This window comes from Lontra canadensis, unplaced genomic scaffold (genome assembly GCF_010015895.1).
Source record: "Lontra canadensis isolate GAN:19392208 unplaced genomic scaffold, GSC_riverotter_1.0 scaffold140, whole genome shotgun sequence".
Lineage (NCBI taxonomy): Eukaryota > Metazoa > Chordata > Mammalia > Carnivora > Mustelidae > Lontra > Lontra canadensis.
In genome coordinates, this window is record NW_022631134.1 from 2,364,041 (window position 1) to 2,652,398 (window position 288,358).

A 288,358-nucleotide genomic window follows, 5' to 3' on the forward strand; every position below is an offset into this window, starting at 1 on the left:
ATTTGTGGAGCCATTTTTTGTTGCTATAATTATTTAAGAGTACTACTGACATTTATCGAGTGGTGTGGTATAATAAAAAAAAAACAAATACTTGCCCATGTTTTCTGGCACAGAGTCCCTAACATACTTGGAATCTCTTGAGCGATAAGAGTATCTTTTGTCTTCTAATGAGATGGTTATTAAGCAAGGAGTGGGGAATAATATGGGATGATGGGGTGGTCATGGGGGCCCTAGATACCTTCAGGATGAGAGGTGGTCACCAGAAAGATCTGCCATGGATTAGATGGTTGGAACTTTATACACTGCCCTCCTCCACCCTGCCTCTGGGATGGAGAGAAGGGCTGGAGATTGAGGTCAATCACCAAAGGCCAATGATTAAATTAACCATGTTCACATAATAAAACCTCCACAAGAAAACCCTAAACAATGGGGTTTGGAGAGCTTCCAAATGGGTGAACATATCTCCATCCCAGAAGAGCGGTAGAGAGGCATGGAAAGGTCAGGAACCTCTACACCTCCCTCCACCCCAGATCTTGCCATACACATCTCTTCCGTTTCTAAATTGTATCTTTTATAACAAATCTGTAATGGTAAGGATAGTACTTTCCTGAGTTCTGTGAGTCATTCTAGCAAATTATTGAACCTGGAGTGGGGAGATGGTGAGGACTCCCCAAGTGTGGGGAGGCTTGGGCACTCGATTTGCAACTGGTGTCTGAAGTGGGGGAATCTTGCAGGAACGAGTCCTTGACCTTGGGTTCTGCACTAACTCTAGATAGCATCAGAATTGAAAAGAATTGTTAGATACCCAGTTGGTGTTGGGAGAATTGGTTGTTGATGCTGGAAAAAACAACAAAGGTGGGGACCAAAGATGCCTTGTGCTTGACATCTTGCAATGCATGGAGCAGGTCTGCAAAAGGAAGAATTGTCCTGTACCCCACATGGGTTTCACGAGGCTCACTAATGCAAACCTTTTTTTAATTATCTGAGCCTAGAACCTGACTTCGTTTTCCTTACAGAGTGTGTTTGGCATAGTTTTCATATAACTTTCCATAAATGCAACTATTATGTAAACCGAGGGAAGACTGCACTTTATTTTGTGCTCTGTGATGCTTGAGTTGCTCATATAACACACTTGCATTGGTCTGCATTTGTACCTGTCACACATATGGTGAAAAATGTAGGTGTTAACACTAGGCCATTTCATTATATTGTCTAGTATAGTTGTGCCTGAGTATTTATAAAGTTTTTTTATTATAAATTACTTTGCTTTTATATCTTATTTATTCCACATGTGGGCATTTTGGATTTTTAGTGTGTGTGTATATAGGGTATGTTATTTATGAATTTTATTTCAGGATAGCAAAGGAGGCATTGCAAAAATTTATAATAAAATTACAACATTTGTTCTAAGAGGGTTGAGACTCAATGTATTATTTCATCTACTCCTCACAATGATTTTGAGATCTCTTATTAGCCCCTTTTTACATATGCAGGAATTGGAGACTAGAGTGACTAAGTCTTTTGCCCAAAATCACACAGCCAGTAAGTGACAAAGCCAGGATTCAAACTGTTTCTTTCTGGTTCCGAAAGCCCAAATTTAGCAAAAATAAAAGGACAAAGAATAGAAGGATGTATTCAGGAAGAAGGATAGGGAGGGCGCCTGGGTGGTTCAGTGGGTTAAAGCCTCTGCCTTTGGCTCAGGTCATGCTCCCAGGATCCTGGGATCGAGCCCCACATCAGCTCTCTGCTCAGCAGGGACCCTGCTTCCCTTCCTCTCTCTGCCTGCCTCTCTGCCTACTTGTCATCTCTGTCCGTCAAATAAATAAATAAAATCATAAAAAAAAAAAAGGAAGAAGGATAGGGAAAGCAAAATGATTGAGGAAAAAAAGTATGGAGGAGGATAAAGATGCAAATTAATTTTCATTTCAATTGTTAAACTCCAGGGAGTCATCTAAATATTGGTAAAAGGCTTTCACTGGTGTTGTTTGGTAACTGTTGTATATAATGTATATTAAAAATACTGAGGATAGGGTGCCTGGGAGGCTCAGTGGGTTAAGCCGCTGCCTTCGGCTCAGGTCATGATCTCAGGGTCCTGGGATGGAGTCCCTCATCGGGCTCTCTGCTCAGCAGGAAGCCTGCTTCCCTCTCTCCCTCTCTCTCTGGCTACCTCTCTGTCTACTTGTGATCTCTCTCTGTCAAATAAATAAATAAAATCTTTAAAAAAAATACTGAGGATACAAAATTTTAATTTTTATTTTAATTTTAAATTTTATTTTATTTTAATTTTAAGTACATAACACAATCTTATTTTTGAAAAACCTATAGTTCAAAAGATACAATACATCCACTTAAACAAACAACATGGCCTAGTATATATTAAGTGCAAAAGGAGGGGGGCAACATCATTTATTAGTCCAAATGCACAGCCTAGTTTCAAGATAATTGCCTTTCTTTTTCATGCCACAGCCTAGAAATGAGAAACTAAATGGTCATGCGTTCACTGAAAACTTCACATGGCAAGATCACAATTTTTTTTCCCTCCTAAGTAAAGCTGATTCCTGTATCTGAGGTTGATCCTTACTGCCAGTTTACTTTTCCATTGCTGACGCTTGGGGGTACCCAGACTTTTGCTGGAAAAAAATACCACAGGCCAAAAAAGGGAGGATCAGTCAGGTTGCCAGTAAACGCATCATGCTTGGTGCCACATCCAAAAGCCACAGCCGCCACAGGGTAGATGAGTGGCCCACTTCCTGATCCTGTCAGCTCCTACTGGTCTGCTGGGACCAGTGTTAAGGGAACTGCTATCCCTTTGCCCCAAGGGGAGTTATTTCCCTTTGAGGACTCACAGGCAGAGGCAGATTCCTGTGAAGCTGAAGAAGCTTAAGATTCAGAGACCCTCATTTGGGAGGGGGCATCAATATGTTCACATGGTCATAAGGTTTAATAACATTTGCAGAAGTAAGTATTGTAACTACAATCGGTTAAAGCCACTGTCTCTTTCTTTTTGGGCATCTCCTCCCACCCACATCCCTTCATGGCAAGAGGGTATTGGAGTGACAACGGGTATTTTCAGTTCCAGCTAAGAACTTGGGTTGGGAATACATTTAGTTTGGGTAGAGTGGGATATATTTTTGTGGTTCGCGGTCACTTTTCTTTTCTAACCTTGGTCATTGTGTTTCTTTTCATTTATCTATCATCTATCTATCTATATATCATTATTGATATATATTAACATTACATAGTAGTTTCAAGTGTACAACATAATGATTATGTATATATCTAGTATGATGACTCACTTCTATACACAGATTAAGTATGTCTAGCTGTACTGAGATAAAAATGGCTTCCAATAATATTCTTAGTGATAAGAATATTATCACTATATATTATCATATATAGTTATGCTGGCTAACCCAGAATATTATATTATTATATATAGTTACATATATAGTCATGCTGGCTAAGCAGGAATATTATCACTATATATTGTCATATATAGTTATGCTGGATAACCCATCACTGATCATGTCATGCAGACACAAAGCCACAGGGTGGTATGGTATTACCAAAGTGTCAGATGTTTGTAGGTAATGTGGAGAAGCAACGTATGAAATGTTGAGAGCCATAAGTTGGTCTGCGGAAAATTCTTCTAATCCTTCTAAATCCTAGAGCTCATATATAAAAGAAACTACGGAGGCTTTCCCAAATTTGACAATATTTAAAATTAATTGATTTTACCCATCGCAACTGACATAGTTGAAAAAAAATTTCTAATCTAAAAGACAAATTTTGATATTAGAGGGAAGATTGAATTATCTTCCTCTTCTTTTCCTTAGAAAATAATATTACAAAATCATCGTCAAATAGTTATTCAGAATACTGATCCCAAAATGTAAGGAATGAAAATGTATTAGAGAGGTAAATGTTCTGAGCACCCAATTTCAATGGATGGCAGCATTTTTTTTCTTCCCTTTACCACCAAGCAATTCTTGGAGCCCTGCTGATTGTCTCACAGCTCAATTCAGTAGTGGCCAATCCCACAGGTAAAAGGCTCAGTACCACAAGTCCCCCTGCCCAACCCAGGCTTATCCCCCACCCTCACACTTTAGACACCATCCATGAGTCCAGGTTATAGACCAGAGGCTCCCATGACCCTATCCTTGGGTTTGACTAATTTGCTACAGTGGCTTACAGAACTCAGAGAAAGATTTCATTTACTAGATTACTGGCTTATTATGAAAGGATGTACTCAGGGACAGTCCAGATGGAGGAGATGCCTTGGGCAAGGTATGGGGAAGGGACATGGGGCTTCCAGGCCTTCTCTAGACTCCACTTCCCATAAATTTCCACCAGTCTGGAAGCTCTTTGAGCCCCATTCTTTTGGGTTTTTGTGGAGGCTTCATTTCATACACATGACTGATGAAATCATTGGCCATTGGCAATTGATTCAACCTCCAGCCCTTCTCCCCTCCCTGGAGGTCAAGGAGATAGGACTGAAAGTTCCAATCCTATAGGTTCTCCAAGATAGGTTCTCCTGGCAACCAGCCCCCATTCTCAGATGCATTCCCAAAATTGCCTCATGATATAACAAGACACCTTTATGGTTCTCATCACTTAGGGAATTCCAAGGGTTATAGATCCTCTGTGCCAGAAATGGGGACAAAGATCAAAAGTGCATTTTTTACTAAAAACCACAATATCACACAGGTTTATTGGACAATTTATTTATAAAATTATGTTCTTTTTCTGGATGTTGTGATATTCGGGTTGTCAGTTTTTTAAAATGTATGATTTGTTACAATTTATTTTCTTATTCAAAATAAATATTTATTTTTGTACCTAACTTTTTTTTTTATCAGTGACCTTAGGTCATTTTTCTTAAAGAGAGCCTTTCAGATTACATAAGCTTCAGGTCTCACAGGAATAAGGTTCATCCCTGCTCATGAGCCTTGGGTTAGCTATTTTTGAAGAGTCGGTACGCAAAGATGGTTCATTTCACGTGGTACCAGAAAGCTAGAGCTTTAATTCATGGTGGAAGTTAAGGGAGGAAATATTTCAGGTCATTTTAAGACAAATATTTTATTATTCAGAGCCTTATAAACCTGAAGAGGGAAGCATAAGGAATGGGGAGTTTTATGACAGCAGAACTATTTAAGAAAAAGATTCAAAATCATCTGGCATGGCCGTTGTCATATGGGTCCAAGCTTGGAAGGCTGTTTGGGCATAATGGGCTTGCAGGTAGATTTTGCTGCTGAGAGTATCTGCTTCTCCTGTCTGCTGTACCCTCGGACTCCTCCTTGTACCCCCAACAATGCTCTCGCAGTAAAACCTTTGGGAAATGGGGAATGAAACAGGCGGGAGTAATGAGGGAAGAAAACAAAGAACCCAACAATCTTTTTATGAAGAGGAACGGAGGGCTCAGAAGTGTGATTAATGGCATGGCATGTTCAGCGGTTGAGAGGGAATCCACAACAGACAGTTTCTAGAAACACCTTCTACAAGCTCCCCGAAGACCAAATAACGTCCTCAGGGAAAGGCCCAGCTTCTCACTAATGGAAGAGGCAGTTGCTTTGCCATTAACCTTTTCAAAGGGTCACTTCCACACCATGAGCCCAACATGCCACCCAGAAAATGTAACTGAACATCAGTTTTGCTTTTCCTCTTGCTTAACTGTTTTAAATGTCCTTGAACTGCATTTCTCCACCAGGCTTAATTTTATGGATTGTGGATTACATTTACTGCTCAGCACTTCTTGCTCAACCCTGGACAATGGCAGATCTACCGAGTTGTTAACTCACATGGTCAGCATTAATGTCTGAGACTAGTTATACCAAATGCCCGTAGCATAGCGTGATTAACACCTGGCCTAAGAGCGTCCCAATGAAATCAGCACTTTGGTTCTTCTTTTTCACCCAGCACAACCCCAGGAGGAATGTACAAGTAATGGCTTGGATTAACCGTGCTTATCTTCCAAAGAGTTCAAATTTCTGCCTCAATCTTACAAGCCGTCTTATCTTGGAAAATTGTACTTAAGGGCTGCAGGATGGCCACTTTTCCCATCTTGCAGGCAGCTTGGAAGAGTCGAGAGAAAGGTGTGACTTCTTCATTGTCACCCAGGTCATCAGGTGAGCCTATTCTTTCTCTTTTTTCCCCGCTAGCCCAAGTTACTTGGCGAGAAGAATGCTAAAAAGTTGTTGTAGAAGCTACAAAAAGCTTTAGAATCACGGAATCTTGTAGTCAAAAAAGACCTTAAAAGTCATTTATTATTTATATCTTTCCATCTGGAACATCTCAAATACAGGTGAGTAGAACCTGCCGCGGGTGTGACGTGCAGCCAAAGCCACCTTATGTACAGATCAGGATGAAACTCCGCTCCTGCCTGATGAATAGACCCAGGAGAGCAGAGCCCAGGGAGTCTAACTGGTCTCTGAGGGCACTCGAAATCATTACCAAAGGACTCCCAGTTCAGGGCGAATAACTTCGTCAACTTTTCTGGGTCTTTTTCTCATTTTGTCAGCCCCATTCAGTGTAGATTGTCGTTCTGTGAAGTCTGACATGTGCCGGGATGCTCAGGTTAAGGATGTCAGCGATTCTATTTAGGAGGAGGACAATCTGCAGCTGCTGAGAGTGGGGAGAAAATTCTGAAACGTCCTCTCCTGATTCACTCAACCATCCCTCCTACCGCTCCCGTGAAGGGGAGGTTGACAAATTCCTGATATCAAAACCAGCTGTCAGAACAACATAGGGTAATAGCTGTCCTTGTCAAATGCACCAATTAATTCACCTGACTGTCAATGCTAGGATAATTGATAGACTCCACAATCTGGCTGAGTAATGAAAGTCAAAGGCATTACTAAGTCCATTTCACCTCCTAACAGGTCTTACAGTGGAACTGGGGCTGTCAGAGCTGGATGATATCAATAAACCCCTGCAAAACCAGAGCTTGATTTTTATAAAAGTACGTGTATGGGCATGGGGAGGGGGAGGTCCCTAATCAACGATATCTGTTACTATGTGACCAATTCCTAACAACGTTACCAGAAAATGCTCGAAGGAAAGCAAGACAGATAAGTAAACATTCTACTGGTTAATTCTAAGGTTTGTTTGCATGTGGATAGGTCATTTTTTGGGCAGACCATTTAAGAAGCATGCATTTAAGCCTGTAGTAGTCCCGACCTTTCTGTGCTATTCACTCATTTTGCTTAAAGTACAAAATAGAAGTCTGGCTCCATGGGTGTATACCCAGAAGATTTGATAGAAAATATTCCTTATTCTTATGACAGGAAAATCCAATGACTACTCATGGTTAGAGATCTTTGCTGAACATATGGTGATAAAATATAAAGTACGGAATTCCAGGGTGACGGTGACAATCGGATCATTCTGACAGGCGGAACCAGGGAAATTAAGTATCTGATAGGTTCCCTAGGAAGGCGAAGGGTCTTTTGCAAGGAGGTCAGCTAAGGAACGGCAAGTAGGTCTACTAGGTCTAAAAAGGCAAGGCGTCAAATAGAAGAGTTGTCAGCTCTGTACCTGTGCAGGAGGTTGAACTCTGGGGTGTGCGTTCTACCTTTGCAGCATGTTTCTTATACTAAGGTGTCCTATTTGCTAAGCATGAACCATCCTCAGTCCCCAAGTAACAGTGATAACAGTAACAATTTATTGAGCACTTGCTATGTTCAGGTACTTTGCTTAGATTTTAGATACGTTATGTCATTTAATTTTCACAAGAACCTTATGAGAACCTTATGCACATTTCTGATGTTCATAGACTTCTAGCTTAACAGAAAGACACCTGTGATCTCTGTCTCAATTTTCCCCTAGTTCCTTCCTCCCAAAGAGGAAGGATTCTTTCCGTTGGTAAAGGGACTGAGTACAGAACTAATCATTAAAATCCTGACAGAAGGGTAGAAGAATGCCTTGCAGCTGCTGATGGGGGTGGCAGTTTAGTTTTTCAGGAGTTTTCAAGGAGAGAGGCTTAGAGCAGCTGCAGGAGTAAACTAAATGGGTGGGAGAGAATAAGGAATGAATAAATACTGCAGTGAATCAAGTGTTTAAATCCTCTATCACATCCTTTCAGGGAAGCTAGTGAAAACTGGGATATCCTTTCACCTACCCTGAGCTGTTGAAATCAGTGCTTATTGTATATGACATACTGAGGTAGGCCTATATGATCTGTGAGTTCATTAGGATTAGGGCATAAATATTACCCATTGAAAGACATGGATGTTGGAACTCTGAGATATTATGTAATTTCACCCCAAGCTTTCAATACATTTGTGGAACTGCGATTTAGCAGCACAGATGAAAATAACCCATTTTTCCATTCCTTCCCGTGCCATTCTGGAAGACTTCCATATTCGAGGATTTTTTGTGGCCCATTACACCAAATCCCTTAAAGCTTCAACTCAGAATTTCACTGCCTTTGTCCCAGTAATAATACTTCCAAGCATGGAGTGCTTACTATGTGACAGGTTATGCCGAACACTTGACTTATGTTTTCTCATGTCATCCTCATGTCATCCCCTGAGGCAGGTATCATTACGCCCAGTGCACAGAAGAGAACACTGAGGCTGCGGGAGGTCAAGTAAATTGGCCGAGGATGCACAGCTAATAGCCGTATCCGAAGCTGAGCCCAGGTCTGCCTATCTGCAAGGCTCTGCCTCCCTCTCTTTCCCTTAGGATCACTTTGATGCTTCAGGTAAATGCAGATTATCTGTGGGGAGTGGGAGGATCTTGAAACTTGCTAAGAAACACTCTAGGCATCCTTCTCACCTTCACCTGTTTTCTTTCTGATTGTTTGGGTCGCCTGTTTGTCTAAAATGGCCACAGCATTTGGGTAACCTGTGTACTCCTCCGAGAAGAGAAATGCGGAGTAAAAGAGTGAGCAGTGAATCCCAGGCAGTCTGGGAAGCAGGGGATCTGGCACCAGGGATTAGCTTCCTTGGAGCAGCCTGATAAGCTGGGATTTGTCTATGCAGGCAGTATTCAACTTGGATTTGTCAGGATCAGGAAGATTTGTTTTCTTCGGTAGTAATGTGAGGCTCAGGGTGAGTTCAGTATAATGTACTGTTGGTTCACCTTGACTGTGATCTTCAAAATCATGACCATGTTTCTCGAACTCCCCACCTAAGAAAACGTCAGCATAAATTTGTGTAGTATCTTTCAATGGCAACAGTTTCTCTTGAAAGGTAAAACATTTTTCTTCCTTTCTATACTTCATCCTGAGGAAAGTTGTTGAGTGAAAAATAAATAAATAAAAGATACAATGAAAGAAAGGAAGAAAAAAGAAAGAAAGGTCCTGTCCTGATTTTTGCCTCAAGGATCATGACCAAGGTCCTTGTATCAATGAAAAGTAGATACTTGGTGTCCACTAAGGTCACCCCTCTTCTTCTCCCCCATCATCCCAAACTCCAGAGGCTTTCATTTCATTTCATTTCATTTCATTTCATTTTTACATTGGCCAACTGAAGCTGTCATGTTCAGGAGCTAAATGTGTTGTCCTGCGTGGGCATCACATCCATCAATTAATGTTTCTGCCTTCTGTGCTAAAGGAATTATCTCCAAGTTCATCTTGATGAATTTTTCTCTCTACCTCATTACCCAAGCTAGATACAGCAGAGACTTGTCATGTTTAATGGCGACCATCTTACACACATTCTGATTCTTTTGAATGCACACAGGCCTATTTATAGAGGTCCAGGAGCATCCCCTTGACTATTTTTGCATTAAAGACCCTTAAATTACAAGAGCCATACAAGTCCCTTGTAAAATAAAACCAAGCATTATAGAAGTGTTTTTAAAAAGTGAAAGTCCTTAAATAGAATTTCTTTTCAGTGAACAATCAAAAGTAGAATCACACAATGTATATACTCTTAATTTGATCTTTTTCACTTACTTTATTTCAAATCTGAACACACAGGAATAAGATGGGCATTAACAACTGTTACATTTTTAGAGTGTATTTAACTTTTATAGCACATTCACATTTAATTTCTTAATTGCTCCTCAAATGGACCTATGAGATTTTATTAGAGTAGACCCTCAGCCACTAAGATTCCTGAGGTAAATTCCTTATATATGTTTCTCTATGGTTACTTGCTTGTATTCTCACTCTCTCAATGCAATGCAAACTTCATGAGGACAAGAGACCCTGTTTCTCTATGTCAGGACCATTTTCCACTGGTATTCAGTAAGTGGTGAGTAAATATTTGTGTACAAGTAAATAACAAATAATTTATTTGAAATAGTTCTCTTTTCTGGATAAGTGAATTTGGATTTTAAAAAATCTAAATGAAGTTATTGCTGAGGCATGTAAAAGGCTTTTTTTGCCTTTTAAAATGAAGTGTGTTGCCCATAATCTAGCTATTTTGGAGTAGTGCAAGATCATTGTTGTATCATTGCTAATTCCTGTGTTGTGTGTCATACCACCATGATTTTAGGGCTCAAGATATATCAGGTTATTTGCCTCTACCCTAAGGGACTTAGACATTCATTTGATTCCGCTTGGCTCTATGAGTTTTCTGACTTAAAAAAATCAGTGACAATTGATATTGTTAATTTTATTTCAGCAAATATCTATACTGAGTACCTAATATATGCTAGATTTCATCATGATTACAAAAAACAAAGGTATAGTCCCAAGGCATAAGATCGTGTAATCATATTTCCTTGACGTCAGTACAGAGGAATCCTCATTTTGTATCTGCTCCTGCTCTGTAATGTTGTATGGTAAATTTAGGAATCAATAACTGTTAACAATGTGTGTAAAGTCTGAGAAAGCAGGCATAGAAATAAGGTGTCTCTTATTTGTATTGTTAAGAGATTCTGTATGCAATTTGGATAATATCTAGCTGGTATTTATCGGAGAGTTTTTTTTTAAGATTTTATTTATTTATTTGAGAGAGAGAGAATGAGAGAGAGTGAAAGAACATGAAAGCAGAGCGGGTCAGAGAGAGAAGCAGACTCCCTGCTGAGTTGTTTTGTTTTGCTTTTAATTGTATTTGATTCTCAGTCATGTTTAAGGGACTGGGTTCTTTTCAAGGAAGTATTATTCTATGCCCATCCAATAGAAGTGAAACTGAAACCCGAAAGAGTAAATATTTTGCCCAAGTTTTTATTGCTAATTAGAAGCTGAACCAGAACCAAACTTCTTAATCACTCCCTCTATAGGTTTCCTAGCAGACCACAGACTCACCGGAATTTGTAACAGAGTTACAAGGTATATAAGCAATGCTTATATGCATCTCTGTGTAATGCTCCCAGTAGTTTTCCAAAATAGTGGAGGAGGGTCACTTATCCTCTTTCCTATAAAGCAGCTGTCTTGTGTGAATCTGTTAACATCAAATCATATAAGAGCAAAGAGTTGAGGCAAAGTTTTGCAATGTGTGTATAAGGGACTGGGACTTAGAGAAAATGGGCAAAGACAAGGGAGCCAATTCAAAAGATAATCAGGTATAATCTCTTGCCATTCTCAAATCTTAAGCTTTTACAGTTGCTCTAGGTATTAGTTTGGGTAGAGCAAAAGCGGCAAGGAATGTCAACACAGAGAATGCGAGGTCAACACAGTTTTACTTCTTGTGAACTTGTCTTCAGCACAGGCTTTTCTTGGGCTTCTTGTTCAAATCAGTTTCCGGGGCCAGGTCACTTGTGGCTCAGGCCGCCCACTGTCCTGGCTTTCTGAATTTTCATGATCGGTGGTGACATTTGTGTTGACTGATGTTATGAAGGCTCTTCATGCAAGCACACTGTTACTAAACACAGTTTCTAGAAGAAACTTCCCAACATAGAAATCAAATCGTGTCTTTTGATCACTTAAAACTTCTACCATCTTCATATGGCAATTACGATGAAATCCGAAATTAAAGTTAGTTTGCCAAGAGAGTAGAACGTTTATGTTCTCACTTCTCTCTCTCTCTGTTGTGTGTGAGCATGTGTGTGCGCATGCGTGTATGTATGTGAGCACGTGTGTGTGTGTGTCTGTGTGTGTGTGTGTGCATGTGACAGACATGTTAATTTGCTAGTTAGGAGGAATTCTTTCACAATACAAATGTGTATTAAATCTCCACAGTATGTACTTTAAATATCTTACAGTTTGTCAATTATACCTCAATAAGGTTGGGGGAAAAAAAAAAAAAAGAAGAAGAAGAAGAGTACAGTCCTAACTCTTACCAAAGCCTGCAAGGACTATGGAGATTTGGCTTCCCCCAGCCCCCCCACCCTCTGCTCACTGGCTTATACTCTGGCCACAAGGGCCTCCTGTTCTGCCTCTCTCTCCCTGGAAGCTCTGCATCTGTTGTTCCCTCTGACTGAGCACTTTTCTCCCAGATCTTTACATGTCTGTCTCCTTCTCATTGCTTAGATCCTCACTCAGATGTTTTTCCATCAGACTTTTTCTTCGGCTACCGTCCTTAACGTCACCCCCTCTACCCTGCCGGCCAACTTCTATCCCATCACGCAGTTAGTTTCTTGATACGGCTTATCACAATTTGAAATTATCTTTTAAATTCACATTTTATTTTCTTTCCTTGCTGAAAGACTATAAGTTTCACAGGGCGAGGACTTTTAGGGTCTCATTTACTACTCTTTTTCTAAAGCCTAGAACAGTGCCTGGCACATGTGGGGGCTCAGGATTTGGATGTCGAGTAAATGAATAAAGAGCTCACAGATGAGGTGAACATGGGTACCTCTCGTTGCTGCTCAAGGACCTGGTTCTGTTTCCAGGCTCATTCACAACAGTCAAGCCCTTCAGACTGTGGTAGATTTATAGTCAATAATTCTTGCCTACACTCATACAGTAGGATCGTTACAGAGTCCATATTAATCAATGCGTTTACAGGTCATACATAATGACCACAAATGCAATAATTATTATAGTTATTATTTTATTATCAACATGTATTGAGCTCATGCCAAATGTTGGGCTCAACACTTGCCTCACATTTATTTCTAATCCTTGCCACAACCCTGCAAAGTAAGTGATAGAATCCATGTTTTGCAGAATAGGAAAACAAGGCCACACATTCATTATGCCTCAAACATATCTGCAGGCTCCCATATTCCTCTCAGCATGTGTAGCAATGCTTACTAATAAACTCCTACTCTGACCAGATACGCTGTGAGGGACTGGGACAAAAGAGGCTCTCAGGGAGAGATAGGAAATGAGAGTGGCCTCAGTGCTGCTGACCACATGGGACTGTAGAGACAAATTCTTGTGCTCTGGGCCAGCCAGAAGAGAAACTGAACAGTGTGATGGGAAGGGTGTGGGAATGACCACCCCCATAACAATGAAGGGTTAATTAATTTCCTATTTGGAGGGAAATACCCAGGAGTGTGGTAAGCATGCCAGCTTCTTTGAGATTCTGCCTATGCAATCCTATCCCCTTTTTTGTTATAGTGAACACTTCTAGCAGAGCCCTGTCTGCAAAAGAAATTTCCATGGTGCCCCCCGCCCCCATTCAGCCACTCCATGGCACTGCACTCTGTGACAAGGCTGGCCCTCATTCCAAGCAAATATCCAAACCTGGACCCTTCAGAGTTCAGAGGTGGGGACCAGTGGGGGAGGGGCGGCAAATTCGTGTCCTCCGCAGATGCCCTACATTGACGCAGGGGAAGGCTTTGTGGGAGGAAGGTGGGAGCTGGGGTGTGCCCAGCTGGAAGCCACCCGTAATTTAACACTCGCAGATGGAGACTGAGGGTGATATGATACCCCCCAGCTGTCTGCCACTGCCGCCTTCAAGGCCCCCTTCGGCTGCCTGGGACTCGGGATGCTTTAGGAAGGGCCTGGTGCGGGTGGGGGCAGCCTAATAAAGCAGCTGGTCTATTAGAAGATAAGCTTTGTGGAGAATCACACAATCATTCCGAATCCCCCTAATCCCAAACTTTATTGCCCTAGATAATAAGCTTTGGTGGCGACGCTCCATTGAAATATGGAATTGTCTGCAGGCTGGAGGCACCTGCTGTGTCACTCAGCTCCAGGGCGGCAACTGCCTTGCACACAATTCAGGGGCAGGTGCACAGCTCCCGCCTGGGCTCCCGGAGGGAGGGAAGGGGGACGGTCAAGGAGGCCTGTCGAGCTCCCACGAAGAGCTCCAAATATCTGTGCCCAGGAGGTCTGTCTGGCTTAGGCCTGAGAACGGTCTCTCTGAGGTTTGAGTATTAAGCCGTTTGGGGAACTTGGGAAAGAAGGAGCAGGACGGAGCATTTGTTTGTTGGGGATGCTGATGCTTAGAGAAAGGATCAGCTCTGTCTGCAGACCTCCGAGGTCAGTGGATTGATCTATCTCTCCCTTCCTCCTGCAATTCCTTCTTGCAGCTGCCCTGAGGCCCACCTTGGCACAGGCTGTTTCCTCTTCTGACAGAGTCCTCTTCTGCTGCTTCTGCTACACGTCCTCCCGCTGAGCCTCCCTGTCCCCGACCTCCATGATGTTGTCTGTGTCTCCACCACGGAGATTTCTGTGTCTTTTCCTAGGTGTCTCTCTAGTTCTTGATTCGTGTCAGCACTGTAGCCCACACAACAATTAGTCAAACAATCAATTAATTTCTTCTACTCCTGTCTCTTCCACTAGACTAGGGCAGCCTTATGGGCAAAGATCATATCTGATTTGTCTTGTCCTCAGAATCATGGAGATGCTTAAAAGATTTCCAAAAAAAAAAAAAAAACAAGAAGAAGGAAAGAAAAGGAGAGAAAGAAATAATGAGAGAAAGAAGAGAAAAGAAAAAAAAATAAGAAGCAAACTAAAGGCACATAAAATGAAACCTGTATGGCCATTGAAAGTAACGAAGCAGCCCTACACATACTCACGAGGCATGAGGTTCAGAGCATATTGTTATGTGGAAATAATGCAAAGTGTCAAACAGTGTTAAGAATGTTATCTTATGGGACGCCTGGGTGGCTCAGTTGGTTAAGCGGCTGCCTTTGGCTCAGGTCATGATCCCAGCGTCCTGGGATCGAGTCCCACATCGGGCTCCTCGCTTGTCAGGGAACCTGCTTCTCCCTCTGCCTCTGCCTGCTTCTCTGTCTGCCTGTGCTCGCTCTCTCTCCCTCTCTCTCTCTGACAAATAAATAAAATCTTAAAAAGAAAAAAAAAAAAGAAAGAATGTTATCTTACGTTAAAAAAATAATGCTGATGGTAATGGTTACCTCTGGAAAGTACATGTGGAAAGGGGTTAAAATAGGCAGAAGGGAGACTTACTTTGCACTTTAAACCCTTCTGTAAAACTGAAATTGTAGCCTGTGTGATTATGGCCTTTTTGAAAGGGTAGAAACAATCCACTCGCCCATGTTAGAAAGACAACTGTCGTACGCACGAATAAACCAGCAGTTCATGCTCAGGTCTGTCTTACTCCTCTTATTCATTGTCCAAACACAATCTAGAACGGTGGGATGCGTCCACTCCCCGGCCCCCCCAACAAATGCATTTGCAGCAGATTCATTCCCTGAATGCAGACAAACATTTGGGGCTGGAACAGCAATGGGTCAGTGGCCATCCAGGAGCTAGGAAGCTGTGGATGAGAAGTTATAATGCAGGAACTCAACACCTGCTCCAGAATGTACAACCATGGATGGAAAAAACAAAACCGGCATTTGAGGACCTCTGACAAATACTAGATCTGGCTGGAAACATCTTTAAGGAAACCTGTCACCTTTTCCTTATTGTTCTGATTAGGACAAAATGTTCAAATGCCCCTTATTATAAACATATTCTTTCTCAATTCTTCCTTTCCTCCTCCCGCCCTGCCCCCCACTCTCCCTCAACTATGGTTATAGATGCATAAATGCCCTTTCTGGAAGGTCTGCCTTCCCTCAGATGAACATGACCTAAATTATTTGGCTTCTATTCTGATGGTGTATTGATTACTTCTCCATCCCATAAACAACCTCTTGGCATCTCTTCAGGGGAGTGCCTGCACTAGATTAAATTAAGAGCAATCCTGGCTCTTAATGGGGTCTCTCCACCAAGCAGTTGCTTTGAAGGAGTGATTCATGAGTTTAGTCAATGATCCTAATGGCCTCTAATCGGACTGACCCCTTCCTGCAGCATAGTCTTTGGGCTACATAGAACTGGATTTAGGGAACCTTCATAAAAGTTGGATATTCCCCAATACTAGAGACAGAATATGAGAACAAAAATAGTGTGTGTGGTCACCTGCCGAACCAAACTGAGAGGTCCACTCGGGCGGAAATGGCTAATACTCTTCTTTGAAGATGGTGTCCTGGGGACTGCCTCTTCTCTGTGGGTTAATGTGGCAGCAAGAGTTCTTTTGGTCTCCCTGCGAAGCTGCTCTGCCAGCATTTGATTCTATGTTTTTATAAAATGTGTGGCTATCTTATGATTCCGATGCACAGAAATTCAGGAAATCCCTGCTTCCTTTTCTCAGGTGGGATTTAGGTTTTAAATAATTCCCAATTCGTTAATGAACGATTCAGGAATCCTTCATGGCTTCATTGAAGTATCCCATGATAAACTTTGCCCCACAATGCTCTGTTTCTCTAGAAAACACCATATTGCTTTTCTGTGACTTTCTGCTGGCTCTGGTCACCTTGATCTGCCTCAAGGAGCCTCTGGGAGGCCAAGGCAGGTGATGTAGACTTTTTTGGTAACTGCTTGGGTAGAGAGGGTGCTGTGAGTTTTAGGAACTTCACAACTAATCTTCTTCTCAAGGACAGGATAGTGTAACACAGTGAGAGTTGGGGGCATTGGAGTAAACCTTAGTGGCCAAATGCACAGAGCTCCCAGGTCCAACAACACATAAAATGTCCAAGCCACTAAAAATCTTCATATGCCCCAGATCATCTGCCTTTTAGGGAAATATCCTATGTCACTGATATTGAGTACAATGGCTCACATTAAATATATTTTGTAAGGGTTAAACATATCACAGAAAGTCTTGAAGTTCAGGTAACTAGTTGATATGTTATTACACTTAAAGACATTCAACAAAGTATTAGTTTTGATTTTCTGGTTTTTGCTTTTTTTTAGATATATCAGAACAATATGTTTTTCACATCTCAAACACTAGCAGTCTAATAGTCTGGGTGCCCTATGTCATCCAAAGGATAAACCCTGAGACCCTGAAACCTGAAACCATCCTTTGTTCCCTGGAGGAGTTTATGGTAATGAAGGCAAGATTCTGGAGGGCATCATTTTCATTGAACAGGGGCACCCTTTGGAGTGTTTCAGAGAAGTGTATCAACCAAGAACCCCTCCATTGTTCTGAACTCCCAAGGAACTCTGCTTCAGTTAGCCTTTGCTATGTGACAAACCACCCCAAAATGTGACTCAAAACAGTGATTTGTTATTTTTCATGATTCTGTGAATTAGCTCCAAGGTTTTTGCCTGGGTTCACTCAAGTAGCTCCATTTGGCTGAAGCTGGGCTCAAGGATAAGAGGTGGTAGCCCTACTGGTAGGTGTAGCAGTGGGTGCTGGAGGCAGTAGCTATTGGTCTCTCTTCTTCCAGTAGGCTAGATCAGCTCCTTTGTTTGGTGGCCTGTGGGCAGCATTCAAAGATGGTGGAAGTGGATTGGTCACAGTAAATCACAACCCTGGTCCAGATTCAAGGGGTGGAAGAAGACTCTCCTCCTGGACAGCGAAGGGTGCATTATGGGCAGAGAGGCCTGGATACCGGAATGGAAGGAATTCACAGCCATTAAACAACATACCACAGGCATGGCACGGAAGGACCGCAGGTCCCAGAAGCTAGGGAGAGGAGAGTGTCTAGAGCCTTCTCATATGGTCATTCCACCCTTTCTCTTGCAGTGCTCGTACACCCTGCAAAGAGGCTGCAGATCAGCTCTTAGGTTCCTCATCGAGGAAATGTGGGACAGGTGCTTAGCTTTATTAGTCAGGGGAGGAAGCATGGCACCTGAATGAAACAGCAGAAAAGAGTAGGCTCTCAAATCAAAATGCTTGGTTTGAATTCTGGCTCTCCACACACTAGCTGTGATTTATAAACAAGAGACATAAACTCTCTAGGTTTCTGCTTCCTCTTTTGTAAAATGGGATGATCATTGAATCTTTTATTTTTAATTACATATATATGTCTGTTGTATGTGGATTCAAGGAGGAAAGTCATTTTGCTTCAATATCTGATATTCGTGGAGTCCTAAGTATTAGTTCTTATTATTTTCCGAAGAGACAGATTTCAAATTAAAAAGAGGTGTCTGAGATAAAGATCTTCATATATAGTTCTAGAATCTAAGAGAACAAAGAGAAATTCAACCTCCCCAGTTACCCTGACATTTAAGACCCTATGTGCTTGAATGTGGGTGGGCTAGAGAGGTAGCACGCAAAGGGTCCACGTATTATGGTCAGACCAACCTGGGTTCTAATCCTGGCTCTGCCAGTTACTTACTGTGAAATCTTGGGCAAACTACTTACCTCATGGAATCTGTTTCCTCTCTGGCAAAGCATACTTAATAAATAACAGTATATGCAATTCCAGCAGAGTAGAGGTGAGAATTCAGGTAACTTGGGGCCAAGCAGCTGGCACCCAGTAGGTGTTCAAGATATCTTCTCTTCCCTCCACATTTTGAATTTCTAATTTCCCGCTTGAGTCTACATAACAAATTCAACAATACCTTTTGGGTGCTGGCATGTATAGAAGATGAGGCTTGACTCTAACAGTTTTTTGTTGATTTGTTTCCTTTGGGGGGTCTTTGCTAGAGGCCCACAAAAAGCAGCAGCCTCCCCTCTCTTCAAATGTTAAATATGTTTTTGTCCTGTTGACAGTTCTCTCTGCTCTGTCCCTTTAAGGAAAAGACCCTGAAGGAGCTGCTCACCCCATTAATGCTAAAGGCTGTGAGTTCTTCAGTTCTACTGAACTCTGCATGACCCTCACAGACAATAATTGCTTTAACATAGGGTTAGGCAACAGCAACAAACTTGTCTAAAAATGAGCCGGGGCTTAAAATACAACTTAACCTGGGAGATTTAAGTAGGTAAAGAAGATGGCTTCTCTCTGGAATTGCTTCTTGATTAATCACCCCATCTGAGGCTGTTGGAAAAATGACAGTTTTCAAACGGGGCTTTAAACGTCTACCGTTCTACTTTTCCATACTGGCAGGAAGCCAGTCCCTGAAAGCCACTGGTTCTTAAAGGGGACGGGTTCCTTTGGATTTCCCTGAGCTGCAGCTCAGGAAGAGAGTGGGCTGGTGATGGACAAACTGATGAGAGTTTTCATGCTCTTCCCTGAAGCTTTGTCCATCTTTAGGACAAACTCAAGGAGCAGCCATGGAGCCTGGGGGTGTGAAGAAGCAGTATCTGGGGTTATTTTCAGCCGCGCTCAGGGCTCAAGTCAAAAAGGCTTCCACGTCCACGAATTTCTTTCCGGTCACATTATCCAGTATTTTGCATTCTACGACTGCCCCAGGATTTTATTGACTTGTCCTTCCTGCTGGCCTGTCAATTCTAGGGTTTTTCCCAGCCACCCCTTCTCTGAACATCCATGTCTTGGCTTGGGAGACCTTCAATTTGCAGCCAATCTGGGGATCACCTCCCGTCCACAGCTGGTCCTCTGTTCCAAATGAATCATGAATCATTTGGGTTAGAGTCTGGCTTCTCCACCACAACTGCTGGGCCCCCATAACATCACTAGAAGATATCAGTGGCCCATCTCCTTGTCTCCATGTCCTTGCTGATTTCTGCCATCACTTCCCCCTGGACATAGTCTCTGTGGTCTTTAGGTAACTTAGGCTTTACTACCTAGGCCTAAAGCATGCCTCCAACTGGTGGGATTTTTAGACAAGTGTTTCATCTTGGCCTTGGGTAAGAGAGTCTTACCTAAGAGATTTTTGTCTTGAAAGCAGGTAAGCTCTGTACAGGGATATGGTGGCTTACTGGCTTTCACACTGTATTCTTCATCCTAACCCTACAATTCTGCAAAGGATTCCCTAGGGATTTCCCACTTGGTTTCAACTGGAGTGGTTCTATTCTGACCAGTTTTGTATATTGTACTAGAGGAGTTCCAGCTAAGATTGCCCCTTTTGCCTGCAACATTCATCCCAAGATATTTGCATACCTTGCTCTTTCTCTTCTTTTGTGTCTATGGCTCAGTTGTTCTCCACAACCACCCTATGTAAAATGGCAACACTATTTCCCCCATTTCAGACTTCCTTCCCCATAGTATCTGACATACTATATAATTAATATGGTGATTTATGCTCCCATTCATTTTGTTATGTTTAGTACTTCATTCCCTGCACCTAAAATAACATAGACACATAGCAAGTCCTCAATAAACATTTGTCCAATAAATGAGTAAGTTTGTCCAATAAATAAGCTATACTTATAGAAAGAGTCCCAGAGTTCTAGGGTGTTATGCCTTACTTATCATGAGTCAAAATGACCTCTTGCTGGAATCATTTCCCTTCTTTCTATTTTATTGTATTCAAAAAATTTATAGCCAATATGACCTTCTGGGGGGGGGGGGTGGAATGTGGCTCTTTAAGACATGTATAGATTTGTGTAATCACCACCATCAGAGTCAGGGTACAAAATGGTTCCCAGGGTACAAAATGGTTCCATCATCTCCTCCTTGGAAGCCCAAACTTCCAACGCTGCTCAAGTGAAGTCACATATTACCCTCCACCCTAACCCCTGGCAACCATTGATCACTATAGTTTTGTCTTTTTGAAAATATCCTATAAATGGAATCATACAGAATGTAACATTTTCAAAGTGACTTTTTTAAGTCAGCATAATGTCCTTAAGATTCATCCATGTTGTTATGGGTATTAACAGTTTGTTCTTTTCATTGCCAAGTAGTATTCCACTGTATGGACATGCCAGTTTGTCTATGCATTCACCCACTGAAGAACATTTGAGTTGTTTCCAGTTTCTGGTGATTATGAAAAAAGATGGTATAAACATTTGTGTACAGGTGAATGTGTAAACCTAAGTTATCAGAGCTCTAGGGTAAATACCCAGGAGTGGGATTGCTGGGCCATATGATCAAGGTACATTTAGTTTCATAAGAAACAACAAATCATTTTCCAGGTTGCTGTACCATTTTGCATTCCTAGCCTTAATGCATGAGAATTCTAGTTGCTCTGTATTCTCATCAACACTTGGAATTGTCAGATTTTTTTTTCCCCCTTCCTTCCTTCCCTTGCCATTTAATAGGCATGCAGCGGTAACACGTGGTGGTTTTAATTTGCAACTAGTGGGATCTCATTTCCCTAATGTTGAACATCTTTTCTTGTGCTTATCTGCCATCCATTATCTCCTCTTAGTAAAGTGTCTACTTAACTCTTTTACCATTTTTAATGTGACTGAATTTTAAGACTTTTAAAAAATATATCCTAGCTTACAAGACATAATGTGATTTGCACATATTTTCTCACAACCTGTAACTTGTCTTTTCATTTTCTAAATAGTGTTTTTGATTTTAATAAAGTACAACTTACCTCTTTCTTTTCTTTTATAGATTGTGCTTTTGGAGTCAAATCTAAGAACTCTGCCTAATTCCAGGTTATGAATATTTTCTCCTGTTTTCTTCTGAAAGTTTCAGAGATTTGGGCTTTACAATTAGGTCAATGATTCATTTTGAGTTAATTTTTATATAAGCGAGATTTAGTTTTAGATTTATTTTTGTATTATCATGTCTTTTCATTCTGTAAGTCTAATTGTTCTAACACTCTTTATGGAAAAGACCTATATCTCTTCATTGAATTGCCTTTGCACCTTAAAAAAAAATTGGTCATACTGTATGTTCTATTTTGAACTTTCTATTCTATTCCATTGAAATATACATCTATCCCTTTACCAAAACCGCACTTTCATGATTAATGTGTCATTATAGCAATTGTTAACTTCAAAGAGAATGAGTTCTCCAACTTTGTTTTCGAATAATTTCTAACTGCTGTCATCCTGTGCTACGAAAGGAGAAAGTAAAGAGAAAAATCTTTTATTGAGCACTGTCTACGTGACAGACATTAAAACAATGCGTTTCAGGTGGGTATTATCTTACCATTTCTAGAGATAAGAGAACTGAGCCTCTGAGAATTTTAATAACCCACCCAAGGCTATGCAGTAATATGAGGCAGAGCCAGGACTTAACCCCAGGTCAGACTGACCTTCAAGCTTGCAACCTCTCTGCTGCACAATAGTTCATGTCAACTCTTCTGGATTCTGGAGGTAAGGAATATGCCTGAGGATACCTTGGATCCTCTGCCGGATTTAATTTCAAAAGAATTTCAAAAGAAATCATTTATGTAAAAAAAAAAAAAAACAAAAAACCCTCTGTGATTTCCCAGAAGTTATTTTGTTCCCATGGTTGAGATGCAAACATATTCTTATTTATACAGTCTGAACAGAAGGTTTAGTTTGGACTCTTGAAAAACAGTGTTGAGTTAATAATCTAAGAGTAGACTGTCATACTGGCTACAGGAAGATAAATAATCAAGGATTCTAAGTCTTTAATTTAATATAACTTATTCTCATTAATTAAATGCCAATTACCTGCTTGTCTTTCCTGGGAACTGGCCTTTGCAATTAATCTTTTCAGAAACGTTGTACACACATGCTCACAGAGGTATTATCACTCTCAAGATTTACAGGCACTGGACTCTTTGGCTTAAACCATCCTCAAACACTCTACACTGTAACCGCAGATAATCGTCATAAATTTCCTGATCTTTGACCTAACTGGTTCTTAAATTTCCATTCCCTAACAGGCTTGAGGAGTTCGTATTTATCATACCGAGACACTTACTTCTAAGGATCAACGCATTCCGGCAAGGCTTGGATTTCAGATCTCTGACCCATCTTCCTACTTGGGGTTTTTGCTAGTCACAACAGATCAGACTCCTTGGGGACTAAGAGCGTACTCTGTCCTCTGACTCCCCTGAGCAAAATCATTCATTCACAGATGATATAACCTTGCAAAATACTCTGAGCAACTTGACCCCTAGAAGCCTTTTGAATGCCCCACCTGTACTGATTTAAGCATTTGATGGCAGCACATAGCCCCTGCTGAGAATAGTACCATTCCAGCCTTTAGCAGCTGGCTGTATGTATCTGCACTTTTTATTAAATTTTTTTATCTTCTAGACTGCTTATTCCTTATGCTCGTACATAACTATACATTTTATGGTTGCTATAAATTTAAGTTTTTGCCAGTGGCTGGTGGTTTGCTCCGCAGAGCTCGTCTGGAATATGTGCCTTCTAATTCTGTATTTCAGCTCAACAAAACAAGGAGGCAGAGGAGGAAACCAAATTTATTGAAGGAAATCTCAGGTTTACTTGCAAACTCAGAGTCACAGCTTCCTACATCTGATCAGCTTCCATTCTTTGTTAACATTTCAATTTCAGTGCCCAGAATACAATGATCTCCATCCCAATCACTAGTTGAATGTTCTTTTTCATTTGTTTCTTTTTTAACTTAAAATAGTTACACATGCACATGCAAAGTGAATTTAAAGAGTGTAGAAAAGTACAAGGGACATAAGTCATAAATCAGCCATTGGAATATATAAAAGGCCTAATAAATGATTTGATAATGGTAGCACATATATGCCAGGCACCATGCTAAGCTCTTTGCATCCATTTGCTCACCGACTTCTCTCAATAACCATGAGATCAGTACTGTTATTACTCTCATTTTATTCTATTTTATTTTTATTTATTTTTTAAAGTAGGCTCCATGCCCAGCGTGGAGCCCAATGCAGGGCGCAAATTCACTACCGTGAGACCAAGACCTGAGCTGAGATCAAGAGTCAGATGGTTTACCAACTGGGCCACCCAGGTACCACATCACTCCTATTTTAATGATGAAGGAACTGAGGCTTAAAGAGATTAAGAAATTTGAACAAAACCTCTCAGCTATTTTGAGTGATGGAATCCTGTCCTGAACCAAATCTGTCTGACCCCAAATCCCATGTTCCAAACATGATACTAAAAATGTGAGCTATTCACCACCATTATCATCTCAGATTTATCTTCTCCCCATATACCTTGTGACCTAGCCTAACCATATAATTAAAAATCTATCTATCATGAGTCTATATTGTAGGCAGGGCCAAACGTCTTACTAGACATGCTTCATAGGTTAGCTTATACAATTCATTCTTTGAGTTTGACCAATCCATTTCTCCAATTTGTAGGAAACAAGGAAAACTGGGCTGGGGATTTCTTAATAAGTCATTATTCTTATAGGTAAACATGGTACTATTATTCCTATCAGCACATCAAGGGCTATAAATTGTAGCTTTTTTCCACTTTAGCAGCAGAGATAGATTTGCCTCAATTCACTGATAATCTTCCAACCAGTCTCTGTGGTCACACCAATGAGTTACTGTAAGGTGCTAGGGCTGACATTGTGTGGGGCTTTGGACAAGAATAATGAATACTTGTCCCCATTAACACAATGCTGTGACATAAACTCAATCTAGTCCACTCATTTGCCAAAGGGGTAGCTCTAGGTCTTAGGTGACCCTGGCTACTGCTGATTAGATCAGAGGTATGCACATGACTCACGGTAGCAATTCATTGACTAGAAAGAAGTTGATCAGTTAGTATTTTTCTTTCTTTTTAACTAAGCATCAGATAAAGGATCCATGAACAACTACTACCGAGGTGCCTGAAGATTCTTGCCTTGTTCCCTCCCTAGGCTTGTTTATTTTTTCTATTTATTATGTCTGTATCCTTTAAATTGCCCCTACCACCCCCCCCCCGTTTTTTTGTGAATTTTGGTTCCTGGGAATCAAATATCACTTGGACAAGAGAGATGTATTAAACTTTCTTAATACCAGAAGCAGCTCTTTGGAAGTACAAATGGGTGAAGGTCTACCCACTAAAAAGCATAAAATGGTATGTATCAGACTTGAAAGAGTTAACTTCCCACAAAGAACTAAGGGGTTGACTTCCTTTCCTTCAGTTGGACCCAAGATTAATTTTGGTTAGTTGCAAATGGTGTTTTTATTCAGGAGGCATGGGACATATGTGATAAACGTGGGGACTATCATATGTCTTATAAAGAGCTAATTGTTTGTGAAAGATGCTCTCCCAGTGACACACACAAGTCTGATGTACACTGGCTGCTGGCTCTTCTATAACAATTTCATTAAACTATCCACCCTCACACCAGAACATAATGTGACAAAGCAAAGATTGTCTTCTTTGACCTTGGCAGGATCTGGAAACATTAAAAAGAGATCAAATACTTCTTCCTACAATAAACAACTTTATGAAGACCTAATCACTCTGCATACTAAATTCAAGCAGAGGACTTATAAGCCATTTTCTCATTAACATTGTTGTTAATTTTTCATGCTGTATCCAATTTTCTCCATGTCTCAAACTAACCACTTACTCTAATTTATTAGCTTAAGAATTGCCGAATTACAAAGGTAAGAAAAAACTGTATGTTTCGCCTTTCCTCCAGAATTAGACTCCCAACCCAAGGAACTGGAATTTTTCACCATGGAATCAATCCCCCCATCCTTTAAATCGGTGTTTTATCAAATCTCTGGCCTCTGGAATGCTGGCAGACATGACTCAGAGTAGAATGTAATGTACTGTTTCGTGTCTTTGTAGAAGTCATTTTGCATTTATCTTCAGAATTATTTTATCATTTTACGAACAATTTAACATATTTACTCATGTGTAAATGGACAATGGATGAAGATTAGAGAGGTTTCATTTGCAATGAAGACCTCAGTAGAGTCTCAAAAAAAAAAACACACTATATATATATATATATATATATATATATATATATATATATATATATATATATATATATATATATATATGTGGTTGAGCTACCAGCTAAGGATTATAAATTACAGATATCAAATTATGGCCATAATTTCTAACCTTTAAGATATTGCTTTTAAAAAAAGAGAAACAGAAAATTTCTGAAAAAAATGAATCTATTTCAGCCCCACAAAAAGAGTCTTGAAACTCACCACTGTACTAAAGAAATACTTAAAAGTCTTGAGTTTATAGTTAATTATTTCCTTGTATTTATAGAGCCATATTTGTGGAGAGAAAGTTTTTGGCTGACTTATTTGGAAGAAAAAGGAGGCACCCTAAAACAGTAGGAAAATTCAGGAACTGTCCCAAATTTTAAAGTAGTCAGGGTCCTGGCCCCTGGGAAAGAGAGTTCATTCTTCATTATTCGTGTGTCCCTTTCAACATGACTTTGCTGGTATCAATGCTAACATTAGTTAGAGAAGTCCTAAAACCTAGATGAATAGAAAGTGCATTCATTAGCCTGTTTTAAGACATATCATCCAAACACGGAAAATGTAAAAGGCCCAAAACTTTAATTTCTGATATTTAACATTAGCCAGACCTCTCTGGCTTATAGACATGCTCTCCTAACTACGTGCTCCAAAGACCAATTACTTTGTATTCGTTTCTTTTTCCAATGAAACGTATTTGTCATCAAACTTTTGTAAACGAATTTACTGATACTTTTTCCTGTTTACACACATCAAGGCCAAAAAGTAAAACTTATAAAATATAAACCATGGTCCGCAAAAATTCCTGGAGACAACTGAGACTGTGAGTTACAGGATAGCAGGTGGAGAAAATGGAGTAGCATCACTGATTTTCACACAGGTCACCTGAAGGAAACAGGCTCATTTGCTCTGATTTAGGTCAGACCAGGTGGTTAAGGGTTTGGTTGAAGCCTCACTTTGGCCCAACTCTGGACTGAATCTTAGGCTCAAAAGAATGCGAGATGCAGAGCGACCACATGATAAATATTAGTTGCTAGGTGCGTTTGCTTCCCGGACCTCCATCTAATATTCCCCAGGTACATGTTACTGGCCACGAAAATGCATGAAACGTTATCCGCTGGGTGTGCCGCCCCACTTCCAAACCTCTTCTAGGAATGAGGACTAGAACAGAATCTCTTTGACTTCAGGTGATCAGTAGAAACATTTTGTAACAAACTAAAACAGCTGTACATAGATTCAATAGAGAATGACCATGATAATTTTGCAAAACTTTCAGATGAGAGGGAACTAAATAAAAGAAAAAAATGGCCAACACACATCTCCTTCCAGAATGTCTCTATGTCAGCAATAATTATTTGCGGGGGGCGGGGGTGGGGTGGAGGAGGGTAGTGGTGATGAAATGAGATTGCGTCCATTGAATTGCTTTTAACCCTGGTCCAAAGTGGTGGTGATGGAGGGGTTCTTTAAATAGCTTTGAGAATGCTGAGCTTTAAAAACAGTAGGTGATGTCCTCAGCATCCCAGCCAAGCTCCTCACTGCAAATACTACTAACAATCACAGCACTACTGGCGTGGATATAAATATTCATATCAATAAATGGGATACTGCTGAATCCACAAGTAGAGCTGGAATAGCCCACACATTGTCACTTCACCAGAGATACAGAATTTATTTCTTGGGAAAAGTCTTCTGTAAGAGTAACAGCCTCACAAAACAGTTCTCCATATGCCACTGTGTTGATTGTATTGGAAAAACCCATCACATATAGACTGCGACAAGGAGTTCAGATTTCCTGGGCCCCTATAAAAGCCAGTAGACCTCCTATTAATAAAACAACCAGGCAACACACTTGCCTCCTTTGTTCAAGGGTGTCCTAACATCAGAGAAGATAAATATATCAATTCATAGTTTAGAGAAAGAAAGTGACCAAAAGACACACACAAGTCACACCTCTTAGCCTGGGAAATTAAAAAGTTCCTTCGAGTTTAGATCTAGATCTCTTGATTTCTCTCCTTCCTCCTCCCATTCCCCTCTCCTCCCACTTCATGTTTTTTATTGAGCAAATTTCTCTGCACAATCTCTAAACTCAATTAATTTCATAGCAATTCCTGGATGCTGTATTCATAGGCCTCACCTTTCCTTGGGAAGATGATCTAATAAATGCAAATGCAAGAGAAATAAAAGGCCCATCTATCCACAGGTCCTGAATCTTTCCAGAACACACAGATTCCATTCGTGAGATGTGAAACCAACATATTGCTCCCACTGCAACTAGCGGTCTTACGATTAGCTCCAGATTTTTTATTTTGGTTATTTAATCCTTTAGAAAACAATTTAAGGAAGTTCTTATCCTTTTGTACACCTTATTTCAATTCCATTGGTAACCAGAAATATAGCCAGTCGAGGAAAAGGGCTAATTTGTTATACACTGGACATAGTATTGTTGAATCCAGTATTGTTACACACACACACACACACACACACGTGCACACACATACACTTTCACAGGAGATACGTTAATGCAGAAACAAAGTTGTGGTAAGTATCATTTTTCTTATTTCTATAGATTTCTCAGGTGAAACCTTCCAAGCTCTATTTTTCAACTTTTTGAGTTAAGAATTAAGAAGATAAACATGGTATTTCAAATCTCACCACCGTTTATTAATGCTACCAGTAGGAGTACTGTGTTTAACATTTCAGGATCTCTGTATTACCTGATTATCTCTGTATGAAACTGTGTATCGACATTACTGCCATCATCTAATGAAACAAAAACTTTGTGGAGTGGCCCCTTCCGGTGGGTATTTGAATCACTACCAGATCTTACCAGATCATAGAGAATGCTACACACTCTGCCTTCTCTCAAAGAATCTTCAGCAGTTAAGAATTATCTTGATGTTCCTATTTATCTTGCATTTCTGATCAGCCAATCTATGCAAAACTGAGGGGAAGTGGCCAGATATCTCCAGCACCGGGAGTTCAAGGAAGTGGGACAAATTGAAAGAAGGAAGGGAACCTCACTCAGGCATGTAACACCTTTTCTCTTTCTGGTAAATGTGAGTTCAAGAGAGCCCATGGGGGAATCACTGCTTGTGCAAATGCCCACACACAGTTTCAAAGGCCAAAGCTTCTGGCTTCCATACCCTGTAAGGCAACCCTAGCAGTCGCACTCACAGGAACCCAAGCTCTTATATACAAAGAGTCACAGACCACAGTGGACATTTGGACCAGCTTCCCAGGAAACACTGGTCATAAGGATGTCAGTGCAGCCCAGGCCAAAGTCACCCTCCAATACAAGCGGAGAACAGCATAAAGAAACATGTGTACAAGGCAGTATTTCTCCAGAGAGCTATTTCAGATTCCACATAAGAGTAACTGGTGGCCTTGGATAAATCATTCCTCTCATTTATGTGCTGAACGGGAGAAAACAAGTCAACAACTGATGCATGCAAAAGCATTTGGAGGTGATGGATGGAGACATTATGGTGCATTTTGTCAATGGCATGCCATTAGAGAAAACCATTTCATAGAGTAAATTAAGAAAACAAACCAGCTACGTGACACACTTGGAATTGCTACTGGCCAGACCGGTTTTTCTCCTCCAGGAATGAAGCTGCGTGGGATTGACATTATCATTATCACTCAGACTCCCCTTCCTAGGTTAGCTGCCAGTGCTTGTCTGACACTTAAATCCCCAGCCTGCACTTCCCCATAACGATGGCCACTCACGTAAGTGGACAAACCTATCGCAAACCCTGATTTTCTTTTATTGATGCGTTGAACTATCATTTGAATCTTACTATTTACCTTCATGTGTCAATATCTTGTTTTCTTCCCCAAATTACAAGGGCCTTTGGTGACGAGAACAGAGCCTTGCAAGTGAAGCTTACTGGTCCAGCATGGTGCCTGCAATGTGCAGGAAATATGTTGATTTCACCTGTGATTAATTTCTATCTTTCTCACATACCTGGCTCTTGTCTGCCCAACACTGATTAGTTCATTAAGACAGCATTTCTTCAGACCTAGATGCTGGCAGTGCAGAAGCAGAGACCTGGTCGCCGACCTCAGGGAGCTTAGTGGCAGACCAGCGACAATCAGAACATGCAGCAGGTGGCACTGTTTGTGGGTGATGCGGCAGTACTGAAAGGAGGTGTTCTGGAGATGAGTAGGGGGATTCAGGGAAGGCTTCCAGGAAATAGGAAGAATACTTAATCCCTTTGGAGGATTAAGTAGTTGGTACCAGAGCGCTAAAGCCACTGTGTGCAAGGGCGTGTTGCTGAGCCCAAGCATGGAGCACTTGGGTTCCAAGTCATTTGCTATTTTAGAAGCTTCTACTAAAAATTTCAACCTGTCCTCAAGGTCATCCACTAAGGTCAGGGCAGAAATGGGCTATGAAATTAAAGGCCCCTTCCCTTGGTAAGCAGGCTCTGAGAGCACTCGGATGCATCTCATGGTAACCGTGGCTTCATAAACATCAACGCTGATTGATGGGTGCAGGCTCTCTGCCTCTCCGTGTTTAGTCTGTTTGTGCTTTTAGTACCACTGTGGCCATGCTCCCTAATGGAAATGCATTTCTCTCTCTCACCATTACCCAGATATAGATGCTCTCGGATATGAAAGGTTTTTTACCTCAAGACTTTCGTCTTGTAAGACAACCCTAATTCAGGAAGGAAACAAGGAGTTGAGAAGAACCTACCACAAATGCTTTGTCTTGTAGTTTAGAAAGAGAGAGAGAGACGAGAGAGAGGGGGGAATTTAAAGAGCTCAATGTATGTACGGCGTGGATTTGTAACTTCATTACCTTGACTCTGTTCAGTTCAAGGAACTAGCTTTCTCTTGTGAAAGGCTCTGAATAACCTGGAAAAATAAGCTTAATGTTTCCTTTTGCACCCTTTTTTCTTTTGCTTTAAGAAACTGTGATGGACAACATAATAAAATCCTCCATGTATAATGATAGCTCCCTGAGTCTAGGACCCTAGTGATATTATCATATCAACTCCGATAAATCCATCGTGAGGTAGGAATTACCCCCACTATGCAGGTGTGGGATCTAAGCCTCAGAGAAGTAAAGTAGTGTGTCCAAGGGTACCCAGATGGTAAATGGCATCACTGGGATCTGAAAGCAAGCACTTCTGTCTCAAAGTCAGGAGCTCTTCCTGACACCCAGTGTCTTCCAGACTGGACATACACATGTAGGTCAAAACATGTGACAAACAGTAACATCTCTCTTGTGGGAGGAACAGCTCCCGTCAGAGTTGTTATAGGTGGACTGGCTGAAAGGAAAGAAAGTGAATCCTCATGGGAACACTTGGAAGTCTGATGCTAAGGTTCCTTTCAAATAATCGGGTTTAATAATAATCAACCACAGATAGGCAGGTTGTTTCCTGCTATAAAATCACGTTATGTCTGGCCAAACTGAGCTGTCCATCTTTGGTTATTCCTGAATGTCAAACTGGAAAAGCGTTCATGCTCAAAGTTCAGAGCCCAAATGCCAATGTGGGGCTCTTTTGATTTGCTGTGTGACCATGGTTGGTACCACTGACCCTCTCTGAACTTCTCTTGAGTCACAGAGGCTCACTTTATGATGGGCGACAGGGAAGAGGGAGGCTTTTCAGAGAGGCTTTTGAATTGGTGTGGTTTTCTCGTCCATGGAAAGGTTAGGACAGGAGCAGAAAGACAGAGACGACATCTTGAAAAGGAAGGGAAAGTAGCTCTAAACTTCTGGAAGAACCTTGTCAGACAGCAGACACACAGGCAGCAATCTTGCTACTACATCACAAAGTAGGAGAAAAAAACATTTTGCATTTAGAAGCAGACATCCAGAAGGGGGCCTGGAACCTTCTACAAAGCCACCTACTAAGAACGTCCAGTCCTGGAACATTCCCCACATCCAAATGCCTCCGGCTCCCTACCCGGCAGTGTTTCCAAATGCTTATAGCCGATTTCTCAAAAGTAGACTTTAATTCATTTTGGTTTCATAATTAAATGAAAAGCAATTAAAACTTTTAGGAAAGTGGAAACAGGGCATGAAAAGATACTGAGAAACCAAAATAAAAGATGGATGTTCAGTCTGATGGAGCAGCAGAGCCTTGCTGGGGGAGGGTTGGGGGAGGGGACATTACTGTGGGCACAGCAAGTATTTTATCTGCCATTGACAAATCCCAAATCCTCCCAGCTTCTGTTTCTCCCTACTTAAGACCTGGGTCACAGTATTTATTTACTTAAGTGATGGAGATGAGGGCAGGCTTAACTGTTGGCCACCTGTCAGAATAACAGTGACCTGCCTCTTAAGGGGATTTCAGCAACTACCCCCTCCCCCCCCCCCCGCTCCCCCACAACATCTTTATAAGACAAAAGGGGATTGGGAGAAAATGTAGGGTGAAAATTCACTACCTGATGAGTGCTGTGAAGTGTGTAAACCTGGCGATTCACAGACCTGTACCCCTGGGGATAAAAGTATATTATAGGTTTATAAAAAATTAAAAAAATAAAAAAGAAAAAAGAAATAAATTCACTATATGTGCTTAAAAAAATAAGAAAAAAAAAAAGAAAATTCACTACCTGAGCTTGAAGGAGAGGGGGACATGGAATGTAAAGACCCCAAGGAGAGATGCTGAGATCAACGGGCGTCACTGGAAGCAACTCTAGGGAGTACAGACCCGTCCTCTCCTGAGATTAGAAGGGACCTGCAAAATAGGATGCCCACACCGAAAAGTCAGGCCTCCTTATCTGCCTCTCACAAACGTCCTTGGGGTTCTTCATATTCTTATGAAAGAGGTTCATTATGGTTTCCAAGGAATGCCAACAAATACACTTTCTCAGAAATGATGTCATCGCTGCTCTTGAGGGTGAAGAGGCAACAGACAGGTCCTGCCTGGAGAATTTCAAGATAGCACGGGGGACCTTATGTAACAAACTGAGGCCAGGCAGTAATCCCTGTATCACAGCTTAACAGCCACTTCATCATCCTCAACCCCCTTTTCCAGCGATGGTAAGACCCAGCCAAAGGCATCAGAGCCGGTCCGAACTGTAGCCTGGACTTGGGCAGGCATGCTGGCCCCAGGCCCTGCGCTCATACCCCCTGCAGTGCGCTGTGGCTCAAGCAGGGAAGATGTGGTCCAATCTGAAGGATGTGCCAACAGCCCCCACAGGAGGGCTAAGACACGCCCCCAGGCCCATATCAGGTTTTCATCAGCTCTTCAAGGGTTTCAACTTTTCTCGTCCAGAGGCCAGGTGTCAAAGGGGGTTGGGGCTATTCATTCAGACAGACCTGGTTTTGAACCTTCCACTTTCCCAGGGAAATTTGTTTAACTTTTGGAGCCTCGGTTTCCTATCTATAAAGTGGGGCTTCTGTGACCTCTCCCAGGGTTTTGTGAGGATTAGGAACAAAATATGAGACCTGCTCAGCAGAGCGCCTGGTGATGAAAGGACGGCAAGTGCCAATTTGTAAGAGCTATTTCAAATGTTCCTTTGTTAGAAGGCCCAGTGGAGAAAGCTTCAGGCCTTTGGACAGTCACCCTGGCCCTCCTGGAGGCTATGTTCATACATATGGAACGATGAACCTGGACCACGAGCCAGTCTACCCCGCAGATTGAGCGGGCTGCGCGGCTTCCTGCCCCCTCACAATGGAAAGCAATTTTAGTTAAGTGCTTAGCTTAATTAGTTTGTGTTCAGACGTGCTGTCAAAAGCTGCACACGCACACTTGTCATCATGATCATCCCCCTGTCCCTGGAAAGCCTGCTTTTCCAGAAGTCTGAGCTTAGCTCCAGATGAAATTTCCATTCAGTCACTCTGACTCTCACTCCAGCTCCCTAGGAAGCGCCCTGAAGTCAACACCTTCTTCTATTGATGTGGCAGATCAGAGGAGGGTTGTTAAGTTCTCACAGTACCTCTTTTGGCCCATCATGGCCACTGTGGTCATGCACCACCTCTGCTTGGGAAGGTCAAGTGTCCGCTCTGTGAGCTCAGACCAAAGTGTCCACCACACACGCTGGGTGGCAGCCAAGACACTTAATCAATATTAACAATTAAGATGGCTACACACGTGAGTCTGAGCTGGAATTCTGGCCTAAAACATTCTCTCTACCCAGCGGGTACTGAAATCAAGGATTCTTTTCATCAGTTACACCAAAGAGTCCACAACAGAAGGAGGAAAGGAAGACCTGTGAGAATATGATCCAATGGGCACTGGAATGTAGACTTTTGGGCTACACTGCAGTTTTGAGATCATGTTGTTTTTCTTCACTGGCTGTTCCAGAGAAAATACAGAAAATATTATTTAGTTTACCACACCCCATTGTGCCTGTTGACTCCTGGCTGCCATAACATTTTAGCGATGGACATAAGTAAAGAACAGCGAGGGGGCAACGGTAACAGCTCCTGGGGACAAACGAGACCGAGTAGTGGTTACTCTCTTACCCACTGGTTCACCCTCTCTCCAGCACACACACAACCACAAAACCATCCCCAGCCTCCACTGCACGTGACCCTTCCTACAGAAATCACAATGGTCAAGACAAAATAGTCACCCTCTGAAGCCTACGGCAAGATAGATGACAGTGTGATGGAAGGAAAGAGGAGACTGAGTGCCTTATCGATCTACCTGCTGGCCTGTGAATGGTGGGTAATAAAAATTTATTGAAAATCAGAAAAAAAAAATCACTTATTCTAATTCTTCTGGAAGGCAGTACTAATGTTGCATATGAATAAATCCCCCTACCCCTTCCCCAGGACTAAAGCACCATCCTCCTACCCTCCAAACAGGACAGATTTAAAAATCTTGCAATTTTATTTGCATATAAAGGCCGCTAGATATAGAATATCACAATAAATTTAAAAGAAACAACTGCTTTCCTAAATTTCATTAACAAGATAACATAAAATAGAATAAAGCTCAACAGCATTTACAATGGGAAAACAGAAATGACTATTAGCGACAATATTTTGTGCTAGTGAAGATTGCATCGACACACAGTGCAAAATGGGGGGAGGGAGAGGAAGTAAGAAGACAATTCAGGGTATTTAAATATAAAGGACGACTAAGCCTTATTTTAGTTACCTTCCATTGCATCCACGTAAGTCTGTACATGCCTGTAACTGTACCTAGACTTAACTCAAGCTCTTTGAGACCTTGAGTTCTGAGACAATGTGTCAGCCCCTTTGGACTTCTGATGCCCTGCTATAAAGCATCCCTTTGCAGTTGTACTGTCCTTGGCAATATTAAACTCCTAACTTAGTCATAATACACAAAAAATATTTATATATATAAATCCATACTGAAAAGGAGTCTGCACGCTCAATTGTTTTTTTAACTGTATGAAATACCTGCTCTTGACAGATTCCATTTCCATATTTTTAAAGCTAAAATAATTTAAAAGAAACAAACAAACAATGAGATCTTGTATAACCACAGTACAGATCTCACTAGCTAAGCCATCCTTTAAACGAGGGCCGTTTTCTTCCCTGGACGCAGCTTTCTTTATAGTGAGAGTGTGAAGAGAAGTCTTTTCCACGCCTACTTTTGCTGAAAAGATTGCTATAAATCCAGGCCATGTCTGCAAAAAAGAAGGGTTACCAAGAAAACAACAACAACAAAACATCAAAAAATAAAACACTTCAAACAATACTCTTAAACAGTTGTGCAAATCTGGGTGGTTTTTAAAACACTACCTACCTGTTTTTCTTTCTTTTTTTTTTTTTTCCTTTTTCTTCCAGCTTAAAGCATATTAAAATAAGACTTTCATCACCTTTTTAAAAAGAAAGCTTGGCTGTCCTTTGGCGAATACTAACAATTTACAATGGCGTGGCCTTTGAGAAAACGAAGTCATTTTACAAATTCACAATGCTCCTTTCATTTTGAATGGATGCCCCATTTAAAAAAAATAATAATAAAATAAAGGAGAAGCACAACCTCTAGCGTCATTTGTGTTCCAGTAATTTACAAAAAGAACTCACAGGATTTGGAAATAAACAAGTAAGAGAATGTAAGTTTATAATTAGAAAAATGGCAGTTTATAGACCTTCCCTCACATTCCAATTGGGCTTTCGGAGCTTCAGGAACCCTGTGGGTTTGGAAGGTCAAATATAATTGGAGGGTTGGTCGGTTGAAAGCTGACTGTACACGTTGAGGCATTGATGTACGTTGTATAACCGTCGGTCATAATGCCGTAACCTGTGGAGACAGAGTGTCATGCTTTACTGTAATAGATACAAATGAGAGTGACTCAGTGGTGAGCTGTCACGCAAGGAAAACTAAAAAAATCTTTGCCAGTGGGCAGTGAGATGAGATTCAATGAAGCCTCCCCAGATGATAACAGCTTTCGGAAGCTGCCTTCCAATTACATTCTGTTTTCTTTAAAGGGAGAATCCTCACTTCAAAGAAAAGTGATTCTTTTTTTCTCTACTTAAGCATTAGATTTGTCAGGGAAAGACTGTGATTTCTTTCGTAGTGTGAATAAATAAAAAAAAAATTTTCCCCCTCTTTTTAAAATATGATTTTCATTTCAAAGCCCTGCATTAATTATTGAGTTCTAGGAACAGAAGAGTAAAGGGATTCCACAGGGTACACACCTCCAAACCCCACACGGGCTTCGGGACAGGTGTGGAGAGAAAGAGCCCTGGTTTGGGATCTAGGAGGGGTAGGTGTGTAGCTTCCTTATCTAGGAGATAATCTCTAAACTGCCTCAGTGAAAGTTAACAATACCAGAACTTATCTCCCTCGAATTGTGTGGCTTTGGTACTGAGTTCCGTTTCATTCATATAAGCCAAGTAATCGCTTTTCCCAGTGCTTTGCAGAAACATCACCAGAGGTTCAAGCAAGAAGGCTTCCTGCATGCAGTACATAAATCTCTCATGACCTATTGGAAGGAAACTAAGAAAGTTCCTCTGGGTCTTCGGTATGTAACTCCCTTTTATAATTTTTAATTTGTTGACATTTTCAGCATGTTTGCAAGTTTGCACATTTCCCTGGACCTTATACCTACCTTAGAGCCTCTAGAATTAAGTTTGTAATTCTATGTTGGTATCAGGTTCTTGTGGAATAGAAAAATATGCACGTGAGAAATTAAATTACCAGGACTTACAGAAATAGCTGAGGTTTTTTCCTTTCCTCTCCTTTTTTTTTTTTTCTTTCTTTCTATTTGCTAAAATGTGTCCAAGTAAGCCTGTGGAGAGCTTAATGAGGGTCAATGGAAAAATCTCTTAAGAAAAGAAAAGAGGCATTTAAAATGTGCACTGTTTAGTTCTGGGGTCATAAAGTCTTGTTATCTCTCTCCATCAAGAGGTTGGTATTTGCCCTCTCTCTGCCCTCTTCAGCTGTCTTAAGTGAATAAAAGTGAGACAAGTTTATTTGAATATGATCTCCTCCCTTTTAAGCAAGTTTATTATTTTGGGACTTCAGTGGAATTCCCCAATTGTCTGGCTAGCTTAAAGCTAATTAATGATTAAAAAAAAAAAAAAAAAAGGATGACATACAAACTTGTAGGCATGCTGCAGGAATTCAAGCCTGATAACTGTCCCCCAGAAATGCCGGTTAGACACGCGTTCCCACCCCCCCCCCCCCACGGATCCTATACCATGCCTTAGAGAAGTCCCCCCTTCTCTGGGACTAGGGCTCAAAGTCAGGGTAGGACGATGCCCACTCTTGGGAAATTGCACCCCAGCATTCCATGCGCTCGGGTGGTGCCTGCCCTTGGATTTTCTCAGGCATTAGTAGGATGATTTTCAATACATAATGCTTTTAAATCCACGCCTAACCCAGAAGCCAATGGATTTGTGGGCTTTGAACAGCACACTTTGTTTTCTCATTTCATCAGACACAGAGGCCTCAGCAACTCACCTGCAGATTCATAAATGACTGCGGAAGACAAGCTGTAAGGGGGAGCGGGAGAAAATACAGCAGCTGCCTACTATGTAAACGCACCCACAGCACGAAAACCCCCGGAACTGGAAGAGACCGGTAGGGCCAGGAAATCGAAGGCCTGCTGAAGGACAGCTTTGTACGTGTCTAAAAACCCTCACTTAAAAAAGGAAGGAAAGACAAAACCTAGAACCGTCAAGTTTCCTGGGAGGCTTTCGGGTTCTGTGAACTTGACTCCAGCTTACCGTGAAAGGCAGAACTAGAGGCAACTGGACCAGTTCCCCTTAAGGCGAGATTGAATTATTCTGTTTAGCCTCAGCCTGACCCTAAGAGTGCTGATGATTTCTGAGAAGTCTGAAAGGGTTTTCTGAGGTTCGTAAGGAAACAACTACCTGCAAATGTGCAGGTTCCTGCCGCTGCTGTTTAGAACCTTCACTGCATGTCTCAAGTTATCTGTTTCAGAGAATGCCTTGTCTTCCTGGGTCTTCACGTGTGTTCCATATGAAACACAGTATTTACAGGTAGAAAGAGGCCACGGAAGTTATTTTGTCTAATATCTAGCCCGTTTCTTCTATCTTAAAGAAAAAAAAAATATGTCCTTTTTGACCTCAAGTCTGCTCTCCATTGGTGGTTAGTAAACATTCCTCCCCGAAGCTCTGAGATTCCAGAAGTCGCCTGGGGGAGTGCTGGGCTTTCCACAGGATGAACCAAACCTAGTTCTTTCTCTCCACTTTCTCTCTGCTTCAGAGAGAGCAGCTCCACATAAAGCACCCATCAGGGCACCTGGGTGGCTCAGTGGGTTAAGCTTCTGTCTTTGGCTCGGGTCATGATCTCAGGGTCCTGGGATCGAGCTCCACATTGGGCTCTCTTCTCAGCGGGAAGCCTGCTCTCTCTCTGCCTGCTTCTCTGCCTACTTGTGATCTCTGTCTGTCAAATAAATAAATAAAATCTTTAAAAAAAAAAACAAACACGCATCAGTGTCATACGCAGGTGCTTCTCCTTAAAAAAGGGTTCTGTCCCTGGTAAAAAGTTTGACAACCACTGCTCCAGTCATTCCCAGGGTAGCCGAGGTCCCCACTCTGGAATGAGATCACGGATGATGACACAGCAACTCGTGAATGCCTTTCTTCTGATCTTACCTTCATGGATGCCACCAAAAACGTGGAGCTTGGGCCGGACTCGCCTCTGGACGGTGTTTAAAAGCTCCACGCAGCCCACTCTTTGAAGCTCCTTTGGAACCCAGTCTCGAAAACCTATGGGCAAAATGCAATCAATACTCTTAATTTTCCTTCTTCAGGTAAGGTTTCATTTAGACTTTCAGGAAGCCATAACTCACAGAAGGTTTATTACATTATCTGTAATCCTAGACTCTCCATTAAAGCTCACAATGGCTTTTAAGGAACTTTTCACTTGTCACTTTGTCTTCTTTAGGTTCTTGAAACTTTTTTTTTTTTTTTTTGGTTTCCATTTTTTTCTTTCTGTTAATTAACATTTTTTTTTTTTTTTTTCGTAAGGGATTTGATTTATGCGGCCCTGGTTTCAAATTTTCATGGGCCTAATGACATGTATTCCCGGCAGTTCCTGCAATATCTCTTTCTTTTACAATTCAGTTACTTTCTCCTTTATTATATCTTTCTTATAGCACTTTACCTCTAAGATGGCTCAAAGAAGACAGGCTAGGAAGGGCTGTCTATAAACTGGCCACAAGATACCCAGCTGTCCTTAGGTATATCAGCTCTTAACCCTTGCTGGTTCCTGCTGACCAAATCTTGGAAATGTCCAGCTCTTCCTCAAGTCTCCTCTCTAACAATAGGCACCAACGTGACCTCATGGCGGCATCCCATAAGCTGGGGCTAATTGACTACCTTTAAAGTAAAAGCCGCTTACTTCCATGCTTAATGCAGAAAATCCATAAAAACGGACATCAATTATAGCACAAGTCAGGTATCTGAATGATGATGGTCAAAATGGAACCCATACGCCTCAGCAGGGTGGGTATAAAGAAGGCAGGTGGGACTAACAGCTAAATCGTCATCCATGAGAATCCAGACCATAGCTTCATTAGGGGATTTCTGCTATTTAGAAATGATCAAGGAGAAATGGACAGATAAGCTTGTTCCACTTTGCTTGAAGAAACTGTAGAAATGAAAATATAGCATCTCTGTACAAATAGGTTACGTGGAGGTTGGGAAATGGCTGGAGAGGCTGGAAAGAACATCAGATGAAAATGGGGGCCCCATAAAACTTCAACCAGGGGTTTCAAAACTGTTAATCAGAGAAAAAAAATCTTTAATCCACAGTGACTGGCATATTCTGGCATATTCCCTCATGGATGTCTTTTTCTCGAAGGGGGAAAATATCTAATTCATATATAATCAACCTGAGAAAGGCAGCCTGTTTCTACCATAATAGTAAAGTCTCATAGAGCTTTACTCATAGAGTAAAGTCTCTTTCCTCCTCAGTGGGGCCCATCTTCATCTCCCACCCCAATCCGGCATTTCCACATGAATCCCAATAATGTACTGATTAAGGCTCAACCTCACCTTGTGAAAACATTGCCTGACCTTTTATTTTGGAACTTCTTGAGGAAGAACTCACTTTGCCATATGCATAGCCCTCTCCAGATTACTCCATGTTTGCTACAGAGAGAGGGATGGTAGGCTCCCTGTGGAAAGTTCCTGGGATGTCTGAATTCTTTGGAGGCTAGAATTCAGACTTATTACTACTGCCATTGGCTTCTGTACCAAAATTAATGGTTTGATGAATCTGTCAATCAATTGTTCTGTCCAAAGTTGTGTTCCAGATAACACTTGAGTCATGTGGATGTTTCTGTGGTGAGAATATCCCAGTCTTATTTACAATACACAACCTTAGGGGAATCATGTCTGTACCCAAGGAGGCTGCTCAGTAAAAGGATCAAGTTGGCTGGGATGCCCTCTCTGTAGGTCTCGATGGGTAACTCATGCTAATCAGATATTTAGCTAGCCATTCAGGAGTTAGTCTCTAATGACTGCAAAATAGGGAAATTAATGAATTATGGATGATACTTGTTGTTGGTAAGTATAATCTTTTAAAACATGGGATGGGATGGGATGGGATGGGACGAAATAGGGAAAAAAGCATGGGGATGGTAATTCTTAAATATTGAAAAAGTCAGGAAGTGCTAGATCTTGTGCAAATCTGGACAATCTCCCTATGTGCAACAGAGCTGGCTTCTCTTCTCTTGTCTCCCTATCATTAAAATGTGCCACCATAACTCACACCTGGGTCCTCCCTTTGACTATTTCTATGTGAAACACAGAGCACTCCCCTGGTAAGAGAAGGAAAGCAGCCCTACGTGGGTTGGAGGAAACAATACTTACAAAGATTAAATTCACAGTAGGGGACATGTGTTAGATTTTCTTATTTTTCAGGTTGACAGAGGAGGGAAGTGATATGGACAACAACCCAAGCCAAAGGGAAAAATTGTGAAAATAATTGTATTTTCTTCCTTTTTCCAAACCAAACCTTGCTACTACTATACATGTGGACATTTATTAAGAGTGCACATTTCATGTTACGTGTTTTTTTTACCACAATCAAAGAAAAAGAAAACTCTCCTACTAAAAAAGTGAAGTATCTTAATATCTTGAGGACACCTTTGTTGGACAGGAAGGGTCCTGGCATAATAGATACCAGACAGATGGGGACCAGGGTGATAGGCACGTTTGAAAAATGTTCTGTGGCTAAGCCAAAGAGATCACAAGTTCTTGAATAATTAAAAGATAATCATATAAGTCAAAGAATCATCTTCTAGGCCATAATCTTCATAACTAAAGGTAGCTCTGAAGCATGCTGGTGATCTAAACCGGATGTGGGTTCAAGGATTCTGTAGGATGACTGTCTCTAAGTAACTTTCAACATAAGTCCTTATTTAACACCTTAGGTTTTTAAAAAAAAAAAGAAAAAAGAATTCTTTGCTCATACAATCAGCTCAAGTGTTAAACTTTTAAAGATTTCCTAGATCTATTATATGGAAAAGAAAAATGAGCTACTTTATCTTATCTCTAGGAGAAAGAGAGGGACAGAGACAGAGAGACAGAGAGAGAAAAAGGAGGCAGAGGGAGAAGGAGAGAGAATTTCAAGCAGACTCCACGCTGAGCACAGAGCCCAATGTGAGGCTCGATCCCACTACCCGAGCCGAAACCAAGAGCCAAATGCTTAACTAACTGTGCCACCCAGGCACCCCAAATGAGCTACTTTAAACAAAAGTTTCCATCATTTCATTCTCTCACAAGCCCTGTGACTGGGAGGTCTGTGTCTGCCTTCCATTGCCCACCCCACCTCCCTCACTCCTAAGTGAGTACAGTTCTTAAAATAAATGATCGAGCTCAAAAGGCTGTGGTGCTCCACACTCATTTGATTTTCCCTGACTCAACGAAATAAAAAAATTTAATTTCAAGAACACCTGTAAGCCCAGCAGAACTGCTGAGTTTAATTATCATACTGGTTTCTTTTAAAGACATTGACTTCTCTTTTTGTGTTCGCTTTTTATTTTTTGAAGGAAAAGGATTCTATCCCTGAAGCATTATTTATTATGCTTCATTATTATGAAAAAAGGCATCCCTTATGACAAAAGGACAACCTTTGCTTCACTTACCTAGAGGAGGTCCGTGTGTCATGAGTATGTCGATGCCCTCAGGTATGAGGTTCCACTTGTCCAGCAGAGACTGACCTCTGGGCAGGTTAAAACCCCATCCATTAAACCACGGGGTCCTTTGGGGGAGATAATGCACACGGTATCAGGCCAGCAGAGCCGCGTTTCCGCTCGACAATATTTCTCTCCCGCACATTCCCCCCACGGTGTGCATTGCTCTCTTTTCTCTTTTTGAGGGCTGGCCCCGGCAGCGGGATGCTTTTTTGTTGACTGCTTCAAAACCAAGGCATTTGAAAGCAAGTGTGGAGCCGAATTGTTCAACCAGAGAGGGGCACACGAGTCTCTACAGTGGAGACTCTCCCAGCAGACCTCTATCAAAATTTTAACAATGCTTTGTCTTCTCCTCCAAATCTCCACACTTCCTAAGATGCCTAGTTCTGATCCCAAGCATTTCCACCCTTCCTGCAGTATCTCAGAGCTCAGAAATTCTATCAGGACGCCTTCCCTCCCCCCCTCACCCCCCGCCACCACCCGGATCACCGTGACACTGCTTCACCAGGAGCATTCTTACTAACGCGCCTGGAGAAAAAGCTGGTGGTCAGAAGGCAGAGTGCGAATCCCTGTACACGGAGATGTTCTAAATACGCTGGACAGAGAAAGCTGAAAAAATACAGGGCTCTGATGGGGGGACAGGGAACAAAGAGCAAAGGTGGGCTTTTCCTCTTGTCATCAAAAGGAAGATTTGGGGGTCACTCTGGAATCCGCTCTCCTGACAGGGAACGGAAGCAGTCCACCCTCTCCGCAACTTCTGCTCTAGGAGCGAGTTTCTGAGACTGACCACTTCATGCAGAAGTGAATGGGTTTGGGTCCCTCCTGGGAGCATCTCTAGTTGGTGCTGAACATGCCTCAACCATTTTTAATAACAAGAGAATAACCATTTTTTCTCTACAGATGCTACCGGCTAAATCACGTCAGAACAAAGCGGTTCCCAGGGCTGTCCTCCCGAACATCTAGTTACAACCTTCATTTTTTAAAAATGACTCTTTCCCCTCCTGTAGGAAAACTCTCACTTGCTAACACATACATGCAAAAGATAAGCTGGTCAGTTTTCTAGATAAGCTGAACTTTCCTCTTCGACTTAAGTTGGCCCTTCCGTGCCGAAGAGGGGACCCTGTGTCCAAGTCAACCTGGTCTGTCGACTGACCAAACGAGGTTGCACTCTTACTTAACGCCAGTCATGGGCCAGACAATCAGACTCTCTCAAGACTCAGAACACGGAAATACAGACGCAGCATTCATTTGGTGTAGGAAAGGACAGAATGAAAGGAGGGTACCTGAAAACCATGTGAAAATTCATCTTACAAATAAAAACCTCAGTTCCCACTGATGTGCTTGAAAGAAAGTTCCAGAGATAACAGACTGTGTGGCCCCAGCTAGAAAAAGTGAAAGCAAGAAAGTATCTGACCTGGTTCCTATAATTATTTTCCAAGTTCCTAAGCCATCTTCAGGGGTTTACTTAGAGTAACAATAATAACTTTTAAAGCTATTAATTGCCAAGGGCTTACCCTGTGTCAAGAAACCATTCTAAACACTTTATTTGTATTAACACATTTAAACTTCACAACGAGCTTATGAGGTAGCTACTAGTACTAATTCCATTTTACAGATGAGGAAACTGAGGCACAGAGAGCTTAAGTAAGCACAACCAGTAAGCCGGATATGAACCCAAACAATCTGGTTCCAAAACCTATATACTCTCAGCTATCACACAACTCGTCTTCTGACATAGTACTTGGCCTGGGTGAGCTTCTTCAGTACTCATTTAAGTTTAAGTGTCTTGTTGCTTCAAGCCAAATGAGCTCTGAGCTGGGATCAGGTGCATGGTTCTGAAATCCAGCAATGAGAGCGTGGAGTGGACACCAGTGGTGTCTGCCTGTCCAGCTCTTTCACTCTTCTTTTGGTAACGGCCTCTGAATTTTCTTTGCAGAACCTCTCCCTCCCGCTCTCGGTACATGTGCTGTGCTAAGGCTGGCTCATCACTGCTCTAAGATCTCCGTGAACAGAAACTGGTCTAGGGATGTGCGTATGGCCAAGCTGGGAGTCATCCTCAGGCTCTTGCTGGTGCTACTGAAAAAGAGGTCATGGGTTCCTCTCTGGGATCCTGGGTCTTGAGAACTCTGTAGGCTTGGAATTGCCTGGGGGCTTTGGCTTAGCCACCATGCAGAGGGCCTGTGCTTGAGAATCAAACCATTGCCAATTAAAAAAAAAAAAAAAAAAAAAAAAAAGGAAAGGGGAAAAAAAGAAAGAAAGAAAGAAAAAAAGCCAAGCAAAGAAACAAGAGTACCCGGATGACCTTGTTGGACATATGGATCCACCTGTACCTAAAGCCAATCATACATTTCCTTTCAAGTATTTAAGCTAATAAAATATTTTTATTAACTTGAGTTAGGTTTTTTCCCACAAGTGAAAGAGTCCTAATACATAAAATTGTCATATTTAGTGTGAAAACGACTTCTGTACTTATGGTAGGCAACAACGTCCACCCCCACTCCTACCCGAAAGATGTCCATGTCCTGATCCCTGGAACCTGTGAATCTATGACCCTACATGGCAAAGGGAATTAAGGATGCTGATGATGGAGTTCAGGAGCTCATCATGCTGACCTTAAAATGGGGGAGATTATTCTGGATCATCATGGGGGTAATCCCACGGGTCGCCCAAAGCAGAGGAGAGAGGCAGAAGAGAGGAAGGAAGTGATGTAACGTAAGGACTCAACCTGCTGTTGCTGGCTTCGCACGTGAAGGAGGAGGAACACAAGCCCAGGGATGTGGGCAGCCTCCAGAAACTGGAAAAGTTAAGGAGAGAAAAGGAATTCTCCCACAGAGCCCCCAGAAAAACAAACAAACAAACGAAAACAAAAAACAAAACAGAGCCCTGCTGACATCCAGAGTTTAGCCAGACTTCTGACCGACCGACTGGAAGATCCTAAATAGATGTCACAAGTCACTAAACCTGTAGTGATTTGTTACAGCAGCCAACAGGATACCGATACAGTGGCTAAAATGTCTGAGCCGTCTCTACCCTCGAGGAGCTGTACGCGGCACTGGGTCTTACCTAGCGCACCACCTAACGCCTGGGCAGCCAATCAGCACAGCTCTTCTCAGCCTCGCTCCCCTGCTCAGCTAGACGCTGGGCTTTTGGTTTCCTCGGAGGAAAAGGCAGCACTTGCTTTCTTATCCCAGGCTGCCAGGGAGGCACAGACATCGCAGGCCTGAGGGTAACGCGAGGTAGACCCTCTTAGGGCTCAATGAGCCAATCTTGCGTCCGTTTACCTTCTAGGACTTCCTACCTTCAGGTTCTTAAACATTTTCATTAGAGTCTGAAACAGACCTTTCCCAGTTTGGGATGCCCACCCTTCCTGTTCATTTTACAGTGACCCCTTTCCATGATTTGTCTTAAAAGTAAAAAGAAAAAAAAAATGGCAAGTTCAAAACCCAGTGAAAACTCAGTGAGCATTTTGGCACGAGAAAGAGAAAAATAAGCAAAAACATCTGTTTTCCTAGATTTTGAAAACAAGCTTCTGGGCCTATGGTTCCTGTCTGAATGGCAAATAAAGAAGGCTTGAAAGCGACCCAAGCACACCCAAGTAGCTGGTACAATGAGGAGCTCTGATTTCAGTCAGAGTCTGTCTGAGGGCAGTCAGCCTCTGGACCCCCAGGTCATCCCAGGGGATTCCAGAGTCATAGGAATAAGACTTCAATTTTCAGTCTTTCTAATTTTCTCTCGCAGAGGCTTCTCGGGAAACCCACAGCACTATTCCCCCAGGAAGTGCTCCGTTTTATAAGTGCTTTGCAAGAGTAAGACAGGCCCATTGTCTTTGGATACCCCAAATTTTATTTGGTTAATGTTAAACTTGTGACAAAATCCAGAAGTTTCCAAGTTAAGGGTAAACTTTAAAAATATCTGGCTTTCATTTTGACTCAAGCCTATATGGACATGTATGAAGTGAGACAGAATTTAAATTATAAGAAAAGGAACATTTATCTAGTCCCTGATATGCTTTACACAGAGGTTTTAACATAGACTATTAAACTTAATTACTCATAACAATCCATGAATTAACAATCCGTGAGTACTGCCAGCTCTATTTTTAGATAAAAAGGCTGAAGATCAGTGATATCAAGTAACTTGTCAATATTCCTAGGATTGGTTAAGTAGCGAGCCCAGATTCAAGATTCAGATCTGCCGTCTCCAAAGCCAGCTTTGGACTAGAAAGTTTCAGTTCCCTTGCACAAGTCTGAACTGAAACTTTCTAGTCCAATTGTGGTCTTGGCTTTCACACCTGTAAAGTAAAAACAGGGTCGCTCCATACAGTCGCTTAGGCTGTGCACTGCTCAGCTTCAGGGGGTGCTGTGGTATTGTGTGATCGAAGTGGCTCTTAGCAAAAATGGAATGTGACTTCAATGATGTTATTATGGCTTTTATAGGATATTTTCTGTTCCTTTAGATCCTCCAAATAAGGCCTTTTCCACAAGACAACGGCCAGAGAATCGGGAAAGCAGCCAGTGATGTGTGCCAGAATTAACCCAGCATGGCTTTAATAAACAGGGGCACACAGAAGAGACCTATGTGCTTATTCTCATTCTGGCATCCATTTATTAACTCACGTGAGTTAGTTAAGAGAGGGATGGTCAGTGGGCCACTTTCCTCATCTGAAAAATGAATGAGTCCATGGATTTGACTACTGGATTTCAGGACTGCTTGTAGGTTGCAGAAATCTCATGCAGGAGCCCCACACCCAAAGCAGGTACATGCAGGGGTGCTCTTGCTGGAGGGCTGGGAAGAAGGAGCTCTGAACCTGCTCACTCCCTGAGCTCCCTCCTCCTTTCTGACCTCTGCTTCCAAGCGAAGCCAGCAAAACCCGGCACTTGATGGTCCTTCTGTAATCAAGAAATCCTAACATTCACTAAGTCTGTGCAGACTATCCATGCTCTAAATAAATACTGTGACTCACTCTCAATGAATTGCCGAAATTGCCTATAAGGGACCAAGTCCAGTGTGGAAGAAATAGGTGCACAGAGCAGAGACCAAATGTGTCAGTATCAATGAATAATGCTTTATCCAGTTGAGTTTCAACCTGAAACATGAAACCCCAGCAGTGAGCCCATCAGGGGTTCACTGGAAAATGTGTGCACAGTCAACCTCCAGTGCCCCACAATGGGTTTTATTCTGTAGCAATGGGGGGTGAGGGGGGAGAGGTGGGGGAGGCATCCAGAGGAACAATGTCTATTGCCTCAACCAAGGACTTAGTAATTAGCTGTGACTAACAAATACCACATGGGAACCAACTTGTAAGAAAATGTCCCACAAAGCGCCCTATTGCCCGTGGGCCAATCAGAACGCACAACCCATCCCCTTACAGAGAAGGATTAGAAAACTCTGGAAGGAAGGGGAGCACTACAGCTGCTTGAAGCCATTGGACCAAAGACTCAGATGGACAGAAGCTGCGGGTGCTTTCAGGGCTCCCTCCCCCTTGCTCTCACAATTAGGGTCACTTGGCTTCTCAGGGCCAAAAGTCCAGGGGCAGGCGCTAAGGGAGTTAATGTAGGCAGAACTTGTTCCAAACAATGTCAACACAAAACAGGTTTTCTATATGGAACTGGGTTGAGATGCAATCGCTGCAAAGGTCATCTGTGTTTGCAGTACACAGCGCTGTGGTGCGGGCAGAAGGGAGCTGCGGGACCATAAATCTGAGATTAGGACAGGTGAATGACTGTTTACACTCTCCTACCCAAGTCAGTGGGGGCTGGGTACGCCCCGGGAAAGCAGGATTGGGAAAAGAGAAGGTCCTGTTCTGCTCACAGGGGCTACTCAGGTTCACAGCCCTGGTACTTGCTGGTCAACATCTACAAATTCCCCAGGTTCAGACAAGCCCTGGGCAGGCTGCATCACAAAGACTCGAGATTGCTATTAATAGACTTCTAGGTGCCTCCTGCAAAGATTAAGGTTTGGGAGCCTGGTGGGCTTACATGGAAGGTGTAACGTGCAAGGGCTCACAGCTGGTATGTTGGCCGTGTCACTCAGAGCTTCGAGGATCTGGGGGGTTCTGTTTACCACACTTGTTATGGAGGTTGGAGGTATGAACATGGATTATGGAATCCCAGATGAATGAAGTCCCAGGTCTACTCGCTTGTCGGTCTCTTCATCTTGCAAACAGAAACAGAGTATCTGCCTATGTGGGTAAAGTGAGATCACTTCTGCAAAACTTTTGGCAGAATACTGGCACAAAGTATTAATGTGCGGCTTTTAATTTACATACAAGATATATCAGCAATATACATGTAGGTGTATACCCCCCCACACACACACAGAGTCGCTCATGTTACTTTTTTACTAGAAATTCTTTCTAGAATTTCCCAAGCTTCAGCTCATCAAATAACAGGCCCTCCTGCTCCAGACTTTTGAAGAGTCCCCAATAAATAGGCAAGCATGGCTAGATAGCTCGATGGAGCCGGATTTTCTCTGGCTGATTACTTAGTAAAAGGCGCTTCCTCAGGTCACTTTTGAGTGGAAGTTTTTCAAACAGGCACTCGCTCACTGGCTCAGTCCTGCATAGACAATCCCGTGGAATGTAAGAGCACAGGGCAAAATGTTAGTCAAGGCTGCTTAGCTGGCTACCACAGGTGGTTAGATTTTGACAGGATCTTAAATTGGGAAAGTTCCAGGAAGGGGGTGACTTGGGGTCCTCGGAATATTAATAACAGGGCGCTTGGAGAGGCTCACTGGCAGCATGCACGAGCTACTAATTAACACCATCGCCGTAGCCTGGCATCTCCGTGAAGCAGGATTCAGAAGCTAGGGGTTTCCACACACAGTTTCCACACACAGCCGCTTTTCTGAACGACACACTTCAGAATTGCAACCTTGCTCACGCCCCGCTCTCCCAGGCGCCGTCGGCCCGTCTCCGACGGTACATCGCACCGGGTCCAACAGAAGCTAATTTAACCACCGCTGGTTAAAATCACACCGCACTACACAGCCCCCTTCACGTGCCATGAAGCTGTCACGATAATTCTTGATCTCCAGCTCACCTGACAGCTCAGCTAGCCCTCAGTCTAGGATGTGCCCTCGACTGCAAAGCTTCCCGTCAGCTGGAAATCGCAGCTTCCCTGGCACCAGATGTGTCATCCTGAACATCCAGAGGAAAGGCAGACACCTGCCCTACTCCCTCCCTGGCCTCCTTCTCTCTTCTTAGCTCTAGAGTTTGTGAAGAAGCCAGCCTTGTCCCCCAAGTCCCTCCACTTGGTAGCCCGGAAGTCACCCTTCCGTGCAATTAGAAAGATGCATTGGCCCTCAGAGGAACTTCCCCCGTTGCGCGGCGAGGAGACACACACACCAGTTGCCTCGGCTAGGGGACAGAGGAACGGCTTAGCTTCAGGGCGAGACTTACAGCCCCGTGCAGCTGCCTGGGAAGCCCGGTTGGCCCAAACCACGGGTGCAGTTGCCTGAAAGGCCACGGCCGGCTTCTCTCTCACACCAGCTGTCTAGTCCCATCTCTTCTCTGTGACTCTGCAACGCGCTCTTGCCTTCTTGAGGGCTTTGGGAGGAAGACAGACACTAATCTGATAAAGGGCCGTCGGGGGTGAACACCGTGGTCCGTGTGCTGTGGGCCGCACAGGAACAAATCTCACCTGCGGGGGGCCCCTGAGGCCCCTGAGCTGTAAGCAGGGGCTTTATAAACTAAAGACAGGTGCCTTTGCAAACATGCCAACTGTGTCCCTCTTTTTGGTAACGAATAAAGGTACAAGTGTCAGAATTCAGCCTCTGTTACCCATTTTCCTTTCCCCTGCTGGAAAGGAGATGGTGTAAGTGGAGTTTGCTTTAAGAACCCAGGGCAGGGAGCACCTGGATGGCTCAGCTGGTTAAGCAACTGCCTTCAGCTCAGGTCATGATCCTGAAGTCCTAGGATCGAGTCCCATATCAGGCTCTCTGTTCAGTGGGAGTCTGCTTCTCCCTCTGACTCTCCCCTTCTCGTTTTCTCTCTCTCTCATTCTCGCAAATAAGTAAAATCTTACAACAAAATCAAACAAAACAAAACACAAGGGCAGGGGGGAAGGCACAAAACAAAACCCCACTATGACCTGTTTTCCAATGTGGTGTGCCTTGAATTATTAAAAATAACATTACAGCATCTGTTGCCTTCCCATTGGGCTGTGTGGGAGGCTAAGCTCATCAACCATGCAAAGAGCCTGACAGGGTAGAGGGAAGGCCAGGGCAGGAACTCTGTTTTGGCGGGCAGGTGAAGCAGATTTGGGGAATGCCCAGGTGCATCCAGAAACAGCATTTTGTTTTGTGGCTGAGGAAATTAGAGGACCAGTACCAGGGTGCCCAGACCAGAAAATGGGCCCCATGTTGCCCTTTAACCCCCAGCAGGGAGAAATCCTCAAAGATGGAGATCAGCCAACTGTCCAGGCTTAAAAGAAAAAGGGAGGCTCAGTGGATGGTGAAGAGGAGATAAGAAAAGCAGCATTCCTTTTTTTTTTTCCTTTTTGGGTGATTTTTAAAATTTTGGTAAACAATGTATAACATAAAGCTTACCACTTTAGCCATTTTTAAAAGTGGATAATTCAGTGGCAGTCAGTACACTCACAACATTGTGCAACCACCACCACTATCCAGGCTCCAGAACTTTCTCCTCCTTCCAGACTGAAGCTCTGCACCCATGAAACAACAGCTCCCTCTCCCCGCAATCCCTCCAGATCCTGGCAACCACCGTTCTACTTTGTGTCTCTGAACAGGACTACTGCAGGTGTCTCACTGAAGCAGAATACCACATTTATCCTTGGCTCTGGCTTATATCCATTAGTACAATGTGTTCATGGTTCGCCCACACCACAGCATGTAGCGGGAAATCCACTCCCTTTTATGGCTCAATATTATCCCATGGTATGGCTACACAAGATCCAATTTCTCATCGAAGGTTTCTGAAAGTCTAGGATGTGCCAGGCATGAAGCTTGGCCATAGGGAGACATGGGGTCCCTTGCTTTGTGAAGCTGTGTGGTTACTGAGTTGAACGCCCAGTGAGGATGGGCTCAGTAGGGTACTCGTGGGGCAATTACTCATTCAACAAACATAACCTATTGTCAACCAGCAAGGCTTGTCGTGGGCTAGGTTCTGGCAAGGCAGATGCGGGAAGTCCAAAATTGAATATTGTTTCCAGGATAAACTCACAGCTTGCCATCTCACAGGTGAGGCTGCCCTGGACAGAAGGCCTCCATTTCTAAGTAATCTAATTTCAGAAGAACTTGGGGAACACCAGAATGATCTGAGAATTAATCCAGCAATTTCAAGGGAAGACTGGCCCCCAGGCTACCAGGTAACGGGGAGCCTACTTGACAGGACTTTTGGGGGGGGGTTCCCTCCATTTCCTCCCACATACTCCTTAACAAGGCCAGGCAGCTGAAGCCAGGACCACAAGACACAAAACCACATGCTAGTGAAGACTGAGCTGGTGAGGGCAATGTGTGTCAGATGCCTCGCTGGTTCCAAAGCACAGGACAAGCAGGATGGGAGGAGACAGGAAGATTGCCAAGTACTCAGGCAACTTGGCAGAGGGCATCTGTACCTCCCACCTCCCTCTCCCCCTTTTCTACCCTGCAGACGTGTCACAGAAACCCAGTAGGTAGAGGAAGGGTTTCCTAACTTAGATTTCCAAACGAGCAAGAAAAGGAGGGAAAGTGTGTTCAGGATTAGTGGCATTTGTCTTGTTATATAGTGAACTCAAGAACTGATCTTAAGGGGTGCCTGGGTGGCTCAGTGGGTTAAAGCCTCTGCCTTCAGCTCAGGTCATGATCCCAGAGTCTTGGGATGGAGACCCGCATCGGGCTCTCTGCTCAGCAGGGAGCCTGCTTCCCTCTCTCTCTGCCTGCCTCTCTGCCTACCTGTGATCTCTCTGTCAAATAAATAAATAAAAATCTTAAAAAAAAAAAAAAAGAACTGATCTTCACGGGTGGGATGGCCCATGAAATCTGTGCCCCCAACCAGAGGATTTTACATTTTGTTATGTTTAGATATTTGAGAATGTGCCTGTGTGAGTGTGCCTTGTCACACATTTATGTTAATAATGCTGGTTTCTTTTTATACTATTTCATTTTGGAGAGGGGCCCATGGGGCTAGAGCTGGGGAGGATCACACTGGCAAGAAGCCTGCCACCAGAAAAATAGATCCCAAAAGAATACATAATAAGTAGACAATAAAATACTGTGCAGTCATTCGTTAAACATAACAAGGGGGATTGGAAGTTGGGTGGCTTCAGTCTGGTTTACCACTCTATCCCTAGCACTTGGCACAAAGCAAATGCTTAAGTATTTGTCAACTGAATTAAGAGTGACCATTCATGAAGGGTTTGTAATGTCATGAAAAAAATGTATCTACCGTGATGGTCAATGGAGAAACAAAGTTTAATTTGCACATCAGTATGAATTCAAGTATGCAAAAAATGCTTAGAAAAAAGACACAGACCAACAGACTGAATGGTTAGCTTGGGGATGGGAGGAAGATTAAGAGTGATTTTTCCCCTTCTCTTTGTTTACTATTTTCTACTTTTTCAATACATTAATCAAAATGATTAATATCATTTGGAAAAAAATTATTTGGTGTAAAACCTTCATACACCCAAATGCAAGTTGGATATAGATGGACAGATTCACTGTCTCCTTAGATTCTACACTGACTGCAAGGCTGTTCCCCCAGGGGGTGGAGCAGGTGTCCAGATGTAGCACTTGGGGGGACTTTTGCTCAGGAGGCTGTCTTCTTTCTCTCCCTCCCCCCAAAACAGTTTGTGGGAAGAGAAAGGTGTCTTTAGCAGCAGAAGTCTTTTATTCATTCAGGTAACTCAGTGCAGCATGTTTACTGAGCACCTGCTATGTGCCAAGCACTCTTCCGTTGGTGGTGGCTCATTTTTCATTTTACTGAGGAACTTCAGTTTAAATGTGGATAATGTTATTTATCTGCATAACACTTACTTAACAGAAATTATGCCCATGTTGCTTAGTTCAGGATAAGCCCAAGTGGTGAGCAAGGTATTCATTTGAGAGAAAACAGTATACAGAATTTTAGTGACTTGCCCATGGTCCCCTTCGGCTGAGATGGCAGGAACAGAACTGTGTAGTGTAATGAACACCTTTGCAGGGTTAAAACTTAGGCTGGTCTGGTTTCAAATTCGGACTGCTTTCTAACCAATAGTGTGACCTTGGGCAACTTCTTCCACCGAACCTCATTTTCCCATCTATAAAATGGAGATAACAATGGCAACACACAGGTTCCTTGTGAGGACTGGATGTGACAATATATGCAATGCATGTGGCAGGATGCTTGCCCGACATTAAGAATTAAATTTAGCTCTTTTTGTCATCATCATGAATGTTAACATCATTATAAATATTTGTTATCTTCAAACCTTTGGCTCTTTGTTCCCTACTTTATCTTCTTTGTATGGCCACAAGGTGTACCTTCTCTCCATTGCTCAGATTTAGAATGTAAATACCAAAGAATCAGAGCGATCCATTTAAAAGCGGGGAGTGCTAATGGTTAAGTCCAGAGGAGTCAGCGTCAGATAATGAGAAGGCAAGGAGTCAGAGTCAGAGGACAGGAGTTCCAGCCCTGGCTCTTCCAACTTACTTGCTATGTAACCTTGGGCAAATAACCTCTCTGATCTCCTGTTTCCGTCACTGTGCCATAGGGACAACAATTCTTATGAAACTCGCAAGGCTGTCAAACAGAGGCCGGTATAAGCGAGTTGCACCTAAAGGGAAAGTGCCTTCTAATTCCCATGTCACCGGCTGTCTGTGTTGCCTGTTTGTGCTGCTTGAAAAGCTCAGAGGTGCTGGAATAAGTGACAAGGAGGTCAGACGTAAGTTAAAGTGTTGGCCCCCACTGATCTACCATTTTGGCTCTAAACGACTAGTTGCAGTCCAGACTGATTTAGCAAAGTGAGAAAACTCTGAGAGCAGACTGGCGGTATGCACCATCAGAGGGATGAGGGAGAAGCTGGAGCTGCCCCTTCAATTCAGAGGTTAAAGCAAGCAGACAGAGAGGGGTGTCTCCCTCACCGTGCCAGCCAATCATAGATTATTAATTGGGCTCAGCCACCACTGTCAAGCCCCTTCCACTGCAAGACCGTGGCAAAGGCGCTTCCGGGAGATCGAAATGCAACACGAGATCGTCCCCACCTGCCATCTGGTTGGGATAACGAGACAGTCACAGGCAACATTGTTTTTCCCTATTTCTGCCCCTTAAAACTTGACTGAGCCCATTAAGGCCCAGCTCGCATATTCTCCAAGAAGCTTTCCCGGATCCTCTCAATACTTTTACTGTCACTTGTGGAATTGATCATATTCTGCATTATCACTGGCTTGTGTGTGTGCATGTGTTTTATTTCCTACCTCATTCCAACAAGTTGCCCAAGTTGTGTTATGGGTTTGTCTATCTTCCCCAATGGATAGTGAGCAATGCCCTATTCATACTGGTGACCCTAAGATCTGTGTCCCAATAGGCACAATGCCTGTGACATAACAGATGTCTAGAAAACATTCATAATAATGAAAAAAGCAAGAGAGAGTTTATAATAACCGCCCAACATGTATTCCAAGTAATATGTGTGACTGGAGGTCGGAATGGGGCAAGAAAGATGAAGGTGTGAGTTTTTAAAAAACGAAGGTGATTTAAAAATATTGGACTCTATGTTTTGAAGGCCGGTGCTGCCAGATACGCTAGCCACTGTGGGGCTCAGCACTTGAAATGTGGCTCGTCTGCTTGAGATGTACTAGAAATGTGAAAGACGTGCTGTATTTTGGAGACTTCACAGAAAAAACAAATGTAAAAACATCTAAATTTTTATACCGACTGCATGTTTTGATGATAATATTTTGGATTTATTAGGTTACATAAAATAGGGTATTAAATGAATTTTACCTTTTTTCACTTTCTATCAAGGCATATTTAAAATTACATATTCAGTTCATGTTATATTTACATTGCACAACACTGGCACAGGTCACAGAAGTATTTGTACTATGACTCAGAAATCCTAGTTTAGGGCTTATACGCTAACGAGATCACCCAAAGTGAGTAAAAATGCCACACACAAAGCTTTTCACTGCAGTGTTATTTATAAGTGCAAAATATTGGCAACAAGTATATCCTCAACTCTGCATAAAAACAAAAATGGTTAAGACAATCACCATTTTGGAATATCCAATAATGTATATTAGGCAAGTGCTAATTATCAAGACTAAGTAGCAACACAGACAGTTCTTAAGACACAATAGTGTTTGAGCAGAGCTCAGTGCCTAAATCTACAAACAATCTGGATGTAGGCACATCCTTTCACTCCGCTCATCATACATTTACTGAACTCTTCCTGCACCCCAGCTTCTGTGTTAGGCGAAGACTGGCACTGGAGATGGAAGGGGGTGTGCAAGGGAAAGAGACAGCAGGGTGTGCAAATGGAGATACCAGGTAGAATCTGAAGGAGGTCACATCTAAGCTTTCCTAGGATGAGGAACGACTGGGGAAAAGAAGAAAGCTGTTCTTTTGGTTTAGGGTGGGATGGAGTTTTCCCTGGAGTCCCAAGCTTTCTCAGGTTTTTGCCATGAAAACACAGAAGAGAGATCAGCATCTGACTCCACAGCAAGACCCTGGCACCCAGCAGGGGTGCGCTGTTGGTTCAAAGAAGAACAGGGCAGTCCTGCCCCTTGTAGCTCCGCAGTCTGAGTCCTAAGTAGGCGCTAGCTAACACCTCTTGTGGTCTCAGTTTGCTCATCTGTAAAATGGAGATAATTAAAGTATCTGCCTCACTGATACACTGTGGAGAAAATTAAAGTTCCTAGCTGGGTGCTTTTGCACCTAAGGAGCATTACGTCCATGTTGACTTCATTATTATTGTAAAGACTAGAGGACTAGCAGGAAATAATTTATCGGGAAGATAAAGCGGATGGTGGAACCCATCTGCTCCCAACACTACATTTGAATGGAACTGGTTCACTTATTTTCAGCTTCTAGAATCATTTATAACCATTGAATTAACTCAACCAAGCTTTCTTTTTTTTTTTTAAATGCCTTGAAGGATGATGAAATTATAAGTGTTTTATATAAGGTGACAGTGAAATAAGTTAACCAGAGAATTATTCAGGTCTGCTGTCTTTCCCTCAGCAGCGTAAAAAAGCCAGATGTACTCTCATTTCAAATTTCACATTTTTCTTCCCCCAGCATGTTACTCATTCGGTTCCAAACTCCTCAGTCAGAATATTAAGCATAATTTATCGACCTCCAGGTGACCTCTCATTAGACAAAAAGAAAATCAGGTCAATTGTCTCATTTCGTAAATAATTGCTGATGAAGTCAAGAAATTTTGAAAAAGAAACATTTCATTTTTCTGATTCCCTGTCCTGCTCTTTTTCTAGTAAGAGTCTAAGCAAGTTTGTATGAAAACAGACCCTTTGTTTTATAAATAGAACACTGTTCAAGGTTTTTTAGAGGTGTCTGCTAAAAATAAAGAGGGTTATAGTTTACTTCTTTATAGCTCTCAAAACAAAACTAAACACAACAAAAAAGCCTGAGCTTAACTAAATGTTGTATCTCTATTTTGAAAGGTGTCTTTAGGTGAGTCAGGCATGATTTCTTGAAATGAAATTCCCCAGAAATTAAATTTCCTGTGTTTATATACAAGGTGTGCCTCTGTTAAGTAATGACAACACAGTGTGTTTGTTGTGTTGGTTTTTTTTGACACCATGGTGTTTTGTTTTTTTTTTAAACATATGTCCCAGAATGAACACAACTAAATGTTCTACTTCCAACCTATAAAATACTCACACAATTCCTCTTTGAAAATTGTTTACTTTGTGGAGTATAATGACTATTTTTATACATGAGTTCTAGGTTATTTGCTGCCAAATTATCAGCATTACTTTGAAGGTGAACCCTTTGGTCCCCCAATGGTGAGCTGACTGTATTCCAAACTATTTGCAGGTTGCCTGGTTGGAAGCTGTCAAGTGTCACGGTGCAGAAACAATGCCAGGTTCCCAAGTGAGTCCCCAGGAGCCAAGCGAATCCCTACTGACAAGATTCGAGAACATGGATAGCGCCAGAAGTCCACGACCCAGCATGAGGTGAACTTGGAGGAAGGCCTGGTTTTCAACTCTGGATGCTAGTCACAAGGCTCTCCTGGCCCCCGCTGGATGGAGGCTCCAGGACCAGGGGCAGGAGGCTAGGAGTTGGACACAGCAACTGAGGTTTCCTTCCACAGAACTTTCCAGGGCAGAATTTCCCACAGCGTGCCCAATAGATTGGATCTGTTGAGACTGTTCAGAATCACAAAGGGTTTGGGGGTTCAAGCAGTCTGAGAAATGCTACTTGCCATAGCATTTCCCTTCCACTTTGACGGCATAAGGTGACCCTTATCACAGTAAAGACTCCAAGCAGCCCTGCAGAAAAGAAATCTGTTGAATTGAATGTCACTGAACATGTTCTAAACATATGAGGCCCCTACCAATCCGGCTGCACGGTTATCTGTCATGCCTGTTAATAGCAGTGAAATTGTATATAAAGTGTATAATGTGGCAGGCACTGTTCTGAGCGCTTTACAGACAGGAAATCTTCGAATGCCCACAGCATCCCTCTGAGGTAGTGGTTAAGATGAACCTGATTCTACAGATGTGGAAACTGAGACAAAGGGAGGTGATGCCATCCAATGGCACGGAGCCCCCTGTTTCATCACCAGGCCAAACAAACCTTGGCAATCAAACACTCCAATCTCCTTAAAAGTCACTTAGGATAACACTGCCCCATGGGCAGGCCCAGATGGCCTGTGTCACCCCTTTCTTTTCTTACCCTGGCCCTTCCCTCTCATGAGTCTTCTGAAGCTAAATTTGGAAATTTCCCACTTTTGCAACAGACAATGACAAAGTTAACATGGGTCTTTTTTTTTTTTTTTTTAAAGATTTTATCCATTTATCCGACAGGCAGAGATCACAAGTAGGCAGAGAGGCAGGCAGAGAGAGAGGAGGAAGCAGGATCCCTGCTGAGCAGAGAGCCCAATGTGGGGCTCGATCCCAGGACCCTGGGATCATGACCTGAGCCGAAGGTAGAGGCTTTAACCCACTGAGCCACCCAGGCACCCCCATGGGTCTTTTTCAAAAAGACTAAAGAAAGATTCATCCACACTTCTGAGGAAATCAGCTCTTCTCTATCCTGCTGTATCAATCCTACTGCTGCTGTAACAAATTATCATGAAGTCAGTGGCTTGAAACGCCTCAGATTTATTATCTTACAGTTCTGGAAGTCAGAAGTTCAAAATCAGCCTCACTGGGCTAAAAACCAAGGGATTGGCAGAGCTAAAAATCAAGGGATTGGCAGGGCAGTGGCTTTCGAAGGCTCTAGAGGGAGAATCCATTTTCTTACCTTTTCCAGCTTCTAGAGGCTGCCAGCATTCCTTGGCTCTGGGTCCTACACATCAGTCTGACATTCACTTCTGTGGTCACATCTTCTCTCACTTTGACCCTCCTGCCTCTTCTCTCATGAGGACTCTTCGGATTATATTGGGCCCGCCCAGATTATCCAGGAGAATCTCCCCATCTCAAGGTCGTTGATATAATCACATGTGCAAAATCAATTTTGCTAGGTAAGGTAACATTCACAGGTTTCAGGGATTAGGATGTGGCCGTCTGTAGAGGGCCACGATTCCGCCAACCCCATTGGCATTGCACTGATGGTGAGTGGAAGGGGAGATCGCCAGGGGCCTGGAATTGGCAGGGGGTGGGAAGAAGGAGTTGGAGATTCCTCAGAGCTCGCAACTGCTGTTGCAAAGGGTGGGGGAAGCTCTAAGATCATGGAGCTTCTCTCTTTTACCATCACCAGCTCAGCTCGCATGGCCTCTGGACCACAGAAATGAGATGAAAAAGAAAGGCAGGGTTGTGATTCTCAAATAGATGTGTGTTTACCCCCAGGGGGCACAGCTCTACATTGGGAGCACCCGAATCCACAGATCGTCCTGATTTATCATCCTGGATCAATAATTTACCTTCAAGATGCTAAGATTTTCAAGCTGGAATCACTTCTTTCATATTAACCCAAACCCAGGTTTATCCCTGGTTCTGCTTTAAAATGACACTTTTTTTTTTTTTTTTAACTCTCCCTGGTTGTCTAAGCATATGGGCATATGGGACATAACACAATCCATCTCCAATGTTAACAGTAAAGTTTAAGTAAATTAATAGCTTTGATCCATGCCTAGCATACAGGAAGCTCTCAGTAAGTGTGATAATTTGATTTGATTGCTTTTACTCCACCACGACCTGGACCATTACACAGACACCTGCCGGGTACTTTCTATACCTTAGCTGCTTTTAGCTTCACAACAGCTCTAAGAGATGGGAAGGGCTGTCATCCTCTCCATTTTACAGATGATCAAATGAGGTGAGGTCTACACTGTTCAAATCCTTTGATCAGGGTCACACATCTGACTGGCAAAGTTGGGAGCCAACCTCTGCTTGCCTCCAAAGCCCACAGTTCCAATGTTTCGGTCTCTCCTGCACATTTGCCACCCGGATTCTTCTGGGACCAAGAGAGCGTGCCGCAATCACAAGTCAAATCAGAGTTAGCAGAACTTCTGGTGAGTTCTTAAGGGATTCCTGGTTGCAGATTTTCTGAGTTATTAATTCTGCAAAGAACACACTTCTGCTTGCTTCGTTGTTGGTGTCCGTGTTTCAGAAAGTGTGGGAAATGGAATTTTTATCCCTCTTACTTCTCCAGTCACCTTTACTCTCTATCTGATGACGCACCATCTCCTGTGTGTCATGGCCACAGCCTTTATTTAGCAGGCCCAGTAACTTTTTCTCGAAGCCCTTTAATAAATAGTATCAAAAGTGGCACGGTCTGACTTCTTCAGCAAATGGAAATTTCTAGGAGTCAAATTTTTGCCGGCTCTCCTTACAACAGAGAACTTTGAACCTGTGGCAGTGGTGTTCAATTGCCCTGACTCTACATTTGGAAGAAGACACTCTGTGGTCTCCTGAGGACTTTGGCTAAGAATAACACGGGGAGAAAGAGCGAAAAACCCATTTCCTGAAATCATCACAAACATGAAGAAGAGGAAGCTTTCCAAGTCCATGAGCAATGACACTTGGCTGGCCAACAAGGGCTGACCACCCACTATTCGTATCTCTTCCCTAGACTGGAGTCTCTCTGGATTTTATGAGCTGGAAGGAACTGGGGGTTGGAATTTCCAGCTTTGCCTCTACCAACAATGTCAAACTCCCCAAGGTGGGGGTAAATCTGGAAGTAGACAAGCACAGATTCGGTCTCAGGACAGCCTGTCTATAAACTTCATGATTGTTCCCCCCTGACAATATGCAGAGTAGGCTGGCTCAGGAAAGCATGTTCAGCAGAGCACGGCATAGTCAGACACTAAGGTGCTGGGTTTTGTGTTTTTTTTTAAGATTTTATTAATTTATTTGACAGAGAAAGAGATCGCAAGTAGGCAGAGAGGCAGGCAGAGAGAGAGAGATGGGGAAGTAGGCTCCCTGCTGAGCAGAGAGCCCGATGCGGGGCTCGATCCCAGGGCCCTGAGATCATGACCTGAGCCGAAAGCAGAGGCTTAACCCCCTGAGCCACCCAGGTGCCCCTAAGGTGCTGGGTTTTAAACCTGCCTTTGAATTATAAGCAGTCATGTCCCCTGAGAAGTCACTAAATTCCTTATGCAGCCGTTGCAGCCATTCTTCCCTTGCCCATCAGTGGATAGAATGATGAGTTTCAGCATATTTGCTCTTTCCACTCACTGGCAACATAATCTGCCAACCTGAGATAACAGAGCTTGGTATATAAAGTACTTGATTTTCCTTTGTGTCTCTAAGCTGCAAGATCTACAAGGGAAAGCATTTTTGTATTTGCATACCTCCAACAGGGCCTGGCCCTTACAGGTATTTGATGAATATACACAGGATGCAAAACAAAATCTGGAGGGGTAGCCTGGTGTTGCGCAGTGGTTCTCAAACACTAGAGTACATCAGAATTGCCTGAAAGGCCCACTCCAGAGTTCACCAGGTGGAAGGTGCAGCCTGAGAATGTGCATTTCTAAGAAGGGCCCAGGGGCTCCCAGTGCCGCTGGTCCTGGGACCAGAGTTTGAGAAGCACCGGTGTCATGGTCAAGAGCAGGCTTCTGTGGCAGACTTCCTTAGTTCAAATCCTGGCTGTTAGCCCAGTTTACCTCTCTGGGCATTCCTCTGGGCTTCCTCATCTGTAATAACACAGATAACAATGAAACTTACCTCACAAGGTTCCTGTATGTAAAATGTTTCGAATAGGGCCTGATACGTCATAAACTTCGTGTTTGCTATTATTATTAGATTTTTTTTTTCTCTTCTGCTTTGCTGTTTTATTCTGTGTTTATATTAGTTCTTCCAACAACCAAAGGGGTCTATCTAATTTGCAAATCCTGGATCTCGCCCCAATAGTTACTCTGGACATGGCTGCGGTATACATTTTCCCCACTGAGATCTACACAGACCTTGGGCCTTTGCTGAGGAACAGGAAGAAATTTCTCATTTAAGAAGTCAATGTATCTTTAGACTTTTAAGGTGACCACCCGTATTTTCCAAATCAGGTAACATCTAGCTTCTAGCAATAAGTAAGGATGTCACCTCCTGCCTACAGAGTGTGGCCATGCTGGTCATTTCTAGATGGTCAAGGCCATGATGGATATCACCTTTCTAAGACTGCCTGTGCTGGTCATGAGAAGTGCAGAGTGCTTCTCTATTTAAACTCAAGGAAATTAACAGCGGAACAAATTAAAACAACAATCAGATTTAAGTGGCCTCTATCAGGAAATTAACTTTAATGGATATTGTCATCACCAGGCCTACCTCAGAGCTGCTGGTCTCCCCGTGTCGAGATGCCATAAAAACTAGGGCCTAAACACTGAGTTACCCACCCACAACTTGGAATGGATTTTCTTTTTACTACCTTATGTTTGCTTTAATATGTCCCTTTTCCCCGTTCATTCAAGCTTTTCTGTGATTCTATTAAACTGATTACACACCTCTGCAAGTGACTGCACACCTTACCTGAGACAGAAGCTCAAATGGGGACTGGGAGATCCATTCCCTGGTTTTGTCACCTTTTTTTTTTTTTTAAAGTGAGATCTGAAAGCTTCTCTTTTCCCCATCAAATTCCAACCATAGAATGCTATGGGGGCTTAGAAGGGACTGTTTTCTTTTTCTAAGTCCTTTCTTTGCAGGAGAGTAAGAACCAACCCTGTTATCTAGGCATAGCGACATTTTCTGGATAAACACTTACTTGAAATCTGGGCTGAATCTAGTCTCCAGCCTTCCTCGTCCTTCAAAACATCCCCAAAATCTACACTGAAAGGCCCAGGGTTCAGCTGTCATCTTTACTTGCTACTGCAAGAACCAGAGACAGACCAAGATCACTAGATCAAGGGAGGCAGTAGAGGGTATCTAACTCACAGGATCATCTTCTGACTTACTAACAAAATGAGCCTCCAGGACCAAGGGGCAGGAATCTTGAGGCAGAGAGCTGATGGGCCTAACGAACCCAGTCCACCTGATGGCAGCACCGAGCTCGGACTCTGGAGCCAGTCAGCTGGGTCTGAATTCTTATTCCACCACTCTCTGGGTGAACTCTGGCAAACTTCCTCATGCTTCAGTTTTCTCATCTGTGTAATTAGAATAATTGTTCCTCTACCTCAAGGACTTATTGTGAAGTTTACTTAAAATATATAAAACACTTTGACTGTTGCTTGACATGCATTAAGTATTAGGTATCTGTTATATGACTAAAATATATTGAGCCGTACTATGTGTCAGAAATGACCAGAACATGGCTCTTACTCTCAAGGAGTTCATGGTTCACTAAAGTTCATGGTTAAATTCACGGTAAAGACTTGAGAAGAAGTAAGTGGTACGAGTGAGTGTGGAATAATGAATTTGAGTCTAACAGCTTCCTCTTACAAAACACCTACTATAGGCGCTTTCCACATGTGTCCTCTATTTTATCTCCATAAGAGTTTCACAAGGTAGGTATTATAGTCTTGAGTTCTCTATTGAAGAATAAGACTAAGAAAGTTTAAGTTAGTGACTGAAGCATCACGGCCAAGTGGCTGAGCTGGGACCGGGACACAGAGCTGCCTGACTTCAAGGTCATGCTCTTTACCCGGATGTGGTAAAGTGGTGAGAGAACTTAGGAAACCATGTGGAGCACAGGAGACTAGCTCGTATTTTAACCCACAGAAAACCGTGATGTCAGAGAAATTACCGAACTCCCCTGTGCTTCCGCTTCTTCGGGTATAAGACGGTACTATCCAGGTCCTACCTGCACAGACTTGCGGAGTCACTGTGAGATCAATGGAGAAAATCAGGACAGCCCAGAGAGGCATTTAGAGTGCCAGAGAGAAGCAGGATGCTCCAACTCCAACCCTTAGGGGCAACAGCTTCATTGACTGACCTGCCATCCTCTCTTCCTTGAGCTGTTCCCACAAGGTCCTAGTTCTTCAAGGGCAGGGAAAGCATCTCTCCCTACTCCATGGCATTTTGCCCACTGTTAGCCACAGAGAAGGAACACACTAAATAGTTCAGAAACAGGACTCTAGCAGGGGAGAAAGATTTAGTTCAAAAATGGCAAAATGTGTCCAAGGAACTCATAGAGGAATATGGGGTTTGGTGAAACGAGACGAGTGAAACTAGACAAATGAACTGGGAATGACATGTTGTCTCGTAGTGAAATGTCCCGGGTTCAGAGAAACTCAGGTTAGACCCTTGTACTTCTCGATTCGGAAAAGAACAAACCCTCCAAACCCTGAGAGGTTTGCCAATCACTAATTATATGCCAATTATTCTATTTTGGGCTTTTGCTAATGAGATCTGGGAAGTGTCTTAATTACCAAAAATTATGAAAATAATTTCAAACTTGACTCTAGGGCTAGTTTTACTCCACTTAGGAAGAAAAATATAAATGAACGTACATGGGGTTATTTTTTATTAAGAAATACTCTGAAATTTGCTGGAACTCTAGATCCTGTTATAAACCCAAATCTACAGCTCCAAGTTTCAGGCACACTGGCAGGGTCACTATTATGTTCAGTGGATTGCTGGTGCGTTTTGGTGATTTCCAGAAAAAGGTGATCTCTTTAAACCATGGTGCCCTAGAAATCCCAGTCCTTGCTGAACAAGGAGAAGGTGAATAATACTGGTGCGTGAGGGGGGCCGGGGAGAGCTGGGACACAGAACAGAAGCAACAGACGCAAAATGAGGAAATACTGAGCTTATGATTTCATATGTGCTTTTCCCTATGAATTGTCTCCGATAGCCCAAGTAAAAGAGGATTTCCTCGGACAATACTGTGTCCTAGTTGTATGTATCTTTGTAATTTATTACCTGTTTTTTTGGAAGGTCATAAGGGAAGGAGTCCAGTATGGAAAGTAAGGACCAGTTCTTGTCCTACCTACTATATACTACATTGCCTTAAGCAAGATACTGAAAGTCTCTGTTTCAGTTTGTTTGAGTACAAATCACTGTATTTATTGTCTTACCTACAGGGTTAATTAAATAGAGGTAATATAGGTAAAGCTTTCAAAGTACTCTAGACTAGGGGTCAGCAAATGATGGTCTGTGGACCAAATCTGGGTTGTTGGCTATTTTTGTAAATAAAGAATTTTTTTTTAAACTGTTTATTTATTTGAGAGAGAAAGAGAGACAACAAGCAGGTGGAGTAGCAGGCAGAGGAAGAGACAGGCTCCCTGCCAAGCAAGGATCCCGACACAGGGCTCTATCTCAGGACCCCTGGACCATGATCTGAGTCGAAGGCAGATGCTTAACCAACTGAGCCACCCAGGCGCCCCTGTAAGTGAAGTTTTATTGGGACACAGTCATATCTATTCATTTACATATAGTCTCTGGCTGCTCTGACACTGTCATAGCAGACTTCGGGAGTCATGACAGAGACCTTATAGCTTGCAAATTCTAAGATATTTACCCTACTCCTGTTACGGACTCGTGAGGACTGAATGAATGATGGTTGTTAGGGCAGTTGTAGGATGGGTACTGTTATGGCATCTTACAGATAAAAGAAGGAAAGCTCAGTAGAGTTACATTCCCTACTCAAGGTAGCAAAGTGAGTAAGTGCCAGGACAACACTAGGCACTGACTGTCTGACCCCAAGCCCAATATTTTATACATTATACTCTGCTGACATGTGCTTATTTTACTCAATAAACAATCAGGATCGAGGGGGCACTGCTGACAAATCAATGGCTGAGACCTTGCTTTGGCATCTGTATGAGGTATGCCTGTTATGAGTCCTGTCAGCTCCGAATCACAAGGATGTATCCAGAGGATGCTAAGAAATCCCACTACAGCCACATTTTCCAAAGAGTGTACTGGGGAATGATAATAGGTCTGGGTTAAAAAGAGGGTTTCATAGTCAAACACACCCGTGAAAGGCCAAGTTAAAAAGTTTCTTTACTTCAGGACTTCTCAGAGCCTTTGGTGGATTAGCACACACAGAGAATCTCTGAGAGGACAGAGGGAGTGGCACTTTCCAAATCAATCCCTCCCCCTCTCTCCTCATCCCATGTTATCCAGCAGGACTGGTGGTCCTCAGAACACTCTGAAAATCACTGCTTTTCGGTCTCAGAAATAGCATTTCTCCATTTCTAAGAAGGACTATACCTCCCCATACCCAGATGACATATTTTTTAATTAATTAAAAAAAATTAAAACCAAGGAAATGCCCTTTTAATTACAGCTGAAGCATTTACTGACCAAACAGTTCCCAGGAGTTATTACTAGAAACACATGCTTTCCAATGCTGCTGAGAAAAGACTTAAGTAGCAATTCATGCTCATTCTAATATTCCAGACTTTCATAACTCCGGGTTGATCATGAGACAATCAAGATCATCTGTTCCGTGTGGAAAATCAGAAATGGAACAAGTGAGGGATCATATTTTTATACATTTGCCACAATTCCCTTCTATGAAACCAATCCCTCTTAGAAACATCTGCAATGTATGAAATACTTACAATTGACTACAATTTTGTGGCCATTACTTAATTATGCTTCCAAAAGATGCCCCCTCATTCCAGGAGACTGGCAACAGATCTGTGAGTCTGTGGTTCAGTCTCATATTTCTCTCCCACTTTGTCCTTTAATTCAATCCCAACTACGAAGGGAGGAAACATTTCTGAAGCTTTGGTCCCAGGGCCATCGCCTGCATTTTCCTGGTCCCCTTTCTTTTTCACATTCTTAGACCCCATTTCTTAGACCCAGTGGGAACAAGTGCTGCGGCTCCACCAGAGACTTCAATGCCCCACTCCAGGCTAGGTTAGGCATCCCTCTGATCCCCTCCTTATCACTCTGAAACATCTATATATTATCCTCAAAATGTTCCTTTATGGGAATATAAGTCCTACAAGGCAGATCTTGTTTTACCACTGTATCCTTACAACTGAGCCTGGTGCCTGGTACCCAGATGTAAAATAAATATTTGTGTCTGTTGGTCTCAGGCTCATTGGAACAACTGGTTCAATCAAAGAGGACAAGAAGGGAGCATTTCATATATATTCAAGACACCTGGTTTAAGTAAATATGTAGAAATTGCTGGAAACTTGCGGAAGAATTGGAAAGCAGAAATACTCCCTCAAACGTGGTGGTTGAAGAAGAAAACCCCAAGATTTTAGATGGGGAGTAAGAAGAGTAGTTACCAGTCAGAAATATTCTGGGTATGTTTTAGAGGGAAAAAGGAGAGCCCCACTAATTAAGATCTGTGATATGGGTACACTTGGTCAAATGAATTCCATTTCTGGTAGGAAAAGAGTCTATAAAAGCAACAGAAAACAACATTTTCTGACTGCCTACGAAGTGTGAAGAAATATGTCAGGGCAGCAGGGATAAAGGGGAAGAGATGAGACACTGCTCCAGATCTGACTAGTTTCATGGTCTGATAGAGGACCCAGATATGAAAATATTTTAAAACAATGTGATCATTGCTGGCATTCATTCATGACTTCATTCATTTGGCCACACAGGCAAAAGTTACTGAGCAACCAAAGGTGTAGAGGCTGGAGTGACCATCTCCACGAGGAAGAGTTCTGGAATATCACACACAAGGTGACATTTCCACTCATTACCCACTGGGGCTCCATTTATAAAAACAGTTATCACCATTCAGCTCTGATTCTAATCTGCTTTGGATCAATCACATGAGAAATTCCTTAGATGCAGTATCACTATGTCTCTTTACACAGAAATGCAGACTCCTGCTATCCATCCCCCAGACCTGATTCCCCAACCACTGTCCTGGGGATTTGGTAGGAAATGATATATTTTAAAGTCACGAAATAGAAATAGCATTTATGATGAGGAGATAGTACAACTACTGGTAGTTCCCATTAATGAGAGCTTCCTCTGCGTCAGGTACTAGGCAGAATGCTTTCCAGGCTGGAGTTTGGGATTACTACTTTGAAGTACCCATATCCTCTGTTTTCAGCAGAGGAGTCTGCAACTTAGCAAAGGTAAGTAACTAGTCCAGGGCCACCCAGCACAGGTGGGAGTCAAGCTCTGGTCTGCTTGACTTCAGGGTCAGTGTCCTATCTCACTGAGCTCCTTTCACATTGTAGGAGGGGAGGGAGGGAAGAGGAGGACAGGAATAGTGGGAAGGGGGAGAGAGAAGGCAAAGGAGAGATAGAGTGAAGGGAGACAGAGGTTCAACATTTTGGAAAGCTGGCATGGTAAAGTGGAAGACTTTGCAGCCAGAAGATGTGGGCTCAACTCTTGGTTCTACAGAATGAACTTAGGGAATGGGCCATGCTTTATACAGACTTGGAGGTAATAATTAGTAGAGGCCTCCTATGGCACCTTCGGGCTCAAGAGAATGAGCGCTGAACTAGCTTGAAGGAGTTCTGCATGCTTGAAAACAGTACGAATCAGCGACAGTTCTCGCTAGCAGCAAGACTGCCTAACGAAACAGAGAATTCATCTAAAGCAGGGATGAGCCCACCTTATGCTTCTCCTTAGCACCAGGCATACAGAACAGTGCATTGCTCTCAACCCACACTGGGTATATGGATGAATGCAAATTGCTAAGGGACGCAAGATTTTCTGGAGAAAGCACTACTTTCAAAGCAGAAGAAACACCATTTTGTGTTCTTGTCATTTTGTGAGAGTTAAAACAAGAGTAAAAGCAAGGATATTGATTAAAGCTTTTGTAATGAGTTTGAAAATAAGTAACACACACACACACACACACACACACACACACACGGCTATTCATTGGGAAAGTAAAAAAACGAACAGAATGGACTCATAGAGTTATGTGAGATTACCCTTTAAGCACAGGAAGGTAGACTAGATGAAATCAGGAGGGGCACAATTTGCATTCCACCTGCACTGCAAAGTAATGAAAATAAAGCCATGTGCTTGGGGCAGACCTGTCACTTTCAATTGCCCCAAATTGTTTTGCTTGTCTCACAAAAAAAACCTATCAAAAGCACTTGACTTCCCGAAGAAGTGGTCCATAACAAGACTGGAAATTAATAGTAGTTTCTGAATTACTCTCAAACATACAAATGTCACCCCCCCTTTTTTATTTTGTTAAACAGGACACATTTTTCCAAGATGACCTAACTCCACAATGGCTAATCCATTTAAAATAAACATTCCAAATAAACCCACCTCAGGGCTGACCCAATAAATACAATGTACATTTACTACGATCCCAAATAAGCTAATTAGACTTAAAAAGAATACGTACATTAACTCACTTTAAAAAAGGACATCTGCTGTAATCGTGCTCCATCCCACTTTTCCTTTTCGTTTTGTGTCTTATTTTGGGGTTGTGCTGTTTTGTTAGGATTCTCCCTACTTGGCTTAGCTTATTCTAGTTTAAAAATGTTTAGATTATTGGGCAATCCACAAAAATGTGAACGAAATCTTAGCTGCATGTATGACAGTATTAATTTCTTAAATCCCCATAACTGTATGATAGGGAAATAGCCCTTGGACAACCTTAATTAAATAAATTGCATCGCGTCCTCCGACTTCACCCAACAGGATTTCTAGGAGTCAGTGATCATCCACACTGGGACGAAAGAACAGGACACACAGCAATTTCTTAACTGCCACCATATTAATTTTTTTTTCCTCTTTGGGAATTGAGAAATTAAGTTTGGGGGAGATGAGCAGTCCCTTTAAAGCTTCTGTCTTCTCATTCATACTTTTCCCCGGATAACACCTAGTCTAGGTATCCAGTCACTACCTGAGTGACCTTTGACAAAGAGAAAATACAAACAGCAAAAACCAGGCTGGCCTCATTAAAATGTCCACCGGGAGAACTCAGTCGGTGAGGAAGGGCTTTGGGCATGTAGGTCTGGCTTCAGGGAAATACTCTTCAACCGTCTCATATAAAGAGGAAATAAGGCTCAAAGGGTTGACGTGACTTGTCCACAGACCTTTGACTAATACATAAAACTAGACTCCATAATTTCTGATTCATAAACCAAATTCTTTCCGTTCTATTTTTGTACTGGGACTCAGGGGGTCTGAATTCTTATCTAATCTGTCACTAATTAATGTAAGCTTTTTTTATTGTGGCGAAATATACATAACAGACAATTTGCCATTTTAACCATTTTTAAAGGTACAGGTGGCTGGCAGTCAGCCCATTCACGGTATTGTGCAACCGTCACCACCTTCCATCTCCAGAACTGCTTTTATCTTCCCCAACCTAAAGTCTATACCCACTAAACAAAAACTCCCTATCTCTTCCTCCGCCCTAGCCCTTTCTACTTTCCATCTTCATGAATTTGGCTAAAGTAGGTGCCTCATATAAATGGAATCATATACAATCTTTGTCCTTTGGGGTCTGGCTTACTTCACTTAGAATAATAATTTCAAGATTCTTCTATGTTGTAGCCTATCTCAGAATGTCCTTTTTTTAAAAAAAAAGACTGAATAACGTTCTATCGTATGTATACACATTTTATTTATCCATTCATCTGGTGATGGACATTTGGGTTGCTTCCACCCTTTGGTGATTGTTAACTAATGCTGCTAGGAGCTTGGATGTACAAACACCTATTTAAGCTCACATAACTTGTTAATGGAGCAATTTCCCTTTCCCTAGTGTTGCCATTATCATCTCTAAAATGATGGTAGAGGGTACACACGTACCTTCAGTACCCCATTTTCTATGTGTATGATCATTTCTCCATAGACCATCCAGTATTGTGCTAGGAGGGATGCAGACAGTTACTAATCCAGTCCAGATTTAGGATGATACAAAATTATTAGCTTTGCAGTCAAGATCAAAGAGTTTGATTCCTTCTTGGTCCTGGAAATTCCAACTGTGTACAGAGAATGGGATATGCTATAGGGTATAGGCAAGGTTCCTCTTCTACTCTCCCTTCCCAGTGTTTCATTCATTAGGAATTCACCCTGAGCAGGATGCCTCGGTGGCTCAGTTGGTTAAGCATCTCCCTTTAGCTCAGGGCATGATCTTAGAGTCCTGGGATGGAGTCTCACTTTGGGCTCCTTGCTCAGTGGGGAGCCTGCTTCTCCCAATGCCTGCAGGTCTCCCTGCTTGTGCGCATGCAATCTATAATAAATAAATAAATAAAATCTTAAAAAAAAAAAAAAGAAATTCATCCTGAGCAAAGACTCTTAATTCAACCCAACCTGACAATCATTTATTGAGCAAGCAAGCACAGAGGTCTGTGCTAGATTCACTGGCTCGATCGTGGCATCACTAACGTTTGGGAGGAAGACACTGTGATGGAATGACACATTGTTTAAAGCGCTATTACACACCATGACCTAAAAAGAATAAATTAACTCACTGCAAAGGGGAAAAAAAAAAAAGCAGTGTAAGTCAGCAGAAGAAACAAACATCTCTCCATCTCCTGGCATCTTTGTCCACGTTTGCTTGCCTGCTGCAGCCTTCACACTCTGCCAGGCTGCTCCAAGCAGATTTAAAATATCTACAGAGCCTGCTCGGCAAAGCAATTAGAGAGCCCCTTGTATATTTCAATCTGGCTAATGGCTTCCCAGGCCATTCCCTCGCTAAAGAAGTGCCTACCAGCAAAGGCAGCCGGGGAGCACCCCTCTGACTGGAGCACACTCCAGTAATGGAAAACAAGCAGCCTGTTCGCCAAGACGGTCAGGGTGCGGCCCCCCCAAACCCCACCCCCCCAATGCTGAGTTCCAGTCTAAAATGACTTCTTATGTCCAAGTTCCTGATTTCCCCCAGAAGAGCAACTTCTAATGAAAATGTGGATATTTAACTCAAGTGCTCTTTTGTAATGGTTTTACCTTAGTGTTCTGAGAGGCAAAGCAGCCACAAAGTTAACATATTGTGTTGTTTTAGCAGGGAGGAAGGGAAGGAGGGAAAGAAAAGCTGTTGAAAACAAAAGGTCATTTTATTTGATAACGTTTAAAGAACATTAGATTTGTACTCTATGAGCCAGGCTGCATAAACACGGGGGCATTCGAGGCAGACAGGCTGTGGCTGGTCAGGTGGGCTTTCCCTGAGCCCTGTCCGCATGTGACACAGCCCACTGGACCAGAATCCGTTCTCCTGGGCTGCCGCACGCCACAGAATTTCATCCAAGTTCAGAAGTTCTGACAGTCTGATTTGATAAAAATCCCAAACCCACAGTAGCCCATTATGTGGGCAAACTATTCATTTTATATTCACCTCCTTGTCGTGTTAGTGCAGAGGTCATCTAAAGAGGAGGCCTAATTAATCAAACTGTCAGAGGCAATGAGGAGGAGCATGTTAATAGGACTTTTATTTCACCCAGGAAAGCGGCGGCCTGACAGGGACCAGAAAATATGGCCTTGGTGTTGCTGTTTATTAGCAATTCTGAGATCAGTGGTAATAGGAGCCAAGCAGTGTGTGGTTGATAAAGTGCAGGGTGTCAAGCAGCAGCAGCAAGTCGAAATTAGACTGACAAGAGCCAGCACTCGCTGGATATTGATAGCTGATAATCAGGAAGCCCAGTGCAAAGGGGCATAGCGAAGAGGGTGGCACGGCCAGGAAGGGTCTGGGCAGTTAGGTGGGGGCTGGGGAGAAAAGGCAGAGTTCCGATACTGTCCTTTGCTCATCGCTCAAAGGGTCTGCTGCACAATGAATCCTTTATTTAACCAGGGTTCTTCAGAGGCTGCAGTACCCCAGGCCCCGTGCTAGATGCTGGGGAGGCAGGCCCTCCCGGTTCGTGGACTAGCATTGTGCTTACTGATTATTAATGGGGGTCTGCTCCCCCATTAAGAATGCAAAGAAAAGGGCGCTTGGGTGGCTCAGTTGGTTAAGCAGCTGCCTTCTGCTCAGGTCATGATCCCAGGGTCCTGGAATCGAGCCCCGCATCGGGCTCCCTGCTCCACGGAGAGCCTGCTCCTCCCTCTCCGTCTGCTGCTCTGCCTACTTGTGCTCTCTATCTCTCTAATAAATAAAATCTTTAAGAAAAAAAGAACGCAAAGAAAACTCTCCACCTTCAAAAGAGAAAAATCATATTTACACCAAAGACACAAAATTAACATACAATTTTGGGGGTGTTTTAGAACTGAAGTCCCCTGAAAAACTTTCGGAGAGGAACCCTGGCTAAGAGAACCCTGTTTGCTGTTCGCATCTACTATTGAGGGGGTATTTTTCCAGAGAGGAGTGAAGATTGATTTGGGGGAGGGGAGAACCTGACACATCATAAGGGCACCATTTTCATAATAGGGATTTCCACTGGAGGACTAGAGAACATCTTCACATCACTCACACGGAGCCCCATTCTTGTGCTTTCTACAGCAACATTCTGGTTGCTGAGGAGAGAGCCATGATTTTCCGGAAATCAGCCAGCAAAGGAGTCAACAGATCCCAGGGTGTGAGATGGGCTCTGAGACAGGAAGGCACAGTAGCACCTAAGGAGCTCCACGCACTTGACACTTAAGCCAGCCCCCCCCACTCTCTGAAAGGCTCATTCTCATTCTCTGCCTCTGGACACAGACCCAGGCTTCGGATTGTCTCACGGCTTCCACATATGCTCATGTTGCACACTGAGGTTTTACAGCTTTATCACACTAATTCTGACCACCGCCTATAGAAAGGCTCCTGCTACCATGTATCCATCTATAAGGACAATGCCTAAACGATTTTAGACAATTTTCCTCACCAAGGATGAAATGCAACAAGTTAACTTTTTGTGTTTAGAAGACATTCCCTGGGATGCCTGGGTGGCTGTCGGTTAAATATCTGCCTTAAAAATATCTGCCTTCAGCTCTGGTCATGGTCCCAGGGTGCTGGGATCAAGCCCCGCTTCGGGCTCCCTCCTCGGTGGGAAGCTGGCTTCTCTCCCTCTGCCTGCGGCTCCCCCTATTTGTGCGCATGCTCTCTAACAAATAAACAATAAAATCTTAAAAAAGAAAAGAAGAGAAAAAGAAGGCATTCCCTGTCAGCCCAGAATAGCATCATCCCTCCCATTACTTTTTTAACCTCCTCTTTATAGTTCCTTCATAGTACTTATTCTAATTCATAACTGGACTAGAGAACATCTTCACATCACTCACACGGAGCCCTATTCTTGTGCTTTCTACAGCAACATTCTGGTTGCTGAGGAGAGAGCCATGATTTTCCGGAAATCAGCCAGCAAAGGAGTCAACAGATCCCAGGGTGTGAGATGGGCTCTGAGACAGGAAGGCACAGTAGCCTTTGTTTTACTCACCCGTTTACTTGTTGTTCTTCAGTCTCCCCAACTAGATCTGAAGGTTACCACAGGAAGAACTGTGTCTATATTATACCAATATAGATCCATTCTCACACACAAAGCCTGGCACATGGTAGGTGCCTAATAAATGTTTGTGGAATAAGTGAATGAGTGAATGTCCCAAAATATAGCCGAGAATAAAATTAATTAGAGTGGCTCAGTTGATTAAGTGGCTGTCTTCAGCTCTGGTCATGATCTCAGGGTCCTGAGATGGGGCTCTGCACTGGGCTCTCTGCTGAGCGGGGAGTCTCCTTCTCCCTTTCCTCCCAGCTTGTGTTCTCTCTTGCTATTTCTCTCTCTCAAATAAATACGATCTTAAAAAAAATTACAATATTGTGAATCTTAAAAGTTCTGCTCTGTTAGAATACAAATTCATTTCTTCACTGTAAGATATTTATTTATATTTATTTATTATTATTATTTATTATTGAGTATCTGTTATTGCCAGGGCTTGTCAGACATGGGAATTCACTTAACAAAAGAGCCTTGACCCTGCCTTCATGTTGCCCTGTAATTTCACTCCTTGTCTAGATCATAATAAAATATAAACATAAGGACTGAAGCAATGTTAGTGATACAGGAGTTAGGGATACATCTCATAATTTGTGCATATTTTCTCACTGATGCTCACAACTATCTTAAAAATTAAATGCTGCTCTTGGTCCCATTTTACAGATAAAGATCTGAGCTCTGAGAGGTGACGTGAGCTGCCAATGACCAGCGGCAGGCAAATGGGGGAGCTGAGATTTGTCAACAGCCAAGTCTGAGCCCAAAGCCTGACGTGTAGAATCAGCAGTAGAGCCTCTCTCCCCCTGGTGCTTCTAAGGAAACAGACACAGAAAAATAAGAGCTACATTTGTGAGAGGTTTGCACCCAGGTTTCGTAGTCCAGAGCTTAATGGTATATATCATAATGGGAATTTTCAGTTTGCAAAGAATTTCCATGTAAAATGACACATTTCACCCTCAGAAAAACTCTGTAAGAGGGAAGAAAGAGAGAGAGAATATTTGGCCCTTTTTCCAGAATAGGTAACAGGCTCAGAGAAGGGCTGGCTCAGAGCCATACAGCTGGTAAGCAGTAGAGATGAGTCCTGAATCTGGTCTCGTAGGCTCTCTGGCTTCCCAGGATCACTTTAATTTTGCATTTAAAGGATTCATAAACTATTCCAATGGATCCCTGGAAAATAATCTGCGGAATTAATATGACAGAATCCTGCAACAGCAGAGCAGCAGCGTGGTACGGCAGCAAAAGCCACCTGGGTCACTGTCCCAGCCTCCTCACTTACTAGCAGTGGGTGTCTGAGCAAATCACTTTGCCTTTCTGGGCCCCTGTTTCTCCCCCCATAAAGAGGGGGCTGGGGGCGTCGAGGACGTGATTTGTAAGTTATTTCCCAGCCATGAAACTGTGAAGCTCTATCTTACCCCTTGTTTCCTTCTCCTTTTTGGCTTCCTTTCTTCATCGTTTAGAGGCTTTGATGGCATTGGGGAATTAGAGGTGACAAAACTTGACCCCATGACTAAGAACCATGGCCTTTTGGTCTCAGAAACACAACTTCCATGGCGGCGGACCTGACCCATGTGCAGTGTGAAGTGAGGGCTCAGAGCGAGGGAGGTAGTCTCTGCCAGGAGGCAGCACTGTGGTGATGGATAATGGAGATCCTGAGGGCCCCGTGTCACCGTATTTCTCATTTACACCAGGCTGATTCAGGAACTCGGCTATGGAGACATCTTCGCCTGAGGGCCAGAAATGTAGTCTATTAAGAATCTTATCAGGAACCCTCCCACCCCCTACATCACTGTCTGGGAGATGCTATTTTAATGTTAAAAGAAGCCTGTTATCACACACGTCCGTTTAACTTTTACCATTTTCATGTGTGTTCCAATAATGTTAGAGGAACTTTCAAAAGAATACAACTGCTTTGTGCAGTGGGCCTCATTACCACCGAATTTCAAGGGGTGGGGGTGGGGTGCTGTTTTATCTCCCTGACTGGCAGGCTGCCCTGGGAGATCCAGCTGGAGATCTGGAGGCAGGAGACCTGTGCCCTAGTTCCCGCTCCCCATGTAACTTGATGTAATCGTGGGCAAGTCGTTTAACCTTGATTTCTTAAATTGGGAATGGAATCACACCAATTAGGCCTGCCTCAAAGGAACGTGGGGAGCGCAGGGGAGCCAGAGCGGGGTTCCTATTTCCTGCCTCCTCTCATTTTGCCCTTTCTGCTCATGTAATTCTGCCTCAAACCACCTCAACTGGTCATTGCAGAATGAAAGCAGGAATCAGACTGTTTCACCTCTCTGCTTAAAATTCTTCAAGGGCTTTTCACTGCCTAAAAATAAACCCCAAATTCTTTTTTTAAAATTTTTAAATTTTTTTATTACCATACAATGTATTATTAGCCCCAGGGGTACAGGTCTGTGAATCGCCAGGTTTACACACTTCACAGCACTCACCATAGCACATACTTTCCTAAACCCCAAATTCTTGAGTTCCTCGCATGGAGGAGTCCTGGCTTGCACCCAGTGCTCTGGCTGCATGGGGACCCCGGTGCCCTTTATCCTTTCACCTCAGCCTCTGCATCTTGCTGTTTTCTGTTCTGACGGACTTCTCTACCCAGGACAGCCAAGTGGCCAAGGCTGGGTCATCCTTCAAGATCTGGCTTAAACAGGAACGGTCTATGGATCTGGGCCATCCTGCAGCATGAATACCTTCTCTGTTCCTACAGTGCCCCACGGGGAACTTCCTTCAGGCTGTGTCTGTGGTATTGGAAATAATGTATTTCTATGTCCTCCCCTCTTACTTTCTCAGTGTTTCTCTTGTGGTCCTTGCATCATGATTACCTCAGGGACTTGTCAAAAGTGAGGTCTCCTGGCACTCTCTCTGCCTCTCTCAAAAAGTCGGGGGGTGGGGGGCACCTGGGTGGCTCTGTCAGTTAAGTGTTCAATTCTTGATTCTGGCTCAGGTCATTATCTTAGTGTCCTGAGCTCAAGCCCCACATAGGGCTCTGCACTCGGTAGGTAGTCTGCTTCAGTCTCTCTCTCTCCCACTGCCCTCCCCTCCCCTGAGTATGCGCACGCATACACACACACACACACTCTCCCTCTCTCTTACAAAAAAAAAAAAAGAGAGAGAGAGAGAGAGAAAAGAAAAATAAGAAATGAGGTCTCCTGCGTCCCACTCAAATTCACCAAATCACATCTTCTAGAGGAAGGGTATGACCTGTACCTATTAAAGTCTGAGAATCGCTGTACTAGCAGTAAGCTTACCTCTTTCATTGTGTGTCCCCAAAGCTCACTCACCACAGTACGAGGCACACAGTAGGCACTCAGTAAACATTTGTGAATGAAGGAATAACTTAAGCCCTTGGGATACAGGCAGGTGGAATTCTGGTCCTGGAGGTCTGACTCGAAGATGAGCTGCCTTAAGATGTCTCTGGGATGAGGGAGCAGAAGGCTGGCTGAGGGTAAAGCAGAAGAGGGACACCCTGCAACTTCTCCCCGATCCCCCGTTCCTGGGTGGGACTCTGTGACATTCTTTCTGGAAGCTCCCAACTATCTTAACCTTAATACCTTGCTAGAGGGAAAAAAATGACCTTAATTTGACAATGGCAAGGCCTCTGGTATCCTATAGGTCTGTTGGTTGTCTTTAGCTTATGAAAGTTCTTTTCAAACCTCCCTTTTTCTTACTTCCCCCAACTCCAGAGTTAATAATTACCGCTATTTAAACCCCCCATGCCCAAGCTCCTTGTGTGCTTTAACAAGCCACTATTTTGCCCCAAAGAGGTCTCAAGAATTCTTTCCTAGTCCTTGTCTCTAGACCTCATCCCACCTATATTCCCAAACCACATCATCTGGAAACATATTTTGTCTGGCAGTGTGAGGCCCTAAAGTCACCGTTAAGAGAAAAGACCTAGGCGAATCCTACCACGCTCCTTTGCCAACATTATTCTATGTGGTTCCGGAAAAAGAATGGTGGGAATGGACAACGAAAGTGGGGTTTGAGAAAGAAGTTCCTTGAGGGCCACTGCGGATGGAGACATCACAGAGGAGACTCTCCTGGCTGAGGTGCGTAGCGTGCACTGCGCCTTGTCCACATGTGGCTTCCTGGTGAAGTCGGCAGGCAGGGATTTAAGCACTATGAGCACTGAAGGAAAACAACTCTTTGAACTGTTGGGTTTTTTTTTCGTTTTTTTTTTGTTTGTTTGTTTGTTTTTTTTTCTATTCAGAACATTAAATAAATAGAAAAGGCTAAACTACCAGCATCTAAAAACCAAGCCTCTGGTGAGAACCATAATAAGAGCCATGGAATCCCTGGGACCTTTTCATTGTAAAGAGAATTTGGCGCCCAAGCCTACAGGGGTACAAAAGTCCCATCAAGCTACAAACTCAGTCTGGAAAGACTCCACACCCCCAGGGCATTCCAGGTCCCAGAAATCTGGGGAACCTGCAGAGGGGGATGAGCTGCCTCTAAGCCATCCAATGGCCCTCAGGTATCCCTTAATTTAGTCTTCTTCAAAACAATCTCTTTGAATTGAGGCTTTGCAGGGGACATAGCAAAATGAAGACGGAGACCACTTTATTTTATGTTGGGAACAATCAGATTTTTCTCCAATAGAGCAATCTCAAGCCTGGCTATTTTTTGCAAATAGCGTACCGCAGCACCAACAGTAAGGCCGCACCCCAGATACTTGCTGCGTAGGGTGACATTCTCACTGAATTTGTTTCCTTACACATTAGGAAAATAACTGATTTTCCCTTCCTATGGGGAAAACTGAATGCACCAAAATTTCTGGTCATTTTGTACAGTTCGTGCTGTGATTTGAAAATGGCAGATTTCACTGGACACTGATAAGACCCAGAAAAAAAGACTGTTTCTTCTACTCTGAGCTTCCCCACTTGGCTCAGAAGGGCAGATGCCCTCCCTTTACGTCTAACTATCCATTACGCCCTTCCAAGGGTACAGAGGAATCTCAGATTGGTCTCTCTGGGGCAGGCTCTGCCCGGAGTGAGGTGGGACCAGACAGCATTTGAATATCATTTGCATGCGGCAGGAATAAACAAGGCCACTTCCGGTGCTCCGGGTTCTGGTGAGGCTCCAGCAAACAAAAGAGGTTAGGGGAGTGCCCCACCCCGCAAAAAGGTCAGCCCGGATCTTGTCTCCAGGCCACACCCCTTTGTTGCATGCATTTCTTTGAGCAAGCAACAACTTCAGAAGATTGCTTTAAAAGGGTAGAGGTTTCTTTTTCACCTTAGTCAGGAGACTATTATTGCTTGAAAACAAAAAGAATCTGCACCTTAATCCCGATGACATTGCTACAGGAACCTTATTTACAGTACGACAAAAACCCGTTCCATTCTTACAGCCTCATTAAATCTAAGCCTCATTTAACTAGCGGGACATTTTTACAATGGGTTTACTGGCGTACTGTGATAAATGGCTGTCTAACATCTTTCAACAATAGCCCGGCTACAGCCATAACCATGATGTGTATAAACACAGCATCAGTTTAACAATGCACAGTGCTGAACAGCCGGAAGTGAAGGCAAACGTTTTCCCTGGGTGTTTCTGCATGTGGGTGTTGTGGGGGGAGGGGGGGAATTCACTAGAGGGAAAATTTATGAAAATTTTTTACAAGTTTAATGTTTCTGCTGAGGAGAGTAAAGATGACCTTTGGAATGCATGACCTATTTAAAAAAAAAAAGTTTCCTGAAACTTGCTAACTTGATCCCTGAAAAGATAAAAGGGAATAAAACGAAAATGACGACCCTGTTCCCTCTCCGTTTTAAAAAAATCCTCTGTCCAAGAAATGAACAGAATGGCTTGTGAACACACACGGGTCACATGTCTAGAAGATGAAGTCCAGTCTGCCTGTTCAAGAATACAGGTTAGGATGCGGGGGCGCCTGGGTGGCTCCGTGGGTTAAAGCCTCTGCCTTCAGCTCAGGTCATGATCCCAGGGTCCTGGGATCGAGCCCCGCATCTGGATCTCTGCTCTGAGGGGAGCCTGCCTTCTCCTCCCTCTCTGCCTGCTTGTGATCTCTGTCTGTCAAAAAAATAAATAAAATCTTAAAAAAAAAAAAAAGAATATAGGTTAGGATGCCAGGCAAATCAACACAACCATGGCCAGGCCAAAGACCAAGGCACTTTAAAAAATAAAAGCAAACAAACAAATTGCATTTTTTTCTTTGTGACAGAGAACCTAACCATCACATGCAAACTCAAGACAGTCTGGGGCCTCTTCCAGGTACTTATGGGAGCCAAAGGGGAGAGAAGCATAAAGTTTCCTAAATTAGGAGAGAAACTTAAACGTACTCAACACATTTAGATCCTACCTGGATTTTCACTGGCCTCGGATTTAATTTCACACCAAATGCTATTGCATAACTGGACAGAGCAAAGCCTCTAGTATTTACACTGGAGACCAAGGTCTGACATTCTGTCTAAATGAAATTTCCTAGTTGTCCCAAGCAGTTTTTACCTTGTTTCCACGCTAGCAGTTTGAAATGTCACTACATATTGCTGCAATGACAAGTGAGCCAAAGCCAAACCTGGCTTGTCTGGTGCTCATAGCAAACAGGCCTGGGAACCAGCCTCCGTCCTCTGCCCCACTCCCCTCAGGGACACTGGCCGGTGCTCTGTCCCATCAAGCAGTACTGCCAAAGGGGACCCAAGAGAGCTGCAGGGACCCTCTCCAAAGGCTAATTAGGAGGAACTGTGGACAATTATCACTGAAAAGAAAGGACACTTGATCTCTCTGTCTCCTTCCCTTCTTAAGCTTTAGGAATCAAAGGCTGCTTTCGAAGTGGGTTTTGGCAAGAGCTCTATTTTTATTATCAGAATATATACGTAAAGCAGAAAACTAGTTTTCCATTAAACTAGTTTCCATACCGTTTAATGGAAAACTAGTTTTCATAGTGTTAAAACAATTAAAAAGCTAAGTATATGCCCTTAGGTTACTCCAGTGTCTTGTTTTTTCTTCTTCCTCTTAATACCAAAAGGCAGCTTCTGCAACCTACGCCTTCCTCTCCATATGGGATGGGAGGTAATCAGAAGGCACGGCTGCCTGCTTCATCAACAGTGTAAATCAATTAAGCATTGCTATTTCCCCCAGGAAGCCATCCCTTTGCAGATCAGCCTGGCTTAACATGATGAGATGTGGGAACTCCCCACTCACAAAGGTAAAGATTCCTCACCTGGACAGTCCTGCTGAGATCAGAACAGTCTTTGGGCATATCCAGAATGCATGAACCTGCTGGGCATTCTGCTCTTAGAGACGGACAAACTGACGCTCTGACCGAGAGGCTTTGTGATTCAGTCTCCCCACGCCCACATAGATAGGCCATTGGCCCAGATAATGTTTCATCATATTCTGAATTCAAAGCCTTATGTCTTACCTTTGAAATAGAGTATAATTTGTAAGAATTTAAAGACTTTCCAGGCATGACTTTAATTATTCTTGATAAAGATTATTTCTCTACAGAAAACCCACACAAGTATAAATAATGGTGGAAACCTTGTAGCAGGTCCTTTAGTTTTGTTTGTGATTCCCGAAAGTGAAAAGCAAATGAAGAATCTGGGGAAAATTCATCTGGGGAAGAGATACCTAAGGAAAACACGAAACTCCTTCTGAATATCTTGAGGAACTGTCTGACATGTGGAGTCAGGCACAGAAGGATATGTGCCTTTGTTCAACCAAAGGAGATTTGAGTAGAACATACAGCCTTGCCTGATGAATGGTCCTCAGCTGAGAGGAAAAAAAGCATAGCAGAAGGAGAAGAAGAGGACTAACTTCCAACCAACCAGTAAAAGCAATCCTGACCGTATATGGGGTAACAGGTGTCCTGGCCACATTCCATTTACTACTTGAGCGATTCAGCTGAGAGTAGATGAATTCATTCATTCTCATTCTCTCACTCGTCTACGTGTGTGTGTGTGTGTGTGTGTGTGTGTAGTAAAGGACTGCTGGCATAGGCACTGGCTGGCTAGATAAACTTTAAGGAATATGCGATCCTGAACTAAAAATCAAATGGAAACAGGAAAGAAAAGAAACGGCCTAGCCTCCACTTCCTTTTTTTTTTTTTTAAGCATCCCCACCCCCTCTTTTTTCTTTTTCTTTTTGTAGGCACAGTATATCTATTTTGGGCCTTTCCTATTTCTTAAATAGTGCCATCGTGCTTTCACATATAACACCCTCTTCACCAACGGTCTTTTTTTTTTTTTTTTAAGATTTTATTTACTTATTTGACACAGAGAGAGAGAGAGAGAGAGAGAGATCACTAGTAGGCAGAGAGGCAGGCAGAGAGAGAGGAGGAAGCAGGCTCCCTGCTGAGCAGAGAGCCCGACGCGGGGCTCGATCCCAGGACCCTGGGACCATGACCTGAGCTGAAGGCAGAGGCTTTAACCCACTGAGCCACCCAGGCGCCCCTTCACCAACAGTCTTAAAGCACCATGTGAGCACTAATAATTCATCAACCACACAATATGAATGAAAACTATCCAAACTGTCAAATACACAGCAATAAGAACTAATTCACACCTAGAAAAAGTGACCTATACCCCTGTTAAAATTAACACCTCACTGAGAGAAGTTACAAAGAGAAAAGTCAAGTCCTGGTAGCAGTCAATTTTCTTCCTAGACTTTGATAAATGTTATTCTCTGTCCTTTAATGGGAGAGAGTTCACTCATATGGTTTCAGTCTGTCTGTGAAAAAGGCTCATCAGCCTTTATGGAGTAAACCAACACGCCTGGAAAATATACCCCCAGCACGGTCCCTGGACATGTACTAAAGGAATACTGCCAAGGAAAGTGGGGACAAAATGAGGGAGAGATTCTCTGACTTGGTCTGGGACAAAGGTCTCTCGGGGGTTGCAACTGGCCTTAAAGATGACATAAACACATAAGAAGAAAGCTCAAAAGGAGTTTTTTGTTCATGTATTAGTCTGGCATTTTGACCTTCTAATTTTTCAAAACAGTCCCTTCTTTTTAAATTGCTGAAAGCTGATATCCTTCAAAAGTCACATGAGAAGCTTAAAAGGATCCCTTGGCATTTTCAAATTGTTGACATGTGCCCCAAGTTTGTAAAGTTTCCGACCCTAAGAGTAGAAAAAGGAAATAAAGGTCCATGGAAGAAAGCTAGCATTTACTCCGTGCCCACCAAATTCCCTGAGTCTTTACATATGCATTTAATCTGCAAACCAGCCATTTCATAACCTTTACGCGAATGAGGCTCAGAACGGTAAAGCAATTTGAGCAGAATCCTCCAGTTAGTAAATAACTGAACCAGGGTTCAAACACAGTTCTGAGTCCAAAGCCATACTCTTTCCAATACACATGAGGATGGCAACACAATTTGCAATTTATGCCGTTTTGGCATTCTAGCATTAGTAACAAGAGTCATCTGGGATTTACCTGCGGGCCACCGTATTCATATCTGCATCTTAACTCCTATCTGAGTCTTCCCAGAATCTATGTTCTCAGAGTAAAGACACAGTTTGACGACACGGATGAACCAATCTGCGTTAAATTCCTAACTTCCAAATGCCCCGGACAACCTCTTGTGCTGCGGCACCTGATGGGGGCTTTCCTGTGACACGAAAGCAATTCCTGGCACAAAGGGAAGGAGCCCTCACTTGAGCTCAAGCCCTGGGCTCTGGTTCAGGCTCTTCCAAAGTAGTACCTCCCATCTGCTTCTCAGTCTGTTTTCTCTTGTGTTAAGTGAGAGATGAAAATGAGAGAATCTCCAAGGTCCTTTTCAGTTCCATGGATGAGAAAATGTTTTGAGCTTGGGAGAGGAAAAGTTAAATAAGAAAACATAAAATGTTAGAGATGGAAAGAAAACTTAGAGATCAACTGGTACAATATTTTCATTTCCTATTATGAAGAAAGTGAAAACCAAAGGGACAAGGTAACAACTAAAATTACATGAGTAGGAAGTGAACATGCATGTAACTGGGGTTCCCTTGGGTTTCATGTCCTCCCTCCACCTACAACGCAGAGCAGAATGAGCTTGGAATAAAACACATAATTAAGGAGAAATATTTAAAAGTCAGTAAAAACTACAATTACCTGTATCCCAACCAACACAGATGTTGAATTAAGAGAATTATAATTTAGTTTGCCTTCCACTTTTTCAGGCAAAAGGCGGAAAGGTGCCGCCATCAGGAGTGGACTTACAAGGGGTCATTCTAGGAATAAATACGCGGCAATTCAAACACCTATAGCTTCCAAGCCAGTTGTTCTCACATTTTAGTGGGCATAAAAACCACCCTGCTTAACTATCCTGCTAACGTGCAGATCTCCTGCTCCCCACCTTTCCTCTAAAGGTTCTAATTTATGTCTACGTAGGGCCCAGGCACTGGATTATAAAAAAACAGAGGTCAAGGTTGAGACCTGTATTCAGGAAACACATGTTCTTTTTTTTTTTTTAATATTTTATTGATTTATTCAACAGAGAAAGAAAGAGATCACAAGTAGGCAGAGAAGCAGGCAGAGAGAGAAGGGGAAGCAGGCTCCCTGCTGTGCAGAGAACCTGATGGGGGGCTCGATCCCAGGACCCAGAGATCACGACCCGAGCTGAAGGTAGAGGCTTAACCCACTGAGCCACCCAGGTGCCCCAAGAACCACCTGTTCTAAAGCAAGATGAGTGGGGCCAATAAAATTTTGTTAATTACCATCATCTGGAGACACTAGAGGATCCTGCCTTAAAATTCCTAGGGCAATTTTGAGTGGTTATCAAAATAAAACACTTTTTTACTTAATCTTCAGAAATGTAAAGTTACCAAACAGTCCCTATACCAAAGATGACTGTTTATCAGTATTGCACTACTGTTTGCACACAATGTTAGCATATTCATGAATAAATCCAATTCCTTATACGTGGGACTTTTATGGAGCCATGGAGTATCTGGTTTGAAATAGGCAAAGTCACTATGACAACTCTAATTTTGTAATAAGAAAACCCACAAACATCCCAGCACACAAAATAAAAGCTCAACTATGGCTTTTGAAATGCTGTCTCTCTTGAGGTTTTTCTGCAATTGGAAATGTTCAAGTCTTTCTAAGAAGGAAACCATGGCAGGGCCTTTGGGTCACGTTATAAGGAGAGGCCTTGACAAGATCATGAAATATTCAGTATAACTGTTTTCAAATCCACAAAGTTTCACACAGAAGCTCTTTCTCTGGGTCTTATTATTCCAAGATACATCGTGAGTTAACAGAGTTACATGAAATTACAAACAAGGTTCGCCTGCCTCCTCCTCTTCACCCCAAACCTGCCTTGGCTGTGGCTAAGCTGGACGATTATAGCAGCACTATCAAACATTTCTTCCTTTCTGGGTTAGGAACTCAGAAAGGAAGAAATGTTTGATATTTCTTGATATTGCAGAACCTGTGTGTTGTGACAATTAGTTCTGCCCAAGGGTGGCAACTGTTTTCAGAAAGCCAAAGTGACAGTCTCTTTTTCCAGAAATGAAAGGACATGATTTGAACTATCTAGAGGCAAACAGCAGCAAGGAGTCTTGCTCTGAGAGTGAGCTCAGCATCTGCTCCACTTTGCAGCCCACGTGGATTCTTGTGTAGAAAGAGAAAACACTGGGGGCTTGGCCATTACAGAGGCACACGGGGGGCATTTTGTACTTGGCACAACCAAGACCAGGTGCACCCCAAAATGAAACAGCGACAGACAGATGAGAGTTTCACACCCTGCTTACAGCATTTTCTGCGTAAATCCAGAATATCCCGTGTTCTCTGTCAAAGTTGACTCTACTCTGCGTTCGTTATACCACAGTTTTTATGTTTTCGTTTTATCCTCTCATTACCCATTTCTGTTTCTCTTGGTCACCATATACATGTGGAGTCCAGTTCTCCACCCCATTCCCACAAAATGGGGAATAACCTTTCTTGACAAGAACCAGTCGTCTGTCAGTCCCATATTTTGCGGGGTATGGTGGGGTGGGAAGTATGTCTGCTGAAAAGAACCTGATGGATGGTTGGGAGAATGTAAAATGGCATAGCTACTGTGGAAAATGGTATGGCAATTCCTCTAAAAAATTAAACATAGAGTTACCATATCCTTCAGCAATTCCACTTCTGGCTACATATCCCAAAAGAAGAGACTCAAAGAGATACTGTACACCGATGTTCATAGCAGCATTATTCACAATATTCAAGAGGTGGGAGCCATCTAAACGTCCATCCACGGATGAATGGATCAACCAAACGTGGAATATATATATAAGGGAATATTATTTCGCCTAAAAGAGGAAATTCTGACACATGCTCCAATACAGGTGAACCTTGAAGATATTAAGTGAAATAAGCCAGACACAAAGGACACACATTGTATATGAGGTTCCTAGAGTAGTCAGATTCATGGAGACAGCAAGGACAATCGTGGTAGCCAGGGGCTAGGGGGAGGGGGAAACAACAGTTAGCATTTCGCGGCTATAGAGTTTCAGTCTGGGATGCCAAGAAAGTGCTGGAGATGGACGGTGGTCATGGTTGCACAATATGAATGTACTTAATACCACTAAACTGTATACTTAAAAATGGTTAAAATGGTAAATATTGTCATGTGTGTGTGTTTTTATTTTAATCATAATTTTTAAAAAGGAGCTGATAGGAAAGTGATGATGTTGCACCAAAGACACCGTTGAATGGGATTCAGCCAGCATATCACCTGTGCTGCAGCAAAGCTGAGAGCCAGCAAATCCATCCCTTCTGGACTGGAAAGGATGCGCTACCTTCTGCAGTACAAAATCCAGCACCCTGAGGCAGGCGTATGATGAAAAAGGACCCTAAAGAAGAGAAAATGTTCCCTGGAAGTTGACTACAATGACTAAATCTTCTTTATGAAGAGTAAATGTTCTTTCAGCCTTTCCATATTTAAGCAAAAATCATCCTGACAATTTAATCTCCAGAATTTTTTCCCGAGTCTCCTTTCACAGTCTGAAGGTAAGAACCACATATTTCCTATCAAAAATGGAAACTTATTTACATTTTGGGAGATTATCCTGTGGAAACATTCAGGCAGAGCTGCTGAGCACTCACTGTCCTGCATAAATCCATCTCATCAACTTATCAATCATAATTCAACAAGTCTCTGTCCTCCTTCAAGTGCTGCCAGATGCAGAGGTCTGGGAAGTGGAGCGTTGCAGTATACTGGGGGAAATACTGCAGTTACCAATAAGGCGATCTTGCACTAAAAGACTCAAAAAGCTTTGTTCTAATCTGAGCACGTTTTGGAAACATAAAACTGAAAGTTCACATTTAACACCTGTTCTTCATTATCCCTCTTTTCCAGGGTAAAGACATCCCCGTTACGAGGGAGTAATCAAAGATACAAACATTCCTTTAACCGAACAATAAATGGAAAACAGCAAAAGGCAAAATGCAAACAATACAAATTCTATTAAGCGCCAACCTCCAGCCCAAACTCGTATCTGTTTTTCTGTAACCCATACGGAAAGAGAAAAGAATCACCTGCAGCCTACAGATTCAACTTGGGCATGAAGGAATCACAAAACTTAATATAAGCTTTGCATAAAAATCACTGCCTAAATAATGCAAATAATTTAAAATAATGTAAAAATACCAAGAGTTTTTTAAAAGTATGTTCAGAAATATTCTTAAAAAGGAAAGGGAAAAATTAATCTCTTTTAAGTATTATTTTAAACAATGACTTCCTTCATTTAGGGTAAAAAAAAATATTCTGTTTCTATTTCTGGACCTCAATCTATTTTCCTGGACTGGATCTCCAAGAGAAGTTTACTAACGTCCAAGTACTTGCAAACAAGGAGTCCAATAATACCCTATTCCCATCCACTCCAACTCCCATTTAACAGATAAATAAAAAGCCAGTGCAGTATGTTTAATTGATGGAAACCGAAATATATAGATGTTATTTATTACCCACATGGCAAAAAGTATGGAAAAGGGCATAGTCCCTATCATCTGGTATTTATTTGATGGATGGAAAGTTTAATAAGAAATCTAAAAAGGCACATATGAAGAGATTTTAAATCTGGAAAGAAAAGGGTCATACAAAAGAGTGTCAGTCAGGGAAAAAAATACTAAATGTTGGAGAGAAGAAAGATGGATTTTCCTAAAGAACCTGTGGTTTAGGACACAAATAAAATCATTAAGAATAATTGAGAGACTATGGGATGGAATCTGCCAACTTTTATGCAAATGGTAAACTTAGAAAAGAGGAAGAGGTTAAAAATCCCTAATACTGTTTCTTTGTACAGATTCATGTCACTAAGAAAGGTTTCTCTGCCATCATTCAGGCCAATTCTGAAATATCAGTTACAATATAATACGGAGACCCACTGAAGAAAAGACACCAAATATTTGCAATTATATAAAGGAAACGAGCTTCAAAGGAGAGCTGGCACTTCCTGTCTCCAGTAAACAGCTCAGGGTGGACATTCGACATTCGTCAGTTGCTTTCCCATGCTCTTTCCTCCATTTCCTCTTCCCCACAGTCCTGGCTTCCACTTGGGGATCCATGGCAAGCTGACTGAACTCCAGGCCAGCAGCACAGAGCTTGCAACCCAGGCTAAGGCCGTTGGTGCATTCCATCCCTCTGGCTCTGGCAGTTGGTACAAGGGTAGAGATATGCAGAACCAGCTACAGGATTTTACTGAGGCCGCCTTCCCCCAGATGTGGTCTCTTTTCCCCACTTAGTCCCTCAAAGCCACTGGCAGCCATTCTGGAAGCATGAAGAGACAGTATGCCTGAGAATAGTGCCAACGTGTAAGGAACAGAAAGGGGGAAACAGTATCCCAGTCACATGTGAAAGCCACGCTAAAACTTCTTATAAAGCCACACCTACTTTAAATTTTTTCAGATATGTGAGTCAATACTTTCCATGTGTTCAAGTCGGTTTGGGTTGAGTTTTCCATCACTTGCAGCATGAATATCCTCACTGATACGATGTTATGCCCAAATTGTTACTATATATTTGATAATTGATATATATAACTACATACAGTATTTTAGTTTCAGGTGTACAAAATAGTGATTTGACATTTGTATACATTATGAAATGGTCACCACAATAAGTCTAGTTACCATCTGTCACCTCACAAAGTTTATGTAATATCGACTATGATATATTTTTTTTATTTTTTTTAATTGCTTAATTTAAAAACTTTATTTAGATCTTGCCAATGGTCCAAAAGTATTCTTTTTTTTATAATTTTATTTTTTATAAACATATATATATATATTTTTTCCCCCCAGGAGTACAGGTCTGTGAATCTCCACGTTTACAAACTTCACAGCACTCACCATAGCACATACCCTACCCAATGTCCATAACCCCCACCCCTCCCAACCCGCCTCTGCCCAGCGACTATGATATATTTTTAGGAAGGCAAAATATCATTAATATGGACCTTATACTAATGACTTTTAGAAAATGTATATCAGGGAAGGTCTAAGTTGGAACTTAACTACGCAATGCTTAAAGAAATAAGATTCAAAGAGGACATTTAAATTTAGATTATAAACAGTACATGGTAAGCATTCAATAAAAATTTGATGAATTGCACTGATATATATTTAAGATATGTTAACAACTATGCAAACACTTATTACAAGTATCTAAAATGAAAATTCATATCAGCCCCTTTGATTTGACCTTTTACTAGAACCAGAAGTTACCAGACTTTTGGATCTCATGACTAATAAAATGTCAAGGAATGTGTTGGGTACTCATAAATTATTATTTTTTCTTTTACCACAGAAGGATGCTAAAACAAACAAAAAAAAATGTACATTCTCACAAACACACTCACCATACTCAGTCATCATCTGCTGTATTTCATTAGAAAAAAAAAATTAAGGACCAAAAATGTAGGATGAACATAATTTCAGAATAAAGGCCAGTCCTTCCCAAGAAAAAGAAGTTGAAAGATACAATGAAAACACAAAACACATCCACACATTCTTTTGTTCTCACTCTGTCATGATAATGCTGTGAAAGTTCACCTTCAGTTTCTTAATGAACTTGAGTGGAGGAAACCATTTTTGAAAACTTAGCCTTTTCACTAATTCAGCTGTCTCTTTCTCAATCATCTGGCTAGATGTTTGTGGTTGTGCCACTGGGCAAAAAACCTGTTAACCTGAGGTTATTCTGACTATGAGAAAAAACTCTGATCAAGTTCAGAGAAAAATGTAGGAATACGCAAGATTGTATCTTATTGCTCATCTTCAGTCACTTCACTTTTATAAGATTATAATTTTATCACCTTTTTTGCTTTAGTTTCTATTAGGATGCGGCAAGAATTTAAGTAAGAGTGTTCTTAAGGAACTTAGCAGTTTGGGGAAGCCAATACTAAAACCCACGAGACAGCTGGCGAATTCTCAGGCTCTATGGTTCAATCCTGTTCAGCGTATAGTTTAGCTTTCTTTCTTTCTTTTTTTTTTTTTTAAGATTTATTTATTTATTTGATAGAGATCACAAGTAGTCAGGCAGGCAGAGAGAGAGGAGGAAGCCGGCTCCGCTGAGCAGAGAGCCGGATGCGGGGCTTGATCCTAGGATCCTGAGACCACGACCTGAGCCGAAGGCAGAGGCTTTAACCCACTGAGCCACCTAGGCGCCCCTTAGAGTTTAGCTTTCATATTAAGCAAATGGAGTCTATTTCTTTGATTGCCATTTCTATTACTCACTAGTCGTATGATTCCGTTCAAGTCACCTCTGGGTCTCAGCTCTATGGTCTGTGCAATGACAGTATGCCTTCCCCACAGTGTCGTGACGGTGAAATAAAATGTTTATCAGAGTATGGCACATGTTACATTCTCAATCAAACAGGAAGAGTGAGACTATGCAAATCAAGAAGATCTCAAGTGGTTCAAGCTGGAATTGCATTTAGAGTTTACATAGGTACGTTAGCAGGTGGAGCTGGAGTATTAAAGCAATTGGAAATACAGATGGGGTCTACGACATGTTGGAGCATACATGGATCACATGAAGACCCTTAAACTTATTTGCTTAAAAAATACTGTTCATGGAAAACAATACACCTGAGACCCAAATGTAGCCCTCATTCCTAGTTCGTGGCCTTTGGCAGGTAGAACTTGAAGACAGCGAAAAGCAGAGGATTTCAGTGAATGGAGTGGCTCTAGAAGCTTATAGTAATAGGAACGCTTTCCCGACTTGCTAACACATTGCTCTATTTCATTCCTGATCACAGCATGTAAACCAGTACCAGATAGTCTTCTACACCAATTTCCTTTTGCGTCTTTTTTGTTGTTGTTGTTAGAATGGAAGTTCTGTGAGAGCACAGACTTTGCTCGAAGCCTGGCAAAAACAGGTGGTCCGCAAATATCTGAATGACTAAATGAACATTGTTGTTATTTGGGCCCATGGATTTCTCAACAGAATCACTACTTTCAAACTAGGAATTCCAGTTTCTGAAATTTAATGGATGTATCTTCCTCTTTGAATGAGGGCCCAGTTAGGAGAGCAACGAATGATAGCCAGGTAATTGAATAAAGCTATCGATATTAGCATGGAGCATTAGTTTCAAAAGTGTTAAAAGAGGAACTTGGAGTTAGCAATTACAGGCTACCCCTGCCTCCCACGGGGCTGGATGGACAAAGGCAGGAGGTGCTGTTGCTGGAAGGCATGACCACGCTGGCACCTGAGACCACCATGGCCCACACAGCAGAAGCTGGGTCCACTGAGGAAAGGGCTCTCCAGGGGAAGCCAAACTCCAGAGCCCCATGCAAGTCAGGTATGGCCTGGGAATCCTAGTTGGTAGCAGTCTGCCTGCCCTGCAATGCAGAGAGGAGCAGGGCGAGGGTGAGGACTGGATCCACCGGCAGAGAGCAAAGATCAGGGCACCTTCCGGCTTTTAATCTAAGCACGGGTCAGGGACTGACTGAGTTGTTCTCTATCATCTTACTCCACTTTCAAATGCTTTTGCAAATTCAACGGAACTGGTACTTTTTGGCCCCCAAGATATACTGAAAAGGTTTTGGACTAAAGAGAATTTGAAAGAGGTAAGTATTAAGGCTTGCACAACTGTGACATTCTGATTCTTTCCTTTTTTTTTTTTTTTAAGATTTCTTTATTTGAAAGAGAGAGTATGAGCACCCCTGAGTGGGTGGGAGGGGCAGAGGGAGAGATCCTCCAGCAGACTCCTCACTGAGCAATGAGGCTCATCCCATGACCCTGAGATCATGACAGGAGCCAAAATGAAAAGCTGGACACATCCCCCACTGAGCCACCCAGATATCCCTGATTCTCTATTTCCGAGCCAACTCTACTTGGTAAGAATGGAAAACCATGTTTAATACTGTATCAATTTGAACACATTTCTCAGCCACTGAATTGGAAGAGTGTATGTATGTATGTATGTATGTATATGATATTGTAACAAATACTTTAAGCCTTCACAAATTTTTACCTTCACAAATGAGGGATTAATTAACAGAAATCTTAATCTCTGTTTGGCCTTCCTCATTTTTCTCTTCCTCATTCCAAGAAGACCTTTGTGTTCCTTTGCCTCAGGGGTGTTTATTTCACGGTTTAAGTAGAAGTTGCCAGAAAGGACCCTATTCCCACTTTTCTGGCTTTTGTTTTCACTGAGGGCATGAAGCTAGGTCAATGCATCGGGGAGGGAGGCTGCGTGAGTGCCCTTGGGGACAGGGGAGGAGGTGAGGGACTACCAGAAGCCATCAAGATAAGCAGGGGGAGAACTCCTTCCTCTACAGTGAAAACAGAAGGACTATCTGGAGTAGCGAGGACTCGGCTGGAATTTCTAAAGGGGTCCAGTGGGTGGGGGGCTCACAAACCCTCAGCAGGACCAGCTGTTCTATGATCCTTAGGAGGCCAAATCATGCCCTCACTCAGCGTGGGCAGCAATTCCCTAGCCCCAGTCAGGGAAAACAGAGCCATCACCTGCTTTCCAGGGACCACACAATGCCAACAAAGGACGTCTCAGCAGTGGATCCCATCCAGTCCCCTCCAAATGGTCCAAATCTGGTCAAGGCCCCAGCTTGGGTGCCAGGGCAGAGGGAGCCTTAATCATGGGTGAGATCTAATTTCTTCCTACACGATTTGGTAAGGACGCAGATTTAGGTTTATTTCAACTCTAAAACCAATCAAACAAATAAGAATGATGTGAAATTTCTTGCATCTGTGTATCACAGAATAACATTCACACCTGCTGCACATGTTTAAATGTTTAAAAACTCAAGTTGCTGGTGCAGAGTTATGGCTCACGCCTTGGGCTTTCATCAGTACACGCAGCTGTGGAGCTGCTGGGACTGGGAGGGGTCGGTCATATTCAGAATCCTTCCCTCAGTGACAGACTTGTGGATGGCACGCCACGGTAAGATGGCACGGATGCCTCTTAGAGATCACTTGGGGTCAACAGAGAAGGCAACAGAGCTCCCCACAGGCTCCGGATTCAAGTCAAAGATGCCATATATTAAACGGTGTTTCTCAAGCTTTGGTCCTCGTGGGCTAGAGTCATGATTCACTCGCCACATCTGTGTCCCACCTGTACTAATATTTACTAAATATTTCTCTACATATGGATTTACTTTTATTACTTAAATTTATCCTCGCCCTAAACAATAATACCCATGAAATCACGAGTTTGGTGTGCTACATATATACTCACACACACTCTCCAATACGCATGCAATAAATAACAAAATTACTGAAGAACAAATGCTGCTCTGCGCACTGCCTAAGATTACGTCATGCCTCATTCAAGCGGCGTTAACAGTCCCGTTTGGGAAACTGCATCGTATGCATTTATGTAAGAGCTACGGTTGTTCTGGATCATCTGACAACATCGTCTCCTCCCTTGGATCCCAGTTTCCAGACCTCGATAACTTTCCGATGATGATGGGTCTGAGTATACAATGGAACCGGGAAGCAGAGAGTGAGGCAGGGGTTAGAAAGGAGGGGCAGGAGGTGGAGGAAGGGATGAAATAATGAGAGAAGTAGAAAAAGAGATTTCAGGCAAGAGATCCAAGCAAGAACATTAATGGCACGGGACCCTGTGTTTTTGTGTATGTGCAATCATGCCAGGAAGTATGTTTGTCAAAAACATGGTTACCTCACAGAGAGGCAGTTTTATCCTAAACAATTACACAGCGCTGGCCCCAAGCATAAGCCTGAACAGAGGAAGCATTTATGCTTGCATCTCCCAGATTCTCCAAGGCCCCTTGTAGTTCCCCCTGCCCCTTGATCTCTGCTTTTTTGCTCTGCAGAGACTTACAGCGGGGGGCACAGCCGGCTCTGCCTCCACACCTTCCCCCCACTTACCTTCCTTATCCGCTCAGGAAGAAATTTCTGCAAAACTCTTCCTCTGGTCACTGATATCTCTGGGAACCAAATCCATTAAGATATTTTTGATCCTTACTCATGCTATTTTGAATGTCTGGTGCACAGGAAGGAACCGATAAAAATAGAATTACAATGCCCTTACCGCCAAAGTAGCAAAGGGGCTGATTAAGATTGATGTCTGAATAAATATACAATAGCAGGCCCTACATCTTAATAGCTTTTGATGGAAGTAGAAAAGGAGTGAGTGCAGTTTTCACTGACTGTATGTGTATACATTTGTTTTCTTATCACACACTTCTGTCTTAAAATATGGCCCCTCTTTTTTTTTTTACAATATCAAAAAACATGTAGAATAATAACAATAATACATAAAATCATGGCTGATATTCACTGAGCACTCACGGGATGACAGGTATGGTTCTAGGAAGTTTACATGTACTAACCCAGCCAATCCCCACAACAAAACCAAAGAGGGATGCATGGATACTGTGATTCCTTTTTCCTAGATGAGGAAACTCATAATCAGAGACGCATAATAGCACAGAGATCCATGTCTAGGCCCTCTCCTCCAAATGAGTATATTAGCATGGGAGTTACTAATATCTCTTCACCCTGACCTCCTCTGTACTCAGAGTCTCTAAGATGCAGAGTCTCTATGAAGTCCTTCAGGGATTGCCGGCCACCCAGTAAGTTCCGGAACATTGCAATGCTGCATAACCACCAACATCATCATCATCATCATCACCATCATCATCCTTTCCGCCATAACCTCCACTTATTAGGAGGAAAATCTCTCTTCCTTCCTCTCTCGCTGCACCTATGAATCTTACGATTTAGAGTAAGTAAATTTCAATGAAAAGACATGGCCTCATCCTACAGTCTCTCCAAGGAAAGGAGCTAGGGTTCACTGTCCTGTCCTGGTGGGTACTCAGAGAACTCCAAGAGACTGCCTTCAGCCCAACTAGAACCATGTCCTTCAACTAGCAACATTCAATTTCTGGTTGGCAGTCACTTGAACTCAAAGAGCCTTGCTTATCTGTAAGTGGTTATACTTGTGGCTTGGTGATTAAATTCTTTTAGCTGTCCGTTTTAACAATTCTATCCACTTATATTTTAGCATGTTCTTTTATATAATCTTATCATTTAATTTTGCTTAACATTTTACTTTTCAGGTATAAATAGGATGGTCCACCATGAAATGGACACATGGACAGGCAGTTCACGATTCAAATTCAAGAGGTTTGAGAAAACTTTCTCCCTTCACTTATTCTCTGCGCTGTTGGTCTGTCACGAACTTCAGCAACAAGCTCCCCATGGTAAGCAGGAGGCACTGCTTAAAAGTAAACCACCCACATCTCCCTATCATTCAGTCTCATTTAAGTCATCTGTGCCCTGAAACACTTGTATCTATACTCCAAGAACCCCCCACTCCTCCCAGCTAAGATTTGCCTTGTTACAACTCTCGCTTAATGCTTGGTACCCAATGGCTACTTCCCTCCTTGCTCCTTCCCCCATCTCATCTGCTCCAAGACTTCCTGTCTAGGTTTCCAGCCTCTAACACTCTACATGACTATGCCTCCAAGGACAGTGAAAAAAGGGAGCTCGTAGCATGTGCCATCTAGGAAGGGTGCCCAGTATATCCTAGGCAAATAATCAAAAATTTCCCACAACAGGACTTTTTAGAACAAGAGTGTAAGTTAACAATCCATTATCAGGCTACTGGATTCACTTATTACTAGTCAGCAAGCCAGAAATCTAATCTTGATTTCTCCCTTAGCCTCAGCCCATCACTCCTAAATCTTATGATTCTACCTTCTCAGCGTGTCTTGAGTCTTTCTTTCCTCTTCATCTACCCTGACAATGTTTTAGGGAAGACTCTCCATGTCTCATTCCTGGACAATTCAACAATATTTCTAATGATTGTTCCTGGTCTCATTTCCTTCTCCACTACCTTCATGTTAGTCTACACGGCAGCTAGAGTTCTTTCCAAAATATAAAATAGTCAAGTAATTCTCCTGCTTCCAATCTTTCCATGGCTCACCAGAGCCAGGAGACAAAGTCCAAATTCTTAACACCCAACATATCAGTCCCATTTGGCCCTCTACCCACCTGCATTCTACGGCAATGGAATTGCTTTCAGATCCTAAAATTTTAATTGATTTTGTTCATTGTATGTGCAGCTCTTTCTGCCTGAAATATCCTTTTCTAGATTCTTTTCAGTCTTCCTGAAGGCTTTCCTTAACCACCCAAGCGGAGTCAAGTGCTCATCATGCCTCTTGTCTCCAGAGTAATCTTAACTGAACTACCTGGAGCACGTGTGTCAATGATGCCACTTGTCCTCTTCAGTAAGAGATTTCTGAGGTCCTCCATGGTCAGTATTCTATATTGTTCAATCTCTTATTCCCAGTGTCGTACCTACTTAGAGAAAGCCTTTTCACATTCTGCACATAGCTTTCTGGGCCCACCTCTAAGTTGAGGCCGTGACTTGACTTTTTGCATTAAACAGTCTTATAAAATAGCGTTTTCCAACTGAGGGTGGTGTTTCATTAGCAGGTCATGAAAGGAACTCAGTGACCAGCATTTTAAAAATGGAATACACAACGAGGCACTACTGCATACTCGTTTGGATGACTAATTCCACCTGCCCCTTTCCCCCAAGAAAGTACTAGCATTAATACAATGAAATTGGAGCCCTTCTGCTCTCCTGGTGGGAATGGAAAATGATGTATCTGCTGTAGACAATGGTATGGCGATTCCTGAAAAAATTAAGGACAGCATCATTTACTGATTCCAGTTCTGGCTACGTACCAAAAGAAGTCAAAGCAGAAACTTGAATAGATATTTGCAAAGCACGTTCCTAGCACCATCACTCACAATCAGGAAAAGATGGAAGCAATCCAAATGTCCTCTGACAGATGGATAGCAAACTACCTATGATCTAAACATAAAATGGAATATTATTTAGTCTTAAAAAGGAAGGAATTCTGACACATGTTACAACATGGATGAACTGTGAAGACATCATGCTAAGTGAAGTAAGCCGATCACAAAAGGACAAATATTGTATGAAATGTATGATTCTGCTTATTTGAGATACCTAGAATAGTCCAGTTCATAGAGAGAATATAGAATAGTGGTTGCCAGTACTGGGAGGAAGGAAAATTGGAGTTGATGTTTAACAGGTACAGAGTTTCCACTGGAAAAGATGAGAATGTTCTGGAGATGTGATGGTTGCCCACATCATGAATATACTTAACGCCACTGAAAAGTACCTTTAACAGTGGTTAAACCAGTAAACTTTACACAATACCTGTATTTACCACAATTGATAGAACAAAAAGAATAGACTAAAAAATATCAAAATGCATCTTTTGTAGAAAGGATAAGCATGTTCTATAAAAGTTGTATTTCTTTTTTTAAAGATCTATTTCTTTATTTTGAGGAAGAGAGAGAGAGAGAGAGAGAGCAGGGAAATGGGTAGAGACAGGGGGATAAAGAGGATCTCCAACAGACTCCTCACTGAGTGGGGAATCAGATGTGGGGCTCGATCTCATGACCCTGAGATCATGACCTGAGCCGAAACCAAGATTTGGATGCTCAACCAACTGAGCTACCCAGGCGCCCCACAAGTTTTATTTCAATAAAAGTTTTTATATACTTATTTTTTAAATGCAAAACAGATATCTTACTATGAGTTATGATCAAAAAGTTTAAAAGTCACCCTTCCAAAAACTTATTTTTAGTAGCTATGATATTCTATCACATAAATATAGTGCAATTTTTAAACCAGTTTCCTACTTTTGGACATTCAGATCGTTTCTTTGTTCCCTCCCTTCCTTCTTTCTCCCTCTTACGCTCCCTCCTTCCTTCCTTCCTTCTCTTTCTATTCTCTGCAATGAACATTCTTAAACTCTCCATATGCATCTCCGATTTCACCTCTTGTCATGTAGCTATTTTTTTTAGTTTGTTTCTGTAATCATTTTTTTATACAGCACAATCCAGGCTTTCAATGGTTTCAATTTTGCCTTCTTATCTGATTGCATTTCTAATGCCCTCCTGCCTCACCTTACTGCTGTAATCTCCTGTACCCACTTCACGAACACCCAGGCCGTCCTTCCAGGCTCCCAAAAGAAAGCTTCAATGGCAACAGAGATGGGCACATTCTTTCCTCTGCAGAAACTGCCAATGTCACTGTGATGCACAGCTTCTAAGATGCTCCCAATGATCCTGCTTACCTGGTATTCATGCCCATGTGTAATCCTTGGCCTCTCGGGTAAGGATATGGGCATAACCCAGTGATTTGCTTCTAATTAAAAAGAATATGGCAAAAATGATAGAATATTACTTCTGAGGTTAGGTTACAAAGATGCTGGCTTCCATCTTGCTGGTCCTCCTTTACTCTCCCACTTGCTCATCCTGATTCTAACTAGTTGCCCTGTTGTAAGCTGACCTATGGAGAGGCCCACATGGCAAGGAATCGAGGAAGACCACTGGCTAACAGTCAGCAAGAACCTGTGAGAAACTGGGGCTCTCAGTCCAACCATTTGCAAAGACCTGAATCATCCCAACGACCACTTAAGTCACCTTGGAAGTGGATTCTACCCACATCCAGCCGTGAAATGAGACGCTAGTTCTGGACAACACTCTGATGATATACTCCTGCTAGAACCCTTAGTGGAGGACCCAGCTAAGCTGTGCCTCGATTCCTTACCTATAGAAACTATAAGATAATAAGTGCTTGCTGTTTAAGCACTCAAGGCTGTGATTTTTTTTTTTAACATAGCTGTAGATAACCAATACAGCCACAATCTCAGAATTTCTGGTTGTTGGGCCTAATACAAATAAAGGCATTTATGACTCTAGAATTTTCAATTCATCATCACCACTATCCATTTTTGAGAGTATTTCTAGCTTCCAACGCCAGAAGCAAAGGTGTTAGGATCAACGAGTTAGGATCATTCTTGAAAAATGAGGCTGCAAGACAGGCAGGCAGACACTCTCTTCTTATCCACATCATGCATCTTCTGTTTGTGTTGGTAGGAGAGAACAACTAGGACTTGTTGTCTATGGTACACTGAATTCACTTTCTTCTGGTGATAGCACAATTTTCCTTGGAAAACTCATCTATAGGGGCACCTGCGTGTCTCAGTTGGTTAAGCCGCTGCCTTCGGCTCAGGTCATGATCCCAGAGTCCTGGGATCAAGTCCCGCATCGGGCTCCCTGCTCCGTGGAGAGCCTGCTTCTACCTCCCCTTCTGCCTGCTGCTCTGCCTACTTATGCTCTCTATCTCTCTGTCAAATAGATAAATAAAATCTTTAAAAAAAAAAAAAAAAGAAAGAAAGAAAACTCATCTCTATTCTCTATTCCACTGTTAATTCAAGTGCTACAGGTGAGATGCACCCCCTGTCACGCTTGCCTCAGGAAGGAGTCTATGACCAGGCCTAGCCAATCACAGCATTCCATCCTCCTTCCCACACTGACTGGTTCTGGAAAGGACACGTAAGTCAAAGTGGGATAATGAGACTCTCTTGATTGGATGTGAAGTTGAAACTACCAGCAGCCACCACAAGGGGAAAGTCTGTATACAGAGGAAGCCAACAGCCAAAGATCCACGCAAGAAGTAGAGCTGGGTTCCAAAAATAACAAATGGATATCTGGATCAAGCCATGCTCGATGTCAGTTATCCACATGGACATCTAAGTTACATGAGCCAATAATTTCCCATTTTTGCTTGAGTCATTTTGAATGGATTTCTGTTACTTGGAACTAAAAGAGTTTTAACCAATACCCTCATCCTGCTTTGTTGCTCCAATGTTTAAAAAAAAAAAAAAAAAGCTGTGTAACTTGACCAAAAATGTTGCTGATATGAATTAAAATGTTTTCTGATTACAAAATCAACAATAGCCTTGAACTGTAAGGTATGATAAGCTTGTTTCTATAAATTGATTCTCGTATATCTAAGATGGCTAGACATGGAACCCAGAATATGGGTTATTTCATTTAAGAAAACTTGAACAACTTTCCATCGTTTTCTTCTCTCCTATTAAAGAAATGACTGACATAAATATGCCTCATTAATCCTTCCTTCCTTCTTTTCTTCCTAAAATATTTCATTTAAGATACCAATAAATTTTGAATGAAATAAGAAAGTCCCAAAGGACTACATTCTAATTTCCTTTTAAAAATCAACTTTACCGATATAAAATTTAGGTACAATAAGCTGTATCTATTTAAAGTGCACAATTCGTTGGGATTTCTCAGATGTGTACACATGTGTAATGATGAAACAGGGGCACAATAAAAAAAAATTTCCATCACCCCCCAAATATTCCCCTATCCTTTGCGGTATACCCTTCCCTCTGCCCCAGTTACTGTAAACGGCAACTACTGGTTTTCTTTGTGTTAATTTAGTTTGTATTTTCTAGAATTTCATACAAATGGAATCATGTTTAATGTACTACTCCGTGTCTCGCTTCTTTAGCTCAGTATATAATGATTTTGAGATTCATCCATGTTACGTTGAAAATATCAGTATCTCATTCCTTTTTTTTTATTGCTTGATAGTATTTTAATGTATAGAATCTAATACTTGTCTATCCATTCACCTGTTGATGGACTTATGGGTTGTTGTCTGATTGAGTTAATGTGAAGAAAGCTGCTGTGAACTGTTGTGTACAAATCTTAATCTGGACATGTGTTTTCACTTGTTTAGGGTAAATATCTAGGAGGAGAATGGCCAGCTTGTATGGTAGGTATGGTAGGTAAGGATTAACTTTCTAAGAAACTGGTAAAAAGTTTTCCCAAAAGCTTGTAGCATTTTATCCTCAATCTCCAGTATAAGAGCTCTGTTTGTGGCCCCATACTTGTCATTTTCTGGCACTGTTTTAAAAATTTTAGTCCTTCTGAAGGGTGTTTAACGGTATCTCATGTGGCTTTAGTTTGCATGTCAGCCATGAATAATGATGTTGAATATCTTTTTGTATGGTTAATGGCCTTCTGTTTATATTCTTTTATGAACAATCAATTCAAACTTTTGACCATTTTTTTATGAGGGTATCTGTCTTCTTCTTATTAAGTTTTAAGACTCTTAGTTTAGATAGTCTGGATAGCTTTACATAATTGTCATACTTATTTGTCAAGAATTTGTTCTCCCAGATTGTGAACAACATTTTTACTTTTCTAATGGCATCTTCTTAAGAGGAAAAGTTTTTAATATTGATAAAATCCAGTTTGTCTTTTTTTATTCTTTTATGGTTCATGCCTTTGCATGTGTCCCATCTAAGAAATCTTTTCATACCTCAAGGTAGAATTATCTCAGTTTAAGATCTATTTTTCATTTCTTTTTGTAGATGGTGTGAAGTATGGGTCAATATCCATACTGATAGTACAATTTGCTGAAAACTATTGTCTCTCTTTAAATTGTCTTGGCCCTGTGTCAAAATTCATTTGACCATATATGTATGGGTCTGTCTCTAGACTCATTTTTCTTTTTCACTGAACTATATCTCTATTTTTCACCATTAATACATTGTTTTGATTATTAAAAGCTTAATGGTAAGCCTGGAAATCAAATAATATAAGTCTACCAACTTTAATTTTTAAGTTGTTTTTGGCTACTCTGAATCTTTTTCATTTTCAAATAAATCTATTAAAATCAGCCACTTATTTACAAAAATCAAAAACCTACTGAGATTTTAACTCAGTAGACTGAGTTGAATTTACACATTAATTTGGGGAGAACTGAACATTCTACAAACACAGTAAGTCTATCTTCATTTGCTCAAATCTTACAATTTCTTTCAGCAATATTACTTAACTTTCAGGAATGAGATACAATACATTTTGTTATATTTACCCTTGGCATTTTATGTTTTTGGTGCTACTGTAATTAAAGTTATTTTCAATTTTATGCTGCTCATATACAAATATACAGTTGATTTTTGTATATTAATGCTATATCTGTAAACTTGCTAAATTCACTTATTCTAGCTTCCTAGAAGATTCCTTGGGGTTTTGCTGTTTTGTAAATTCCTTAGAATTTATAAATTAACAACAGTGTTACATTCAAGAGAAGATGACAGTTTTACCTTTTCCTTTACAATCTTCATTTTATTTCTTTTTGTGCTTGATTATATTGTTTAGGGCCTCAAAAAATTTAGTGTGTAGCAGTACAATCCCAGGAATCTTTACCTTACTCCTGATCTTAGTGTGAAAGCATTCACTAGTTATCATTAACTGTGATGTTAACTGTAGAGTGTGACCTTATTATCAGACTGATGAAGTTCTCTTCTACTCCTAGTTACTGAGAGTTTTTTTTTTTTTTTTTAATGAATGAGTGTTGAATTTATTCAAATGCTTTTTCTGTATCTATTGAAGTGGTCACATGGTTTATCTCCTTTATTCTGCAAACAGAGTAAATTACATAGATTGATTTTTTTTTAATGTTAAACCTATCTCAAATTCTTGAGATAAACCCAAATTGTTTGTTAATACATTGAACTTTCTGTATGTTGTTGGATTTCATTTTCTAACTTTTGTCGAATATTTGAAGTATATTATTATATAATTTGGAGGGTAATGTCTCTGTAAGATTTTGGTATTGATGTTAAGCTGGCTATAAAATGAGTTGGAATGTATTCACTCTTCTACTTTCTGAAGTAGTTTCCTCTTTGAATGTTTGATAAAGTTCGCAAGTAAAACCATCCAGACTTGCAGTTTTCTTGTTGAAAAAGTTTTTGAAAATGAATTCAATTTCATTGTTATGTGTAGTGCTTTTTAAATTTTACACTTTAACCTGTGTCCTTTTTAAGTAAGTTGTATTTATTTTTAAAATGTATCTGTCCACTTCATCTGGCTTTTTTTTTTTTTTTGCATAAAGTTGTTCTTAATACTATCATATTTTTAATGTTTCTAAGATCTATAGTGACAACTCCTCTTTCATTCTTGATTTGGTGATTTATATTCTATTTTTTTCTTAATCATTAGTTAGAGGTTTATCAACTTTGTTAGTATTTTTAAAACTAGTTTAGCTTTATTTTTTTCTGTTTCTATTCCACTGATTTCTGCTCTTCACTTTAGTAATTCTTTCATTCTACTCACTTCGGAGTTGTTTTTGCTTTTTCTAGGCTCCTGAGATGGAACCTGTGGTAAATGGCCTCATATATAAACATTAGAGCCAGAAATTCCCCTCTAAGGTGTGGTTTACATGTACTCCACCAACTATAGTGTGTTATACTTTCATTTACTGTTCAATCTGAAATTGTCTCTAAATTTGGGGATCTCTTCTTTGACACATTTAAAAGCATGCTGCTTAGTTTCCAAATATATGGCGTCTTCAAATATAGCTTTACTGTTATTAATTTCTAACAAGATTTAGAAACTTTTTTTTTGTGTTGAGGGAACAGACTCTGTATGATTTCAATCCTTTTAGGTTTACTTTGTTTTATGGTAAGCAAATGGCCTACCATGGTTAAAGTACTATGTGCACTTCAAAAGAATGTCTATCCCACAGCTGCTGTGGGAAATACTCTACAAGGATCAATTAGGTCTAGGTGGTTAGTAATGTTGTTCTGATCTTGTGTGTGTGTGTGGTTTTTTTTTTGTCTGTTTGTTTGTTTTGTTTTTAAGATTTATTTATTTGAGAGAGAAAGAGAGAGTACAGAGAGGGGCAGACAGAGGGGGACTTCCTGCTGAGCGTGGAGCCTGATGTGGGGCTCGATCTCAAGATCCTAAAATCACGACTTGAGCTGAAATCAAGAGTTAGTCCCTTAACCAAATGAGCTACCCAGGCACCCTGATCCTCTATGTTTTACTGATGGTGGGGGATCTAGTTCTATAATCAATTAATGAGACATATGTAGAAATCTATTAGGATTATGAAATTGTCTATCTTTTCCCTTTAACACTCTCAATATTTGCTTTATGTAGTCCGAAGGTCCAATGATAAACATATACACATTTCTATGTCTTTCTGATGAACTGATCCTTTTATCATTACAGATGTTCCCCTTTATCGATGGTAATATTCATCTTCTTAAATTTTATTTTACTATTAATATAGCCACTCCGGCCTTTTTATGCTTACCATCTGCCTGGTACATCTTTTCCTATCCATTTACATCAGCCTATTTGTATCTTGTATTTAAAGTGTATCTTTACATTTAAATGTGTCTTTTGTAGGTAGCATATAATTGTTTTCTAATCTATTCAGACAGTCTCTGCCTTGTAAGCTTATGTAATATAATTACTCATGTGAGTATATGTAGGCCAACTCTTACTCATTCTCTATTTGTCATCTTTGTTTTTTGTTCCTCTTTTCACCTTTCCTGGCTTCTTTTGTATTACTTAAAAACATCTTGGAGGGGTGCCTCGGTGGCTCAGTGGGTTAAAAAGCCTCTGCCTTCAGCTCAGGTCATGATCCCAGGTCCTGGGATTGCTAACACATCGGGCTCTGTGCTCAGCAGGGAGCCTGCTTCCTCCTCTCTCTCTGCCTGCTTCTCTGCCTACTTGTGATCTCTGTCAAATAAATAAGTAAAATCTTAAAAAAAAAAAAGAACATTTTGGAATTCCATCTTATCAACTGATTTTTAAGCCTTACATCTCTATATAGTATATTCTTAGAGATTGTTTTAGGTACATTGTACATCCTTAACATTTTACAACCTACTTAAAGAGTTAATACTGTACCATTTCACATAAAATGTAAAAGTCTTGAGATATATAAATCTTTTTATCTTATTTTTGATATAACTGTCGTATGTATTACTGCTGTGTTATTTATAAGCAAAAGATATTATAATGTTTGCTTTATGTCAGATGTATTTTTGAAAATAATCATTGGAAAAAATAGGTTTTTATATTCAACCAGATATCAGCCATGTCTGATACTCTTAATTCGTGAAGAACCATGTTTCCCTCTAGTAGCATTTCCCTTCAGTGTGAGAACTTTCTTTAGCATCTCTTATGGTGTGGGTTTGGTAGCAATGAATTTTCTTTGGATTCGTAAATTTATCTGAAAATGTTATTAATTTGTTTTTATTCTTTAAGGATATTTTCACTGGCTATACAATTCTGGGTTCACATTTTTTTTTCCTTTTAATTTTTTAAAGAAGTTGTTCTACTATCTTCTGACCTCCATGGTTTGATGAGAAGTCTGATACTATTTTACTCATTGTTCACTATATATAATACGCTGTTTTAGTATCTGGCTGCCTTAACTATTTTCTCACCCTCTCTCGACTTCAGTAATTTGACTATGCTATTCTTAAGCATAGTTTACTCGATATTTTCCCTCTCGGGGGTTCACGGATCTTTTAATTTGTAGATTTATGGCCTCTCAACAAATTTGGAGATTTGGGGGCCCTTATTTCCTCAAATAACTTTTTGGTTCTAGTCTCCCTCCTCTCCTATAGGTCTCAGATTACCTGTATGTTATACTTTTGCTCTTGTCCCATAGATTACTGAGGCTGTTCATTTTTTCAGTAATTTTTCCTTCTCTTCTTTAGACTGCTGAACTTCTATTAACCTACCATCAAGTTTTCTCATTCTTTTGTCTTGTAGAGAGAAAAATCTGCTGTTAAGGCCATATAGTGGATGATGTATTCAATTATTACATTTTTGGCCCCAAAATTTCCATTTGGTTATTTTTTATTTCACTTCTGATATCTCCTAACTTTTTATTCATTATAAACATATTTTCTTTATCCTTACTTGGCATAATCACAATAGCTACTTTATTTTTTAAGATTTTATTTATTTATTTAAGAGAGAGAAGGGGAAAGAGAGAGTATGGGTGTGTACAAGATGGGTACACACTTAGGGAGGTGTCCTCCCCTTGGTCCTCCCCTAGTGAGGAAGAGGGAGGGCGCAACAAGAGGGAGAGAGAGGGAGGGAGGGAGGGGAAGAAAGAGGGAGTGGGAGAAGTAGACTCCCCACTGAGTTGGAAGCCTAATGCAGGGCTTAATCCCAGGACCCTGGGATCATGACCTAAGCCAAAGGCAGACATTTAACCCACTGCATGACCTAAGGACCCATCACAGCTGCTTTAAAATCTTTTTCTGATAATTCTGATATCTGATTCATCTCAAGGTTGGCCTCTTTCGTTGTCTTTTCCTTTGACAATAGTCTACATTAATCCTGGCTCTTCACATACCAAGTAATACCAGATACTCTGATGTCATGTTGTGGAGACTCTGAATTCTGTTATATTTCTCAGAAGAGTGAATGTTCATGGTGTGTCTTAGCAGGCAATTATCTTGGTTGAAATTAAACTCTAAACTCTGTCATGTCTGTGGTGGGCAGTAGTCCAGACCTCCGTTTAGACTGCTTTCCATCACACATAGCTCAGAAATCAACCAGAGACTTGGATAGAAATTACACACAGAATCTGGTGTTTCTCTTATTTGGCTCTTTTTTTTTTTTTCTAGAATTTTCCCTCACTTTGTGGTGGTTCTAGTAACTATGAACTTCTTTAAAGGGCTCTTCCTGTATAAAAGAGCAGGCTCTCTGTTGGAATTTTAGCCCCCCAATGCTATAACTCTGCCCAACTGTGGCTTCGCTCAGAGAAAAACCACAGAAATGGAAAACTCACTCTATGCTTGATGCTTCTTCCTCCAAGTCTCAACTCCCCTCCAAAAATCTACCTGCTTGGGTTGACTCTCCAAAACCTTTAGGTAGTTACTTTTTATTTTTCCAGAGTTCATAGTTATTATAGAAAGTTCAATCTGCTAGCTTATTCTCCCTTAAGTAAAGTAGAAACCCATAGTACTTTTTTTAAATGAAGTTTTAAATCAATAACCATGTGTGTGTGTTAAGACAAATGTAAATAAGCAAAGGAATGATAAAAATTCAAATTAATGTTTACCTGCAGAAGAAAGAGGGATAAAAGGGGGAAATCCACAGATTAATTCAAATTACACTCAGAGTGCTAGCTCTCTGGCTAAGTGTGGGCTAATAGGTATTTACTACACTATTCATAAATGAAAAAATACCATGATAGTAACAAGGCCTATACATAGACCAGTGATGACCCTGTGTCCTGAATCCTGTGTCCTGAACCAAGCACTTCCAATATATTTAATTCTGTGCATCTAAAAGCAAACGTTCACAGAGTCCTCATCTTGTTTCTATACTCTTGAAAAGTCTATTAACAAGATTCTGACAAGGTCCACATATGAAATGGCTAAGGATTTATGAGATTCATTTATAGGTAAAATTTATGTACCATTGAAATTTAGGGACGTCTTAGACACATGGTTAATAATGAGGAAACCCCCTGACTAATGTCATTTTGAATAAGAAAGATAAAAAGACAAAACCATGCATGGTGTGTATTGTTTCTTTGTTCCCAATACCTACAGGCTCTTTGACCAAGACAGGGAGAAGTTCCCAAGGGTGTAGAAGCAAGAAAGAAGCAAAGAGAGTGAGTGTTAAGAATGTTGAAGCATTCTCAAAGCAGCAGAAAACTTCAGCTTGCATGCCTAAAAGCATATCCACATGTCAAGGACCGTGGGACATTTCCCCAGAGGGGACTGGACAAGAAACCTCCCTGGTCTTAGTATCTTAAACTGGGCTGAATGGAACACCAGGGAATATGCCGGAGGGAGGGAGAGAGCACACTGACCAAAGGGGTGGAAAAAGTGATGCAATCAGAGGGCTCTTTCCCATCTCTAATTTTATGACTCTCCGTAAAAAGGAAGGAAAATTCAAACCACTTCAAAATAAGATCAATGGAGACCTGGCTTGGGAAGAGTGGATCCGATGAGAAAAAAGTTTATAAAGATTTATTTCCATGGTTGATAATCACATACCATGCCAAAAGATATCTCCATCTGACTACTGTTTTTCATAGTTTATATAGGGTAAAATTTTAAAATAATGCAGAATAATTTCTCTGGGAACTGGGAACAGTAGCGGGAGAATCTACAAACAATATTCACTGTAAAATAAAGGCTTTCCTTCCTGACAATCAAAAGCTTGACAAATCATGCCAACGTTTTATTTCTCAGGATTTTTAAAAGAGCACAACAAACAGAAAGCTCTTCACTTGCTTGCTATCTGGTTTGATTTTAAGGCAAGCACAATTCCAAAGACAAACCTCAAAAGGAAAAAAAAAATAGCATTAGATTTTTTTTTCTTATTTGATGGCATTAATAATAAATGGTATTTTCCCAAGTCAAGTGAAAAAATAAAACCAAAAACCAAAAAGCCTTTCTGTTGCTTTCTTTGAAACATCCCTAAAAGTATATTTTTAAAGACTATGCTTTAGAAAACTTTGAGACAGACAGAAATTCACTAAATGCTCTAAAATTCAGAATCTCTAATCAACTGAACACCCCCACGGGTGTGAGGAAATAGGGCCTCTTTGGGGAAAGGGAATCCTAATTATGTGGCATGCTGGAGAGGCACCCAAGTTTATGTCAGTAGCAGAATCTGATAAGATAGGCACCAAAAGAATCAGGTCTGGACTGTTTCAACGCGGGGGGAGGGGGTGTTGGTGTAATGTTGGTATTTAACTGTGATCTAGAGGCCAACAAAGGGCAGGGGGGACAAAGCAGAGCCTAATGAAGCTGCTAGTGTCTGGGGTGAAAGAGCCACAAAGCCTTTCAAATTAGCAGCTGAATCCTGACACTCATTAGTGATTATACATGCAAAGGCGGTAATTTAAAGCTCTAACCAGTAAAACAGCCAAGACACCGCATGACACACAAAGGAAATAATGTACAAAAATAAAGAACTAGAACCTTTCAAATGTCTTCCCTTTCACATTTTGACATTTTTCTTTTTCTTTTTTTTTTTTAATATTAATGACAAGACTGCAGAGTGCTTACCTTCCAATTTAGTACTAAAATAATTACCACTGCGACTAAAATGAGACTTTCATTTTTTTTTTTTTTAATCAAGGAAGGTCTAGTCAGGAATTGCTTCTGCTAAGTTCTGTACAAGACATAATATACTCTTGTTAACTAACAAAACCAATAAATCAAGCTGAAGCACTTATTAAAGTATCTTACAGCACTAAATTTATCACTGATGACAAATTTAATTTGGGACTCTGACAGTTTGCTCCTCGCTTGTACTTCAACAGATTTCTTTCTTTCTTTTCTTTGGTGGGGGGGAGAGGGGAGGAGGAGAAAGTGGGGGGTGGCAGGCAATTATTTTACAAATAATGAATGCTGAAATTTACTAGAAATTTTTGGAGCTGTAAAAGACAACTTCTGATAGAAAACGGTGTTTCTCCCGCAGCGTCACTGTCACTGGGGAAAGTTATGCATTAAAATTCTTTTCCAGCGGTTCTGTCCTTCGCACATTAGAGTTAGCAGAATTTTTAAAATGGTGATAATGAGCACTTTACGAAGCAATTTATAATCATCACTCAGTTAACCCACACTCTATCTCCACAGTTAGGTCAGTGCATGTCCCTTGATAATGAAGATAAGAAAATTGAGATACTGAGTTTTCCCTACCGAACAGGTAGAATAATTTTAATCTATGGCAAGGTCATTCTGCACAAGGGAGGGTGAAAAGTAAAGAAATTCACAGGACTGTGTTGGATTTTCTTGTAATTACCCAATACTGTAGCTGAAAGGATGATATTCCCACTTTAAGTATCAAAAGAGAATTACATTACAAATACACATAAAATTATTATTAATAGGCAACCTTTGCTCGACACCATACTTCCAGACTACATGATGTGAATGATGCCTCATCTTCCGTTCCAGTCAACCACACTAGTTTATTGTACGACTAACTAACATCCAGGTTACGTAAGTTATATTTTCTATAAACTTTTCCTCCTCCTAAAACATAGCTCTACAATTCTACGTTACATTTTCTTGTTGTGTTTTCAAATGGTGTTTTCTTTCTTGACAATGCAATCAGCATATAAAAACCAAATTTCATCGCCTGGTCCCAGTTAAGGCAAAACCAAGCAGCCTGAACCACAGCCTGACAAGGAGAACACATTAAGCTCTGGAACAAAAGCATCCAAGTCGACCTGTTTTGCAGACTGATTAATAGAAACAAGCTCCAAGGACTAATCACAAGCCGAGCCCTGTTTTGCAGATTAATAGAACAAAGACACACGAGAGGAAGGGAGGTTACAGCACTGGAATACCAATAAGCAAAGGTAGACGCCAGGCTTTCCTCCACTCAGGTCACCTCCTCTAAAGCCAGATTTACTGACACCAGACCCAAGGTGTCCCCTTCAGGGATGACTCAAAACGCAGCACTAAAGAGGTCTGGGTTCTCTCCATCACCCCAGCACCAAAGGAGCCACCTAGGTTCCACCTTCTTCGGCGATTCTGATTAAAGAGGAAACAAAATATCTCAGCAGAATGATGCATGAGTTGGGGTGCTTTCAGAGGATCTTTCCCACTTCAGCTAGACAAACCACAGCACTTGTTGATAGGGACAGACACTTCCCCCTCCCTCCCCATCTTTTGCTTTTGCAATGGCTGGTCACACAGGTAATCTGGGAAGTGTGTTCTTTCCTGCAGGCACACCCATATCCAAGAACTCCATTCACAAAGTTTGAATAAGGGAGTCAATTTCCAAATTACCCCTAGACACACATTTTACAACTGGAGAATGTGGCTTTCTTTCCTGACTGTAAAAATGAAACTTACCCACTCTAAGAATATACGAAAGCCCAGGAAACTAGAATGAAAGGGGGGGGGGCGAAGAACACTCATAAAAGAAAATCGCTGTTATAGTTGTGGTATATTACCTCTCAGTTTTCATTTTCTCTCTATATTTATACACATTCTTTATAATGTTACGATCCCTCTGTATATTTTTTGTGGGGATATGGCTTTTGAAATGCTCAGTGCCAAGCATAAGAAGAAAAACATACCACTGCTCTCTGATGACTGATGCTAATTCTTGAATGACTAAAACCAGGTGAGTATATGAATTTTTGCTGAAATTGTAAAATCTTATTCATGTGAGATCTGGCAAACTAAAGACGGTTTACACAGCTTGAGAAACAATCTTTAGGAATGAAAAGGTCTACTTTTGCCTGATTTCTCTCCATGATGATTTTCTGCAGCAACTACTTTATTTTCTTCTTTTTCTTTCTTTTCTTTTTTCTTTCTCTCTTTTTCTTTTTTTTTTTTTTTCTCTTTTTTGTAGACAAAGCTTTTTTGGTGTCATTCAAAGAGTATTTGAGTCAACGGACAAAGAGAAGGGATTTTCTCTGCCATATTTGTATCCACTTTATAATAATCCAATGATTCTGTTCATTGCAACCATCAACAAAGTAAAAATACATTTATAATGAAAATCACAAATTTCAGCAGTTATAAAATCTCAGAACTGACTCGAGAGCACAGTTAAGCCTGTGGTTTACAGGCTAGCCAAACTTCAAAATTTCCAAAGAAGTGATCGTGTTTCTCTCTGGCTTTTCAGGAGGCTTCGAACTCTACAGAAGACAATTCCTCTAGCAAATAAACTTAAAACCAGCTCTTCCTTCTAATTGTAATACTGAACAGCACATACAAAGTGTTGGCGCACAGGAAGGTAGGTACCCAATACCCCAGAAATCCCCCTGCCTTTCACCTGCCTGCCTCCGAAGCCGCCCCGCGAGGGGCAACCAGATAGAACTCTGGTAAGAGCGGTCTAAAAGCACAAAGGGGGGCACCTGGGTGGCTCAGTGGGTTAAAGCCTCTGCCTTCAGCTCAGGTCATGATCCCAGGGTCCTGGGATGGAGCCCCGCATCAGATTCTCTGCTCACCGGGGAGCCTGCTTCCTCCTCTCTTTCTGCCTGCCTCTCTGCCTACTTGTGATCTCTGTCTGTCAGATAAATAAAATCTTAAAAAAAATAAAAATAAAAATAAAAGCACAAAGGTCTGGGCCAGCATTATACACATACTTAGGGTTTCCATTTTCCTACTCACTCTGCTTGAACTCCAGGTAAACATTTGCCCTTTCAGAATTGTATTTTTTTCAGGGAGAGTTTGAACTGGGCTAAGAAAAAGGAACTTCCTTGGGGCGCCTGGGTGGCTCAGTGGGTTAAAGCCTCTGCCTTCAGCTCAGGTCGTGGTCCCAGGGTCCTGGGATCGAGCCCCACGTGGTGCTCTCTGCTCAGCGGGGAGCCTCCTTCCTCCTCTCTCTCTCTGCCTGACTCTCTGCCTACTTGTGATCTCTGTCTGTCAAATAAATAAATAAAATCTTAAAAAAAAAAAAAAAAGGAACTTCCTTGCTGTTTCCTTTGAAAACAAGGGAAGTATAAAGGAACTCTTAGTAAAGGAGGCATCATAAGCATAACCTATAATCTTCATTTTCAAATGCTTCCCATGGATTTATTTACTTATTTACTTTTTAAAGACTTTATTTATTTGAGAGAGAGAGAGAATACTGGGGGAGGGGTGCTCAGAGGAGAGGAAGAAGCAGGATTCCCACTGAGCAGGGAGCCTGATGTGGGGGCTCATTCCTGGGACCCTGAGATCATGACCTGAGCCAAAGGCAGACGCTTAACCAACTGTGCCACCCAGGAGCCCCAGATTCATTTATTTAAATATTATAAAAATAAACTGCACAAACTAAGTCTCTTAAACAAATTTCCTTTCCACAATTTTTTTTTTTTTTTTTTTTTTTTTTTTTTTGCGTAACACTGAAGGAAAAGAAGAAAAAGCAGGAAGGTGGCTAGTAACAAGCTGACAGCGTATTTCCAACTAGTCTTGCCACCAACAAGTTCTGATTAGGTTTTAGTCCACCATCTCTTATTTGGTTCTGTAAAGATCAAAGCAAGAAGGCTTTTTTCTATTGATTCCTGATTTACAATAAAAATAGACAACCTAACTATAGCCAGTGGAAGGGGGATAAATTTTTTTTTAAATCATAAAGATAATAAAAAGGTTTTCCCGTTTCAGTCTTCGGTAGTCCACTTTCTAGAGCCATGGCTCTCCCAGCTACTTTCCATTGCTCAGGAAGCCTCCTGCAGTATGGAAAGTATTAAGTATTCAGTATTAAGACTGACCCACCCCACCATTTCAATACATACTGTAGCCTGAAACTGAGTAAGAGAAACAGTGATCTCCAGTTATTAAGCCAGGCAGGCATCAGGGCACTTAGTTTCATGTTTGACCGTTTTGTACATAATGGATAAAAGAAGTGCCTTCCCAGTTTTAGGAAAGGGTGGAAAATCAGTGTGTTAACTCTGACTTTTTTCTTCCTTTATAAAAAGCATTGGTTTTATGTAGCTTTCGATGTTGATTTACTGTAGGTTCACATGAAATTTCAGAACTACTTTTTTTGGCGGGTGGGGGGATGTTATCTACCCTAAGGAGACCATGCCAGACATTAAGGACATTAGGACTGAAAGCGCCTAAATTACCCAATAATATCACCAGAGCCTTCAGATGCTGGCTTGGGAAATTTCATCTTGGGAAGAACGGAACGGAAGCTCGTTCCTAACTACCTTCTCTAGTTCGTTTTTATACGAGAGGCGCTTCCCTTGTTGCCTTCTTCTTTTTTGGACATTATTGGTTTTTATAACTGTATTTACACTTTAACCAAGATGATCTTTTCTAATATTTGCGCAACAGTCTTTCTATGTCCTCACCTGGAATAATGCAGATTTGTAACTCATCTCGCCAACTTTTACAGAATGCACGCAACATTCTGCGAACCACAGCCTTTCACACTTGCCCCTAGCTTCCTGCTTGAGCAGCCTCACGGAACATTCCATATTCGATATATAGTCCCCGCCCAACATTACCTTTATTTTTCCTGGGTGAAAATGCACTACCAAGCATTACTCATACATTTCAAACGATACTTCACGGAAGTGACCCTAAAAATCCCCCCTCTGCCGGGCGTCTGGGTGGCTCAGTGGGTTAAAGCCTCTGCCTTTGGCTCAGGTCATGATCCCAGGGTCCTGGGATCGAGCCCTGCATTGGGCTCTCTGCTTGGCAGGGAGCCTGCTTCCTCCTCTCTCTCTGCCTGCCTCCCTGCCTACTTGTGATCTCTGTCAAATAAAAATTAAAAAAAAAAAATTCTTAAAAAAAAAAAATGCCCCCTCTGCCTTCATGTAACAGACATCTATTCACACTTCCATGTCTTCTGACCAAATGCTGCCCATGTATGGGGGCACCTTTCCTAAATGGTTTCCACTTACCCAGATCATAAGCAACTTGCTGTGCAAGGAAGCTGTGCACTATTTGTTTTTAAAAATTCTCTTTCTCTCTTACAAACACAAACAGGAGGAATCATTTTCCTAAAGTATGCTTCCTATTCATCTTTTTTCTGCCTCTCTTCACTTCTCCCCTTCTCCTCTGAGGTACCAGCATAAGAAAAGAAAACAAAACAGAACAAACACAAAACCAACCAACCAAATAAACAAACAAAAATAATAACCGTTATTAAAACTACACAACTGTTACCTTTCAGGGGAGAAAACAGTATTTACTGAGCATTTACTGAGTGTCAAGAACTTAACATACATGACCACATTTTAATCCCATAAAAATACATGGAGCAGTGAAAAACACAAAGGCTTTGTCGGGGGTTGACTTCCAGTTCTGCCACTTTAGGAAATGTGCGTCTTTGGGTGAGTCTGTTAACTTCTCTCACTTCCAATTTTTATCATCTCCCAAATGGGGGGTAATCTTTCTTTATAGGGTCGATGTAACACTTAAAAACAACGTGATTTAAGCCACCTTGATGTGGATGATGCTTAATATACAGTAGTTATTACTATCTGCATACCCATTTGACAGATGAAACTATGCCTCAGAGAGATGGAATAACTTGCTTAACAAAGTAAATGTGCCCTAAACGATAAAACTGAGCCTCAAGTTTGCTGGGGCCAGCTGTTTCTAAAGGCCAAAGCCTGCAGCCTCTATCCTCCATGCCTCCTTTCAGTGGGGAAAACAGGGTTGCAGGTGTTTAAACTATGCCCAGTCTGGGGATTAGACCTTTCAGGCTACGTCTGCCCACTGGGGAGATTCTGCTGGAAGTTTGTTAAACCTGAAGAACAGATGGCTTAAGGGGAGAGCGAGTCAGAAAGAAGAGCTTAGCCCAGTTTCGACAAAGCCTTCACTGTCAGAGGGATGTCCCTGAGCACAACATGGTTTGGTCTGTCCCCCAACAAGCTCCCACGGGCTTAGAGGTGAATCATTAGGAGGTGAGTGACATCATGTCTTGACTGCTTCTCACAGAGCAGCCCAGAAGGGCAGAGGGCCTCTCTCCCATGGAGCAGAGAACAGAGCATGGCTTTGATTATCACGCCCCTATTGTGAAGCGTCTTTGGCAGTCTGCAGACTCATCAGAAGGGTGGAAAGGGAGGAAAGCTATGCAGATGTGGTGCTGGGCCAAAAGGGAGCCACTCAGTGGCAGCGGCAACGCCAACGATGTGCTCCAGGGCCCATTCCACGTTCACCATTGCTCATCACCGTTGCTCATCGGGAGGATTAAATGAGCCTGGGGAGTTACTGGAACTTACTGGTGAACACATGGGCTCTTTAGGGCAGAAGGACACGGCAGGAGGCAGGGCAGCAGCAGTGACTGGAACCAGGCAAATCTGGGTCAAGCCCGTCAACTGGACCCCAGTGCACTCACCGTCTGGTGATACCCGGAGAAATTCACATTACACTTACGGTTCAGAGTATAAACTCAGAAATCCAGGTTGGTCAAAGAGCTTGAAAATAAACGGCACAGAATCCACATGACTTTAATTCATCTCAAAAAATTCAACCACTGGGAATTTGACCATTAAGAAAAGAGAGAGAATACCACATGTCTGATAACTGATTCCTAACGTCCAAAGAACATTCCGAGTGCCCAGCTGGTCTAGCTTTCTACCAAACTCACACTTGACACTGACTACTTTTGTTGCGGCTTGAAGAAAAGGTCTTCAAATCTAATAGAAACTTCTATAGTTGCTCCTAGCCTGGGGATAAGGCATCTGAAGTAAAGAAAATGACAAGAAAGAACCTAAAAATACTGCTGGTGTCTTCCTTTGAAAATTCCCACTGCCTTCAAGGTGAGGTTTGTCCAACTACTCCCATTCCTCCCCTTTTTATTAAAGCACGTTCACCTGGAGAGATGTTAGGCTCTCTGTATTTACGCATGTTCAGGATGGATCTAATATGAACAAAGCTCACAAACATAGTTTAGTGCTCTGTTTGGTTCCACTTTGCCCTACCATCTCTAGTCCTCCTTGCAGATTCATGGCTATGCTTGATCTCATACTGGAAATATTCTGTCCTTTGCAACTCCTGACTCCTCTGTGTTGATCTTCAGTCCGTCCGTCACAGACCTACCTCCACCACCATCACCCTCATTCATTCATTCAGCTGAAATGGACAGAGCACCCACCATGGGCCAGGCACTGGGCTCCCCCCCAGGGATTCAGAGAACAAAGCTGACAGGGTCCTTGCCCTCAGGGAGCTTAGAGCCACTGTGTCATCGCCTTCCATCGCCCAGCAGCAACTGTGGGTTAAAAAGGAGCCAGTTGGTGTAACATGAGAAAATGAAAAAAGGGCCAGCAGCCGGCCAGCTGGCCAGGTCTCAGTGGTAAGGGCTGGGGCATGCTCCCTGGAGCACAGTGTGTGGGCCCAAGCCAGGCAGGCCGGACTGCAGCAGGGGCACACTGCTAGCACTCCCTTCTTGGTGCGTATGCCCGGGGCTGAAGTCTTTCTCAGCTGATACCTGGTGCTACAGAGGGAATAAGCCACAGGCACCCAATACTTACTCCCTGCTGATGGTATGCGAAGGAATCGTGAGTCATTTCTAGGGAGCAGAAGGACCAGAAGGAGGGGATCCACGTCTCATGACACACTGAGACACAGATTTTTCACAGAAAACCCTAGGCTCTGCAGCTCGTCAGGCAAACAAATACTGGATCATTCCTTCATCTGTCCTGTCCATATCCCTATTTTCCCCCAGGAGCACCTCACCCAGAATCTTGAGAGCTCCTAAAGAGTATTAGCCTGGATTTCTGCGTGCCCTTTCTGCAACTAGATGGAAAAAGGTAACTCTTTGTGTGGCCCATTCCTGAATTGCCTCAGGTCAAGAAGCAGAAGGACATCTGGTTACTAGGATATCCTGGTCTAGTCTAAGGAGCTCAGCATAAGGAAGGCTGGATTCTAGTCCTATTTCTCTCCAATTCCTTTAGGCGCCGTCTCTGTCAAAAACCCTATCTTGGCTTCCTCTGTCAAAAGGAGGCCATCCTGAGCAGCACCTGACATGTGGGCACTTATTTCTTGCTGGCTATTATTTTTTTTTAAGATTTTATTTATTTATTTGACAGACAGATCACAAGTACGCAGAGAGGCAGGCAGAGAGAGAGGAAGGGAAGCAGGCTCCCTGCTGAGCAGAGAGCCCGATGTGGGGCTCGATCCCAGGACCCTGAGACCATGACCTGAGCCGAAGGTCAGGTCAGTCCACCCACTGAGCCACCCAGGCGCCCCAATGCTGGCTATTATTAATCATTGCTATTAATACATGTTTACTTCAATTGTTTAGAATTATTTTTTTAACTTAGATTTTAATCATTTAGAATTGCCGTGAAGCCCAAATGAGAGACTACATGGGACAGGCTCTGAGTGAGGTCATCACGCAAATGCAAGTTTATGACTGCCACGTGCTGGTTGAGGTCCTCTCTCAGAACGTGCAGGCAAAAATTTAATCCATGCCGATAGCTGATAGTAAGCACATGCAAATGCACGCGAACACTTCTGTGCCCCCCTCATATTCTTCTACACAGTTACCACCGCCACGTCAGTTAAAAGCATCAGGACAGGCTTGAAGGGTTCGGATGGAGCGGGTTGGAAAGGTACACGTGGGATCCAACAGCATGGGCTCTGCATGACGCGGCTTTGGAATTGGTACTTACTGATATGGCTACATACGAACGGGAGGTAGAAAGCAAAGTGATCGGTTTTGCTTTCTACTTTTTCAAATAAACAGGGCAGTTGTTAAACCAGAAGTGAATCTGATCCCATGTGGCTTTAAGAACAGTCAGCCGCATTCTGGAACAGGCAAAAATGTAAACAGAGCCTGTAACTCTAGAGCAAAGGCAGAACACCCATAGGTTTCATATGGGAGAGTCTACGGGCCCCGTGCCAAGAAAAATGAAATGTTAGCCTGGGCCTTTAAACAGAATCATGTAAAAGCGGAGTGCATATTTGTTTAACACACACACAGACCTTTTTCTGTGCCAATACCTTTCTGAACCCTCCTGAATAAAAGCTGGAATCCCTGAGACGGTGGTAGGAACAGATATTGTTTGTCCAGTCCTGTTCTTTAGCATGAAAGGACTTTCCTGCTGAACATGGACAGGTTTCTTTCTTCTTCTTATTTTTTTTTTTTTTGGTTGGCCCAAGTTAATTACAAAGTATGACTGTGAAAATAAAATAAATGAGCCCATTCTACCCATCCCCATATCTGAATTCTATCATAGGAGTTGCCAATTGGTTTCCTAATCCTCTTACTCAATATCTGCTGTTAATTTGTTCGCTATTTCAAGAACTTGAAGACTGTCAGCAAAATACATGATGCATTACAAAACTTATAATTGGAAATAAAAACATCTGAAGCTTTTCTGACAGGGTAAACATAAAGTACTATTGCACTGATCAGAACAAGGAAACGTGAGCAACCTTGTAGCTATTTCTGTGCAGACACAATTACAAATGCTAACTCCCACTTTTTAAAAATGCAGAGAAAATTATATCTAAATGAAGGAATGAATGGACTCAACATGTTTGTGGATCTGCAATGAGGGGCAGGGAGGAGGGGGAAAAAACCATCCTGCTCACGCTTCCTTTACAGAAGCAACTCCATGGGCTTTCTCTTGTTCCTGCAGCCATTTTAGAATTAACACTGTCTGGGGCCCTATCTAATTGTCCTGCCACAGAAGTTAAGGCACTTCCTCCACAGTTACTAAATCTGACAAATTACACCTGGGTCTACTCTAACATGAAAAGGGTGTTCTTTGTTCCTGACCTCTTGGTCAGCATAGAGATCAAATTCCTGGACATCGGAAAGCCCTGCTCATATTCATTAAAAGCCACGGGAGACCAGCCCTGGATTTCTGTTTCAAGAGGGGAACAAGGTGCAGCCACCGCCAAACAGTAAGACTGCTCTGCTGGGGTCAGAGCACTACAGGCTTTTTTTTTTTTTTTTTTACTTTTTGCAGCTTGGCTTCTGATCAATTAGTACCTGGGTTTTTGTCTCTCTCCACCCCCCACCCCCCACACACAGCATCTTCATCTTAGTATCAAAAGAGCAACTGAAACAAACAAAACAGAAACACAAAGGCACTGGTCGATTTTTAAATGGCAAATGAGTTTCCTGAAATCTGCTTGTACTAAGATGCTGGCTAGAGATCCAGGAACCAAAAATACAAAGCTGATTTAAAAAATTCCACCTTTCCCCCCTACCTTGTGGCCTGACAAACATTAAAATTTTGTCTCTGCCTTCAAACCATACCCTCAGCTTTTGGAAAAGACAGAACTCAAAGTGATCATAAACAGGAAATCAGGAACCAAGGTGGTGGCAGAAAATCAACACAAGGGATGCAAGAAATCCACAAGCTTTCCTGTCGTGGGACCCAAGTCCTTGGCAGACCTAATCGCCTGGCAGCACAAGACTGTCTCCTTCTCCCCCAAAGAGGGAGAAGAAAACATAGCTGGAGAAGTTAAGAAAAGCTGTGTCTAAACCGTTACTCCCAAAGATGCAAATACATCAGGCTTCATTCCTTTCTTCCAGATACTTGGAAAAACAAGATGGTGAAGGAATATATATAGAAACCACAGAACCTGCCACGAGACCTCCCAAGCCGGGGCTGCTGCCTGGATCTGGTCAGCTCTTGTCCTCCTTCCAAGGGAGCACCTTTCTTCCAGGACAAGGCAGCTCACTTACATCTTCTGTGTACGCAGGCCACCGAATTTCCTCAGACCTCGTCCTTGAGAATCTAAGAAGGACCCCAATGCACCCCTATTGCAAATACACACGGATCCTTGGAAGTGTTGTAAATTATTCTCCAGGTACAGATTCTGGCTAAATTGTAAATTAGAGACATTGCTTTAATTCTCCCTCACCTTTGGGAAGCATTCAGCTGTGCTATAAGCTAAAACAGCATAATGAATATAGACTAATATTCCTCTTCAACACTGAAAGCAAGTCACGATCTACATTTTTAAAACATGGGAGTTACAGCTATCTTTCTGGTGGGATGGCAATCCCCTCTGAGAAATCCATGACAGGATGGAAATCCTTTGTATCAAGGATCTTATTTTGATCTATGTTTGGAAACTAAGACCACTAGTAATATCAAAGTTCACTGGAAAAGCCCAGGAACCAAACTTAAACGGGTTTACATTATTTGGGGGCTAGAATAACTAACGGGTAACTGAGCAGACATTCACCTATGGGTGGGTCTCAGGGATGGGGAAAAACCCAACTTCTGAAAGGAGAAAAGCGATAGCTCTGGTATAAATCCCCCCCAACGTTGCTTCCAGTCAAACTCCTAAGTGAAAGTGGTTACAAAGTGTACAAGATTAAAATAATCAAGCATGCTGGAAAATATGGATACTCTTTGAAAATTTTAGCTTTGGTGACCATTTCAGCAAGTGCTGGATGAGAGATACTAGGGCAGACCTTGCTGGCCCTATTTCACAAAAAGAGAAGTTCAGTGATTGGCCTCATGTTGCTCAACCAGTAGCTGTGGAACTTAAGCTCCAACACACCCTATCTGACTTCTCGTCTAACAGTCTTCAAATGAAGATGGGCAAATGTATAAAGTAGATTTGGAAGACTAGCCCCCCTTATCAGTAATAGCTCACACTCATTAGATGCTTACTCTATGACAGGAAGTCTTTGGGGTGCTGTGGATGCATTAACTCATTTATCCTCATAGCAACCACAGAAAAGAAGTAATGCCACCATCTCCCACTTTAAAGATGAGAAAATAGAGACCAGGAGATGCTCAGAAACCCGACCAAGGTACCAGGGCTGAGTAAATGGGAGAGCTAAGAAAATCTGTACTCTCTGCATAGAAAGACTAAAGCACGGGCATTCCCAAATCAATGTTCAGATTATCAGCAGTCCTGGGAATATTTTATACAAAATTTTGAATTTAAATTCAATTTAGTTAACATATACTGTATTATTCACATCAGGGATAGAATTTAGTGATTCATCAGTCGCATGTAACACCCAGTGTTCATTACATCAAGTGCCTTCCTTAATGCCCAGCACCCAATTACCCCAAATCTGCTCACCCACCTCCTCTACAGCAACCCTCAGTTTTTTTTTTTTCCAATAGTTAGGAGTCTCTTATGGTTTGCTTCCTTCTCTGTTTTCACCTTATTTTATTCATTTTAACAAAATATCTTCACAGTGAGATCCAAATTACTGATACCTCCAAAATACATATCTTTAGTCCAAAGACAAAACACAGCAATTCGTATGGTGACACAAATTCCATTTACAGATCCCCTTATTGTAAAGAAGTGCTAGGCAGGAAACAGTTAAAGCTTTCTGAAAATCTCAACAAATTATGTGTAAAGACAACTTTAGAATAACATTTCAGAAGACTCATCCTACCTACCTTCTTGATTAAACCACCCTATTAAAATAAACAATTTTTGAATGACATCAATTCAACTCAGACATAAACATTGTCTGAAGTCTTTACGCCCCATCACATCACATATTTCCACCATCGAAAATGATTATGCCCCATCACATCACATATTTGAATTACTATGTGGTTTGTGGGTTTTTTTTTTTAATTTTTAAAAATTTTTATTTTATATATTTATTATTTTTTGAGATGCTGCAAGATCTGCCTTTGGATCCAAAATCACTCCTTCATTAATCACAGCTGTCAACCAGTGAAGCTAAACCTTCTCCCATACAGATTTTAATCTGCTCAGATAATGGAGGAAGTTTGCTTGCTATCATTGCTTCAGCAACTATCAATCCAGAGATTTCTGAAAGTCTGGCTTGTTCCAGAACGGCCTTCCATAATCTTTCAGAAATCATCTTCGGGTATTAAAAAAATATCTTAATTCCACATAGAGCTTCTCTGCCAATCAGAGGTCATTCCTAAACTACTGCATAGCCATTAAGAAGGGAGCTAGAAGGGAGGAAAAGCTCCCTCTCCAGACCTTTGCCCAGAAATGCTAATACCGACATCGGACATTACCATGTTTTCAGCTCACACTTGGATAGGACCAAATCCTACTGTTTGTTCTCTTGCCCTTTACCACCTTCTTGCATATACAAAACATTCCCTGATGTACTTCAGTCAAGCTGGACATCACCACCGCAGATTATAAACCCCAATTACCACACTGCTACCATCCCCATCTCAGTCATACCGCATACACCACAGTCAGACTCAAAACCAGGATAGGAGGCTGCCGACTCGGTCTGGGTGACCCCTAAGCAGTCACTTAACCTTTCTGTGCCTGAGTTTTTTTCACCAGCCCAATCAGAATCGCAACAGTGTCCATTTCTTTTTTTTTTTTTTTTTAAAGATTTTTATTTATTTATTTGACAGAGAGAGATCACAAGCAGGCAGAGAGAGAGGAGGAAGCAGGCTCCCTGCTGAGCAGAGAGCCCGATTCGGGGCTCGATCCCAGGACCCTGAGACCATGACCCGGGCCGAAGGCAGCGGCTTAATCCACTGAGCCACCCGGGTGCCCCAACAGTGTCCATTTCTTAAAAGCATTTTAAGGAAAATGAGATAAAAGATAAAAAGATCTAGAACAATGCATAGCATAGAGTAGGTACTGAAGTAAGAGTTCACAGTCATTGTTGGGTTGATTTTAAAAAACAAAATATATACTTCTTGTATTCCCGCATCAGTCCTGGATCCCAACTAGTAAAGCTAGGGGAAAAAAAAAGATCAGCTGTTGAGAAAATACCCCCACTTTCTACTCTACAGAGGACAGACCAAACTGTCAAGTGGGATGGCCAATCTGAATTCATGCTCACTGTCTGTCCTCTTCCAGCCTCATCTGTAAATCCAGTGCAGGGCTGGGGTACTTCTCCAATTGGGTGAGTAAAGGTTAGTCCTGCTCTATATACACACAGAGCTCTCAAAAAGTAAATTAATTAATTAATTAATAAAATCCAAAGCTCCTCTGATACTGATCTTCTAGTCTAGAACTCCCATTTTAAAGATGAATAAACTGGTTTGGAGGCTAAGTGACTTGCTCAAGTTCACATAAATACTCAGGAGCAGAACCAAGGCCAGAAAATGATCATTACCCTATGCAAACCACCAGGCACTCTTCCATATCCATTACACATGTCACTTAATTTAATCCTCATAACAATCCTCTAAAGTAGGTATTATCTCCATTGTCTTAGAGATGCAGAAACTGAGGCTGTAAACTAACGTCTTTAAAAGCACACAACTGACAAATGATAGAGACAAGGTCAAATGCTTCCTGTCTGGTCCCAAAGAGTACACACCTGTTTCAAGTTTTCTAGAGCTCAGGGCTAGAATTCTCCATACTGAGTCTCAACCTTTAAAGTTCGAACTGAGCGTACCTCAGCCTCATCTGGGGAGCTTTCAAAATACAAATTGCTGGGCTCTACCTAGGGAAGGGGAATCAGAGTCTCTGGGGAGGTATGGCTTCAAAAATGTGTAAATCTTCAGAGCTGGTCGGGTGATTCTGATGTGAAGCAAGATTTGAGAAACCCTAATCTAAGAAGACATTTCAGGAACGCTTCCAGTATAAAATGAGAGGTAAAGGAGTTACCTAGAATGTTCAGAGTAGCTGAATCTGTGTGAAGGGTAACACGGTGACCCTCCCCTAAATCCTTCTGTGTCCCACAGACACACACGCAGCCCCAGTCACATAAACATGTACGTATCGAACCATAGCCCTTCCATTCATCTTGCCTAAGGAAATCGGCACCACAGTGAAAACAAGCGCTGTTCTTTCCAGCAGTTCCAGAATCTGTGTTGTGTTCGAAATGCAGCAATAAGCTTTCTTTCCACCCTTATCCTCTGCACCACAATTTCTTAGGGCCAAGCTAAAAAAAAAAAATGGGGGGAAGATTGTTTCAATGAGCACTTACCAAGGTGCCCCGTATATCCTGAATCCCTTCACTGTTACCTCCGAGTCTTGTAAGTAAATACTGTTTGTCAGGAGGGACTGAACGTTGTCAAAGTCCTCTGGTTTCAATTTGGACACAGAGGGGAAACGGTAGTAGTCCTGTTTAACAAGGTCTGCCATGAATTCCTTATCAAATGTCAGTTCATGATTCCCAGCAATCACTATTTTATATTCATATGGCAGGTTTCCTGAAATAAGAAAAAAGAGTACCAATTAGCACGTTCATTTCCCATCACAAAGTACAAGAGCCGAGACTGTGTGATTAGCAGACAGTATACCCAAATGAAATAGCTCACGCATTCCTTTATATTTCCATGGGAACCAAAATTTATGACTACGCCTTTATGCTAGCAAAAATGACAATAAACAGGAGAGAGGAAGCTGCTAAGAAGCTTAAAAGCTACTAAGAAGACATTCAGCTTTCTAGTTCCATTTCCCTCTTCTGTATGCTATAGATTCACTCTGATGAATCACTCTTTATAATTATCCAGTGAAAAGCACTTTAATCACGATCCTTAAAAAAGGTCTGGACTTGGTTTGGTCCTCAAAAAATAAGCCAACCAACTGTTCTTAACAACTCAAATGACTGCTTGATTTGTAGGATATCCTTCAAAAGTACATTTGTAGTATATCATACAAAAGACATGGCACAGCCGAGCATTCCACAATGTACATAAATGAAAGGAACTACGGAGTACAATTTCATATTGTAAGTTAAAATTTACCTTGTGGCTTGTGAATAAAAAGAACGTTAATAATGGCCCCCTGATTAGAAGGCTAACTTTCCTCCCATCGGGATGGGAGAAGAAACTGTAAAGCTTAACCCCCTTTTAATATTTATGGTATGGAAATGTGAGTTCTCGGTGTGTGCTTTTTATGCAAAAGTTTCCCGATCAAAATGAGATAATTCTGGGAAGAAGAATGAAAGCTATAAAGGAAAACCCAAACACCAGACTTCTGCATAGATTTATAATGTTTGAATAAAGTACAGATCATACATATTAATAACTCACCGTGATGCTATAAGAACCAAACTCCAAAGGGAGATAGTGCTGGGCAGCTGTCCCCATCCTGAAATTAATGCCCTTTTCTCTTCTTTGTCATTACCCATCCCTCAAGCCTCACTGCAGAGCTGCTGCTCATTTTATTTTATTTCATTTTATTTTAGGGGAGAAAAGGGTGGGGCAATGGTGCCTATAATCCCAGCTTCCTGAGACTCCTGGGTCCAATGCAAAATTAATGTTTCCTGCTATTCCAGGAAGAATGAAAGTTACCACTAGCAGGAAATTGGATACACTCGTTGTAGGAATTGGTCCTTACCAGAAGCCAGAGTCAATGATTTACTTAATGAAGCTTAGTGGGGAGGAAAATTATATTTTGGAAGTGGGGGCAAGTTTTGCCATAGGTACTTGGACTTCAGCAATGCAAACTGCAGAAAACTGTGCTGTGAAGTCCTCAGTCCCAGCAGCGCACTGCAAACGTATTTGATAACATTGAATTTTTTTTTTTTTTTTTTTTTTTTTTTTTGAGAGCGCAACCACCGGTAGGGGTGGGGGCAAGAGGGAAAGGGGTAGAGAATCTTAGGCAGGCTCCGTGTTCAGCCTGGAGCCCAATGCGGGGCTTGATCTCATGACCCTGAGATCATGACCTCTGCCAAAATTAAGAGTTGGACAAGTGTTTAACCGAATGAGCCACCCAGGTGCCCCTGAAATGATTTTTAAGATCACCAGAGTATGCTTTGTAATGCTATTTTCTTTAGCTTTCAATTTTTAGGTTTCTGTCAGTAATGAAATTGCATATATAGCGCACGATTTAATAGGGAGGCTTAAGAGAGAAATGAAAGCAGTCAGAAAATAACACCGCAGAAAGCAGCCACTGCAAACACTGCGGCCCAGCGTCGCTGGATATCCTGACTACTAGCGCACAATCTGTGGGACATGACTTTGGCCTCAGTTCTGTGTACGGCTGTGCTGAAGCGTTCACGGAAAACAGGGAGCCTCTCTCAAATGTATGTTTTTGCAAGTTTATAATGCGCACTAGCATAAGGCAATAAGGAGTGTGATGTATGTTGCGAGCTACCTGGACAGAATGATATCTTGCACAATTCCCTGCATTTAAAATACATTTGAGAGATGTATTAACGGGCCGCAAATCCGCGATGACCACACACACTGGGAATTTCTGAGAAGCCCCTGGACTCTAACATCACGGCTCTGTGACCCCCTTTGGCCCGATACTGCATGCCCAGAGTCGCCTGTGCCCCCAGAGCCAGAACAGGCTGAAACATTTTCCTTGACGGTAATCTGTTTCAAGGCAGGTCGGACCTGCATGAGTCTTTGAGCAACTCTATTTGTACAAGTCATGCTATAGCTGCCCAGTTCCGTTTTAATCATTCATGACGATGGACTCACTGTAAGCCTTTCTTTCTGCGCCACAGCTCTCGCAAGAAGGCCTGGCTTCTCGCTTTTTCCATTTTAGAGTTTTGGTTCAGGAAGGGTACGGGTGAGACTGAGAAGGCAAAGGAAGTATATTTTCCTCCTTGGAACATTTTTTTTTTTTTTTTTTTAGAGAAAGTGAAACTGGTGCAGAGTAAATCTCCTTCAGGAAGACCTCTCTTTGGTCTTTTAAATCAAATTTTGGAGACTCAGCATAAAGAAGTAGCCACCAAAATGATGATATTTACACATTGCCAGAGAACTCATTTCTTTATGAGAATCCAGTAGTAGTTTCCAACTTCCACCCTCTGTTACCTATGTAAGTAAAAGCAGGAAGGCTGACAAATCTCCTGTTACTTGATGGTATCTTTTTTTTTTTTTTTGAGACTAGCTTAATTCGGAAGGCTCTGCAGTCAAGCTCCAAACTTCTTGGTATTCAAATAGCATCATTTAAAAATTGTTAGACAAAGAGGTGCCTGCCTTGATCCATTTTATTCAGATCAGGCCACTGAAGTTGACCTGCCTGAATAAAAAAACCGAGGCTATATACAGTTATTCTAGCATGGAAAAATTCTTGCTTTGAATGACCTAAAGAACTCTAACTAAGCATTCCATCTTTCCTAAGACATGCTATATGTTCTACTAGCAATTTACAAGATTATTTTAAGTGAAATGGAGATAAACTTTTGATAAACTGTCAAATTGTTCTGTAAGTTTTAAAAATGCGTGTTTGGAAAAATACAATACGGCAGTACAAATAATGATATATGGCTTCATTTTTTGTTTCTGTTTTTCATCGCTACTTTCATTTTTCTATTTTTCCATATAAAATAAAAGGTGATCTAAAGAAAACTATCGAGCAAATCATAATACAGATAATTCACAAGTACGGCAAAGTGATGACTTTGCCGTACTTGTGAATTTTTTGATGATTTCCTTTCATTCAAGGAAATGAATGAGATGTGGGAAATTAGCCCATCTTCTCATGTCCTCTTGATCTCATTCTTTCCACTCTCACTGGCACTTAAATTTTCCAGACATCTATCTTTGATATTTTGGGTCTCTCTCTCTATATTTAATCCTCCTTACTGAGTTTTATTTACCAAACCCAAGAAAACAAAGACAAGCAGCCATTGACATGTGTGTGCACGCACACACACACACACACACACACACGCACAAACACCCACACCTCTCAAATACAGTCCTAAACCATGCTTATTTTTCAGATGCTTCTTCATTTCACATCTAAACTTTTGGAAAGAGGATTCCAGAAGTCGCAGCTGGCAGGCCAAATACAGCCCACAGATGTATTACAGTTGGCCTTCAATGCTGTTTTGTTTTGTTTTGTTTTTAAATTGAACATTTAGAAATCAGGCGATGTCATGCAAAAAATTCTGATTTTCTAGCTCCTTTCGGAAAACCAGAAGACCAGTCACTACGGACCATCCAATCAGCCACAGATCTTTCCACTCCCTAAGACTTCTCACACCCCGCCCACTTACCACATTTGTGTTGCCTGACCCTCCCCTCTGTTATCCGAATTAGCAACTAAGAGACACGTGGTTACTCAGAACTTACCCCAAGCAATCTTGTTTGTGTTTCTATTCTCTTCCCAAAGCTTTCCCAGAATGTCAATAATAACTTCCAAATAGCCAAAGCGCAGACCTTTTCTTTCTTCTCATCTCCAAGGATCATGCTGCAGTGACATCCCTGTCCCTCAAAGTCTCTATCCCCTTGACATTGGATGCTGCACTCCCAGGTTCACCTCCTCCTTCTGCCACATTTCTTTCCTTCCTCTTCTTCCTCAGCCCCCTTTGCCTCTTGTCTCATTGTCAGTTGACTTATTGCATTCTCCCTCTCCATCTTTACTTTTATGGATATTAATTAATATTTTCTTATAGTATGTCTCACCCTTCTATTCACTGTGATTCAATTTTAAACTATTACAGTTTAAACGATGGAAGCAGCGTAAGGTTAAGAGCAGGGACTCTGCTGCAGGCTTCACCACACACTGGCTGCATGACCTTGGTCAGAGTCCTTATGTTCTCTCAAGTGTGCTAGCAAAATGAGGACAACAACTGCACCCACCTCATAACCTGTGCTCAAGCTAAAATGAGATAAAATTTCTAAAGCACATGCATGGTATGGACTAAACAATCAGTGCATGTTAATTATCGTTTTACTCATTTTTCTTAATTTTGCTTTTTGCATGTGACTTGTCTCCCCCTAGACTGTGAAGTCCTTGAAGGCACAGATCATGGCTTGCGGCTTCATATTTGACCCACAGAACCCAGTTCCATCCCTTCCAAGTGGCAGGCACACGATTACTATTCACTGAATAAGCGGAAGAATGAACGAACTTCTGCAAGATTTTCCAGGAGCTTTCTTAGGAGAATTACGGGAACTGAGCTTGTCATCTTGGAAAGTTTAACCGTTGTCACACCGTCCTCCAGAGACACAGGTTTACTCAGAACTTACCCAATTTAAGCCTTCTGAAGTGTCCCATTCTGCCCCCCAAATTCAGCCTAGCCAAAAAAATCTCAAACCATTTTTTAACTGGCCTTTTCCTTCATCTAAATGGGGAGAAAATAATACCACCCCCCACCAAGGTTTGGTACACATTAAATCAGATGCTGCATGTAAAGAACTTGCAGTTTCTAACACATCATGATGATTCAACAGATATTAGCTGTCACATACTGGTTGTTACAATGATTACCCTTCCCAGGTGCCATCCAAGAAAATATTCGGTGATCCACAAATTGAATCACTCCCTGGTCACAGTGGCACAAGGTCACTACTCCCAAGGAAAAACATCTGGGATGGAAAAGAGAACTTTGATTTTCCAGAGGAAGAAACTGGCGTGGTCTAATGCGTCCTTCAAGTTAACAAAAGTATTATTAGAGTCATGAAGGCGTCTGGATCTAGAGGTGGTGGGTGGGCCTATGAGGCCTTCAACCTGCACACCGATTGCTTTTGTCAAGATGATTCTAACCTTGTAAAGTGTGTCTCCTGAACACATCACTTTTTTCCTCCTTCCGTTATCCAGTTACGCATCACTTCTGGTATTTACCGACTGCCAAAAAACGTGCCAGCATCAGCCTCTCATTCACAAGTGAATAGTATAAACCATGATCGATCACATCTCTCCAGAAGGACTACTCACCTGGAAGATCCCTCATAGCTTCCTAGAATCAGATACTAAACACGATCTCCATATACTCCCAGAAGAGTATGTAAGAATATAGAGAGGAACAGAACGTCTAGAAAAGATTAAGATCTTCAGATATGCACATGTCTGATAAAGCCACAACCACTTTAAAGCAGACACACAGTGAACTGGGTCAAGGTCAGCCTCCCTTCCTTACCAAACTCTGGTCATTGAGTGTGTGACTTAAAGCGGCTCCCATGAATAACAGCCCATGACCCCAGCAGGCTCTTCAGAGACAGCCACATCTGGAGATTTGAAAGTGTGATCCGTGAGCCTCGGAGGGTGGGAGCAGGGTGACGTGAGGGAAGAGACAAGGGCAGAGGTGAGAGACCTGTTCCCGCGTTCACCACAGCCACACTGCTTTCCTTTCCTTTACAATTTGGGGAAAGATTTCCTGTGAAGACTTAGCCCTGGCTTAAAAATATTCAACAGAAAAACCACTGGTTTACCCACTTCCATTTTCCTGATGAAGAAACAGAGTGCCAGAGAGGTGCTGCCATTTGCAAGCTAAATCACGGGCCACACTGGAGGCACAAGTGGGATGAGAAGAGCTCTTCCGCCTCCCGCACTAGTTTTCTTTCAGGTGATCCCAAATTTTTAAGAGTCTTATGAAGTTTGGCTTAAGACCTACCTCTTACGTGAGTCCTCCTCATACCCTTTGTCCATTTAGGGCGATCCTTTTCCCTAGCTCTAGGCAGCGGCAGCCTTTTCTGTCCGGATCAAGAAATAGAACTGGCTACGTGATGGATTTCTCCTCCTGCGATCATGAAGCAGTTTCAGCTCCACACTATGACAACGCACATCCTGGCTCAGTTAAGGCATTCCCCAAATGCTACTGCAGCTGTGGGTGTAATTTCTTACCCATCTTCTCTCAGAAGAATTTGGGAGCCTCCAAGGAAGGGAAGGTCATGGCCTTGAGAAGGAGAAGGAAAAAAGCTCCTGTGCCCAACTTTATGTGGGGTCCCAGAATTTGAAAAAAAAAGTTGGCTACATTATAAGAACTAACATGAGACTTTGACAGGGTAATAGTAGTCCAAGATAGTAAACCCAAATGCCTACAGGGACCAAAGACGTAAAGCAAAAATGTGAACTGGACTAGGTGGAAATAACAGAGGTTGTGAAGACCAGCACATGTGTCCATCACCATTTAAAAATAAACATATATAAACACTGCTCTGGCCAAACAAGATTCCTTGCCAGCTTGACACCCCCCCCCAAAATAAAAGTTAATGTCCCTCAAAATTAAGTATCCTACAACTGTCACCTATTTTTCTGCCACAAATCACTATAAAATGTATTCCTCTGGAAAATTCAAAATCCAAAGTCAATTCCAGAACAGTCACTTTTCTTGGGAATCTGCCTACCACCTGCAAGGAGATGACCCCTGCCCCATATTCTCCATTCCTCATGAATGGTGAGCGTGGGAAACAGGGGTAGCCAAAATGGCCATTAGGTTTGGCTAATGCCAAATACTGCCTTCCCTATACCCCATTTTTTTAAATCAAAGATCTAATAAGCAAGATTAACTGGCTGCTGTCTCCTAATTTCTGCTAAAACTGGGGGAAATTAAAAAAAAAAAAAAAAAATCCCGAGTACAACAGTAGTTCTTTGTGAAGAACTCTGAGAGCATCCCAAAGCAAACATGGCTTGCCAGGTTTTGTGGGTAAAAGAAAACCTAAGTATCAAAAGGTGACAAATTTCAAGATCTCCAATCTCCATGCCCACTCCCCTCTATACCTTAAATTATAGCCTTGGGAAATATAGAAAGACAAAAAATGTGTGGCACAATGCTCATATTCAATAAAGCTTACTGTGCAGCAAGAAGAAAACACAGAGATGATGAGACAAGAGGAGACCTGCTATAGTTTCCAGATACCCAGGAAAATCAAACTCACAAGGCAAAGTTTCAGGCCTACTTCCCCTTGGCAGTATGCTAGAAAAAACACTAATTTGTGAAATTAAAAAAGAATAAAACAGATATATAGCCAGACCTATTATCATGGGACTGCTTCTAAACAAAAGAGATACATTACAATTCAATCACTTTTCTGAAATCTTCAGCCTGCGGTGGGGGCAGTGCCGGGAGCCTGTTTTAAAACACTGCTCCTTAAGGCCAGTGTTATAAAAGGACCTTGTTATACCCCCAAGGTGGATAAAAGGCAGCAATTTTTCTTTTCTGTTTAAAATTATTATTGTATTTTTAATATCATGACTCCAGCAGAGAGGGGAAATTTCCGAACTCTTGAAATCTCTCTTCCACTGAGAACTAAGAGCAACTTGGGCTTGAAAACTGTTCAAGCAGAAAATTTTGCAGGAGGATGAAAGGAACAAATAATAATCCCAGTGACTAGGAGGATGAAAGAACCATGAGGTTCTGGGATGGACTAAGGAGAGGGGTCATGGACATTCCTTGCCTGGATTACCAGGGGCTGATAGCTGAGCAGGGCTGAGTTGAGCCTGGAGGCAGGGAGAAGATGGTCAGTTACAAGCCGGCAGAGCCCACGTTTCCCCAGTGTTCTCCCAGCATCTAGAAAAATGCGTGGCCTTCAGTCGGTGCCCACTGCCTACTTGTTAAATGAATGAAGGGACCTCCGGCAATCCCTCTCGGCTCCACGGTTTACACTCACTCGCCTGGGCCGCGAAGCCACCAGAAACATTCAGTCAGGGCAAGCTCCGTCTCTGACCTCAGTCTGTCCCCCGTCAGGCTCCATTAATTTTCACAAGTCCTGACAGCTCTAATGTTAATACTCACACTTGCTGACGGAGCCACACAGCAGGTTCAGACTGCTACCTTCTCCTCTGAAACTCATGCATTAGGGTTTCTTCCATGCTTGCAATGGGAAACCAAGTCTAAGAAATATTAAACACAGAAAACTATATTACAATAACATCAGGGCTGAGCCGGAAACCCAGGAGAGTGTAAGGAATGCTGAGTGAAAGCCCAGTGGTCCAACTGCAGGAATGAGGGCTAGCCTAAGAAGCCACAGCTGACAAGCTCCCTCCTCTTCTTCAGCCTCCTCCACGCAAAGAATCCCAAGGTACCAGAAGATGCTGTAAGCCGTAATCCATACAAAAGAGACAAGAGCCCATCCCCCACCCAGGAAAGCAGACCCCTTCGGAACCTCAATCGTCATCGGTATTCGGCACTGAGAAGTATAAACCACGAGGGAGCAGGCGGTTAGCACCCATGATGACTAAAGACATAAAAACAGCTCAAGGATTTGATTGTTTGATCTACAGGCATTTCTTTTCTCAGACGTAACTTTAATCCAACATAACTTTCTGTGATTTAAACATTCAGGCACACACACTCATTCACACTCATACGTGTTAAAAGACAACTACAAAGCAGTAAAAACAAACGACAATATTAACGAATGACAATATCGTCTTTGTTTCCCAACTGAGTATCTCTAAGTTGCCACCCAGACCAACATGGCACATTCTGTGTCTGAAGATGGGGCAGTGAACTGTCCACCGAGACCCAGCTCCAACTACACTCGAGTATTTCCATCCGGCTGGACAACCGGACCTACAGGTAGCTTCTTCACTGTACTCTGTCCAACCTCTCCCTGACGAATATAGGCCTTGGCTTGTTGAGGAAAACTTATTCCCCATACAACAAATTCTATCTGAGCACTCAGAATATCTCCTTAAAGACCCTTTCACCTACTTCCCCAAGCTTCAGAAAACGAGATCCAAATCAGGATCCCACTGGATAGTCACCAGAAGAATTCACCAGAAGAACTGCTCAAGACGCTGTCAATCTCAACTCAAACAGCTAGGTGCATGTTTCTATCACTCTAACGTACCAGATGTGGGGATATACGGCACGATGGAAAGATCATGGGCTGTGGAGTCAGCCTGACTTGGGACCAAGTTCCTGGTTCCATCACTTATTACCTCTGAAACTCAAACTTAAAACATGCTCATTCACCTCCATATTACTCATCAGAAAAAATGAGGATAATTGTACAACCTACGTGCCAGAGAGGATGTGCAGACTGAGTGAGATCAGGAAAGGACCTAATATGAACCTGACACATCAACAATAATTATCATCATCATTTTTACCCTGTCTTCTGTTGTCCACTGTAACCTGATTTTGGATAAGGAGCCCATGTCCAACTTCTTACCACCTTAAAGAGTATTCCATACATGTCTTTAATAAACTGGCAGTGTTGACTGACAAAATCCATGGTGAGCTGAAGAATATTGTTATTTTTTCCCCCACAAAGCCTTTAAAAAGCAACTGAGAAAAGGCACTCCTTCTAGCATCACTTACAAAACAAGTGGCAATTATTCTACTGAATAATTAGAAGAACAAATGCAAATGCTATGTTTACATTTTCAGACATTAAATATGGTGAAAATCAAATTAAATAAAAATAATACCAGCATAAAGACCATACTCTTTATTTATTTATTTTTTAAAGATTTTATTTATTTATTGGACAGAGAGATCACAAGTAGGGAGAGAGGCAGGCAGAGAGAGAGGAGGAAGCAGGCTCCCCGCTGAGCAGAGAGCCCAATGTGGGGCTCGATCCCAGCCCTGGGATCATGACCTGAGCCGAAGGCAGAGGCTTAACCCACTGAGCCACCCAGGCGCCCCAAGACCATACTCTTTAAAAGAAAGAACACTTTTAGAGAATTTTAGATTCCCTCTCCACCTTAACCCTTCAAATAGTAATAAAAAAAATCTTTTTTCTAATAAGTACTCTTATTTTTGCCTGCTAAAGTAATGTTTGGGCAGATGCATGCAGGATTTCAGTGTGCAGGGATTCCAGGGGGCTGGTCCACAGAAGCCAGAGCAGAGGGTTGACAGTGGAAATAAAATCTCTGCCTTAACAGCGCCACTGGGGCTAGATGAAAATGGTCTTCTAGAACTTGATTAAAACTAAATTGAAAAAGAACATATTTGGCTAATATTACATTAGACTAAAATATAGAAATGAACCCTAATACTCTCGAAATCTAATAAGAGAAAGCCATCTCAATTTCCAAACTTTCAAAAGCATCTTCTTTAAATGCATCACAGATCAATTTACATGGTACTTTTGCCAATAAGCAAAACCAAATCACAGGTTCCAATTGGCTTATATTGGAAAGTATGAGAGCAAATGCTAGAAAATGCAATTACTGCAAACAAACTCCATTTTCTCCCCTCTGAAGGGAATTTCAGAGAATATTTTATTGCCATCAAATAATATTTCTGAAGGCATCAATACACAATTCTATTTTCTTTTCAGAGTCCCTACTCACTGGATAATCTAATCCACTCTACAGAATATCTTGAAATTTAAAGAAGAGCCCACGAAAGGGGATATTACCTTACACACACATCCTATGTCAATTTTAATAATTTGCAATCTGGACAGGATGCTGCACAAAGCAAAATTTAGGATCCAATAAAACTGACTTTTCCCATTTTGTAATTCAAAGTTTTAATGAAGCATTTCAAGGACAAAATTTTAAAAGAAATCTCTCAGGGAAGGTTATTTTGATCAAGAGTGACAGCAATGAGATGGAAGAAATGGAGACCACGTTCATTTCCTCTTCCATTTCTGCTTTCCCCCACCCAACTCTTCAATTGGCAAAATTCTCTACAAAGTAGACTTCCCAGGGGTTATGAAATCATGAAGTCTCCCGGTGATAAGTTTTGGTTTTGTTGAAACACCAGCTCCAAAAATCTCTGATCTCTTTCCTTTGGAACAGTTTATCAGCCCCAAGCCACAAGCCTCCCCTCTGGGGTAAAGTAGTACAAAGTGGCAGAACTCCTTAGGAAGAAACCATTTTTGGAAAGTCTATTATGACTCTTGGGGTCCAAGGTTCCAGGACGTGGAGTTGGAGGTTCCTTTCCCATCTTTATTCCTTTCCCATATGTCATGGTTTGAATATTTATGTCCCTCCCAAATTCATACGATGAAATCCTAATCCCCAATGTGACGGTGTTTGGAAGAGGGACCAAGTGACTGGTCATGAGGGTGAAGCCCCCATGAAAGGGATTAGTGCCCTCATAAATGAGACCCTCCAGAACTCTCTAGCCCCATCCGCCACGTGAAAACACAGCAGGAGGGCACTATCTGTGAACCAGGAAGAAGGCTCTCACCAGAACTCAACTGTGCTGGTTTCCTAAGCATAGACTTTTCAGCCTTCCAAACTGTGAGAAATAAATTTCTGTTATGTATAAGCCACCCAGTCTGTAGTACTTTTTTACAGCAATCCAAGTGAAATAAGATATCATAGTTTTCTAGTTTCCAGAGCTCTAGCCCTCAACATCTGAAATCTACAGTTCAAGACAAATTCATACAGGTCTTCCTAAGTCCGTGTTTTCTCATAGTGCGCTTTGGCATATGGTGTTCTTTACAGCTCTCCTTAAATAATTCAATTAAATATGTTAAGGAGTCGAGGTAATCACGGCACAGTTGGAGAGCATACTTATCTGCTGAACACTGTTCCCAGCAAGACAATAAAATGAGAAAAGAGCAGAGGTGGTCAAATGTTCTGAACATTTGAAGTCAGGTGAATACATACTGCCTTAGCCTTAAATTTTCCATTAAAAGTACATGTCCACTTTTCTCCCCATACCATACACACCCAAGCCCTCTGGCAAGGTGTGGATTAACCTTCCCTTTAGGTTTGCATCTTTTATGAGCTGAACTGTATCCCCCTCAAAATCCATATGATGAAACCCTCACTCTTAGTACCTCAAACATGACTGTATTTGAAGATAGGGCCTTTAAAAAGGTGAATAAACTGAAATGAGGCCATAAGGATGGGCCTTAATCTGATCTGAACGTTCTCCTTATAAGAAGAAAAAATAGGGACACCTAGGTTGCTCAGTTAAGCATCTGCCTTTGGCTAAGGTCATGATCCCAGGGTTGTGGGATCGAGTCTCACATCGGGCTCCCTCCTCTCCCAGTGGAGAGCCTGCTTCTCCCTCCACCAGCTGCTCCCCCTGCTTTGCTCTGACAAATAAATAAATAAAACCTTTATGAAAAAAAGAAGAAGAAGAAGAAGTAGAAGAAGAAGAGGAAGAAAATATGGACCAGGAATGTGCTCCCACATGAAAAGTCACAGCAAGAAGTTGGCCATCTACCATCCTCCAAACCTGACACCTTGATCTTGGACTAGTAGTCTCCAGAACTGAAAGAAAATAAATTCTATTGTGTAAGGCCCCAGTCTGTGTTTTTTGTTACAGCACCCCTAGGAAACTAATACATCTTTCTATAAGGAAGACTTTGCTTAATCCATCCTACATACTAAAGCTGAAATGATCTTACCAGAATACATATGCAATCATATATTCCTTCCACACTCACCCATGTGAAAATCCTCCCAGACTTCCTACTATTGCCTATAGATCAGAGGCCAAACTCCCTGTGTGGTGTGTGTAACTCTTTGTTACCTGGCCCCCTTCAGCCACTGCTCCACTCATAGGCTGGGCTCTGAGCCTGCCAAATGCTTGCAGCTGATAGAAGGAGAATGTGTCTACAGGGCTCTTTCTCCCATTTGACCATGGACCTCAGGAGGATCAGACTACCTTTTACTCATCTTTGCATTCTCAGTAGGCTTCAGTAATTATTTATCAATCAAATGAATGAGTGAATGAAGAAATGATTTTATCCCGGCTAAGAATCATGTGGACAGGAGTAGCTCGTACCTCAGTTTTGGATTCTGAATGGCCTTAAAGTGTGACAAATCCTATTTCTCTTTCATCTTCAGATGGCACCATGTGTATACATCATGAAGTATATTATTCATTTGCAATTGAGAAACTAAGTCTAATTTTAAAAATCTATTATAAGGAATTTTTGTTGTTGTTATTGTTAGGGAAGGCAGAGAGAGTGGCCTGCACATAGTAAGGACTCAATTTTGTTGATTGAGTGAACAAATAAATGGATGAATAAATGAAAGAAAGAACTATACCCATCACACAAATAATGCATTTCAATTTCAAAACAGAAGGGAATCACTTCTGTTGCATGATTAACATTACTCATTTAAAGATTTTCCCAACCTTTGTTCCCAGGATTGGGTAGCTCAGAGGAGTAATCAATACTGGAGTTAATGGAATAGCCATTCATTATTTGAGGAAGGTGTCTGTATTTCTTCTTCACTGTATCCCTTCATCTGAAAGTTCTTACCCGTAGGTCTCTCAGGCAAATCACTGCTGTTTTGACAGCTGGCTTTCCTGAGGCCACTCTTTTACAAATGAGCCTACTGCCCGGGCCAAACAGGACATGTGTGTGCATCTTCTCAGGACCCCAAGTTGCTGGGTCACATGAAAGAATCCACACTAATGTATTTGCAGGGCCTGCTTCTTCCCACTTGCTTCCTACAGAAAAGTCAAGAGGCAGCAGGGTGCTCCTGACCTCTTCTCTAATTCCAGTCTCCCTGACATTCTAACCTAGAAGAGTCCTCAGAGATCAGCATCATTCCTTCTCTGGAATGGGAACCTAAGACCCAGCAAGGGTAAATGACTCCTCCAAGGTCACCCGATGAGTTAGCTGCAAGGTGGAACTCCCCATCTTGCCGACCCATCTTTCCCCTTTCTACCATATCATACAATTATGGAGTCAGAGATGGCCTAAATGATTTGCCTCACAGATCAGGAAATTTAGGTTCAGAGAAACTGAGAGGCATTTCTGAAAGTGTTGACAATCATGAATCCGGACTTTTAAAATCAACCTGCCACGACCCACAAATACCATCCAATAACCCTCTGGGCATATGGCCACTATTTCTTCCTATCTCAGAGATACACAGGACTGCTCAAAGTTCACAGTCGGAATAATCTTTCTTACTCTTTTTTAAACCTCTGCTATCATAGTTTAAGACCATTTTCTTTCATTTGACCCAGGGAAGGCATGGGTTTAGCTATCTTAACTGTGATTTTAAGTCAGAGAGTAACTTAAGACAATAAAAATGATCTCTCTGGACCCAGCCAATATCCTTCCAAATTTTTCTTCTGTTTCTGACACTATGACTGAGGCACCTTTGCTGAAACTCAGCAGCAAAGATCTTCCATGAGGCTAGCATTCAATTTTTACTTATTTTTTTTTTCCACCAGAAACTAAGGAACTGATTTGCTGACGATCAGCCAATATGGTACCCCTTTTTTGTATCAAGTACCAAGGTGGTTTCTCAAAGTCTCAAGCAAAAGATTTTTCTAGACCGCTGTCTTCCTATAATACAGTGGCTCCTCTGAGCCCTGTATTCATTTCTGCATGTCTCTGAAATACTAGCATTTTTCACTAGGATTATTCTCCTCAGAGTGGGAGGTAAAGCCAGTATCATTGATTCTTAAATGCTGAAAGTGGAGGCGAAACTTTTTTTGAAAAAGACTACTTCTAGGGGCGCCCGGGTGGCTCAGTGGGTTAAAGTCTCTGCCTTTAGCTCAGGTCATGATCCCAGAGTACTGGGATCGAGCCCCGCATCGGGCTCCCTGCTCGGCGGGGAGCCTGCTTCCTCCTCTCTCTCTCTGCCTGCCTCTCTGCCTACTTGTGATCTCTGAGTGTCAAATAAATAAATAAAATCTTTAAAAAAAAAAAAAAAGACTACTTCTATTAGTTTTTTTTTTTTTTTAAATCAAGTCTTTGAAATGTTTTAGCCAGAAACTGGAGATCAGATACACTAGCAGGAAAAGAAAGTCTTTTTGCAGGTTCTAACATTATTCTCCACAACTAAGCACACCAACCACTTCTATTCAAACCCATCTAAAGCCCGTAAAGTTGATTTCTTAGTAGGAAGATCTGGCCAAATTTCAGTTCTTTGGGTTAAACCATTCTTACTTTTAATTCTGTCATGTGGCATTTCAACTGCACGTTCTCAGATTCACCCACTTTGTAGTTTCCTTTCCCTTTGAGCTCATTTAAAAAGCTGATTTCAAAATTCTTGCAAAGTCAGGTCTCAACCTAATTTCCTAATCCAGCAGCTTGTGGAAAAGAAATCCTATTAGATCCCATTAAATCTCATTAAATCCCCGACCCTCTCAAAAGTCAGGATGAGATTTGAGAATGCCCATGGAATGATCACAGTCTTTCTACAACAGTCACCCTATTCCCCCAGATTGCTGGGTAGGACAGTCAGTATGTCTGGTATGGGCTAGGAATACAACGATGCACAAAACAGAAAAGGGTCTCTTATGGAGCTCCTGTTGGAGCTTATACTCAGCTGGGAGCAAAAGACAATAAAGGAGTAAATATCTACTAATTCAACTTAGGTTATGATAAATGCTCGGCAGGGAATTAGCAGATGCTGTGACAGAGAGTCACAGTGGACATCTACCGAGGTATGGCAATCAAGGAAAGGGTCTTTTTTTTTTTTTTTAAGATTTTATTTATTTATTTGACAGAGAGAGAGAGATCACAAGTAGGCAGAGAGGCAGGTGGGGGGGGGAGGGGGAAGCAGGTTCCCTACTGTGCAGAGAGGCCGAGGTGGGGCTTGAGCCCAGGACGCTGAGACCATGACCTGAGCCAAAGGCAGAGGCCTAACCCACTGAGCCACCCAGGCACCCCAAGGAAAGGGTCTTTGAGGGGGATCATTCAACATTTTCAGTCTGCCCAGTGCTTTATCAATAATCAGTTAGGAAACAGATTTCCCTAATCATGTGAAACACGATGTAAGGAGGCATGAAGCACATCTGTGCATGGGTGTGCACACACACGCACATGCACACCCATGCACGACATGTGTAGAACAGTATATCAAACACACGGTTCCTTTAAAACCTCAATTTTCATGAGAACACTCAAATACTGCCATCCTCTATCACTGATTAGCTAAAACATAACTAAAGAATATTTTTTTCAAAACCTACTCTTGTGATTGAAAATCTAAAATGTGTTTATTCCACTTCGTTCCTCAGTAAGATCAACAGTAAGGGTCTCGTGTAGAAGCAACTGTGCAGGAAGTAAAAAAGGAACAAGACTGGACCGAATGTGCGCATACTCTCTGTTCATGTACTCATCCCCCTCCTCTCCACCCCACCCCACGCCCAGGGAAGCCATGTGCTCAAGAAAAGTGGGCCTATTCTTAGACCCAGGTGACAGATCTTGACTAAGTGGTAATTTTATTTCCCTTGCTAGCGACTGGTTTAAAGAGGTGCACGTCTCCCAGTCCTGGTCCATGAGACAGAAAGGGCCCCTGTGGGACCCAATGAGACAGGAACAGCCCCTCTTCCCACTGAACTTCATGCTCTGCCTTCTTGCTCTGCCTGAACTTTAACAGTCACTGTCCAACCTTTGTGGCAAGGCTAATAACATATGAGAACAGGAGAAAGGAATGCTGAAAGAACTCAGGCCCCTGAATTACCAGATCCTGAAAAATGCTTTACTCCCAGCCTTCTTGTTATACGAGATAATAAGTCCCGTGCCGGTTAAGCTATTTTGTTTCTTGCAGCCAAAAGCCTCCTGATTTAACTCACTATGTTTATACTTCGACATGCTTAATTAATAGCATTTCTCCCAAACATCGCTATTTGTATCCCTTCCTCTCCTCCTTACAATACTGCCTGGTAAGAGATCCTGATTGGCGACTGGCATAGATATGCAGCGTCTCTGTAAACAAATCAAAAGATGATGATAATTATGAGGCCTACAACCAACACATACCTCACTTACCCTCTGTTATGCACAGTCCTAAAAAACTATATATACATTAACCTATCTAATTCTTGCATGAAACATATGAGGTAAAAACAATTATCTCCTTTCACACATAAAGTAACTGAAATACACAAAAGTCCCAGTGGAAAAGAATGGCCTATTGTTACAGGTGATAAGACCTGCAGAATAATATCCCTGAACTTGACAACTGATACTGTCATAAGTAAGAACAGTGGTCATGAACTGGAAAAGCCACAGAAGAGCTCATTAAAGCTCTGATTATTTAGATCTACCAGTAGAAAATCTGATTCCATAGGTCTAAGCTAGACTTCCAGAATCTCAATTTTTAAGTATCTGCCTGGGACATTCTGATAAGCAGTGTGTTTGAGAAGACACTTGAACTAGGGAAAACTGAGCTGCTCAGATTTGGGGGACATACCAGGATAAACTGAGTGGATCTATTAACCCCTTTTCAAATAAGTAGGTAAAAAGCTTCAAAAGTTAATTCCCCTTGGAAGGGTTGGATAACCTTAATTCTGTATAGATTAGAATCATATACCAAAGTTAATTTCCTTCCAAAAACCTACAGGACACAACAGTTGCATGTGTCTTCTTGTCTTCCTGATTGCCTGATTCATGTACTGACCTCAACGTGCCCCACAGACATGCCAAGAACCTTAGAAGACATGGAACAGCCTACGATGTGAAGGAAACTTAAAAATCCCCACCAAGCCATAGTCACGGTCATTTCAGGAACTTTCCAGCAGAGATACTTGGAAGTCTGGATTGGCCATTAAGAGGTAAAGTAAAGCAGGCATACATTTCACCATGGCAAATGTGTGTCTACCACAGTCAGAGCGCATGAATATGACAAAAGATGAATGACACCAAACCAGGAACCTGCCCATCCTACAACATGGCAGACCTCAATAACATCAATCCTAACATCTTTTCTACTGAGTCTGGATACAGCAGGAAGACCTTTCTTAACAAAGTGCTTCAGGACTGAAACTCTTTAAGAACATGAATAAAAATTAAGCCCCCTCACTAATAGACCAAAAAGAAAAAAAAAAGAAAAAGAAACTATTATGCCTTCATTTCCCAGACACTCTGCCGTTGCATCGAAATCTCGCTATTAGGATTTCTATAGCTCCTCATCTCTTGTTCATAAAGAGCACCTGGATAAATGTTTGCTGAATTTAATGTAGTTTTTTTCCTACGACTTTGACCAAAGGATTTAGCATTTCCCGAACAGGAATATTAAACCCAGCAGAACCCATGAAACACTGGAACCAAAATAGTTAATTAGCAAGTCAAGAAGCAGGAGGCACAGCTTAGAAAGCTACCCATTTTTCTTGTAATAAAGAAAATAAAGACAGTAATTCTAAGAACATTTATTAACCCCCCAGTATGGGTAATTACCATCAGATGTGGGTCTGTCAGTCTTGCATTAACATAAGCTACTGCATCTTGGTTTTCAATGGCACAGTAATGCCCATGATACTGCAGATAACTGCTAACGCTGGAGTTTTGAAGAACCAAGCCCTGTGTCCGGCAAATGCTTTTTTAAAAGATTTCACTCTCAATGGTTGCTTGCCCAGAGAAATTCATTTTATGTTTAAAAAAAAAAAAATCAAGAAAGAAAACAAGGAGGCATTCAATTGAGCAAGCATTTTCTTAATTCATTTTAAGATAATCTCGTGCGTTCACCAACAATTTCTCCAATGGGTGGAACCACAGAAAGAGACTTTGTATGGTTTGGCTGTATGCTTCACTCTGTATTGGTGTATGACCTAAAATAATGGAATGGCGATAAAACAAAAAAAGAAAGGCTTTATAATAGTCAGGACACGCCAACCAATTTTAAATTGAATTACACAGCCTGCTAATCTTTATGACGGGATAAAATTTCTTTCAACATTATGCATTATACTAAAATTTGCAGCACTTCCCCCACCCCGCTTCTTGAGCCGAGAGCCCCCCACGCACACCTCCCCAGTGATAAAGCTTCCTTTCAACCCCAAAAGCATTGTTCCTGCTGACCGGGAAGACAGGGCACGGCCTGCGCAAGATTTCATTTTTATAGCTATTGTTAGTTGGTGCGCGTGTATATGTCACACCAGGGTACACCCCAATGGTAGTATGAACCCGGGACACATTTTCCTAATATCCACAAGCACACATTCTTAAAAAAGGATAGATTTGAACACAGACATATACGATGAAAGGGATTTTTAAGACCAATAAGGTTGAGGAGCTTTGTGAAATGTTATAAAAGGATATGCAGATCCCTGTACACCCTGCATATCTTATGAAGAAGGCAGACTGCAGGAACTCTGAACCATCTAAGTCCAAAAGTGGGAGGAAACCCAATGAAGGATGAGCCTGACTGTCTGGGCCGTGCTCGTGCTCATGTAGTCTGTTCCTCTCTGGGGGCCGAAGCAGGGTACTAATGTGAGGGGTTAAGAGCTTCTTCCAAAAGTTCAACCCTTCCAACCCCAATGAAGAGAATTAAGAAAGAACAGTCAAAACTGCTTGCACAAGTTTCTGATCATCCTTCCTCCCACCCAGGGAAAGGGAGTTTCCAAATTCACCTTACTTAAAAACCACATATAAAATATTCCTAGGAGACCCAACCCTTCTTAAAACTTAAGATCCTCCCTTACGTTCCCAGTACCTTAGACTATAGAATCCTACTCCGTGAAGCATTTGGGCATACCAAAATAAAAAATGAAAGACACATGCATAAGCACAGAGTTGTAAAAATTTCATGCTCCCTGTCACTGAGCTCTACCTACAACTTTTTTTTTTTTTTTTTTAATCTTTGCAGGGTAGGCAGAGGCCATAGGTAAAAATAAAAACTTAAATCTAGGAAGTACTAATAGAGTATATGGAAAATTATGAACAACTACCAGAAACTACTCATAGTTTCTGTTTTAGATTTTTCTAGAAATCCCAGACATTCTTTTAACGGACATGCAACCGTCCCGCTGAAACACACGTTGGCTGCGGCCCACAGTGCACTGACTAATGACAGTCACAGTTATCCCTGGGGACCCCATGTACTCCTGCTCCCATAGGCGGCATCCCAGAGCCACCTGCTTTTTCCTCCAACCAGTTTACGCCAGCTGTATTTTTTATCATAATTGCCTCATGTAATTATATATTACTTAAGACGATGAAATAGGAACATTAAAAGACTATATAAATTTGCTCTTGTACCAGGAGTAAAGGACAGCACTTTAAAAAGTGAGGGGAAAAGAATCATAAAAATCTAGAAGTAGTGTGCACTCAGACTGTTTTGCAAGGATCTTTACATTATTCCTTGCCAATAAAGAAACTGGAAAACGTGATAAAGATGATACCTCTGAGATGAAGATAGTAAGTTATATGTGGGATCTGCCCAAGAAAGGCAGTGCTGATCTCTAACCTCTGCGTTCATATCCAAGGTAAAGGCTTCAGCAGGACCTCAGAAGACAGGCTCCCACGTGCACATCTGTGTGCTTCAAAGTTAGAGGAAAAATACTTGGCTATGTGATTATCATCATTATGGTTTCCTGTGTTAGTGGTCTCTGGCACACTGGGTAGGGGGGCTCAGGTACACACACGTGAAAGTAGACGTTATGCCTTTCGCCATCCCTAACCATCGTGTGGCCTTCTCAAAGAACAAAACATCCAGAAGCAAAAACTCTCTCGGCCCTACAAACATGCAGACATGCATGTATTTTTGGTTTCTACCTATTTTTATAGGAGAATCACAAGTTTCCTCACTTCCACAGTGCTAAATATACAAGTTCAAAGATGCATGTGTGACTTCATAGACTAGTCATTTTTTGGCTCTGTAGTCCCAATGCTTTCTGAATCCAGCCTTTCTGTGAACAAAGGAGTCATAAAGTGAGAAATGTGAAACTGGGCAATGAAAAAGGTGAAAATACCAGTTTGCTTTCCTAAGTCAAGAAACTCAGTATGGATGGCTTTCTGTGAGGACTAACTACATGTAGCTCTTGTCCTTCATAACCACCATCACTGAAACTAAACCCTATGCCCTTGCTCAATGAGCAACTCCAAAGTCAGGGGATAAATGCACAGGCTTTGTTACACTACAGACACTCAATCACAATCAGCTTTGTAATATGAAGTTATTTAGAGTCAGTAAGTTAAGAACTAGACAACCTCATTCTCCATAGTTTACAGAGAAATCAAAGCTCAGAGATTGTCTAGTTTACAGCCAGATGTCCTTTCCAGGCAGTTTTATCTCCTCAAGAGAGAAAGAAAGTTTACCTCCCAACCTTATTTTCATACAAAGGAGAAGAATTCAGTATAGAGGATAAATGAGATTCATGTAAGTGGCAGGGAGAAGGGAGACAATACAGTTTAAATGTATAACTTTACCCTGAAAGAAGAAAAAAAAAATGTGCTGTTTCCTTCCTGTTCCTGAAATTTCAATAGAGTTTATGAATGGGGTGAAAAGTTTGTGTCAGTTTCATAATGCACACAAAACTTGCAGTAATAACATCTAAATCTGGTTGATCAATAATGCATGGTATAGTTGTTGCTTAATTATTCATTCTGGATACACCAAATAGGGTTCTAAAACAAACTCCAGATGCGAAGAGAGCTAGGAAATACAGGCAGTAAAATAAAAAATAAAAGTCATTTTTCCCCAATGTGATTCTTTCCCAGAGCATTGTAAAAATCTCCTCTAATTTTCAAAATTAGAAAAAGACACTTTGATTAAGAACTTAATATATATGTTTTGACAATTATGTGTTTTACAGACTATCACAAGTACTAAAATCGAATCCCTATATATCTCATTTCAAAATATGTACATAAAAATGTGGCATATACTACAATATCAGAAGATCACAAGGTGTCAAATAAAAGCAAATATAAGCATAAGAGCATTAATCAAAGATATGTAATAAAAAAAAAGGCAAGCAAAAAGAATGTGCATTTGGGAGACAAATCAAAATAGAAGACTACTTGCAGTTTGCCTTATATGGCTGCAAAAGTTGTTAACTACACAAGAACAGCAGCCAAAGAGGTGAGTGGGAGCTGTGTGCCATTCAACAAACATGTACTCATCAGGTCCAGGGGCACCTCTATACACCTCGTACAAAAGCACCTTATGGACAAACAGGAGCTCTAATCAGGAACAACAGTGGAGAAACTACTCCTATTTCCTTCCCTAAGTAATAAAAAAGAACAACAACAAGAATAAACAAAACAAAATCAAAATAATATACAATAATAAACAAAACAAAATCAAAATAATATACAATAATAAACAAAACCAAGAGGAGCGATCTAACTGTGAGTTTCAAAATGGACCCCTATCTTAGGCTAAAATATGAATGCGTACTAATCAACGGTCTTTGAAGGACTCCTTCCACCCACAGTTCTGGAATGTACCTTCAAGTTTCCACAAGGACTGACTCAGCCAGGCCAGAAACACAAAAAGAATCTGACTGTGCAAGTTTTTAATACCAGGTTATCAAGACTCTTTTGATCTCATTACCTAGCACATTCTGCCTCACAGTCTGGCAGCCTTCAATCAAACGAATTTCGTTTTCTGAGCTCATTGTACCTCCCACTTTTCTGAAATTGAAATTAAATTCAATGTAAGAGTATAAAAATGTTAACTGACAGATGATTAATCAACTGGGGCTACCCATTGGTGTAAGAAGTGCTAGCTATACAAGAGTGGTCCTTCTGGAACTTCACCTTGGTCTCCACATCCCGCTCCCTAACCTAGTGGCCTGTCCCACGTGCTGGAATGGCTGTACTGCATTATGTGGGCCATGCTGTAATTATGTCCTCTTCTCTTTCATCTTCCTTGCATGACTCCAAGTGAACATGTGTAGGGTGAGCTAATGATTTGCTGCATATCTCTGATGAGTACTATATTATTTGCATCATAATATTTTCATTTCTTCCCCCTGCATGTAACGCCACGTTGACAGCAAGGTCAGTTAAGTTACTATAAGGGATTTTTAATGAAAACAATTATAAATTTAAAATAACTGTGTTTAAAGCACTTAACAGTCACTAGGGTCAAGTGATTACAGCAGTTACAAGACCCATGGGACATGTTCACACCAAAACAAAGTGAATAAATTACCTCAGCTGGCGCATGTAATCACTAAGTGACCACAGGGGTCAGGCGGAGTGGAACCCTGAAGACTTTCACGCAAAACCAATAATGAAAATTTATCAGTCAAAAGAGGGAGGGGAGGGCTGGGGAAACGTCAAGAATTAGTGTGCAGCGACAGACTAGAAGCACAACTGACTCTCCATGCGCCTTGAAGGGCCAGGAAAATGACACCGAAAGCCCAGGGGACAGCTGGAAAAAAGATTCCAGGAAACAATACACAGGCAGGCTGGGAGGAGGTAGGAGAGCTCAAATGCAAGCGATCTATTAAGTATCAGCAAGTTCAAAGCCATACAGAGGACCACTTTGGTCTAAGGATGACTGTCGTTACCTAGAAACCTGTGCTGCGGTCAGGAAATATATTCAGAGGTTGCACTACAAGATAGGGAGGGTTGCGATTTAATGTTAATGAAACGATCACCTCTAACATCTACATGGCACTTCATCTCTTCTGTGTTGCAGAGAAGAGGTGGCTGAAGGTCAGGGAAACAACGCATTTTGTTCATGGAAGTAAAACAATGAAGTGAAGAAAACCAATTTTTTAAGGAGTCCTTATTTGCTAAAGATTCCACTGGAGTGAGTGCTCAGGAGGCTCATAATCGGAAGAGGAGACCAGAAGCCCTAAAAGTAATGTGTAGTAATAGTCTGTACACAGTGTGGAAGGGAAGAAGGGATAACCACCACCAGGGATGGCAGCGCCAGTTTCAGAACAGAAGTAACTTTGAGGGGCTCCTGGGTGGCTCAGTGGGTTAAGCCTCTGCCATCGGCTCAGGTCATGATCTCAGAGGTCATGATCTCAGGGTCCTGGGATCGAGCTCCTCATCCGGCTCTCTGCTCAGCAGAGAACCTGCTTCCCCGTCTCTCTCTCTGTGCTTGCCTCTCTGCCTACTTGTGATCTCTGTCTGTCAAATAAATAAATCTTTAAAAAAGAAGTAACTTTGAATTGGGCCTTAAAGAATGGGCAAGAGCTCACAGGAAAAAAAACAAAAAAACAAAAAAAAGCAAAACAAGACCGGCAGGATCAACAGGAACAAATATTCAGTTACTGGGCAAAAATTTACTGAGTACTTACTACGCACCCAGCACTGTGCTTGCAACCCCATCAATGGCAAGGAGCAAGAGAGACATGGCCGTTGCTCTCCCGGAGCTTGCTTTCATTCATCTATCTGTTCACTAACACACGTGTTCGGAGAAGCTCCTACATGTCAGCAAGTGTTGTAGGTGTAGAGAATATAGTGGTTGACAAGACAATGCAGACCCTCATGGAGCTTGCCCTCGTTGGAGGAAGAACAACAAATAAAACATAGAAGTAGGAAAAATAAGGTCTTACCAAGGAGGTGGCATTTGAACAGAGACCCATAGACCAAAGAAACTGTTAAGTACGAAGGTTCAAGGTGGAAATACCATGGACCAGAATGCAGCTGTGGTCAGATGACAGGGAGCAGGGAGAAAATGATAAGACAGAAGCCCAAAGAGCTAAGGAGAGGATGGAGAGAAGTATGGTGGGAAGTGAGGCTGGAGAGATTGATTAGACCAGTTCATAACAAGCCTTGAACGTCACGATGGACTTTCTCCCATCAGTTAATGAATCCTAAAATACATTCCACAAAATAGCAGTCTGGTGGGAGACCTCATGGAAAAAGGGCTCTGTGCCTCCATCTCTGCATTTGTAAGAATGGTCACAACAGCATCAACCAACTTGAGTACCGTGAAGAGTAAATGAGTTCATTCTTGTAAAGGGTCTGGTAATGGTGAGTGCTCAGTAAATGTTACCATTCATATATGATTCCAAGAAAGAAGAATGAATGGAAGGCTAAGCCTTGGCAGTTTCTTTAAGCACAGTGGAGGTCCAAAAGACACTTCGGGTGCCTGAATTAACAGTGATGTAAATTGCAAGGGGAGTTCAGGAGAATGAGCAGTCTTTGGAGGAGATATTAATTCAGTCTGAGATACACTGGTTTTGAGATACCTTGTGTACCTTCTACAATTCATGGCAAAACACCTAGTCACTAGTTAGACACAAGGGTCTGGACAAAAAGAGATTAAGATAAAATCTGTACTCCATTCCATATTCAAAATCTCAAAGAGTAAGAAGAATCTCCCAGATTTGATACACAATATTAACATAGGAGGACAAATGGCATCACACCAGACAGAAAACAAGGCTCCTATTCCTGGACCCTCCATTAACAAATCTGTGAGAAACTGAGTAAGATGTTGAAATGCTAAGTTCCAGTTGCTTATAGAAAAGGGGGAAATCACACTGGCAATCAATGTCTGGATTCCAAATGCAATAATCTACCCTCTTGATCCCTTCTGCATTCTCAGTGCATGTCCCAAAGCAGGACCTGGACCTTAAAAGGCAGTTAGAATAGATGCACATCATCTTCTGAGGATGAAGTCCCTTCCTGTTCTGGGAGACAAGGATCCTGCTCCAGGATTTAGCAATACCAGCTGACCCTTGGACAATGCAGAGGCTAGGAGTGTGAGCCCTCCCACACAGTGGAATATATGCATACACATTTAGCATGTATTGTATGTATTATATACTGTATTCTTACAATAAAGTAAGCTAGAGCACACAACATTATTAATAAAATTATAAGGAAGAGGAAATAATCCATAGTACTGTAAAAAAAACTACATGTAAGTGGACCCGTGCAGTTCAAACCCATATTGTTCAAGGGTCAAGTGTATGCAAGTTGGGGGCTTCAGCTTTCCCTCTTGGATCATATGGCTTGGAAAAGCTGAAGACTTTTTTGGGTCCAAAATACTCCTTTTTAAATTTTATTTATTTTAAATGGTGATACAATCACCATAGAGCAAAATACAAAAAGATTCCCCCTTTTCAAAGGGTTGTTACCTAGCTTTTTCTGTGTAGCTGGGGAAGTGATGGTTATAGATGTCCTGCCCATGTCTGTTTCTTTCTAAGAGATGCCGATTATTTCAGGAAAGGAGAAAACAGGAAGTTTTAGAACTGAAAGCTGGAAGAAGCATGTAGTGAAATGTCCAGTCCTTACGTTAATTCACAATATGACCCCAGCCTGTCCTTCCACATTTCTAGATCTCCATCCATCCATCAGCAAGACATCAGCAATGCTGTCTGCCCGTATCAACTTCCCTGAACCATTATAAGCATTAATGATCTAATATACTCAAAGGTACTTTGAGTCCTTTGGAGGAAGGATGTCATATAAATTAGAAGCATTATAATTAATGTAATTTAAGAAAATGGCTGGCCATAACAAAGAGGATTAGGTTCACACGGATCACAAATGACCTAGTCATCATGTCCTCAGGTCACTAACGATCCTTCCTAATGGAACAAAATCCAATCTCACTTCGTTGAGCGTATTCAATTGTTCTGTATTTGGGTTCATTCCCCCCCCCCCAAGGATCTTACTTAATTCTGTATCAAAATTGAACTGTGCTTTAAAACGAATTTTGTCCTTATTGGAAAATATTTTATATATAAATTAGACCATGAAGTGATTCACCTTAGGGAAAAAGATTCTTCAATGTAAAAAAGGACAAATAGATACCAAGCATGAATCAACTATTCAGGTGAAGCAAATATACTAGTACACGCAAGAAAACAGAATGTCTGTATGCACACAACAGAATACATACAGGTACCTCACAAGCACTTTTTGAAAGTCAACAATTTCACACTAAGGAGAAAAAAGCAAACACCCTCAGTAAAGTGCTTAAAATAGAAACAGAAGCTATTAAATAAGTTATAACTTTAGAATGATAACTGGAAAAACCAAATTATGAATCAAAAGCTAAGAAGTGCAACATGTCAGATTGGGTTTTGTGAGCAAGCTAAAGGCTAAGAAACTCCTTTGATGTTAAACTCTAAACAATAACAATCAGGGAATTCTAGGCTCTAAGGAACTCTCTGACACCTTCTCCGTAAATCATGGGAAAAGTCATCTTGTTTGTCCTTCTCCAAGGCTCCTACAAAGCCTCTTTATTAGATATGACTATTACGTGGTAATAAAGTTAAATGTCCATAAATATTCCAATGAGGCTCGCCTGCTCAAATAATTTCTGAAACTTTTCATTGGGAGCTGCTACCCACTTCACTAGACATCATTGCGCCACACCATTGTCTTGTGTATTTTTCTTACTGAGGTATAACTGATGTAAAAAATTTTACTAGTTTTCGGTATATAACATAATGATTTGATATTTGTATATACTGCAAAATGATCACCTCAATAAATCTAGCTAACCTCTGTCACCACACATAGTTGCAACATTTTTTTCTTGTGATGAGAACTTCTCAGATCTATTCTCTTAGCAACTTTCAAATACGTAATGCTTATATATAACTATCCCACAGTATATAGTATTGCACTATATTACACTATACTGCATCACTGTACTAGAATATACAGTATTATTAACTATAGCCACCGTGCTGTACATTATATCCCCAGGACTTTTGTTGCCATTATATCACATCATTATTTTTTATTCCAAATGGTATCTCTCAACTTGACCACTTCACAAGCTCCAGCTCCTAATAATTTTATATTGTTCAAAAAAAAAAAATCAGAAGCCTTAAATGTGACAACCATGTCTAGAAATCATTATGTATAAGGGCTTAGAACATAAATTGGAATCTGCCATCGATCACCTGGCTGACTGTTGGTGTGCTGGATTTTGTGAAGCAGGAGCCAGGGCACAGGGATGGTTCCCAGAAGGAGGCACCGTGACACTGGAGAGGAGAGGGCATGTGTCAGATTCAAGATCAGGACAGGAGGGACATGACAGGACATTGAAGAGAGGGCTAGGAAAAGGGGAGGCCTGGCCCCTCCGGTGTGTAGCTCAGGAGGAATCAGAATCTAGGAATATGTCGATGTGTGTTGGCTGTGGTGTGTGTGTGTGGAGACAGAGCCGGGTTTCTGGAGGCCACACAAAGCCAAGGTGTTCACCCTTTGCTCAGCTCTGCACGCAGAATGGGCCTCAAGCCAGCAGGTCACTGCAACACAAGAGGCTGTAAGGCCACTTCTGCTGAAGTTCTGCTCTCCCAGGGAGTAAGAGACATGCACCAACAGGACAGGAAGAAGTCATGGCGCATTTAGCACAAGAGAGCAAGTTACATTTACTGACCATTCACTGCTTGACCATTATATTATTTAACCTACAACCATACTCATAGGTTAGAAAGATACACTAAGCATGAATAATTCTTTGACGGAGGAATAAATTGAAGATCGTAGCATTAACAATATTGAGATCAGGATTTAAACACGGCAGATAAAGTCCAGTACTCATGCTCTAACTCTATACCCTCCTGTCTTTCTATGCATGTGTACTTAGACTGCATTCATATCCCACAGAACAGGATGCATGCGAGCTGTGAAGAGAAGTTATCTGTGAACTGAGAGATATCCTGGTGATCCTTTTTTTTTTTTCTGTACCATTATTTACACTTTTTCACCACGAGTATGTAAGTTTTCACCATTAGAAAAAGAGTTTGCATTCATTTTTAAAAAGCCCTTAGAGGATGAAGATTTTCTGACACTGAAGACATTCAAAAACACATGAAACAAATTTTCAAAGGCTACGGAGAGTATTAGTGGGGAATTATAATCTTAATTGAGGGAAATTTGACAATATATAATAAAACCATTTGTTTTTGAGGTATGTATCATTTGGACCAACAATTCTACTGCTAGGGAGATAGCCTACAAATATAACTTAAGGATGTCTGCAAAGAGAGAGCAGGAAAGATTTTCATCACACTAGTGCAGATAATAAAAGAACGAAGACTTCTTAGGTGTCCAGTATTAGAGATCTGGTTAAATAAATCAGAGTGCACCCACATAGCAGAATGCTATGAGCATAATGTGTTAATTTTTTAAAGTTACAGGATAATATGCACAATTGTAACAATTTTTGAAAATAGACTTTAAACAAAAAGTCCTTAATGGTTGAATATTTGCTGCTACTGAGAAAACTCAAGACAGAAACAGAAAGTCAAAAAAATTCTCTCACATTCCATAGTCAAAGAGAATTACTCTAAAGATAGCCTTATAGAGGGATGTATATTTTCTACTTTGCACACATCAAATACTTGAATTTTTATAATTTTATGTGTGTCTTAGTTCTATTAAAAATATTCTTTTTTGGGGACAAAGTATTTTAGCCATATTTATTGATGTGGAAAGTTGTGATATATTAAGATGAAAAACGCACAATAAAACAGTACTACCATAAATCTGTATTTTGGTAGAAGGTGTGTGTGTGTGTGTGTGTGTGTGTGTGTGTGTGTGTAAGTATCAACAGAAAACATTCCATAAAGATTCACACTAAAATGTTAACCGTGGTTATCTCTGGCCATAGGTAATTTTGTTTTTCCTTTTCAATTGTCTCTACTTCCTAAGTAACCAAGCATGCATATATAAGAATAAAATTAATAGCCCAGACTGTGAAAGCTTTTCCTAAAGCCCAGCTCCAAAACTCTGGGTCAACAGCAAGATCGCTAGGGAAGGGACAGAGTCTCCCGATATGATTATTCTGAAAGAAGCAAAATCAATTTATAGGTCTACAATCTGTGATGCTCGTTACAGTCACACTCGGTTATAACCATGCCTAATACAACGCTCCCGCAAATATGAATAATCTTGTTGAGATTTTCCTTGGGAATATTTTCATTCTTCCTTTCAGGCCTGGAGAAATTGAAGCTCAAAGCTATTACATAACAACCAAGACCAAGGAAAAGTCTTAATGGAAAGTTCATGGGCTGTGCTAAAAGGGATTCTGACTGGCCAGATTGTCACATATAATCTTTAGGCAGAAACAACAGGCCACCCAAGAACTTGGTCTAATTATAATAGGAAACAAAACAACAACAAACCCTTTATAATATTTCTGCACCATATGTAGGAATCATTAACAATAGCCAACTGAGTGCTATAAATACTTTGAGGAGAAAGGGAAAGAGAAGGAAAGAGAGAGAGATTTTACATACGGAACTATATAATTTTAAAGTCTGTGCCAAAAGTACAGGCAGAAAAAAACCTTGTACCTTTATGTTCATTCATTCACTCCAGGATTCAACAACCATTTCTGCACACTGTGTCTCAAGCCCTATACTCCAAAATGGGTGTACAAAGAGCACTCGTCAGGCACGCGCTGTTGGCTAGCGGGGAAGACACAAGCAAACAATTACAGAACAACCATGAAAGTTCAATATGCATGAGCCATATTCAAGAAGACGTCTGCCAAAAATATTCTCAAGGTGAGAGGACAGCAGGGATGAAATCAAGTGGACAGTGAAGAACAGTAAAGAATATCAAAGAGGCACAGGCTGGAAGAAAACAGGGGCAAAAGGAAGGAAGACCACAATGGCTCACACAATGTACCTTCAGGCATATCAGTGGTTCAGAATTTACTACCAACAAAAATAATCACATCGTAACTAGCAAGCGTGTTATAGTTGGCAAATTTATTTTGAAGCCAAGCCTGTGATTAGGATGCATTTGTGCCAAGATAAAAAAGAAAATGCTATAATGGTTGAGTGGCTAGGATCCCAATTCAGCTCTCCAAAGCCTATTCACCTGGGACATACCTGTAGCATATCTGACCTAACATATTAATGGGACAAGAGGATTTAACTATCACTTTATTTTTTTTTTTAAGAATTTATTTGTTTATTTGACAGAGAGAGATCACAAGTAGGCAGAGAGGCAGGCAGAGAGAGGAGGAAGCAGGCTCCCCGCCAAGCAGAGAGCCCGATGGGGGACTTGATCCCAGGACCCTGAGATCACGACCTGAGCTGAAGGCAGAGGCTTAATCCTCTGAGCTACCCAGGAGCCCTATCACTTTAAAAAGAGTTTCTCTGGGAAAGATTGATCTGTCCCTCTTTACCACAACCCTACAGTCCCTGGCAATAAGAAGGCACATGTCTCTCTGACTCTGGACTGTTCCCTTCAAGACAGCCCCATGGGCGGCCACTGGGTAGGGAGAAGGAGAGCTGGTTTGCGAGATGGGGGACTCGGGTGTCTGACCAGCCAGATCAGCATCAGCAGCCAGCTGTGAGAATATGCTGGGTTTTTTTTTAATTCAAGTGTTCACAAGGGGGAGAAACCAGCCCATAAAAGAAAAGGTTTTCGGGCTCCAGTCAGTGGCTATTCATTTCAAGGACTGAGATGAGTGCGACGAAATGTTAATGTCACAAAATGATTTCGACATCCCCGGAGCCTATGTGCCTGGCTACATCTTCAGTATTCTCTGGGGATATTCCCCTCTTTGTAATCCGCTACCACTGGAATAGTCTACACCAAATGTTAAGAATGCTTCCTCACCTCAAAACGCCCTCCCAGCAGCCAACTCCTAGACAGAGCTTGTACCATAAAACTGTTCCAACATGCCATAAACCCACCTGAGACCCTCAGCATCCGTATATGTGAGTGTATGTGTCAAAGGAGGCAGTTATTCAAAGAACCACCGTTTTACCCAGGATATGGTTCCTCCAGCAGGGATCCTAAGCCCCACACTGGGAATAGAGAAAGACAGGAGGACACACTCAGGAAATGGAGTCTGATGGACCCAAGTTCAAATGCTGAGGCTACCTCCTAGTTGTTAGGATCATAGACAAGTGAACTTCACCAAGGCTCAGTGTCCTCCTAAGTATTGAAGAAGCTAATAATAGCTTACTCATAAGTAACAAGAACAACTTCATCAGTTCATGTGAGGACAGCATGAATGATACATGTAATTGGGGGGTGGGGAACAGGTACAGTGGCTGGACTCTACCACCTACAGATAATACAGGTTCATTCAACACCCCTCCCTGTTCAAGTTCTAGTTCCCATGTGGCCATCTGTTTTCTGAATGCCTCTGAGCAATTCATTTCATCTCCAACCTCAGTGTACCCTTCTCTCAAATTAGGAGGTGGAACCTCTGAAGCTTCTAAAAGTCCTAGGATTGAGTCCAGTAAGGGGAGCTTGTTGTCTGCTTCTACTCCGAATACCCTTTGGTCCTCCTTCTTACAGTCTAAATCCCTCTTTAAATCCGTGGTACCAGTCCCTTCTAGTTTCTGGTTTGGGGATTTTTTTTTTCCCCCTCTGGCTCTGTTATCTTCGTCCACCCTAGTTGTTGAAAGTTATCTACAGGCCAGGGCTGCGTTACGAATGGTCTCAGCTTTATCACAGAATGCATCTGCACAACCATCAGGGGATATACTGTTATTATGATGCCCGTTTTACAAAAGAGAAAATCAAGGTTCAAGAGTTTAAGTAACTTACCAAAAGTAGGGAATTCAAAACTGGCTCTTCCCAGCTGCTTATAATCCTCATATGGTATCCTACCTTCCCATGTCTGGCTGTACCTAATTCGAGCTCTATCTTCTTATGACCCTGTGCTGTGCTAGCTTATCTCATAAATCATTTTACATTAATAACTTTGTGTCACACCCGCCATGTGACCAATGCACGAATTAACCAGGACCCATCATCTCTGAACCAACAGGGAAGTCATGATGGGATTCTCAGGCCCCGCAGCTGGTAGGTCAAGGTAAGATTTTAGACAGGCAGGACTTAAATACAGCTTTCAAATAATAGCACATGGTCAAACAGCTACTCAACTTCCATATGAAACTGCTGAAAACTACTGTGTTTTAATTCAAGCCTGAAGTGCAACCTTCCAGCTGCTTCAAGCCCATTCAATAAAGCAGAGTAGTAACAGAAAAGGGCTCACACCTTGGGGCCAGACAATCCCAGGTTGAGTAGTCAAGTGAATCTGAGTGGGTTTCTCTGATAACCTCGCTGAGCTTATTTGTTAAACGACCTTGGGTAAGTCACCCCAGCTGAGCTTCAGGTCCCCAATCTGGAAGATGGGATAACAATGCCAACCTTAGAGGGATGACACAGGGACAGAAGGAATGCCTGGCCTGTGGTGGAAATACAGGAGCCTGCTGGAGAAGAAAGGAGCTGGGGGGATGGTCAGATCGTTTCCAATGATTGGGATAGTCTAAAGCAGAAAGATGGAAATCAATAAGAGGTTCTTTGAACTTGAAGTGTCTTCCAAAATCTGTAACGACCCATGCCAATGAGAGTTGGATGCCCTCTTAAGACAAAAGCCCCAGACCGATCTGACCCCTGACTCCATTCTGCTAGGTCATCTGGCAACGGTTGCTAGAAGCACTTTCTTCAGGTGTGAGGCTTCCGTTGAGCCAAGTGGCAGAGCGTCATCTCACACCCTCTCTCACTCTGAGAGCACCATAAGGTTGCCAGGGTAACTGAGCAATTCTGGTCCTTCCCTATGGGATCCCAACTTTATCCATATCCCATGGGCTCCCTTTGGCCTCGTGTTCTACACTCTCTGCTGAGGCCTCCTGCTTCTGCCACACAAGATCAGAGGGGAAAAGAAAAGAGAAGGAACTGACCGTACAACTGGACCTTAGCATTTTATTTCCTTATCATTTTATTTCCTTAGTTACGGCACATTTCCATTTACAGAGTACTTTCCCTTATAAAATCTCCCAGTGTTGACTTCTAATCTACTAAATAACTCCTCTGACCTCTTCTTGTTTTTACCCTTTAAATATCTGTTGATGGTCCATTCACCACATTCCCCATTCAGTTATTAATGGCCCACAAAAACTTACTAGCAGCAATCATTTACTGATTAATCTGCACAACAATCCAGAAAGACAGGTAGTATTAATCCTTAGGTCTGCAGAGGGAAACCAAGGGGAAAAGAGAGGTTAACTCAGTTGCCCAAGGTCAGTGGCTAAACAAGATGATAACCAGGTCTATCCTGTCTTGTACTTCTATAAACACTTCCCACAGTGCTAGTCCCTTTCTTTACAAATCAACATTAACAAGGCAGCTAGATCATTTCTGCATTGAGATTCAGTTTCACAGAACAGTTTAGGACTGTCATGATTCAACCTCAAGTTATTCAGCCTGCTAACAGTTCATAAATAAAAGTTGCTAAAATTAAGAGAGAATAGTACTTGAAAGCCAATTTTACAAAGGCAAAAGAGAAGTGAAAAGATCTGGCTTACAGACCCAACTCGGCCACAAGCAGACTCAGAGAGTCATTTAACTTCTCTGTATCTCTGAGTTATCTATAGAAATGAGATTATGCTGAATGTTATTTAAGGTATCCTGCTGTTTAAAACTAGATGACTGAGTAACCACTAAAACAGCACAAAATATAAAGCTCCAATACCCAATGCTGTCACGATCATCCTTACATTGGTGTATCCATTCATTGTTTAGTAAACTACATGGCTACAATCCCCTTGGAAAGCAAGATGCCGACACACAGCAAAAACCATAAAGAATTTCATATCCTTTTACTTAGTAATTTAATTTATACAATATTTTACCCTAAGAAATAAGTCAATTGAAGCAAAAAGACATATACAAATGAAAATGCAAATTTCAGTGCTAGGTATCAGAGAGAAATTATCAATATCAATATTCATTTTTAGAGGAATTCCCTCATTAAATAAAAGCACAGAACAATATTAATGTCATGTTGCTATTTAAAAGGACGAACATGAAAATTATGCAAAGTTGTTGAAAATCATGTCAATAATATTCAATGAAAATAGCCAGAAGTAAAAGACCAGATACATCTTCAGATGCCAACTACATAAAATGTGGCTAGATGGGCAAGGTCAGGGGAAAACTGAAAATAGTTATGTTAGTAGTTAGGCTTAGTTTTAAAAAATATTTTAACTGTTAGTAATGAATGCTGTTTTTCCATTCACACAGACATTTTATCATTTCATCAATTATTCAAAAATTTCTCAGCCACTGCTTTAGTCTGATGCAAAATGAATTTTAAACTTTCTGCCTAAATCTCCTGAGTAATTTTTATTGACTGACATATTATTCATGACATTATTCTTTCAGCATGATTTCTGCTCTTTACTATATAATTCTTTAGTGTCTTTAGAGATTCTAAAATCTCAGAACCCTTGCCTTCTTTTCCTCACCTAAGAGGATTCTTTTAAAACATGTCAGGGGAAAAAAAAAAAAAAAAAGATGTGTCATCTAATCTAGCTACGAATAACCCCATGATTGCCTTGAAATGCTAATATTTGGCAACTGTCTGACCCAGGAGCACATATTTTTCCATAACCCTTGACCTACGGGTGCCTCTACAGTAACCACAAAGTTGTCATTATCCTTTTCTTGGTGTATCTAGGGTGGTTTCACATTCCAAGTTTGGGGAGCTTTACAGCAAGACAACTTATCATGTCAGGAGTTTTAGGGGCCCCATTGGTTCACTTAGGAAAGCTGCCCACAAAAGCAGCACTGTGCTAGGACCCTCCCTTCATAGAAAGACTTTCACAGCCTCCTCCACTTCTTAGAAATGTTCTCTTCCTAGTAGGTCATTTGTACATCTTTGCTCATAATATCTGGGAAAGACTGCAGAGCCAATGAATTAAAAATATGATTCTAGGTCTCATGTGTGCCAATGAATGCCCTCATTAAAGCAGCATGAGTGAGATGAGATGGGTTTCAAAGCTTTCCGTCCCTTTGCCCCAGAGCCGCTGAGGCCAGGCACTGAAAGGATGCACAGTAAAATTAAATATCTAAAAATTCATCTTTAATTAACAGAATTGGATTAAAGCTAGACACCACCGCATATCATACGAGAAATGGCTGAGCTGGCTTCCAAGTGCTCTAATTCAATTAGGACGCAGTGAGTGACACTCGGACGGGAAAGGTTAATTGGGGGCGCCAGAACGCAATCATTCCTTACCTAACCAGTCATTAAACTTCTTAACCTCTGAGGGTAGTCCCAGCTCGGTGAAATCGCCTGTGTGGAGAAGGATGTCCCCATAAGGCATCTGGATACCATCTGTTCTGGAGTGCGTGTCTGAGATGCAGACAAACCGCGTGTGGCCCGCTGGTTTTGGAGTGTCATATGGGATGGGGTCGACCCTAAAGTAGACATAACAGATCCCATAACAGTTAAATATATTAGAACCCTTGTAATTGTCATTGCACATACATATCGACGGTTATCTGTGAACGCACCCAGATAAACTGATGCAAAGGCAGAGGCGGCCGTTGCAACAAGGGAAACTTTGGGGTTCACAGGAGAAAGCATCCCCCATCTACGACCCCACTGACCAAATTCAAAAAGGCTTACTTACCTGGGAGGAGAATGAAAAGGAAAGAATAGCTTACATGTAAAATCAGAAATAACCTAGGAAAGGGATAGAGTGATTAATGGTGAAGTTTAGGGATACTGAACCCCAACTGGGGAAGCAAAATTATGCTATTTTCTCTCATCATGCTCCAATTGATCCCACTACTCATTAAGAAATGGATAACTACATTTATTCCTTCTTAAACATGCATAACTTAAGCAGTGAACTAATTTACAGACAACACTCTGCACATGCTTTGCCAACTGAGATGTGGAGAGATATAGATAGAACTTATATTTAATTTCCTTTCCGCAACCATTCAATACCTGTATCTTCTCGTCTTTGCTAAGACATTCACAAATCCAACGGTGGGGAGAGAAGGGGATGTCAAAATAACAGGACTTAAGAGAGAAACACTGAATGTTAAAAGAACATTGTTAAGCTCCTTCTTTACCACCATGAATTATCTGCAGTCCCAGGTACACCTCAGGTGACTTGCAGCACTCAAATGCCTTGGGCAAAGATTCTATTCAGTACAAACAGTAAGCCTTTTAATGGGTGTGTATAGATCTACATATGCATTAATATATGTATAGTTTTAGAGACCTAAGCACTGTGAAATTACACTAGGGCATAAGAATCAAAAGGCAAAATGATCAACCCCAAGCAAAGAAAATGAAACAGAACAGTCTCATTTAATTGAGTGTAACAAAGTGTGCTAAATAAACTTGGTAAAGAAATGCAAATCTGACTCTTCAAGCATACAGTTTTAATTATTTAAGGGGTTTGTAGCAGAGTTAAGGGTGCTTTAACTATATTAACTCTACCCTGACAGCCTCCTTTAATTTCTCTGTAGGAATGTACACTTATTTTGGATTATGGGTGAAAAGCAGCAGTTATAAAGGCAAAGAGAAGGTCACAAGAAAGGCAAATATGCAATGCGGAGATCAGAGTGTGAAACATTAAATAAGGAACAATATTTCATGTCACAGCCCCACCCTTCCTCGTTAACATGCAGCAGAGAACACGCTGAAAGCTCACCACGAGATTCCCTACATGTGTTACCTCCACAGGCTTTGTTTAATTTTTCTTTCTTTTCCCCAGTTTTCTAAAAGAAACCATCTGTTTTAACAATGGCAATTTTAGTGAGGAGAATAAAGACATCGATAGACAACCTGGATAGTCCTGAATTTCTTTAACAGGTAATCTTTTAATGTAATTTTCTCTTTGTCACAGGAGAAGGAGAGGAAGTAAGAAGAAAGGAGAGCAAGAAGAGAGGAAAGAGGGAGGAGAGGGGGAGGCACCGTGAACTGGTTAACGCAGTGGGTCTAACTGGAAACCCAAAAAGTTTAACTTTGCAAAAAATTAATGAATTTTTCCTGTAAAGGCTAGAAATTAATAACGCTATTACCATGGAGAATATTCACTGATCCACTGAGATCTCATGAGTAACCTGGAAACCCTTCTGATTATATCCAATGTTTACTCTTCTATATACATGGAAGTGTTTGGTGTCTTCCCTTCCATTACTGAGACTCTATTACACTCAGTCTTAGTGGTTCCAGTCTCGTCAATATCTCCTGTCTTCTAAAAGCAGTTTCCCTAGAGAACGAATGACTGTTCTCTGCAGCAGACTGGAAGGGAAAAGTGAAAGCGATCGTAATATTCTGTTTCCATGTCAAAAGTTAAGATGCTCCCTGGAATTGGACTGTGCACACTGATGCTTAATCCACCAACATTTGAATCAAAATTAAATAAATATCAACCACTGGACTTCTAAATACATGAATAATTCAAATACTCATATATGCATATACATACAGACATAAGTACATCTTTATTTTCCAGTTCCCAACCTAATGGGAATATACAGACACAGTCTCTATTTCCTCTTTTCTGTAACTTAGCTGACCTCCAGGCACAACTACTACATCGAAATCCTTTACACATCCATCACTTATCAAAGGGACATGCATTATAGTTATCATTTTGAATTTATGAGAAAGTAGCACAGATATAAACCCTTCACTGTGAACAGGCCCCTATTCTGTGACTTCTTCTCAGTTTAGAGAAGCAGATCGTTCTCTGGTACATCATGTTCTGGTTCCCATCTTAGTTCTACACTGGGCAATAACTTTCAGAGGCCACTGACAAGAACACCAATTTTAAGTGGCTTCCACTTCCCGCCCCACCTTCCCATGTCCTCCAGAGAAACATTTAAATGTCCAACAGAATTAACAGCGAAAGAAAGGCCACAAAATAGAAAAATAGAGGGGAAAGGGAAAAAGGAGAAAATGCATCTGCTTAGCTTTGAGCTGAAATAAAATGAGTCAAAAGTATACAGGAAGAGAGGCGCCTGGGTGGCTCAGCAGGTCAAAGCCTCTGCCTGAGGCTCAGGTCATGATCCCAGGGTCCTGGGATCGAGCCCCGCATCGGGCTCTCTGCTCATCGGGGAGCCTGCTTCCTCCTCTCTCTCTCTGCCTGCCTCTCTGCCTACTTGTGATCTCTGTCAAATAAATAAATAAAAATCTTTAAAAAAAAAAGTATACAGGAAGACTGTCCGAGAAGGCTCACCACCAAGATCACCAACTTGATGTTACCAGAGAGAATCAGGTGGATATTTAAGAGCGATATGGAGGACTGATTCAAGGTAGAGGCTTGGGGGAGGTATAAATAGGCAAATGCAGAAGTTATGTATATCCTCTGACCCAGAGACACGGATGTCCTTTGTTACCCCCCAGGACTCAAAACAAGGCAAGAGACGGCTTCAGGAGACAAGACAGCACAGCATGTCAGAGGCACGCTGCAGGACAACATGACAAATATCACCCGGGGGGTCGCAGGAAGGAAGACACGTCCACCCAAAGACATTCAGAGTTGAAAATATGACATCCAGCAGAGTAGGCAAGTTGCAACAGATATAATTAAAGTTGAGACAACCCTCGGGAAACTACTATTTCCAAATTGGGCATTTGGTAAATGCTTTGGAAATAAAAGTCAAGGCAGTCAAATATTTTCACCGTAACAGCACTTCTAAGGGAGACCCCGACTACCAATAGGTCTACCTGTTCACATTGTACGAAGACCCACAGACTACATTTTCCGTCTTAGTTAACTTCACTGCTTACTGTTTATGCTGCTGACTTCTCAAATGATCGACCATTTCCCCTAAGGCATCATGTCAAGTATCCTAGCAAGTGAGTATCTTACCAAGGCAATCTAACCCCCAGAGCCAGATTCAAATATCACTGTGAGATTTGCACGTACATTTGAGTACACCCAGGGGAAAACAAGATGACATGGGAAGATGAGAAGAAAACACAGCATCATAAAATCCCAGCACTGGACAAAACCTTAGCAGGCATTGGGTTCAATGTTTCTCGTTTTGTTTTGTTTTGTTTTAAGATCTTATTTATTTATTTGACAGAGAGAGACACAGCGAGAGAGGGAACACAAGCGGGGTGAGTGGAAGATGGAGAAGCAGGCCTCTCGCTGAGCAGGGAGCCTGATGCGGGGCTTCATCCCAGGACCCTGGGATCAGGACCTGAGCCGAAGGCAGACACCTTACAACTGAGCCACCCAAGCGCCCCTGGGTTCAATGTTTTACACGAAGCTTGAATCTCTTTTACCCCATCTCTGCCTAACTGACACAAGTTTTCTTCCCAAGGTTTCCAGAGAAGGAGAGCTCCTGAGTTCCCTTCTCTTCTCTGGGGCTCCCCATTCTGGTTTTCTCAACAGTTCTACTTGCTAAAAAGTTTCTGATTCAGTCTACATCTCTACAGGCACACAAAAATCTGAGCATGGTCCAAAGAGATTGGCCCAGAGCCTGAAAATGAACAATGTTGGCTGAGGTATTTGCTTCTGGCAAGTCATTTCATTCTTTGGGGCTTCACTTTTTTTTTCTCATCTGTAAAATGGGAATAGTAACGCCTAATCTTCTATGTTGCTAGGAGGATATAAATCGTCCAATACTGGGTCTGGCACATGGCACATTCTCAGAAAGCAAAGACACAGAATGACCTAAGAGTGAAGCAGGCCTGACTATCTGCTTTGACTCTCACTCCAGATTTATTAACAGTGTGACACCAAGCAAGGGACTTAACTCCTGTGTCTTGGTTTCCTCACCAATAAAATGGATATAAAAATAGTACCTCTCCCAAAGGATTGTTGTGAGGATAAAAAGGTATCATGTACTCAAAGCATTTAGAACAGTCTGACACAGAGCAGACACTCAGTAAGTGGTTTTTGGTTTTTTACTAAGTGGTAATATTTTTGCTACTCTTAGTAGAAGTAGTACCTTTTAGTTTCTCTGACATCCATCTCTTCCGCTACAAGGAGGTAACAGCGACCACACTGGGACTTTCTGAGAGTTAAAGGAGGTCACAAACCCAACACCCAGCACAGTCGGGACACATACCCCACAGTCAATAACTACATTGATATTTTTCCTCTTATTTTCTTCTTTCATCCCAATATTCTGCATGTGAAATACCAGAGAATAGGAGAATAGTCCCCTTTTCACTTTGGCAGTTCTTCAAATATTTGAGGACAAGTACCATAACCCCCTAATATCTTCTCCACTCTAATTGAGGAGCCCTGGTTTCTTCAGCTCTCCTTGTGTGTTTAGATTTCCAGTGCCCACAGAGCCCTGCTGGTCTCCTCCTCCACACGATCCAGCTGGTCTGAACACCTCCCGGGACAGTGTCAGAATTTGTGGACCTGTGAATTCATGGGCCAGTGAGCTGTATATCAAAGACAAACGCTTTTAGGGGTGGTGGACAGATGACAGTGCTGGGCACACTGGTGGTCTCTCCGAGAGGAGCTATCATCAAAACGTTTTCTAATTCAGTCTCTAAGTTTTGTGCCAAGCCTCAAATCTTGTTCTTGAAGCTTGACTATCAAGTGTTTATATATTTTACTGCATATTCAAACAAATAAACCATTCTCATTTATTCAGTCTTGACACGTTAAGAGTTTTTTGCCCATAAAAAATATGATAATATTACTGCTTCCACTATGGAATATTCTTCTGACAATATCTGTTATTTTTCCCAATAACAAATTTGTATAGTGTTGCAAGCCCCATGGACAGATCTTCATAAAAGCTGTTATCATGTCGTTTGTCACGACATGGATTTCTTCTTTAGACCACGTGTGCAGGGAAAGCCTTGAGTACACAATTAGCCTATAATTCAGTATGAGAATGGAATATTACCCTTACAAAACATTCTAATGGGAATCAAATGTCATTTACCACCCCCATTCCACTAGAAAATCCTGATGCTGTTCGTGGCATTCTCCTGACCTTATCTCTAAAAAGTTTTCCAATGTGACACTGAACCTTTCATTTTTTTACCCAGAAAACTTAGGTGGCATGAAAGCCAAAATTATATTCACCCTAGATATATTGTTTGCTAAAGATATTCAAAGCCCGCCAGCAAAACAATGAAATCCAAACACCAGGTATAATTAGTAAAATCACAGAATTTTATATTGGAAGAGACTTTAGAGATTGTCTCATCCTCTGTTCCACTTCTTTGACTGTCTTCCTTACTCATGTATACTGCTACTTAGTTTCTGTTAAGTGCCCTACCCTTTTATATATATTTTTAAAGTTCCTTCCTAAACAATATCATTTCTGAATTCTTGACTGAGATATGCTGGCTTTACATTTTAACTACACATTAAAATAAACAGATAACTACTACAATTACAGGTTTCTCCACTCTAAAGAACTAGAATTCAGATTTCCTAACTTGCAGTTTCTCTTTCCACCCACTTAATTCTGGAAACTAAAAAAGATGCTGACACTTGGAGAATAAAAAAGATAAAAATTATAAAATGCTAGCAAATCACCTAAACTCTGGAAGCCATTAAGATCTACCGAGTCGGCGCGGGGAGCCTGGGTGGCTCAGTGGGTTAAAGCTTGGGCCTTCGACTCAGGTCATGATCCCGGAGTCCTGGGATCGAGCCCTACATCAGGCTCTCTGCTCGGCGGGGAGCCTGCTTCCCTTTCTCTCTCTCTGCCTATTTGTGATCTCTGTCTGTCAAATAAATAAATTAAATCTTAAAAAAAAAAAAAAAAAGATCTACTGAGTTGGCTTAAAAATTTTTGGAGTTCACTCTCAAAACATTCAAATTATTATGCTGGGTATACTAACCCCTCAATTCTCATGTAAGTTATCTAGTCAAAAGGAATCTCTTAAAACCTCAGAAAAAGTCTGCATATTGCAGTACGTTGGGGGAAGTGAGCAATTTAAAAGTTTGATTTTTAGAACACTGGTAGAAAATAAAAGTGTTCCTCATTCTCAGATGTGTCGAGTCACATGTGCAAACTGATTGTAAATGTTTCCAAATACATGTCTCTTTAAAAAGACTACTTTAGGGGCACCTGCGTGGCTCAGTCAGTTGGTTAAGTGCCTGCCTTCAGCTCAGGTCATGATCTCAGGGTCCTGGGATGGAGCCCCGCATCAGGCTCCCTGCTCAGCAGGGAGTCTGCCTCTCCCCCAGCTCGTGCTCTCACTCATGCTCTCTCTCTCAAATAAATAAATGAAATCTTTAAAAAAACAAAAACAAAAACCAAAAACTACTTGACAAATGAGCTTTATTGTGTTCTTCTTTTACTTTGTTTTGTTTAAAAAGCCCTGTTTGTGGAGTCCAGGAGCTCCTACACTTTTACCCACTGGTCATCACTTAGCAAGGTGACCCTGGGCAAGTCACCTCTCTTCCAGCCTCTTCTTTAAGTGTGAAAAGAGGGGGCAAGACCCAATGACCCCCCCATGACTAGCTGCATTGTTTCTACATGACTATTTGTTTAAGGCTTCAGAAATAATTCAGTCTCTTAAGTAGCTTAAAATGTGTCCTTTCTCTTTGCAATTTTACTCTCTGCTTTCCCAGACAATGCAAAGATAAACGCAGTCCAGATCCATCCAAACATAATACGAATTAGGGGGCTTTATATGGAAAAAGAAGTGAAATTGCAATGCAGGGCTGCAGAAAAAGCTTCCAGGATTATCTAGTGTAAAAGAGACCAAAGCCAGAATTCCAGTTACCACAACAAAACAAAAATGAAAGGGCATGTGATTTAACTAAGTTGCGTCAGAAGTGGAGCTGTTCTCATTTTTCTCAAACCATGAGCTGGCAAAATTCTCCTAGTTTAGCCATCATGCCCCGGGAACAGTAACGGTGCTGAAACACAGTAAGTAAGCATAACAGAACCAGATGTATAAATATATTCACATTTGTACCAAGGGCACTGCTTTTCTTTAACTGCGGGGCTGCTGTATCAACACTGTTCTATCACCGACTAATTATAGCTAACAAAGCCCACTGCACAAAGTATGTCTTGTCTATTTTTTCCTAGTACAGAAGTACAGTGCCGACATACAATGAATATTAAGTGGTCACAACTGAATTCTTTGAGCCCTGAATCTGATAGGAATTCATGGTCTTCCAACCAATGCCATTCAGGTGTTTTAGTGCCCGTCAGGCTAGTGACTGTATGAGCCACTGAAGCCTCCCAGCTGGCACATTGTTGGGTCATAAATATCTCCCTGGAAATGTACCATATCCAGAGTTAAATGTTTCCCTCTCTTCTAACCTAACAACCAAGTTAATCAGCTTACAGTTCTGCGTAGCCGTCTGCCATCTGAGAAAAAGGGGGCATGTGACATCGTACTGAGTCCCTGTTACTCCACACCGTGGGTCAAACATTCAGTCAACAACCACTCCTTAGGCACCTACCTCTGTGCCAGGTAACATGATAGATTCTAGAAGGACAAAGAAGCAGCAAGGATGGTTCCTTCAAGGATTCTGCAGTTGATCCGTCAACTCATTTATTCACCAAATGCTTACCAACGTGTCTGGTTTCTGCAATTTTGGTCATTTCCCAGCATTTAAACAGGTAACTTTCAGAACAGTGCGCAAAGTGTTATAATCAAGGCTCTGCGAGGCGCTGTGGGGAAAGGAAGAAAATGCCTGGCACTGCTTGCAGGCTGGGAAGAAGGATAGGAGACATTACAGCGGGCAAAGGACAAGGTAGTATGTCCATTTCCAATGCCTGGGACAAAGGATCTCAGGCTCTGAAAGAAGCAGGAGAGTGGCCTGAAGCTGGAATTTGAACTGGGATTTCAATAAGCATAGGATTGGGAAAGTTAGGCAGAAAAGAAGGGCTGTCCAGGCAATAAAAGGAGCAATGTGGAAGCACTTAAGATGTGTAGGGAGCCTTGGAGTACGGAGGTGTGGTTGGAGCAGTCATAAGACAGAGAGCAGTGGAAGGTCTGAGAGGCCGTAGGCGGGGCGAGCCAGACCACAGACAGCCAGATGGTGGGGCCGGAACCAGCCCTGAAGGCCATGGAAAACAGCTTCCTCCCTCACCCACTGAGAGATGCAGGGGGCCACAACGAAAGCAGACTTTTAGGAAAACTAAGGATCCATGCAGGATGTGAGGGGAGGTGGGGAATGGAAAGATGGAAAGACAGAAAGGAGAGGGTATGGAATAGTAGTCCTAGAAAGCTGATGATGATATTAAACCAGAAGCCCTCCTGAGTAGACCACACTGAGAGAAGTAGCCACAAATGAACTACAACATCCTACGCTATTAAGTCTTCCGTGGTTCTATCCTGTCCACACTTTGATCATGGAGCCCGTGCGTGGACTGAACTTGTGTCCTCCCCGAAAATTCATAAGCTGAATCCCTAATCCCTCAGGTGACAGTATTAGGAGATGGAGCACGTGGAGGTAATTAGGTCATGAATGGGACTAGAGGCCTCATCAAAAGTGGCGGAGAAAGATGATCTCTCTGGTGGCCATGTAAGGACAGGGCAAGAAAGTAGCCATCAACAAGCCAGGGAAGGGCTTTCCCCAGGAATCAAACTGGCACCCTGAGAGTGGGAATCCCAGCCTCTGAAATTGTGAGAAGTAAATGTCTGTTGTTTTTAAGCCCCCCAATCTATGGTATTTGTTGTAGTGACCCAAACTGACTAAGACAACTGGATACTAAGACATAAACTTTTCAGGTTGAAGATAACAATGGTAATAATGACAGCGATGGCAACAGTCTTCATTTAGAAGCCAGGCACCACGTGATGCCCTTCACCTGATAGTTTTCATCTAATCCCTCCGGCAGGTAAGGATTAGATGAAACCTAACAACCTTCTAACCTAACAACCCCTCCCCCCCCCCCCCTCCCCCCGCCACCCCCCCAACCCCCACCGTCTTTCTCCCATTTTGCAAATGAGGAAACAGAGGCTCAGCAAAGGCGCAGGGCTAGTGAGTGGCTCTGCCCCAAGTGGGCTGCTCAGCATCTACTCTGCCATCCTGCAGCTATACAACCTTCTCCTACAGGACACAACATACCCAGATGTAAGAGCAGACTGTCTTAAAACGGAGCACACCGTTTTGTTTTCTTTTGTTTTTACATCAATAATTACAATTACAACTTCAAAAACAAAATGTGGGTCATTTGCAAATACTGGTCCATCTGAAAAAGTCTTCATCTGGCTCAGTCCAGCAGAAAGAACCTTAAGGCGACATGAAAAACACAATCATTTAATTTTTTTTTTTTAACGTTGGGAGTGACATTCATAAGGAGGTGTTGGGTCTGAGTAAACAAGATTTTTTTTTTTTTTTTTTAATTAAAACTGCTAACAGGGACAAAGTCTACTGCCTTTCTCTACCATTCCAACTCATCAAAGACAGGTTTCCAAGGCTTGAAGTCTCACAAGTAGTTGTTAATGGAATTCATTGTTTAGTTAATCGCGCTTATCATAAGTTCACTTAGCTTCATATTTGCATGGCAAGAGGCCTCCCTTAAAGTGCGTGGCCCTTTCCATTGGATTTTAATGATTTGTGATTTTTTTTCTTTTTCCAAATTTGGGTTGGGCTGATTGACTTACTTTCAAAAAAATCAGTCATGCCTAAGGCAAAAAGACCTTTTTGCTACAGCTGGGACATCTTGTTAGTAAATTTCAAAACAAATGCTTATTTGTAAAGACCACTCAACGTGAACCCAACGTTTAACAACCTTTCAAAGTTAATCCAATACAGTAATTTTCAGACTCAATATATGATACTCTGGAGCCTGTTTCATAACAATAAAGAGAACTATTTTATCTTTCATCTTTATCCCTTGCTGAAATAGCCAGTCCATTATTCAACCATAAAAAATTACATAGTTCCCACACAACAGACGCAGCCATGGAGAACTTTCTTCCTCTCTGGAAATGAATACTTATTATCTTGGTGGAGTTATGTCATAGTTTACATGATTATCTCAAGGTTGGTATATCCAAGGTACAGACCTGATGGGTGACCTGCCCATGATCATGCAACTAGCATCTGGTTGAAAACAGAATCAAATCTAAGTCTGACTGTAATTCCAGCGGTCAATTTACCTTGAACAATAACAAAGGGAAATACAGTCTATCATGTTACTACTTCTTTTTTTTTTTTAAGATTTTATTTATTTATTTGACAGAGAGAGATCGCAAGTAGGCAGAAAGGCAGGCAGGGGAGTGGGGGGAAGCAGGCTCCCTGCTGAGCAGAGAGACCAATGTGGGACTTGATCCCAGGACCCTGAGATCATGACCTGAGCCCAAGGCAGAGGCCCAATCCACTGAGCCACCCAGGTGCCCTCATGTTACTACTTCTAATTAGCATTGGCCAAACTGACCCTGAAAAGGTCCACCAACAGGTATGACTAGAAATTAGTCCTTCACCCCAAGCTTTTGAATGAACCACTTTATTCATTTAGTTCACAGGTTAGCAAGCTATAGCCCATACCAAAAAAATACAGCCCAACGCATGTTTCTATAAAGAAAGTTTTACTCTAGCACAGTGACATTCATTCGCTTAAATATGATCTATGGCCACTTTCAACCTCTAAGAGTAGATGCATAATTGTACAGATGGCACATGGCTTGCAGTGTCTAAAATATTTACTATTTAGAGCTTTCTAGAAAAAAGTTTGTCCTCTCCTGCTTTTGTCACCCCAAAAACGTTTACCAAGCAATAACTGTATGTTAGACATTACAGAACTAATAAAAATAGTTAATATTTAACAGTATCTATAATATGCCAGAGGCTTTTCCTATATTCCTGTATTATTTTCTCTATTATTACATTTAATCCTCTCAAGATCTCTGCACAATGTGTGTGTATGTGCACATACACATGCATGTGCCTTTTTGTATGCTCCAAATTTTAGTTAAGATCCCACATTAAGCTTGGGACTCTTGATCTGGAACCTGTCTAAATCACGAGCTTCTGCCCTTCGCTATGCAATACTGTTTCTCAGAGGTTACTATGGAATGAGCATCCTTTTAATGGAATGCTGAAGCCTCTGGGCATTATCTGATCCCATAGGGATAAATGCCTTAGCCTTTGGGCTCTTTTACAACTTGGTAACTTGTAGATAAGTGAAAGCAATGCAAATAATTCTTATCTATAGTTGCAAATAACTTCTGTCCAGTGGAGGTTCAACGGACTCCCCCTCTAGTTTGGAATCCATTTGTAAATTCATCTCAACATTCTTTCGGTCCATATAAATTTGTGATTCTCCTGTGAGCCTATTATAGCAAGTTTCTTGATTCCCTCATTTATTAGTGAGTTAAATAAAAATTTTAACGTGTTCATTTTATATCTATATGAGTCAGGGTTTAAGAATTATTCTTTAACAGGGGTTACCAAGATGCCATTTTTATCATCTTGAAGCTCACATTTTTGCTTAGGAGGGCGTACATACCAAGATGTAATCAATGTGGCCCTAAATTTTGTATACGTATGTAGGTATGGGAGCAGGGAGAAGAGGACAGAACACAGTGTTTAAGAGGTCCCTTCAGGGGTCACTTAAGGCACTTAAAGCATGAAGAAGATCTAAATTTAGACCATGGTTCTTCCCATGCCTAGCTCTGAGACCATGGACACATCACTAAACTCCTCTAAGCCTTCATTATATCTCATCTGTAAACTGGGAATGATAGCAGTTGTTGCCTCACAAAGTCAATTAAGTAACTATTGCTTTTAAAGGGACTGGCGCATATTAACTGCTCAGTAAATGTTAGCCATCATTATTGAAATTCTTCCGTAAGAAATACCGAAGAAAGGAATTAGTTCTATTTACGGACAGTGAAGTCTTCACAAAGCGGGTATATTTGATCTGGGTCTTGAAAGGGTAGTAGGAGTTCACCAAGCAGACAGCTATAGTAATGTCATTCGACATAAAAGGAACAGTGTTTTGTTTTGTTTTGCTTTTTAAATGGGAGGTATGGGGGCACCTGGGTGGCTCAGTGGGTTAAAGCCTCTGCCTTCAGCTCAGGTCATGATCTCAGGGTCCTGGGATCGAGCCCCACATTGGGCTCTCTGCTCTGCGGGAAGCCTGCTTCCTCCTCTCTCTGCCTGCCTTTCTGCCTACTTGTGATCTTTGGCTGTCAAAAAAAATAAATAAAATCTTAAAAAAAAAAAATGGGAGGTATGAAGGTGAGGAGGCTAAGTCAGAGTGCCAAATTTACAAGAAGACAATTCCCAGGTAGACACTGAATTTATAAGGTGACCTGAATTTCCCTAAAGTTGTTAAAGCCTGTACCTCTCCACTGCAGGACTGCTCAAGCCACGTAGGAATGCATTATTCAGATACCAATTTTCACTAAATCCAGAGACCCAATCATCATGACTACAGTTATGACTACTCACACCAGTTCAAGTACCCACTGGAGACAAGGATCTAAGACCACATTTTACAGGAGCCAAACGTATACACTGTACTTTAACAGTCAGCTTTCATTGAGTGCAAACTCACTCTCTCCCTCCCTCCCCCCAACCCCTTTCTCTCTCTCTCTCTCTCATTCTCTTTTGTACACCCATGAAAATAAGACACAAATCAATTACATTCTGTTCTTACTCTGGTCAGATTTCTTTAAGTGCCTCGTTCTATGTCATTTCAACATTTGCTTATTGATTTCATGATAGTTCACATATAAAAAGACCGTGTTTAATTTCAATTCAGGGACTTCCCTGGATACTTTGGATAGGACGAAATTTCAGATAATTCTCAGTTCTGAGTCAATATTTGCTAAAAGTTTTACTAGAAAGTCTTCCTCCACCATGTTTGCATTTGCATAATTCTGTTTGCTCCTTTCCCTGCTGCGTTCCACCCGTCCGAATGTTGAACCTTAGAGGGCCTGTTATCTGACCTATGCCTTGGGCAGAGGGCCTACAGGTCTGCTAAGACTCAGGCATGTCAGCTATCTCTTTCTGCTAGAGCAATGATGGTAAGATGAAAAGGAGGTTAGATATGCTTTAGTTTATTGGCAGGAAAATAATTTCTCAAACGGCCTTCTCCTTTAAAAACAACAACAACAACAACAAAACCCTTCCAAGTACTCCCTTGTGCCCTACTATCAGATATCAGCCTGCCCCCAGTCTCCCGAGGTTCTGCTGTGTGATTGTTTCAAGCTCTCTTCCTCGCAAAGAGGTGAGCACGTGACCACTGCCATCCATAAAGGCTGAAGTGAGTGTACTTAGCTAAAGGGCATTGCAATAATTTTTCTCTTCCACGTGAGAAAGTTAGCCTTGAAAATTCTCTGGCTCAGTGCCTGTTTTTAAATCATCTTTTAGGGAGGGCTGGCCAAGGGGGCATGCTGGAGCCAGTCCCCTTCTCACTCCCATATCAATTGCTCTTTAAGATCACAACAATAATAACGAGAATAATAAAAAGACTGCAGTCCCTATCAAGCCTTCAGATTCGCTTTTAAGGCAGTGCTAAAGACCCGATATTTTAATAGGCAATGCCTCCAAATGCTCATTGTGGGAAAGCAGTCCTGGCTGGTAGATTAAACTTGATTAGCATAGGGGCTGGCGCTGTTCTGTGCAGACAACGTGATTTCTGTTGGAATCCAGGGTGAATGGTGGACTGAGAAAGTCACTGAACAGATTCGTAACCCCCAACTACAAATCAGCTTCTGATTCCAAAGTAATGACTGTCTTTCCTCCACCCGTGCCGTAGCCTGCCGTTGTTGTTGTTAGGAAACACAGAATCATGACCCCATTTCAATAAATACAGCAGCAGGACTAGAATATAATTTCTCTTTGTCCTGACTCCTAAATGTTTGTTTGCTACAGGACCCATGGCCAGGCAGTATTCCCATCAGGACCCTGCAGAGGGCATGTGAGAAGAGCCAGGAATTCTGATGTGAGTTTGCCAAAGGAAAGCTCTGCAGAGCACTCCTGACTATTAGCATACAGATAATTTGCAGAAGCCCTTGGCCCAAGGGGAGGGTTGATCTCGCACAGACCTCCACTTGACTTTCCCACAGCTTGCCTGGCTGAAGAAATGGGCACCCGAATGAAAAGGTAAACCTCAGCCAGGTCTTCCGGGAGTTCCCTAAACAGCCTTCACTTGGGAAAAACATGCAATAAGAACTCCCACAAAGTCCAGTTTGGGACTGGTCCTTTTTTGATGAGAGGCCAAAAATCAGGGTAATCGGTGAATAGTCCCACTGGGTTTCTGGATTCAAGTTTCTTTCTTTCTTTCTTTCTTTTTTTTTTTTTTGTTTTAAACAGACAATTGAATATAACTCAATTTGTTCTCCACAAACTGAACTCCTCTGGGAGAGGTCCAGTTACAACCTGAACCCAAGTCCATTACTTTGTCCCTTCTGTCTGCCCACTGTTCCCTTCATCTTTTACTTGCACAAAATGCACTTGCACTTCCTATTTTCTCAAAAAACTAGTGCATATATAATCTGGTTTTATCCTCACCTTGTAGGTAAAAAGATCAGCGTTACTGTTCCTGTTGAGTCTAGGATCCAGAAGGGTTAAGTGACTCACTCATGGCCAATGTTAGCAGAAATGGATCCAGACTCCATGCTTCCCAGTGCTCAATAATAAAAAGGAAAGTATCCTCTAGGAGCCCTATTTACCACAGTGTCTCAGGCACTGTGCCAAGCAAGCAGTTCATGGAGATGACCTCATCTATTCCTAGAAGGTGGTACTATTAATCCCATTTTACAGATGTACCAGGTTTCTGAGGTTAAATAATTTCCCCAAGGCCAGAGATGCCATAAATGGGGAAGCCTCAATTATAAGGGAATCGGTCTGACTCCCCCCTTATTTGCTTCTACTGCCTGCCTCCCAGGCCAGTACCTGCTTCTATGCAAATCCAATGGGAAACTGAAGAATTACAAGTGTTCTCCACATCTGAACATTTCAAACATTAGGTATTACTTTTCGATACCTAATAAACTTCTGAAATTCTACTTTTGTCCACTCTGATATTGTCCAACACAAAACACTAAAAACTATGAAGTGCTACCTTTGGTCAGGTGTTCTCACTGGTCTACCATTTGTTTCTGTTAGACTGGTTCAAAGAAAAACAGATGGTTTAATGCACATTCTTGTATCAAATTTACTAGAATGCCCGGAAAACTTTATGAACCTGATACTTGAGACAGACAACATAGATTCAAACCCCAGATATGTAATACACATGGAAGAACTTCTCCGGAACATGGCGTACCTGAGCCCCATGCTTCAGTTTTCTCCCACTTACGTGAGGGGTACAAACCCTCACCTCACAGAGGTGTTCTGAGGAAAGTCATGAGACTACGCTGAGCATGGTTCTTAAAGATCAATAATTACCATAATTTTCTGTCCCTGCAAAATTCCTCAGGATTGCCCTAATTTCACAAGGTTGAGGAAACCTGAATCCTTTCCTTAATGAAGTGTTCCATATACGGCTCTCTCTTATTGACAGATGATAAACCCCCACACCCTAACTGGGAAAGAACACACCATTTTATGACTCATAATTCAACTGTCTGTTAAAATTAGTATTCGCCTCGTACTATTAAAACCGTCAAGTCTTCCATATCACCTCAGTACTCACGTCAAATAGGTGTTATTTTACACACAGTAACGTGTTAATTCAGCCAAGTTAAGAGTCACAGGAGAAATCAGAATCACAAAGGGAAGCGGCTTTCCCTGATTCACAGAAGTGAATTTCCCCCAAATATGAGAAATTACTATTTTACTGTGGAAAAAAGCTTTTATGCTCCTAATGGTAAAATACGTACTCATTCAAGTTACAGATAGCGAACATTAGTAAAATTAAGAATATGTGTACAGAGAGCAAAGAAAGATGAACCCCTACTCCTCTACCCGGAGAGAGCTACTAGGAACGTTTTTGGTGTTTTCATTTTGCCTTTTCACGATGCATTTTTAAAACATAATTGGTATCATTCTGCATTCAAAATGTTACATTCTGGGAATTTTTTGCTCCACTTAAGCCATTTTAACGTCAGCACTTTCGGTGCTACCGCAGACTCTTTATAAACTGCTCACTGGCTGCGGGATATTTCATGGGTTAGTTTTGTCACAATGTTCTTAACCATTTCCTCTTGCTGAACAACTCCAAAAGGCTTTTAAGCTGTCAAGCCCAGACAAGATTTCTAGACACACGGCGCTAACAACGGGGCCTGCCTGTGGTCCTGAGCGGGGCCATTTTGGGAACTCGCTGAGGAACTTCTCTCAAGTGAGAAACACCGTGGCTCCTACTCGTCAAATACCAACCGTCCAGGAGTTCAGTGATGTGTGAACCCCAAATGCCAGCAGTTCTGGGCAACAATTACAGCAACTCCTCTAAGAGAAATAAAATAAGGTTTTTGACAGTGCTGGCCACCCACCGTGAGCACAGGAAAGAGCTCGAACACCTCCCACCTTTGCAGCTCGCAGCATGCGCTCCAGTGCAAACAGAGGGCACAGAGAAGAAGAGAGTATCTGCTTTTCTCTTCTTCCCCCAAAACAGTTTATTTCCAGACATCACTGTTCCATCACCACTCAACACCATTTGCTACCAACTGCACCATGAAACCTACTTTTTAGAGTAATGTACCATGTTCATTATATTTTCTTTCAGGAAAGAAAAAGAGGCAGAAGCACAGGAGTTATGCAGAAGGAATAAAAAAAAAGCAGCAGCCAATGTAGACCTTGTATATGGTCACAGAATGTAACAATGAAGTTAGAAGACACAATTATCAGTGCTCATACATGAGCTTCATGCCCATGTATAACCATCTTATTCAGATCCCAAATTCAGTGTGCCACGCCTTTCAATTGAGGAAATTGAGAGTTACATTTACATGTCCCACAGTTGAAACAAGCAAACAAACATGGATTTTTTTGTTTTAGGTACTTTAAAGAGACACAAAGAGAAGGCAGCATTTGTGAACCTCTAAACACAGGAGCTAGAACTTGGAAAATCTTCATTGTTCCGTAAAAAAACCTGAGAAACAGGGAAGAAATGACTTTAAGTCGAAAGTCAGGATAGCCTCATGGAAAAGAATGGGCTTTGTCAGAAGGACAGTTGGGCTGGTATTCTGATTCAAGCCACGGATAAATAGGCCCTTTAAAGATTAAATATGGCATCTACAACTCCCAGAACCATCACTGGCACAAGGGAGGTATGTCTTATATTGTGAGGACGCTGGTATTATCGACAAGTCCATACTGCAAGGAGGAGGAAGCCACTGGGCGGTCAGATGGCATTGACAATTAATGAGTGTAAATAAAAATAAACAAAAGGTCAAGGACCTTATAAAATTGAAGGCAACTGCTTCTTTTTCTTTAACCTTATGAAACAAACTAAGAACAAAGGAGAAAAAGCACAGCCTAGACTTCTGGTTTGTCTTGGGGCAGCCTGACCAGCAAAAGGTCCTTAGGGCACTTTGTGAATTTCCCAACTGCAGGGCAAGGTGCCCTGCCTTCATGTCTGTTCTCTACTTAGACCCATGGCAGCTTCATGCCCACCACTCAGCTCAACTCTAGACCAGGCTTCTGAACCAACCGTGACCAACCCTGACCAACCCTGACCAACCCTGACCATAGACAGCATTCAGAAAATCCCAGTCCGTGCCTCAAGCAGCTCAGGGACAAGCCAGCTGACACCTTGCTCTGCTATGCCTTTTACCATTTCAGTTCTAATAAATGGGACTTCTGCCTCTTTCCTGCTACTGAGCTTTTATAACCTCCCACATTTCCAGGGACTACAACCAATCTGCCCTTGTACCGTGCCTTTAAAGCTAGGCTCCTATTTTTAAATTTCTGCCCCCAAACTTAAGAATATCCACGAGAGGTCTGCGGTGTGCTGCCACACAGTCTTTGAGTTAGAATCGCCCCCACATTTGCCTGCCCTGGGCTGGCCTCCCTGACACAAGTTCATTGGTATATAGCTGCAAACAGCCATGTGAGCTCTCGTCCTTCCAAAACCTGCAGCTTGCACCAACCCTAAAAGCAGACAGTCTCTGGGATTCCTCAGCAGTGTGCTGGACCAGACAATCTGGCCTCCTCCACCATTTTCTAGATGCCACTGTGTACAACAGCAGGCTTATCATCACCTATTTAACTCACTCCAGAGGACAAACCGTTCTCATTCAACTGCAAATTATTTTCTCAATGTTGGATTTTTCTTCTTCTCTATAGAAACCACCTCAGTCCTGGTGCTCTGAGCTGCTCCTTCAACCATCATTCACATGACATGGGACCCTGGTCACTCCAAACACAACCACAGTATCACCACTCTCTTGCTTTAGAGATATCAAAAAATATACCGATTTCTAGATTTTTAAGCATCAGAAAACAGTTCTGGGGACCTATTTTACATCTTACAAAGAAGAAAATGGGGCTCAGGTATTGAGAGATCTGTTCAACATCAGAGCATGAGTCAACATTAATTCTGAAACTAGAGGCTCCCAGACCCTTGGGCCATTGACATATTCTTCAATGAATACGCCTCAAACTAGTAAAAAGAAGAAATCCTGACACACTTCTCTGGAATCTGAAATTCTTTATTCCAGTCAATAAAGGGCCAGACTCCACATATTTATTTCCTACTTCCATAACACCCCAAATATACCTCAAAGTAAAGAAAATCTTTTCCTTCTTAAATATTTACATTCAGTTATGGGTTTTAGCTGAATGGGTTAACAGTCTTGAGTGTTCCCTCTGGAATTCATAACCTGTGAGCGTGATGTTTCCATATGAAACTCTCCCTTGCATTATAACCTAATGCCAGTGGCTTTGGAGTGGAAAGTCCAGGAACTAATACGAGGAATTCTGAGTACCTTCAGCTTAAAATCTTAGAAAGCTTGAAATCCAAGGATCTTTGGAAACCATCTGCTCTAACTAGTATTTGTTCCATTTTACAGATGAGGGAACTGAGGCCTATACCATTTGATTCTCAATTGAATATGCTTTTCTCCTTTGACCTCTCGGCCTCCAAATAATAAATTCCTCCATATTTGTGTTTCTGAGTAAAAAAGTCATGCTAGGTCGTGCTTCTTTACGGAGCCTCAACCCGTGGAACTATTCCAAAAAATATGTTTGTGGATCTGGATTGTATTTAACTTCATGTTCTTCATGACTTCAGTTCCACATGGTTTTATCATGAGCATTATTTTGGAAAAGAAAGGAAAACAGTCAAAATCCAAATTAATTCATAGGTCTGTCACGGCCTCCTTGACAAACTAACATGATCCATAAACTCAGACAAATGTTTATTTCACTGACCAGCTGTGAAGTCTTAATCTTGGTTTTCTTATCTGCAAAATGGGAATAATACCACCTACTTCAGAGAGTTTTGGTGAGAACTGAGTAAGATAATGCACTAAAGCGGTTAGCACTTAGCTGGGTATACAGTAAGCCCTCAACAGTTAATAGCCTTTATTCTATTATTATTATCTCTGTGGATGTAACCTTGTCCTATAGGGCTTGCCTTTTTTCAACCAGTTTCCTTGGTCTAACTTGGGCTGTGTGACCTGCAGTCCAGAAGATTTAAGATATCTTAAAAGGAGAGAGAAAAGGGGTTCCCCAAAAGCAGTGTTTAACCAAGACAGGACAATAAAATGAGGGAAAAAGCCATCAGAATGGGAAAAATAACCAAAAAAATAAGGGTTGGTTTTATACTCTAGGCTAGAACAAATTTTGTATCGAGGCTGATTAGCATCACCAGTGGGCATTTACACTGAACCATTTTCCCCCATAATAAATTGGTAAGATTACCATTTTAATTTATTGAGCAGTCCCAGACTCAGGCAAGTTTGCTTGCCTAGTACATATTGGAAGTTCAATACATATTTGAATTAGTGAATGAATAAAAGAATGACCCAAATAAGCAAATACATACCCAAACTGATACAGTTATCCCTGCTCTTCTATTTACATGGCGAAGTAAGTTTTAGAATATTTCTATCTTACCTCGAGGTATCAATCCCAATTTTTTTAATTGGAGACAATGTGTAATTTTGTATAATCAAAATAAACGAATTCAAATATATTTTTGGAAATTGGTGGTATATTTTCTCTTATTCATGACTCCTGATAGCCTAAAAGCAGCTATTATGTCAAGACAAATTATTAGCTTTCAAAATGGTATAATAAACAGAGCTATAATTCGTGTTCATTTGGAAACATTCTTCCCTAGTTATTGTGAGATTCAAAACACATATATAGCCAGATAATATATTATGATTGTTAGTTTCCTTCAAAAAAAAAAAACAAAAAACAAAAAAGAATGGCCACTTGTTAAGTAACCAATCAGAAAACATCTCTAATCAGCCATCTTGGTCACTTAAACAACAAAATATGCAATTATTTCAGTCTCTAAGCTAAGAGACTGAAGCTATTTACCTAAGACTAAGACTAAGCTATTTATCTATTTATCTATCTATTTATCTATTATCTAAGCTATTTTCCATTCATATAGGATCCTTTGGATCAACTGTTGGATCAACTTTCCAGTAGTCAGTCCAATACCTTTATGGACAAGCAGAAGGTTACCTCTTCATGTTAATGACCGTAAGGGATCCAACCAAAGAAGACATTTAGTCTGGTGAGTCTAAAGAGCCCTCTGGCCAGAATGAGAAGACCAAAAGTAAGAACTCAGGAGTGAATTTTACTCCTTGGGTGTGTGCAATTGGCACTCTAAGGTTCTAGGGAAGGTATGAACAAGTATGAAGATGATTTCTGTAGCTGGAAAATAGAACTTTTTCCATATATGCCCAAGAACGGGCTTCAAAGACAAACCCTGAAAAGAGTTTCACAACTGTTCTCTACAATGCAGTTTTGCAGGATTAGGTCATAAGCACACCAAACAGAATACACACTCTCTCTCTCTCTCTCTCTCTCTCTCACACACACACACACACACACACACACACGTACACATATGTATCTATTTTATTGTTATTCTATTCATTCTAGTGAATGCATTAAAAAGAAATGAACAATCTGGGTCAGTGGTTTACAGCCACACTTCTAGCACCACAGTGATAGTCTTTCTCAGGTTGAACTTTTGGGGTCATCCTTTATCTTTCTAGATAGAGTTAAGCTATTCCCAGAACTGCCTCACTTACAGATACTTGTAAACTGCTTTCCCCCCAATCCTTCCTTCTTTCGTTTCCTTCCTCTTCTCTCCTCTCTCCCTCCTTCCTTGCTTCCTTTCTTCCTTTCTCTTCCCCCCCCCCTAACTTGGGAACACCAAAATTTGTAGAGAAAAAACTGAAAGCATAAAAATGCTTTATAGTCACAACCAATTCTTTTCAAATAGCTAGCAAACCTGGTCCTCCACATTTGGACAATTACAGCCAAAAGAAGGATCTAGTTTCAAAGTGCAGCTGTTCATTTGAAGTGGGATAGGCATGGTTAATTTTTTCAATGAGAAAATGGTGATGAATGGAATAGAAAATAAAGATATCTTTTAAGCTAGACTAAAAAAAAAATATTTTAACTCAAGAAGGTCATCAATTTGGAAATATTATCCACAGAATTTTCAAATCACGGAGAGGAACTTTCAGGAAATCTTAAGTGACTACAAATGAAAAGTATGCCTCAGAGACCAGTTTAAATAAAAGTCACAGTAGTCACATATGCGACTTTAAACCATGCAACATCCAAGGCGGAGGAATCTTAGGGAAGCCACTGGGATCCCAATGCGTATAATTATCTTCTTTGTAAACCACACAGCAATAACAGCAGTGGTCTCTGCCATTTTTACTAATAAAATTTTATTGTAGATTACAATAGCATTTCAATTCTTATGACTTCTGAATATTATTTCGCAGACTAAAACAAACAGATGATCTTTAAAATTACATCTGATGCTGGTCACCAAGTTATGTTCCCTTTGTGAAAATTCACTGAGTCTAATACAGTTAATTTGTACACTTCACCATACGCATGTTTCACTTCAGTGTAAAGTTTACTAATAAAAAAGAATCTAGACTCAATCATCTCCTTCCATATGACGTTTTTTAGATATATTTGTTTAAATAAGATGAGAACACAAAACTGCTTATCTCCTTCAAAACCTTACCCCAAAGTTTTTGTAAGCTATTGTAGAATGTTAGTTTTTCTTTTGGGTTTAGTATCCTTTTTCTTTATTTTTTAATTTGACAGATGGAGATCACAAGTAGGCAGAGGGAGAGTAGGAGGCAGGCTCCCTGCTGAGCAGAGAGCCCCACGTGGGGCTCTATCCCAGGACTCCGGGATTATGACCTGCGCTGAAGGCAGAGGCTTTAACTCAATGAGCCACCCAGGCACCCTGGGTTTAGTATACTTAAGTTTTCTCTTCTGATAGAAAAAAATGCATGGTCTCCTATTTTAATTTCCCACTCCTCATCTTTAATTCTTGCCACTTTGCTCTACTAATACCTTTCCAAATAAGCATAGATCACCATTCATTACTAAGCATCTTCACTGTTGGTAAGTCACTGTAACTGGCCTGCTTTTTCTTCTTGAGAGCTGTCTTCCCGTTCGGCAAAGGGCACAGTCAGCCCTAGCTGCCTGCTGCTTTGTGGGGTTTATCAATAATGTAGCTAATAAAGAGAGGTTTTGTGGATAACCACACTGTGTTATAGGTTATCTAAGAACTCATACCTTTTCTTCAACTTCCATCTTAAAAATTCATGAATTAAGAAAACCTCAGGGAGGAGGAGGGTGATTTGTGAAATAGGGCATTCTCATTTGTCACTGAAATTACTGACTTTTGGAGTCAGCGATTATTATTGTTGTGTTAAATTATTTATTTTCAAGGAAATAAGCTGGGTAATCGCAAAATGACTTTTAAATCATTGGCCTGAAGAATATCTTCTAAAGAGCCAATTAAGATACGTATTTTATACTGGTCACTAAAAAAAAATAGTGACAAACTGAAGTCTTTATTTTTGTGTTTGTTTCTGTGTAAACCATTTTCTGGAGCCAACTATCTGAAAAGCTTCAGATTCCTTTATACCTCCAACCAACAGCGACTGGCATTTACTCTTAGTAAGCAGAAGTTGTCACAAACACAGAAAGTGATTAGCAATCACTTGCTACACGACGACGTGCGACAGTCTTAAAACCCCATTTACCCCCTACTGAACCAATATCTTAGCTCATTCTAGAGAATACGAACAAGTATTTCTCCAGCAACTAACATAAGTGAAAATATGAGCCCTAGCTCTGTAGAATGCAACAAATTTGGTCACAAAGGAAAATGAAAACAAGCACCCTAATACTAACTCAAGACACTTTAGTTGGAGAAAAACAGCCTGCATCCCATAACATTTTATGATACCAAATGAGATGCAGGCAATGTAATTTCACTTATGTGATTCACTTAAAAGCAATGCAAATGCAATCTTGCTGATTACATTTAAAACAAAAGACTGAATCTGCTTATTTATAGAGCCGGCCAAGAGTCATGCAAAAATCATGCTACTCCCCCCACGAATATGGAACAAAAAGAAAACAATCTGCCTGAAGACCTTTTCATCTCCACAGAAAGAAAAATGATGTTAACAGTGAACCATGAGTTGACCCAATATGCTTAATAATGTGGCTTCTTGGTGCCCTCAATAGAAAACAAGGTCAACTGTGTGAGTAATCGTTAGTTGAGGTGTTCAACCCACATGCAAACAATGTCCAGTGTTTTATTTGCTTTACAGGAGTGTTCAGGAAGCACTTGCATTTTTGTTTGATTTTTTTAAAAGATTTTATTTATTTATTTGACAGAGAGAGAGAGAGCACAAGCACGGGGAGAGGCAGAGGGGGAGGGAGAGGCAGAGGGGGAGGGAGAAGCAGGCTCCCTGCAGAGCCGGGGAAGCCCGATATGGGACTGGATCCCAGAACTCCCAAGATCATGACCTGCGCTGAAGGCGGTGGCTTAACCAACTGAGCCACCCAGGCACCCCTCTATGTTTAATTTTCAGCCTTCGTTTATATGTGGGTGTGTGTGCATGTGTACACACAAACGTATTTGTAAACAGACAGTAGAGATGTATAATTTCTACAGTGAAATGTAGACTGCTACAAACAATATATTCACTAGCTGGACTCCTTGCAATACATATTTTATGAACTACTTCTGCCTACTCAGATGGGGTCTTGATCATTCCAGAACTACTAATTTTTTTTTTTTAAGATTTTACTTATTTATTTGACAGAGAGAGCGAGCGAGAGGGAGAGTACAAGCAGGGGGAGGGGGAGAAGGAGAAGCTGGTTCCCTGCTGAGCAGGGAGCCCTGATGCGGGACTCTATCCCAGGACCCTGGGATCATGACCTGAGCCGAAGGCAGTCGCTTAACCAACAGAGCCATCCAGGCGCCCCAGAACTACTAATTTAAACCATCACCAAAAACTTAGAACTTTTATTAGAAAATTTTCCTATTAAAAATAAATGGCCTTCCTCGAGAAAAAAAAAAAATTTCCCATTATGAAGTTCAACAGTTAGAACTCAGTGGGAACGTGGGCTGCCAAAGAGCATCTCTGAACTTCCCAGAAAAGCAACAGAGCTGGAAAAATTCTACTTTCTGTGATGCTCCATTTTAAAAGATCTAACAGGTACTCCTGGCTAACCACCAGCAACTGAACCAATGCCCAGCTGTCAGCCGTCATACCGAGAGCCTAGGCACTTGGCTAGCATCTTCCTGAGAGTTCGATCTGCACCACCCCAAGCAAGGAGCATCATCGCCAAAGCCAACTTGGGCCCAGCTGCAGTTTGAACAGAGAGAAGTTTAGTGTGATACCTCACACCTGCCACAGAGAGCATTTTCCAAGAGGGAAATTGCATGTGGCTGGAAACGCTCCTTGTGGAGTGACTCGTGGCCACAGGGTTTCCTCTATCTTAATGAAGAAGACACACTTCAGTGGTCTACCAGGCGATGCCAACACCAATTATGGATAACAGGAGCAATTTTCTGTGCAATAACACCACTGTTTTTTGGTCTGAGACATCATTTCCAAACAGTAACCACTGAGAACTTCTCAAAAACTGAAGGCCTTTGAAGCTACCCCTGATGTTGGATTCTAAGCCGCAGTCAGGTCTCAATGCTGCACTCAAATTGAACTTTGTAACATTTATTACTCTTAAACATCCAAACTTCCACCTTCATGTCTCCAAATGGAAAAGACCTAAAAGCATATAGGTTTGCTCATTTCCACACAGCACAAGCAGTAGGCCCCCAAACCATTTAACTTATTTGGAATGAGCTATTATCCAGGCCTGTGGCATATGCATACTTCTCAACTTCTGCATCCTAGCAAAAATGCAATTGCTCTCCAAGTGCACAGTCTCTGAGTAGGAAATGGCAGTGGTTTCTGGATCCAGAAGATGCTACCAGATTTGAAAGGAACCAAGTGACCCAAGAGTGGTAGTAGTAAGAGCAGGAGGAGATATTATAATAGGAAAGCAAAGTGCAATCCTCCAGGGTGGAAAATAGCTGCTCCTGTTTAATTCATACCGCTTTCCATCATAGGGTGCCTCCTCCAGGGGGCCTCACTTCTTTCACGTTTGGGACAAGAGTCAGATATGAAGATAGTTTGACATGGGGTATGTCTACAAGGAAAATTAGGAAATAAAACTGGGAAACAATTTAATTGACTTAATTGTCAGATGGAAAAGGATTTATTTCAGACATGTTCTTAAAGAAAAATTCTCCCTCACCTCCCCTACTCGGTTAAGATTTAATATCTGCCTCAAATTGTCCATTCCTTAAGCACTTTCTGCTCAGTAAGGGTCATAAAGACTATGACCAGCAGTCCTGTGTGATCTTAATCAGGTCCCTCAACCTCTCTGAGTCACCAACTGGCCATATGTCTCTCCACATGTTTCCCTCACAGTGAACACAGCACATGGCAAGTATACAAAAACACACCTCGACAGGCTAATAATAAGAATGCACATAATTGTTTCATTAAATATTATTTAATTCAGGTGCATTTGATTGTCTTCCTAAGTAGGCAAAACACCCGTAGCAGACAACAATGGGTGGCTTACAGTTCTACACTATTCTGACGGCTAGACCCAAGAAGACATTTATTTATTCATTAATAACGATTTATTTATTATAGCAGACACTGGGCTACGCCCAAGGAATAAAGCAATTAGGTGAAACAGCCACTATCCCTAACCCACCTTGTTACTTCCAGTAAATACTGATTGACTGATTCATTCATTCACTGAAACATTTTCAGTGACACCCAACTTTCCCCAGACCTCCCACTTCTCTTGCTCATTTCCTCCCTATCTGTAGGTGGTTCCCAAGAATTCCATCAAGGAAAAAAGCTCTTTGTCTTATGTCAACATTTTAGAGGTTCTCATTCAAAAAAAAGAAAAAAAGGTGTTAGAGGATCACAGAATCACAAGAGGCCTCAGTCACTCAATATCAAAATATGAGAGCTGTGAACAAAGCATCCTTTAGGTATTGATGAGTGAGTGACAGCAGGTGGCAGGGGTATCTTCAGCAAACTGTAAGGAGGAACACTGAAGCAAGCAAGGTTGGCAATAATTAGTCCTGGGGCGAGCATTGTAACTGCAGGAACGACTCTCTAAAGATGACGGAAAGATTTTAAGTTCAGAGAAAATGTACCATGAGGACAAAATTACACACACACATGTTGAAGACTGTTATTAACTTGTTAAAGAGGTTTAACTGCTGAGCCCTCGGGCACTGTGCTGGATTCCCAAGATCAGCCCGCATCAGCCCTGCCCTGACAGAGCTTCTAGTCTGGAAAGAGAAATAATGCTATCTTGACCATCCCTTTATATTTGCAAATGTAAGTTTCAAATGGAGGTAACAGGTGCTTTAATGCTCGTGGATTTAAGTGTGGATACTGGGTAAAGCTGCTCTTTTGATCTTACCTTCACATGCTTCTTGTCCTGGGACTAGGCTATGAGAAACAAGTGGGACCAGAAGATATTACAGACTCTCCTACTCTGGAGAAAGGAAAGCTGCCTCTCTTTTTTCTTACCCTTTCCCCAAAATCCCGCGGTTACTTCCACGGGTTATACGGACAACAAAGATACACATTATTAGGTATTTTACATTTTTTATGGCTCTTCCCAATTCATGGCAAGTTCCCTGACTTTGCCTGCCCTCGTCCTCAGTGCACATGTGTACTTACGCACACATAGGCTTAGGAACCGAGTCTCCAGGTGTGCACACCTCAGTGCCCCCCAGCTGCACCAGAAGGTGTTCCACCTCTGATACTAAAGCTGATAAGACCAATACAAGCAAACATGTTGACAGGACTTACTGTGTCCCAGAAAATGTTCTAGGTAACACACATAAAGCAACCGATTTAGCATCCCTGACCGCTCTACGAGACACATATGAATTTTTCCCCTCATTTGCAGATGAGAACACAGAGAGGTTAGGCTGCTTCTCCAAAATCACACAGCTAATAAGAAAAGCAGACCAAGACTCAAACCTTGGCAGTCTGGTTCTAGAGTCCACGCTCTTCAACATCACACTCTACTGCCTATCTCCTCACACGGTGAAGCTCAGAAGTATACTCCAGACCCTTTGGTGTTTATTTAGTTAATAGTTAAAAATTAGTTGATAATAGTTAAAACTAAGTATTAAAGCCCCGTATGTTAAACTTGACTACGTTTTCTTAATTTACGGGGTATTCACACTATCTTAAGAATACACCCAAGAGACTAAAAAGAGGGAGAGAACGGTAGAAACAAAATGCACCTGATCCTACGTGCGTCGAGCACTCTCATGGCCCCTGATCCAACTCTAGACGGGAGCGAACAAGATCCATAAATCTGGGTAGATGGGTTGTTCATGTAAACAATTCAAAGCCTTATCATGCCTCTCTGAACTGACTCCCATTTATCAAAAATGTAGGAGCAGGTTACACACGGCACCCTCCATTAACTAAAAGAACACCCATACATTTCCAAAAGGTAGGCTCGGCACCCATCTCTACACATAGGTACGCAGACGTGTGTGGGTGGAGAAATCCCCACGCGCACGCAGAACTCCGTGCAGCGCCTGCCTCCTCTGTGCAGTCTGGGTCATGCATAATGCAAGAGCGCAACTGCTAACAGCAGGCGCACACCAGATAATTTACACTTGTTTTTATGGACACGAGGAACTGATCTTTGAAGCTGTCCCTAATGAGATTCCGCTTGGCCCTAACAGCATCCTGAGAGAGGGTTCCGGTTTTCTACTTGGCACCCGGTGCGTATTTATCATGCAGAATACAAGCTCATTTAAATTGCACATGTGGATTTTGGTGTCTTCCCTATTTTAAAGAAAGATTTTCCTATACTGAGGAGCACTGACTCCTCAATTACTAAACCATACTTTACCTAAACAATGTCACTGCCAGTCACCACGGGTACTTATCTGAGAGGCAGGTCCATCAAAGGGCTTCTACCTGCAGGGCAAAAAGCTCCCCCAATTCTAGTCCAGCCCTCTGGTCCAGAAATTCAATTAGGTCCTCAGCCAAAGGGCATCTCCAGAAAGGCTAATTATACAACACCTTCCTGAGCAGACACAATTGTGGGGGACAGTCAGGGAAAAAACCTGAAGTCAGTCACCTAAATTAAAAACTTCCTGCCCCAAAGTGCTGGAAACGCAGGCCTCTTTTTCTTATTATCTCCCCCTCTTTTAAGTCCTGCTCCATATAAAATTTTTCCTTACACTTACCGCTTTTTGCGGAGCTTTTTTAATCATTTGGTTTTCAAGGGGTTTCGAGCTTAGTCACCCCTCATCAGAACTCCATTACATACTTACTTTGGGTTTCATCTGTTTTCCCTTATATTAAATTTTTATAAAGGTTTTTCAATTGCTATCAAACACCAATGTTGCGAGGATGGTGTTATCTGTACTTAACCCAAATCACAGACTTCTGTCAAAATGGTTATTCTACAAGAGCTTATTAATAAGAGTTCACTATCACAAAAAAAAAAAAAAAAAAGGAAAAGTTGTTTCAAAACAGACAGGTACGGAATAAAACTGGTTCGCCTTAGGCAAAATGCACGATTCCCATGATAAACAGACGACCTGTTTTCAAGGTCTTGATTTCAGATTAGGGGCAACTCCACAGATTAGGGGCAGTTGTCAGTCGGACTCCTAATCACTGGACTGAAATATATCCTAATTAATTTCACGCTTCTATTCAATGATCGTTGACTCCAAATAGGACCAATAAATAAGCATTTTACAAAGGAATGAAAACAATATACTTTATTTCTAATGCCTCTGTTTTTAGAGAAAAATATAGGAAACCCAAATCCTTTAGGTCAAGCTGAAAGTGAAACTGATGTTTTTCCTATGTTAGGTATGAGAATTTACTACTGTCAATGCAAATGACAACTGGAGGCAGCGGGACAGATTACAGCATTGGTGTCGGAGGATCAGAAATACTCACTCTGAGCTCCATGCATCTCCACCCTGAAAAAAACAGGGGAGACTTATATAAGTTACCCTTTTTAAAGTCAAGTATTTGGTCAAGTCTAAATACATGGTCTCGAATGAACGGATGATGACGAGGGAGCACAGACTTCTTGGAGAAGCACCAACTAGGAGAGTACTGAATCCTTGCAAGCTCAACTTTCATTCATTCATTCAACAAGAATTTGGGAGAGTGTCTAGAATGTGCCTAGTACCGTGAGAGGCGATCTGGATAGACGCAGGCGAAAAGAAAGAAAACTACAAAGACAGGGTAGCTGCTTTCAGAGCCTACTGGAAGACAGTCATTTCACAAATAATTTAAAATACAATAATTTAAAAAAAACATTTATGGGGATGCCTGGGAGGCTCAGTCAGTTGAGCGTCTGACTCTTGGTTTCAGTTCAGGTCATGATCTCAGGGTGCCGGGATGGAGCCCCGCCAGTGGCTCCCCACTCAGCAGGGCTTGTCTTCCTCTCCCTCTTACTCCTCCCCCAACTCACACTCTCTCTCCCTCTCAAATAAATCTTTAAAAAATAAATTAATAAAAATGCATTTATGATACGTGGAGCCAAAGAAAAGCATCACTTGTAGGTACTCTGAATACAGAGCTTTCTCAACTTATAATGGAGTTACCTCCTAATAAACCCATCATAGGTTGGAAATATCCTAAGTCAAAAGTGCACTTATTACATCTAACCTGAGGAACATCATAGCTTAACTCAGCCCACCTTAACCATGCTCACAACACATCAGCCTACAGCTGGGACAAAATCATGTAATGCAAAGCTTATCTTATAATAAAATACTGACCAGCTCATGCAATTTACCGAATACTGTACTGGAAGCGAGAAACACATTGGTTGTATGGGTACAGAAGGGTTTTGAGTGTATTGGTTGCTGTCTTTCCTGATTGCACACTGACTGGGAGCTGTGGCTGCCACTGCCTGGCATCGCCAAAAGGGGCTGAATTCTGTATTGCTAATCCAGAAAAAGAACCTAATTCAAGTACAGTTTCTACTGAATATCATTTTTGCACCATGGGGAAGCTGAAAAATCTCACATCGACTTGCTGTAAGTCAGGGATTATCTATATATATAAAGGTACACACAATCGCGGGGGGCTGGGGAGGGAGGCTGTCAACATCATTCCGAACCTCAAACCTCAAAGTTTAGGACCAGCCTGATGCTCTCCCCACACCTCTTCAAGTATCACTCACTTGAAATAAATTAAAAACAAGAAATTCAGGAGGTGTGCCTAGAAAAGTTGGATTTACAACGTGTCTTCCCTTCAATGTCAGCACCAAACACTGACAGGATCGAAGACCTTGGGAAAAATCGGTGGACAGATCACCAAAGCTGGCACTAACTGCCGTCAAATGTCTGGCTGGCACCAGTATACAGACTAAAGTGGCCATAAAAACCTCACTGTAGTCCTTGCTCCTCTCAAAGGAAATAATTTCGCGATTCCCAATGAGGCTTACCCAGAGGCCAGTCTTAGGGGGAGGCCTTGAATTTTGAGCTTAACTCAATTGCATGGTTTAGGGCAAGAGTTTCATGTTTCAGATGTGCAGTCAGGTAATCTGATCCCATCAGAGTTTTAATGGCTTCTAAAAAATCCAAAGTGTTAAATCCTTTTCCCAGCCTCCCCCAGAGCGGTCTGAGGGTGTTTTTTTCCCCCAACCTCCATTCTCCTCCCCCCAGTCTCTTATTTTTCATACTCAAACAGTTACTAAATCTAAGACACTAATTTAACACACATTTCTTAATCCTCAAGTCTGATTGTAATCTGTGTGCTAAAAGTGCACACAAATCTAATGTACTCCCTTAAAAAAGCACTGAGGGGAAAAAAAGGATCATGGGATAGGTAGAAAGGGTGCTCAGCACTATTATCTTGATTCCTTATAAGCCCGGGGGGAACATTCTCCAGTTCTGGGGAAACCAAAGGCACAGACCCTAGTATATCCCACAGCTCCAGTAAAGGCACATCTCGGAGTCACACTGTCTCAGGCAGCATGCCTGGAGTGGAGAGAACAGTCGATTAAGTCCGTGCCCCTGGCTGTCATTAAGTTCACACAGACTCAGTCTCTCCAATCCAGTGTGGGAGTCCCCTGGGAGACAGCCCAGTCCTAGAAACTTTAAAAGCAGGAGGAACAAAAACAAAAACTTCTCAACAAGAGTAAAACAGACACACTGCATTTAAGGGCATCAGAAAAAAGTTATGGCAATGATGGGCCACGTGCAACCGTGAAGACTCTGCAGCAACTCAAGGGTTAATGTTGGGGCTGAGGTCGCAGTGAACAACATTATTGACAATAATAGCTACCACACATTGAGCTTGGAGAAGCTGTGCCACGTGCTTTACTAAGCACCAAGCATCCTCTAATAGAAAGTTCACTGTTACCTAGTGAAGCATATATTATGATGATCCCCACAGTAAAGCTAAGGCATCAGTAGTACAGAATATACCGGAACACATGCAAGAGGCATGGGGGTGTAGAGGCAGAAAGGCATATGGATATACTATTTGGGGGAGGGGTGAAGAGATTTTCAAATGCCATATATAAATATACATATAAATATATAAAAATATATGTATGTATGTATATGTGTGTCTGTGTGTGTGTGTGTGTGTGTGTGTGTGTATGCCTAGATTTCTGCCAGGCAACAACCACTCTCCTCCCGAGTTCTCCCCTCCAAAATACATGCATTCATTCTTCCTGTCGCTGATGTTCTTCTGTTTACGGCTTTATTAAGATATTAAGTCCAGCAGTGGCTCCTGCAGCCCGTGGCACAGCACCTCGCAAAACAGCACTGTTTGTTTATAAGGTGACACAAACTTCCCCGCAGAGTGTGGGGGCATGACTAAAATCCACTAATGGCCAGAAAGCTCATTTTAATTCTACACTTAACAAAATAAACACCTCATAAAGGCAGGTAAGCAGAAGCTACTTTTCACCCTGGACTGCTTTGTCTTAATAACCTTTGAAAGGAAGGAACGGACTGCAGGGAACAGGCTCTCACACATGCAGAACACAATTATGGCACAAAGAGAGCACGATAAAAGCAAAACCCCTTATGCAAAGTTAAATTATCTTGTTCCTTGAAAGGAGAGGGGGAGGAGTACCTCTTCCAAATACAAACCATTCTAAATTGCAACGGTTCTTTCACTGCAAATTCTGGCTGCATTAGTGGGATCTACAAGCCTGTCTGAAAAACCAGGGCATTTGATTTCCCTGAAACCAATTCCCAAAAAGGCTGATTTTTTTCCCCCTTTTGTCCATAGAAAATGAAGCTCCACTTACATGTTGGAGGAAATATTTCAAAACATTCCCTTTTTCCTCAAAGTGCAGAATTTATGGTAACAGATAATTAACAACAAATGACAAACAATCTGAGCAGTAAAGGTCCCAGTTTGGTTGCCAAGATGATGGTATCAAATTCCAAGATAAACAGTGGAGCGTGCCGACTGCCATTAACGTCCAGGGGTCGAGATGGAGAGATGCAAAACAGACCAGGCATCCGCCATGGAGGGGCACAACATGGAGCAAACCACCCCTCACGGGGTTATTATTTCCTTTCTGAAGCCTCAAGAGTGTCAGTGGGGGTAGGGGTGGGACAGGGCTCACTCCACAGTACTGAACAGCCACCCAAGCCTTTATATCCCACATAGGGAAAACATTAATCTCCTTTGAACTGCATTATGGAAGAATGAGGAATTGATATCCTTCAGGAGTTAACACCTCCTTCCTGGTTTTGTTCTTCCCAAAGATTTGCACTCCCCATCTTCTTTTCTCTGAGTTTGTGGAGTCAAAATAGGTTCCAGTGCTACCAGTTGTGCCCAGACTGTGAGGGTTAAGAACAAAGTGAAAACAAGTTAACCTGTAAAAGTTGGAATTTGAGCACAACATATGGTAAGTCTCCCAGATACTACCAGATGGCAAACCTTGGGAAATCGCAATTTCAGATATTCTTACATTTCTCAAAAGCCAGTTCATCGTTTGTTATTTGTCAAATGCATTTTTTTTTTTTAATTTTGAAATACAAACTTAAAGTCTGAGTTACCTAAAAGGGCCTAACAAAGTGTCCTTCTCAGAGACCAGAACAGGTCAATGTATCAAAAATTGCTATTCTGATCCTTTCAAGGGCTGGATTCATTGGTCTGTGGGGTTGGTATGTGTAACCCAAAAAGTTAAGGTACAATTTGTCTTATCTCCTTGTAAAGTTCATCTTGACTGATGTTTAAGGATGCTGACACTCTCCTGGTATTACAGTCAAGCCCAAGGCCAGGAATATCATAATTCCAAGTGTTATGAGCTAATGTATTTACCTCCTTGTCTGTCTGTCTCTGTCTCTTTCTTCTTTCCTCCATCCTTCTCTCTTTCTCCTTCACACATATTCCCATTTCTCCTCTTCATAAAACACACATCTCCTCATTATATTCCTTGCCCACCGAGACCAGACCAGTATGCAAAAGTTGGTAATATTTTTTAAAGTGGAATATGTTAAGGGCATCTGAGTGGCTCAGTGGGTTAAAGCCTCTGCCTTCGGCTCAGGTCGTGATCCCAGGGTCCTGGGATGGAGCCTCACATCGGGCTTTCTGCTCAGCGGAGCCTGCTTCCTCCTCCTCTCTCTCTCTCTCTCTGCCTGCCTCTCTGCCTACTTGTGATCTCTGTCAAATAAATAAATAAAATATTTTAAAAAAATGGAATATGTTAAACATAAGGTAAAACCAAGAGCGATGGGTATGATATTTGTGATTTTAAAAATTTTAAATAGAAAGTATCTAGTGCAGTCTGATAGACTTCTGTAATTATCTTTGAAGTCTTAAGGCAAAGCAAAATAAAACAAAAAGAAAACTATTTTCCAAAACTCAGGACTAAGATAGAGCTAGTATGCTGTCTATGTCATAGCAAAAGGCTAAATCAGGAAATTAGGGAAACATACTTAAGTTGCTTAGCGGGTGGAAGACTTAATTTTTTTTCTTGATTTCGGTTTTAAGTCCTTGTGCAAAACACATTTTAAACTAAGTGTGCAATATGTAAATGGTTTGAAACTTGGTCTGTGGCCCAAATACCTAAAACCAAATACCGCAAGTAAGCCACTTTTCTTAGCCAATCAGTATAAATGCCAAAATAGCCCACCACAAGACGTGAACAGATATTTTTCCAATCCAAGAATTATCAAATCTTTGAGCTGGAAGGTTTCAGAAGCTTTCTGCACAAAGAAATAAATGGGCTTGAGCAGAGTCTATGTTACAGCAATCTTCCAAGGAAGCCACTACCAACAGAGGGGCTAAGAATGGTTTAATTCTCCCTTGGCATTTTAAAGCTCAGTAATATAAAGTGCTGAACATTTACCTGCTTGCTTTATTAATGGTACTAGTTTTTCTTTGTCTTTCTTTTTTTTTCCAACTGGTATCAAGAGCTTTACTATCTAATATAAAACTGCACAAAAAAATTAAACCCATTAGAGGGGCTTACAGTCTTGATTTGTGGTAACGAGGAAAATATGGAAAGCTTGCAAAAATGCATTTTCTTACATATGTTTTGCCCTTCTACAGGGACAGAAATTGAAGAAAAAAAAATCTCCAAAACAAAACAGAATAAAAATATGCAGGCCCAAATACTGCAAGGGCCAATAAATCCAACAGAGTTTCCTCTTTGCAGAGTTAGTATTTCTACACAGACAAAGCCTCCAAGTGTACTTCCATTAAAAAAAAAAAAAAAAAGGGGGGGGCCAGACTAACATGGTGGTCTGCAAAAGGGGGGAAATTTTGTTCCTACTGATACTGAAATAATAGTTAAATCATGCCAGGATGGCTACTGAAACGTTTAATTTCCAGCATCCTGTAGAAGTCTAAAAGGGGGGAAAAAACAGGTAACGACAGAGCTGAGGAAAAACCTGAAAAGGAAGAAAAACAAGCTGATGGACAGAACTTCTGAGACTCAGTGAACTTCTTTTCCTTTCTGGAAATAATTCAGAATACCAACAGTTTGCTGTACAACACGTGGCAGATTCAGTGACCTGGGCTTTGTTTTGATATCTTAAAATCTACAACTTCACAAGCTCTAAAGTTTCAGAATTAAAATTTAAAATGTCTCAAATACAGACTCCCGACTGCATTACTTCCTAGTGAGCCATTTTGTGTGTTTTCTTCAAAACATCTCCATGAAGGAAGTTTAAAAAAAAAATAATAATAACAAAAACTGTACTGAGAACAGGCGATAGATTCAGTCCATAAGGAGAAGTGCTTTGGCGGTTTCCCAGTTTCAGGATGTGTCTATCCATTGACTATGGCCACACTTTCTCTATGAATCTTTATCTCTATAAATGTAGGGAAGTATTTCAGAATTTAAAATCCAGGCATACCATAGTAGATTGACTTACTTTGTCAAAATTCTTTACCCTCCCTGAAAGTCAAATAACCAAAAAACAAACAAACAAAAGATTACAGTTATGCAACATACAGCCAGGGTTCTAAGAACGAACCCCCATATGAACCAAAAAAATTCTAATTTTAGGTTGCCTTTTTAATGCTCGAATGCAAACAAAGGAATCTACAGAAAAGAAAAAAGTCAGCTCTAAAATGAAGTCAAACTGTCACGGACCACAAGACCAGTACCCCCAGGGAGTATATAGGAAAAAGAACTTATTTAAAAAAAAGAAATGAGAGAGGAAAAGAAAATACTCTGTGTTTACATATGAGTGCAAACGAAAAGAGCCATTCAGCATCTCCACCATGAATTTCAGATTGAAAACATTAACAAAAATTATGGCCATGCTAATGTGCAGGCCAGTGATAAATTTGTAATGAGAATGAGTGGCTTACCAAGAGAAAAAAAAATGTTTAGAATGTTTTTTCAAACAGCTAATGCAGCCTTAGCTCCAGAGCAAAGGATGAATTTCTACCTTGTCAGTAAAGTACAACTTGACAGAGCCCCAAACATTCCCTCACTCGTTGATATCAGTCTTCCTCTGGGTGAGAGTTGGGGTTCATTTCTCTTCTCCCCCTCCACCACATCACCATGACGCCTCACCATTATACCCTCTTCCTACAGAATACCATTAATGATGAGGGATTTATATTCTTAATTTCAAACAGACCTAAAGATAAGATAAGCACTAGGAGAAATCCGAAACTGCTGGAGTGGGAGGCAATGATGTTAAAAGGGCAGCAGGTTCTTGGTGAGGAACATGAAATTCAGAGAAGCCCAATGTACTAATGACCATAGACCTACTTAATGACCAGGACAGCACTAGAATCCAGATTCTCTGAAATACTATCAAGTAGTCCACAGCAACCTACTTATTTCCTGATACTGTGTATTCTCATGACTTCCAAAAACGCATCTAAAAAGACTTAACTAATCTCCCTGCAGGTATAGGACTAGAAAGGAGACAACCTCTATGGCACTGCTCCCACCTTCCCATTGTGAGCAAGTGGAATTATACTGAACTAAAAAACAGCCTTTGGTCTGTTCCTTGGTTATAATGTAAAATAGAAGGAAGTGCCCCCCAAAGAAGGCAGGCCCAAAGAAAGAAGATTTACATTTGTGGGAGCCTTCAGTGCAAATCTTGCAGACAAGGCAGCAAGACACTTACAGACAAATCACATTATTATCATTCTTGAAAAAAAAGGTTTTTGTCATAAAAGTATTACATAGCTGTTATAATAAGAATTCAAATTATATAAAAAGGTACATAAAACAAAAAGTGAACGGTGTCTATCCACCCCAACTCCCTCCCCCAAATTCATTCCCTAAATAATCACCAGTAATGTTGGTTATTTATTTTTCTACACACTTTTATATTTTTTTAACCAAAGGCACCATCCCATAACTCTCTTGTGTAACTCCATCCTTGTACCTAAGGATGCCTAAGGCAGACCTGATATAAACATTTACTTCCCAGCACAAGAAATGAAAATTCAGATCACACACACAAATGAGGTCCTATAAGAATCTGACATGGAATGATCACCAAGCTACCCTAAAAGCTTCAGATCATTTTTGATTCAGAACGTCCAAGCGAATACTGACCAGATACTTTATAATGCAATAAGGAGTAAGGAGAACACAAGCTGGACTTGTCAGATCTCACACAACAAGAAATTCCGAAAGGAAGATGTTAACACTGATGTTACCAGTGGACACAAGACCATGTGGAAAAGATCAAAAATATTATCACAGCATTTATTTATCAAGTGCTATATCTTTCAGACACTATATGTCATATGCTTTATCTCACTTAATACTCACAACTATCTTAAAGGATCATTTAACCCATTCTACAGATGAGAAGACTCAATAAGTTGTCCATCATTGCTCAGCCAAGCTAGTAACTGGCAGGATCAACACTTGTATAGAGATCTCTGATTCTAGACCACATTCTCAGCTATCATATGAATATTGTCCTCATTCCCTAGCCAAAGCTGTGGCCCTTTGCACTCAATCCTGGTTAATTATAGTTAATTCTTGATGATTCTGTTTTAACCACTACCATAGGAGGGGAGCCCAAGACACTGATGAGGGTACAAGACCCTGAGAACAGCCCACGAGGAATAACTAGGCGACACTCAGTTCACTGCATTCCTTCTCCCCAGGGGACTGTTACTCCCAAAGAGTAACTGAACTAAGTGAGATAATCCCAGGCTGTTTATGACCTTGACAGGCACCAAGAAGTCAATACATCTGCCAACGCTGACGTTCAAATATCCCACCCAGAAGAGTTTGCTGGGAATGTTTCCTTGAAGAAGACAGGACAAAACTTACCAGTGATTTTCTCATTCATTCATTTTTACTGCCCTGATTTTCAAAGTAAATTGAGACAGCTTAGAATAAAAAAATGCAGAATCAATAAAGCAATCATTAATAACAGCTAACATGTATTGAGTATAAGTTATGTGCTAAGAATTCCTCTAAGAATTTTACAAGTAATACTGTTTTAACCTTCACAGCAACCTTTTGAGATAGGCCCTACTTTTATCGCCCACATTTTACAAATGGAAAAAGAAAACAGAGAACTTAATACATTTCTTCACGGTTGGTTACACAGCTAGTAAGTGGTGCGAACCAGGCTTTAAATCTAACAATCTTTTCCACTGGAGAGGTCAACCACTATGCTATGCTTCCTCCTAAAACAAGTCTAAAAGAACAACAGCACAGTAATATTCCACAAGTGATGACAACTGAAGACAAAGACAAACAAAGGCACTAAAACTGAAAATAAAATTTGATATGAACTTCCCAGCAACCAGTTCTTAAAGAAGAAGGTGAGAAATTAACCTCAGTAGGGCGATCAAACATCCTGGTTAGCGGAGGTATATGGGTCTCCCAGAACACAGGACTTTCAGGGCAAAAGCCAAGATGGCTGGATGTCCTGCTGAAAAGGGTTTTATAATATTTTATTAGGCCTCACATAATTAAAAATACACAGAATCTTTATGGTGCTCTCAAATCCACACTGGCTCCTTCAGCAACTCCTCCCACCAATATTAAAAATACTAAACAATTTTCTCAACACTCTCCTTGGGAAAAAAGAAGGGATTGTGTTAAAATGAAACACCATTAATTCTTGGTTTTCAATCATCACATCTATCACTATGTTCAAGAGTCTGGGTAAGAGGAACACACAAATTCTCGGCTAAATTCTGCCCTATGAACTCCAGCTGTGCTTTCATTTTCTTTCCCAAGGTCATTTAAAGTTGCCTTCTTTAAAAAAAAAATCTTCCTTTAGATCTTACCATTTGTGACAATATGGATGGACCTAGAGGGTATTATGCTAAGTGCAATAAGTTAGACAGAAAAAGACAAATACCATACAATTTCACTTCTATATATATACATGGAATCTAAAAAACAAAAACAAACAAAACAATGGATAAACAGACAAGAAAAGCAGAAACAGACCCACAAATCCACAACATAAGGTATAGACTTGTCCAATCACTGTGTTGTACACCTGAAACTAAAGTAACATTGTGTGTCAACTATACTTCAATTAAAGAAAAAAATCTTCCCTATGTCACAGGCAGAGATGCAGGCCAGTGGTTCTTAGAAAGCTTGGTGGCAGCCTTGTCAGAACTCACAGGAGAAACCAAACCAATACCAAGCAGTAAATCTCCTAAAGTCACTTGAAACAAGAGTTCTGAAATCAGTAAGGAGTTGGATGAAGATGTAGGCCAAGTTTTATGTATCTGTATCCCCCCTATAGCAACCCCTTGGAAATAACTGTTGTCTTTTTTTTTTTTAAGATTTTATTTATTTATTTGACAGACACAGATCACAATGAGGCAGAGAGGCAGACAGAGAGAGAGGAGGAAGCAGGCTCCCTGCTGAGCAGAGAACCCCACGTGGGGCTCGATCCCAGGACACTGGGATCATGATCATGACCCGAGCCGAAGGCAGGGGCCTCAACCCACTGAGCCACCCAGGCACCCCAATAACTGTTGTCTTAATTGCAATCTTAATCCAGTATGTCAGAGCTAAAAAGATCCATAACTGTCATTTGGTGCAAATGTGTCCAAATGAGTAAACTAAGGAATGGAGAAGACAAGTAAATTGCCCAAGGTGGGTCACAAAATGGACATGAGACTAACTGAATTAAATGGCAATTGCGCTATTCCTTAATTAAGGCAAGAAAACCTTATACTAGGTTGTGTGAAAGAAAACAATGGATCACGTAAGGCACCAGGATTTTAATTTCAATTCACGTGATCCACAATGGGTCTTCACAGACCTCAGTTGTAAGTGAAAAAGGAAAGGAAACATAGTCAGGATCCCATGTAAAATAATGAGCAACGATTCAAGGAGAAAAGACAAAATATTTTTAGGGAAAGGAACAAACCTTTGGTGTGACACGAGAATTTCAGAACGACCAAAGAAATTTTAGACTAAATATTTTATGGATATTTTCCAGTCAATTTAAGTTTCTGTTTAGACTAGGCGCATTTTTTTTTTTTTAACTATAAAAGAAACATAACATGATCACATTTAACCAAGATACCTGAATGCCTAGTATGGGTCAGTCACTGTGCTAGGGCAGCAAGGAAAAGTGAAACCAAGGAAAAGGTGAGCCAGCTGCTCAACAAGACACACACACCTTCATACAAACACTCAGAATGCTGAGATAGAACAGAAAAATTCCAATGAAATTCTCCAAATCTCAATCACAATATCTCATCTCAGTGCACAGTCAAATCATTGGATGAATCCATCAATCCATCAATCAGTATTTCTGAACACCTTTTACCTGCTCAATCACTGCTTTCAAGACACGAAGGACAGAGAGATAATACATCCAAGTGGTATGGGCTGACGTAGGGACTAGGGGTGTTGTGCTGGGAAGTGGGGCACAGCCAATTTGGACAGTGAGAGAGAAAAGTTTTATAGGTGGAAAGAGGCCTGTACTGACTTGAGGCATTTGGTAAGCATTCAATGAGCAGAGCTAAGTGTGCTTCTCACACCTCAGCACTAAAAGCAATGGCACCAAGACAGAGACGGCCAAGGTGTGCTCAGGAGATAGTGAGCCAACCTGCAAGCGGCTGGAGCAAAGGGTTCGAGAACAAGCCCTCCTTAGGTGATGAAGGTGAAAGGGCCAGCTGCACCCAGAAGGTGGGAGAGTGCTGACTCCAACCTGGGAAGTCTAGTGAGGGGCTATAGAGCTGTCCAAGCTACCACTGCAAACCTCATTTTGTAAGACTTTTTTTTTTTTTCCCTCCAAAAAAAGGTATGTAATTTGATCCTTTGATTTTTTTTCATGGCTAGATCTAAGCAGATTAGTTCTAAGGTTACATGATTTTTTAAATATCTGTTTGTTCCCAGTTCACCAACAGAATCTAGGGCCATGAACAAGTGAAGACTTAAGGTGATATTCCCTATCAGTCATCCTCCATTCCTCTCAGGAATCTGAGGCAAAACATACTCTCTTTTGCCTGAAAGGAAACAGAATTCACAAAGTTCTTTGTGATTCCTTAATATAAAACGTCACACCGGCAGAACAGAGCTAAAGGTATCCCAAGTACAGCTTGCACAAATTCTATAATGTATTTGAAGAAAAAGAAATCATTAGAGGCAGAAGAATAAAAGGAAAATTTGAAATGAACACAGACTTATTGTTCAGAAAATCCATTTTAACAAAGGAAAATCGTATTCACTTTAAAAACTTTCCCTTAAAATCATGTTAACAATCCTCCATAATCATGAATAAATTGATTTAAGGAAAGTATAAAATTCTTCAAAATAGTTTAGCACTAACCATTCACAAAGACTTCTTTCCCATTTTCTTCTCTTTTTTTTTTTCCCAGAAATCCCATCGTAAGTAATTCAGTAACTATAGAATATACTTGCAAAGTAACATCCTAGTATTTATACTAATACCTAGGCAGTCAAGAGAGATCTTTTTGTTTCACTAGTGTTTCCAAATTTGGGTGGGGGTGGGGGTGGGATGGGGGGTGGGTTGTATGTGTATGGGGGAAGGGGGTCCTACTATTTTTTAAATACTCAAATAAAACAAATACCAAAAAAGAACTTGTGACTTAGACATCCCCCAAGTTCAGTTTTGCCAGGAATGGAAAAAACAGTCAACAGAGCCCTAACCTCCTTTCTCTCTTGACTATACAATGGTGTTCAAAGAGGTTTAGTCCTACTATGAAAGACTCATGTTAGACATTGGAAGGGTCTAATAGAGAATGAGCACCAGGCATTGAATCAACTAGGGATATGGTGACCTTTTGCCCCTTCTGCTGAAAGCCCAGCACATCCTGTAGCAGAGGAACAGAAAGAAGCTGGTGTGCATGCAGGTGCTGCAAAATCCTGGCCTCTGGATTTCTCCCACACTCTGTTCCTTAAACAGCTTAAAACTGAAACATGACTTCAATAGTATTAGGGAGTGAGAGAAAAGTACAATTCCTGGAACCAACTGTTCCACTGTCCCTTAATCCTTTGTTCCCCATATTGTTTGAGTCCTGCAGCATGCAGCACACGTTCCACGAGCAACAGGCAAGACAATGGATTTAGCAGTGGCTGGACAATTAGTCCCAATTAGGCCTATTTCCCAGCTGAATGTAAAGGGGTAGTGGGGTGAGGTGTGTGTGTTGGGGGGAAACTGCAGAAATTTTAAAGAAATATTTCCTCGGGGAGGCAAACAATACAGGTAAAGCAAACTGAGCCAGGGGTCAGGAGACTCTGCCAAAGTCACTGTGTGACACCGGGCAAATACCTTAACCTCTCTGTTGTTATCCACAAAATGTGGGCATCAGACCACTGGTGATCTAACGTCAAACTGGTTGAAAATACGCTGAAAAATCTGAAAAAGTTACACAGTTGCAGGGTCTTCCTCTGAGCTGTATTTGGAAGCACGGATACCCATCTGTTTTACCAATCATATACCTTTTTATTCTCCCTGGCAGAAGTCATTAGAGACTTCCTTATTTTACTTCTATTTTCTTGATTGCTAATTTCTTTTAAGTTCATGAGTGATACTTACATATGTACATGTGGTGGCTGGAATCTGCTCTGGTTGATGTTGTAGTGCGTGAATGCCTGGGTAGGGTTTGAGCTGTACTCATCCACCGTTATGGTAACTTTGCCTTGAGAAGGAATTCCATGAGCCATCCTTCCTCCCTATAGGCATGAGCAATTCACAACTTTCCGGAGCAAAGGATGGACGCAGGCATGGTGTGTTTCAGCCAACCTCTGAACCCAAGGATCTACTCATCAATACCACTGTGCGTTTCTGGAAAAAAAAAAAAAATTATAAAATGAGAACAAAGAAAAAGAAGGTGCTCTAAAAAATGTCAAATACAACACCTAGACATGAAATGGGCACAAGAAAAATCGTAACACGTGTCGTTGCCTCGTGAACACAACCTTTCCCAACACTCTACCCTGCATGCACCTTGGAACGGACCCTGTACTCCATAGCACATTGCTGGCTGCTAGCAAATCACTTCCATGGCGTTCCAACTAAGATTTCCTCTTTAATTATAATTACGGCACTTAACATGAATTACAGAAGGGGCATATCCACAGTTGCCATGGTGTCTAACTATAAATGGTTTGTGCTCGAAGTGGAGAATCTTCCAAACTTGCCGTGCAAATTGGAATGTTTGGTCTGTACAAAGTTGATGTCATAGAATAACGTGGAATCTCAATGCTTAACACAGCCACAGAACACGTTTAAAATGCTACACTTACAACAGGTACCTGTGTATAACTATAACACATACGTAATATACGCACACGTTACACACAATTTTTTCTTTCACAAGCAGTTCCCCAAATACATAGGTACTCAGCGCCTGGTCTACATATGTATTCCACTCTGGCCAAGAATCTTATGGTAAGGCAAATCCTTCTTGCTAAGTGTAATTATGATTTCTTCAAACACTCCAGTCACACGGAAGAAAGTCAAACACATCGAGGCTTGGACCACTACTTAGATGCATTCATTACGCCCCGCTTAGAGCCCAAAGAGAGCCCCGAAAGGGGGCGGCCATTACGTCGACCACCTCATTCTTGCTTGGTGCTGTATAATTCTCAGTAGCTGGTTTCATTCTTTCAAAATTTCCATTAGTTTTGATTATTCTGATAAATGTCAATATATTATTTGTTGCACTGGGTTGAGAAATGAGGATGTTTATTTTTATGGTAGGTATGCAAAGACAGCAAATCCCTGCACTGAGAGCTGTTGGAACTCCTCGGTGCAACAGAGAAGAAACGGGTAGCACCCTCCTTGAGTAACCCTTGGGTAACCCACGCTCTTTGCTTGAAGTGCTCTGCATCAGAATATGTTTACCATGTGCACCATTAAGCTCCAGGAATCTTAACTGCTATCTCAAATAAAAATATTTAGAATAATAAGATTAGCTTTAGATTTGGCATGAAACACCTTAGATATCAGGCAAAAGGCAGATGGCCTGCCATAGGCCATTTATTTTATTATTTTACAACCCGGGGGGTTGTGTAGTCCTCCATATGCTAGCTGGGCTAAGAAATTCCACAGTGTTCTACGCAAATCATTGCCTTCTTCCTATTAGCAAAGCAAGCTAAATGACACCCACCTTGTCTTCGTTCCTAATGCACAGCGCCACTGCCAAGAGATGAATCCCTGGTGTTCTGGCATTTTAAACAAAGTGTCACTTTGGGTTCTCTTTCTTCTTCCTGACTTCATGGGAGGTAGGAGTCCTGTAAGCACTAGTTGATAGACAACCAGGCCAGTAGGATTAACTAAATTAAAATCTCTCCCTGCTCCTTTGATGCAAGATATCTGTAAGAACTGCTTACAAATCATAATGTAGCAGTTTTCATACCAAGTTTGCAGCTGTTTCCTTAATTTCCCCCACAATTATATTTTACTGTTATTTTGCATAACAGTAAAACACAACACCTGCTTCAAATTGCAGTCCTGTTCTAAGTACTGTAATTCTCTTTTGAGACACAAAGTACTGAGACACTACTGAAGCGCAAAACTGCATAATTGCACCACGCTGAAAAGTAAATACAAATGAAAACATCTTCCTGTTATAGAAATGGCTGTCATTAAAAAGAATGTTAGCCATCAAAGCACAGAGGGAAAAAAAATACACATTTTCAGACCGCGAGAACTTAGTGTTTGCATAAATTAAAGAGTGGTGTAAATTACATGGCAATTCTTGTGTTCCTGCCATCAATGTCTATTGTGTGAGATACACAGCATTAAGAAGCGGAGGAGACAAAATTCATGTCTACACCACAGTGACCTCTCTGTAACGATCTCTGCACTCTGCGCCAGAAAAAGGTTTAAATGTTTCTGGATAAAACTCACCAATTAAACTAAGCGAAAGAGCCTAGAAATAAAATTTCCACACCCATTATGTAAATATCTATGCAGTGACTTAGAGTACTTATTAGATCCTCCCATTTGAAGCAGAAAAGAGAACGTAGAAGGTGATCAATTCACACTCCTCAATGGTCCAGTCTATCCTGAAGTCCAAGTCGGATTGCCTTTTCTATCAAGTGAACATCTGTGCCTCTTTGCACCTTTGCCCCAGCAAGACAAACAGAACATCTTTTCATCAGCAAGCACAGACCCCCGTAACTCTGAAGGGCTAATGGGTGGCTGGCACCTCATTTGAATTCATCTTCACCACGTTCTCTTTCAAATGTTTTATCGAAAGAGTGCACCTGCAGTGTCTACCTTCTTTAATCTGGAGTCCTTTGAAGAAACTGTCGGACTGAGGCAGAGAGCTTCAAAACTTTCACAGGAACCTTTACAGGCAAGTCAAAAAAAGGCTTATTTTTTAAAATACTATGTTCACCCCAACTCAGATATTAAACACCAACACATGGAAAAGGCGTTTTTTGTTTTGTTTTGTTTTGTTTTCCTAACAAACTCTCAAAGAGAGGGGACAATGGCCCCTCCTCTGACCTGTGAAATTTGGGAAAAGCTTTAAACAAGACAGAGTGATACACTATCCTAAAACTATCCAGAAGCGGATTTACCTTGCTTCACATATTTAGGCAGTAAAATCTTCCAAATGTTCAGATTTTGGAGCATCTCATTCTCATTACCCTTCACTTTTTACATATAATATTTAAAGAGCCAGTATTCTTTCAATTTTCATTTTATATTTCAGCACATTTGCTCCACAAAACAAAAGAACTTGGTACTAAATGCCAGGAATCCTAAAGGAAAATCTAAAAGGGACTTACATTGCCAAACATTCATGCTGGTGCTAGTTTGATTTTCGCTTAAAAAAAAAAAAAATCATGTGGGCTCATTTTGCATTTCCTAGACAGCAATCGCGTCTCCCATCCCTTAAGCTGTGCAACTTGCAATGTTCTTTTTCAAGAATCTGGCTGGAAATCCTTTTAAAAGTCTGCTGGCAATGAAAGGATTAAAAGCTGAGGAATTAAATAACTGTCTCCACCTCCTAGACATCAGAAGTCCAATTTACCAAAAGTTTCAAAGCAACAACTGATGACCTCCCTACCCGAGCTCGCTCGGCACAGCCTATGAGAAAGGAGCCCGTGATTTCCTCGTTTAAACAAGGATGCTCATTTTATTCACCAGCCCTCAGAAGACCGCCCGACCGCCAGGCCGGACTTTGGAACTCGCCTGCTCCAAACTCCACCAAATTTCGCTCTCTCCTCCCTCTGCCGCACGGATCGAGTGATTTCTCAGCTCACGCCCCTACTCTTTTATGCCCACCTCCAGTTACTCATCCCTGTATCCCGTAGCGATGCCTACTAGCCTTCTCAGAGGCGTCTGCGCCAGGGTTTTGAAAGGGATGCACAAAGTTCCACGTGCCTCTGTCCACAGAGCGCCCCCCCTCTCCCACCGCACTTACACCTGAACTTGTCTCCAGCACTGCGGACACCCTCCTGGCACATTCTTTCGGAGAGAAAGGGCAGGACTTTTCTCCTGCGCCTCTGGCAACGCGTAGAGCCTATATATGGTGGGGCGGGGGGCGCGGAATTCTCTACTTTGGATTGGTTTGTTTGTTTTAAATCTAGGGTGGGCAGTTAGGGGGGTGTCCTTCAGCAACTACACACACACACACACACACACACAAACACACACACTCTCTCACTCACTCTCTCTCTCTCTCTCTCGCCCTGCCCTCCCGGCTCACGGCCGGCTCGTCCGGGCTACAGCTCCCCCTTCCTTCCTGGAGCACCAGCTCGCCTTACTCGCTCAGTCCCCCGTTGCCACCACCGTCGCCTCCGCTGCTGCCGCCGCTGCTGGCACTGCTGGAGCTGGCGCTCGCGGCCCGGGGCTCCGCTGGGCGCCTGTCTTTCTTTCTCTCTCTCCCCCAGCCCCGGATTGATTGATGACCACCGGCGGCCAATGGCTCTGACACCGCGCCATCCTCGCTCGAGCATCACAGCCCCACGCCCCCGACGTCAGCCTCGCGGGCGCATTGGCATCCCCGAACCCTCAGAGCGGAGCCCGCGCCCGGAGCCGCCGCCGCCGCCTCCCCGCTCTCTGCCCCGGAGCTGTCGGGCTGCTTTCCTGGAGCGGCGGAGAAAGGAAGGGAGGGAGCCAGCGAGCGTTAGAAGGGGGTGTGGAGGCCACGGATTTCCCCCCTCTTTAGAAATCTTTTCTTTCTCTTAAAGTTTTGTTTGTTTGTTTCCACCCTGACCTGTTTGTGTTCGTTTGCAGCATCTAAATCAATTACACGTTTGCATGACCCGCATTTGCACTGAATTTGGGGTACGTTGGGGGAGGGGGTTAGTAAATGTTCTCTAAATCTACCCCACCGGGGCATCCTTAATTTCTTGCTGGTGGATTCTAACTCCCTCCGCGATCTCCAGAAAAATGCCCCCTTCAGCTCCTAGGCCGCAAAACCCCGGAATTCAAAGGCTTTAAAAAGATAACCCTGTTCCGTGTAAATAGCAAAGAAACTCCTTCTCTGGAGAAGAAATCGGGCGGCAATGGTTACTTTTTCTTCCCGCTCGTACCCCCGCCGCCCTGCCCGGGTCGCCGGCTCGCTCCGCAGGCTGCGATGGTGAAGAAACCAGAGGCGGCAGGGGACAGCGAGGTTGGGGCGCGGGGAAACGGTGAGAAAAAGACCCGCGCGGGAGCTGCGCGCGCGCGGGCGGCCCCGGGGGCGACAGCGGAGCGCAGCCCAAGCACAAAGCTGCGCGGCGCCTTCCCGGCCACCGCACCTCGCTCGGGCCGCCTCGGGCGCCCGGGGCTCGGGCCAACACAATGCACCCGGGCCTAGGCCGGGGCGGTTCGAACACATAACCCCGGGACTTTCTAGTAAACAGCTCGCCTAGCCCTTGTCCCCACCCCCATCCCCGCCGCTCGGCTTTCGCTGATGCCCCTCGCGGACACCCCCTTCACCCCTCCTAAGAAATCCCGGCAGAGAAGGGAGCTGGAGGTGGGGACCCCGAGAGGTCGGGGGCTTAGGACTGTGGGGAGGGGGAGGGGAGATGAGCAGAGGGGCGAGATGGGGAGTGGGAGGGAGACAGCTCCTGAAAAAGAATTTGCTTTCGCACTGGGGTAGAAAATACGCCCTCCTCGGGTTCCGAATTGCCCGGGAAGCGCCCGCTCGTGCGAACGTCAGGAGCACCAGGGCAGCCGCGGTCCGCAGCCTCCAAGCCCCTCGCACGCGCCTCTGACAAGGCACCTCTCACCCGGGCTCCGCTTTGTGTGTGCATTTTTTTTTTCCCTTCCTCTCGCGCGCGGCACCGGGCGCCCGGCCGCCTCCTCCCCCTCCCCCGCCCTCCGCCTCCCTTCCCGGGGCGGATTACCTTTCCCGGGCTGCGCTCCGGGTCCCGGGGATGCCTTCAGCGCCCAAAGAGCAGGCGATCCATCGCGGAGCGGCCCGAGCCGGAGGGAGGCGTGCGGGGGGCGCGCGGGGGCGGCGAGGGGCGCGGGCGGGCCAGAACCTTCGACCCCGGAGGTCCCGCCGCGGGCTGGGGCTGGGGGCCGGGGGGCGCGGCACGAGAGGGAGGCGGGGGTGGGGGGGGAGAAAGGACCCGAGCAGCCTCGTTCTGGGGAGAGAGCGAGCGAGGGGGCGAGGAGAGGGAGCGAGGGCGCGGCGAGCCAGAGGGAGCGCGAGCGGTGCAGTGACAGGGACTGCCACTGGGGTCAAAGGAGCACAGCTCCAGGAAGCAGGGCGGCTGAGGCGCCGCTCCGTGCGCGCTCCCCGGCGGGACCCCGCGCCCCCGCGCGCCCCTCCTGCAGCCCGGGCGCGCTGGAACCCCCACCCGCGCCCCGAGGCCCCGGGGTTGCAAGAGGAGGAGGGAGCTGAGGGCGAGGCCGGCAGACTGCTGGTGCTCTCGGGTCAAGCAGGCAGCAGGAAGCTGAGCCGCAAGTTCATCATCTGGAGTGTGGTCAGCGTAGAAATGATAGGGGACCGGGGAGGGGGACGGCTGCGGAGCCCCAGAAAAATAAAGGGAGTTTTCCCTCCAAATGGGCGTCTTCCGCAGAGAGAACACCCAGGCCCCCCCATCCACCGACCTGCCTGGCGCTGTCTGGAGTCCTGGCACAGCTCCAGGGCGCCGAGCTCGCCTCGGGGGCAAGGGGAGCGGCTCGGGCACGGGGCTCAAACCAGGGAAGGCGACCCTGGGTCCTCTCCCATCTGCTGAGCTTAGGCTTTCCTGGGGAAGAGCTGTGCTCTCTTTCCTCAAGCCTTTCAACTAGCCAGATAGGCACGCACACACACACACCTTTCTCTCTGCAATGTTGTGCCTGAGAAAGAAAAGGCCAATCCAGATGGTAATTTTTTTCACCTCCACGAATTAAGGCAGGTTCAGAATTAGGGGGTGAGGAGGGCCAAAGACTCTAATTTTTCCCATTTTTGTTTTGGGAGCACATATCCCCCTTGCCCCCCAAACAAGAAGCACTTCAAAAACATTTTAAAAATCAAAGTTGGTCCTGTTTTCTGCTACTTTCAATAATGGCAAAAAAGACTTTCAGGATTGTATGCAAACAACCTAAGGAAAGGAAAAGCTGCTGACATGCTAGAGGACAGAAGACAAGGAAGAGAAGGCTTTTAGAAAACTTGGTTGGTGAGGCCCTGTGTAAAAGACGAAGTGGGCCTGTGATGTTATGCCATTGTCAGAGCTGAAGGATTTGGACTGCAACCAGATCTAATTCTTTTCCAGGAGTGGGACTCAGAGACCTAGGCATTCTCCAAAGGGAGATCCAATGGATGTGTGTGTGAGAGAGAGACGTGTGCTAAGTATACTATTTGACAACTGACTAGACATCCTGGCTGAAATTATATCCCCTAAAAATAAAAAGGAACCATTTCAACCTGGTCTGTGGCCTCTGTGCTGAGACTAATTGGTTTCCAGGGTCTGGGGAGGAAGGGAAAGAGGCTGGTAGGAGCCCCTATAAAAAAAAGATCAAACGGAATTCGCTAGAAAATATTTCCCTTTTACAATGGGCTTTCCTGGCACTTGAATTTTAAGTAACCTATCTCTTATGCCTGAGCTGAAATGAAGGGAGAGATGGTGTTGCTAATAAATTTATTTTGTTGTACAGTAAGCCAGTGTGTCAGTACTTGTCAAATGTTCTGAGATCAAGAGGACAGTGATTCTCCTTGCCCAGCACAAATCACAGCAAGTGGCATTGACATTAAAGATGGCAAAGATTGGGGAGGGAGCACCTTTAAATTTTGTTTTTGTTTTCCAGTGTAGCAGGAAATACTGACTAGAATCATGTTGCTGAAGAAATGCTTGGTTTTGTTTTCCTTCCTCTGAGTTAGTAGTGCACTCCTCTTATCTAAATGGTTTGAATTTTTTTACTGATTTGGGCTGATTTTATCAGTTTAAAAAAAAAACACAAGTTAAATAATTTCTGTGGTTTTCTTCCTTTTTTTTTTTTTAATAACTGGTAGTCAATCAAAACAGCCAAACTTAAATTCATGCGTGAACCTGAATCTATATGTGTGCACACAGATAATAAATAATAATGTGTTCTACCTAGTAGCACATGTTACACGATATTTAATGCTATACAAAACAAGTGAGTGATCCTTTCATCAACAAAGTTGATGAAAATTTGTATATCATTTTACTGAGTGGGGAAAAATTGAGGCAAAAAAAAGCTGCTTGAAATTGTAACTTGTAGCGTAGGAGGAAGTCATCCTCTTCTGTGTTCCTGATGATCAGTTATCCACTGGGAGAAGTAGTGACCAAGTTGTATTACGGCTATGAATTTTTATTTCTATTAGGTTACCAAAATAAAGAAAGCCTGAGAAATAGCAGTAAATTTAAAATAATAGTCAGGAACAAAAGGGACTCACTTTTCAAATAATTCTCATTACATGGATTTGAACATGTTGTGTTTTGTTAAATCATATTCTCCATCAATATCGCTACCTATACTAAAAGCTTGTTTTAAAATGATTGGATGTGAACCATGTCTGTCCCCCGACATCAGCTTTGAAACATCGAGCCTCATTATAGCAAATTTGAAATGCTATAGGCTGGGACTTTTTTTTTTTTTTTAAACATAAGTGAGCCTATAAGGTTCATTTTTTTGTCATTGTTAAATTCAATTTTTATTGTTTATAATGGAAAGTAAAAGAAGGCTAAAAATAAAATGCCAAGTTTATGATTGCCTTTATGCAAATATTACAAATTTTTCCCTTTAATGGAATGTAAATTTGGACCCTTTCTCCAGTGATTTCATCGAAGGAACTGGCAAATATGCTTCCTGATAGCCTCCTGCAATATCTTTTAAAATATCTTTTCAGAATGCATTCAGGGAAGAAAATGAGAGAGTAGAGCGTGGGAGAACTTTAGGTGGAAGCTTGGAAAGTGGATGCTACTTCCCTTGAAAGCTTAATACTTTATTTGGCATTAGCTCTCATTCTCCCTGTGAGGATAGGTTTTCCAGTACTTTAGGGACACGTGTATAACTTAAAACTGGTTCAATCCTGTGGTTCTTCTTCAGGAAAAAAAATTATCAAAACTATTGCATTTCACTGAATAATTTTATTGAAATTATGTACACCAATCTAACTCTATGAACAAAAAGCAACCATTTTGCTTCTTTTTTCTATTAAAATTTTCTGCATCTTTATCATTTTCCAGTAAAGCTTAAGATTATAGGTTATAAGAAATCAGAGCCTGCTGACAGAACTACTATTATGGTGCAATTTAAAAAAATCTGAGCCAGTGAACATCCTCATTTTATTTTTAATTCCTATAGTTTTCATATTTTTGACTCGTTTCAAATGTAGGGGTTTTTTTATTTGTTTGTTTTTGTTTTGTTTTGTTTTATTTTGTTATAAACTCCTCAAGTTTAAGAATTATGCCCTTTAGGGCTGCCTGGGTGGCTCAGTTGGTTAAGCTACAGCCTTCTCCTCAGGTCATGATCCCGGAGTTCCGGGCTCGAATCCTGTATCCAGCTCCCAGCTCCAGCTCTGTGGGGAGTCTGCGTCTCCCTCTGACCTTCTCCCCTCTCATGCTCTCTCTCAATCTTTCTCTCAAATAAATAAAATCTTTTAAAAAAAATTATACCCTTTATTCCTTTGTGTCCTTTGTTCTTATGTGCTGTGTACATAGTAGAAACTTGGAAATATTTATTAAATGACTGTATGGGTCAATAAATGAGGAAGTGAGTAAGAGAAAGCATCAGTGAAGGAGACAACTATACAATCAAGGAAAATCCATACCAGATATGCAGAAACAGAAGTGATGTCATGAGGCCAGTGTCAGAGGATAAGAGCTAAGACCTTCTTATGGTGTTCAAATAGTACATTTAAAAGGGTTTGCTAATATCTTTATAAACATGAAATAATACATAAGACTGTTTCAGAAATTGATTTTCTCATAAACTGAAGATTATCACGTATCACACCTGTTTAAAGTGAGCCTTTTAAAAAATACAGTAAGATATAAAAACAAAAAAATCCCTGAGTAAAATTTGAATCTTTAAATTCAGAGATACTAGTCTCAAAAGAAACTTATGTGATTAACCTGATTTTTTGATAGATCGTTTTAGAAGTTCTCAAAATAAATATATGTGTTTTGTCCTTTTTATTTAAAATTAACTTTTGGTAAACCAGTGTAAATGTTTATGAATGAGAAAGATTCAGGAGACTCTAGAACTGAGGAAATTTTGCTTCATAAAATAAATTTTTAAGACATTATCTCAGAAAGGCTAAGCTTTGCCAGCAGCTTAAATAATAAACATGGAGGGTGTGGAAATCTTTAAATTTTGCAAAACTCACCAATTACCATACTTACTAGCCAACATCTAGCATGTATCAACAACTAAGACAAGTATTATTTATACAATAATAATTTTAAAAATTAATTTAAAAATCTGACAAGATACTGAGCATGTGTTAGTGTGTTTTCCATTTTAACAGACTTGCATGATTTCTGTTATCAATTAATGCTTGCCAAGTTTTTCCCCATATCATGATCCCAATTCTGGAAAAATGGTGGAATTTAGTGGTACTTGGGACAGGGTTGTCAGTGGAAGAGCATTCTCATGGAATTGAAAAGCAAAGTATTCTCTTTTGAAAGACGGGTATGTGGAAAAACCATAATAACCTGATTAAAGAAAATGTATGTGGGGGTTTTCAATTCTAATAATTCAATTTGACAAGCTAGTGTAAGATATATCAGTAGTTTGAGTAAGCAATACATTATGTAATTTTCCTTCTTATTAAAAACAAATGAGTGAATACGTTTTTTAAAAACTGAGTTTGAGAGACAAGCAGAATCTAAAACCCATATCTCTTTGTATTATTAATATAATGGCTTGATTATTCAACAAATGTTTTTTAATCTTCACACTAGGCAGAATATTTATACCACGCTGATTGTCTAAAGGTGCAAAAAGTAGAGTTTTCCTTCACATTATAAGGTACATAATCTCATGGGTGCGAGCAGTCTGATGTTAAATAATCATACAAATAATTACAAATTATATCAATGAAAAGAAGAGGCACCTGGTGTAAAACACACACACACACACACACACACACACGCACACCCCAAACAAACAAAAAAAAAGTAACAAAAAAACTAAGACCAAAAACAAAACATAAAATAAGACTTTTCTTCTCTGAGGTTGAGCAAAGATTTCTCTGATGGAGAAAAGAAATACAAACACATCATAGGAAAAAGAAGCCCTGTGGGCGTTGCTAAAGGAGGAATCACATGGTGCATGTGAGAAGGGTCTGGATCTGGATTGGTACACAGAGGCCAGGACCAAAGGGCCAGGCTAAAAACATTTGAAGGTCAGAGCTAAGGCTCTGTTCAAGATGTTCGACTTCATCCTGAGGGCAACCGGAAGCTGTTTAAGGATCTTAAGTAGAAAGGCTAACATGATTAGATTTGTGTTTTGAAAAGGTTGCTTTTCCCCCACCGTGGAGAATGGATTTTAGGGGGCAAGAGTGAACATCGGGAGGCCAGCTAGGGGTTATTGCTGGCATTGGGTTGAAGATGATGGTAGCCTTCAACAGCATGACAGTTTGGAAGAGACAAGACACATAGAGAGACGGGAATGGATTCAAGATATCTGAATAAATTTTACGTAATAAAGACAAAGATTACTAGAATATTGAAATACTGACAAGGCTGAGAGCCATACTTACCTAACAATATTTTTTAACTACCACAGAGATCCTAAAATTTTATCTCCCATTCAGTGTCCCCCACCTACTTCTGGCTCACACGTCTGGACTTGTTATTTCATATGAAGCATAAGTGCAGGAGGTAAGGGTATTTCCATTTTCCTATAAAGATTTTTAGATGCTACATCACTTCCATGTTTGTCCTCATTGGAACTAATTCACTTATATTTAAAACAATATTCTAAGGGAGTCTTCACAAGTGGCTGTTTTTTAAGTGAAATCTTCAAAGAAAAAGATATGCTTTCAGAAGAAATGCATAGACACTGACTACAAATAAGAATATTCTTCTTTCAGCAAGGGATTATTCCATGTGGACCCGATCAATCTTCCCAAACCAATTGTAAGAAAGATATTGTAGTCGCTGGGTTTCTTCCTGGTACAAGCTGTGGCTCTGCTGGACAACTCCAACTTCTAAGAAAAGATGCGATGGAAATGCAACAAATACAGACATTTCAGACTTCTATAATGACAACTATGTTTTCTAACTTCACCCTTTTCTTGGCATTTCTACATTTTGGAAGTTCCATCAATTTCTTCTGTTCTCATGATTCCCCATAATGACCACCCCTAAAAAAAATTAAAATCTGCCTACACGAGAACAGTTGAATAGCCAAAACCTAGAGCACATGGTTTAACTAGAAGCTAAAATAAAAGAAAGGTTGATTGGAGGGTAGTTAAAAAAAAACACACAGGGGCACCTGGGTGGCTCAGTGGGTTAAACCTCTGCCTTCGGCTCAGGTCATGATCTCAGGGTCCTGGGATCGAGCCCCGCATCGGGCTCTCTGCTCAGTAGGGAGCCTGCTTCCCCCTCTCTCTCTGCCTGCCTCTCTGCCTACTTGAGATTGAAATAAATAATATCTTTAAAACACACACACACACACACACACACATAGCACTATATCAAAATCCCTATTTCATGCTCAGCACAGAAGGAACTTTAGAAAATATTATTTTTTTCATTTTCAGTTTTTGTTCCTTTTTCTATTCATTGTTTTGTGAAAATTTGGAAAATACAGACACGCAAAAGGAAAAAAATAAAAATTCGCTGTGATTTCATCATTCAGAAATATCATTATAAAATTTTGTTATATAGCTTTTTAGTTAAATGTAGTTTACAAAAATGGAATAAAATTGGGAATGCAGTTAAGTGTATAGAGTGGTAGTTGAGAGGAAAACCGAGGTTGGAATCCCACCTCTGGCTCTTAATACCTGTGTGACCTTGAAAAAGTTGCTAAAACCCTCTGTATCCTGGTTTCCTCATTTGTAAAAAGGAGATATTAAATATATCTGCTTCATAGAGTTGTTACAAGGATTAAATGTGTTAATATATTTTCAAGCACTTAGATTAATGACTGATACATATCGAGCAATGATTATAAGCTTTGTACTTTTCTTAGAAAAGTAGAAAAAAAGAAAAAAACATTCTTAAAACATTCTTAGAAAAAAAGAAAAACATTCTTAGAAAAAAAGAAAAAACATTTCTTAGTTTTTTTAATACAACATTAATACATAGTCATAAATAAATTAAACCCAGAAGTACATGAAGAAATAAAAGTTCCTCTTTTTCCTCCCTCGTATCCCATCACCGGTATAACTTATTCTTTCAAGGGAATAGAATACTATGAACATCTCTCATGTCATTAAACATCTTTCTATGGCTCTAGATACTAGAACTTTCATTAAAAGCAGTGTTATGTGCATGTTATAAGTTCAGAATACCCGGCAGTCCATATTCCAACTCAAAACACTACACATATATTACAATCATGGAAAATTACTTTAAAAGATAGTCCCTTAAGGATTCAGTAGTCCTAAAACATATTAAGAAAATCCTTCTGTTATTTTCATTTATGGGAATGATTGAATTGATCTTTGAAAGACCAACATACTTAGAGTTTTATTTTCAGTTTACTAATTCCATTTTTTTGAAACATAAGCAATATTCCAAAAAGTAAAATTAAGGATGTTATGCCTTGCAAGCCACAGTTTTGGGTTACTTATGCCATTAAAATTCATAAGCAAAACAAATAAACTGATAGTTCATAGCAAAATGATGACCGGTTGAAATTTGAACTTTACCATCAGTTAGTTGTTGACACAACACTTTTTGCATACTTCAGAGTGGTCTAGAATATATAATGGGTCATAATCTGTAGCATTCATTTGCCAACAGGAGACTCAAGATGTGATGGCAGGAACATGGGAAAGTTATTACGGGAATTTAAGGGACGGGGGATGAAAGAATTCTTTGGAACTTGGTAGCTCTTTGGCAAATTGGATGGCTGCTGCTTTTCCACCAGCTGGGGTATGAAGTATATGGAAGTGTATATGGCCAGTGTTTATTTTATCATAAGATCTCCATATCAAAATCAAATAGTCTGTGGTACCTCAACCTTCACCATACACACAGGCTAATCTAGTCAAGCAAATATGAGTGTGTTTGAGTGTCAAGGAGTTGGCTTGGTGGATTCTAAGATTTTTCCATTTTAGAAAAGTCTGTAGTAAGAGAAAAATGTGTTCTACAGCAGCTATTATCTGATATCTGAATTTGCTGTTGGCAAACTGGTCCTTGCATGTCTTTGAGGCATATGGAAATTGATGATGAAAGTGTCTAGTGTAACTAGAAATATAATTTGATGAAAACTGAAGCAGTGAACTGTGAGCACTGTTAAACCAGTGTCATCAAACAGTGCTTCAAAAATAATGAAACAGAACTACCAGCCCTTTATGAGTAATATTGGGTAAAAATGAGAAAAGCATATGGTATATACAAAAAGTTTAAATATATGAGGTAATGCTCTTTTAATTACCATTATTACAAAGACCACTCCAAAAGTCTACACGCAGACTCCTTTCCATTTATCTCTAAGTAGACAATGACATCACGTCTCCTCTAAATTATTCAGACTCAGGGGATGGAATTGGCTCATTCAATAGGGAATGCCATGTTTGGTGTTGGCACGGTACTTAAAGCCTCTCTCCACATTATCCCCAAACTGAAAAGCACATTTGATGGTGGCCAAAATGATTAAAAAAATTTCCCTCTAGACTTTAAGCATTCAGAAAACCATGAAGAACAAAAATAGAACTGCACCATAAGGTATAATCATAAAACGTCATAGAAGAGGAAAACTTAAAAAGTAAAAAACGCTCCAGTCATCTGAAGGCTAGCAGTTCGTGAAGTCATTAGAAGTCATTCCATACGGGCTGAGTTGGAGGAAAAAGTCAGAGGTTGCTTTGTTCTTGGCTCTGAGTGAAATCAAAACCTACCCAGATCCTATACAAAGGCAACTGCGGTCTGCCTTTTTCTTGCTCCGTGTATGCCACTAAACACACGTAAATGACTTATGTTCAGAAAAGTCTGTGATTCTGTTCATATTAATCCATGTCTCGGGCTGGCAAAATGCCTAAGCACAATCAAAGGGGGATGGGGGTAGAACCCTGCCTTTTCAAACAGGCTAGAAAATTTGTACCAAAAGATCACAGGGCGACAGAGACAGCTGGAAAAATTGGAGCTGGGGCTCTGATTTTTGTGCCAGTGTTACACCTAATGCGAAGGGAATGCAGATGATAGATTGAGAGCTATGTATGTTGTTTAGTTCAAGGCACTGTACTGGCGCAGAGGTAAAAGTGTAACATTTTAAACATTTTAAACATAACATCATATTGTAAGGTAACACAAAACCCCTTGCTGTTGCAAAGAATTAATACCTCAGAAGCCAGGACAAGTTGCTAATAAAAGAAGGTAAACACATACAAAGAATAAACAGTAAAGCCAAAGCTTCAAAATTACTCAATAGAAAGGTGTTTCTCTAATGTCTCTTAATAATCATATCTTTGGAAAATAGTGCTAACAAGTGTTTTTACATACATAGAATTTTCTGCCAGATGGTTTAAAACACTCAGGCTACCAAGGGGTTTTCAAATCAAAGGTTCTAGGACATTTGCACTTCTAAAAGGAATGTGTATGATTTTTCTTGGGTTTTGTAGTGGTTTTATCCATAATGGAGAATAAAAAAAACAACATAGCACACATAATTATCTGTATCATCTCTATTTGAGCAGAACTTTTCATTCCAGGTGTTACTCAATATAATTTTGTTTGGATGAAGTGTGTCTTCCACAACTGAAACATTGGGTATAAAATGGATATCATTGCTTGTTTCCCTCCCAATCCCATCTTGTTTCATTTTTTTCCTTCCCTACTCCCCACGATCCCCCCTGCCCCGCCTCTCAAACTCCTCATATCAGAGAGATCATATGATAATTGTCTTTCTCTGATTGACTTATTTCGCTCAGCATAATATCCTCTACTTCCATCCAGGTCTTTAGAAATGGCAAGATTTCAAAATAATTTTTAAATAAAAAGTGGAGATCATTGCAAGTTTTATTGAGATGTGTTGAGGCTCTCCCGGGTCCGTGCTGGATCCAGGCTGTGTTTTCAGACTCTGAACTCTGTGGCCTTTGACAGGCATGAAGAAAAGCAAGACCAAAACAGTTCTCACAACACAGCCGGTGGTCACAAAGAACAGCCCATGGAGATGTCTGTCACTGGAAAATCAGCCTTTGGAAGTGAACTAAAAGAGGGAAAGAGGTAGAAATGGAGAGAGAGGCAGAGAGAGAGAGAGAGAGAGAAAATGTGTGTGTGTGTGTGTACATGAGTGCATGAGGGAGAGAGAGGGGAAGAGGGAGAGATTGAGAGACAGATTGAGAGCAGATAAAATATAATATTTGAATACTGCAAGATAAATATTAAATCCTAAAAAAATCAGTAACTTGAATCACAGGTACATATTTTCATCCCCTATTTGTCTCTAAGAACATTAAAAAAAGAGTTTGAAAGTATAGGTGATCATCAACACAATGACATTAAAAAAGATAATCTGCTAGAACCTTCTGGCATCTTAGGGAAATTGGCTAATTTGTTCCAGGGGGAGGGAGGGAATAGTTCAAGAAACAGCAAACTTAGTCTCTTGCTTTGTTATTTATTTTAATGTTTTTATCTTTAGTAAAACACCATCATATTCGATATATTAATATCACTTGCTGTTTTGACATCGATGTGCTCTTACATTAAAATTCTTTTCTTTGTAGGGTGATATTTTGTTGTGGACCTGATAATAGGTAATGGAACATACATTATGATTTAAAAGGTGCACACAGACCCTGAAGCTTTTTTTAGAAAAGGGTTAACATACTTTCAGCACATCTATGCATAAACTCACGTACCCCCAATATGTAAATTCTTCAGACAAGCCTGGTTAAGATAAAATCATATGCTAATAGCTAGCTAGGCTGCTGTTCTGCCATTCTCTCACCACTTTTTTGTTTCCTTTTTCTTTCTTTCTTTCTTTTCTTTTCTTTTCTTTTTTTTTTCTTTTTTTTTTTTTTTTCTGGTTTTCCAAATAAACAGCAGGCCCTAAGGGCTCTTTGAACTCACTAGAGTGTTTAGCGTCAGCAATCACTGGTTCATGTAGCTTATCTTTTCCTGGTATTTCTGTGTGATTTAATAGTTCCAGCCTGGCCGGGGGAATGAAAACTTCTGGGTCTGTTTCTGGAAGCACTGCACTCCTCATTGCCATCTGTGATAAACCAAATAACCTTTCTCTGCTTCAGCTATTTTTTTTATAATCATGTCTGTTTTGCAGCAATGCAGGAAAGCTTGATAAAATAGTTGGAGCTGTTCACTAGTGAAGCAAAGCCATCTTCTGAGTCTTGCAGGTGTGTCTAGTAATTAATTAATGAATAAGTACCAACCTCTTGATGGTAATATTAATTAAATATCCAACATTAAAGTGGCATTTAACTGCCAAGGGATTAATAAAATAGATCTTTACTCTACTAGATTGGGATTCCTTAGTGATAAGTAATAGAATCTGACCCTGGCTAAGATCAGCACGAGAGAGTTTATTGAAAAGTAACAGGATTACATCAATCAGGAGGCTTGGGGTGGTGGATTAAATTTTCTGAAAATAACTGCTCCAATATATATTATATCCCACGTGTTCCTCTTATGATGTGTTGTTGGCTATATTCTGTATATGTTCTTTTCCCTTGAACAGTGCTTCAATCAAGTGCTGAGGTGACACCCCATGACTTTGGGACCGGGTCATAAAAAAAGATAGGGCTTCTCTATGGTTCTTTCTTGAGGTGTGTATCTTTGGATCCCTGAGCTGTAAGAAGTCTGGCCATCCTGAATCCACAATGCTGGATAGACCATACCAAGATTTTGCGAGATGACCAAGGAGCCCCATCTGTTCTAGTCCCCAGCTGGTCCATTCTTCTCTGACCGGGTGCCAGACATGTGAGCAAGGCTTCAAGCCCGTCCATTCAGCCACTCCAGGCAAAAATGAGTAGAGGAGAAGCAAGCTGTCCTTGCTGGGACCTGCACAGACTGCAGAGTCAAGAGCGAAATAGATGTTGTTGTCTTAAGCTACTAAATTGGGGGTGGGTTGTAAAACAGCCCAAGTAACTGGAACACTAAGCAGGAAGCAAGAACGAAGGGGAGAAGACAGAGCTGGGAACCAGGAGCTAGAGAACTACCTTGTGGTGTTGGTTCTGTGGTCGTGGTACTGCCACTGGGATGACTCACTCCAACTGTCTCTTCCATCCTGGGTCACTTGCACAATCTTGGAGAGTGTATCCACAGAACAAGCTGAGGTGGTGGGTCAGCTCCTGCCTATATCTGAACAATGCGGAAAAGATTCAGTAAATAGAGCTCCCAGCAGCTGCTGGGTCTCCCCAGGAGGAAGGCAGACACCTGGATTTAACAGCCATCAAGACTACTATGGGAAGAGAGATATTTTCCAAAAAGAAATTGGAGTGTTTTTCAGAAGGGCAAACGGCTGACAGAAAGTTAAAAAACAAGTTAAGTTGACTTGAACTGCATTTCATTCTACTTAAATAAACAACTTTTGCTACAGTTATAGTATCCTTGAATACAAATTAATTGCAAGTAACATGCATATTTTGTCTGCTAATGGTGTTACTGCATAAAGTTATTGAAATGGTCTTTGAGATGAAGTAATTCATTGGGTTAAAAGATATTAGATATTACTTTGCTCCCTTTGTGTCTTCCTCACCAACCTCCTTCTTTCCTTCCTTTTCCCCTTTCCTCCTTCCTACCCTTCCTCCCTTCCTTTTCTTTTTTCTTTTCTTTTCTTTGCTTTGCTTTTCTCTTTTCCTTTCTTTCCTTCCCTTCTCTTCCCCTTCCCTTCCTTTCCCTTCCCTTCTCTCCCTCCTTCCCTCTCATCCCTCCCTCCTTTCCTTCCTTAGTTCTTCCTCCCTCCCTCCCTTTCCTTTTTCCTTCCTTCCTTCCTCCCTCCTTTCCTTCCTTAGTTCCTTCCTCCCTCCCTCCCTTTCCATTTTCCTTCCTTCCTTCCTTCCTTCCTTTCTTTCTTTCTTTCTTTCTTTCTTTCCTTCTTTCTCTTTCTTTCTTCCTTCCATCATCTTTAATAATTTAGTATTTAGCTTCCAGTCTACAAAATAGTCAGAAACATAAGACAAAAGACTGTAGATTATAAAAATACTCAGAGCTGCCTTAAACCATGTTTATGGAACAAAATGGAGGAATAAACAAATAATAAATTGATAAAACACTAGAATTTTCCAAAACCATTGTGTTTCTCAAACTATAGTTCTTTTTTACTTCAGTCTGTTTCAAATGCAGTGGCCCAGCACACACACATATACACACACAATTACTTCTATAATTTTCAATCCAATAAGCTGTCTGATTTCTTGAAAATAGTAAGACTCACTGATTATTCGATTGGATCAGAGGTTTATTTGACCGAATTGAAAGGCCATTGATCTAGTGGCCCAATGAATAGAAAATGTAAAAGATAATTTTCCTTTACTGTCCTTGTTCATTCAAGTTTTAATTTGTTTTAATTATTTAACAAGAAACATTTTTCTCTTTTAAACAATAGTGCAGTAGTGGAAAAAATGATTCTTCATCATAGAGACTTCTCTATTGTTTTTAAACAGGAGAAATAATTACATTCTTTAAACCAAGATGCCTTCTTTTCTCTAGAAAAGACATCCGTAGAAGACATAGAAATTTCACCAAAATTTAATGCAGATTATATACATATATTTTACATGCAATATATACTGTAACAATACATTATTGTTAAGATAGTTTATTATCAGATTCTGGAACATGCATAGAATAGATTTGGCAACACAACAAAATGTGAAGAATTCAAGCCAAGCTTGGGAGTCTTACATAGGTTCAGACTTTAATGGTGAAATTATTAGATGGATAGATAGATAGATCGACTAATCGATTGACCTCAGAAACTGAGAGTTTCTAAGTTCTATTTTGAGGTGTAAGTGATTGCTCTTCCCCTTTGTTTCCCCCCCCACACACCCTTTTTGCTTCTTTTTGGCTTGATTTAGCCAGTGAAATCTGACAAAATCAAAAAAGTGGGCTCAGTGTGAAAAGGCAGTGTAAAAATGAAAAGATGAGCATCTCTACACAGCGTCTTACTGTTGTTCTTTCAGTATTTTATGAAAGTAAGATTTCTTTTAAAAAAAAAGATTTTATTCATTTATTTAACAGACAGAAATCACAAGTAGGCAGAGAGGCAGGCAGAGAGAGAGGAAGGGAAGCAGGCTCCCTGCCGAGCAGAGAGCCCGATGCGGGGCTCAATCCCAGGACCCTGGGATCATGACCTGAGCCGAAGGCAGAGGCCTCAACCCACTGAGCCACCCAGGCGCCCGCCCCTGAAAGTAGGATTTCTGAACCTCAGCCTGATTGATATTCAGGCTGGAAAATTCTTTGGGTTTTTATTATTATTGTTATTATTATTATTAAGATTTTATTTTATTTAATTAGAGAGAGAGACAGAGAGCATATGAGTGGGAAGAGGGGCAGAAGGAGAGAGAGAAGAAGAGGTAGAGCAGCAGACTCCACACTGAGCGTGGAGCCTGAGATCATGACCTGAGCCACAGACAAGAGTCTGATGCTTAAATAACTGAGCCACCAGGCACCCCTGGGCTGGAAAACTCTTTGTTGCAGGAACCAGCCTGTACATTGTAGAATGCTCAGGAGCACCCCTGGCTTCTGCCCACTGTATGCTAGTCGCTAGCACTTGAGTCTTTTTTTGTTGGGGGGTGGGGTCATGGTAAAATATATATAACATCAAAAGTATCATTTCAATAATTTTAAAATATGCACTACAGTGACAGTTAGTACATTTGTATTGTTGTGCAACCATGGCCAGCGTCCATCTCCAGAAGTTTTCCATCTTCCCAAATTGAAACTTCATACCTATTCAGCAATAACTTGCCTTTCCCACCTCCCCCAAGTCCCTGGTAATCTCCACTCTGCTTTCTACTTCTGTGATTTTGACTACTCTAGGTGCTTTACATCAGTGAAATCATACAATATTTGGGTTTATTTTGCGACCAGCTTATTTCAGTAAGTGTAATGTCTTCGAAGTTTGTTTATGTCATAGCATGTCAGAATTTCCTCCCTTTTTAAGGCTGAATAATACTCCGTTTGACATATACACTACATTTATTATTTCATTCATCTGTCAGTTGTCACTTAGTTTGGATTCACACCTTTTGTCTCTTGGGAATACTACAGCTGTGAACATGAACCTATGTTCTCAAATATCTGTTTGAGTTTGCTGCTCTCGGTTCTTCTGAGTATATAGACAGAAGTGGAATGACTGGGTCAAACATCTCTAGACATCGTCAAATGTCCCTTGAGGGGCAAAACCACCTCTCATTAAGAACTGCTTGCCTAGGGGAACAAACTTCTTTGAGCAAAGGTATTTCCACAGAGCTGAATTATGAAATTTGTTGTATAAAAGGAGCATTACAAGCCATCATGAATCATCTCTGTCTCATCACTGAGACTTCTATTTGGCCATCAGCAGTGCTTAGGAACTCAGTCACCCACAAGGCTACCTAGACTTGCTTTATCACTTCTCTCTGTACTTTTAGTTCACTGTCTCCTTCCCATCATGCTAAGAACATATTCATGTCTCTATATCCTCTATCTTCCACTTGCTAGTCACCCTAAAACACCTTAATAGAGTAATCTATAAAACCTCAACTCCCATTTATTCTTTAATCAATTAACATCTGAAACTGCTTTGAATACAATCACCTAATTGCTAGATTCAATCATGTTTTCTCTTATCTTTATTCTAGACAGAGTCTTAGCAATATCCAGTGTAGCTTGACCTAACACTCCAGTGGGTCATTTATTCAACAAACATTTATTGCACTATGTATCACCTTGTAATAAAGAATGTCATTGGCCTTTGTCTCTGGTTTTGGAGGGTAACTTCCAAACCCTTAGAATTTCCTAAGTAAGGAGGTATGTCTTTGTTAATCATGGTGTACCCCTCAGATCACACTCGAAATTATGCATGGAAGTAGACTCCCAGATAGTTTATGCTAATGAAATGGGCCAAGATGGGGGCTGGCTACGCTGGAAAGACCAACCATGAGATTAGACTTTGGGGCTTTGAGCCACATGAGATAAGCCTGACCTCTGAGGAAGTGGGTGAGGCTAGAGATTGAGTCATATGCGTAATGACTGAGCCAATCTTGCTTTTATTAATGAAATTCTGATAAGAACTCTGGATACTGGGGGCGCCTGGGTGGCTCAGTGGGTTAAGCCTCTGCCTTTGGCTCAGGTCATGATCTCAGGGTCCTGGGATCGAGTCCTGCATCAGGCTCTCTGCTTGGCAGGGAGCCTGCTCCCTCCTCTCTCTCTCTCTACCTGCCTCTCTGCTTACTTGTGATCACTCTCTCTGTGTCAAATAAATAAATAAAATCTTAAAAAAAAAAAAAAAAGAACTCTGGATACTGAAGTTGAGGTGATCTTCCAAGGCAAACACTCTGCATATTGGCCCATATTGGTGTACTGAGAGCCTAACATGCATCCTGAAGACAAAGAATCTTCACAGTTGAGACCTTTGATGTTCTCTATGCTCCTTGTTTGGGCTTGTTCTGATTTGTGTTCTTTTGCTATAATACAACTATGACCATTTAGTACAGTACTTACAATCATTAAGGTACGTGAAGTATCTTCCTGAGTTTTGTGAGTTGCTTCAGTGAATTTTCAAACCCAAAGGGGTCATGGGAAACTTCGAATCTGTAGCCAGCTGGATATAGGTAGCCTCAACATGTGACTGGTATTTGAAATGAGAGCAGTTTGTTTTTTTTTTTTTAAGATTTTTATTTATTTATTTGACAGACAGAGATCACAAGTGGGCAGAGAGGCAGGCAGAGAGAGAGGAGGAAGCAGGATCCCTGCTTAGCAGAAAGCCCAATGCATGGCTCAATGCAGGGCTCTATCCGGGGCTCGATGTGGGGCTTGATCCCAGGACCCTGGGACCATGACCTGAGCTGAAGGCAGAGGCTTTAACGCACTGAGCCACCCAGGTGTCCCGAAATGAGGGCACTTTTATGGAGGACTGTGCCCTTCACCTGTGAAGTTTGGCTTAACACTAGGTACTTAGTGTCAGAAATCATTATAGTCGCTCTGAGAGACTGACTCTTCAATTCCATGTCAAACAAAACATTGATTCCTAGCCTCATGGAACTTATAAAGAGATACAGAGATATCAAAATATAACCAGAAAACCAAACATAGAAACTCCTCTGGGTACAAACGAGATGAATTTCCAAAGACTTTTTATAAATCTATTGTTCCTAAGTCCAAATGATGCCACACCAGCAATGAACATATGCACATCAATTAATGTTAGGTTTCACTTTGTTTCTATCATAATCCTATGCCACTAATTAGTAGTTTTCATCATCCTCACCGCTTGTACATTCATTGGACATAATGAGATTAATAATGTTCCTAAAACACCTTGAAATTAAGCACAAACAGAGCAAGCACTCAAGAACTAAGAAAAATGGAAACAGGATGGCTAAGATGAAAATGACTGTACATGACCACTTCTGTCTTCAGTTGTTGGAGAACAGAGCTGACTTGGCTTTGTTCCAGAGCAAAGCTCTATTTATACCATGTCTATGGATTTCTTACGTCGGACTTCACAAAGACAGGCTACACATACGTCCATAACTGCATCTGGATAAGTAAATGACTCGCAGATGAACGCATAGGGAAGTCTTCTCAGCGACCTGAGGTCAAGCAGAAATTAGCCGGAGTGGGGAGAAGTTCCACTGAAGGAAGAAATTTTAACAGGTACAGAGATCCTAAGGTAGGAAAGAGTTTGGCACTTCAGAGACAAAGGAGAGTCTATGGAGAGAATGTGTCTGGGAATGAGGAAGCGATTAGGTGAAGGGGTCTGCCTCAGCAATTCGGCACCAAGTCTCAGGTATCAGAGGGTGGTGATGGCCAATATATTTGGGTAAATACTATGGTTAATACTGGGAAACAGGCCAAACCAGTCACATCACACGGGTGTGAGCCTACTGGGGAATACAGACGTGTGTGTGTGTGTGTGTGTTTGTGTGTGTGTGTGCGCACGCTTGCTTGCTTGTGTGAATGAATGACTTAGAGCTATAAAAACTGGGGGTTGGGGCACCAGGGTGGCTCAGTGGGTTAAGCCTCTGCCTTCGGCTCAGGTCATGGTCTCAGGGTCCTGGGATCGAGTCCCGAATCGGGCTCTCTGCTCAGCAGGGAGCCTGCTTCCCCCTCTCTCTGCCTGCCTCTCTGCCTACTTGTGATCTGTCTATCAAATAAATAAATAAAAGATATTAAAAACAACAACAACAACAACAAAAAACCCCAAACTGGGCATTGATAATAGGGAGACATCAGACTTGACTGGAATCAGGAGCTGTTTGAATACTTGCCACGAATTATTTTAGTTAATATTTAATCATAACACCAAGACAGGTGTTATTATTGTGAATCCATTTTAAACAAAAGAAAGGAGTAAGGTCAAATGATCAAAAGGAAATCAAATGATTTCGTTCTGAAAACCATGCCCGCATCAGCATGTGCCACAGCAGAAATGCGCTCTCTTTCCCCGTGCACGGTGAACCCGTTGTGAAAACGAGAAGATTGTGGCTGGATTTCCACACATCGGCCTCTGGGCAACAGAGGCTATGAATTGCTCCCACTGCCAGCCCTGAGCCAGGCATCCGTACTTGTGTCTAGCAAGTAAGTGATGAAACCTAAGTTCTCTACGAATTAAAAGCATATTTGAGGAATGAATTTTTTAGAAGACTGGGCTTTGTTCAAGTGAAGAGGATTTGGCTTGTGGAGGGATATTGGGATATCGATGAAAATGACTGAATTTCAACTCCTGGCTGATGAAGGCAAGACTATCTCAGTTCTACGAAGTCCTCCAGCTCATTGTGGCTTTTTATTTCCATCATGGGCACCGCCTAACTTGATCCTTCCATATGCAAGTTGAAGCTTTTCTAAACTGATCTCATTTCTTTTCAGTTGGTATCGGTTTAGCATCCAAACTGTCCAAATCAAGCCTTGTCAAAGTTACTTAACTATATTTCCCAAAACTCTCCAGTGTTTCTGTGGTGCTAGTCATGCTGATAGTCCTATATTCCCCCAAACGTCTTGCGCCTTCCCGCTTGAGTGCACATTTAGTAAAAAATAGTCTTACCGTTTTACTCCATTTTCCGAGACCATTTCTACATCCTTTCATGACGCTATCCCTTGAAAGTCACTTCCTTCTAGATTAGCCATTGTCTGTGTGAGGAAGTTTTTGCACATCGTTATATTTATCCTTTATTATATCCCACTTCAGTTTTTCCCTAAATGTTTGTTTGTGCAGACACACCATTTACACATGATAAACTCCTAGGGACCACAGAGAGATTGGGGGTGGTTCTACAGACGTAACAATGAGTAGCATCATGTCACATTGTCAGAAATGTATTTCCTCTTTGATTCTTTTTCAGTAATTAGAATTAGGATAAGTAAAAGTATCTGTTTTTTACCAAATGTATATTTAACACCTGTATATCTCATGAACCTCCCCACATAGAGATGAAAATCCCTTAGTATCTGTATAGAATATTGTGAAACATTTCATTGTATTTACTTTCGTAAATATAAAAGCAAGGAAAGTAAGAGAAATAAACCATGCACTATAATAATATACTTTTAAAAACTGATAGATTTAAATTAAAATATAAATAAACCTTATAAATTGTGCAAGTACTAATGCAGTCTGTATGTAAAGTTGTCATCATGAAGCATATAATTCACCAAGGTAAGGATAGTCTTAATAAGAAATAATGGACAACGGGAAAAGCATTGATTGGATATTGAGAAATCTTGGCTCTGGCAATGAGAGCTAAAGAGGACAAGTTCAGGAGTCATGTCACCTGGTTCTACCACATGTTAGTTGTGTAAACTCAGATGAGTACTTACACTTTTAGGCAGCACTGTCTAATAGAACTCTCGGTGATGTTGTTCTTAGTGTTCTATCATTTGAGGTGAACGCTACGGTAGCCACTATTGAGCACTTTATATTTGGTCTGTGCAACAGAGGGACTGAATTTGAGATTTTATTTAAATTAACTTAATTTTAATAGCAACACACGGCTAGTGGCTACTGATCACACAGTCCAGCTCCAAGACTCAGTTCTCTCATCTATCAGATAAAGATAATAATAACACTTGCTTCAGGAGATAGTTTGGAAATTAAATGAGATAAGGCACATGGCATACATAGCTTAGTACTTGGCACAGAAAAATACTTAGTAATTGTAACAATATATTTAACTAACTTTATTGGTAACTAGTTTCACATCTCAGTAATTCAGAGACTGGTGCGTTTGTATTTGAATTAAATGGTGTCTAAGATCATCTGAGTACTGATGTACCCGGTTCAGCTTTGTCCTGAGACCCAAATGTAGGATCATAGTAAAGGCTCCATAAGTAGGAGCACAGGAAGGCTTTTGTTGGGGCAGATTCTTTTTTTTAATCTAATTTGAACTCAGTTTCAAATTTCTTAGAGTTTGTGAAAGTTTAAATGTCTTAGACAATAAAAGAAAACGCAGGATGACCAAGCAAAACTTTGAGTAAAATAAGAATATTGCTGTCTACGAATATTGTCTGCCCACTTATTACAACAATTTATTCTACAACAATCTTACAACACGTGTGCTGTTATCCCTGATATAGGTCAGGAAATGAGCCTCAGGGATCTCAAAGGAGTCATCCGAGGTCCTACACCTAAAAGTAGAATCTATACCCCCTAGTTCTAAAGCTTGCTGACCTTTCCCCTACAGGCCATTCTTCAGGCACATCTAATGACTTTATAATAGTTACGTGAAATAATAATAACGTGCAATCCTTACAGAAGCCAATTAGCATATAGTTTGGTTTCATCTGAATCTATATATTCTTCAGAATTCTTTTCCAAAGCTGTGGCCAGGGATTGTGATTTTATTTGCATGGTTCAGAGGGTTCTGCTGTAAAGGCTAGAAAAGAAATTGCTATGGTATCACTGTGGCTTTCATAGTTAACATGTGTGGGCAATTCGTCAGCATCATGATCTAAGGGGTTTACTTAAGAAATCATATTTAATCCTCTTAACCCAACCCATTACCTGCCATTCTTTTTTTTTTAACATCTTAATTTAATTTTATTTTTTTCAGTGTTCCAAGATTCATTATTTATGCACCATATCCAGTTGATACCTGCCATTTTTTTTTCTCGATACCTGTCATTTTTATACCTATTTTATTGACAAGTAAACTGAGTACAGAGGGCAAACCATTCTCTAAGATCACCCACATGCAACTAAGATTTGGATGCAGGCAGCATGACAGCGGCATCCAGGCTGTGAGCTAGTATACTCTACTACCTCCTGGTAATGTCTGTGTGAAGTCTGAGTGCCGGTCAGTACTAGCTCTCCAGTGCTGGACTCGGGTTTCTCCAACAACTTCCTTACCATAACCAGAGTCTTTTTGCTGTGTCACCCATAATACTTTTCTTCTCCGTGTCTCTCCCTCTCTGGCTGACCTTTTGTGCCACTCAACTCCGATTCTTTTTCTCTGCTTATTTTTACTGTCGGGATACTTATGTAACTTTAGGAAGTGTGTGAGTTTTCTGCCAAAAAGAAAAAAAAAATCTTTATCGACAGGAATAGTGAACTTTCAAAGCACCTGGAATAGAAAACTGTGTGAATTCGAAAGGAAAAAACCTCAAATCTCAGTCCCTTCTTTATTTTGCCGGTATAGTTTTGAAGCGGTAATAGAAAGAGAAGCTATGTTGTTCTGAAGCAGCAACATTTTATTTTCTGTTGAGAGAATTTGGTTAAAAAAATCTATATGACTTTATGCTTCTAGAAAAACTGTAATTTTTAGGACTACGATATTTAAGGATATTAATGAGAATATTCAAGAGACACACTAAACATTGAGGGGAAAATACGTTTTCTGTGTCAAGGAAAAGATATTTCTGTGTTGTAAGTGGGCCAAATTATGAGAATTATTCACAGACTTTTTTTTTTAATAGCACTTACCAGAGCAGTTAGGATAATCTATGCTCTATTGCATCATGTGGTACTTTCAGGATTTGGCATTTAAGTACGATACACGCTAAATTGAAAATATCTTCTTGTTAAAAAGAAAGAGTGAGAAAATTCTATGAGAGGTTTTTCACCTGTCAGAGGTTATTGGAAGTTGTAATTCAGAAAAAAAAAAAGAAGAAGAAGAAGAAGAATGTAAAGACAGAGGTTGCCCAGTAGATTAATGTTACTTAGTGAACTTTCTGTTTCTTTAGTGGAACTTCCATTTGACAGGCAAAGAAGTGACACACTTTGACGAGGACAGTCATGAGAATCCACGGTAAAGGCATTCAAATCATTCTTAAAATTTGTACAGAATATGCAAAATTTGTAGAATTTGTAAAGAATATGTACAGAATATGCAAAAAGCAAGCTAAGATTAATCAGTAGTTTCCTTTCTTCCATTGCAGCCAGACTAGGGGTGATGGAATAAAGTCAGATGCTATTTACTGAACTCTTATCATTTGTAAGTTTATAGGAGAATTTATATTTATTCTAGCAACTGCTTTGGGCACATGCTCTGAGGTTCTATAAACTGTAAGTCTCTGTGTTTCTGCAAGCTATGAGATTTCACCAGGGAGGAAATAATATATAATAGGCAATATGAATCATATTTTTATCTGATGTCAACATTACAGGAAATGTGTTGATTTTAATAGGGTAAACCATAGGAAATTGTCAATATTTGACCGTTTTTGATTTACAAAATGTCAATTTTATATGGTTCAAACTAATATTTTAAAATGTGAATAAACCACAAGGCGAAGATATTATTTTTGGATTCTAACTGTAACAGGAGCGGCATTGGAATTTGTTCCAGTTACAGAAGTTATGGTGATTTGAACACTTTTACCTCAGAACTGTATTTGGAAGTGATGGGCTGAGAAATAAATAGAACTTAGTGTTCTCTGACACTCTTAAATATTGTATCAGTCTTGTTCGCCATAGAAGACACTTTGAAAATTGTCATAGACCCAAACAAACAAATCATAAGTAGATAATGCAAAACATCTAGTGTTTGGGTTGAATGTTTTTGTGTCAATCTCAACAGCATTAAACAACAAAGAAAAGCATAGGTAGCTTTTCCTCCCAAGGAAACTCTACAGCCATACAAAGGGTCTCTTGTTTATATACTAATAGCTTAATTAAAACAAGAAAGAGGGGTGCCTGGGTGGCTCAGTGGGTTAAAGCCTCTGCCTTTGACTCAGGTCATGATCTCAGGGTCCTGGGATGGAGCCCCACATTGGGCTTTGTGCTCAGCGGGGAGCCTGCTTCCTCCTCTCTCTGCCTGCCTCTATGCCTGCTTCTGATCTCTGTCTGTCAAATAAATAAATAAAATCTTAAAAAAAAAAAACAAGAAAGAAAAAGTACACCATACATTAGGAATTACATAAGACCTTGGTCCTTTGATTTAAATGTATGGTATTCACTTTATCATTCAAACTATAGAGACACCTCTCCAAGAGAGAAAACGAAGTTACTCACCATGAGCATCACTACTAAACACCAAAGGTCATCTAGTTCCCAGAAAGAACATTTAGTAAACCAGCAAGTTATCCCTCTCCGCAATTTTTATCTTGAAATATTTCAAACCTACAGAGAAGTTGCAAAACAATACAATGATTTTCCATACATTCACCTAGATTCACCAATTGTTTGTTACTATTCTGTTTCCTCTCTCTCTCACTTTCTCATCCCCCTCAATTGTTCTATCCACTCTGACAACCATAAATAAACAAAGATATATTTTAAGGTTATTTTCAGAGGTTTTGAATGCTCTTCATGTCAGGTGTGGATCTCTCCCTTTCTCCAGTTTAACTAATGTGTCAAAGATTCCTAGATTCATTTCTGTCTTTGGAAAGCACCAGCTTACCTCAGGAATTCACTCCTAATCCAGCTCACTCCAGACCTCAGCGCTCTAAATTCATTCCTTCAAGAGGGAGGAAGCAGGGATGGTAATTTTATCATTTACCCACAGGCATGTAGGTGGCAGCGACGACGTATACACTCAGTATCCTCAGCAACGAAACAACGCTCCAAAAAATCAGTTTAAAGGGGGAAGGGATTATATTACCTTCTTCCTATCAAGGCAAGGTCTAACTTTCTCAGCAAAATCCTGTGTGGAGTTTATGTGCTCTTCTCACCTGATCGGGGGCCTCTCCTGGAATAACCCTAATGGATCTCCTTGCCTCCAATTCTTCCCTCTCCTCTAACTCATCCTGCTCACAGCTGCCAGCTCAGCCTTCTGGCAACTCTACTTTGATCATGTCACTACCCTGGCCAGATATCATCACTGATTTCTAATGTCCAACAGGATAGATTTCAAATGTCTTCATCTGGTAGGACCTGGTATGGCTGTATCCGTTGTTGAAATGTTGCAATAGTTCCATACTGATCGGTAAAGAGAAATCCTCTACTTACTGACTCTGTAAACTACCTCATGATCCAAACCAGCAGCTGTGGCAGAGAGTAATGGTGTTTGGGACTGGTGCTGGTGTGAAGACGTGTGGCGGTGGTAATTGCCTAGGGACTTAGGTAGTGGAAGTAGGGCCAGTGGCGAAGCCCGTATAGCTACTATCCCCTTGAAACCAAGATATCATGCTTGTTTTAGGTCTTACCTTTAGATCATGCATCCAGTCCATGAAAAATAAATAAATAGATAAAAGGCTCCCATGCATCAAAAAGGGTGAACCTTCTTGCACTCTTAGTGGGAACATGAACTAGTGCTGCCACTCTGGCAAACAGAATGGAGCTTCCTCAGAAAGTTGAAAATAGAGCTCCCCTGTGATCCACTGATTGCACTACTCGGTATATACCCAAAGAATACAGAAATACTCATTTAAAGGGATACATGTACCTTGATGTTTAATAGTAACATTATCTATAATAGCCAGATTATGAAAACAGCCCAACTGTCCACTGACTGATAAATAGATAAAGAAGTTGTGGCATATATATACATTATATATATGTATATATAGTGCATTTCATATATATATACATATATGTATATATGTGTATATATATAACTCCATCATAAAAAAGAATGAAATCTTGCCATTTGCAATGAAGTGGATGAAACTAGAGGGTAATGTACTAAGAGAAATAAGTTAGAGAAAGACGAATACCATATTATTTCACTCATATGTGAATTTAAGGAATTAAATAAATGAGCAAAGGGAAAGAAAAGTGAGAGAGGCAACCCGAGAAACAGACTCTTAAGTACAGAGAACAAACCGATGGTTACCAGCGGGGAGGTGGTTGAAGTAGGTGGTGGGGATTACGGAGTACACTTTCGTGATGAGCACTGGGTACTTAATGGGAGTGTCAAATCACTGTATTGTACACCCAGAACTAATATTACACCGTATGTTAACTAACTGGAATTTAAATAAAAATTTAAGAAAACGTTTCGCATGTGCCACCATCAGCACTGCTACAATGTAGTCCAGCCCCCTATCAGCTCAACCTTCACATCCATACGTCATCCTCCACTGACCAGCCAGAAGGATCTTAGTGCTTATGTCCAAACATACTGGGGCACAGCTTAAAACTGCCCGTGTCTTCCTTGCACATAGTAGATGAATATCTAACTTCGGGATCATGGTCTACAATGCCAGATAGGGCTGCCTAGCCCCTTCTTCCTCTCTCCCCTTGCGCTACCTGCACTGGCTGGATCTCCACCCCTCAACTATTCTGAACTTGTAGCCTTCTCAAGACCTTAAGCATTTGTTCATTTGCTCTTCTTCCCACTTGGAACGAACTTCATACATTTGGCTTCATGACTGCCTTCTTCTCATAAGCCAGGCCTTCGTTCCAAGTCAGTTTCTCAGAGAGGCTTTCCTGGGCTCGTTTTGAAAACCCTTATCTCCCCTACTCCATTACCCCATTTCTTTGTTGTATCTCAGAACACTTGAAATCATCTTACGTACCTCTTTGTTTTTATGTTTGTTTTCTATCTCCCTCTACTAGACTTGAAGTTTCTAGAAGACAGCTTTCTCTGGCTTGTCATTGCTTTCTCCTGGCACATAGAATAGTGCCTAACCTGACACACGTTTGTTTTCTGATTGACAAAAGCACAGAGAACAGTGCCCGGCACGTAGTAAGTACTCAGTATTTCTTAGCTATTTTGTCATCATCACCACAGGCCTCTGTTCAGTTATATATCTGTTGGCCTCCCTTGCTCTTTTGGCTCCATCTCTCTCACTTTCATTTTACTATTTTTTTTTTCTCTCTCTCAGTTTTATATCTTAGCACCAGCAGTATGCTTGGCACTAAACTGATTTTGTTGAATCTATTTTTATTACAATAAATAATAATCAAACATTTATGGAGCTCTGATACTTTGGGGGGTAGCCTTATCCCCTTTTTTCTCTTGATTTTGACTTTGGGAAAAAAAAGAATCCGATTTCTTGCAAAAAATTGGCTATAAATTTCTCAAGTTATGCATATTTCCTATAAAACAAATGTAAACTGGCAGTCTGGAGGTTCAATATAGCTCTTGGATGTGATTTGTTTTGCTCAGCAACATATTAAAGTTTTTTCAGCGTACATTTAAAAATTAAAAGGATTCACAGTTTTACTTGGAAAAAAGGAAATTACATTTTTGGTTTCTCTTAAAAAAAAAAAGAAAAGAAGAGGATCTGGATATAGTGAGCTCAATTTCATGCAACAGTTGGCTGGATCATATCATGAGCCTTTGAGGTTGCCCTAGTCCCAACTTATTTTTTCTCTTTCATTTGTTACGTGCCTGGGTCCCTAGAAGAATTTGAGCTTGTAGCTCCCATTGTAAAGAATGTTTCCATATGGGAAATAATTTTTTATTTTTTATTTTTTTTTACACTTTGCTAGATGGGATTAGATTTTCCCAGCTTATTTGATCCAGGGTCCTGGTTTCATTTGATGAACTAGGAGTTAGGGTAGGTAATTTAAGAAAGGCACCTAATTTAGATACAATGGGGCGGGGGGCTTGGGTGGCAAAAGGTAGGAAAGGGACTGACTTTTTATGGGACAAGACATTTATTCAACCTTATGGTTGCTCTATATTCAAAAAGAATACACAGTTACAAATTTTAAAAATTAGTATCTTTCCCAGGACATTGAAAGAGGCTAGATCAATGTCATAGGCTTGAGATTTAAGAATCATGTTTTCTACAGAAAATCCACTTCTGATTGGAGTGAGAAAGGAAAGAGAAGGAAGCTCTATAAGAGAAGGAAGAAAGCTTTCTAAACAATCATTTAGGCATGAAACATCTGTGCTTACTACAATATCAAACATGAAATTGAAGACCTGCTCCGTTAAATTGATAGAGGTTGAAGCATGGGCTTTGTGCCAAAGCTACTGTTATTTATTTATTTTTTTCTTTTATTATCCACTTTATTCTGAGGGTAATCCTTTTCTTGGATCTAAGAATTCTTATATCCCCTGCAGCCTGAGTTTCCCAGGCTCCCATGGCAGCTGGCTTTGGCTAAAGGGAGCCACTGACTTGGGGTGGGAGGGTAGAAGGAGCCAGGGAGTTCCCCCCACCCACCATCTGGGTGTCTGGGTGCACCTCGAGAAACAGCTGTCTCCTCAGTGGCTCTGTCTCCCTTTGAATGAACTCTTCATGGGTCCAACTTCCAACAAGAGATTTCTGCCTCAAGCTCTGCTCATAAGCGCCTTTTCTTTACCTCCCCATTAGAGGGGTGGTGGACATTGCTGCTGGTGGCTCATCTCTGGGACTGTTCTTCCTTTGGCTTTTCAGCTCCTCTGTCATCCGTGTAATTAATTCCATACATTAAAGTCCTCTTGTTTTAAATACTCAGAGTGGATTCTCTTTTCTATTGGAATTTGATTGCTATTGAGACATTTTTGTGTAGTCTTAGTACTATGCTGTACTCATGCTTAATTCTATCATCTTATTATACTTATTATAAAATTTTTAATATAAAATCTTTATACATTTGTCACCCTATTCTTTATGTCATGAATTTGGTTTGTTTATTGGTCCATTTGTTTGATAATTTGAAGGTATCTTTTAACTATCCAGCCTATGATAAACTTTGATTGCATAAAAGAGTGATCTTCCTTTTGCAGATGATATTCATAGAGTAAATCTGATGAATGAGATACTGAAATACCAAAGAAGTTCCCAAATATTACTTTTATAAAGCATATGAACTTACTATGGATCTAACATAAAACCTGTATTGGTTGTTGGAATAACGAATCCTTGATTGTAATAAGTATTTTTTTATTATGGAAAATTTCAAACATACACAGAGGTACATAGAATTGTATAATGAACCCCAGGGTTAACATCACCCAGTTTCAACAATGATCAACATTCTGACATTTTGTATCATCTGTACCTTCATCCCACCACCACTCCTCCACGTATGTAGACTTTTCAGATTGACTTCTTTTACTTAGTAATATGCATTTAAGTTTCTTCCATGTCTTTCCATGGCTTGATAGGTCTTGTCTTTTCTTGCCTTGCCTTGCCTTTCTCTTTCTTCCTTCCTTTCCTTTCCTTTCCTACCCTTCCCCCTCTCTTTCCTTCCCCTCTTCTCCACTTCCTTTCTCTTCTCTTCTCTTCTCTTCTCTTCTCTTCTCTTCTCTTCTCTTCTCTTCTCTTCCCTCGCCTCCCCTCCCCTCCCCTCTACTCCCCTCCCCTCCCCTCCACTTCCCTTCCCTTCCCTTCCCTTCCCTTCCCTTCCCTTCTTTCTTTTCATGCTGAGTAATGTTCATTGTCTGGAATGTTATTTATCCATTCACCTACTGAAGAACATCTTGGTTCCTTCCAAGTTTTGGGAATTAGGAATAAAGCTGTTATAAACATCTATGTGCAGGCTTTTTGTGTGGATTTAGGTTTTCAACTTTGGGTAAATACCAAGGAGCATGATTACTGAATTAAAGGTTATTAATAATTGATCAAGTTTTTTTTAATGAGATGTAAGATTATTCAGATTGTCCATTTTTTCTTGTGTGAGTTTTTGTAGATTATCCTTTGAAGGGATTGGTTCATGGTATCTAGGTTACCAAATTTATGGGTATAGAATTTTTCACAATTCCTTTTTTATATCCATGGGTCCTGTATGAATGTTCCTTCTTGCATTCTTGACATTAGTAACTTGTAAACTTGTCTTCTTTTTTCTTAGTTTGCCTGCTTAGAGACTTACCAATTTTATTGATCTTTTCAAAGAATCAGTTTTTAATTTCATTTATTTTCTCAACTGATTCCATTTTTTATTTATTCATGCTTCAATTTGTAGTCTTTATTTATTTATTTTTCCTGCTTACCTTGGATTTAATTCACTTTTCTTTTTCTAATATCTTATGATGAAAACGAAGATTATCAACTTAGATTTATCAATTTTTAGATCTTTCTACCTCTCTAATATAGAAATTAAATAATATAAATTTCCCTTTAAGCATAGCATCTCACATAACATTGATAAATTATTTTAAATTTTGAGTTAAAAAATTTTTAAATATCTCTTGAGATTTCTTTGACCCATGAGTGATTAGAACTGTGCTGTTTAATCTTCAATAATTCCCCTGCTATCTGTCTGTTTTTCCTTCCTTTAAATTTGTTAAGACTTGTTTTATGACCCAGAATGTGGTTTGTCTTGAATGTCCCAAGGGAGCTTGAGAAGAATTCTTACTCTGCTGTTGTTAGATGAAGTCATCTAGAGAAGTTGACTACATCCAATAATTGATGGTCTGTTGAGTTTAACCATGTATTCACTGATTTTCTTCTGTTGGATTTTTCTATTTCTGAGAGAAAGAGATGTTAAAGTCTCCAACCATTCTAGTGCATTTCATTTATTTCTCTTCGCAGTTCCATCAATTTTAGCCTCATGTATTTTGATGCGGTTGTTAGACACATACACATTTAGGATGGTTATATCTTCTTGGAGTACTGAACTCTTTTCCAATATGTAATGCCCCTCTTAATCCCTGATAATTTTCCTTGCTCTGAAGTCAGCTCTATCTGAAATTAATGTAACTATTCCTGCTTTCTTTTGAATAGTGTTACCATAGTGTATCTTTATCCATTTAATTTTAATCTAGATGTGACTTTATTTGTAGTCAATATGTAGTTGGGTGTTTTTTTTTTATCTACTCTATAATCTCCTGTATTTTAATTGGTATATTTTAGACAATTGCCATTTAAGGTGATTATTGATACAGCTGGGTTAGTATCTACCATATTTGTTACTCTTTTCTATTCATTGCCATTGTTCCTTGTTCCTATTTTTGTCTTCCTCTACTTATTCTGCCTTTTGTGGTTTTACTGAATATTTTATATGATTCCATTTTTTTTCCCTTTCTTGGCATATCAATTGTATTTCTTTTTTCTTTTTTTACTTTTTTTAGTGGGTTGCAAAAGTTTGCAACATACATTTACAACTAATCTAAGTTCACTTTCAAATGACACTATATTTCTTTACATATACTAACAAAATATTTTAAATTCTCTTTTATATCCCTGTATCATCACTATCATTCATTTCACTTATATATAAGCATATATACATACATAAACATACATAATCAAATACATTGTTGCTATTATTACTTTGAATGGTTACTTGATAGATCAATCAAGAATAAAAAATTATTTTACCTTTACTTATTCACTCTCCAATGTTCATCTTTATTTATGTAGATCTATGTTTCTTGAGCTATATTATTTTCATTTTCTCTGAAGAATTTCTTTTAACATTTATTTTAAGGCAAGTCTACTGGCACCAAATTCCCACAATTATTGTAGTTTGAAAACGTCTTTCTCCTTCACTTTTGAAGGATACTTTTTCAGGGTACAGAATTCTAGGTTTTTTTCTCTCAACACTTTAAATATTTCACTCACTTTCTTCTTGCTTTCACGATATCTGAGGAGTCAGATATAATTGTTTTCTTTGCTCCTCTGTAGGTAAGGTCATTTTTTCCTCTGTTTCTTTTTTTTGTTTTGTTTTGTTTTTCCAAAACTGCTTCTTGATCTTTGAAATTCTGAAGTTCTAATGTGGTATGTATGCCTAGGTGTAATTTCTTAGCATTTATCCTGCTTTGTGTTCTCCTAGCTTCATAGATCTTTAGTTTGGTATCTGACATTAATTTTGGGAAATTCTCAGTCATTATTATTTCAAATATTGCTTCTATTCCTTTCTTTCTTTTCTGCTTGATATTCCAGTTACAGGTATCTTCATATCTTTTAGAGTTGTCCACAGTCCTTGGACATTGTGTTCTTTTCCTTTGAGTTTTTTTCTCCTTATTTCTTAATTGTGATAGTTTCTCATGTCATATCCTCACCCTCAGAGACTCAGCAGCTCTATCCAGTCTATCAATGAGACCATAAGGGGCATTCTTCATTTCTGTTACAGTGTTTGTGATCTCTAGCATTGCTTTTTGATTCTTAGACTTTCCATTTCTCCGCTTACATAATCCACCTGTTTTTGCACATTGCTTACTTTTTCCATTAAAGCTGTTATCATGTTAATCATAGTTTTTAAAAAAATTTCCTGGTTTGATAATGCCAATGTTCTTGCCACTTTTTACTCTAGTTTTGATGCTTGTTTAGTTTCCTTAAACTATAGTAGATTTTTTGTTTGTTGTGTGCATGTGTGTGTTTCGTCTTTTAGTATGCTTTGTAAATTTTTGTTAAAAAGCAGACATATAAGAGGAACTGCAGTAAAGATGCCTTTAGTAACGTGGTGGTAAGGTGGGGTCAGAAGGGGAAGCCTTCTGTAGTCCTGTGTTTTGGTCTCAGTGCTTTGGTGAGGATGTGGCCCTGGACTATGAACTTCACTAGTGCTTTTCAGTCTCCCCTGCCCCACTTTAAGTGGAACAGAATGGTTGGGGGGGCTGGAATTGTGTATTTCCATTCCCCTAGATGGATGGCTAGAAGGGGCTGGTGTTAGGTATTTCCTTCCTTCCCCCAGGCATCTGACATCATCCCATCAGTTTATGTTCTGGCAAAATAATTTCTTCTGAGTGCAGGCCTTGTTTGAAGGAAAGAGTTCTGTAGCATATTTCATATCTGTCTCTCTTTCCCTCCCCTCCTGAAAGCTCAGGGGATTTTTTTCCCCTAATATTGACTATGAGGACCCTAGAGCTCCTGAAAGTGAAACATAAAAGTGTGAGGTAGGTTATCCTTATGACTGGGTGCCTCTCCAGTTTTTCTCTCTCAGGCTTGTTGTCCATACTTAGCTTCCAGCGATTCATTAATTATAGTTCAGGATCCTGATATTGGTCCCCGTGTAGGTTTCTGCCTGTACGTTGTGCTCAGTTAAGTTGTGATTTGCTCTACTGCTGTCTGTCTCTCCAGTTTAGGGAACAGTGATTTGCCCCATCACCTGATTTCTCTGACAAATATGACTTGTTGATTTCTCCGTTCAACTTTTAAACTTACTGTTAGAGAAAAAATTAAAATGAATAAACTTACTGTTAGGATGAAGACTTTAAATCTTCAGACATACAGACCAGATGTCAGAAGTCAAGTCATTTACTTCTAGAGGCTCAGTTTCATTGTATGCAGATACATTAGTCTGCATTCTCCATAGTAATTAACTTTTTTTAAAATTAAAGGGCCATTCAGAAAAAAAAAAAATCATGTTAATAACACTTCTTTTTCATTTAAAATGAACATTATTTTATCACATCTTGGTAAAATATATACATTTATAACTTAAACTGAATATACTATAGAGCAGCAAATATGGAGGCACTTTTCCAATTATTCATGCTGAAATTAGATCTTAGATCCTATGGAGAAGCTGGCGAGAGTCATCCTCTGAGACCAACAGTTGCTCATCAAAGGACAACATTCCATTTTAGGTCTAAAATTACATCTACGCTAAAATCTTATTTGATCCTGCTACCCATTATAAGATATTTAAAGTCCCAGGAGATAAAATACTGATGCTATTTTAAGGGATGGGAAAACTATATAGATAGTTAATTCTATAGTAAATCACAATGACAGATTTTTCAAAAAAACTGAAAACCTGTCCTCTCACAGGGAACTGAGATGATAGTTCACTTTTTTAACCCTTTAATCAGTTTCTGAAAAATGTGAATTTGCTCCTGAGCAAAAAATCTAAGTGAGATAAGAATATGGAAAAGCTCCAGGGATGCCACATCACCTGCAGAGCTCACGAGTTGCTCACCAGAGACCAGAGTATTTCAGACTTCGTAGAAACTTTCTGTGAGCATGAGTGAGAGGGAGGGAAGCATGAGTGGCTACTGGGCTTTTTTTTTTTTTTTTTAAGATTTATTTGTTTATTTATTTGAGAGAGGGAGAGCACACGGGTGAACGAGCAGGAGGAAGGGCAGAGGGAAAGGGAGAAGAAGGCAAGCAGACTCCTGAGCACAGGCATGAAGGGGCATGATCTCATGACCCTGAGATCATGACCTGATCCAAAATCAAGAGTCAGTCTCTGCACCCACTGAGCCACCCAGGAGCCCCTGACTGGCTACTCAAAGGAGGGGCTTTGTAGGGAGGGTTGAGATTCAGTCTAAGTGTTGAGTGGAGCAAAGGGAAAAGGAAGAAAATAATGATCTCATTGGAGCAGAAGAACTAAAAAGATGTTCTGAGGATCATGAATCAAGAGAATGAAATAGGTATGAAAATATTTAGATTTATATGGGCATCCGCTGTTGAAAGTTTGCATTCCACACACTGCTTAAGTGGACCCAGATTTGCGAAGGTGAAATGTTGGCCTGCTAATCTAATGCATTTCTTATCTTTTGAAGACAAGGAGATATATGCCTAATTTTTATGCAAGGGAAAGCAGATGAAGATGAAGTGGACGTTCAAGTGATGGGGTTGTTGGACCTTTGACTATTCAAACAGAAATCCTTTATTTTCCCTAACACATTGAGTGCCTGTTCCCTTCTGAAAGCGACTGCCTCTCTGCTCACTATTTTCCTAGTGAGAGAGGAAAATAAACTAATTGCCCCCATAAATTGTATCATGTTCTTCGCAATCTCAATTCCTCAAGGAGAACCCCTTTGTTAGCAAACCCAAACAGAATAAAGTTTCTTCTTCTATGACCCCAAATACTTGTGCATGTCTGTGCCATAGCCCTTATTTATCACTCTGTATGGCAGTGGATCTCAATGCTTTGGGTTTTGAGCATAGAATTTTGGCAGAATATTCAAAGACATTAACTCTTATCTATCAATATAACTGTGTTCATTGGGTAACGCTTCAGCCTTGTGCTGTTATCTGAGAGGGTTGTTTAACTCACTGCTTTATATGCTCAGGAGACTAATTTCTCAACCTTTTTGGTAAATGCGTAATTTCTGAAAAAGGATGGCTTAATATTTCATCTTTTACTCTTCGCAGTTCTTAAACTACAACGTGCCGTATTGCATGAGCTCTTCAACACCTCATCTGAGCTCATTGTACATATCCTACTTAGTAATAAATAACATTTTCCAAATGATCCAACTTGGGCATAATGCTGTAGAACATTCAGAGCACACCAGTGTTATTTCATAGTGCTTGAGAACCACCGTTATACCAAAACAGTTGTGTGGGGTTTTTTTTTCACATTTATTATGATCAAATGAATGAATGATATGAATTGAGCATGAGATAACATAAATATTAAGTCTGTATCTTACAAACAGAGAAATTTAAGGGACCTTAAAAATATGCTGTGCTCTAAAATTTGGGTTTTTAATTTTTAATTCCTGTAATTCTTTGATCTAAATCACCACTAATTTTCAGATCATTCTTTTTTTTTTTTTTTCAAACATGCTTGCCCTTTCTTCCTTCATCTAGTCTCTTTTTTGTCTTTTGCTTGACAAAACATTCCTTAGTTTCTTCCTTAAAATTCAGTTCAATACAGGGGTGCCTGGATGGCTCAGTGGGTTAAGCCTCTACCTTCAGCTCAGGTCATGATCCCAGGGTCCTGGGATCGAGCCCCCATCAGGCTCTCTGCTCAGCAGGGAGCCTGCTTCCCTCCACCCTACCCCCTGCCGGCCTCTCTGCCTACTTGTGATATGTGTCTGTCAAATAAATAAATACAATCTTTAAAAAAAAATTTTTCAGTTCAGTACAACTCAGAAATTACATCAACCTCAGCGTGAGAAACTTCAAAACATTAACCCCCCTCCTTTTTTTTTTTTTAAACTGAGGAATGTATTTTATGGGGTCTGCCCAGGAGAGTTCATTATTGCAAAGCTGGTTGTGGCACCTAAATAATTAACCTATAACCAATATATGTGTGAAATTGTTGCCTTAAGCTCGCCTTGGTGACTGTTTGCCATTAAATTAGTAGAATAAATAATTTACACCAAAATGTAGGCCAAGATAACACCATTAAAACTGATAGGACTTGTTCATTAATTGTAAGAAATCAGATGAAACACAATTCCCCAAGTGTGAGCTCTCCTGTGGTGGAAACGGTGTGTTAGTTCTATACTTGCATGAAGAAATTAGAGGAGGATCCTGAAATTGTTCTGCTGATGCAATGCCTAATTGAGTAAGGTGTGTGTAAAACATTGTACTAAATATACATGGAAGAAAGGGTGAGCATCTGCGTGAAGCTTTGGAATAATTAGAAGCAAGCCGATGAGAATAAAACTTTCTGGATAGAAAAAAATAGAATTACTTCTTTAAAAATTTTTATTTATTTATTTGACAGAGATCACGAGTAGGCAGAGAGGCAGGCAGAGAGAGAGGGGGAAGCAGGCTCCCTGCTGAGCAGAGAACCCCACGTGGGGCTTGATCCCAGGACCCTGGGATCATGACCAGAGCCGAAGGCAGAGGCTTTAACCCACTGAGCCACCCAGGCACCCCTAGAATTACTTCTTTTTTGCTTTCAGTTTATGGCAATGGTTCTTGAACTTCTCTTAGTCTAAAATCATCAAGAGTACAACCCCCAACGAAAATCTGATCCAGTAAGTCTAGGATGGGTTCCCAGAATATTCCTCTTAAACAAGCCCTATAAGTGAGTGATCCTGATGCAGATGGTTAGTGGACCACATTTTAAGAAGCATAATTCTGTGCAATTTGATGGGTTTGTCCACCTTGTCAAAGGTCCATCTTGATTACTTGTCTAGCTCCAGGAATTAGCTTGGTGCTCTTACTTAATAAATATAGTTTCTCCCAAGAATACATTGTGCCTAGCTCTGTGCGTGAAGTGGTCAAAAAGGCAGGTGGAGCATTGACTACTTGGGTAGAGGTGGCAATTTTCAACATTTCACCTCTTAGCACATTCTCTGAAAGTGGTTCCTTAGCAACAATTTCAGGGAAATATATTGAAATACTGGTGGGGACTATGATAAAAAGATGTCAAAAAAAGCAGTACAAACCAAATTTAGAATGTCTGATACATAATGGAAATAGGGCTCCCAGGGTGAGTATCTTAATCTGTCCAGGCTGTTAGAACAAAATGCCACAGATTGAGTATCTCAAACAACAGAAATTTATTTCTCACACAGTTCTGGGGGCGGAGAAGTTCAAGATCGAAGCACCAGGTTGATTTCCTTCTGGCGAGAGCCCATAATGGGTGCTCTCTATGGGTCCTCACATGGTGGAAGGAGGTTAACTCACTTCTGTGTTTCTCCTTTACTCACACACTACTACCGCATTCACAACCCTTCTGACACAAGGTGTATGGATTTTTTCCCTACTGCAAGCAATTCTCTGTGACACCAGCTTCAATTCTTTTTTCTGACTCTAATTGGAGTAGTATAGACTCTACAGGTGAGAGCTGAGTCCTAAGAGACTGTCCCCCACTTCAGATACCAATCTCAAGTAGGAGGTCCCCAGGTCACCTACAACTTCTGTCTAGACTGGTCTATAAATCAAAGGTTCCCATGAAGTAATTGAATCACTTCCTAGAATAGAAACAGAATACAGGGAAACACTTACTTATGTTTACCAGTTTATTATGTAATGTGGGATATGGAAGAACAGCCAGAAGAAGAGTTAGATAGGGTGAGGTCTGGAAGTGTCCCAAGTGCAGGAACTTCTGTCCCCATAAAGTTGGGGTGTGCTACCTTCTCGGTACGTGGATGTGTTGGCTAACCTGAAGACTCTCCAAAACCTGTACTTTTGAGATTTTTATGGAGATTTCATCACACAGGTATGATGAATCATCATCTCAATTTCCAGAAGTTCTGTGTCAGGAACCAGGTCAAACATCAAATATTAGAATGAAAGATGCTTCTAGTGCTCTTGTCACTCAGGAATTTACAAAAGTTTTAGGAACTCTGTGCCAGGAACCAGGGGCCGAGAACAATGTATGTATTTGCTGTTATTTCACAGGGACCTAGTAAACTTTTGGGGGCCTCCTTTACAAAGATGCTGATCTTATCCACAAGGGCTTCACTCTCATGACCTAAGAACTTCCTTAAGGCCCAGATTCTTATAACTTGACGTTGGACATTAGGATTTCAACTCATGAATATTGGGTGTGAGGAGACACAAACATTCACATCAGAGCAGTAAGACAGATAAGAAAGGGTTATGTGGCCTTCTTTATGCTTTGCTTCCCCTGACCCAACAGGACTGACCTTATTTCCTGGTCTAGACCCTCCCCAAGGATGGTCTCCTATTGTTAGAATCAGGGGGTATCCCAGCCTGGTAGAGGACACAGTATCAAACAGGTAGTTTTCAGTCTGATTGTATGACATAAAAGATGCCAAGTTAGCAGTAACAAGGGTTGCTAACTTAGTCTGCGGTGGTGGGGGGAATATTATTGAGGAATTGCTGTTTGAACTGACAGTTGAAGTCAGTGGAATTTAGCTAAGTCAAGAGCGTGGGAGGGGAGATGGGGGGTGGGAGGTTTTCATGGAAAGTAAACTGAATGGCGGGGTGACTTTGAGGAAGAAAGCCTAATTTGTGACAAATTTGCAAAACCGGTAAGACTGGATCCTTAGAGACTGATGGGAGATTGGCCGGCCAAGGGTCAGACCAAGGAGAACTTTGCAAGTTGCTGAAGATTTAGGCTGAGTGATTAGGCACTTAATAAATATTATGATGGAATATCACAATAATCTCAAGGTTACTAAATTTCCTTGAACTTTGATATGGCGGGCTTTCCTAATTTTCTATCCGCCCCCCCCCCTTCTTATATGTGGAAAGGGCTCCGGTTTGTTTGTGTTCAATAGTATATACAGCTCCAGATGAATCAAGGTAGGTCTAATACAATTGTGTTTGTTTTATTCCTGTTTGCCAGCTACTTATGATTCCAGCCTCCCTTGTGTTGATGAGTGCCTTACCGATGGCTTGTATCTGGACAATCAGATGTAAAGGAATGTACACTAAGTGCTTGTATTAGTTTCCTATCGCCGCTGTAATAAAGTGCTACCAACTTAGTGTTTTAATGCACAACTCTATTCTTGTAAAGTTCTGGAGGCCCAAAATCTGGAATTAAGTTTCACTGGGTTAATGGGAAGGCATTAATTAGCAAGTCTCTTCCCCCTAATGACTCCAGGAGAAAATTGGTTTCTTTGCCTTTTCTAGCTTCTGATGGCTACCTGTGTTCTTGCCTTATGAATCCTTCCTCACATCACTTCAGCCTCCCACCAGTCACTGTACCACTTACTTCTCTTCTGTGTCAACTCTCCCTCTGCTTCTATCACATAGGGACACTGGTGATTACATTTTGGGCCCACTCAGGTCATCTAGAATAATCTCTTATCTCAAGATACTTAATCATATCTGCAAGATCCTTTGTCATATAATATTCACAAGTTCTGGGGACTAAGACATGGGTATGGTGGGTATTATTCAGCTTACTTCAAGGCCTCTGGATAAGTTTTTACTTCCTGATAATTGGAGAACCCCCTTTTTTCAGTCTTTTCCTTCCTTGTTAGGAATTTTGGGGAGAGACTTTATTTTTTGTAGCCGTATTGTTTTAGTAAATTTTTAAAAAATATATTTTTCCAGGGTACCTGTGTGGCTCAGTGTGTTAAGCTTCCGCTTTTGGCTCAGGTTATGATCTCAGGGTCCTGGAATCAAGTCCGATATTGGGCTCTCTGCTTAGCAGGGAGCCTGCTTTCCCCTCTCCCTCTGCCTGCCTCTCTGCCCACTTGTGATCTCTTTCTCTCTGTCAAATAAATAAGTAAAATCTTTAAAAAATATATACATATATATTTCCAGCTCTAGTGAAGTATGACTGACAAATAAAAATTGCATATATTTAGGTGTAAAATGTGGTTTTTTGGAAAGTGTACACTGTGATGATTTTATTTATATATATAGTAAAATCATTACTGCGATCAAATCAATTAATACACCCATCCTCCAACATAGTTATTTTATGTGTGTGTATGTGTGTCTATGCTGAGAACTCTTTTAACAACTTACAAGTGTACAATACAGTATTATAACTATAATCACCAGCACTTAATCATCCTATAATGGAAAATTTGTACTCTTTGACCAGTATCTATTTTACCCACGCAACAATCACGGGCAGCCACCATCCTACCTTATGATTTTTTGAGTATGATTTTTTTAGATTCCACATACAAGGGATCAATACAGTTTTTTCCTTTCTTTGCCTGGCTTTTTTACTTAGCATAAGGTCCTCCAGGTTTATCTTTGTTGAGGCTTTGATGCCTAGAGCTGCTACAGCCATTTTATAACCAGTGGATGATATCAAAGGATGAAATCCCCACATATGAAGGGGGGAAGAGCCTGGGCTCTTGATGACAATGTTGAGCGGCTGAACAGAACCTTGAACAATATGCCTCCAAACTTCCTGCCAGGTAAGATCATTGTCTTTCCTGTTTAAGTCACAGTTAGTTGCTATTATTACTTGCCCCTGAATATAGCCTCACTGCTAGATTTGACAAATGAAGTTCGCTGCTTTTTGCAGCCAGGAAAATGTTATGATCAAGACCTAACACTGAAAATAGAGGAAATCTCATCTAAAATGGAGTTGGGAAGACCTGAAGGGGGAGCTCTCACACACTACCACTCACAACAATTCTTCAACAGCAAGCATTCTTCAACAGCATGCATTCTTCAACAGCAAGCAGCTTAGTTTACTAACAGCAGGAGCAAGGAAGAATTTCTCCTGGCCCAGCAACAGCCCTGCCAATGAGAACTCAGTGAAACAGCCCCTCCCAGCTTCTGTCTTTCCGCTATGAAAGCAAGTCACTCTCCTTTGTTCTCCAGACCTGCAAGTTGATAACCATAATTTGCTTGTCCAAATTGTAATTCCTCTTCTGCTCCCAAGTAAACTCATTTTCCTGGTAAAATAACTAGCTCTTTTTTTTTTTTAAATTAAAGGTAAACAATATTATTATTTTTTAAGATTTTATTTACTTATTTGACAGAGAGAAAAAGAGAGGTCACTGGCCAGGGGAGGGACAGAAAAGAGACTCCTTGCTGAGTAGGGAGCTGGATACAGACTCAATCCCAGGAGTCTGGGATCATAACCTGAGCTGAAGGTATCATGACCTGAGTCCAAGGCAGACTCTTAAATGACTGAGCCACCTAAACACCCTTAGGTGAACAATATTAATATAGAATCAGAGACTTTCAGGGAAAGGGGAATGAAGAGAATATCTGGTAGCCTTTCTATTTTAAAGATTACTAAATCGAGGAAGATTACTAATTTGAGGCATGGAGGGGTGCTAGATTTCCACAAAATCAATAGCCAAAATTTAGTTCACAACCTGGATTACAATTTCATCACCTGGCTCCTGCTTCAGTAATATTTCCCCAACCCATGAAGCCTCAGAACAATAGAAATAGCTTTGAGGGGGAAAAAGGCAAAGAACAGACATGTTATGCTTTCTTTGCAATGCAGACTTTAACCAGGTTTCAAGTTCTTCTAACATAATGTAATTTCATGGGGAGAGCTCTTGACTTTAAGAGGCAAAATTTCTATTTAAAAGGCTAGGACTGACACAGTAAGGCACTTTAAGGATTTTGGCAACAAAAACCAAGAGTAACTGATGGTTGTTATTACACAAGAACAAAGAATTTGATTCTCTAGGATTAAAGGTGTTTCAGCGTCATTGTTGCTCCTGGGAGAAGGCACCTGGATTTCCTCTCCCCCCACCCCCTGTCCGGACAGCTTTATCCAAATAAAACACAGTGTGTTTCATCACCCATAATAGAAAGTGCCCGTCACTCCTTGAACATCATCATATGGTTGGTGGCCAGTGGATAATGGAGCACTGAGTGTCAAGGTGACTGGCTTTCAATGCACACAAAACTAAAAATTATAGACCTGTCATTCCAGAGGCAGGCCACAATTAGCTGTCTATGCAACTTGAAATTTCCATTTTGCCAGCTGAGTAATCAATTGACTGGAATTTCTCATTTTGGATGCATTTCCAAGCCTTTTGTGCGCCGCTCTTTTAAAATGTGGATTCTGAAGTAAATAAACAGTGCACTTAATCAGTTGTATTCTTTTTAGAAACACCCTCTTCCCAAACATATAGGCAAACAGCAATATTGTTATAATAGTAACAACAGTAATGTGAGGAAACAGTGTAAGCCTTGGGTTTTTCATTTAGAGATAGTAAAAGTTCAAGCCAAAAAATAAGAATCATGCCTTAATATCTGGGATTCCAGGGCTGAGAAAGTGAAACAGATTTTGGCAACAGGTAACATGATAAGGTCACCAAGTAAGAAGTAAAATCAGTACTAAAAGTTAAAACTTGGGAATTTCAGTCTTGAAAATAATCACTAACTCAAAATTGTTTGCCTGTTTTCTGTCTAGATTTGGTTTCTAATTCTGTATCTGGGTTCTATCTTTTCTCTAACCCAGTCTTTCAGAGCTAGAAAAAGTGATGCCAAAACGGGGTTTATTGAAAAATTGCATTGCAATTTTCATTCAGTTGTCTAAGTGCAGTAAACTCCAGGTCTCTACCATCTGAGATCAGATTCTAGAGCATTTAGTTGGATATGGATCCTTACCCTCCTCGTCTGTTGCCCCCAGTCCACATCCCTCTCTCCCTCCTGTGAATGGTCCCAGTCTGAATTTAAATTGCCCAAGCCACGAGGCCGAGGCCACGAGTGAAGCTGACAATCGATATAAACTGAGGAAAAAGATCAAAAGTCTGAGAACAGAAGTCTTTGAGTGAAATTCTCTCTACAAGTCTTGGAAATCTCATGATTTTATTTTACTTTCCATCATGGTTTTGATTATTGCTAATGTTACGCTAGGTTTCACAGAATAGAAGAGATTTGCCCAATAGTGTAAAAGAACTGAATTTGTATTGTATTGAAATAAATCCTAACTAGGTGGTTGCTGCTGATGGTGGAATATTGACTATTCTATTGTTTTGAATGGCTGAGTGTCATATTTTACTGGGAATTGATTTCTGACCCTCAGTCAAGGAAGGATTGAATTTGCAATTAGAGTCACTCTGTTGTGTAACTCAGATTATGCAAAGATCATTCTGAAACGGCAACTAAGATATAACCTAAGACTGGTGTATGTCTTCTCCTTAATTTCTCTGTCTTTGCCTCTGTCTCTGTCTCTCTCTCAATTTTTGGTATGTATTCAGTTTCTTAAAAGACCAAAAGACCTTTTTTTCAATCTCTCCAGAGAAAAAGGACATAATCTAGGATTATGGAAGACTTGGCTTTCTGTTTTATAAGAATCTAAACCTAGGGGTGCCTGGGTGGCTCAGTGGGTTAAAGCCTCTGCCTTTGGCTCAGGTCATGATCCCAGGGTCCTGGGATCCAGCCCCGAGTCGGTCTCTCTGCTCAGCAGGGAGACTGCTTCCCCCTCTCTCTCTGCCTGCCTCTGCCTACTTGTGATCTGTCTGTCAAATAAATAAATAAAATCTTAAAAAAAAAAAAAAAGAATTTAAACCTAGCAATTGCTTAATGTTCTGTTTCTCATTTAAAAAATAGTAAGCTTTGTCATTGATGCCTAATGATTAGCATGAAAAGGGAAAGGCTTTTCAAAACTAAGATAGCATCTCTTTAATTTGAAAAATGTCCATTTAAGAAGTAACTATGAAGATAAGCAAAAGCTATTTTCTCTAAAAGAAAGCATTTTCAAATGAACAGAACGAGCAAATGTGGACTTAATTAGGTAGACTCAAATGAGTATTAATTATTCACCTTTCCAGGGCCAGAAAGGTGATGCTAAAGAAATGAAACAAGGCCTGCTCTTGGCTTCTTTCCTTTCCTTTCTGTAGCCACTGCTCTGATCTGAACTGGCTGAAGATGTGATAGCAGGAGGCCAGAATGAAAATTTGCCCTTCCCTTCACAACTGAGGGTAAATTGTTTTTGGAAAGTGTAGTATCCTCCATTGAGATACAATGTTATTGGCTATCTGATTTGAGACATAATGAACTTTATTGGGTTTGGAATACGCACATACTAATCTGTTATGTCTTAAAAGTAGCTAAATAGATACCTTTAAAATAGCTAAATAAACGTCCGCATTTTTAGAGATCCCTGTATTCTAGACTTAGTATTTGGGCTGGTAGCCAAAGTGGCGAATCATTTGAATTGATGATAATCACTTAGAGCCTGGGGCTGTTTACTTTTGCAGTCTCTTTTCAAAGCATTCTTGTGCATCTGCTCCCTTACCCAGGTGAGACTGAGTGAGGCACACGCAGTCTGCCAATGAAATGCGCTCAACACTGACTCAGTAAAAGACCCACTTACATGAGTACCAAAAATGTGTTAGTTTCAAATGGCAAGAAGTGGGGTGGGAAAGGACCTAGGGATAAAGGATTTAGCAAACTTGTGTTCTAGGCCTGATAATGATAGTGACTACTTGTTCCCTACCTCTTACTGTTGATCAGAATGTGTGTGCGTGTGTGTTTGTGTGTGTGTGTGTGTGTGTACGTTGGGTGTTGGTAAGAGTGTGTGACAGGATGGGGCTGGAGGGAGTGGAGGCGGAGAGAAACTCGCTCACCCTGAGGAGTGTTTCCAAGAAGTGAGATGCCTCTGTTATCATGTCTACATGCTAATTATCCTTGTACTCTACACACTTTTAATTCTTGAGGTAACCTCATGTTAACTACCTTTTATAGCTGAGGAAACCAAAACCCATGAAGACAAAGTGACTTGTCCCAAACTGGACAGCTTGTCAATAACAAAGCTGGAACCAGACTCTAAGCCTCTTTCTGTGTAAGATACATTTTTTCCTAAACGAGTTGTTTTAGCCACAGGACCCTGAAAATAAGCAATCTTTTCAAAGGAGCCCTGCATCCCGGTAGGTTCTTTCAAATAGCTCTTTCAGATGTTGAACTAATGACATCATCGAGTCCATTATAAATTTCAATCCACTATAGAAAAATATGATTTCTATATATCTTAATTAAGCTATCTTTTAAATTCCATCACAATAAAGGGAAAAAATTATAGCTAAAAAGCATAAGATTTCACTCTTCACTTAAAAACATGTTTTATTGAGGGAGAGGTATGTAAAAGGTAAAGGATATGTGAACAGGAGTCGAAAATACCGAATCTATTTGTGCAATGTTATTTAAGTAGAATTCCTTGGTAAAGCTGGAAACGGCTCAAAGAAATAAGTATTTGTAGGCATGTGGCAACAGTTTGTCTCAAACTTGAATCAGCTGATATTACTTTTAAAAGCAATATTCTTTTTGGTGAAGTCCAGGAATCATGTAAAAAAATGTCTCTTTCTTGGTGAGAGTTTTCTTACTAGACCACAGTTCTCTTAAAAGATTGAAAGATTTATGAAAAATACTGTGACTCAGAACAGATATTCCATTTCTACTAAATATAAGAGACTTTTAGTCTCTAAATTAAGAGAGTCTCTTAATTTAGAGACTAAAAGTCTCCAAAACACCTCTGTAAATACATTTTTTTCATTTAAATTGCTACATTTGTAAAAAGGTAGGTGAGTCAAAAATAAATGCTATGGAGAACATTATTTATAGACAAATCTAATGAATAAATAAAACTCCAAATTAGTACAGCTCTAATAATGTATTCTACTTCTCTTCCAAATCTTCTTTCATTACAATTTTGTAACAGAATTTCTGTATATTATAACTCACTGCTGCTGTGGTGCCTCCCCCCGCCCGGCCCCCTCACAATGGAATAGAGGTTAACCAAATTTTATAGCTTACTTAAACTATTTTTTGCAGCTCACCAGAATTATGCCATTACTATAAATTATCTTAAAATTATACGTACATAAAGATTGACCATTTAATGAATGTATTATTCTTTGTTAAGATTATAGGTGGGCTCATGTCCCACACTAAAGTGGTCATAAATAATATAGTGACTGCAAAGTCAGGTTAATAGTAAAAGCAGAGTTTTGTGGTGCATCTTAAATACTAGCGTTCTTAATCCTCTGGTTCCCCCCGCCCAAAAAAAAAATGACAACAAAAAGTCATGTAGCGGTAGTTTATCCCTAACCTCCCCCTACCAACCCCCAGTTCATCTGGCTAAGTTTTGTGGGGCTTTTCTTTTCATGAAAATTATTCTGTCACATCATGTGCATGTATCTGTCACTGGATCTGAATTGCATGTGAATTATACCTTGAATAGATGCCCCAAACTGGAGGAGCGAACATGTGCCCCTTGTGAATATTTTAGACTTGTATGAGTTCTCTCATATTTTTGTTTTTGTGCAAGGCCGCCGGTGAGGCGGCCTGGAGCCTTGAATGCTGACAGCCTCCATTAGCATGAATGCTGTTCTCTTATCTTCCTTCGCTTTCCTCCGCTCCCCCCTCGCTCTTTCTTGTCTGACGGTTCCCTGACATCGTTGACAAGGCTGACACCACCAATCAGCTTCGACTCAGCAAGGTCACTGTTCAGACTTGACTCGTGATTGGCTGCTGCGCTTCAGCGTGTTATTACTGTCTGATTTGATCGGAGGCAGGGGGTGGTCTCCAATCAAACAGAGAAAAGGTCCTAGAGAAGGTAATTAAATCCTGTCAGAGGCAATTATCGGTTCCAGGGCCATGACTCTGGCCCTGAATGCAGATGATCTGAAACTGTATTCTTGTAGAAATTCAAGAGGGCTCCTGGCGTGGTTCAGCTAGGCATAAAGGAAGCAGCAGGCTTTCTGCAAACAATGCAGCTCTGTATTTTGAACCTTTCTGTCTTTTTTCCCTTTTACCCGAAGACTTCTGTTTTCACTGATCAAAAATATTCCTTTTCAGGTCACATTCTAATTAATTTAAAAGACAAGGTTTTCCTTTCTTGTACATAAATAATGACGAGTTTTACCAAGGAACTTCTGCCCCCAACACGGGCTGTAACAAACAGCCTTTATCAAGGCAAACCGAAGGGTTTCATGGAAGGACACCCATCTGCAGTTTGGACCAAGGGAGAAAAAAAATCGAAAGCCTCTAACAGGGATGTTCCTGCCCTGTCTGTTTATGCCTTACCAGGCACATGGTGGAGTTGGCTGCTGTGACAAATCTGGAAGTTTCTCCGAGGTAGTAGGTCTCTCAGTGAGGGCAGTATTATGCATTTAACGGCTATAGTTTTTAAAGGACAGGAAAAAAGGCTGCAGCATATTTTAGTAAGTGAGGAAAATGCTTTTCTCTACCCCCTGAAAAATATTTAAGAAGGTTAAATTTTGAAACTGGCCTGGAATATAAAAACAGAAAGATAGGAATGTTGTGTTTTTAATTGGGATGGAAAAGCAAACGCGAACCCCATAGGTACCAATTTTGCTTATGTATAGATAAGAGGACTTCAGTTTTGCTTCCCTGTGTGATTTCTCTTCAACTGCTATTTGTATTAAGTAACCTTTGTGAGGTGATTTTTGCCCAAGAGCCTAGCGCTACGAAGTGAACCTCTCTCCAGATCCTGAATATCAGTAATTGTTCTCAATGATATTAGTCAGTTTAGCATGAAAAACATTTGATCTGGTATGAAGGCACATCATAAAGTGTCTGTGGCCTCACACATTGGCTTTAATTGGCTTTATGAAATATTGTATATAATAAATGCCAGCCTTCCAAATGGATAGCCTTGATTTCAACCTTTGAGTTTTGTGAGCATGGGTATTATTTTGTCAAGAATAAGATGTTCAAAACACCATTAAAACAATTTCTGTATTGTTGCTGATGAAACAGTTTAACCACTAGGGTTTCTCCCGAGGGAACAGTTAACTTTCCTCTAATCTTGGTTGTTTTCTTTGTTCCTAAAGCACCATATTCCTTAATATGCCTGACTTTATTTGTTTTGTTGAAACATAAACAGATGCTTTAATCAAAACATCATTTAAAAAAAAGTAGTCCCTGCTACTAGTCCATTAATCAGGAAGGAGGTATCAGGCTAGGAGAGAAATTTGTGGGAGAAGATGTTAATAATAATGAAACTGTTTTGGATTCTGGTCGGCTGGATTAAAAAAAAAAACAAAAACTCAAGTCCAGATCTGCACACATGACTCTGAAAATGATGTTTAATTCATCCCATATTGCATTTTTGGAACATCAAAGGCTTCATCAACTTCCCTAATAAAGATAAAATCGATATGTAGATAGAAACAAACTGCCCACAAATCTGGCAGCAGATTTTAGATCACTAGAACTAAGGTTCACTACCATTACAGAACTATTTTGCTTTTCCTCCGTGTGACTGACAACTCTGTTCCACTTATGAACCAAGATGTTTATTTTTATCTGACCAATCATTGCATACTGCTGTCTGGTTAGATAGACTACTGGGTTTGGTTTGGTTTTGTATTGAAGTGGTCGCTGTCCAGATGAAAACACCTCTTTTGAAAGAAATCTTCCTCGACGAAGAAAAGTAACACGTTTTGTAAGTAAAATGCAAGGTAAAAAATTTGAAATATTTTCCCCAAATAATTAAGATCAGTGCTCCTAAAAAAGAAAAAAACAGAAAGGAAAAAAGAAAAGACAAAGACTGGCCCATGTACCCTCTTTATTGAAGCACACTCTATACTCAGTCTTGTTGCCCCAATGCCTCTTCTCAGCTCCCTCACTGGTTGGGGAACTACGTGAGGACAGGGATCCTGTTCTACTCCATCTGGTTTGCCCAGAAAACCAATAATCCCAAGACTATATCATTCCACTGACTTTTGTAGGACACTCAGATTGGCCTCTGGGAGAGGCCACTCCCAAGCTGAGACTCTGGAAAGCATCAGTGACTGGATAGTAGTATTATGTAAATAGAGAAGATGAACTAAAACGTCCTGTTGGGGAGTGGACCCTGATCCGAGGGCTGTTACTTCTGTCAAAGTGTTTAATTTGTGCCCTAAATAAAGACGGGAGGTTCTTTATGCTACTTTCTTCTGTTAGCATCAAAGCACTAACCATCAGAATTGCTTTCATGCAAAATATCTGAGGTTATTAGGATTATAAAGGTGGGCTGTCTGCATGACGTGACTTTAAAAGGTTTGTAAACAGGACTCTCCAGGGGACTTTATGTTGTGTTCAATATTACAGTATATTTTAATATTTACAGTGTTTATGCAATCTTATGTTCAGTTGCTTTGGTCAGCATTGTTGGAAAGAAAAAAAAAAGGATTTGTCTTTTAATTGGTCTTTTCCAGATTTCTGGGGAGATTCCTACCACCACTGGGTGCAGGGATACACAGCCCAAACAAAGCCCTTGGGGGGACGTTTTCAGGGTGGTGCATTTGGGAACAGTAAGTTATGAACAGTGAAAGGAACTGCGTATACAGTTTCCAGTCCAACACCAGAGCCAGTGTACCCCACTGATTCCTGAGTGCACTGGAAATATTGCATAAATAAGACAAAAACTATCTGTAGTTCTTAGTTGTAAGTTGGAATTCCTCAAAAGCAATTGAGACCAAAAAAAAAAAAAAAAAAAAAAAAAGAAAAGAAAAAAGAAAAAGAAAGGACTGGTGACAGGAAAATCACTATTAAGTAATATGTACCGAGAACTATATATTTTTTAAAAGGGGGCCTGGCAGTGAAAAATTAGCTGGGCCTTGCCACATAGGGAATGAAGAAAATTAACTTTCGCTGTTTTGCGATGTTGCTGTGAATTCGCTGTATTGCAAGCTGCATATTTCCCCCTCAAGGGATCTGAAAACTTATCAGATTTTATTAATTTATTGGCTCTGCGCTGAGGTGTATTGTAAACCAATTTTAAGTACTTCATTCTGGTATTTATTCACCGCTTACTAAAAGAAGCAGCCTTTTCTACAAACCCCGAGGGTTTCTATAATCAGTTATATTATGCCTTTCTTCAACCTGAGGATGTGAAATCTAAATACATTTCAATATTTCATTTGATATTTCTTAATGGATGTCACCTTCATTCCTGATTTGCAAAATTAGGGACATTTTCTTCCAGCAGCAGCAGAATTGCAGACTGAAGGTGGGATTGAAGAAGTGTCCCTCTTCCTATTTTTAGTAGGTGCCAATTTTTACCCCTTTCTTCTGGAGACAAAAATCTGGAAATGTGGGTGGTGGGTTAGAAATGCTAACTTTTTTTTAGTTGACCATGGATGTATTTTTTATTTCTCCCTTTCCAGAATTTGTACCATATATACATGTATATATGCATATACATGTATATATATACATATATGATCTCCATATATATATTTGAAGTACAGTTGACATAGAATATTGCATTAGTTTGAGATGTACAACATAGTGACTTGACTTATGAAATTATGAATTATGAAATGCTTCACTGCAATAAGTGTAGTCACCATCTGTCATCAGACAAAGTTATTACAATGTTATTGACTATATTCCCTATGCTGTACTTTTCATCCCTGTGGCTTATTTATTTTTATCACTGGAAGATTGTACCTTTAAATCCCTGGAAATACTGATTTTAGAGTTAGTGTGAAGTTGGATGGCAAGGTCAGAGAATGGTGGGGAGGAGAGGAGAGCTGTGGTTTGGCACCAGGAGATCGAAGGCCAAGCAACGGGAATGAAGAAAAGATGGACGTATTGAAGGAGGGGCTGCTGGGAGAGAGGTGAGGTAGGGGTGGAGGGTCGAGATTAAAAAAAAAGAACACCTCCTTGGTGAGTGGGAAGGCTCAGGGACACCCAACTGGAAGTCATAGGAGGCTCTTGATTCTAGATCGAGCTCTGTCCCAGTGAGCTGCCAGGAATCTAAGCTCTCATGAATTTTGCTCAGCATCTGCCCCAATATTTTCCCCCTCCCTAGGGTTATCAGATAAAACACAGCGCCCTAAGTTAAACCAAATGTTAGACAAATACTGAATACTCTTTTTTAAAATTTATTTTTAAAGATTTTATTTATTTATTTGAGAGAGGGAGAGAGAGAGAGGGAGGGAGCACACAAGCAGAGGGGGAGGGGCAGAGGGAGAAGCAGACACCCCATAGAGCAGGGAGCCTGATTATGGGGCTCCATCCCAGGACCCTGGGACCATGACCTGAGCCGATGGCACACGCTTAACCAACTGAACTACCCAGGCACTCCTGAATATTGTTTTAGTGAAAATATGCCCCAAGTATTGCATGGGACACACTTACACTAAAGGATTATTCCATGTTCGCGTGAGATTCAAATTTTATTAGTATTGGTATTTTCTTTGCTAAATCTGACAACTCTACCCACCAGAAACCCAGTAACACCTGGAGCCTAGGGCAGGCCAATGTTGACGTTCTCCAAACATGAGGGTTAATGTCAGTGTCAGTATGAAAATTGCCCCTTGATCAAATTTCTACTGAGAACTTTGAGGTTCGTTTATTTCTTGCCTCTTACCTCTGTCATCTTTAGATATCATTGCAAATTTTTTCTTTCATGTTCTGATACCTAAATTCCTCTGTCCGTCTACTACCCCTCCCCCCCTCAGTATTCATTCCCTTCCTTTCTTTCTCCTAACTTCCTGCATAGTATCCCCTGAAGTCCACAGTCCACTGCTGACAAAGTCCTCTTTCTGTGAAGGGATTTGAGTCTCCTCTTGTCTTAGCAGAAACCCTGCTCTTCCTTGAAGATAGTACTTCCTCTGTAGCTGTAGCTATCTTGAGTGGAGGCCACTTTTTCTGAGATACTAGAAAACCTATGGAGCAAGGAGGTAGGGAGAACATTCTCATTGTCACTTCTGAATCCCATGCCAAAAACTTTTGGTTATTTTGCTTCTCTTCTCTTCTCTTCTCTTTGCTGGCAGCTTCTTATCTTCTGTTCCCTTTCCACAGGTAAGAAAGACATTGTCCCTTGTCTCACCTTCTCCCAAATATACATGGAACTTCTATCATTATCCAGGAGAATTTCAACAACCAAATACAAAGTCTACTGACATCCTTGTCTACAGCTGTGGTAGATCACAAATGACCACAGAGTCTTTGTAGCTCCTGTTGTCCAGAGATGGAGTCCATTTCCCTATCCTTTTAAAATCTGTACTGGCACTGTAACTTTTTTGCCCAATTGAATGGGCAGAAAGAACACTTAGCTACTTCTGAGGCGGGATCTGAAGATGCCTTGTGGTTTTCTCTCTGTCTCTATCTCTCTCAGAACACTTCTACCTTGTGAACAGACTGAGTGTAGCTTATGGGAGAGCGAAAATACATGGAGCAGAGACTAGCAGACCAGTTGAGATCCAACTGCCAGGTACACAAGTGAGGCCACTGTAGACCATCCGGACCCAGCAGAGCTGCCAACCAACTCTAAAGGTCAGAGGTTTCCATCTAGACCAGAAGAGCTGTTCCAGCTTTCCTGGCTATTCCAGTCATCACAGCCAACTCACAGAACATGAGCTAAATAATGAATATTTGTGGTTTCCTGCCATTAAGTTATGGAGTGATGAATTAATAGTGAAATTTAGATGAATCCTTTGGTGTCTGGGTCACCTTTTTCTTATTCTAAAGGAATTCTATCTTTATCCTTGAGAAATTCCTTCATTCACATAGAGGTTTGACTGGCATCCTTGTCTTACATGATTTGCTTTCTTCGCCTCTGAAGAAGTTCACCCTCATCTTGAAAAACAAATACAGTTAGCATTAATAGGATGTGGAGAAACAGGCAGAAAAGAACAAAGGGGAGTAGGATCATGTCTCCAGCCTCTGATCTAAAGAGGTGAAATCCTTTTGGATTGACAGCAGAACTGATGACAAGCTAGTGGGAAACTTCCTGTTAAAGCAGAGACATATCTAGACAATTTACTCAGACTTTTGGGTCTAAAAATCTCTTCCCTAAATCTGCTACGGGCCATACCTCTCCAAAAATATATTTGAGAGAGAGAATTGGACAACTGGGGTCAAAGTTTGGTTCAAATATGTTGTAATTAAAGAGGGTTCATAATTATGGGGTCTAAAATAGTGTAACAATCGGGTGATGACAATGATTTTTTTTTCATTGTTAATTAATCGACACCTTGAGATCTGAGGGGATGCAGTGTCAAAAGATAAATGTCAGTGGCTTCCAGAGAATAGGTGGGAAAGAGGAGACCTGAGTGGTGGTAGAATATAAAGAGTAGGAAATAATAGGAGGATGATGGGAAAGTAGATGTAAATTTTTGAGCCAGAGAGCTTGATAAAGAACAGGTATCAACAGTGGAGGAAGATGCTGAAGGAGGATGGGCACTGTTAGGCCCTTCATAAATCTCATGAAACAGAAAATTCAGATCTCTGGGGCTCCCTTTTCTTCTAGGTAAAACCAGTGGGTTGGAGGGGACAGCAAATTTTTGGTATGCTTACAACCATTTCTTCTTTCCATAACCAATCAGACTGTGACAACCAATTACATTCCACTGTCCTGTTCAACTTGGATGTGGCTTCTCAATTTCCTTCAGTTAAACAATCCAGGGAACTCAATTAATACATTAGAGAAATGAAATGTGAGAAGAAAACCCATGCCTTTTCCCTCAAACAACTTGTACAGTATTAAAATTCTTTCATGGTTGATGTGGAAAAGTTTCAAATCTTCCTCCCATCTCTGCTTTAGGAGATGGTACAAACAGTGGTGTATTATAACCTGACCCCTCACATCAAACTGCTTCAAGTTCCAGAAAAAAAAAAAAAAAAAGTCGATATAAATATTTGTTCTCTTCAATCTATTTTTCAAAATTCTAAACATAGAAAACAAAAAAAGACATTTAAATTTAATCTTACCAAGATGAAGGGAAAATTGATTTTTGACCACATTATCAGATATATAGATTTCAAGGAACCAGCATTCAATTTTGTGAGTTTTTTTTTTTTTTTTCTTTCCCATATATGTCAAATTGTAAATCCACTTTGGGGATACAATGACTTTTTGTTGTTGTTGTTGTTTTATTGGATTTTTCTTAAAGCGGAACCCACATCTAGCCTTGAAAACCAAACAAAAGTCTCCTCAAAACACAAAACCAACCCTTCTTTCAAAGATTCTATGTATTTCTCCTCTTTGTTCTGACAGAAAATGGTGCTTCCCAAATGACCCATCATGTTGGAAAATTGTGGCAGAGGGGCAACACCCAGTTTTTAAAGAAAGCTTATTAATGTATCTTGAATAACCTTACCGTCTCCCTATGATACCAGAGCTTGCAGAAATGTAAGTTATGGTTTGATTTTTATTTCAGCAAAACAACTTTTAATAAAGCCAATATTGAATATATATTGAATATGGTTGAATTCTATGAAAAATCTGTCTACCTTAAACTTATACTATCCATGGCTCATTTTGCACTTTAAAAAATATACTGTGTTCTTTTCATAATATAAATATAATCAATATTCCGTTTGGAAAACCTGGCAAACACAGAAAACACAAAGGGTAAAAAGGATTCATATTTCGTCCATCCAGAAGTTGCTAGGCTTATCATACTTTAATGTCCTTTAGCTTTCCTTCCCTCCTCCACCTGCCCCTCCCCCCTTTCTCCCTCCTTTCTTCATTCCTTCCTGCCATCTCTCTGGTACCATGAAGCATCTATTGTTTTCTTGTTGTCCCTGTTTTGCCTTTAGCAACATACTGTGAAAATGCTTCCAGATAAATACACATTCCTCCTCAATATTTTTTTCCTTGGAAGTTATTTGGAAATATGTTCGTATTTTGCATACTGGTCACTAATTAACTATTATCCATCAATAACTTGAAACCTTTTATCCATTAACTATTATTCACCCATACTTTGTAGATCGTGCCTCCCTTGCTTTTCCTGTTTTCTATAATAAATACAAATAACAATAAACGTTCCTTGTACTTGCATAGAACTATTTGAACTCTTTCACACATTATCTTCCTGGAGTGTCCTGGCAATGCTTCTAGATAAGTAGGTAGGAAATGTGCTCTTATCATCATTATTATAGATGAAGAAACAGATTCAGAAAGTTAATGATAAGCCAGCTAGCCAGTTAGTACATAGACAGGTTTAGAGACTGAGTTTCCTAATTCCTATTCAAAACTCTTTCTTGAGCAATGCACAACCTTCCAAAAATATATAAAAGGAGTCTTTAAAAGAAAAAAAAACCACCATATGTATAACATTTAATGTAAAAAAGGGAACTCAAATAGAATTTACCACTTTGTCAGGCTCAACACATAATTTTGATGTGATGACAAGATCTAAGGAGCATAGGCGCACAATTTCATCAGTACACTGAAAATAGACATTTCAAAGTAAGCACAGTGGACAAATTAACTCATCACGGACAGACGATAGTTGTTATTGTCAATTACTCTGTGATTTCTTTTCTTAGTAATATTAGACGGTTGCAATTATCTAATACTATTCAGTAGTCCAGTAAGACTTTTGGCCTTTAGGGAAGAAAAAAGTCTCTGTGATGCTTTCTTAGTCATGAAAAACTTAATACTATGAAATTTAGTATGCCTTTAAAAATTAAAGTGGGAAGTAAATAAAATAGAATCCAAATTTTTAAATTTACACTCACCATATGAATAAGAGATGAGAGTTTTCCAAGCTCTGTCTGGCTGCTTTCTGTAGAAATGACATTCCTGCACAGGTGTCTGCTGACTCAGTTTTGGCTTTACAGTTGGAAGCCCTGCAGAGGTAAAGAAATTTCTAGCTCATGGTTGTCAAGATATTAAACCATTCTTTAAAAAGAAGTCTTTATGGGATTCTAGTGTAAGAGACAGAGAAATGTAGAGCAGCCATGGATAAAGCAGGAGTGAAAGGAGGATGAATCCCCATATGCATCCAGATTTATTCATACTTATTTATCCATTCATTTTCGAGCACCTGCTGTCCTTGGTGATGGGGACCCTTTGGAGGGCAAAAAGAAACAAGGTCCCTGCCCTCGGGCAGCTTCCAGTCTAGTAGAAAAGACAGTTATTGATTAGATAATCCTTCTCTCAAGTATAAAACTACAGCTCAGACTATAATGCACAGATGTACAAATGTTTTAAGAAATTTTAATGGGCACATGGGCTACGTGAAGAGGCCAGAGCAGTCTTCTCCAAGGGAGTGGTGCTTGGCTTGGATCTGAAAGATGAAGAGACATTCGCTAGGGAAAGAGGACAATTAAGGTACACTAGGAAGAGGGAAAAGTATGTGCAAAGAGGTAAGTAAGAGGAACTGAAACTTAAAAAAGCATTCCTGGATGAGGGACAAGAAAAGGATGTAGGGAATGAGATAAGGCTGGATGGGCAGGTAAGGGCCAAGCCATGTAGGGGGATAGCTGGCTGTGTTAAGGAATTTTGTCATTGTTGTAAGAACAATGGGTGTAGGGGCGCCTGGGTGGCTCAGTGAGTTAAAGCCTCTGCCTTTGGCTCAGGTCATGATCCCAGGGTCCTGGGATCAAGCCCTGCATCGGGCTCTCTGATCAGTGGGGAGCCTGCTTCCCTTCCTCTCTCTCTACCTGCCTTTCTGCCTACTTGTGATCTCTGTCTGTCAAATAAATAAGTAAAATATTGAAAAAAAAAGAGCAGTGGGTGTAAGTGGCATGACTCAATTTGTAGTTTTGAGAAGATTGCTTTGTTGTGATGCATAGAGCACTTTGGGGATGGGGTGGGGCTGTCAGTGGCTGTGAGTGGACGAGTCAATGGACTGGGGCCATGACCCAGAGAAAAGAGAACAAGGGGAACAGTGGAGGAAATGTGGAGCAAGGGGTGGATTAGAGCTGTTTAGAAAGCAAAGTTTGCAAGGCTGAGAGGATCTTAGGGGAAAGGAGCGAGGGGAGAAGCTGTCAAAAGCAAGTTTCTGGCTGGCATAATAGGTAATGCAACTATGGTGGGGGTTCAACCCTTTAGAGCAGGGGATGGCAAACTGTGGCCTGTGTGCCAAGTCTTGCCTGCTGCTTGTTTTTGAAAGGAAAGTTTTACTGGAACACGGCCATGCTCATTTTTTTTTTTTTAAATATATCATGTGTGGCTGCTTTTCTGCTCTACATGCAGAGTTGAGAAACTGTAGCACAGACTGGCTCACGAAGCCTAAAATATTTATTATCTGGGTCTTTACAGAAAAGGTCTGCTGACCCTGGCATTAGAGAGGGACTACTGGAAAAAACATGAGACTGGGAGGAGGACAGTTTGATTTGGTACATGCGTTTGAGGAGCTTTGAGAAAGATAAGAGATGAACTAGGAAGTCACAGACCAGACACTCCAGGTAGGATAAATGTAGGAGTCAAGTGTAATGAAGGCTGTAATGAAGTCATGAACAGGGATGACGTCAGCTAAGGGGAGGTTAGAGTGACAAAAGAGCCTGGAGAAAGGCCGTCATTTAAAGGCTAGGTAGTGTCGTGGTTAGAGAGTGGGTGATGCCAAAGCCCATGGCATGACTGAACCCAGGGGTCTTAGGTTCCTAGGGTAGTCACAACAAAATATCCCAACTGGGAGACTTAAAGCCACAGAAATTAATTCTCTCACAGGTTGGTGGTATTGCTGGCAATCCTTGGCTTATGGACACATCACTCCTATCCTACCTCTGCTGTCACATGGAGTTCTCCTTAAATGTCTCTGAATCTGACTCTTCTTATGTTATCATAAGTCATATCCAATGAAGGGTTTATCCTATTCCAGTGTGATCTCATATTAATTGAATTAATTCTATCTGTAATGATTCTATTTGCAAAGAAGGTCACATTTCAAGGTTTGAGGTGTACCTGAATTTTGGGGGGACACTATCCAACCCGGTGTACCAGGGGAAAAGGTAAGTTCCAAAGGGAGGCAGTGTCAGCAGCATTGGATGCTGCAGAGAGGCCCAGAGAACGGTTTCAAACTTGTTCCAGTTTATTGGAAAGCAGAGACCTGTAGATGGAGGTTAAGTAGATTATACTTAAACGTGGATGTGCAGATGCCCTCCTTTCTTCCAGTCATCCTGGAGTTTTATTGATGACTTGTACTAGAAAGGCCATCTCTGTCTTTGAGAGATGGCCCAGTTGGCGTCCCTTGCGTGGCCCAGGGGTCCTGGCTCTGGAGCAATGTGAGAATACCGATGCCACCTTTGGAATTCTTCTTTTTGATCTTTGTGACCACTTGATTTCCCTTGGAGATCTTTCCTTAAGTAATATCCAAGCCCTCTCCTATTTAGAGTGCACGAGGGCTAATGGGATCACTAGCTGAGGTGAAATGGTTGCAGATGGTAATGTGAAAAGACTAATTTATTTTCAGAGGCTTTTAGGAATTCATGTGCTTTTAATGATAGCTTACTATAACCACAAATCCCTCATTTTCATTCTTTAAAGGGAGAGGATATTGCCCGTTATTAACAACAGAGGAAGATAGGGTAGGCAGCTAATTGACCCAGCAAAGCTGACACAATTGTGGTGGGGTTATGAAAGCTGAAGAATTTTACTATGCTCCTAGGACTTTCGTCTCATTTTTTATATCGACTTTTTTTGACCTCTTGACAAGCCATTTTCACCTGCTTGTCTCTCTTCCTCAGTCAAGCTTCCAGCTGGCAAGCCCAGAGTGAGGTGGGTTTTCTACGATCTCTTTTTTCATCCAAAAACTGATGCTGCCTTGTGCTCCCACCAGTGGCACTGACGGCTTATTCTTGAAGGAGCAAACATGGGTGGAACTAATTCCTCCCTGTCAGTCTGCTCTGGGATCCTGTTATCTGCTTTTTCTTAACCAAGAGGGTGGGGATGGTGTATTGCCTGTCACTAAGGACGAGGGAAAATGGGGGTGGGTAGGGAAGGAAAGCTGTGCTTTCTTTTAATATTGACATGAGGGAGGGGAGAAAAAGTCTTCCATAGCCATAAACTGTTAATTTCAGGAGGGAAAATATTGGTTCCCTCCCTAGCTCTGTAAGACAGCTGGACGTGCTGGGACCACATTTCTGTAATTCTAATAGGGCCAGAGGCCCTAAGGCAGCACACAGCAAGGCCAGAACTCACCTTTGCTGAAAGCTTCCACTCTATCTGCCAACATTTCCACTCCTACTGACTTCTTGGTTCTGCTATCCAGATTTATGTTCTGCTTCTGAGTTGCAGGTTTATTCCTAGAATTTTCAGCTCTTAAGCTTGGATTTTTCTGAGGGGTTTTTAGAAGGCTGCTCTGGCCATATGAAATCTGTCAATCACTAAATATCTCTTAACCTGTTACTTCCTCTTTATATGTGTACCTACAAATGGGATATGATGTCTTCCTTCTAGGTTGGATATGAGCACTACATGAAGACATATATAAAAGACACCTCATAAGGGTGCCTGGGTGGCTCAGTGGGTTAAACCTCTGCCTTCAGCTCAGGTCATGAACTCAGGGTTCTGGATTGAGCCCTGCATCGGGCTCTCTGCTGAGCAGGGAGCCTGCTTCCCCCCGCCTCTCTCTCTGTCTGCTTCTCTGCCTACTTGTGATCTCTCTCTGTGAAATAAATAAATAAAATCTTAAAAAAATAACCTCATATACAGTAAGCACTTAATAGTAGTTGGTATAGTCATCATCATTAAAAGGAGAATCCGTGCTGGAAGTGCTTTGGATACATATAATGAAATTTGATAGAGTTGATTTCTGGGTAATATTAATTATATCACATATATTGACACATTTTCCATATTTTATTTGTAATTCTACTTTCTGCTGTCATAAAATCCCTTAGAATGGCTGGGGTGCCTAATTGGCTCAGTTGGTTAAGTGTTTAATTCTTGATTTCCCCTCAGGTCACGATCTCAGGGTTGTGAGATTGAGCCCCATGTCAAGCCCCATATTGGGCTATCTCTTGGGTGTGGAGCCTGCTTGAGGTTCTCTCTTTCCCTCTGTCCCCCACCCCCATTCCCATTCACACATGGGATCTCTCGCTGAAAAAAAAAATCACTTAGAATGACAATCAAAAATAATGATGAATTTTTTGGAGGGATACAGAAGTAGGCATGTTAGAAAAAAATAGTTAAGAAAATTGTATTTGTTTTGGTTTTATACATTGTGTTAGGCATAATCTATTTGTCTTTTCATACCCATGTCGCATCCATCCATGCCTCTATAGCTTTTTCTGTTTCCTGGAGGCTACCCTCTATGGACTGAAGTTCCCCTGCCCTTTCCGGAGAGGAGGCATCAGTAGAAGATTAGAGGCTTAGAATAAAGGAAGTTCAGGTTCTTTGTTTCCCCGGCTGCTTGGCTGAGGGCCATTGTTCTGTCAGGCAGCTCTCCCTATAATTATAGGTACAGGTGTCTCAAAGCTCCCATAACCTATTCTTCCTCCTTTCTTCCCCATTGTGCCTTCAAGCCTAAGGATGGTTCCTAGATGTTGCTGGCATTGCGATATCTCACCGATCCTTGCAGGTTTCCCTTAACCTTTCCCATACCCTTATAAATAGTCCCTTTGTTAAACTCTCCTCAGTGAACCTGTTTAAGTATGCCACCAATTTTTTCCCTACAACATGAGCGCTTCACCAGTCACAGTTTAATTTACTACTGTAGCTGAAATTTTTAAAAAATTTTTTAAATTTTATTTTATTTCTGATTTTAACTCCAGTATAGTTAACAAACAGTATTATGTTAGTTTCAAGTGTACGATAGAGTGATTCCTCAATTCCATACATCACCCAGTGCTCATCACCTATTTCACCCATCCCCCACTCACCTCCCATCTGGTGACCATCAGTTTGTTCTCCATACTTAAGAGCCTGTTTCTTGGGGCATGTGGGTGGCTCAGTTGGTTAAGCATCTGCCTTCGGCTCAGATTATGATCCCAGGGTCCTGGGATTGAGCCTTGAGTCAGGCTCCTTGCTAAGTGGGGAGCCTGCTTCTCCCTTTGCCTGCTGCTCCCCCAGCTTGTGCTTGTTCTCTCTCTCTCAAATAAAGTCTTTACACTATTTTTAGATATATTGTTATTTTTAGCACTATTTATTTCAGTGCCTACCACCCCGGATCATACAGTTTGTAAGAAGACATAATAAAAATAGTCTACATTTGTAAGAACTTACGATGTGCCAGGCATCCTTTAAGCTATTTCAATCTTCAAAATAGTGCCATGGAGTAGTTACCATTAGTATCCATTTTGTTTTATAGGTGAGGAAACTGAGATGTGGAAAGCTAAGAAATTTGGTGAAGATATTGCAATAGGTAAGTGGTTGAGTCATGATTTGAACCCAAGCATTTAGACTCCAAAACGAGCATCCAGAACCATTGTGCTGCAAACGACACAACACTGTAGTCATCAAATGACTTTGTAACCAATTTCAAAAAGTAAATGTAGCCATCAGAGTTCCGGCAAGAAATGGATGACATACCCAAAAATGCTAACGGAGAAATGTTTAATAAAGAATATATTACAGAATTTAGGGAAACTAACAGGGAAAAGTGCTGTCTTCCAGGGCTAGCAGCAGTGGAAAGTTTTACTACCCTAGACCTAAAAGGACAGGATAGGGAATGGTTACTAAAAGCTCACCTCACCTATCGGTGACTATTGCCAGGTAAAATCTGTGGCATTTAGTTGAAGAACATAGTCAACGGCCCTGATCACACAATGAAGGAAGCAGAAGAAATACTTCCCTTCTCTCTTTCTTCCTTCCATCCATTTCCTGCTGTTCTCTCCTGTTGGAGAGAGAAGACACAGAAAGCCAAGAGCCCAGCTGACACAGACTATAAAGGTTTGTCTCCCAGGTCCAAAACAGGATGAGGAATATCTTGGAAGGGTAATGGGAAATATCCAGCAGAGTAAATTTCTCGGTTAAAGAAATATCTTTTGCTCCTGGAATAGTTTTACATAAAACTGAAATCTAAACTAAAATTGGCATATTTAATAAGTATATAAAAAGATCCCTTTTTCCTTTTCTTTATTTTCATTCCTTTTGGAAAGGAACTGAGCGTTTGTAAATGCCCCTATATATTGTTTGCTTAGTTAAATCTCTGTGACAAAAATGTTTATATGTCTTGAGTATGTAAATATAAATTAGTGGATAGAAGCCACATTTTGTTCCCAAACAGTTATCAACTCAAGATTAGTGGTTCACCTTTAAGCTATTGTGTACAGTTATTATTATACATAAGGAATATTATAGGCTAGAATAATTTAAAGCCATTCGCATCTTTAAGGGTAGAGATTGAACTGATCCAATTATAGAAGTTTTAATAAACCTTTAGAAATTGTATGAACCTTTTAGATTATCTGGTTTAACTTCCTACTCATTGAAGGAAAGTTCTCTATAAGAAATCCTAAAGATCACTTTCCAAACTCTGAGTCCATAAATCAAGGAAACAGAACTTCCTAGAATCCTATGACATTACTGATCTGGAATCCTCACCTTTTCTGGAATGGACTTTACCCTCTCTTCCATTATTATTTCTATAATATCCTACTTTTTTACCAATCATATAGCTATATTCAATTTTTGAAAATATTGCTTCAAGTTATCTAATTTTTTTGAGTGAACAGGAATCAAAATATGGCAATGCAGAATAAACAGTGAATTAAAACTCTGTTTGCCTACCTAAGCACTTCCCGGGGGAGGACGAAAATTGTTTAGATGCTATGTTTGTTTTAAGCTAGCATATTCACCTGGATGGGACTGTGTACTTGAGTATCTGTCAAACATTATGTTTTACATGTTTCATTTGAACCATACAATAAGGCAGGTACTAAAATTATGCCAATTTCATAGATATGAAAATCAATTCATTTCCTATAAGTAGATAGATAGAACTAAATTTCTGTCCTAATTCTGCCACATTTCAAACACTATCTCTCAAGACACTAGAAGGAGAGAGAAAGAAAAATGCATTCTGAGGAAGTGCTTGGAAATGTGTGTGGGCATTTATTATTATTATTATTTTTTGACTATCACCGATGGTTGGGGAGTGCTATTGGTGGCCTGGGTTGCCGATACAATAATGCTCATTTAAGAAATACTGACCTACCTCACCCTAAAATAAAGTAGAACATTGAAACTGTTTGGCTCTTAGAAGAAAAATTAGAATATTCACATCTCTTATAGATTTTGAATATGTTTATATGTCTTTGTTTATTTAAAAAATGTGTGTGGGGGGAGAAAGATTTTTATAAGATGGATGGTGATGGGAAATTGTCATACACTTTTTTTTAAGATTTTATTTATTTATTTGACAGATAGAGACACATTGAGAGAGGGAACACAAGTAGGGGGAGAGGGAGAGGAGAAGCAGGCTTCCCGCTGAGCAGGGACCTCCCGATGCGGGGCTCAATACCAGGACCCCCGGATCATGACCTGAGCCGAAGGCAGACACAATGACTGAGCCAACCAGATGCTCAGAAAATTGTCATATTCTAAAATAAGTAGAGGACCATGTGACTACATGTACTGTTAAAGTCTAGAAGCCTCATTTTACATCATGGTTAAAGTCGGTATGAAGAAGTAAAGATGTATTGTATGGACTGTCAGTATTTATTAGTGTTTTGGGCAGTACTAAAAGCAGCTAAACTGGTGCCTGAAAGATGTTTCTGGGAAGCTTTACTGTTAAGCTCATCTTCTCTCTTCTAGAGGATGAGTTATAGCCCAGCCATTGGCTCATATGCTTTCTCGTTTATGCCCGATAATGTAAATTGGCTGGAGGGAGGAACAAACATTTTGAACTTAATAACAGTTTCCCTTTTGCTCTGATTTGAGGGTTGCAGACAAAAAGAAGCTTCTTGGATGATTCAGTCTCTGTATTAATCTTCCCAATTCCAGGTCCTTCCTGGTTCATTCTCTTCTCTACGCATGCAGGATTTCTCTACCACACTGGTTTTTAGCTTGTGTTCGGTGGTTGCAAAGCACACTGCCTGCCTCTCTGCCTACTTGTGATCTGTCTCTGTCAAATAAATAAATAAAATCTTAAAAAAAAAAAAAGAACACCCTCTCTTCAACATTACAGTGTAGTTCAGCCTCAATTTTGGCTCTACCCTTTTTAAGGTATATGACCTTGAGCAGGTTACTTAACCTCATTTGTAAAATGGGGGGAAATAGTAGTGCTGGTGGAATTGTGAAAATTTAATGAGATAATGGGTGTAAAAGTATCTGATCTATAGTTAGCACCCAATAAATGCAAACTATTTTTATTATCTGTCATCTGGTCTTATCCTGTCTCTCCAGCTTCTACTTTCTCTTGACAATTCCACACTGTACACTGTAGTTACATCAGACTATAGTCAGCATTTCCTTCCTGCTGGCTCTCATGCTACACATCTTCTATGAAATGCCACTCTTCTACTCTATGAGGCACAATCCCACTATCCTTCCAGGTGCAGCTAAAATGTCCACCGAGTTCACCTATCAGAATGAATTATACCTTCTTTTTGCTTCTACAGCAGACACTAACTCATCTTTGCTCACACAACCCAGACTTTGTTTAAGGCAGAGATATGCCACCCCCCAGGAAACATCATGATTGTCCTAAACCAATCACAGCAAAACCTTTCCCTGTGTTCCCAAACCTCCTGGTATCTGGAAGTGTTGATGTGATTCGTTTCTGGCCAAAAGGATATGAGGACAAGTCTGTGGGAGAAACGTCAGAAGAATTTGCTTTTCTTACCTCCTTTTCCTCTTTCTTTCATTGAAGATGTTAGGCCCATAGCAACAGCCACAGTCTGTGACAATGGGCTCTAAATTTGAGAGAAAGGTCAAGAAAATTGATGAAAAGTTGACTCTCACATAACTGAGTTGTGAAAACAATGGAAGACACTTAACCTTATATTTCTTGTTATGTGAAAGAATAGCCTTTACTTTTTAAGCCCTTGAAAGTCAAAATTTCTGTTATTGCAGCTAATTATTACTTAATATCCTATCATTTAAAAACACTTTTTACAAATCATATAAAGAGCATTTGTGTCATTATTTGTGTGAACACACAGAGCCCTCTTTAGAATTCCTTCTGTATTTATGTAGCCAAAAACCTAGCATAGTACCTGCAATGAAATGTGTTTCCTGCTGAAGAAAAGGAAAAGTACTTAAAAAATCAATATCTCAGGTATTTTTCTTTTAATAAATATTATATATACTCATTGCAGAGAACTTGGAAAGTACAAAAGAGCCTGTGGTAGACTATTTTCCTAAATATTTGGGGCCTCTCTAAATATTTGGAGGAATGTACTTCCTTGCCTGTGAAGACAGGGTTGGCCCTATGGCTTGCTTGGACTAATGAGGGAAGAGATATGGTAGGAGGCACAGGAAAAATGCCAGCAACATAAACCACATTTTGTCTGGTTCCTTGTTTCTTTTTGAAATTAATCACTCATAGCTTCTCTGTCTGTCCTTGTTATTATCCCATTTCTTGCTGCCTCGTTGTTATTGATAGGACTCCAGAGAATTACCTGCTTAAAGGTGACTGCTTTTGGTGGGGTGGTGCTGGGTGGCTCAGTTTTTTAAGTGTCTGCCTTTGGCTCAGGTCATGATCCCAAGGTCCTGAGATAGAGCCCCGCATCTGGCTCCCTGATCAGCGATGAGTCTGCTTCTCCCCCGGCCCCTCATCCTGCTCGTGCTCACACTCTCTCTCTAATAAATAAATAAAATCTTAAAAAAAAAAAAGTGTCATATAACTAATTTTGTCATAAACTAATTAAATAACTTTAAATTAATTAAATAATAAATTAAATTTAATAAATTAAATAACTTATTCCTATTTTTATTCAATAAAATTTTTACTGAGTAAATGCCTTTAATGTGTCAGGTCACATTCTCGGCCCAGAAGACACAGAGGTAAATATGAGGGGCGAGATCTCTGTTTTATGGAACTTTCTGCCAGCAACAGAGGGGAGGTAGAAAACTAAGGTAGCAAAATATAGACAAATGCCTTTGTAAAGAAAGGTGTTTTGAAGAAAGTGAAACAGGGGGTCATGTTGTGTAGACAGCAAATGGGGAAGTGGAAGAGGAAGTGGATGGCTTTAGCCTGGGTGATGAGAAATTGTCTCTCAGGAGGTGATCTTTGTGCCAATGGCCCACATGGCAAGAAGTATTCAGTCACGTGAAGCCACGCCAGATGTCTTGAGGCATGAGTATGCCAGGCGGAAGGAACGGCAGGTGCAAAGGCCCTAAGGAATGAGCTTGACATTCTTGGGGGTGGGGAAAAGGACAATGTGATGAATGAGGGGAGTTGGAGTAGGTCAGGTGAAGGTGTTGACAGAGCCCGGGCTCTGCAATTTTAAAGAGCATGATAAGTACTTCGGACTCATTCTAAGAGGGATGGGGCAGCCAGTGGAAGGCTACATGCACTGGAGCAAAATTAGAACAAAGTCTGCTCTCTGTTAAAAAATGTTCACTTAGCTGTTCTGTGGAACACCAACGATGGGAGGATGAGTACAGAAGCAGAATAGTTGGAAGGTACTGGGGTTCTCTAGACAGAAGTTGATGGTGGCTTAGATGACGGTGGTTTTGGTGAAGATGGAAGCAAGTGAATGGACGGGGAATGTATTTTGGAAGTAGCACCAGCAGAATTGATTGGAAGGTTGTACATGTTTTGGGTCTCCTTTATGTTTTGTGCAGTGGTGAGTGAACCTGGTGGGTGTGAACCTGGTATCAAAATATCTCTCTTGGAATCTCGGTCCCACCACTTCCAGACTGTGTGATTTGGAGCGAGTCCCTAAACGTCTGTGTTTCAATTTCTGCATCTGCCAATCCTTCGCAGAGTTGAATAAATGAATTAACACATGTGGAATGCTTAGCACCATGTTTGGCCCATAGGCTGCAATTGCATAAATTTTAGCTGTTATTATTATTGTTAGAATAATAATAAACATGATCCTTGGCATTTTGTTCAAAAACAAGTGTACTTAAACCACTTGATTGAAGTGGCTAGTGAAAAGCTGTGAGGCAAGTAATGCAGGAGGTTTATCTCAGGAGACTTCTGTCTCCCAGAGAGATAACTTCTGATTTGGATCTAGACTGAATGGCTGGAGAAGTATTCTCCTTTACCAGTAATAATTCAGTGCAGGATATAAAAGCTGTTCAGGAAGAAACATAATACTTTTTTTTTTTCATCTTTGGTAATTCCCCCTAAGATCCCCCTTTTTATTCTAGCACATTATTCATCTCTAATATAAAGGAGATAATGTGGAAATTAAAGTGCTAATTTCAGCTGTTATGGGAATCAGGCCACAGTGTGGGGATTAAGAGACAAAAGAACAGGAGAAAAAAAAAAGAAAACCTCAGCCATGTTGCTTTGAGCCTCTGGATTTTTATGAACAATTTGCCCAGCATTGAATGGAAAATGACCCTTTTATTGGTAAATTTCTGAATGCCATAGAATTTAGTGGCACTCGTGGTAATTCATGGTTCCATACGTGAGTTACAAATGTTTCTTAACTGATAGACTGTGAGAAATGTTGAAGGCAAGGTGGATATTATGTAGTTTGCCTTATTGTTAGATCTTTGTTCATTAACAGTAAAAGCTGCCATTTACGGAGTGCTTGCCAGGTACCAGGGACTCTTTCCGACATAGCCTATCTTATTTAATCCTTACCGTCACCCTGTAAATAGATAACGTTCTCTCCAGTTCAGAGAAGCTAAAACTGAAGCTCAAAGAGGCAAAGAAACTGGCTCAAAGTTACACACAGGAAGAGGTAAAGCTCTTTGAATTTGAATTTGAACCCAGATCCATCTCTCAATTCTGTGCTTTTAACCACTCTATTACAACAGCTGCCAAATGTCTTACTGGATTTTATATAAATTACATCTGTGCATTATATGAAATATAAACCCAGAGAAATTTTAAAAAAATAGCTTCTTATAGGAGTAAAGACAAACATGTTCACATATTATAATTCAGGTGGAAAAGATACCTTGTTTGTAATTCATTTTTATTTTATTTTTTAAAAGATTTTATTTATTTATTTGACAGACAGAGATTACAAGTAGGCAGAGAGGCAGGCAGAGAGAGAGGAGGAGGCAGGCTCCCCGCCGAGCAGAGAGCCCGATGCAGGGCTCGACCCCGGGACCCTGGGATCATGACCTGAGCCGAAAGCAGAGGCTTTAACCCACTGAGCCACTCAGACGCCCCTGTAATTCATTTTTAGAGTCAGTGTCTTATATTGTTTACCATAGGCAATAAGCTTGCATGTGTAAGACTTCTTTCTTTCTCTTTTTCCTAGGTTAAAAATTACCCACCCTCCAGTTTAAAGACAAGTGAACAGGGGAAATAAACCTTGAAATATTAGATTCGCGTATGGCTTGGTTTGTCTTCGAATTACTGTTTTGATCACTTCTAGCTGTGACCCTTGTCAAATTGACATTTTGTTTATTTCAGAGAAAAATAAGATAGACCAAAGTCATAATGTCAGGAGAGTGTATAGAAATCCTTCCTAATCCATCTCATCCTAAGGAAAAGTGCAATGGTATTGCCTTTCACAGATTAACTCCTTCATTTCAGGAGTGGAAAATATCCTAGAGCTACTATCTAAAATGGTAATGTTAGCCACATGCGGCTGTTGAACACCTGAACTGAAATGCGTTTTTAACTGTGAAATTCACACCAGATTTTGAAGACTTAATATAGCAACAACAACAACAACAAAATACCCAACAACCATTTTTTATTGATTACGTGTTGAATTGGTAGTACATAGAAAACGATGGGTTAAATAAAATAGACTATGAAAAATAATTTCACCTGTTATTTGATTCATGTTTTTGTGGCTATCAAAAAATTCAAAGTTGCACGCAGAGCTCACGTTACTTTTCTGCTTGGTAGGGCGGTTCTAGAGTCCTATATTTAATGTACTTATTTTCAAACCCATTTTGGAGGTTAATGGGGGGAGAATTCATGCCCTCGGATACACAAAGAGTGAGTGTATAATGCCCCACTTCTGATATAATGTAAAATCAATACCAGATCCTCATCTAATTGCCAAGGGTAATAAACTCATGCTTAAGTCCCACACAGCCAAATATCTTCTCGTGAACTCATCTGAATTATGGAAGGCACCCAGGCCTTGCAGTCATGCAAGCCTGATTTTAAGTATCGAAGAGCCATATGACCTTGAGTATGAGCCACCTCTGTGTATCATTTCATGTCCTCCGAGCCCCACCTGGGTGTACAGCCCCTGCTGTCCCGGCCACTTCTGCACAGGCTTTAACCAGCTTGGCCCAGGTGAAATAGGGCAGTGTCTCGCCACCTCCCCCCCATCCTTTATGTCTAGCTTCCTGCCCCAGGGCTTAGATGCAGGGCACCCACAGAGGTGTTCTTGACATTGTATAATCATGTACACCTAGAAGCGCAAAGCAGTTAGTACCTGAACGGTCACCTTAAGCAGTCAGGGGAGAGACCCAATGGTAAACTCTTCCCTCTCTCCTAACAGAGGTGCACAGTTCTAGGAAACAATTCACAGACCTCCTCAGAAAGGTACACGGGGCCAAGCTCTGTCACCTTCGGAGGTGGCCAACTTTATAATGCATCCTTGTATTGGTTTTTCCTTCTTCCCTGTTTCCTTCCCTGCGTCCCTCAGTCCTGCTCCTTGGCTCACTTCCCAAGTAAACTGTCTGTATGCCAGCCTTTGTGGCAAACTCTGCCTCTGGGTGGAGGGTGAAGGCTAAGGCATCTTGGGCAAGTGAGGTGTTTGTATGCATCTCGATTTTTCCATAGGGAAATTGGGGATTGTAATGTCAAATTTTAAGCATTATTATAGGAATTAGGAAGAATGTATAAACCTCCTAGCAGAAACCTTTGACAGCACTCTTATCTTCTCCCTTGACATTACTGAAGATGAAATTCCAAGTGGATGGCTAAATAGCATCCTTTAAAGTTGTTTCATGCAAGTCTTGGGAAAGGCAATGTTTACCATTTAGAATTACCATTTAGGTAATTAATTATCATTAATTACCATTACCATTTAGAATGCTACCTTCTAAAATAACTGAACCTGGGCTGCCTGGGTAGCGCAGTGGTTAAGTGTCTGTCTGCCTTTGTCTCAGGTCATGATCCCAGGGTCCTGGGATCGAGCCCACATCGGGATCCCTGCTCAGCAGAAGGCCTGCTTCTCTCTCTCCCACTCCCCCTGCTTGTGTTCCCTCTCTTGCTGTCTCCCTGTCAAATACATAAATAAAATCCTTAAAAGTTAATCGATTAATTAATTAATTAACCCAAGTGGGCTAGAAATAGAGTTTATGCCAAAGGAAAATTCTCTTCCTTGGTGAAGTAATTCATTTTGAAATGAGAGGGAAATGGTAATGATCACCTCATGGGACACAGAGTTCTGGTCTGGGGTCCAGCACCCTCTCCTTTGTCTCTGAAGTTGGAATGTGAGAAATACAAGCATGGGTGAGATATCTCACACACACACACACACACACACACACACACACACACACATCCAGTGGGTTTAGAAAGAAAAGCAAATGTGCCCATCTACTTAAAAAAAAAAAGTGTTGAGTTTAGCATGCGTTAAACATCAGACAATAAACTCAAATGTGAAATATTCTTTTTAATCCCTCTACAGATGTACCTAATTTCTATGTCGAGGCCCCAATCTATTGATAGTGGAAAATTAGTCAATTCCAGGGAAACTCAGTTGATTTGAAGTTTCTCATTTCTTTTTCTTCCTGAAGTTGCATCTAAGTTTAAGGGAATGGTCAGTGTGTCAAGGTACTATGTACTGTAGTCACTGGGGTCAGGAGAAAAAAGGTTGTTGGGTCCTTAGCTGTCATCTTTCCACACTGTCAGCTGCTGAAATGTTTAGTGGCCTCTATAGTACCTCGTTTTTCACTCCTGGTCACTGGCCCATTATGTAAATGCCCTGGTATATTCTCCTGAATTTGACAGCACAATCTCTCTAGGTTTTCCAGTACCCCATGTCGTATCCATGCTATTCTCAACCGCATGAGGAAAACACATTTTCTTATTTCCTATGACACCTTGAGGAGTCCATGAAGTTGTGTCAGCAGCTGTGGTAGGCAGCAGAATGGCTTCCTGATGATGTCCCACCTATATCCCTCAAATCTGTGTATGTGGTACGCTTTGCAGCAAAGGAGAATTAAGGTTCAGAAGGAACAAGATTATCAACCCGTTGAATTTACAATAGGGAGATTATCTGGGATTATCCAGATAGGCCCATTGAAATCATAAGGGTCCCTCAGTGTGGAAGAGGAAGGTAGAAAAGTCAGTGACAGAGTGATTCAACGTGGCAAAGACCATGGAGGAAGATGGAGGACAGGGGATGCAAGTGCAGGACAAGGGCAGCTTGTAGGAGCTGGAAAGGCTTTGAGAGCCTTCAGAAAGGAAAACAGCTCTGCCGGCACCTTGATTCTAACCTACTGAGACCCAGTTTGGAATTCTGACCTCCATAATGCTAAGTGAGTAAGTCTGTACTATTTTAAGTCACTAACTTTGTGGTAATGTATTAAGCAGGAATAAGAAACCAATTTCCTCAGCCGTTTCTAGACAGACTGCGCGCTTTTCTAGCCACGTTGCTGCTTGGCTTAGCCGGACGCTAAAAGGAATAGGTCTCATCTGCTCTCAGATCACAAAACTTATCAGCAAACTCTTGTTGATGTTTTGTCCCCTTGATGACCTCATGTTGAAACTCTGCCAAAATTTACGCTTTGTATTCTCCCTCTTAACTCTCTTTTCTTTCCTCAATACTTCATCAACTCCGGACTGGGGGGAAATGTCCAACCCTGACCAATTACATATTCCTCCGACTCTACCAGCTATGCCAAGATCCCTGTAAGAGTCTGACTCATTAGCTGCATTTTCCCTTCCCTAAGGCAGGAAGTCTAGAATACATTAGTAACTGTTTGTATGAAAGAAATATCCAGAAATTTAAAAACTAAATAAAATTAAGTGAAACCAAAGAACACTAGCTAATAGATAAAATCTTGTCTTATTATCCAATTACTCTTTAAAATAAGGTTTTGGGAGTGCCTGGGTGACTCAGTCCGTTGAGTGACCAACTCATGATTTTTGTTCAGGTCATGATCTCAGGGTCATGGGGTTGAGCCCATATTGGGCTCTGCGCTCAGCAGAGGAGCCTGCTTGTCTCTCTCTCTCTCTGTTCCTCCCCCATCCCCTGCCACCCTCAAATGGATAAATAAAATCTTTAATAAAATAAAATTTAATAAAATAAATTTAATAAATTTAAATTTATATATATATAAATATATATATAAATAAATAAAAATTTAATAAAATAAAATAAAGTTATGGGTCAATTCAAAAGTTTTCATTTTCAGTATAAATTGAGTATGTGTGTGTGTGTGTGTGTGTGTGTGTGTGTATGTCCCTATATCAGCCACAGAAATGTACCATGCACACACTTATAGATGATGAGAGAAAGAGAAAGGCATGACAGATAACAGGCAGGAGGAAATAGAGAGATGGGAGCTAAGTAAGATGGAGAAAGGGAAGCAATAAGCTAGAAATGACCTGCTGAGAATCTGGCCAGAAATGCTTGTGTCAGAAGGAGGTGGAAATCAGAACCAGATAACTCCCTACTGAGTCTGAAGAGGCTTCTCCAGGGTTTTCTCTAGAGAATAATGAATCCCTCTTCCTGCCAACTCAAGAAAGCCTTGATTTTTATGTTTTTGCCCAGATTTTCTACCTCTGTTCATTAATTTTTTTTTCCCCATGGATTTCTTATTATTTATTCCCATCACTAAACTTTTCTGGGTGTTCTGCTAGAATTTCATAACACTTATCAACATTCAGCAAAACTTTTTTGAGATCTCCTATGAGCCAAATATCATGCCAATGAGACATACTACTTTACTGACTCAAGTGAACAAAGATAATTTTTTTCTTAACAAATAAATACGAAGGGCAGAAATAATAGAAATGACCAGAATGATTATAGAGCTCTCTATCTCAGCTTTTCTCTCCATATTCAAAGAATTTATAGCTCTTTACTAAAGAAGATCATAAGTTATGTAACAGGAGATTAAATGAAATATTTACATAAATCTTTCCATTTTATATATAAAGAGTTCTTTCTCACCAAACTGATGATATATTATTATTATCATTCTTCCAATTTTGCAACTAAGGAAAATGAGTCTCAAAGAAGTTAGGTGACCCAAGTCATTTGAAGCTGATGCTCGGATCCAGGTCTCTTAACTTCAAATCTTGTGATTATTTTACCATATCATCTCACTGTACCATAGACCACATTGCTAAATAAATACAAATTTTATTATGTATTGCAATTTTGTATTTTATTTTATAAGCTGTTAAAGCTATGCAGTGTATTCAGTAGCTGCTATGTGTTTGGTAGGAGTTTTTATAGAGACAAGCATTAGAATTCCTTCTATTCCTGAAAAGTTCACCTTTTCAATTTAAATGCCCCCTACTGGGAGTCTGCTTTACCTTCCCTTCTCCAGTGCCAAAAGTCCCTCCCCACCTTTGATACAGCTACAGTAGAGGAGAGTTATTTGAAGTCCTCTGTATACAAAGTTGCTTTACCCCTGCATCTTCCCCTCATACTTCCTACTTGAACTACAGTTCTCTTCTTGCCTCCCCAGAGAACTGCTACTCTGACAGCATTGTGTGTCATGTAGTGGGCATAGAAACTGGGAGCAGAAGAATCCTTGTAGGAGAGAATTCAATACCCTTTAAGTGAGAGGTCATAAAGTTGGGTGATGGCAGTGGATCTGAAAAGAGGGTATACATGCACAAGAATTTGCTGAGGCAAAACTGATGGGTTGAAGGAAGGTGTCAAACATGGGAGCCTCGGAGGGTGGTGAGGCCACTTAATTAAGAGAGAGGGACGTGGAGGAAAGTCAGTTCAGCTTTGTGCACCTTACAGCTGAAGTGATGGTGGAACGATGAGGAGAAGATGTCCATCAAAACCAGAAGTAAGAACGTGCATCTTAGGAGTGATGTTTGACCTGATGGTTTAGGAGGCGTAAGTACAAATGGCCATTTTTCTGGTTTTCCTCTCCTTATAGAGAGGATGGAGGTGAGGAGGCATGTGTAGGTCCATGGAAGGAAGACAGGAAATTGGAATGTGTTTTACCAGAGGTAATGGAGCATGAGGCTGAGATTCGAGAATGCCAATGTCCAGCTGGAGAGTCAAGTCTGAAGTAACTTACAAAGCCAAGAAAGGTCTGAAATAAGGACTCTAAGGTGAGGTGTGAAATTAAACAAACTGGAGAACTATGAAATATGAGCTAAAGGAAGAAGGATTTATAACATCAAGCAAGGTGATCTGAATGACACTAGTTTTAAGAGGTTGCCAGTGCCCATGGTGGGACTTTGGCCTCTGTGGGGTGAATGGATCAGGATTATTTAATGGAATAGGCCCAGGATAGACACATGAGCAAGGACAACTTGGAAGTTATTCCTCAAGCTTAGGATAGGATAAAAAATAAATAAATAAAAAATAAAAAAGGAAAGGAAAGAGTGCAAAAACCGGATAAACTCTATGGTTACAGAGGAAGCAAAAGAAGAGAAGCCACAAAATATTCTAAGAAAAATTTAATCATGGCCTGCTGGGAAAAGGTCGAGTGGAAGAATAAGAGGTCAAAATCTGGTGATACCTATTTAGTGAGTTGTAAATTGAGAGACAGCAACAGAATAAAAAGATTAAGATGATAGCTTCTATGATTTCATCTGGCTCCAAATACTATGATTCTTACCTAAGGAAAATTCAGGAAACAATCTTAGTTCATGCAACCCATTTATCAATTTCTTGATATCATTTGGATTTGGGGACTTCAAGTATAAAAACATAATGCTCCTCTCTATAATGAGGTAGGAAACAAGACAGGTAACTTTGAGCTTTTCACATAAAAAAAAAAAAATTCTCAAATTTTGTTCTCCCCCTCCCCATGAGGGCTGATTGTGGCTGTTTCTTTCCCAGTAGTGGTGAATGATCTAGGCAGGGACTCAGGGACTCCAGTCAGCAACTTCTGATTGCCCCTTTGTTTTTTCTGTAGGAAGGGAATTAGTGACATCTGTCTCAGGGAGCATCTGGTGACAGTCCAACAATACACAGGCATAGAGAATGACCACATCTTTCCAGATCCCTATGGATTGAAGAACTTGCCTCTGGAGCTCTTGGGGATTCAGAGTAAGCTTGGAAAATTTTTATGAGGTATAATGACAGGCAAGGTCGGATACATTGAAAGAGACCCTCATGTGCTGTTAACAGCTTTTCTTTGAAATAATACTTGGTTTTGTTATACAACATACTGTCGCTTTTCAGTTTCATTCACAAGCTCCTTGAAGAGAGTCTTAGTCTGTTTGGGTTGCTAAAACAAAAATACCATAAACTGGGTGGCTTCTCTACAACAAAGGTTTGTTTTTCACGGTTCTAGAGACTGGGAAGTCCAATACCATGGTGCTGGCAGATTCACTGTGGTGAGGGCCCACTTCCGAAGCAGCTGTAACCTCACGTGGTGGAAGGAGCTGGAGAGCTGTGTGAAGTTTCTTTTATGTAGACACTAATCCCATTCATGAGGTCTCTACTCTCATGACCTAGCATCTTCTGAAAGCCCCACGTCCTAATACCAGCATATTAGACCCTGGGTTTCAACATTTAAATTTTGGGAGGACACATTCAATCTACAGTAAAGAATAAGCTAACAACAGATTGAGTGACAGAAATTTCTAGAAAAAAGATTCCTGGTGCCCTCTCTGGCGCAGCTTTATTATGACTTATGTGGGTCCTAAGCACACCTCCCTTCAATGGCCTTTCTTTCACAAAAAATTTAAAAAGTTGCATTTTATGACTGTATTAGTCATTTTCTTCCTTTGATTTTAAAAGAAATTAAAATGAAAAGATGTTGTGGACCCTAAAATACCATACATCCTTGACATTGTGCCTTCTTATTGCCAGCTCTGTTGTTGGGAGCACCTGCTTGCTTTTCCTGACCAGTTCTGTCTTTTCCTCCATGAAGCCCTCCTTGACTGCTCTGCCTGTGGAAACTCCTTTAATAGTTACTGTCTAACTCATTCTTCAATTAGTGCATTCCACATTCTGTTATCATTTTCCTTTTACAAATGAGTTCTCTATTCCAGGACTATTTTAGGTTCCTCAAGAGCAGGGACCATGTTTTATGCCTTTTCCTCTCTTTGGCGCTGAGCACATGCAGGGGTATTACCATTTATTGAGCCCATGCTCTGTGCCAGGCATAGTTCTGTTATATAGTTGTATTATCCTCACTTTTTAGATAAGGAAATGAAGAGCATGGAAGAAAATCACCTTGCTCCAGGCCTCCTGTTCAGACTGAGAATTTCACTGTAAGTTTCTCTGGTTCTAGAGAAAAACATCTTTCTACTCAGTGACACTGCCCTCACATGTGTGTGGTGGTAGGCATGGGAGGAAGATAAATCAGGAGATAGGAAAGAAAAGGACAAGAAAATGAAATCAATGAGAAGCTCTGCAGACCTTTAAATTCTGTATATTATAGTAAATTTAAAGCAAATATGTTTAGATCTCTATTGTAGCTTACTTGAAATCTTTTATTTATTATTTTTTTTAAAGGAACCTTCACACCCAGTATGGGGCTCAAATTCATGACCCTGAGATCAAGAGCCACACATTCTTTGGACTGAGCCAGGCAGGTGCCCCTTGAAATCTTTATTCTAAGCATTATACCTGCTTACCCTAATGACAATGATGGGATGGGTAACCTACCCTCATTTAATATGGTCAAGATTTTGATGTCACATCTTTTTAAATCAAAAGAAGAAAAGTAATTTTTTCCCAAAGACAGTATGATCAAGCACTAATTCCTCCTTCAATACATCATAATCATGTCCCATGTTTCAGCCAATATTGAGCAATGTCAAAGCTAGGTCCAATAACATCCATTCAGTGATTGCAAATTTAGGGCAATATCAGTTCTCCATAGACAAACCCAACACCAGTGTGTCGTATCTGATAGGCTTCCATGACATTTCGGAAAGAAGCCCATGATTTTGCCGTTCTCATGACATCAAGTCACAACCAACAAGTATTCTTTCTGTTTTATTTTAGTTGTTTGCTTTCTTAGCTCTCTTCATGTCACATCTTCAAGTGGGAATAGATTTGAACCATGCGCTACAGTTTATTGATTTTATTTACTTTTTATTTTAGTTTTTTAAAGATTTTATTTATTTATTTAACAGAGAAAGACACAGTGAGAGAGGGAACACAAGCAGGGAGAGTAGGAGAGGGAGAGCCAAGCAGGGAGCCCGACACGATGCGGGGCTCAATCCCAGGACCTGTGCAGAAGGTGGATGCTTAACCACTGGGCCACCCAGGGGCCACAAGTTTGTCTGTTTTAAACCTTATCTGTCTAGAAGGTGAGAAACCACAGAAACAAAGAAGAGATAAACCATTTTTGCATATGCTAAGTTTGGGATCCTGGAAAGAGATGAGCTCTGGATGCAAGCACGCCAGGCCTGGGATGCTGCCTCTACCCCTCAAAGCTGTGTGGCCTCCGGAAAGTCATCTAATTCTGTTTACTCATCTATACGGTGCTGATAAAAGCTCAGACCTTTACAGGTTAGTTTTGAGGCTAGGCCATTTCCTGTGGAAAACACTAGCTTGAGACCTAGCATGTAGTAGGTGCCTAATAAATGTTAACTTATTAATATTGGTATTATGGTTTCCATATCTGGACAGGCATTTTATGTTGCTGAAACGGTCAGGGAAACGTTAAGTGTAAAATCACATTAAAATGTTCCATGCAGGGAAAAATAAGTGGTCCCCTCTCTTGATTTTGCTCATTTATTTTTTCAGCAAGCATTAAACCATAATCAGACCCTTAGAACTCAGAACATCTCTTAGCAATTAGAGGTTCACATGTAACAACTGAGCTCTTTGGGGAAAGAGATGTTATTAACACACCAGCCCATTCTCTCTTCTGCAACTTAAAGCCCCCTTTGTTACAACAAGCATTTTATAACACACTTCTACTAATCTGAAATGAAACTCATAGATAAAATAACCTTTCTGTTCAGAAGGTTTTTAAAAATGCCCTAATTAAATATAAAGGAAAAATAAAAGGAAAGTAATATATAGTAAAATAATATAGAGTGCTTAGGCACAACTACACCGTAAGGCCTAATGAAGTTGTCAGATGCTTGTGCTTATAAATAAAATCACCTCGTCTGTGATAACTGCAAACACAGACTGATCCAAGTTCTGCATTGGCGAAGCAGACACCTAGACCTGTATCGCTCACTGACGTTGTTTTTTGAAATGGTGAATGACTTTCTATAAAACTCCAAACCAAGCAAAGTGCATTCTTTCCTTAATTTACATGATAATTGCATTCTGAAAAAGTCAATGTATATTAAAACTATACAAAAATACTTTGTGTTATATATAATGTGGGGCAAAGCTCTAAATCAAGATAATTCTAACTAAATTTTTCATAGACATGAATGTCTGAAGGGACATTCTTAACTTGTATAAAACTTGGAGCAATTTTTCATCATGCAGGATTATCCTCAACATTACAAATTATCTAACATCTCTGGCCCTTCGTTATTTATGGGCCAGTGATATCCACCAATCATTCGGACCAAATAAAAATCCCCATTAATTTTTTAAATCATCCTCTATAGGGCAGTCCTGTCCCCACTGAGAGACTGGGTGGGTCATATTAAGTACTTGAAATTCTCTGAACAGGGTGACTTTGCTTATTCTCTTCTGTCTGCACTGGATTCTCTTCCTCTGCTTTGCCGTGATACTATTTACTAATTACTAAAAGACTCCATGCAGCTGTCATCCAGGAAGTCATCTGTAAAATCCCAGTTACTCTTCGTGTTCCCCTAAGACCCTCTGCTTAGGATTTTCACATACTGTATTGTGTTTTCATGTCTGTTTTCCAGTATTATTCTAAGAGCTCCTGATGACAGAACCAGTTTATCTATCTTTACTTATTTATTTATTTATTTATTTATTTATTTATTTATTTGAGTGAGAGAGAGAGAGAGAGAGAGAGAGTGCAAGGAGGGAGGGAGTGAGGGAGAGGGACAAGCAGACTCCACACAGAGCACAGAGTCCAATGCGGGCTCCATCCTAGAACCCTGAGATCAT

At 41.0% G+C, this 288,358-nt stretch overlaps 1 protein-coding gene across 6 annotated transcripts; it reads right to left on the reverse strand.

Moving 5' to 3' along the window:
• Positions 1-34,457: 34,457 nt before the first annotated feature.
• On the reverse strand, positions 34,458-210,311 carry MPPED2 (metallophosphoesterase domain containing 2). 6 transcript variants are annotated; one of them, XM_032843422.1, is made up of 8 exons: positions 184,631-184,634; positions 183,445-183,452; positions 162,759-162,768; positions 160,540-160,721; positions 124,349-124,574; positions 42,185-42,300; positions 38,685-38,798; positions 34,458-35,859 (listed from the first exon to the last, which is right to left on the reverse strand). In XM_032843422.1, coding segments are annotated over exons 3-8 (759 nt in total). In that variant the 5' UTR covers positions 162,761-162,768; positions 183,445-183,452; positions 184,631-184,634; the 3' UTR covers positions 34,458-35,740. The 6 variants fall into 6 exon arrangements, with proteins under 6 accessions (XP_032699313.1, XP_032699309.1, XP_032699312.1 ...); XM_032843418.1 differs by lacking the exons at positions 162,759-162,768; positions 183,445-183,452; positions 184,631-184,634 and adding exons at positions 204,135-204,383; positions 209,891-210,311; XM_032843421.1 differs by lacking the exons at positions 162,759-162,768; positions 183,445-183,452; positions 184,631-184,634 and adding exons at positions 204,135-204,383; positions 208,887-208,949.
• Between the last annotated feature and the right edge of the window lie 78,047 nt (positions 210,312-288,358).

Excerpts from the sequence above, each read along its gene's own strand:
- MPPED2 (XM_032843418.1), bottom strand. The coding sequence starts at position 204,262 with ATGGCTCATGGAATTCCTTCTCAAGGCAAAGTTACCATAACGGTGGAT. Across the intron at positions 160,722-204,134 it reads CAGCCACCACATGTACATAT|GGTCGACCCCATCCCATATG; the intron begins GTAAGTATCACT and ends TGTCTACTTTAG. Across the intron at positions 42,301-124,348 it reads AGGATATACGGGGCACCTTG|GACCCCGTGGTTTAATGGAT; the intron begins GTAAGTGCTCAT and ends TCTCCCCCAAAG.